At 56.9% G+C, this 273,291-nt stretch overlaps 1 protein-coding gene, 4 long non-coding RNA genes and 1 pseudogene across 7 annotated transcripts; all 6 read left to right on the forward strand.

Annotated features, from left to right (window-relative positions):
* Positions 1 to 6,942: 6,942 nt before the first annotated feature.
* CACNA1B (calcium voltage-gated channel subunit alpha1 B) lies at positions 6,943 to 133,434 on the forward strand. 3 transcript variants are annotated; one of them, XM_090275075.1, is made up of 47 exons: positions 6,943 to 7,226; positions 8,121 to 8,226; positions 10,985 to 11,124; positions 26,575 to 26,666; positions 27,546 to 27,698; positions 29,162 to 29,352; positions 35,020 to 35,123; positions 37,707 to 37,822; positions 38,320 to 38,376; positions 39,367 to 39,459; positions 40,111 to 40,320; positions 42,881 to 42,993; positions 45,568 to 45,680; positions 47,295 to 47,426; positions 47,565 to 47,637; positions 51,020 to 51,137; positions 52,423 to 52,490; positions 55,277 to 55,383; positions 58,858 to 58,920; positions 62,431 to 63,192; positions 64,041 to 64,258; positions 82,031 to 82,157; positions 83,223 to 83,352; positions 83,614 to 83,673; positions 84,576 to 84,682; positions 87,037 to 87,133; positions 88,453 to 88,613; positions 90,755 to 90,892; positions 91,511 to 91,712; positions 91,841 to 92,005; positions 92,212 to 92,322; positions 92,703 to 92,786; positions 102,809 to 102,925; positions 103,160 to 103,225; positions 104,407 to 104,498; positions 106,401 to 106,545; positions 112,431 to 112,558; positions 116,998 to 117,094; positions 119,689 to 119,797; positions 125,990 to 126,097; positions 126,667 to 126,779; positions 128,028 to 128,155; positions 130,248 to 130,386; positions 130,595 to 130,711; positions 131,712 to 131,919; positions 132,179 to 132,423; positions 132,598 to 133,434. In XM_090275075.1, the coding sequence occupies exons 1-47, from the start codon at positions 6,943 to 6,945 to the stop codon at positions 133,126 to 133,128; spliced, it is 7,038 nt and encodes a 2,345-aa protein (XP_090131201.1). In that variant the 3' UTR covers positions 133,129 to 133,434. The 3 variants fall into 3 exon arrangements, with proteins under 3 accessions (XP_090131201.1, XP_090131202.1, XP_090131203.1); XM_090275076.1 differs by lacking the exon at positions 58,858 to 58,920 and adding an exon at positions 99,114 to 99,119 and having other exon boundaries at positions 39,370 to 39,459; XM_090275077.1 differs by lacking the exon at positions 58,858 to 58,920 and adding an exon at positions 99,114 to 99,119 and having other exon boundaries at positions 39,370 to 39,459; positions 132,785 to 133,079.
* A 20,951-nt stretch (positions 133,435 to 154,385) lies between these two features.
* On the forward strand, positions 154,386 to 156,988 carry LOC150014003 (uncharacterized). The gene is made up of 5 exons (XR_016510838.1): positions 154,386 to 154,638; positions 154,961 to 155,036; positions 155,481 to 155,613; positions 156,102 to 156,225; positions 156,613 to 156,988. It is a non-coding gene; the product is annotated as an uncharacterized LOC150014003 (long non-coding RNA).
* Positions 156,989 to 163,614: 6,626 nt separating this feature from the next.
* On the forward strand, positions 163,615 to 165,095 carry LOC150014004 (uncharacterized). The gene is made up of 3 exons (XR_016510839.1): positions 163,615 to 163,734; positions 164,223 to 164,346; positions 164,720 to 165,095. It is a non-coding gene; the product is annotated as an uncharacterized LOC150014004 (long non-coding RNA).
* Positions 165,096 to 211,014: 45,919 nt separating this feature from the next.
* On the forward strand, positions 211,015 to 214,244 carry LOC150014005 (uncharacterized). Its single transcript, XR_016510840.1, has 3 exons — positions 211,015 to 211,133; positions 211,251 to 211,354; positions 213,380 to 214,244. It is a non-coding gene; the product is annotated as an uncharacterized LOC150014005 (long non-coding RNA).
* An 8,321-nt stretch (positions 214,245 to 222,565) lies between these two features.
* On the forward strand, positions 222,566 to 225,467 carry LOC150014006 (uncharacterized). The gene is made up of 5 exons (XR_016510841.1): positions 222,566 to 222,617; positions 223,849 to 223,926; positions 224,255 to 224,330; positions 224,799 to 224,931; positions 225,086 to 225,467. It is a non-coding gene; the product is annotated as an uncharacterized LOC150014006 (long non-coding RNA).
* Positions 225,468 to 263,804: 38,337 nt separating this feature from the next.
* LOC150014007 (18S ribosomal RNA) lies at positions 263,805 to 265,688 on the forward strand (annotated as a pseudogene).
* The last annotated feature ends 7,603 nt before the right edge of the window (positions 265,689 to 273,291 follow it).

The raw sequence follows: 273,291 nt of genomic DNA on the forward strand, positions 1-273,291 counted from the left end.
GCTTGATTTTCCCCGGCGCTGGGCCCATGAGCTGCACGGTCTGGTGAGGTGCTGGGAGCGCTCCCCAGGTGTCCCTGCCAACTTTTTTTAACGTGTGACTGCGCTTTCTGCCAGCCTGCCGCTGCCACACCACGCCCTCTCCCCTTCGGCTCCGCTCCTCCTACCTGTCTGGATGAGTATTTCTTCTTTATATCTTTGTTTGCTAGACTTCCAAGCAGCTCAATTTTCTGGAACTTATGTTTGTCTCTAGTTTTTAGGTAGTTGTATTTCTTCTTAGTTGTAGAGGGAGATGCAGCGTGTCTGTCTAGGCCTCCATCTTGGCTGGAAGTCTTGTTCATTTTCTTAAGAGCAGAAGAAGATTTATGTTTTGACCACTTGCAGTTTATCTTTGTTCTTCTTCAGTTAGTCTTTTCTCTATCCTGGTGTATCTTCACTTGTCCCAGTGTTGAGAAGATATGCTCCTATTTTCTTCAAAAGCACTATAGTTTTAGATTTTGTAATCCGGTATGTGGCCCATCTTAGTTTTTGTGACCAGAGTGAGGTCGAGATGAAGACCGAGTTTTTTTCACTGTGGTTGCCCAGCTTTTCCAGCTTCTCTTGTTCACCTTCTGGGTCTTTACCTCCCGCCGATTGCACTGACCTGTCTGGATGCTCGTGTCCCTGCCTTTACTTCTGTGGCTTCACGCTCAGCTCGGTCATGGGCAGCCCACGACCTCCAAACTTGGTTGCAAAGGGAACACTCAGCTTTACCCGGCCCTTTCAATGAATTTCAGAACTAGCATTTCAACTCTTACAAAAAAAGGACTGATGGGATTTAAAAAAAACTTTTAAAATCAACTTTATCGAGATATGATTTACATACCATCAAATGTACCCACTTGAAGTGTTTCATGGGTTTTGACATGAAGAACATCTGTGTTTCCCCAGGAGCCCGCTCGTGGGCCCCTGCACGGCCCCAAAGACCCTGGCTTGCCTTTGTCATTATAGGTAAACATCGCCTGTTGTAGAATTTTCTGTAATTGGAGCCACACAGCATGTACCTCATCACATCTGGTTTCATTGGCTTAACATATTTTTAAATTTTGAAACAATCTCAAACTTACAGAAAAACTACAAGCACAGTACAGAGAACCTTTTCTCTGAGAATAAAGTGCCGGCCTCATGCTCCCTCATCCCCACACAACCAGGATTCGGCCACCAGCTGGGGGGGGAGGGGCAGCCACACCTGGGCGCTGCTCCAGGCCCCGCCCCAGGCCCCCCGGCTTCAGGTCTCTAGAGACGTCTTCAGTCTGCACTGTCACGGCCCCCATGCTGCGGACAGTGACGGGCCGGTGTCCTTGCAGCACGTTCATCTTGTCCTCAGGAGCTGCTCTGGTTTGCCGCGAGTGCCTCTGGGGCCCACCGCAGGGTGTCCTGGCGGCCTCGCACGCTCACGTCCCCGTGAGCGTTGTGCTCCCAGTCCTATGCTCTCAAGACTAGTTGTTATTCTTTTTCCTTTAATTAGCCAAATATCATTATTTTCAATTTGTAGCTTGTCATTTTCTCACTGGTTTGTTCTTAACACCGCTTCACTGAGATTTACTTACACACCACACAGTTCCACACCTTTGTACAACGTACCATTTAATGATGGCTTTCCGTGTATTCACAATTATGCGCAAACATCAACAGTCAATTCTAAAACATTGTCATTACCCCAAAGGGACCCTGGATCCACTCACTTCTCCTCAAGAGCCCGTCCCCCACCGCCCTCAACAACGATTGATCTCCGTCCTGTTGGCACAGATTTGCCTGTTCTGAGCATTTGACGTAACGCGGTGACCTTTGGCAGCTCTGCACTGGCACAGTGTTTTCCAGGTTTGTCGCGTGGCACATGTTCATGCTTCCTTTTCGTGGCCGCCCAGTATCCCGCCGGGTGGATAGGCCACGGTTTTCCCCGTCACCCGTCGATGGACGTCTGTGTGGCTTCCTTTCTGCCCGTTGTGGATAATGCTCCTGTAAATACTCATGTGCAGCTTTTGTGAGGACGTATGTTTCCGTGTCTTTTGGACGTATACCTAGACTGGAAATTGCGGGATCGTACAGTAACTCCGTGGAACCTTTTCAAGAACTGCCAGACTGTCCTCCACAGTGCTGCTCCACTTTCTGTTCCCGCCAGCAGTTCTGAGCGGCTCCTTCCCCACACCCTCATCAGCACTTAACCCGCACTTCCCATTCGTGCCACATCCTAGCGGGTGGGATGCGTCCCTCGCTGTGCTTTTGGTTTTCGTTTTCCTCATGACTCGTCATTTCAAGCATTTAAAAAATTGTGCTTGTTAGCCATTTCTGTGTCTTATTCGGAGAAATAAATTCACGTCCTTTGCCTATTTTTAAATTGAGTTACAGCTGCCCCATGAATGACGTAGGGGTTGGGGGTGCCACACTCCCTGTGCAGTACAAAACCTACGTTTCACTTTTGAATTGGCCCAACTTAACTACTAGTAGCTACAGTTGATCTCTGCCTCACTGATAACATAAACGGCTGATTAATACATACTTTGTACTTTTTATGTCTTACACACTGTATTCTTACAATAAAGTAAAATAGGTAAAAGAAAACGTTATCGAGACAATCATAAGGAAGATGAAATACACGTACAGCATTTACTGAAAAAGAAGACGCACATTTGCGCGGCCTCAGTGCAAACCATGCTGTTCAAGATCCGCTGTGCTTCTCTTCTGATTGTTGAGTTGAAAGAGTTTTCAAATTTTATTTATTTACCTTTACTCCTCATCCGAGGACATTTTATTATTGATTTTAGAAAGAGGAAGAGAGAGAAACATCGATGTGAGAGGTAAACATTGGTTGCCCCCAATTTGTGCCTGGACTGGGGATCAAACCCACAACCTTCTGGTGTGCGGACGATGCTCCGAACAGCTGCGTCACCTGGCCAGGGCAAGGTTACTTCTTATTGAGATGAAGTTCACATAATACAAAATTTACCATTTTAACGATTTTAAAATACACAAAACAGTGGCTTTCAATATATCCACAATGTTGGGCAACCATCACTATCATCTAATTATAGAAAACTTTCATCACTCAGCAGTAGAAGTAGAAACCACAGTCAGACAGCACCTCATACCTGTTAGGACAGCCATAATCAAAAGACAGAAAAACATGCTGGTGGGAATGCAGACTGGGGCAGCCACTGTGGAAATCCGTATGGAGGGGCCTCAAAAAATTAAAAATATAACTGCCGTATGACCCAGCAATCCGACTTCTGGTTATCTATCCAAAGAAAATCAAATCAGAATCTCGAAGAGTCTTCTGCACTCCATGCTCACAGCAGCGTTATTCACAGGAGTCAAGACATGGAGACAACCCGGTGTCCATCACGAGGAGTGGGCACAGAGGACGTGGTCCGTGTGCATAGTGGAGGGTGCGGGCCAGCCATAGAAAAGGAGGGCGTCTCCTGTCGCTGCGTGGGTGGGCCTTGAGGGCATCACACCAGTGGCAAAAGCCGTGTGTTCTTGCTCAAATGTGGAACTAAGGAAGTCAGACTCAGAGATGCAGCCAGGAGTGGGGGACGTGGGGTTGCCGGCCAAAGGGCGCACACTTGCTGTTACACTTGTGAACCTGAGAGTCGCTAAGAACAGATCTGAAGTCTGCTCACCGCAGAACCTAAGATGACCATGTGAAGGATGAAGATGGTCATGTTGCCATAGAGACGTAACTTACACAATGGTGTGTGTCAATCACATGCGAGCACCACTGGAGCGAAGGGGAGGGACATCCGCAGAGGAGCCGAGTGCTCAGACCCTGCCCTGGAGACCAGGTAGGGGCTGAGCTGCCAGAACCGTGGACGGTCACCACGCCTCCTCCAAGCACAGGCAGGACCCACTCTGGGACCCCAGAGCAGCCCTTGAAAGACCATGGGTGACACCATGCTACTATTGTGTGGCCTTCCTCAGTTGCGGGAAACTTGAAGGCTGGAGGTGGGTTTGCTGGGTGAGTGGCACGGAGGGCAAATGACTGGAGAACCCTGCCAGGGAAGGAGGTTGAGGAGCAAGGAAGGCGGGATCACTTTCTTCCTAGCAGGCCATGTGCCTCGGCCGCATGCATGTCCTCTCCCAGCAGGCCGTGCGCCTGAGCTGCATGCATGTCCTGTGAGCCATTCTCCTTAACCCACTCTGTAGAAGCCACGTAGTGAAGCTTCTCAGTGGAAACTGCTTTTGTCAAGGCACCTCCGTCCCTGAGGCTGGAGGCTGGATGTTGGCCCATCTCTGGATCTCAGCAGTTTGGCAGATGACGAGGACCCCTGTTGACACATGCTCCGCCCATGGCCCTGGGCACTGTACTCTGCTGCCACCCCCCCAGCCGCGCTCAGAATGCTGGCTGCTCCTTCTCAATCCACGGAGTGCCCAGTGTCCTTTTCTCTCCCTCTGAGGCAGGTAGACATCTGGCAATTGGGAGGCGTAGCAAAGCCTTGAGGGAGAGAGAAGGCCGACTCTCCCACCCCTTCCCCGCGAACTCCTGGGCTTGAAGAAACAGAAGGGAGCAGTAACCGGAGCCTAGAGAGAGAAAAAGGAGGGTAGAGAGGGTGCCTGACAGGTGCGGGGACTTTCCACCTTCCGTTGAGCCTTAAGCCAAGCCGCTGACCCAGCAGGAAAGAGGCAGGGGATGAACTTACGGACCTTACTCATTCTGCTCCAGCGTCTGCACTCAGGTTAGGGCCGGGAAGGTGGGCGCGGCAGGCAGGAGCATTCCGAGCACCCAGAGCCATCCCTCTGCCAGAACTCACCTCTGAGCACCCACCGCTCGCTAGAGCCAGCTGCCTACCAAATACTGCAGTTGGGTGTCAAATATGACATTCTTAATCCCCATGGGCCCCATCCCAGTCAACAGCACCAGCCCACCGTCACTTGGGTCAAACTGAAAGCATCCAGTTTTTCTCTGTCGCACGTCACAGCCACCGTGTGAGCAGTGTGGTCAGCTCCGCGGCAGAGCGGTGGGCCCGCCGTCCCTTGTCCACACCCTTGTAGGGATTCGTTTTCTCTCTGTGACACGCCTGTCGATGGCCTCCCCACAGGCTTCACCCCCACTTCCCACCCAAGGGAGCCCCTGATTCTGTTTGGGGCCATGATGTGGCAGCCTAGTCCTCTGCCGTACACTCGCTCCCACCCTCTTGAAGCCAGGTCTCCCCCAAGGAGTTAAGGGAGCAGTTGGCTGGAAAAACTCTTTGTTATGAAAGGATATCGCACACGGGTTTTAAACAGTGGGTGTCCTTCTTATGCCTGTGTCTTCCTTCCCGTTTGAGGCGGCAGTGAACCGAGGGTGCTCGAGCCATGACGTGTCCGCGGTGACTGTGGCAGGCAGGAGGGATGAAGAGTCTGCGCTCTGGGGCCGGAGTCCTTCATCACTTCCTATTGAGGGATTAACACTGTCGGATAAGCCACCGAGAGCAGGGAAGTGGGGCGCTTGCCTCCGGATGCATCCCGGGTGATGGGCCCCAGCAGCCCCCCACCCCCCCACGCGGTCGCCAGGAGCGCCCTTTGGAGTAGGAGTCAGCTGACCTCTCTGCTCAGCTGTGGCTCCGTCACACTCGGAGCAGAAGGCAGAGGCCCAGCATGGCACGCGCGGCCCGGATCACGTCCCAGGGCCTGGTGTGACGTGTCCACAGCAGTCGCGGGTCACTTCCTGAGTCTGATGTGGCTCAGCCGTGGAAAAGCGCCCTGGACCGTGGCTCCCTTGCCACCTCGTGTCCCTGCGCTGTCCTCACAGCGCTCGCCCACCCGGGGCTGCCAGCGGCGTGGGTTTGCTCCCCGCGTTCTGGCGAAGGGGGCGGTGTCTGACACGGGCCTGACCTCCTCTGTCGCTCGCCAGGAGCAACCTTATTCAGGGAAAGCTTCACTCAGACGTGCAGGCTGCATGGAGTGAAACAGGGGCTGGGGGCCAAGCCAGCGCCTGGGAGCCGTGGACTGCCAGCCCCACCGAGGTCAGCGTGGGCCTCGTGCCTGGCGCCTCATCGGCACTCAGCCCGGCCCGGAGCAGAGGGACGGATGGCCGAGCAGCACGCAACGGCCTCCCTTTCAATGTTTATTGAGTGAAGGATGGAAGGACGGAATCTGCAAATGCAGATCTGGAAGCTGGTTTCCTGTGTGTGGTTGGGAAGGTCTGAGATACCATAGAGCGTGATGGGCGCCCGGCCAGGGTTGTGCCTCCTGCCAGCCGAGACCCGGGCGTTGAAAACACTGTCCATAAGGATGTCCAAGGCACCTAAAGGGGGGGCAAGACGGCCCTGGAACCAATCTTCTTGGAAGAGGCTGGTGGTCCAAAGTGAGGGGGAGGGGCGCTGACGGTGTCGCCGCTGGGAGGAGCGACGTCTGGAAAGAAACCTCGGGAACCTGGGGCCCACCCTCCCACATCCAGGCTGGAGCAATACGCGGCTGCTGATACCTCCTGGGGGGGGGGGTGCGAGGAGAGGGGTCTGCTTACTCCGATCAGCACAGCCGTCGAGGACTCCCAGCCCCGCCCCGCTCCTGGCCGCAGCCTCCCAGCCCAGCATCGGGCCAGCGCCCAGCCCCGGCGAAGGCCAGACGCAGCGAGGGCGCCCGCTCCCCGAGTCCTCCCAGCTTTAGGGCGCAGCCGGGGAGGACCCCAGGGTCCAGGCGCAGCCCCGAAGGCTAGCGACAGGGACAGGGCGGGGGCGGCCGGCTGGGGGCGGGGCGGGCGGGGAGCCAGGAGGGCGGGGCGGCTCGGATTGGCCGGGCAGCGCCATGTGACCGGCCCCTTATAGGGCGTGGTGCGGGCGGCCGAGTCGGGTGCAGCGGCTGCCGGGCCGGGCGAGGTCCAGTGTGGGTCCCGCGGCTCCGTGGCTGCTCCGCTCTTAGAGCCTGGCGCGCCCCGCGGTCTCCCTGTCGGGGCCGCCGGGCGGGGGATGCGCGCGGCGCCCGGGAGCCATGGTCCGCTTCGGGGACGAGCTGGGAGGTCGCTATGGGGGAACCGGCAGCGGGGAGCGGGCCCGGGGCGGCGGGGCCGGTGCCGCTGGCGGCCCTGGCCCCGGGGGGCTGCAGCCGGGCCAGCGGGTCCTCTACAAGCAGTCGATCGCGCAGCGCGCGCGCACCATGGCGCTGTACAACCCCATCCCGGTCAAGCAGAACTGCTTCACCGTCAACCGTTCGCTCTTCGTCTTCAGTGAGGACAACGTCGTCCGCAAATACGCCAAGCGCATCACCGAGTGGCCATATCCTGCCGGGGGCTGGGCCGGGTGGGGTGCCTCGCGCGGGAGCAGGCACAGGGGCCCGGCGCGATGTCCGGCGTCCGCTCCCCGCCGGGTGTAGGAGGGGCAGCTGGGCTGGGGTCTAGGGGCCGGGGCAGGCCGTGACCTGGGGAGAGGTGCCCCAGAGACGGCTTGGCGAGGAGGGGGCGGGGCGGGGCTCCGGGGCCCCTCTCCGCGCGCCGCGGGTGCGTGTGTGCGCACGCGCGCGTGTGTATGGCCGTGGCGGTGGCGGCTGCGGGAGCGGGGTGGACGCTGGGTGGAGCCCCCGGCCCCCCGACTCGTCCCTTCGCTTCCTCGGTCTGGGTGCAGAGCGCGCGGCCATCCTGGAGGGCAGCCGAGGGCGAACCCCAGTCTGTGTCGGTGTGAGTCCCGGTGTGGCCGCGGGCTCGTGCGCGTACCTGGCTGCAGGAGCGGGCTTGTGTGTGTGCGGGCGCGACGTGAACCCGGCGCTGCGCGTGCGTGCGTTCGGGGCTCTCGGGACATGTATGTTCACGTGCCTGTGTAGGTACATGTGGCTCTGTCTTTAAGTAGGAGTGCGCCTGCGCAGGGTCTCTCCTCCAGCCTCGCGCGGGGGGCGCATCGCCCCCTTGGGACGCGGGGTCCTGGCCAAGCTGAGGTGGCGCTGTCCGCGGTGCTGACGGCCGACGAGACGTGCGGCCGGGCCGGTGGCCGGGACTGCAGGGGCCCCTCCTCCGGTGGCCCCCAGAGGAGAGGGTGGGAGGGAGGGACGGGCTCCTGACGGGTCTTTCTCAGGCCCTGCGGAGGCCGCCTGGCCGTCTGCGGCACTGCGCGCTGCCCGCCTCGGCCTCTTCGCCTCCCCGCCCTTGGCGCCTCCTGGGCAGTCCTTAACCCGCGCACTCCTTTCGAGTACATGATCCTGGCCACCATCATCGCCAACTGTATCGTGCTGGCGCTGGAGCAGCACCTCCCTGACGGCGACAAGACGCCCATGTCCGAGCGGCTGGTGAGTGCGTGGCGGCAGCTTGTCTGATTCCAGGCCCTTTAGGATCCGTGGCAGCTCGCCTCTCCTTTGGTGGAGGAAGAGGCTAGAACAGGCAGATCATGCCTCTCTCAAGGGTCAGGAGGCCTGGAGTAGCCAGTTCAGCCCCTGATGGGGAGGGGTGGCCACTTTGTCATTAGCCACTCCTGCACCCCAAGTGGGCCACTGCTGCACCTGGCCGTAGGTCTTCTTGGGCTAAGAACTATGAACTAAACCTGGTGTGTGTGTGTGTGTTGAGTGGGGGTGTATTCGTAAAGGCCTGGGGTCAGGAGTGTCAGGCTCTGAGGGCCCCAGTGTCTTGTGCCTGTGGTGCCACCCTGGGTCTGTCAGCCCCCCCTTCAGGACTGTCTCCCTGGCTTGGGGTCGCCTCCCGGGTGGCCTCTCCTTCCCAGGCTTTCTTCCTAAACACCCTGAGATGTTTTCACTTGCTCCTGCCAGGAGCTCACGGATCCCCGCTGGAGCACAGCCCGGGACAGGCAGGGCGTGGTCTCTGCAGGGGCCGGGTCTGGGGTGGTGAGCCCCAGTCCCAGGTGAGGCCAGGTGCCCGGCCCCTTTGCTGGGCCTGATGTGGGCGGGGAGGGATCTGGAGAGGGAGCTTCTAGGCCTCCGCCCCCACATTCGGCAGGTGACTGTCCTCTCCAAACCTCTTTCCTAAATGTCTGTGATGAGCAGTGTCTCTGCAGCCTGTTTGCTGCTGGCCTGGGTTCTGACCGTCCCTGCTGCCCGCCGCCACAGGCCCCGTGGTGGGAGATGGGGCAGTGGGGCCGTTGGGGTGCTCAGTCAGCAGGGTACCAGGAGAAGGCAAGGAAGTGGAGGGCCAGGGTAGACAGCTGGGGAACAGAGGTTCCGGAGGCACGGGGAGGCCGGGATCACACTGCTGGAGGGGGAGGGACACCATGGCCCTGTCCCCCGCAGAGTGGGATGTGTCTGTGAGTCTTGCCCAGCTGTGGGGCTGGGTTGGGCCTCTTGCCTTCTCTGGGCCCCGGCTCCTGCTACTCCTGGGGGCCCCTTGCCAGCTCTGTGCTGGTACTGAGCATCCAGCCAGAGGACAGAGACAGGGGTGGGGGACAGTCAGAGGGAGCTGGGGACTTGGGCACAGAGTCTCGAAGGCCAGGCCACAGGGCCCTGGTTACACCCCCACGGAAGCATGGCTGGGCAGGGACAGAGAGCAGCAGCCTCGGAGGCAGGGCGGCCAGCGTGCGGCGGTCTGGCTCAGGCCTGTCCCTCCGGCTGGGCATGCTGCCAAGGCTGAGCTTTTGCCTGCAGCTGAGGAGGGCTGGCCATGGTGACCAGGGTGGGCCCACTTCTAGGGGTGGGGGCTGAGCTGCTGGGAACATGAGCAGAACGTTCTCAGCCTGGGCCTGCCCCCAGGCCTGCGTACCGGCCGCTCGGCTGGACTGGAGCTGGGTCTGGCTTGGAGGCTGGTGTCTGCGGCCTGGGGATCAGCACGGGCTGGGGGCACAGGGCAGCCTGGCCCAGGGTGGGGCCTCTGTGGCTCCCTGTCTTGGGGGCTCCGCTTCCCATTCGCCCACCCACCCCTCCCCCACCCAGTGCGCGGCCATGTGGTCGGGGTGGAGCTGGGGGAAGAGCTGTGAGGCCAGGGGTTGGGCTGGAGCCCCGTCCCCCCCCCCCATCCCTTCTCCCCACACCGCACCTGCCCCTCCGTCTACCCAGAAGCTTTCCATGTGCAGGGCCGGGCGGTTCCCCTGGGGTAGAAGGGGAGAGGGGCCATCTGGCCACATGAGGCCAGAAGCCTGGGGGTGGTGGCGGCGCTGGTCCCATCATGAGTCAGCACCATGGTGGCAGGAGGGGAAGCTGGGCTGTGACGGACACTGCACATGGAGCTGCCCATCCGCCGTGGGCGGGAGGCTGGGCTCAGGGCTCCATGGGTGGGGCCCCCAGGGCCAGGGTTCCCGGGAGAGCAAGGCGCAGGCTGCTGTGCTGTGTGGGGACCAGCAGACCCCCGGCGCCCGCCCACCCCTCCGCTCCCCAGCAGCCCCAGCCCCACAGCCCCTGCTGCCAGGGCCACCCCCTGCTCTGGAGCAGCAGCCCTTGCGTGTGGGCGCCTCTGGGCCACCTCCCTGGTCCCCAACCACACCCCCTGTGCACGTGCCCACCTGACGTCCTCCCCAGAGGAGCTTGTCCCCAGCTTGCCCAGCACCAGGGTGACCTGCGGTGGAGGGCGGAGGGCGGGGGTGCTGGGGTCTCCCATCCGTTCCTGTGTCCACTCTGCTCCCTCCGGCAGCAACGCCTTTCCCTGTGGCCGGCCCTGCATGGGCTCCCTGAGGCCCAGCTGTCTGTGCTCCTGGGAGCTGCCTGTTGTGACTGTCCTGCAAGTGTGTGTCAGTGGACAAGGGGTCCTGGGCTGTGCTCGCCATTCGTGGGGCGTGGACCTCGGGTGGCAGTTAGAGCCCAGATTCAGACCCAGGTGGCCTCTGACAAGCTGCGGTGTCCGGCCCGTCTCTGTGCTTCAGTGTCCTTTAGAATGGGGTCTACCGAGCACTTAATGACAGGCGTTGGAAGGGCCGCCCTGGCCACAGCAGGAAAAGCCCAGGAGTGTCATAGCTGGCGCCTCCTCTGCTGCAGGCTCTGGGTGGGAGGCCCCAGCCTTCCTGCAGGGACAGGGGAATGGCGAGGCCGTGGGGGGCTGGGAGCAGGGCGGGCGGGCATGGGGCCCGGCAGCCACTGCCAGGCAGTGGTGACCCGGCGCTGTGCCCCCCAGGACGACACGGAGCCCTACTTCATCGGGATCTTCTGCCTCGAGGCCGGGATCAAGGTGGTCGCTCTGGGCCTCGTGCTGCACAGAGGCTCCTACCTGCGCAACGGCTGGAACGTCATGGACTTCGTGGTGGTCCTCACGGGGTAGGTGGCTGCTGCGTGCCCGGTGGGGGCTGGGGTGGCCTTCCTGGCTGCGCCGCAGGCGGCTGTGTGGGGGGAAACCTCTGCTTGCCATCCGTGTGGGACCGAGAGGTGCCCGCGCTGTGACCTTGGCCGAGGGGCCAGTTCTCAGTGACCTGTCCTCTGGTGAAGCTCGCTGACCGAGTCGCAGGGCGGGGCCCCTGCTTCTGTGGCTGGGTCACCCTGGGGAGGGGACTTCCAGGGCAGGGGCATGGTCTGGGCCTCGGGAGCAGCAGGTCCGTGGGTGGGAGCCGCCTCCTGCCCTGAGCGCTGGGGCTTGGCCAGGCTGTGCACGCGGCTCCTGGGAGGTGCTGGCCCTGCCACCCGCCCACCACTCCCCTCTTCACGCGGACCCCAGCGACGACCCACAGCAGCCCAGGGGTCTCGGAGGCTGACTAGGCAGTGGGCTGGGGCAGAACACCCTGCTCTTCCTCGCTGAGCCCCCACCCTTCGGGGCCGCAGTTTCCCCACCTGCCTGATGGGCCCTTGGGGGTGCTGCGCTGTGCCCCTGCCCAGCAGGCCGCAGGATGGGGCTGGGCTCTCACTTCAGCTCCGGGGGCGGGTTGGGCGCTGGGGGCCCCGCCCTGCACCAGGGACTGCGGTGGTCCCGGGAGACCCAGGGCCCGTGGCGGCCCAGCGCGCAGCCAGTGTGAGGAGAGACGCAGAACTGCCTCTGGGTCCTCCTGCCTTGTGCCCTCCTTGGTCCTCGGGCCGGTCGCACCAGCCTGCCACCAGCACTGATGGGACCTTTGCTTGCTGTGCAGACCTGTCCCACTGGTGATAGGGGGGGGCACCCTGGAGGCAGGCACTGTGCGGGCCAGGGAGTGTCCCTGTTTACTTCTCTCTCTCTCCCTCTGGGTGTGAGTCCCCGAGGAACGGCATCTTAGCTCGGAGCAGGCTCCCAGGGGAGGTCAGGCATGTCTGCAAATGCTCGAGTGGTGAGGTGCCGGGGGCTCCGCAGGGCAGCTGAGCACCTGTGGCGCTGTCCACGGAGCTGTGTGGTTAGCTGCTGGGGGCGAGGCGGGGGATCTGCCGCACCCGCCCCTTCAGAGGGCCCCTGGGTCTTCCCACAGGCACATCGTGACTCCTGGGCCCCTCAGTGGGGCCGGAAAAGACCCTCAAGGGTGGGGTACACTGGGCTGTTCTCCCTTGCCTGGTGACCCCACACCTGGACCGGCTCACCATCCTGGGATCCCCAGGGGGAGGGTCCCCAGGGTTCCCCCCTACAGCCTTGCAGATCCCTCCCTCGATCCCCGCTTTTCTCTCTCTGTCCCCCCCCCCCCTGCGTCTGCTTCTTCCCGTGTGCTTCCCTCCCTTCTCCGGTCCTCTGCCTTCCTCCCTGCCCCTCCGCCTCCCTGTCTTACTCTCCTGGCCTGTGTCTGTCCATCTCTCTCTCAGTGTGTTCATCCCTCTGTCCTTTTGCTTTTTCTCTCGTCCTCACTGTTTCTCTCTCCTTTCTGCCTCATTCTGTGTCTCTCGTCTGGGCCTCGGCGTCCCTGCATCCTCTGTCTTCAGGAGGCGGGCTGGGAGCTGGCACCGACGGTCTCTAGGCTCTGTCTCCTGCGCCTCATCCCCAGAGCTGGCGCTGGGCTGGGAGGGGACCTCCCAGGGAGGGTGAGCTGTGTCCTGGGGGGGTCACATGCTGGCCCAGAGTCACAGGGGAGCTGCTCCCTCACTCCTGTGTACAGCACACAGGACTCACAAACCTGTGTGTGTGCATGTGCATGCATGTGTGTGTGGGATATGCATGTGCGTGTGGGCAGGGCGTGCATGCAGACATGTATGTGCATGCACCTGTGGGTGTGTGCGTGTGTGGGTGGGAGTGCCTGTGAGTGCGTGTATATGCACATGTGGGTGTGCATGTGTGTGCATGGCAGGGAGAGGCCCTGAGTCCTTTTCTGGGTGCGTGCTGGCTGGTGAGGAATCAGGGAAGAACTAACTCTGGCCCCTCCTCAGCTGACATCCCTGTGGGCAGCCATGGGGGGCTGTTATTGCTCGTTACTTTGTGTGTTAGTTAGGGTTCACTGAATGGGTGCTCAGAGGGCTGGAGGCCCTGGGGGGTGGGGAGGCCTGCTGCCTGGTGAAGCCCAGCTCCCCCCGGAGTCCAGCTCGGGTCGCTGCTGCTTCCGGGGCTGGTGTGCAGGCTGTGGGAGTGCCCGCCCCAGCTCTGGGAGCCCCAGCCCGACCTGCTGGCCTGGGAACTGAGCCTGGGTAGTATGGACACAGCCCCCTGGGCATGTTCTGGCCCCCTGGGCGTGAGCTGCGGTGCTGTCCTGCCGGCTGTCCTTCTGTCCGCACTCCGTCCATGCGTCTGTCTAGCCGCCTGAGCCACCCCCACACATCAGTCATTTGGTCGGGGTTTGTTGCGTGTCTGCCAGTGCTGAGCATGAGGTACGACCAGAACTGTGGGCTGGGCTCGGGGGGACACGTCCCCACTGGTTTGTCTCAATGCCTGTGGGTTTCTGACTCTGCTGACGTGTGTGACGTTTATCGCTTCACGTCTGTCTCCCTCCTGCCGCCCTGCCCCACCCGTGCTCTTCCCGACTCTATCCGGGGCCTCGCATGTCCCAAAGGCCACTCCATACGCGAGAGCACCAGGCTTCCTTTGTCCCGGAGAAAAGGGGACACAGAGGGCAAGGTGCACTGGAAGTGTCCCTGCCAGGACGCGGGGGTGTCGATGGTGCTGGGGGTGGGGTGAGGAGGGGCTGCCAGGTTAGCCAGGGACCCAGAGCTCACAGGTGGGTGGCGACCGGAGGGTGAAGGTGGCCAGAGTTTCAGGAAGAGCAGGCGCATCTTGGAAGGACGGGAGGGGATGGCTGGGGAGCCTGCCGGTCAGCACTGGTGTGTGGGCCCCGGGCCCTGGGGCGGGGGCGGGGTGGGCATGTGCGTCCGCTCCTCTGTGGTGCGGGAGCCTTGCAGCCAGCTGCACGGGGCGGGGACGTGGAGGGGCCGTGCTGGTCCAGGACGCAGGCCCAGACCCCAGGAACCCTGGCCTGTCTGTCCGGGAGGGACGCAGGGACGGGGCGGGGGTGAGTGCAAGTGTGCCCTGGGGCTGGTGGTGCACCCCTGTCCCCAGCCCGTCTGGAACTGACCACCCACTGTGTGTCGTCAACGGCACCAACTTCGCCCCCAATTCCCTCAGAAACCCCCACCTCACCCTTTGGCCCTGAGGGGCTAATTCCAGCTGGGAGTTGGGACAGAGCCAGGGTCCCCTAGACCCTGGGGACATGTTCCTGCTGGTAGAGAGCCCCAGAACCCCAAAGTCCCAAGTGGCCCCACCCCCATCCTGGCCCCAGCCTGGGGCTTTCCTTCCTGGTCCTTGGGGACAGCAGAGAAATGTGTCCCAGCTCAGGCAGGTGGCGCCCCAAGGGGACATTTCCAGCCACAGCTTCTTGTTTTACTCCAAATTAAACTGGGATTTCTTTCCAGGACATGTAATTAGAGCTGAGAGGCCTCCCCACACCCTGCCCCCCCCCCCCCCCCCGCCCGGGGCCTCCTGAGGGAAGTCTTGGAGCAGAGAGGCCGTGGCGCAGCGCCGGCCAGGATGGGGCAGGGGGGACCAGGGACTTCACTCCTGAGTGGGGCGACCCTGTGTCCGAGTGGAGGTGACAGGACACACCCTGTCTCAATGACCGGCGGCACAGTTTGGACGTGGGATGACCGTGGGGCGTGTCTGAGCTGGGCCCTCCAGCAGCGTCAGGTTCAGCCAGCAGACCCGTTTCATGTAGCTGCTCTTCCCCTGACCATGGCCCTGCAGGGGGTCTCTGTGCCCCGTCAGGTGGGGGTTTGCCGGGTGGGGGTCTTTCCTGTTCCCACCTAAGGCTGGAAACAGCATCCCCACCATGTGGCTGAGACCAGGGGAGGGGCCTGAGTTCAAACAAGGGCCCTGGAGCAGAAGAGGGAGGCTGTCGGGGCCTCGTTATTAGGGGTCTGAATGAGGTTGGGGTCCCTACAGGCAGCACCCACGGGGCCTCACTGACTCTCCAGGCCCCCAGGGCTGTGGGTCCTTGAGCACTCCACCCCAGGGTGGTCTGGGGACTGGCCGGGTGAACCCACCCTGTGCCCAACCCCCAGGCACCTCCCTCCTGACCAGGCCTGGGGTCCCCTGGGGACAGGCCCGGCCCCAGACTGGATTATGTAACACCTGGGGGCGGTGGGCAGAGTGGAAACAGCCTGGCTGAGTATTTATAGATGACCCACTCCCGCCCCCTCGTGTCTCTGCTTTAGGGTCTTTTATGCTCCCCTGGGCAGGGTGGGGGAGCCAGAGCCAAGCCTCCCCTGGGCACCGGCTGCAGCCCCCACCCCATGTGGTAGGACATAGCTGGGGACAGCCGCCAGCCCCAGAGGCCTTGGGATCCTGCGTAGGAGGGACCCAAACTGCTGGCCCCAGGCCTGAGGCTCCGTCCCGGCGTGTGCCCGAGGCTGGCTGTGGTCTGCTCTCGGGTGGCATGGCCCCACGTGTGTGAGGAAGGCTGTGGAGGGGTCCCTGGGCAGGAGCCGCGTGCCAGCATGCAGATGCTCAGGGCCCTCTCACAACTCGGGGCGCCCCTTACATGCCACCCACCACAGCAGCCCCTCGCCCCGCTCACTGCACCTGCTGCCGCCGCAGAGCCCAGAGCAAGCGCAGCCTCTCAGGCCTCCTGGGGCTCCTGAGCGGGGACATGTGGCGGGGAGGGGGGGAGGGAGGTTTCAGCTAGACCCTGAGGACATGGTCCCCGAGGCGGGTGAGGGGCTGGGCTGGGGGATCTGCTCTTCCCTCGTCTGTGTGCCTGGGGCTTGCTGGGGGCTCTGTGTCTGCTGACAGCTAGGTCTCGCGGCCCCAGGGTCCCCAGAAGGAAGTTTCACATGAAAATGTGCATTTCCATCTCGCTTTGATGAAGCCCCCAGAGCAGGCAGCAGGCCCCTCGGCTCTGGGCCGGCTGGGCTCCTGTGGAGGTGCTGGGCGCTGAGCTGGGGGCTCCCCTCTGGGCTCAGCCTAGGTGCTCCTCCCAGGGCCCGCAGGGTCCCTGGCTGGCATGCCTCCCCGTGTGTCCTGTGGCTGGTGCACTTCCAGAGGTCACAGGAAGTCAGAGCCATGCCGGTGAGGGTTGAGCCTTCACCCCGGGGTGCTGGACCCCTGGGCAGGGCCCTGGGCTCGGAGCCGGTCTTCCTGTTGAGCTCCAGGCTGCTGGTTTCACGGGAGGTGAGCGTGGCTGTCTACTGGTTGCCAGGCCTGGCGGTGGGGAGGGGAGCAGGTGCAGGTGTGGAGCCTCCCCTCCAGCTCTGCCCCTGGGTGTGCTGTTCCTCAGCCCTGCCAGCCCCCTAGGGCTCCCCATACCTCCCTGGGGAGCTGTCCAGAGCCCCCGCGGCAAATGGCCAGCAGAGCCCTCTCCCTGGAGAGTCTGGGCCTGCCCTGCCCCATCTTTGAGGCCGGGCTTCCTGTGCGTGTGGGTTAGTGGCTGCACTTCACTCCCCCCACCCCCCACCCGGCTGGCCTCCCCTCCTCCTCTCTCACCCCCAGAGCTCTCCCTGCTCCAGCTGGCTCCCTAGCACCCCCGTTGCTGTGCAGTGAACTTGTTCCCTGCAAGGCTGTGGGGCAGTCACCTCCGGCCGCCGTGGCTGGAGTCCGAGGTCAAGGTGGCCACAGGGCTGGCTTTGCTAGGGCTGCCTTCCCACTGTGTCGTCACAGCTCTGGGCTCTTCCTGTCCTTGGGGGGCACCAGCCCTGTTGGATTGGGGTCCACCCTTAGGACCTCATTTGGGCCCTGTCTCCAAATGGAGTCCCTCTGGAGGCTGGGGCTCAGGCTGCGGCCGCAGGGTGAGCCTCTCGGGCCCTGTCACCACTACACCCCGTCCCCAGGCTGCAGCCAGTGCCTACCACGCCTGTGCGGCCCCGACCATGCCTGTGCAGACCCCACATCGACCCGCGGGGCACAGGGTGGTGATGGGACTAATGCCGGGTACGGCCAGTGTGTGTGGCTAGCGTGTTGTGGGGCCCCGTGAACTGCGTGGTCCAGCATCTTCCTTCCCCTCCTGCCCTTCTTCTGACCCTGGGTCCTTTGACCTTCCTCCCAGTCACCAGCCTCTGTGCCTCAGGACACCTAGCAGCTCTCAGAGCGGGCTGAGCCAGGGCTCCCCCGCCCACCCTGGGACCTGCCTGCCTGGATCAGGGCATGTGTGGGGTCCCCTGGGCATGGTGCAGCCCCCTGTCTGGGTGGGAATCCCCAAGGGACCTGCAGCATTTCCTCCCACTCTGCCTGAGGGACCCCCCAGCCCCTGCCAGCACCTGCTGTCCGGGCATCTAGCTCTAGGAATGCAGTCGGGGGAGGGGGGGTGCTGGGCAGCCTCTGAAATGGGCAGGAAGTCAGAGCTTCTCTCTTCCCATCAGCTGATCAGCTTCGGGTCCCCTGGGTTGGGGCTGAGACCCAGAGGTCCCTGCAAGGCCAGGCCTGCAGGGGCTCACAGCAGGGGGCCCGGCTGCCCCCTGCTGCCCTCCAGCCCGGCCCCTCACTGCCCTTGGGGGCTGGATCCCGCATCATCTGCGGGAGGGCTTCCCTCCCTGGGTGAGGCATTCCCTACTGTGCTCTGCGGGGTGTGGGGGCCGGCAGAGCCTCCAGGTCACCACCAGAGCTGGTAGGTACAGGAGAGCAGGCGGGACCACCCCAGCTCACGGGGAGGTCAGATGCCCCTTTTTTCCCGGACGTCTGCCATCTGTGTGCCCTTGGTACCGGAGCGTTTCTTCACGTGTTCTCCTCGTGTTCTCATTGGCTCGTTTATTCCATTTTCAGGTTCCCAGCGGTCACAGCCAAGCTTTTTCCTTAGTTTTTAGTTTTCAGACAATGCTGTATCTTGTGGATTCTTGGAGTTTCTCATGTTTAGGATTCATTCAACTTCTTGAATCTGTGGGATTGAGTCTCTTGCTGAATTTGGGGGGTTTTCAGCAGTTGCATATTTGAGTACTTTCTGCGCTACCTTTGCTCTTTCCTTTCGGGCTCTACAAGCTCATGGTATGCGATCCCTCCCCTTCATTCTGGCCTAATTTTCCTCTGCGGTTCATGGGGTCACTTCACCTCGTGGACTCCCCCGTCTCTGCCTCCTGTCCTCTTAGCGTTTCATCTCAGCTATCCTAGTTTTCGGTTATCAGATTGTCATCAGGCACATCTTGGTATCTTTTCTACCCTTGGCGCTGCTTCTGTCTGCTTCGAGTGTGTCTGTGATTGTTTGTGGAAGAGTTTCCATCGAGGCCACCTCTGGCGGCTCGGGGGGGCGGGGGCGTCTGTCCTCTTGTCATTCATGGCTTTCGGAGAAGGAGTTTGGGTTGAAACCTGGGTGTTTTCACATTATTTTCTGGGACTCTGTGTGATATTTACATTTCTTTTAACTGAGTGTCTGGTCCTGACCCTTGAGGGGACCGGGGCTCTGCCTGGCCCTGTGTGGGGTGAGGAGGACCCGCGGAGCAGGGGCTGTGACCCTCCTGTGTGCCTGTGTGTCACTGAGGGCACCTGAGTTGGGACTGAGTGTGCTCCCAGACCTCGTGCCAGCTGCTGTGAGATGGGGTGCTGGTGGACCTCGGAGAGGCCCTGGAGGCAGCAGGGCCTCCAGGGATTCTGTTCGGTGGCCTGTGTGTGCCACCCAGGAGTGTTTTCAGGCCCAGGGAGCAGCACAGGCCAGGCCGGCCTGTGTCTAGCTCAGCCCAGTGGGGGTGGGGAGGCTGAGACCCACAGGCTGTCTCCATGGCAACGCCAGCAGCCTCCTGGACTAGAAGCGGCACCTGGAAAGTCGGTGACAAAGCAATTCCTGGCTGTGGAGCCTCTGCTCAGCTCCCATCTCCTGGGAGGGGCCAGCACCTGGCCGCAGCCCTGGGCTGGAGACCCCTCCCCTCCCCATGTGGCTGGGGCAGACGTGCAGATGCAGGCACAGAGTCTCTTCAGGCAGAGGGAAGCGTGCAGATCAGGGCTGTCCTGGGCAGCCAGAGGCATGTGGTCACCCTGTCACCCTCTTCTCCTTTGCTGGACACATGGAGCCAGAGCATCGAGAGAGCCACTGGCCGGGCCCTGGGAGGGCAGAGGATGCCCCCACCCATCATAAAACAGGAGGACCAGTGTGAGGACTCAGGGAGCTGTGCAGGCAGCCAGAGGGGCGGGGCCCTCTCAGGCGTCAGCCGGCCTCTGCTGTGGTTCTTGTTGTCCCCAGGTAGTTCCAGAACATGTGCAAATGAGCTTGGGGACCGTGGGCCCCCAGCATGGACCCCTTGAGGGGTGGCTCAGAGGGAAAGGGACCTGCGCCCCAGAGGGGCAGCGAGGAGCAGGAGGGGGAGGGAGCAGGCAGTTGACCACCAGACGCGTGGGGTCAGGGTCAGGGTTGGCAGCAGCAGCCAGGGGTCCCTCTGGTCTTGTCACCTCCTTATAGACAAATAACAGCCGTGGGTTCCTGGTCACCTCTGACATTTTCAGAAATGGATGGCCTGGGGGAGTGGCCTGGCTGGGAAGGCTGGGGCTGACCTGGAGGCTCCTGCATAGACCCAGAGCTGGGGGGCTGTGGGTAAGATCGGGGGTCAGAGTTAGGGCGGCCAGGTCAGGCTGCTGCTGTGGGGAGTGCGCCCGCCACCGTGGTGGCCAGTGCGGAATGGGACTGGCCGGCCTGTCTGCCGGGTGTCGGCGTCTGTGTGTGCGGCTTCTGTCACACATGCAAGCTCACATGCCCGTGGTGCTGTGTGTCTCAGCGTGTGCCACGTGCCTGGGTGTGTCAGTGCTGTGCGTCCCCATGCCCCGTGCGGGTTGGGGGTGCTGGGCGCAGGGCGGACAGTGGTCGCCGGCGGCGTGTGTGCTCTGGGCTGCACGTTCTCAGCATTTACATAGAAACTTGTGTTTTACCTTTTCCTTTTTGTGCAGCAGCATGTGGAGGTGAAGATCACAGACCGTAATATTCATTTTTTTCACTGCGTACAGTTCGGGGCTTTCTAGTGTGTTCCCAGAGCTGCACAGCCATCTCCACAGCCTAACTTCAGCCCATGCCATCGGCCCCCAGCAGAAGCCCATGGCCACACGCTGTCCCGGCCCGCCCCCTGCTCTGAGGCCCCGCCCCTGCTCTGAGGCCCCGCCCCCAGCACCCACCCACCCCACCCCGCCGGCCTCCGCCCCCAGGCCCTGGCCACCGCTGCCCCACTTCCAGTGTCCGGGAGCTCTCCGCCTGGACGCTCCACATCAACGCATCGCGCAGTTGAGAGGCCCTTTGTGTCTGGCTTTTCACTTAATATAATGTTTTTAAGGCTCATCCATGCCGTACACGCGTCAGTTCACATCTGTCTCTAACATTGTATCGCAAACACATTAGGGTCTGCATTTTGTTACTGTGTGTAACGACCATACAGGGTCCCATGGCTGTTGCGGGTTAGTCATCGTTTGGACTGCAGCTTCTTAATTTTTCGTGACTTTGACGGGACAGGTTCGCAGAGCGGGCCGGTGAGATGCGCTGCCAGAGCTTGCGCTGCCCGTGGAGGCCCAGGCGAGGCTGGAGCTGTCCTGGGCGGTGCTGTCTGGGCCGCGCCCGCGGAGGTTGGCCCCTGTCTTCAGGCGTCACCCTTAGTCGGCTCCTTTCCTATTCCTTGTCCACATTGTTATGTGAACCAGAACTCTTAAAATAAGATTAAATGAGAATCGTGGTAGCAATTCTTATTTTAGCATCTGATTTTTCAAGGAAATCCTTCATGATCAATGTTGGTTTCTTGGCCCCTTGAGAGTGGATTTTGTGCATCAAAAAGATTATGCACAGCCCTGGCTGGTGTGGTCAGTGCATTGAGCGCCGGCCTGCAAACCAAAGGGTTGCTGGTTCGATTCCCAGTCAGGGCGCAGGCCTGGGATACGGGCCAGGTTCCCAGTTGGGGGCGCATGAGAGGCAACCACACATGGATGTTTCTCTCCCTCTCTTTCTCCCTCCCTTCTCCTCTCTCTAAAAATAGATAAATAAAATCCTAAAAAAATAAGAAAAGATTATGCAGAAAAGATCTTATTTTTAAAACGTCAACATTCAACTTATTAAAATCACAAATCCATCAATATAGCTCTTTAAAAAATAGTTAATTTAGTTTGTGACAATGGGGATGAACCTTGAAGGCATCATGCGAAGGAAGCGGAACAAGTCAGAGAAAGACAAGTACTGTGCTTCCGCGTGGAACCCAACAGCAAACCAACACTCCGAACTCGGAGGAAGAGATCGGATGTGTGGTCACGAGGGGCGGGTGGGGCCGGAACAGGAGAAGGTGTCACAGGCACGTCCTCCAGGTGTAAGACCTGCCGGTGCCGGGGATGTGATGATGCGTCGCTAAAGACAGCGCTGCCTCCAACAGAGAGGAGAACTGAGTCTCGACCCTTCGAGTTCTCGCCACGAGGGGACATGCTCTCCTCTCGTCACGGTGTCTGCAGGATCCGCGGCTGCTGACCGGACTCCCTGCAGCACCCATTCCACACGTGTGTACAGTCGTGCCGCATGCCTTCAACGTCTACAGGGACGTCTGTCAATTGCTTCTCAATAAAACTGGAAACAAATTTTAGATTCAGATTACAGAAAATTATCTTTATCCATTTAGAGGTTTTTAACAATGATTTTGAAGGAGACTCTGATAGTACTGTATCCCATTTCATAACTTATTTTTCAAATGCTTAAAATTTCATTTATAAATTTATTATAACTGGACCTTCCTAAGTACCAAGTATTCTATGTCCAGTACATTGAAGTATGAATACAGTGAATCATACACGTGCTTAAGTGTTCTAGTATTTTTTACAGACTTTTTGTTGCTCCACTTATTGATGCATTATTGATTGATTCTTGTATGTGCCCTGAGTGGGGTTCAAACCCGAAACCTTGGCAGAGCAGGACGATGTTCTAACCAATGAGCTGCTGAGCCAGGGCCTTTTTTTTTTTTTTTTTTAAATTAATGTTTAAAAGAGAGGGAGAGAAACATCGATCAGTTTTTTCCTGTGTGTGCCACTCCTGAGGACCAAGCCTGCAGCAACCCAGGCATGTGCCCTGACTGAGGATTGAACCCACAGCCTTTTGGTTTGCAGGACAGTGCTCCAACCCACTGAGCCACACTGGCCAGGGTGATTAGTTGACTCTTGTACGTGCCCTGACCAGGGATTGAACCCACAACCTTGGTGTGTTGGGACGATGCTCTATCTGGCCAGGGCTTTTTTTTTTTTAATGACCTTCTTAAGTTTTCAACTTAAAATCCTAAGTCTAAATCAATTTTTCCATTACATTTAAAAAAATCAGAATCTCTGAGGCCTGATGTTGGTCTGTTCTGACAAATTTTCTTCGTCATAACCCCAGCATTAGCACAGAAAGTTCAATGTTCATAAACATTTCTGTATTTAATTCTAAGGTTTCCTGGGGGTCAAGTATGTGAACATGCCAGGGGTCTGTGCTCTCCGAGCCCACGGGGGTGGTGGTAGGGGGTGTCTCCCTGCGGGTGTCCAGATGGTCCCTCAGACAGCGTCCCTGGGCTGGGAACACCCCAGGCTTTGTAGCCAGTATCCAGATGCCTGGTGGACAGGAAGCAGCGACCTGCTCCGTGAATTCGTTTCTTCTTGGGAAGGACGTTAGAGCTCTCCGGCGCGGCCCCCCACGGCTGTTCGCACCTTTACACTCATGCCCGCTGGCAGCGTCCCCACGTGCTGCTCCAGCACGCATGCTTCTCTCCCTTGCAGGTCCCTGTAAATCGTAAGTTTGGAAATTTCCCTTCGAGAAAGCCGTGCACAGCATTACAAGTGTAACTGAAATCTCCTGAATGCAGTCCCTCCATCAGATACTTTCTCTCTCCTCCCCCTTTACCTGCTGGTGGTGACAACTAGCCTAGCTCATGTCCGTCATTCTGGGGTGGGGGTGTGGTGGGGGGCAGAGTCCACTTCGATGATGTGCGTCTGTGTCCATAAGGAACACACGGTGCTGTCATCACGCTGTGCCTGTCTTTGCACAGATACGTCCCCGTTTCATAGCAGCGTCAGTCACGCTTGTGGTGTGACAGTCCCTCTCTCCTTGTGACCAGCAGATGCTGCTGTGAACATGCTGTGTGTGTCCTTCAGGCGTTTGTGGGACGGGTCTAGTAGAATCAGAGGGAAGCTTCTGGCTTATAGGGCTGCTTCTTGTAACATGTTCTAGAAGGAGCCAGAGGCTCTCCGGAACGCTCTGCCGGGTTCCCTCCCCCAGCAAGCGGCCTCGCGCTTCGCGGCTCTCACGCTGTGTGCTCCGCGGAGGATGTGAACTGGCGTCTCCTTGTTAGTTTAATTTGAATTTCCCTGATTGCTAGAAATTTTGAGCATCTTCTTCTCTTTTTTAATTTGCTGATTTTTCCGATGGGTTGTGTTTTTCATATGAATTTATAGGAATTCTCTATATATTCTAGAAACCAATTACGTCAGTCATAAATATTCCAAATGTGTTTTTCTTTTATTTTTCTCTATAGTATCTTTTGTGGTACAGTTTAAATTTTGTTTTAGTTACATCTGTCAATGTATTACTTTATGGTTAGTGATTTTTCTCTTTAGAATCATAGAATTGTTCTCTTGGGTTTTTTTCCTGAAAAGTTTTAAATTTTGCTTTCCATACTAAGATCTCTTTTTGATTTTCTGATTTTAAAAATTATGCCGAAGTCTATGTAACGTGGTTGAGTCACTGAGTGTCCAGTGCAGGGGTTTCAGGCGCGGTCACGGTGCTGCGTGGACATCACCTCTGTCCGGCCCCCTCACTCCTCATCTCGCAGAAGCGAAGCTCCGTCCCACCAACCAGCACCGTCCCCTCAGACCCTGGCGACAGCCATTCCACTTCTGTCTCTGTGGCTTTGAGGGCCCCAAGTACCTCATGTAAGTGGGGTCCTACAGTGTCTGTCTTCTTGTGATGGCTTATTTCACTTCGTGTCCCCAAGATTCACCAGCATGGCACCCTGCATGAGACCCTCATTCCTTCTGAGGCTGACATTCCACCGTAAGTACGGGCCCCAGTTTGCTCCTTCACTTGTCCGTCCATGGACCCTGGGGTTTCTGCCATGTTTTAGCTGTCGTGAATAATGCTGCTATGAATCTGGGCTTACAAGTATCTCAAGATAACAATGAAATATTAGAAAAATATGAAAAAACAGTTCCACTTGCAATCGCAACAAAAAGAATAAAATACCGAGAATAAACTTAACAAAGGAAGTGAAGGGGTTTTTCACTGAAAACAGTAAGTTTCAAAATAACGAAATGTGAGCCCTCCGATTTTGTTTTATTTCAGGATTTTTGTCGTTGTTGCTATTTAGGGACTCTTGAGATTCCATATGCGTTTTAGGGTGAGTTTTTCTATTTCTGAAAACAATGTGTTTGGAAAATTGATAGGGATTGCATTGAATCTATAGATTGCTTTGGGCGGTATTGGCATTTTAACAATATTAAGTTTTCTGATTCATGACTATGACACATCTTTCTGTTATTTAATTTCCTTCAGCAATGTTTCATGGTTTCCAGTGCACACGTCTTTTGCTTCCTTGGTTAATTTTACTCCCAAATAGTTTACTCTTTTTGATGCTGTTGTAAGTGGGGTTTTTAAAAATTTCCTTTTTTGATTGTTCATTGCGAGTGCAGTTGCAGTTTGTTTTTTGGTGTTGACTTTACTTCCTGAAACTTTGTTGAGTTCATTGGCTCTGGTAATTTTTGGTGGATTTTCTACAAATTAAGGGTTTTCTACATACAAGAAATGTTGAGACTTTTCCAGGAATTGCATCGAATATGTAGATTAGTTTGGGGAAAAGAGACATCTAGTGGTGTTATATCTGATTGGTACTTGTAGTGAACTTTGAACTTAAGAACTCAAGTCTTTAATTCTAAAAATGTCTTACTTGTTGTCTCTTCAAGTGTTGCTTCTTCATTCTTCTTTCCTGGAACTCACATTCGGTGTCAGATACGCGGTCTGACCTCCGTATCGTTCACCTGCAGTCTCACTGTTCTCTATTTCTGACGCCTGGGGTGAGTTCTTAGCTCTGTTTTCTAAACCACTAATGCTCCCAAACCACGTCTCCAGCCTCGAGTAGGACTCATTATTATTAATACTTTCAATAACTATTTGTCTATCTCCAAGACTTCCAGCTGTTTCATTTCCTGATTTCCTGATTTCCACTGCACACAGTTCATCTTCCAACAGCTGGCTCCGGTAGTTGACTGTCTCTCATCCCGGATTCCCTCGTGTCCAGTGGAATTTTGTTTTGAATGGATTTTCCTGTTGCCATTCTTTTTTTTTTTTTTTTTCCTGAGGGTTTTGGTCTTGTTTTGAGCCCAGTTCCTCCTCAAATTTTATTCCTCACTTCAGTGCATATAGGGACCACAAAGCCGTCTTCATCAAGATTCCAGGGTGCATTTTGAAGGTACAGCCCTCAGGACTGTTGGTGACTCGGGTGTGGAGTGTAAGAGAGAAAGGAATCAGAGACGAAGCTCGGCGTTGGCTGGTCACTGAGAGGGGGCATCCTGGGAAGGAGCAGGACTGGGAGGGAGAATCAAAAGCTCTTGAGCCACCGTGATGTTACTACAACTCTTAACTTTACAAAAAGGGACATTTTTAATACTTGCATTAAAGTTGGAAACAGAGCTCTTCAGGTGTGTAATGTTTACATGCTTTTGTCTGCTGTCCACGTGGAAATGTTTAAAAGGCAGTTGGATATCTGAGCTGAGAATTCCAGATTTGAGCTGAAGGTGTCTGTTTGGAGTAAGAAGCACACAGTGGTATTCAGAGCCACGGGGGGAGGGTCCCATATGGAGTGAGCCCTGGGGTGTCCACTCTGAGTCCGGGAGAGGAGGTGAAGCTGGCTCCTGGGGAGCTGAGAGAGGCCGAGAGAGGTGACCAAAGGGCAGGGGAAGAGACCGCGCGAGGAAAGGCCTCGGGTGCTGGACTTGGGACGAGGAAGGCTCGTGGCAGCACCTTCAGGGGGGGCCTGTGCCGGCGAGCTGCCGCGGCAGAGGGACAGAGGAGCAGGGAGCGCCCGGCCACCCGAGTGGGTCTGGGGGTCTGGGCCGAGGTGGGCGTGGGACCTTCCGCGTTGTCTTTAAGCTGGCGCGTGTGTTTCTGTGAACGGAACTGGTTGGGGTGCTTTCACTGAGCCCCCTGGACCTCTCTCCCACCTCCGGCCCCTGGTGCCCACCTGCCCCTGAGACAAAGCGAAGAGGGGCCGTCTGCCCAGGGCCCCGCAAGCTCCACCTCCCGCCTGCTCCCCTGGCCACCAGCTCTCGCGGGGCAGCTGGGCTGCCGCTGGGGCTGGTCTGGGGGCGGGCGCAGCCTTGGACGAGCTGGAGGGCAGATCCAGGGCCAGGCGCCGGGGAGGAGCCGCGCCCCGGGCGCGCCCTGTGCTGGGACAGCGGGACACAGGCGCAGACCCCGCGCGCTGTGCTCTCACCTCCCGGTCTGTCTCTGCCAGGATCCTGGCCACGGCCGGCACCGACTTCGACCTGCGGACGCTGCGCGCGGTGCGGGTGCTGCGGCCCCTCAAGCTGGTGTCTGGGATTCCGAGTGAGTCTGCGGGAAGCGCGAGGCTCCGGCCGGCCTGGGCGACGGGCCTGGAGCTGGCCTCTCCGGGGTCCCCGCCTCCACGACAGCCCCGAGGGTGGCTCGGCCGCCCTAGATGGGCGCTGGGCTGTTGGCCTCTTTTCCTGGGGTTCAAGGACAGAGCGGAGTCGGCCCGCGGCGGCGGGGGCGGGTGGATTGCGGGGCCGCTGGCTCCACCGGGGCGCGGAGGGTTGGTGCTCGGGCTCCCCCAGGGCTGTGTCCCCCGAGACCGCCGCAGGCAGGGCCGCTTCTTGGCTCCCCCATTCGGCCCTGAGACCCGGCCAGGCGGAGGCTCAGGCTCGGATCCAGCCCCCGGCCGAGCTGCACGCAGGGGCGGTGGGAGCCGGCGCCCTCTGCCCAGGCCCACTCGTGCTCTGTCCCCGGAGCGGGGTCGTCTGCATCCCCGGCCCCTAGTCCCCCAGATTCCCTGCTCTTCCCTCCCAGCATCTTCCACCGTTCCCTCTCAGCATTCCCGCACCTCTGCGCTCCAGAGACCCCGCCCCACGCCCCTGCACCCTGCTCCTTCGCCGCTTTGGGACACCGCTCAGCCCACCTCCCCCGGGACCCCTTAGGCTTTCTCCCCGCAGCTCTGCCCCTTGCAAGCGCTCACGTTCTGCCCTCCTGCCCCCTGGACTTCATGGCCCTGCTCTGTCTGAGCTCTGAGGGCGCCCGGCTCTGTCCTTTCCCCCCCCAAGTCCAGGACTCCCGCCCCGCCCCCAGGACAGCAGGCCCCGCCCCCAGGGCTCCAGGCCCCGCCCCCAGGGCTCCAGGCCCCGCCCCCAGGGCTCCAGGCCCCGCCCCGGCCCTGCTCTCTGACCTGCCCCTCTTGCCGCCCTGGCCCAGGTCTGCAGGTTGTGCTCAAGTCCATCATGAAGGCCATGGTGCCGCTGCTGCAGATCGGGCTGCTGCTCTTCTTCGCCATCCTCATGTTCGCCATCATTGGCCTCGAGTTCTACATGGGCAAATTCCACAAGGCCTGCTTCCCCAACAGCACAGGTGAGGCCCACACCTGTCTGTCCGGGAGACGGCCCCTTTCTAGCTGCTGGGGGCCTGCAGGGGACGCAGAACTACCGTGATAAACACGGCATGTCGAGAGGGTCAGCGCAGGCACTGACTTTCAGGAAGGACAGAGGGTATCAGAAATGGATGGTTTTCGGGGCCCACCTCACAGATGGTGGCCGGAGGCCTGAGTGGCCAGTGAACAGCTGTGGTCACAGTAAGGGAGAGCTGGGGGGCCACCTGGTCAGAGCTTCTGCTACAGGAATAGGAGGTGGACGTGGGGAGCGGGGCCGGGGACGGCAGGGAAGCCAAGGCAGGAGGTCTGAGCTGCACCCTGAGGGCTCTGGGGATGGCTGCAGAGGCGAGGCCTGTGGGGCCCCTGGGGTTTTGCGGGGGGCGAGAGGAGGACAGGCAGCTGGAGCTGCAGAAACGTTCAGGGAGGACCCACGTGACGATCTCAGGAGCTGGGGGAAAGCTTTTCCTGAAACTTCAGTCACTCCGGATTTTTAAAAGTCTCTGATCAAACTGGAAATGTCATACTTTGTTGTAAGTTTTGGGGCCTTTCCCTTCAAAGGCACCCACAGTCGGTCGCTTCTGGTCACGCAGCTCTGATCTTCAGGGTCAGGAGACAAGAAAGGGAGCAGAAAGTCCTTCTAGAATTTGAGAGCAGGAAATAAAACTTATCATTCAAGAGAAACAGTTGGCTGCAAATAGGGACTTTCCCATCTTCTTCCTGAGTGGTTTATTAAGATATTTGAAGGAAGAAGAATAAACCCATGTGGTCAGCTTGGCCTCCTAAACCTGGGAGTGCTGGTTTCATCCTAGAATTACTCAAAAGTTCTCCCGTGTCGAGAGGCGGGACTTCTCTGTGTTGAAAAGTCATTTTTTTGTACCTTCCCCTGGGGTTCTGGGGCGGAGGACTAGCACCTGCTGCCGGCATCTTGTCCCGAGCTCAGTGCTGGTGGTCCGGGCTGCCAGCCACGTTTCCAGGTGTTTCCCGGGCATCCTCTAGGTACCGAATGGGCGGGCCCTGGGCCCCCTGCCTGATGAGCAGGGGGACTGCATTGGCCGAGTCCAGCCTGGTGTCGGCTCCGGAGTGACGAGCAGGTGTGCACCTGTCGGGAGGATCGTGTGGCATTTGGGCCGAGGGAGGGGGAAGACCTGGGACTGAGGAGTTTGCTGCTTCTGATTTTAAGATGACTGAGTCTGGAGCATGTTTGGCAGTGGCGGTTGGTGCCGGCAGAGAGGGAGGGTGGATCTGAGCTCAGGGCCAGGCTGCAGACCAGAGGGGACTACAAGATAGGAGCGCAAAGGGGCCCGAAGGGGTGGCAGAAAGTTGAAGGGCATGTCCATGGGTGCTGGATCTCTGCCGTTCTGGGCTGTGGTCTCCAGCTCGGGAGAGGAGGGGCTGGAGACTTTGGTGCTGCCCGGCTCGGCCTGAGCCCCATTTTCCTTCACAGACGCAGAGCCGGTGGGTGACTTCCCCTGTGGCAGGGAGGCCCCTGCCCGGCTGTGCGAAGGTGGCACCGAGTGCCGGGAGTACTGGCCGGGACCCAACTTCGGCATCACCAACTTCGACAACATCCTGTTTGCCATCCTGACGGTGTTCCAGTGCATCACCATGGAGGGCTGGACAGACATCCTCTACAATGTGAGTCTCGTCCTGGAGCTCCCACGCCCGTGGGTGGTGCTGTGGACGCGGAGCCCCACCCAGGGGCCATGGGGACCGGTGTCAGCTCAGGCTCTGGACCGGGGCCTACAGCTTCTGTTAGGAAAGTGAGCGGAGGGCTGGGGGGCAGGGGTCCGAAAGGGCGGTTCCTGGGAAGGGTCTCCTGCTGCAGACGAAGGCGGACGAGCTCGCTCCCAGTCTGGCTGGTGGGGGCTGTTTCACCCACGACCTATGTGCGTTTCACCCACTGCGAGAGACGAGGCTGAGGCAGGGGGAGCTGTGGGTAGGGATGACTCGCCGTGTGTCCCTGCAGTGGCAGGGTATAGGACTCAGGGACAGGGCTGTCACTGCGTGGGATGCCGGACTGAGCCTGTGCCTCTCCTGTCCCCTCCCTCTCGTCAGGATGGTGCTGGGCTGTCTGGGTTTGGTGCCTGTGACCACGTTGCTCTCAGCTTCCCTCTTCCTGAAGCCCTTCTGCTCCTGAGCAGACCTTGGTCTTTTAAAAATGTGACAGCCCCCCCAACTCCCCCGCCCCCAGCCACCTTCTGCCCCCTAGAGCCCTAGGAGCCACGGGCCTGAGAGCCACTAAATTAGTACCTCAGGGCCTCTGGGAGGTGGGGAGGGAAGGAGCCAGGGAGCCAGGAAGCTGGTCTCTGGCCGGGAAGCTCAGGCTGGTGGCTTGCTAGGTCTGACGTAGCTACAGGGCGTGTTCTGTGCAGATGTTGCGGTGGGAGGGCCCTGGAGCACACGGTGCTCACGTCCCTTTGAATCCTTGCTTGTGTGCTAGTGTGGGGCTTGGCTGCAGGCCCCTGGAGCCCTGCAGTGGTGTGGCAGTGGACTGGCGGACAGGGACAGACAGGGACCCTCTGCTCTGTGCCTCCTCCATGGGCTCAGGGGGCCTGGTGAGTCTCGGGGCTGGGCATTCAGCAGGTGCTTCGTAAATGCCCGTGAGCAGGCGGGCGGCCGGCAGAAGGGGAGTCGGGGGAGCTGGCCCAGGGTCTGGTGGACGAGGTTCCGTTGTGGAGTTGCGTCTGATGCAGCTCTGTTGGCCTGAGGGACAAAGGCGGCAGCGAGGGAGAGCTTGGCTGTTCTCTCCCTACAGCAGATCAAGGAACAATTTCCACAAAGACGGACCCTAAAAATAGCTGTGTGCTGGTCACATCCCTGCCAGCCTCACCCGAATGAGGGACGCAGGGCAGGCCCGCACCACCCCAGTGCTCCCTGGGGCTTGGCAGGAGGCCGCATGACTCCGTGACTCTGATGTGGGTCTGGGCTTCTGGGGAGGGGGCGGCAAGAACTAGACCAAGGGCAGGAGGTGTGGTCAGGAAAGGGCCTCAGAGGCTTCGTCCAGCGCGTGCCGCCACGGCCCCAAGGGGTGCCGGCCACGCCCTGTGATGCTACCTGTCTGTCCTAGGGAGGGCAGGAGGCCTTCCGTAAACCGGGGCTTGGTAGGGCACTGCTTTGAAAAGACCTGTGAGGGTGTGTGCAGGGCTGATACACAGTGGCTGCGGGCTGGGGGCCCCCGGACATGGCCATGTGACGCTGGTGGCCACTGTCCACACCAAGGGCTCAGGGGCCAGTTGTTGGTGGTCAGACAGGGTGTTTGAAGAGGGCTCTCTGCAGGGAGAGCCGGGCCCTCACCCCCAGCCCGGTACATGAGTGTCCCGGCCCCCACAGACGCATGCTCCTTGTGCTGCAGGGCACACGCTGTGTCAGAAGCCAGGAGACAGGGCGTCTGTGGACCAGCTGTAGCCAGGGGACAGGGGGTAGCCAGCAGCCCCTGTGAATTCTGACAAGGGGGCGATGGGGTCTCAATGGAGATGCCTGCTCAGAGCGGACTCCTGAAAACCTGGTGGCCGCAGTGGAGGGGACTGCTCCAGCGAGAGGCGAGAGGGCTCCCTGCATTTGGAAAGGAAGTGAAGTCAGCAGTGAACGCCCCTTGGGCTGAGAGTCCAGTTCTCAAGTTCTCGAAGGGCAGGGCAGGGGCAAGAAGGAAGAGCTTGCCTGCCCCCTCCTCCCTCCCAGGCTTTGGTGGCATTGGGGTCGAGCCCCCACGGTGGCTGCGGCAGGAGAGCCAAGGCCGGGCCCCGGGGCACAGAGGAGGTGTGTGTCCCTCCCTGCTGACAGTCCCTAGCTGTGGCCGGCCCCTCCGTGCAGAGCACGGGGACCCACTCCTTAGCTGCTGGGACCAGACAGAGTGACTGAATCGAGACTTTCCTACTAGAAGAGGCTGCCGCACGTGTTCTGTTGCTCAGCACGTGCCCAGGCTCTCTTCCGGGCCACGGCCACCCGCAGGGCCACGGGAGGGAGGCAGTGTGGCTTTGCGATTACATACGCGTGCTTCTGACATGTTCATTGTCCCGACTAGTAACCACGTAACGCCCTGAGCCAGGCACAGGCTGTGTGTGCTGAAGTGGGCGCAGGATGGGCTCGCCTGATGCCAGCTCGTGGGACCGAGACCGGATTGAGAACCAAGTGGGGTGGCCTCAGCCACTGGGGAGGGGGTGCCTTTCAGTGCGGAGGGGAGAGGTGGGAGCCAGGTGTCTGCTCGGTTTCGTTCCTGCAAAGAGTGGGGGGCCCCGGTGTTCTGCGTTGGCCTGTGACGTTTTCAGTGACCATCTTGTCCCAGTGGGGTGCTGAGTATGCAGGTGGGTATGTGAGAGGGTGGGCCTGCTGGGATCGTTCTTTCCTGAGGAGCTTTTATACATTCCAGATGCTCCTTCTCCATCACTGAAGGGCCTCCTGCAGCCCCGTCGTGCCTGCTGTGGGTCTTCTGCGGGTGAAAGTGTGTTCAGATCCGCTGCTCGTTTAAAAGTAGGGTCACTCGTCATTTTATTATTGGCCTGTAAGGGTCCCTGGAACATCGTGGGTCTAGACCTGTATCAGACTCATGACTCGCAGGAACGTTTCATATTCTACGGGTTGCCTTTTCCTGCCTGATGTTCTCACTGGAAGCACGAAAGATTTTTATTTTGATGAAGGGCGATTTTTCCTTGTTTCTTTTTACCACTTGTCTTTTGGTGTTACACCTGAGAGTTGTTATCTCATCCAAAGTCACGATGATTTATTTTTAGAGTTTTCTAGGTTTTGTCCTTGTATCGAGGCCTGTGGTCCACTTTGCGTTAGTTTCTGTGGATGCGGGGAGGGAGCGTCCAGCTTCCTCTGACGTGTGGAGACCCCGTTGTCCCTGCTGCACTGGTTAGAGAGACCACTCCTTCCCCGCTGAATTGTCTTGACACCCTTGTGAAAGTATCAATTGATCGTAAATGTAAGGCTTTATCTCTGGATCGGCAGTTCTATTCCATTGATCAATATATCCTTGGTGGGGGGCAAGTTTTAAAATTACAACTTTCCTTTCCTTAATAATTATGGGACTGTTCAGTGTATCTGCTTTATGTTGGGCAAGCTGAGGTGGTTCGTGCTGTGAGGGACTGGTCGGCCGCACGCACAGCACCCGTGGGTGGTGCCTCCGCCTCCCCTGGGCAGCGCTTGCCGGGCCTGCGGCGGCCGCCCGTTTCAGCCCTGAGAGGAGGAGTTGTGTTTTCTCTTTCTTTCCTTCTGGGTCAGAGAGGTATCAGCTTCACTGACTGTTTTCAAAGAACCAACTTTTAAAAAATCAACCTTCTGTATTATTTTGGTTTTCAGTTTTGTTAATTTCTGGTCTCGCCTTTATTGCTCACTTTCTGCTGCTTGGCTTGGGTTTATGTGGCGCTTCTTTTCCTAGCTCCCCGAGGTGCAAGCTTACATGGTTGGTTTGAGACTTCTCCCCTTTTGTAATGCCTGTGTTTAATGCTATGACTTTACCTCTTGGTGCTGCTGTGGCTGTGTCCTTCTGACTTGATGTATTGTATTTTCATTTTCATTCAGTTCAGTCTGTTTTAAAATTTCCCTCCAGATGTCCTCTTTCTGCTGCGTGGGGGGTGGAAGTCCTGACCCCCACTAGGCCCTTCAGACCACACCTCAGGGGCGGTGTGTGTCTCGTTACCGCCACGTGAGAGCAGAAGCCCCCCACGGCGGGGCGGTAGGAGAGGGCTCATCACCCCCTTCTCAGGGCGGAAAGCCCCGCCTCCCTGCTTGCTGTTCTCTGACATCACCCTGGTCTGGGGGTGTGGGCAGGCTGGCACCGTGGCGGCCGAGTGGCAGGCCAGGCTCCCTGCGGGGTCGCGGCGGGCCTAGTGCAGGTGTCGTCGGAGCCGCCTGCCTCGCTGGCCGCCCCTTGCCCTCTGGTGAGAGAGCTTCTGTTGCCGGATTCTTTCCTGGGCCTGTCGGCCCTTCCAGGCTGCAGATGCTTCAGCTGCGAGTCGGATACAAGCAGACAAGTGGCAGCCTGGGAACCTCCCCGCGGCTGGCGGGGCCCCGGCTGGTCTTCCTTTCCTTCTCACCACCTTCTCAGGTCCGTCTTGTCTGAGCTCTTCAGGTGCCGTCCGGGTGTTTGTTGTCCTTGGCGGAGGAATAGGGAAGAGTGTCTCCTCCACCTTCCCAGCAGTAGAGTCCTGCTTGTTTTGTTTCTGAGATGAGAGGGCGTGGCGTGGCCGCTGGTTAGAGAGGGGAGGTCTCGGGAGCCCCGTCTCTGAGTGGGCAACACGGGGAGAAGCAGCAGTGTTCCCGTTTCCTGGGATGGAGACAGCTTTGGGGAGTGGCCTCCAGGGAGCTTGGTGGCTTTGGTGGTCGTCACAGCCCCCAGGTCTGGCAGAAGTGTGGTCCGGGGCACAGACGGCACTTCCTGTTGGGAGTCGGGTGTCTGTTCAGGGTCAGGGCCCAGGAATCAGGGGCCACAAGCTGCCATCGTTCCAGGGGCCCGGGACCTTCGGGCATAGAGCCTGTAAGTCCTGCCGGGCCAGCAGACACCGCAGGGTGGGCATCCCCCAGGGCTGTCCCCCGCCTCTGTCCCGCCCAGGCCTTGGCCCTGGACTTGCGCTCCCTCCGGAGACAGGCGCACAGGGCGGTGGCCGCCTGCTGCAGCAGCCCGCACGGTCGGCTCCCGTTGGCACTGGATGCTGTGGAGTGAAAGGTTCTCGCCCGTCATCCAGGCTGCCTGGGGCCTGTGCACCCACAGAGCCGCCGGAGATGAGCTGCGGTCCGCAGAGCCTGCCCTTCTGAGGGCTGCCGCCCTCCTTGCCCCCCTTGCACTCAGTGGCTTAGGCCACGCCTGAGTGCAGACTGTCTGGGGCCAGGCACGTGGCCAGAATGTTCCCCGGCAATCTGGGGGCTTGCTGTTGATCTGGGGACATGTGGCCGGGGCTCCCTGCCTCGGAGCTGTGGAAGGTGCTGCAGACAGAAGGTCAGACTCGGGCCTCGGGGCCCGTGGGCTCCACACAGCAGCAGCCAGGGGAGGGGAGGGGGTGTCTGGGCCGAGGCCAGCGTGCGGCCCTTGGGGTCCCTGGCAGAGCCAGCATGCGGCCCTCGGGGTCCCCAGCAGCCTTTGCTCCCTCAGGCTGCTCCGTGGCTGCTCAGCACACTGGGCAGTGGCCAGCGCTGAGGGTCCCTAGTCCTCTGGGAACCCCAGCTGCAGGGAGAGCTGGGTGGGAAAAGCAGGCAGGTCTGAGTGTGGGTCTGGCCCGGCCCCTCCCTGCCTGGATGCTGCAGGGGCGCCTCCATGGCCAGAGCTGTGTCTTGTCCCCGTCCTTCCTCATCTCCTCTTGCTTCCAGACCAACGATGCTGCTGGCAACACCTGGAACTGGCTGTACTTCATCCCCCTCATCATCATCGGCTCCTTCTTCATGCTCAACCTGGTGCTGGGGGTGCTGTCGGGGTAAGAGACTGCGAGGGCTGTGCTCCCAGGCGTGGCGTCAGGCATCGGCGTGTGTGACGGTGGTGGTGGTGGGGGTGGGGGTTGCCTGGCCTGCGACCTGGCCTGACCTGGGGTGGCACTCCTGCGTCCTGAGTGCTAGCCAGCTTCTCTCTGTGCTGCCCGCCCCCTGACCCTGACCGTCGCTGTCCCTGGCCTGCACCCTGGCCTCTGACGTGGGGGAGGGGCCGCCACCACCTCTAACTGGGTCTGTGGTGGGTTTTGGGCAGCAGTGGTGACCGGAGAATGGCTGGAGCGGTCCTGAGTCTCAGCTGTGCTGGCTGTGGGCTCTCCAGCCCAGCCCTGCCCCCCGTCATCTCTCTGCTGAGCCCCAGAAGAGGACAGGGGAGGGAGTGAAGCTGGGGGCCCTCCTTGGGAAAGGTGCTTCCTGGTCCCCACACTGGGAGGGGGTGGGCACACAGGGCCCTCCTGCCTGCGTGGGCGGGTACTGGGGGGCCCCTACGGTGGGCTGGAGGAGAGCCTGGGGGCCCAAGGGGCAGCTGTCACGCTGGCCTGGAAAGGAACAGCCACAGAAAGGACAGTGGTGAGGGCCGGGGCCTCTGTGCTCTGGCTCTGGAACGTGTCCCTAGCTTTGGTTCTCTCCAGAAAGGGGTGTGATGGTCACTAGTGTGTCTCTGAAAGCTCCTGCGTGGGGACCAGCGCTGGGGACAGGTGTGGAAGCCCGTGGGGAAGTGCATGGTCTGAGCTGGGAGGCAGGGGCTCCGAGGAGGCACCTTGCGGGAAGACATCTCTGCTGAGACCCAAAGGGCACCAGGGATGAGCTTGGCAGAGGAGGGAGGGGCCTCCCAGGTGGACAAGAGCTGGTGTGGTACCTGTGCTCAGAGCTGGGGCTGCTCAGAGCTGGGGATGCTCAGGTCCTGGGGCGCTCCAAGCCTGGCCTGCGTGTGGTGGTGAGAGGGCTGGGCCGGCCAGCAGCCAGGCTGTGGGGAACATGGGCTTCGGTCCAGGGACAGTGCTTGGTGGGGGGTGGGGGTGGCTTTGAGCAGTGCCCCCTGGAGAAGGTGCAGGAGGGACGAGGGTGGGTGGAGCCTGGGGGGCCTGGTCACAGGCCCCTGTGAGCGTCCTTGGGGGTGATTTTCCTGATCATCTCAGCAGAGCCCCCTAGCGGGTATCCGGGTCCAGCCGAGGGACCCCAAGGTTGTCTTCCAGCCCAGTGTGGGGCCTCTAAAGCTAGGGATCCATGCACAGCGTGTGGGTCCCTCACCGGGCGCCTCCCTGGCATCCTGGCTCAGGGAAGCTGGTCCGGCAGCTGCAGCTCGGCCCTGTCTGGGTGGGTGGGCGGGAGACTCGGCGGTTCTCCTTCTGAAGGGCTCTCACCCTTCCCTGCACCCCCGAGGAGCAGGGCGCTGTGACCTGAGGTGGGTGGGGCCTTCTGGTGGCTCTCAGGCCACCCTGCCCCTGCCCCCAAACCCTCCGACCCTTGGGTACCCTGTGGTCTGTAGATTCAGGGCTTGTGGGGAGAGGTCAGCCAGGCGCAGCCCTTTCCTTCCACGGCCAGGGGGGCTGCAACTCAGGCCCTGGGGGCCTCCAGCCCAGCTGGGGCTCAGCCCTGCTCAGAGCTACACTCTCCCTCTCCCAGGCTGAGTGCCAGGAGGCAGGCCCACCGGGCCCCCTGCCCCCAGCCTGGAGCTGCTTTTCCTGGACAGGAAACAGCCTCTCGGCTGAGAACAGGCTGCCGGGCTGTGGTGTCTGCGCGCTGACCCGGGGGTCCAGATCCTGCGCCCGGGCTGCACGGAGAAAGCTGGGCGAGCCTGGATGCACGTGTGCATGTGTGCACGGGTGCGTGTGTGCACAGGTGTGTGCATGTGGGTGTACATGTGTGTGGGTGTGCACGAGTGCTGTGTGCATGGGCGTATGCTGCGCAGGTGTGTGGGTGTACATGTGCACGGGCGTACATGCGTGTACAGGTGTGTGCACGCACGCAGGTGTACATGTGTGTGTACATGCATGTGCGTGTGCACGAGTTGCTGTGTGCATGGGTGTATGCGTGCGCAGGTGTGTGTGTGCAAGGTGTGTGTGGGTGTACATGTGCATGGGTGTGCGTGTGTGTGTGTGTGGACAGCCTCCTCTGGCACCGGGAGCCTGGACACCGGGCTGAGTGGCATTTGCTGGAGGTCAAGCAGGCCAGAGGCCCATTGCAAGCCTCCGGGCTCGGGGGAGGCTCACGGGCTGGAGAGTGTTTCCCCCTCCTCTCCAGCCTGCCCTGACCCAGCCCCTCTTCTGCTCTCCTCTTCCCTCCCCGCCCATCCCTAGCCAACCGGGGCTTCTTGTCCGGGAGTGTCTGCAGGGCAGCAGTGGGCCAGGCCTGCTCTAGGCAGGGCATATGGCCTGGTCCCTGCCCCCGGGGGCCCCTCAAGGGCACCGAGGTGCTGTCCCTGTGGGCCGGTGTGGCAGGAGGGGCAGCTGGGCCCTCTGCAGCTCAGGTCAGAGGCCAGGGTGTGGTTACAGGAAGGGCGGCCTGTGGCCACACCTCCTGTCTCAGCCCCTGCACCCCTGACCTGTGCGCTTTCGGCTGCTGCATCACAGAGAGTTCGCGAAGGAGCGTGAGCGGGTCGAGAACCGCCGGGCCTTCCTGAAGCTGCGGCGGCAGCAGCAGATCGAGCGGGAGCTTAATGGGTACCTGGAGTGGATCTTCAAGGCCGGTGAGAGCTGGGCTGCTGCCGTGCCCTGGCTGCCAGCTGGGGTGCCCGGACCCGGGGGGACAAGACTAGTCTAGTGAGGAGAGCTGAGTTTCCTGGAAGAGTTTTGCAGGGAAAAGGTGTTTCTTTCCAGCTCACCAAGGTCTGACCCCAGCCCAGCCTTCACCTTGTTGCTGCCCTTGACCCGAGCCCCTCCTGTGCCCTGGCTCTGTGCCCGCCAGACCTGGAGTTCCTAACCCCCTCGCCTGGCCCAGGCCGGTGCCCCTTCCTCTGGGTGGGGCCCCCGTGGTACAGCGGGAGGTTTCTCAGGGGCCTCCTTGGGGTTAGCTCCCCTCGTGGGACAGCTGTGCTCAGGGAGGTGACTTGTGAGTGGCCCTTTGGGACACAGAGGGGGTGTCTTTCCTGATAGAAGAAGCTCTGAGGCTTCTGAGAAGGCAGGATCTTGTAGGCTTCGGGGTCGGGACAGGGGGGCTCTGACCTGAGGCCATGTCTCCCTGCAGAGGAGGTCATGCTGGCCGAGGAGGACAGGAATGCGGAGGAGAAGTCCCCTCTGGATGGTAGGTTCCGTCGTGGGCACTTGTTACCCGGCAAGAGAGCTTGGCGGCCCGTGGGTGGCGCCCAGTGTGTGCGCTTGCATGTTGGTGCATGATGCTGTCTGCTAGGCCAGGCACCTGCCCGTCCGGGACACGCGCACATGGGCCTGGCAGAGCCCTTCCTGGAGGGTGGTCCTGTGGCAGTCGGCCGCGTGCCATGGGCCAGCGTGGCCGTGGCTGGCGGTGGGCTCACACAGCGCAGCCACGTGTGCTGCAGTCTTAGCCCGGGCGGCACAGCGTGGCCGCTTATGTGTGACTGTGAGTTTACATGGAAAGACCCCACAACGACGTGGAGGGGAAGACACAGTTTCTCCGCCTCCCTCAGCACAGTTCAAGTGCCCGATAGTCAGACGGGGCTGGTACTGCCCCCTGTCGGTCAGCAGGAACTAAAACGTGTCCCTCATCATGGACTGTCTGTCTATGGGAGAGCTTTGCTTCCAGAAGCTTTAACCAGCTAGTCACACCCAGCTAGCTCCGTCTCCAGGGCTCAGGGTGACGCTGCCCCAGTGGCCACGGGGGCACACGCAGCACAACCTGGGGCCACTGGGCCAGGGCGGTGGCTGTCTCCACACTTCTGCTTGGGCCGGGTCAGACAGCCTGGTGCCCACCGTGGTGTCAGCTGGGCCACACCCAGCGCCGTGAGCATGTCTGCTGCCTGGCCTGGCTCCCGCCGGCGTTTCCTGGCACGCTGGCAGCAAGGCCTTCCCCACGGACGCCGTTGTGGAGAGAAGGGAACGTGGGGCCACCCTCAGAGCTCCTGTGCCTTTGCTCTGAGGACCAGGAAGGGCCCAGAGGGGCCAGGAGCCACCCCGTGTCCCTCACCTGCAGCTCCACGCAGGAGACGAGGACAGGCCCAGGTCCCCAGAGGACGAGGCGTCCTCTGCTGAGCGCCGCCCGCCTGAGGCTGGCCAGCCTGGCTCTGGCTCAGGTGTCCCCTCTGCCCTTTGTTTAAAGCAGTGCTGAAGAGAGCGGCCGCCAAGAAGAGCCGGAACGACCTGATCCACGCCGAGGAGGGCCAGGACCGGCTGGCAGAGCTCTGCGCTGCGGGTGAGCCCTGCGGCCACCGGCTCTGTGAGCCCGTACCTGCCCAGAGATGGTGGTCCCGGCTGCCCAGCTCTCTGGGGCCCCCGTCCCCTCCTTCCCCACTGCCCACCCCCCAAAGTCAGCCAGTCCCGAGCCCACTGTGCCGCAGGAAGCCCAGCGTTCTTGGGCCTGCACTCAGATTTCCAGCCGGCCTGAGCTGCGTGGTGCGGGCTGCAGCCTGCGCTGGGCTCTGCCGTCCCCGTGGACACGGAGCCTCCGTCACATCCCACGGCTGGGCCGTGTGTGTCACTCCCTCTGCAGGGACTGAAAGTTGCTGGCTGGCTCCCTCTAAGCCCCTGTCTGGCCTCCGTGTCCCAGGAGGCCCCGCGGCTGCTGGCCTGTTAGAGGGTCCACGTGTCCGATGCAGCCGGGTTCCCAGGCCATGGGGAGGAGCAGGGAGTGTGGGGCGAGCCCTCTTGGCGGCACCCAAGGGTGCAGCCACGGAGACCCCGGCTCTCCTTTGTGCTCCGGGGCAGGGCCAGGGCCCACAGCAGGCTGCGGGGGCGAGTGTCCCTGCAGGGGATCTTGCTGGGAGGGGCGAGGGCACATTCGGCAGAGGGGCACGTGCCCTGGGGCTGCTGGCCCCACATGTGCTCAGCGAGACCCTCTCCCCAGGGTCCCCCTTCGCCCGAGCCAGCCTCAAGAGTGGGAAGATGGAGGGCTCGTCCTACTTCCGCAGAAAGGAGAAGATGTTCCGGTTCTTTGTGCGGCGCATGGTGAAGGCGCAGAGCTTCTACTGGGCGGTGCTGTGTGTGGTGGCCTTGAACACGCTCTGTGTGGCCATGGTGCACTACAACCAGCCGCAGGGGCTCACCACGGCGCTGTGTACGTAGCTGGGCCGGCCCCGCCCCACCCCCCACACCGCCTCCCGCTCCAGCCCGGAGCCCTGGGCGGGACCTCGGCCCTGACTGAAGTGCCCCCGGCTGCCCGGGCCCTGCAGAGCTGGCCGTGTGCTGGGAACCCAGCTGATCTGGCTAGAGCCCCACCCGCTGGGCAGTGTGAAGCGAGGAGGGGCCAGGCACCCTGGGGAGGAAGCTCGTGGGGTGACCAAGCAGCCCTGTGTCCTCCCTTGTAAGGACTTCAGGTCTACGGTGCAGGGCGCACAGCTGCTCATTCCACTCTGCCCTGAGGCGGCTACTCCCACTGCGCCCTGGCTGTTTTCGTGCTCCTCTGGATTGGCTGGACCCTGGTGTGTCCGTGACCAGGGCTGACTGGCAGCGCAGTGTCCGTGAGCTGCGGGGTCTGCGTCGTGGCTTGTCCTAGAGGAAGCTGGGAGGGGCAGGGCTCATACCCCAGGGCTCTGCAGGCCACACGGCGCTGGAAGAGCTCACGAGGTTGCGAGACGGGGACCCCCCCGACGATTCTTGTCTGTGCTGTGGTCACCACCTGCACCCCCCTCCCCGCCCCCTGCCTTCCCGGGCTCAGAGGTGCGCACCCGCCCTGCTGTCTGTGGCTGCTCTAGAGACGGGGCTGGTTTGGGGGTCCCCAAGGGCCTTTCTCTCTCTGGGGAGCCCTGTGTGCCTGAAGCCTCCTGAGGTGCCCCTGACTCCCAGTCCCGGGTGGGCCAGCCTCACACCCCTCTGTGGGGCCACGGAGCCCGGAGGCTCCTGAAGGGCTCATGGGAGCTGTGGACCCGGATCGCTCCCCAGGCCACTTGGTCATGTGGGCGGGGGCGGCTATGCTGGGGGGCTCCAGGCCCGTTTCCCACATCTGTGTTGACATGGGTTGCGGGGAAGGACAGAGGCAATGGGCGCAGAGAGCACAGGCAGCCCCCCATGGACACTCGGCACAGCTCCCGGAGGGCGCAGGCTGGGCTGCACCGAGCCTGCCACCATCTCGCCTGGGGCACGTCCTCCGTGTCCCTCGCGGGCTGCTCTCGCCAGTCTGCCGGGCAGCAGGGGGAGCATCCGGGCAGCTCCAGCTTGCAGGCGTGTATTGGTGGCTGAAGTTCCGTCTCTGTCGCCGCTTCCCAGGACCTGAGCTCCTTGGGGGCAGCCGCAAGCGGCAAGGGCAGGTGCCCTGTGGCCTCATGCCGGGCGGCTCTGGGACCCGGTCGCCAGGAGCCTGGGGTCCTTCCAGGCTGCTGGGCCGTGTGAGCTGCACTGCAGGCCCAGCCCTGCCCCCCTCCCCCCCCCCGCCTGCTGTCCGGCCTGCCTGGGGGTCAGCAGGAGTCCATGCCTCTGGCTTGGGCCTCTCAGCCTCTGCGGGGCCTGGCTTGGGTGCTCTGGGGGTGTTTTGGCTTCAGGAGCCGGGCTTGCTCCCAGGGGCGGATGGATGGCCCATGTCCTCAGGCCACGTGTCCGTCCGTGGGCAGTGCTGCTGCTCCTTCCGCTGGCGCCGGCCCCTGCTGCTGCAGGCCGACCCGTGGTGCTGCGGAGTCCTCTGCAGCGCGGTGCAGAGCTGGGGAGCAAGCTGGTTGCGGGGTGCGCGGGGACGGCAGGAGCCACGAGGCCCCTCGTCCGTGGTCTGTCTCACCAGGACCTGCTGGAGGTGCAGAGGCCCCGGGAAGCCTGGGCTCGTGGCTGCCCTGAGCTGACCCTCCACAGCTCCCCACAGCCTTGGCGCTCTGCGCCGGGCCCTGCCCTGGGTTCTGAGCCGGCTGGAGGCCACGGCGGCCTTGGCCTGCTGCGTGCGGTAACGAGCTGCTCCTGTCGGCACTTGGGCAGGAGGGTCAAAGACAAGGACTTGAGCTGATGCCTGGAGCTCCCGGTGTGGCCCGTGGCTGAGCTGGTGGCGTCTCCTGCTGGCCACGGCCCAGTTCTTCTCACTCTGCCTCTGTGGCCTCTGCTCAGGCTGGGTCAGCGGCTGTGTCCGCGCCTCGGCTCCCGGCATGCTCTCAGCTCCAGCGTGTCCTTCCTTTGGTCCCAAGGCAGCAGCCACGGGAGCCTCTGTGGGACTCAGAGCCAGTGCTGGGCTGCCCAGGGCTGGGGATGCTGAGGCTGCGGAGATGCGTGCCAGTTAGTGGGGCGAGCCGGGCACGAAGCTAAAACCTAGCTGGTGCTGTGGGGAGGGGACTCCGCCGGCCACCTCTGCGTGGAGCAGCGGAGGGACTGAGCGGCCCGGTGGGTCCAGGGATGCCCAGCCCGGGTGCCCTGGGCTCCAGTCCACACTCCTGAGCCCAAGCCCGGAGCTCACTTCCGAGCCCACCCCCGGGTCCCGTGGCACCAGCCACTCACCGCCGTGCAAACTGGAATGAGCACCTGTCTGCGTCCCTCCCAGTCCCCTGCTTATTTATTCCCGTTCTGGCTGAGGTTTTGGAGTTCGGGGCCGCAGACCGGGCCTGGACAGCTCGACCCTGCGAGGCCCGGGGCCTGGTGCCCTGGTCTGGGCTGGCGCAGCTGGGAGGAAGCCCCGAGCTAACCCCCTCTTCTCCGGCTTCTCCTAGACTTTGCAGAGTTTGTTTTCCTGGGTCTCTTCCTCACAGAGATGTCCCTGAAGATGTACGGCCTGGGGCCCAGAAGCTACTTCCGGTCCTCCTTCAACTGCTTCGACTTTGGGGTGAGTGGGCGGCCTGAGCAGGGCTCAGTCAGTGCTGGTGGCCTGCTCCGTTTGTGGGGTCGGGCAGAGGCGGCCCGGACCCTTCATCACCCTCTGTGGTCGGGGCAGCTTTGAAGCGAGGCGGGCGTCCGAGCCCCGAGCCGGGACCAGCTGTCCTGAGCACTGAAGGCGCTGCCTGCAAAGCGAGGACAGGGGTCCCTGCAGAGTCCCCAGCAGCCAGGGTGGGACCTGGAGCCGCGGTGCGGGCAGAGGGGACTTAACCAGCTCCTGCGGCCAGCGCTGCGGCGGGCCAGCCCTCCCAGGATGCTCCTCGTGTGGCCGAGTCGCCGGGGCCCAGGGCTGCGTGGCTGAACTCAGGGGCGTCCGTGAGGGAGCCCAGGCTCCCTGGCCTCAGGTGCCCGGTCTCGTGGGGAAGGAGACCCGCGGCTGCCAGGCATGGGTGCTCCCTGCCCCCACGTCCTCGTCCGGCCGGCACGAGCAGTTGATGGGTTCGCCGAGGGTGGCCATCCTGACAGGCGTGCGGTGGCGCCTCGTGATTTCGATCTGCGTGTCTGACGGTCAGTGACGGTCAGCAGCTCTTCACGTGTCTGGCCAGCAGGGTGTCCTCTTCAGAGAGGTGTCTGTTCAGGTCAGCCCTCTGCCCATTTTTTAAATCAGGGTGTGTGTTTTTTTGGTGTTGAGCTGTATGAGTTCTTTATGGATTTTGGATATTAACCCCTTGTCGGGTGCATCAGTGGCAAGTGTCTCCCTCCACTCAGTGGGCCGTCCTTCTGCTTTGTTGATGGTTCCCTTTGTTGTGCACAAACTTTGGAGTTTGATGGAGTCCCATTTCCTTATGTTTTTCCTTTGTTTCCCAGGCCCCCAGAGGTCTATCAGAAAAAAATATTTCGGAGATCAAAGTCAGAGCTTACTGTCCGTTTTCTTTTAGGAGTTTTGTGGTTCCCAGTCTTCCACCACGGTCTCTAATCCACGCGGCGTTTATGCTGGTTGGGGTGTGGTCTGTTGCCTGGACCAGCCCCGTGTCCCCCACGCCATTGACTGGAGCGACTCCTTCCCCCGTCTCATCCTCTCGCCTGCTTTGCCAAGTGTTCGCTGAGCACGAAGGCGCGGGGTTAACGGTGGGCAAACCAGCCCTTCCTCCTGCTCGGCCTTCCGTGTGCTGCCTGAGCAGCTGCGCGTTCCCAGGCCGGCCGGTCCCAGCTTCTTCTCACGGAGCAGCACCCCTGTCCCTGTCCCCTCAGCTGTGCCCCGGGCAGCAAGGAGGCCCGCCGGGCGGTCTGCTCGCTTCCTGAGCTCGAGCTCCGTGGCGCACGGAACCGCAGGCTCCCGCGGCTGACAGCGCGGCCCCCAGTGTCCTCCTGCCACGCTCCCTGCTCAGCGCGCTGCCCGGTCCCCTGGCGGCAGCTCCGCTCGGTGTCCGTCTCCGCTTCCAAACCCGCCCGGGTTCTAGGTTTTTCTCACAGCAGCACCTTTTCTGTTGCCAAGGTCTGTACTGGTTTCTCTTGCTGTGGGACCAATTGTCCCAAAGCTTCATGGCCTAAAGCAACAAACATGCCCTCTCATTTTGATGGGCCAGGCCTCAGGGCTGCGGCTTCCCTGGGGGTCCTGGCTCAGCGTCTCTCCTGAGGTGGCATCGTGGCCGGCTCCTGGGCTCCCCTCCTGGCACGTGCCTCAGGGGACCCGCTCCCAGGCTCTCTCCCTCCATCACCAGCAGCCTCGGTTCCTGGTCACGTGGGCATCCCCCTAGGCCGCGGCTGGTGACCTGGGGGGAAATCTAACCTCAGAGGTGACATTCCATCACTTTTGTCACATCCTGTTTGCTGGAAGTGAGTCCTCCAGGGGACAGGATTATACCAGGGGGTGAGCCCGGGCGCCGGGCACCAGCGGGTTATCTTAGAGGCTGCCATGCTCCGCAGGGGGCATGGTCTGAGAATTCGTGAACTGTAGGAGCAGGGCTGCAAGACTGACAACGAGAAGGAAGCCTGTTTGGAGAACTGTCTGCAGCCCTGGCCCCGCCGGCAGCTGAGTGAGCCCTGAGAGAGGCCACTGGTGCGGCCAGGCTGTGTGTGGCAGCTCGTGCTGCCCGGCCACGGCTGGTGCTGGGCTGTCAGGGCGCCCGGGTGTTGGCACACACCTGACACCCCCTGGCAGGTGCGGCTGTGTTCACGGTGGACGTCTGTGCAGCGGTGGCTGTGCATTTGGGGAGACTTGGTGCTAGTGTGATCCCCAGACCCGCCAAACAGGTTCATGGCCACTGGTGACCGTAGGCACATCTCCGTGGTGTGCCGGGGCCTCTGCCCGGAGGCCAGCATTTCTCAGGGGCGTGGTGAGGACGCTGATGGTAGCCGATCTATCGGAGGAGGGTGTGAGCAGGTGACACCCTGGATAACACACGAGCCTCGTGCAGGCCGTGGAACTGAAGAGACTGATGCTTGACGTTTGCGTCCTGCGCTTCAGCTGCAGGCGCGGCAGGCAGGGCGGGGGCTGCTGAGGTGGCCACGCACACGCAGGGACGTTGCGCGGACACGCTCACTGGGCGCGTGTGCCCCGGGGCTGACCCCAGCTCCATTGCAGGTCATTGTGGGCAGCATCTTTGAAGTGGTCTGGGCCGCCATCAAGCCCGGGACCTCCTTTGGGATCAGCGTGCTGCGTGCTCTGCGGTTGCTGAGGATCTTCAAGGTCACCAAGTAGGTCCCCGTGGGCTCCTGGGCGGGGGTGGGGCCGCGTGGGAGGCCAGCCCACAGTGCACTTGCTGTTGGGAAGTCGCGCTACCGCTGTGATCCCTGCTGCCGGGACCTCTTTCTGTGGCCGGTAGTCGTGTCAACACAGAAAGGGGTGAAACCGCGCGGCACGGCTTCCTGCCGGCCTCGTCTGGGGCGCCTCTCGGGGCCACGCCGATAGCCTTCGGTGTCGCCAGCGGGGCTTCTGCCCTCGTCAGCTTGTTCCTGTCAGGCAGCCACTCCTGGGCGAGGGGCGTTGGGAGGCACAGAAGAGGGTAAAGGGGGACAGTGGTGACAGAAGGAGACTTGACCTGGGGAGGTGGCCACACGCTCACAACGTACACGTGACACGTACTCCTGAAACCTGTGTGACTTTATTAACCAGTGTCCCCTGACACACCCAATAGAAAGGAAACGGTCACTCCTTGTCATGAGCCCTCTCCTGAAGGCCGCAGTCCCACCTTCCAGCTGTCACAGTGAGCAGTGACCGGAAGGCTGCTTGTCCTTCTCCTGGCAGCGCACTGGCCCGGCCCTGAGGGGACTTTGGCCTGCTGCCCTGAGCCAGCCTGGCCCTGTCCCCAGGCCACTCCGTGTTCCCAGTGTGACCCCAGGTGGTTGTCAGCATCGCTCTGGAAGCCTTTGCCCACAAGGAGGCTGAGGCTGGGCAGAGGGGGTTAGTGAGTGAGGACCGCTGGGCGGGATCTGGCCTCACTGCGGAGCCGTGGGGACAGGACCAGGGAGAGACGCCCCAGCCACGGTCTGACAGCCGCTGGGCTCCAGCCCTGAGCTGCTTCTGCCGTGGCCAGACAGCAGGGCCCCCGGTGGCTGGGTGTCTGAAGCTCCTCCCCTGCGAGCCGCTGGGGTGTGGGGCACACGGTGTGGCAGCCTGGGTCTCCGAGGCTGCGGGGCCCCGGTCCCCCTCCCCCCGTGGGGTGCGCGGCCTGTCTCCCGGAGCTCGGGCTGAGGGTGGTGCCTGGAGGGGGCCAGTCACTCTGAGGGGCCAGCAGCACGGCTGTCGGTGGCCTCAGGGGGCCCATGTGCTGGGGACAATGAGAGGGACTCGGGGTCTGGCCTCCAGGAACACCTGACAGGGTGTGGGGGGTGCTGGGGACGCCAGGAAAAGAGTCCGAGAGGGGACTCAGGCCAGGTTTGCAGCCCACGCGCGGCCCTCCCTCTGCTGGGGGTCTGCGCAGGGGCAGCGGTGTGACTGTGTCCTCGTGCGGGTTCTCTGTGGGCTGAGGACCGTTGTCCCCAGTTCACAGGGGCCCTGGAGGCTGTTTGGGGGGCCGGGGTGAAGCTGGCCGTGTGGCTGCCCGAGGGGAGGTGTGTCTGCTGAGCAGAGTGACAGCCGCCGGTTGGGGAGGCGAGTTTGCACGGGACATGCTGGCCGCGCTGCCCCCATGGGCCTCTGGGGGCGAGGACGGTGGGTCCGGAACTGGAGAAAAGCTCCGCCTCACTCCCGGGTGCGGCTCTCAGGGTTTAGAAGGTCCCGACGCTGCTGGTGTGAGCGCAGAGGGGTCCGGAGCTGGCCGCCCCAGCGCGGCGCGGCCCCCCGCTCACGCCGGCCCCGTCCGCCCGCAGGTACTGGAACTCCTTGCGGAACCTGGTGGTGTCACTGCTGAACTCCATGAAGTCCATCGTCAGCCTGCTGTTCCTGCTCTTCCTGTTCATTGTGGTCTTCGCCCTGCTGGGCATGCAGCTCTTCGGCGGCCAGTGCGTGGCCCCGCGGGGGCGGGCGGCCGGGGTGGGCGCCGCCGGGACTGCTCTCCCTGCGGGGCAGCCTGTGGCCGGCACTGGTGCTGAGGGCCACGTCCTCCTGGCTTCTGACGACAGGGCTTGTGTTTTTCTCAGGTTCAACTTTCAAGATGAGACGCCGACGACCAACTTTGACACCTTCCCCGCCGCCATCCTCACCGTCTTCCAGGTAAGGCCCCGGCTCGGGCACCCTCCCGTCCTGCTCCTCGTTAGCGCCTCCGCAGAGCCCAGACGCCTGGGACCCGACTTCCCAGAAACATAGGGGAGCAAGTGGGGGATGAGCTCCCACGTCCCCCCTGTCCCGTGATGCTGTCCCTGGGGGCTCCGCTCTCTGGCAGCCCCCAGCTTCCATCCACAGCTCCTCTCTGAGCCCAGGGACCTGGGGCCAGAGCTGTCTGTCCTGCTTTGAGAAGAAGCAGCGAAACGCCCCAGACTGACCGCTCCGTCCTCTCTGGCATCCGCATGCGCCCCCGCGTCTCCGTGAGCCTCTGGCAGGGCTCCCGCTGGGACATGCTGCCCTCACAGGGCTCTAGCTCCACTCGGGCTGCACAGCGACCACTTCTGTCCCACGAGGCGCTGGGGCACCATGCCCAGCACTGAGCCGGTGGGGTGGTGGTTTTGCCTGTGCTGGCTCTCAGGGCAGGCCAGCAGGCTGCGTGTGCCAGGCCAGGGCCCGGCTAGCAGGTGTGGCTTTCTTTTCTTGAAGGAATTCAAGTATTCTAAGATCGAAGTGTGGGTACACTAAAAACCTTTGAACTCTGCCCTGAAATGCCCGAATGATGTGGTATGTGACTTATAGCTCAACGAAACGGTTATTTTAAAAAGGCCATACCCACGTCACACAGGAGATTGTGTAATGGTCAGCTGCATCTGCCAGCGGAGCCGGCGGGTGCCCAGCCCCCACGTTCCTGGTGGGCGCATGTGTGGATGGATTAACCTGTGAGTCAGGAGACGGAAGAGAGAAGGCGGTCCTCCCAGGGGGTGCGCAGTGTCCCCGACTGCCCCCAGGTGGGGCCTCGGCCTCCTGGCTTCAGGCTCAGACTGGGACCGACGCCATCAGCCTGCGTGGGGGGCTGTGTGCCCTGGGACCTCGGCCAGTCCCTTGTGTCTGTCCCTTCCGGTTCTGGGTCTCGGGAGAACCCAGGCTAAGGCGGCCTGAAAGCGTTACAGTGAAAGCAAAAGGAAGGGCACCTGGTGTGCAGGCGGTGAGGGCGTGTCACGAGAAGAAGAAAGGAAGTTTGGAAAGGGACAGACACAAGTGTTATCTGCAAATGACATGATTCTTTATGTAGAAGAGAGGGAAAAGTCAGTTGGAAATGAGAGAATTCACTGCCGTTGCTGAATGCAAGATCAACATACAGAGATATGGCTTCTGTGTGTAACAACATCAGTTAGAAACTCCAACTAAAATGAAAGATTTTATTCACAGTAGTAACAAAAGCTATAAGGTGCCAAAAAAAATAAAGCTACAAAAAAATAGGCAAGACTTTTATGGGTGAAAGTAGAAGTTGCTGGTAAAGGACCTCAGAAAATGACCTCGTGGAGGGATCTGTTGATAAAAGGGAACCCTCCCATGGTGACGGCCTCAGTTGTCCCGACTTGAATCCATGACGTCACTGTGCTCCTGGCCCCGGTCCCCACAGGACGGCGCTGGGAATCCAGCGTCGTCTTTACGTGGGAGTCGGTTCGCCCTACCCCACTCTAACGCAAGACTTTATACGAAGCTGTAGCCACGAAGGTGGAGAGGTGGAAAGAGAAAATATCAAAGGAACACACCGCAGAGCCAAGGAAAACGTCCACGTCTGTGCAGGAGGCCGTGCCCAAGAACAAAGGCCTCCTTCAAGGGGCACGGCCACATTGTCAGGAAAGTGGGTACACAGGGCAGTACCCACAACCCCAGTTATTTTAGAAACCTCCATGTGGAAAACCAAACTTAAAATGACTTGAACAAGACAAAAATCTCTCTGTGAACCTGGGATGGAGAAGAATTTCTTAAACAGGATACAAAAAGCAGAAACTGTAAGATGAATACATTTCACTATATCAAACATTTTTTCTAATATAAAAATAGATTAAAAGCAAAGAAAAAAACCAGAAGATATTTCCAAAAACTGTTACCGACAGAGGATTGGCCTCTGCCAGAACATGGGAGCTACCCTCCCACATCAGTCAGAAAGAGACGGGTCGTTGGCCAGGCACCGGAGAGACCAAGCGGCCTGGGATGCAGGAGGTGGCATGTCCCCTCACCTCCACGCGACGGAACCGCCACAGGGTGTGACGGTGCCTGAGTTTAAGTTGCGACCGCCGCTCTGCATGCCTCTGGGACCCTCAAAGGCACGCGACCTGCCAGGCATCACAGCACAGCCGTGGGACCCCGTGGCGCCCGTCGCAGGGAGCTGGGGGCGGGGCTGGGCAGCGTTCGTGCTGTGAGCACGTTGGCATGTGCCGATGTGGGTGGACTTGGAAGATGTGGCATTGGATGGAAATGGCAGGGGCTGTGGAAGCAGCGCCCTGGCATGGCGTGTTTACTGTCGGGTGGAGCTGAACTCCGGACTTGGGTCCTTACCAGGCTCACGGGCTGCAGTGCGGGACCCAATGCAGATGCGACAGAACGTGAGCCAGTTTCCTCCTTGGCGCCGGGCACGCAATGGCGTCATTTTGTCCCCTGTACTTTCCAGAAATACATGCGGGAAGGACGTGAGTTTCTGACGGGGCGAGGACTGCATCAGCCCCCTCGGAGCCTCAGCCCACCGGCCAGGGCGGCAGGAAGCGGAGGGTCAGGGGCCCTGGGGGGCCTGCCCCGCCTGAGCAGCGGGCCCCCAGCGGCCTCAGTGTCCTTAACTGGGAGGCCATGACCTCATTTCTCAGCCCACGCCATGGACCCCTCCTCGCCTCTGCTCACGTTTTCTCCTGCGTGGAGCTCCCTTCCCATTTTTGGCTGAAAACCTACAGCGTACTTATTTTTAAGACCCGACCCAGCTAGCAGCCGCGTCCTGGAACTTTTCCTGGAGGGACCCAGGTCACCTTTCCCTCGAGGCACCATTTAAACTCCTGTGTGTGTGTGTGTGAGAGAGGTTGGTGTGTGTGCACGCGCGCGCGTGTGTGTGAGGTTGGTGTGTGTGCACGCGCGTGTGAGTGTGTGAGGGGTTGGTGTGTGTGCATGAGTATGTGCATCTGTGTGGGAGTGGTGTGTGCGCATGTGTACATGTGCATGCAAGGTGTGCACACGTGTGTGGGCGGTACGCGCACATGCATGAACATGTCCACACGGGAGGCCGTGGCTATGCATATGAAGTGTGGTGTGTATGCATGTGTGCCACAGGCCCTTGGGAGCAACCGTGTGTGTGTTGGCGGTCACTGTGTATGCATGAGTGTGTGCGTGCATTGCGTTATGGTGTGTGCGTGTGTGATGTGTGTGCATCCAACGTGGTGCTGTGTACGTGTGCAAATGTGTATACATGCGAGGGTGGTGTGTGCATGCATGTGGGGGGTGTTGTGTGTGCATGTGTGTTGCGGGGGCCCTGCAGGCGTGCCCTGTGGTGCCCCCCCAGATCCTAACGGGAGAGGACTGGAACGCAGTGATGTACCACGGGATCGAGTCGCAAGGTGGAGTCAGCAAAGGCATGTTCTCATCCTTTTACTTCATCGTCCTGACGCTCTTTGGAAATTGTATCCTTCTCTGGGGCTGGGCTGCACACGGGGCAGTGGCCAGTGTTTGCCACGGGCTTCTGACCTGCCCACAAGGACTCCTGGCCTGTCCCGCTGGAGTCGCTCCTGCACCTCCGTGTCCCTGGGTCCTGTCCCCGGGTGTGGGAAGGCCTTTGGGGGTGCCCATGGCTGCGGTCAGTTCAGGGAGGTGGCGGCTGGCCTCCATGTCCTGTCCGGGGCAGGCTTGCTCGTGAGGTGGGTCCCTTAGATGCTGACGGGGCCTGACCAGCAAGGGTCCCCACCTCTGGCCTCCTCCAGAGCTCCCTGTCACTCAAGGTCCCACGGGCCCAGAGCCCCTGTCAGCATGTCTGCAGCCCTGGTGACACCGTGCAGTTGTGGCTGTGGGGGAGGGTGCTGCCGGCAACACATGCGCGGAGGCCGGGGTGCCGCTGCCCGTCCCTGACAGGGTTGCCTGACGCTGTGCCCGCAGCGCCCCAGGTCGAGGCGACAGGTGACCCTGGAGGGCTGGAGGCCTGGCTCTGCAGAAAGTGTGCTCGGCACAGCATGGGGAATGGGGGTGCCGCCCGCGGGGCACAGGCCAGCACAGAGCCGCTTGGCGCTGAGGTGCGCTGTGGGGGGGAGCGGCACGCGGGGCCGGGTCCTGGGGCGCCTTGAGCAGGGCGGGCTGCCCCTCGTGCCTCCGGGACCCAAGCTCCCTCCCTCCCCTGCGTGACCTCTGCTCCCTCATCTCCGACGGGACGCTGCGGTGGCACGTGGTTGTGGGCCCCTGGGGCACGCAGGGCCCGGGGTTCGGGGGGGGACCTGGTGCCGGGTGCTCACTGTCCTGCGCCCCCAGGGGGCAGGGGCCCGTGATCCTGGCCTGGGGCCGGAGGCGCTGGTCACGCGTGGTTTGCACGTCTGTGGTCTGTCTGGGTCTGTCTGACGTGGTCTCTGCCCACGGGACCCAGGGTGAGGGTGTCCCTGTGTGGCCACTGAGGCAGCACGTGCTTGTCGGGGGGCATACGCCGGCGTCTGTGGGCTGCGTGGGAGGCGAGGGCATGTTCACCCTGCACGTGGGGCTTGGGAAGGCAGCCCGAGGGGGCGTTCGGGGAGGGGGGCGAGGGGGGCGAGGGGCAGCGGAGGCTGGGGGCTCTGAGGGGGACGTGGACCCCAAGGGGAGCAGGCTGGCGCTTGGTGGGATCTGGGGAGGGGAGGGGGGGCCCTGTTTTCCACGGGGAGGCCATGGTTTGACCAGGTGGGCATGTGTGGGGACAGAGGGCTCTCTTCCTTATCTGGAGCCCACCAGACACCTTGCTGAACGTCTTCCTGGCCATCGCTGTGGACAATCTCGCCAATGCTCAGGAGCTGACCAAGGTAGGGGTGCCACCTGCAGGCCAGGTGCTGCGGTGGGGGTGGGGTGGTCCGTGCCACTCTGTGTGAGGGGGGTCAGGCCTCGGGTGAGGGGCCCATGTGGCCGCTGTCCAAGGGTGGAAGTCAGACTGTGTCACTTGGGGGTGGGGGATTGGCGCCCAGAAAGCCCGAGGAGCCACTGTGCGGGGAAGAGGGGACCACGAGGGCACCTCTCAGAGAAGCCACGACCTGGGAACAAACCCAGAAGGGCAGGACAGAGTGGCTGAAGGGGGTGCAGCCCAGACGGGTGGGGGCAGCTGCACTGGCCTCAGGAGAGAAGCCACATGAGGTGTCATGAAGTCCATGTAGCCGTGTGAGGGGACAGGGGTCATGAGGTGGCTATAGGGGATGTCCAGCTCTGGAGACTCTAAAGAGTCACCAGGGGACCCCTGGGAGGTGAGGGGACCCTCTGCTCATCCCTGGGAGATGAGGGGACCCCGTGCTCATCCCTGGGCGGTGAGGGGACCCCGTGCTCATCTCTGGGAGGTGAGGGGACCCTGTGCTCATCCCTGGGAGGTGAGGGGACTCTGTGCTCATCCCTGGGCAGTAAGGGGACCCTGTGCTCGTCCCTGGGTGGTGAGCGGACCCCTGAGGCCGGTCTTGGGGTGGGTCATTGAGTGTGGCAGTCAGGTGCTGTCCCAGACGCCGGGCCTGGAGGAGCGCCCGCGCTGCAGCGGGAGGGCTCTGCTCATTAATGAGGACGCCCCAGCAGGCCGCATCCACTCACTGCACCCCGAGCCTGCGGGGGATGTAGTTCTACACGCCTCCCCTGTGGTGTTCCTCCAGAGGACACGGTGCCCTGCTCAGTCACCTTCACCCGCACAGCCCTGGCAGTGTCTCGGCCTTGTCTTGTGCTCAGCAAGCCCCGGCGCCCTGTGTGGGGGATGCTGCCTCCTCTGCTACAGATGCCGGGCACCTTTCTGCGTCTTCTGTGTGCCTTGTGCCCGTCCCCGACGTAATGCCCACCTGTGTGTGTCCCCGAGCTTGCCTGGCACAGTGCAGCCACTCCTGAGGCTGTCCACACTGTCCCCGTGCCGGGGCTGAGCGTGACCGGCCTTGCCTGAGGAGGGCAGGCTCGGGACGTCTCTGCAGGTGTGTGAGGCGCAGGGGTCCCTGGGAGGAGCTCTGGGTGGAGGGCCAGTGCAGCTCACATTCCTTCGCTGTTGCTTCACCTTCTCCTGCCCGGGCCCTGGTGGTGCCTGTGGGCCTAGACCCCTCCCCCACTCTGGCTGCTGGCCTGTGAGGACTGGGGAGCCCACGGCTGCCCAGTCCTGTTGTCAGGAGGGGCCCAGGCTGACCTCGCCTTCCAGGGGCAGGTGGAGAACGGCCCGAGCCCCTGCCTGGGCATCCACAGAGCCCGTCTCGGCGTCAGCCCTTTGGGGACCGTGTGGACTGGGGTTTCCGGCAGCTTCTGTGGTCTGGCACCAGCTGCCCCAGGCAGGGGTGAGCCTGAGTTGCTCTGGAGCTGCCGCAGCTCCGTGCAGGGCCTTGGCTGCCTGCGTCGGGCAGGGGCCTGTCTGCCACGCTGGCAGGACTGACTCTCCTTCCTTCACTTTCCCAGAGATACTGTCGTTTATTTCTCGAGGTGGAAATAAACACAGGTCGAGGGTGTGAAACACTGTTTGGAGTGACGTCCTCGTCCCCAAGGGCCCTAAACCATGATGGTGTCCAGAGCTGGGGCGGCCTGGACGGGCTTCCGTGGGAACCTAGCTTTGTGACCTGCCTGCAGCCGGAGCGTGAAGGTGTCGTCTCTGGTGGGACGTCTGCAGGCAGCTGACAGGGACTGGGATTTTGCCACTGTTCCGACCTAGGAGCAGGGTGAAGAACACTTTGGGTTGCGTTGAGAATGCCAGCTCCCAGGGGAGCGACATGGGTCTGGGGCTGGGATTGGGGGGCGTAAGCAGCCAATGGAGCCCCGGGACCTGTGAACCCAGCCTGGGGCGGTTTGTCTAGACCCCAAGAGCAGAGCGTGTGGGCTTTGCCCAGTGACATGTGTCCACGCCCTTCCCACGGAGGGCAGAGGCAGGGCAGCACGTCTGCCGTGCGTGTGTGCACACGTGAGCCGCGCTGGCCCCCGGTGGCACAGAGCCAGCAGGTCCTCCCCAGGAACTCACACTGAAGGGGTCACAGGGCCAGGCGCTGCAAGTGGCCGTCCACGTGCGGGGGCAGCAAAGAGGGGCTTCTCACAGACCAGCTGGGCACGGGAGCACAGGTAGAAAAGCCCAGAGCCTGCGAGGGCCCCCTTGCAGACTTAACTCCTGGTGACATCCCTGTTCGGGTGCTGGCTCGGGGCGGGCCCTGCCCCTGCCCTCAGGCTCCGGGGTGGGGCCGACTTCCCTCAGGTGTGGCGGGTGCTCCTACGGGCGCGCAGCTGGGACTTAGGAGGCCTTTGGGTTTGCATTCTGCCCGGGTGAGTCCCAGGTGCTGCACCACAAAGACACACCTGCCCAGGTCGCAGCCGGGCCACTGGGGCTGGCACTCGAGGGGGGCCGTCAGCTGTGAGCACTCTGGGAGACGAGGGGGCCACGGCCAGGCGCTGCTGAGGCAGGAAGTCTGGGACCATTGCCTTGAGCAGCAGGCATAAACGGGGGATCCCTGGCGGCCACCAGAGGCCTTGGATGGGGCAGGGCTCCATGCTGGGCTCTGGGCGGGCCATGCCTGGCCCCAGGTTCCTACAACAGAAGGACTTGGGTCCCGGGAGGTGGACACAGTGCTCTGAAGAGCGGCCATGTGTTTCTGTCTGCTCATAGGATGAAGAGGAGATGGAAGAAGCAGCCAATCAGAAGCTTGCTCTGCAAAAGGCCAAGGAAGTGGCCGAAGTCAGCCCCATGTCGGCCACCAACGTCTCTGTTGCCGCGTAAGGCTCTCGAGTGGGTAGTGAGGTGGCGGCGGGGCTGCCACAGGGTCCCGGCTGTGCCCTCAGCAGGGGCACCCCTTCTGGAGGTCCTCCAAGGCCCCTTGCCATGGCTGGAGCTTGTGGGGACACCCCCTGCCCCCGGGGCTGTCAAGGCTGGGAGTGGCACCCTCTCCCACAGGAGCCTGGGAGCAAAGGGTTCACACGGCAGTGCCTCCCGGCTCCCCCAGCTTGGGCAGGAGCAGGACGCGGCAGCGTGCAGCCCCACATTGCGGGCGGGCGGGCTCGGCCCGAGGCCTTCGCTCCAGGACGGTCTGGGAGGCTCCGGGCCCCTCCTGGGCGGAGGCCATGCGTCAGGGGCGAGGAGTTCACTTGTCTCTGTGATGCACAACTTCTCAGAAAATGCATTATGTGCACCAAAAGGTTCTTGGTGGTATGTCAGCAGCCCAGGAGACTAAGTGCATTTCCCGAAATGCCTTTTAGCGCTGGGCGTCGGGCCGGCAGGCAGGGAGGAGCGTCTGTGGCGAGTAAAGCTGAGGGCGGGACCGTGGCTCCCGGGGAGACCCAGTCACTGCATGGGTTCTGCTGCGGGTTCTGCTGGGCCTCCGGGTGCACTGCAGCAGCACGCTGGGAGGCGTTAGGGACTCCCGCGGAGGGACAGACGAGGGCTGCGGGGGTCTGGGCGAGGTCAGCCCAGGGCAGGGAGGCACAGAGGAGCAGGGGAAGTCTGGCCCCGGCCTGGTCCCAGCGTGACCACGAGAGACCACGAGAGGCGCTGCTGGGCCCTCTGTGGCCGGCTGAGTCAGCTCCGTGCCGCCCACCACATGCCTCCCTCCTCCTGCTGAGCCCTGAGCCCAGCTCTGTCGCCGGCCCCTGCTGCTGTGAGCACCGCGGCCCCGGTGCCAGGCTGGCCGCAGGCTCCTCTGGTTGCCGAGTCCGTGCTGGCGCATGGTGACTGCGGCGCGGCTGAGGCCGTGTTTGTGCGTGTCCCGTGTGCCGAGCGCACGTGGCAGCGGGTGTGTGTGCACAGGTGTGAATGGGCGGCCCAGCAGCCCCGTTCATGCCTGACGGTCACCGAGATGGTGCCTGTTTTCCAGGAGGGTGTTTGCAGAGGACCTGCCTCCAAGCCAAGCACAGCGCGCTGGCCATTGGTGGGGGGCAGCTAGAGGAGGTCACAGGCCCCCCGGAGCCAGGGCTGGGGCGGGACGCAGCGGTGCTCACTGGGCTGCTGCGGAGCCTGCGCGTTCGGTTGCCCCGGTGGCTTGTCCCGGGCCTGTGGGGACCCAGAGGCCTCCGCCCTTCTCCCAGCTCTGTGAGCAGCTGCGGCTCTGCCTGCCGGTCCGCCTGCCACAGAGGGGCCCTGTGCGCCTTCCGCTTATTCCCACGGGCCTGCGGGGGGTTTAGCAGGTGCCTTCGCTGCCGTTCCTGGAGGTGAGGGCATGGTCCCACGGCCTCTGCCACCTGCCGGGCCGCCTCCTCCTGGGGGTGTGGCAGGGGCACTGCCATCTGGGACGAGGCCTCAGAGAGGAGGGTGCTAGGGCCTCAGCACAGCCGTGGGGAGCATGTCAGGCCCCCGAAAAGGGAGGTGCATGTGCGCTTCCTCCTCCCCCGCTCCCTTCCCGGGGCACCGCCGCGTAGGAACAAGGCCGCACGCGGGCATCCGGGCCTGGTGTACCCAGGGCGCCAGCATCGGCCTGACCCCCACCCCGGTGCCTCCTTTGTGCCTCCCCAGGGCCCAGGCCGTGGCCTCTGTGGTGTGTCCCCAGCCCCCCCGGGCCGGACATGCTGGGGGTCTGCCGTGGTCATCGGCCCCAGCGACGCCGTGTGCCCATGGAGGCCTGCCCCCGCCCTGGGCATGTGAGGGCGGTGGGTGTGGGGTCCTGGGGGGGGGGGCTCAGAGCTCCTGGTGTCTGTCTGTCGTCTGCCCCTCCCCCACGTTCCCTGTGCTCCAGGTTAGTCATGTTGGGTGGATGCGCGGTGCCTGCTCCCCCCGGGTTGGGGAGAGCCCGCCCCTGGGCGGCCTTCACCCTGACCCTGCTCCCACCGCTGTGCCGTGTGGTCTGTGAAGCGGGAGGCTGAGATGCTTTCTGTGGCGTCTGGGTGCTGAGGGGACCGTTAGTGTCCTGGGTGTGGGGGAGGCTCCCGTCAGTGCTCTGCAGCTCCACGCAGACGGGGCCCCAGGCCTGCGCTGGGATCCCACCTCAAGGGGCCCCGTCCCTGGGAGGGAGGCTTCGGCCTCAGGTGTGGTCACTTCAGGCTCCCGGGAGGGCAGGCACTGAGGTCGCTGTGGTCGTCTGGCTGCCTGGGCTTTCAGCCTCATCCTCTCCAGGCTTTGGGCTGCTGCTGCACACACCCTCACACACGTGCACACCTACCCACACACTCACATGTTCACACTTGCATGTGTTCACACCTACCCAGCATACACATGTCCACACTCACACGTTCACACCTACTCTCACAAACGCACGCACGTTCATACTCGCACACTCACACCTACCCTCCATGTTCACACAGTTCACACTCACACCTACCTTCACAGACACGCTCACACTCACAGTTCACACCTACCCTCCATGCTCTCACACCCTCGCACACACTCATACACATTCACATCGACTATACACTCACACTTACTCATGTTCACACTCACAGGTGGTCACACACGTTCACTTTTACCCTCACGACCACATAGCGCTCATTCACACCCTCACTCTCACTGACATACTCACAACTGAACACGAGTCACATACTGATTTGCACACTCTCTTGCACACACACATCTGCTTGTCCTCAGGGCCCAGACAGGTGAGTTGCTGTGAGTGTCTCACGAATGTCCAGAGACTCGGCCTGAGAAGGAAGGGCTGGGAGCTGCCTGACCCTCCCTCGGGGAAGCTGCCTGAAAGGGAGAGGCTGTAAGACGCTTGCTCTCTCTCTGTGGGTTTTGGGAAAGCTTCCAGAAGGTCACTCTTGCAAAGGGCTGGAGTCACCCCAGGGCAGGTGTGTTGGGGATGTGACCTTTCTGCCCCTGGAAGGGTCGTGCAGCTCAGAGCTGGGGCTGAGGGCAGAGCGGCGCCCCCCCCCCCCCCCCCAATCTGCGGGCCAGGCCTCCGCTCCACGTCAGCCAGCCTGGGCCTGCCCAGCGGCCCCACATCTGGAGGGGGCGGTGTGGAGCCAGCCCCGTCCTCCCAGGGCAGGCGGGCCGAGCAGGGGCAGCACTTCTCATCGTCCAGCCACTGGGGTTCGCTGTGCTTACTGGGGTCTCACTTTTGTGCCAGACACGCTGTCTCTCTCAGCTTCTCTTTTACCCCAAGGTCGCAGCTGGCGACGCTCCTGATGGGAGTGTCCCGGCGCCCCGCCCGATGCGCACCGCAGCCTGCACGCTGACCCGACGCAGCTCCCGCGTGCGCTCACGTGCCTTAGAGCCCGTGCTGGTTCTCACCTCTGTCCTGTTCTGTTTTGTCTCTGCATGTGCAGTTTTGTAAAGCAAACTCGAGGTGCTGTCTCTCGCAGCTCGTCTGTCTCCAGCGTAAACTCACCGTGAGTCGCTCCGCCACAGCAGCCACCGGGCTTCATGATACCCACACGCAGACACCTCCCCCCTCCTGCTCCCCCCTCTTCATTTGCTTCAGGGGCAGCTCCAGGCGACCCCCTCGCAGCCTGGCAGGGACGGTGGGCGCACTTCCCAACGTCCCCAAACCCTGCTCCAGCATCCGACTCAGCTCAGCCCCTCCTCCGCTTCCTCCTGGCTCTGTCCTCTTGTCTGCTGTCTGTCCATGTGCCGTCACTCTGGGGTCTCGGGTCTCCTTGTGGCCCCTGAGGTGGAGTGTTCGTCAGTGCTCCCTGGGGACATTCACGGGCGTCCTTCTGCCCCTTCCTTCCTTCCTTGGGATCCTTACCAAGTCTTTGTTCCAGCAAGAGCACAGTAGTTTCAGGTTCACATGAGACCAGCCAGAGCCCAAGACAGAGCCACAGAAACCCCAGGGTGGCCCTCCTGGGGGTGACACCAGTCTAGCTGGGGAAGTGGGCCTGGGAGGCTTGACCCAGGGCATCCTCCTTAGGGCGAAGTCTGGCCCTGCAGGTGAGGATTCTCTGCAGGGGCCGGGTACAGCCAAGCCACCTGGATGGAGGTGGCCAGGAGCCTGCTGTGCGCCCCGGTGGTGGTGGCGGCCCCTGCTGTCCCCATGGCCAGCACCAAGCTGGGCTCTGTCCCCCCACAAGCCCTCGGGGCTGCTGGCTGGTGGGGCCTGGGTGTCTCCCGGGGGAAGAAGGCTGGGTCTGGTGGAGCGAGGTGTGGACCCAGGGTGTGGTGTCACACCTGGGCTGCTGCGTGAGGTCAGCAGCTGCGGCGACTGGCATTTTCAGCCCAGAGACCTCAAAGCAGGGTCATGACACAGAGGCACGCACAGCACCCGGGTCAGCCGTGCCTGCGAGCGGGGATAGGACGTCGTGGGAGCCGCTCTTCCAGGCAACTCCTTGCAGGGCCCTTTTCTCTTTTAAAGGGTTTTATTTATTTATCTTTAGAGAGAGGGAGAGGGAGGGAGATTGAAAGGGAGAGAAACTGACGTGAGAGAGATCCATGATCGTTTGCCTCTTGTATGTGCCCCAAGCTGGGGATCAAACCTGCAACCCAGGCGTGTGCCCTGACCGGGAATCGAACAGGCAACCCTTAGCTTCATGAAACGAAGCTCCACCCACTGAGCAACCCCACCCAGGGCAAGAGTCCTTTTCAGTGAGGACTTTGCCGGGATTCAAGTGAGCAGCCACGCTGCCCCTTAGATCAGAGGGTAGCTGGCCCTTGCGCTCAGGTTCCCACCTGCATGCACACTTGGTGCAGAGAGAGGCCAGCATCGGGGCCGGCTGCTGACTTAGGCTCCAGAAGGGGAGCGAGGCCGCGCCCAGACTCACGCGCACGCAGAGACCAGCCGGAGCCCGAGGCGGAGCCACGGAAACCCCAGGGCGTCTTGGCTGCGGGCGGCCCTGCAGACAGCGTGGGTGGCACAGGCCTTAGAGAGGCGGCGAGGCCAGCGGGCCAGGCCGGCAGAACACAGTGGGCCTTGCTCTCCAGGGAACTGTGAGGGGAGCCTGCCAGCCCCACGGCGCCCTCCCGTCCAGCCCACAGTCAGTCCCCCTCTCGTGACCCCAAGCTGGCTCCTGGGAGGGAACAAACCACAGAGGCGGGGGACACAGCCAGTCCATCAGGAGCCATGGCCCCTGGTCTTTATGGCCTGTGTTCCAACAGAGAGCCGGGCCTCGGGACTGCGGCTGAGTCTGAGTGGGCCACCACCCCGCCGACCAAATGGCCCAGGCTCCAGGCCCATCTTGGGGTGACTGGGGGGCTAGAGGCAGTGACCAGCACCCTATGGCTCCTATGCCCGGGGCACGCCCCCTGTCACTGCCATCATTTTACACGGGTTGGCCATGTTCAGAATCTGGCCAGGTGTTCTGGTGCCAGTGGGGGATGGGCAGGTCCCTTGTGGCTTGAGGCAGAAGCCAAAGAAAGAAAAGGTGGTTTGCTGCAGGTGACCCCAGGAGCAGGGCAGCATGGCTGCCACACGCTGGGGGGTGGGCAGGTCAGGGCCGGGGTGCCACGCAAAGGGGAGAGTCAGCAGGTGGCCAGAGAGGTGAACACCTGTGCCCTACACATCACCATGCCTCCCCCGCCAAGCCCCAGGTGGGGGACAGACACGGTGCTCTCTGCCCTGGAAACGTTTCCCACACCGGGGCCCAGACATCACCTTCAGGGGGCCAGGACCCACCCCCCACCTCCTCCAGGCCAGCTGGCACCTCTCCTGGCAGGTCAGCGTGGAGCCAGTGTCCCCGGGCCCGTGGCTGGGCTGGGCTGGGCCCCTCAGGCCGTGGCCCCAGGGTGCTTGTCAGTGAGGTAGGGGTCGGCTGAAGCCTCTCATTATCTTTGGACCCTTTTTCCTTCTGGCCCTGACATTTGCCAGATCCTGGCTCCGTCAGTGACTTGTGGTGGGACCCTTGTGAGTCCTGCCCTCCAGGCTGGGTCCTCACCTGTGAAGTGGGAGCAGCACCTGACCCCCAAGGCAGCTGTGAGGGTCAGACGAGGTGGGCACTGGACAACACACATGATAGTCGTCATGGTCCTCACACTGCCAGCATCACCGCCACAGCGGTCTGGCGACCTCGGGGTGCGGGGAGGGGTGAGCCTCCTGTGGATTTTTTTCAGCAAAGAACCCAGAACGCAAATGCCTTCCTGTGTACCCGGAGCCATGCAGCCCCTGTGCGCTGCGGGAGTGAGGCTGGAAGGGCTCCCAGCCTGGGGCCGCCTGCAGTGAGGGCCGTCCCCAGGCCACTGTGGCGCTGAGGGCCTGGGGGCCCGGCCCTGGTTCTCCTGGGAGGGCGTGCTCTGTGGAGCCAGGAGAGAGAGCAGGGTGTCTGTCACCACGGGAGGTCATGTCTCTTGGGAGCAAACAGCCACTGAGCTGAGCACCCCGGGCCACTCCTGCCTTCCTGTCCTTGGTTGGAGGGCCAGCGGCCGCCAGGCCCCCACTCCCGGGGCTGTGCTGTCTGCCGTCCCCGTCCCCTCACCAACACCGTCTGCTGCTGCCAGTGGCCGCCTCCTGGAGGTGCAGGGGGAGAGTTCCCCCCGTTGGCAGCTCTGCTCTCCGTGTGGCAGGGGACCCGGCCTGCGGCCTGTCCCCCTGCACAGACCCCCACCCCCATCCTGGCCTTCCTGGGCGGAAGCCTGGCTGCCACCTCATGCTGGTGCCTGTCATTCCCACTGCCCTGCACCTCTTGGCCTCAGACCAATGTCCACCTGCTCAGGAGAGACATTGCAACTTCCGCCTCCCCCACGGGTGCTCCTGCAGTGTGCGGGGCCTGCCGGGCCCCCACAGGTGCATTGTTACCCTGGGTAACCCCACCTGTCCTCGTGCATCGATTGCCAGGGGTCTTGAGGGCTCCCTGCGCCCTCCCCGCTCCCTGCCCCCACTCTGCCACTCCATCGCTGTGTCTGTGCGGCTTCCCCAGCGGGGCAGAGAGGTGGGGGGGCTTGCAGGGCGCTCACCTCCTGTCTCCCCACAGCCGGCAGCAGAACTCCAAGGCGCGCTCGGTGTGGGAGCAGCGGGCCAGCCAGCTGCGGCTGCAGAACCTGCGCGCCAGCTGCGAGGCGCTGTACAGCGAGCTGGACCCCGAGGAGCGGCTGCGCTTCGCCACCACGCGCCACCTGCGGCCCGACGTGAAGACGCACCTGGACCGGCCGCTCGTGGTGGAGCCCGGCGCTCGGGGATCGGCCGGGGGGGGCAAGGCCCGACCCGAGGGCGCAGAGGCCGTGGAAGGTGCGGACCCGCCGCGCAGGCACCACCGGCACCGTGACAAGGACAAGGCCCCCGCCCCGGCGGGGGAGCAGGACCGAGCCGACGCCCCGAAGGCGGAGGGCGGGGAGCCCCCGGCCCGGGAAGAGCGGGCCCGAGCGCACCGGAGCCGCAGCAAGGAGACCGCGGGGGCCCGGGAGGCCCGGAGCGAGCGCGGCCGCGGCCAGGGGCCCGAGGGCGGCCGGCGCCACCACCGGCGCGGCTCCCCGGAGGAGGGGGCGGAGCGGGAGCCCCGGCGCCACCGCACGCACCGGCACGCGCCGGACACGGGCAGGGAGCGGCGCGCTCGGCACCGCGGCGGCCCCCGGGCCGGGCCCCGGGAGGCGGAGAGCGGGGAGGAGCCGGCGCGGCGGCACCGGGCCCGGCACAGGCCGCCGCCCGCGCACGAGGACGCGGAGAAAGAGGCGGCGGAGAAGGAGGGGGAGGCCGAGGACCCGGACAAGGAGAAGGAGCCGCGGACCCAGCAGCCCCAGTGAGTGAGCGCGAGTGGGGGCAGGGTCTGCAGGCCACCCGGGTCACACCGCTGCGCTCTGTCCCTGCCGCTCTGGGTGGAGGTGACTGTTAAGTGCCTGAACCTGCGGGACAGCGAGCCAGCCTTGCCTTTGAGGCTCCAGGAGGAAGAGACGGCTCGGCTCGGGGAAGTTGCTGGGACGCGCTGGCTTGGGAAAGACCGAGTGCCCGGGGCGGAGAGGAGGCAGGAGTGGGAGCCTCTGCAGCCCCCTGGGCGGGAGGGGCGGGGCGCCGTGGGGTCAGGGCAGGGAGCTCAGCCCGGCCTGGGTCAGGATCTGGCTCTGACGCTGAGAGCTGCGGGGCTCACGCCGGCGGGCCCCACGCTCACTTGCCGGCCACCAGCGACACAGCCAGAGGCCACGCTCAGGGTCAGTGCAGCCGGGCCACCAGCTTTGCGTGCAGAGCTCTGTGCTGGGCCTTTGGCTTGAGAGAGACGCAGGTGGCGTGACTTAGGGAAGCATCCTCCTCCAGGGTTTTCATTCTGCAAACGGTTCCGTGTGCGCATCTCTCTTGCTCTCTCGCTCTCTCTCTCTCTCTCACACATACACACACACACACACACACACACTGACTCCTGCTATGCCTGGCCTCCTGCCGGGAACAGAAGGCCGAGTCAGCCCCATCCCGATGTTTTAGACCCAAAAGCATCCCGATGTGCAGAGGAATAGAAAGCCATATGGAATGCCATTGGAGCAGAGATGGTGGCTAGGGGTTTGTTTGATCTGGGTAGGGGTTTAGGGAGCTGGGCTTTGCAGACTGAATAGGAGTGTGGGGCCGGGCTGCATCACTCACGTGCGTTCCCGGTTGCAGGGAGCCGCACGGTGACCCAGAGGCCGCTGGGGGAGCAGGTGCAGGCCCGGTGCCCGCGCTGCCCAGCCCCTGCGCGCAGGAGGTGGAGGGACAGCCGGAGGCCGCCGACAACCAGCGCAACGTCACTCGGATGGGCAGCCAGCCCTCAGACCCAAGCGCCGCCGTGCGCGGCCCAGTGGCACTGCCCAGCCCTCCCGGGGAGGCCACAGCTGTTCCCAGTGAGTATCTCCCCGAACCAGCAGTTTGCCTCTCCCCTTCCCGCCTGCTCCTCGGTAGCTGCCTGGGGACAGAGCCTGCCTCTGTGACCCGTTCCCCCGCAGGAGGGAACATAGTTTGCTGCCGGTACCTGAGCCTCACTGCCCCATTGCTGTTGTCCCTGTGACTTGCGTGTCACTTGAGCTCTATTCTCCCCCTTTCCAAAAACGTCTGCCAGTTCCTAGCTAAGCGCCAAGCACAGTGTCAGGGTGCCGGGGACACCGCAGGAGGGAGGGGACCAGGGCTGTCCTTGGGGCATGTGCGCTGCAGAGGACCCGGCCCCAGATAGGACTGAGCCGAGAGCCCGTGGGTGTGGAGGAGGACATCCTCAGGATGGCCCTCCGTCCCCCCACACCCCGCCATCCCCACCTGAGCTTCGGCCCCCTCGCTCACTCCTGTGCACGCATGAGGTCCTCGTGGCGCAGCCGGGACCGGCCAAGTGCAGGCACCGAGGTTCCCAGTGAGGCAGCCACTCAATCCACTAGCGGGAGGCCTGCAGGCGACAAACACAGGCCCCTCATGCTGTGCAGACGCCGTGCGGCTGTGCGGTGGGCACCGAGGCCAGAGGACATGCTCCAAGGGGTGGGGAGAGGCTGCAGCAGCCCAGCGGACGTGGTGCCAGAGGAGGGTCTCGGGCTGGAGCAGACCAGCCGCTGCCACACGCTTGCCTGTGCCTGCAGACGGGCCCATGCACAGACACATGCCTGTGGCCACTGTCTCCTACTCAGGTGCTGTCGCCTGGGCCTGTGGACCCGCGTGCCATCCCAGGTGTGACAAGGGAAGGCGGCTGGCTCTGGCTGTCTTGCCTCCCCTTCCTCTTCCCTCCTGGTGGCTTCACTTCCACGGGTGCTCCTGGGAGCCAGGCGGTGCTCTGATTCTCTCTGGATTAGCTCGAGGACGAACCCAGTGTCCCCACCTGGCTTTTGTTCACAGGTGTGGCCCCTCCCCCCAACCCCTGGCAACCACTGATCTTCTTAGTGTCACCATAGTTTGGGCCTTTCCTACACGTCACAGCGTTGGAGTCACACAGGTGCGGCCTAGGCAGATTGGCTTCTCTCAGTCACGTGCCTGCCAGGTCCCGCCACACCTTGATAGGGCTGAATAATACTCCATTGTCTGGATGGGCCACATTTTTTTCCCATGTACCTACTGGAGAACATGTTGTTGCTTCCAAATTGTGGGAATTATGGATAAAGCTGCTGTAACACGTGTGCGGGTGTTGGTGTGCACGGGAGTTTCCCACTCCTCTGGGCAGATGCCAAGGCGGGCGACGGCTGAGTGGCTGGAGTGTGTTTTGTTTTGTAAGAAACCGCTAAGCGGCTGCACCATTCTGTGTTCCCAGCAGCGATGTGTGAGCCCCTGGCACTTGGTGTTGGGTGTCCCTCGCCCTGGTCCTTCTAGGAGGCGTGTCCTGGTGTCACATCGTGTCACGTGCTCACTTGCTATCTGAATGGGTGTCTGTTGAGGTTTTTGGCCCACTTTTTAATCAGGTGTTTGCTCCCATGTTGTGGAGGGTTAAGAGTCTTCGTACATCTTGGATAACAGTCTTTCGTCAACTTGCCTTTTGGAAATCTTTCCTCCCAGCCTGTGGCTTGTCTTCGCGTCGTCTTGTCTTTTGCTGTCACACAGCCCAGCCTCCTCAGTGTCTCCTCCGTGGGCCGCAGGCGTAGGGCTGCGTTGGTGGGGGCACCACACCGGTGCCCTCTTTGTCTCCGCCGCATTCGCCCTTTGGACTCCGTAGGTGTGCGTTTCACACTCGGGCCTGTGAGCCGTGCTGACTTACTGTTTGTGAGGAGTGTCAAGTCTGGGTCTAGATTCGTGGGTTTGCTTGTGACGTCCAGCTGTGCCGGTGCCGCCTGGTGAAGAGACTGTCTCCGTGCCGCTGGACGGCCCTTGCTCCGGGGTCAGAGGTCAGCCACGGGGCTGTGTCGGGGGCTGTCTCCTGGCTGTGGCTTTATTTGGGGGCCTTTCCACAGCGCCACGCCGTCCCGATGGCTCTAGTTTTGTAGTAAGTCTCAGAGTTGGGTGGCCTCGGTCCTCCGACCTTTTGCTTCTTCAGTGTGGACTTGTGGGCTCTTGTGAGTCTTTTGCCTCCGTATAAACCTCAGAGGCAGTTTGTCAATATCCACCAGATAACTTGCTGGGGTTTTGATTGTGGTTGCACTGACCGTAGATCAGGTGGGGAGGAACTGAGGACCCGACAGTGTTGCATCTTCCTGTTCATGGACATGGACTATCTCCTCATTGATTTAGATCTTCGATTTCATCCATCGGGGTCTCGTAGTTTGCCTCATGGAGACCTTTTCCATATTTTGTTAGACTTGTGCCTAAATGTTTCACATTTGGGGTGCTAATACAAATGGCACTGTTTTGAATTTCAAATTCCCCTTGTTCATTGTTGGTAGGTAGGGAAGCAGCTGATTTTTGTATGTTGACCGTCCTGCAGCCTCGCTGCTGGGGCTCCTTATTACAAGGTCCAGGGAGGCGTCTTGTTGTAGTTACTGGTTCTCTTCTGTTATCAGGGATCTGTGTTCTCCCCCTTTTTTCTCAGTTGGCCTAACTAGAGGCTTGTCGATGTGACTGGTCTTTTCAAAGAACCAGCTTTTGGTTTTTCAATGTTTTTATTAATTCCCCTGTCTTTCATTTTATTGATTTCTGCTCTGATTTAATTTGCTTTTCTTTTTCTGGTTTCCTAAGGTGGAAACTTAGATTATTGATTTTAGATCTTTCTTCTCATCTGATAAGTGCATTCAAAGCGCACATTTCCCTAGAAGTATTGCTTTTGCTTCATTCACAAAATTTGATAAGTTGTGTTTTCATTTTTATTTAGTTAAAAATATTTAAGAATTTCTCTTGATATTTCTTCTTTGATTCGTGTGTTATTGAGAAGTATGTTATTTAATCTCTGCATAGTTTGGGATTTTTCAGTTATCTTTCTATTACAGATTTCTAGTTTAATTTTATTATGCTCTGGGAATCAGCATTTTGTCCATTTTTTAATTGGTTTGTTTTCTAATTGTTGAGTTTTAAGGTTTATTTGTATATTTTGGATACAAGTCCATTATTGTAGCTATGGGGTTGCAAATATTTTCTCCCAATTTGTGGCTTGTCTCTTTATTCTCTTGACGTCTGGTGTTTTTCTTGTTGTTAATGGGTGTGTTCATCTGGCCCCTGTTATTACTTCTGCTAGAAGCAGAAATCAAGGTGTTGGTTTTCATATGTTAATTTTGTAGCCTGTTACTTCTTTGAACCCTCCAATTGTTCATTAGTTTTAGCATTGATTCTCTTGTTTTTTTTTTTTCTAATAAGTATATTATTAAAACTTCTGCAAATATAGTTCTGACCATTCTGTTCCAAGCCTCACGCCTCCCATTGTTGCTGTTATTATTTTACATGATGTAAGTAGTGAGCGCAATACCAGCTGACGGGGCAGCTCGTGGGCACCCCACCTTGCTCGTGCCCACACTAGGGGAGGTGCTGGTTTGGGGCGTGAGGGGTGTGCGTGTGGGAAGTCGTGTGACAGAATTCTGTCCGTTAGTTCCTTTCCCAGTAAGTGTATTTACCTGGAATAAATGTTGAATTTTCTGGAGGTCACCCAGAAGTGTGGGGGTTTATCGTCATGAATTTTCTGATGTTGAACTGCCCTGGCAATCCTAAAGTAGAAGTTTTATGTTGGATTTTTGGGTTGATACTTTAAGTGAGGTGAGTTCTGTAACTTTCTTGTTTGATGTTCAAGTATGACAGGTTAAGATATTAATATTGTATAGTTGTCTCCTTCACAAATCCATTTCTGAAAATCAGATATTATAATACGAGTCTCATTCCCCATTATTTTAAATGGGAAACATAATAACGCACCATAAAATTATCATACATTACAGTGGGTTGTGTTCCAAGTCCCCAACCAGTTTAAACTGCAACTAAAGCGTAAACACTGAGAACCGCAACGGTCACGCGAGAACACAAATGCTCAGCGTGTCGTTTCCGGGGCGCTGCGGTGAAAGCCGCTGTTAACAAGCAGCGTGTCCCGCATCGAGGCTTCCTGCGCTTCTCAAAGGCGTCCGCGCACGTTCTGACAGTCAACCAACCGCATTTGGAATCCTGCCTGCGAGTTTCCCCCCAACATTTTTTTTGTTTAAAATGTTATGTGGAGTTTGGGGGACGTGTCCATTTTTCCTATGTAAGTAGCAGCCAAGGAACCCGCCAGCAACATTGTGGCGACAGAGGCTGGGTTCTCCTTCCCGGTGTGGGAGGCGCTGCCTGGGGACACGTCAGGCAAGGCTGCCCACAGATTCTCGCAAAAGGGTTAGAAGGTGTTTCTTTGCTTCCTCTTCTCGGACAGTTTAAGTAGCGTCACGGTTCCCTGGTCCTTAAAGATTCGGTAGAATTCCCACGTGAAATCATATGGGTCAGTTTTCTTTTTTTTGAAGAGTAGTTCTTTGGTGATGTCTCTATTTCTGTATGGATAATGGTCTGTTTCAACTTTCTTTTTTATTATTTTTTACTTACTTTATTTTTAAAACTATATTTTATTGATTATGCTGTTATAGTGGTCCCAATTTTCTTTTCCCTTTGCTCCTCTCTGCCCAGTACCCCACTTCCCCCAGTAATCCCACCCCACTTAGTTCATGTCCATGGGTCGTGCATATAAGTTCTTTGGCTTCACCCTTTCCTGTGTTATTCTTAACTTCCCCCTGTCTATTTTGTACCAACCAATTATGCCTTAGTCCCTGCACCATTTCCCCATTTCTCCCCCTCCCCCTCCCAGCTGATCACCCTCCCAATGATCCCCATACCTATGACTCTGTTACTGTTCTGGTTTGCTTAGTTGGACTTTGTTTTTATTTTTTAGATTCAGTTGTTGATAGTTGTGAGTTTGTTGTCACTTTAATGTTCATAGTTTTGATCTTCTTTTTCTTAAATAAGTCCTTTAATATTTCATGTAATAATGGCTCAGTGATGATGAACTCCTTTAGCTTTACCTTGTCTGGGAAGCACTTTATCTGCCCTTCCATTTTAAGTGATAGCTTTGCTGGATAGAGTAATCCTGGTTGTAGGTCCTTGCTTTTCATCACATTGAATACTGCTTGCCGGTCCCTTCTTGCCTGCAAAGTTTCTTTTGAAAAATCAGCTGATAGGTAACTTTCTTCTTTTGCTGTTTTAAAGATTTTCTCTTTATCTTGAACCTCTGGCATTTTAATGATGATGTGTCTTAGAGTGGTCCTCCTTGGGTCCAGCTCACCCGGGACTCTCCGTGCTTCATGGACTTGTATGTTTATTTCTTCACCAAATTTGGGAAGTTTTCCTTCATTATTTTTTCACATAAGCTTTCAATTTCTTGCTCTTCCTTTTCTCCTTCTGGCACCCCTATGATTCAAATGTTGGCACATTTAAAGTTGTCCCAGAGGTTCCTAAGCCTCTCATTTTTTTCAATTCTTGTTTCCTCATTCTGCACTGGGTGACTGTTTTTTCCTTCCTTATGTTCCAAATCATTGATTTGAACCCTGGTTTTCTTCCCTTCACCACTGGTTTTGTGTGGATTTTCCTTCGTTTCACTTAGCATAGCCTTCACTTCTTCCCTTATGCGTTTGCCGTACTCGAGCATATCTGTCAAGCCTGTGAGCATCTTTATCACCAGTGTTTTGAACTCTGCATCTGTTAGGTTGGCTATCTCCTCATCTGTGAGGTTGGCTATCTCCTTGTCGCTTAGTTCTCCCACTGGAACCTTGATCTGTTCCCCCTTTTGGCCCATACTTCTCTGTCTCCTCATCTTGACAGGCTCCTGTGTTTGTTTGCCTTTGTGTCTTAGGCAGAGCTGTCACTCCTGTTACGTTGTAAGGGGCACAGCCTTAGGGATTCATCAGTACAGGGTGACCCATTTCACTATGTTGTGGTGCTGTATGTGGGGGAGGTGTCTGAGAGTGAACAATTCCGCCTGCCCAGCACTTGCCCCTTTTCAGGCACTTCTCCCATTTCCTCCATGGGACTGGCGCCCCTCTAGCTGCTGCCCTGGCTGTCGTTCCCAGAGTGGGTGAGTGAAGTCATTCTAGGACCGTGGGGGCCCTTTAGACAAGTGGACTCTGCTGAGAGACCAGCAGTTACTGCCTCCACCCCAGCCCCCACTGTCTGCGCTGTCAGAAGCAATGAGGCTTGATTTTCCCCAGTGCTGGGTCGGTTGAGGAGCTGGGAGTGCTCCCCAGGTTTCCCTCCTGACTTTAAAATGTGAGTGTTGAATTTTGTCAAATTATTTTCTGCAACCGTTGGTATGCTACTGTGTCTTTCTCCTCTGTAAGATAGGGTGGGGCAAAAGTAGGTTTACAGTTGTGAGTATGTGAAATACAGATTTTATTCTTGTATTACTATTTATTACTTATTGTATTCTTTTCTTTTTGAAAAAATATGCTTTATTGATTATGCTGTTACAGTTGTCCCAATTTCTTTTCCCTTTGTTCCCCTCCACCCAGTGACCCCCCTCCCTCCAGTTGTCCCCCCCTTAGTTCATGCCCATTGGTTGTGCATATAGTTCTTTTCAACATCTTCCTGTCTACTCCACTCCCTCCTACTGTGCTTCTTAATTCCTGCATCATCTCCCTCCCTTTCCCCCTTCCTCCTTCCCGCTGACCTCCCCTCATAATGTTCCCCATACCTGTAATTCTTTTCCCACTCTCGTTGCCTACTTAGTTTGCCTTAGTTTCGGTTCCCTAGCTTCTGTTGTTGGTTGTTGTGATAGTTTTCATTTTAATGTTCATAGTTTTGATCCTCTTTCTCCTAAACAAGTCCCTTTAACATTTCATATGACAGTGGTTTGGATCTGATGAGCTCCTTCCGTTTTACTTTGTCCTGGAAGCACTTTCTCTGTCCTTCTATTCTGAATGACAGCTTCACTGGACAGAGTATTCGTGCTTGTAGGTTTTTGCTTTTCATTACTTTGACTATTTCTTGCCAGTCCCTTCTTGCCTGCAGAGTTTCTTTTGAGAAATCAGCTGATAGTCTTATTGGGACCCTCTTGTACATGATTCTTTTCTTCTCTCCTGCTGCTTTTAAGATTCTCTCTTTATCCTTAATTTTTGACATTTTGATTATAATGTGTCTTGGTGTGGTTCTCCCTGGGTCCAGTTTACCAGGAACTCTCTGTGCTTCCTGGGCCTGTAAGTCTATTTTCTTCCCGAAGTTAGGGAAGTTCTGCTTCATTATATTTTCACATAATTTTTCCATTTCTAGTTCCTCTTCACCTTCTGGCAGCCCTATGATTCAGATGTTGGCCCACTTATAGCTGTCCCATAGGTTTCTGAGCCTCTCCTCATTTTCCTCACTTTTCATTTTCTTTCTGCACTGGCTGACTGTTTGTTCCTTCCCTATGTTCCAATTTTTTATTTGATCCCTGGTTTTCCTTCCCTCACCACTAGCTTCATATGTGTTTTCATTCATTTTAGCAGGACTAGCCTTCATTCTTTCCCCATCTTGTTTAAGATCTGCTGTCAGGTCTGTAAGCATTTTTATAACCAAAGCTCTGAACTGAGCCTCAGAAAGATTTCCTATCTGCTGATATGTTAGATTAGATATTTGCTGACTAGTCCGTTGCATCACCAGGATCTCTATCATGATCTGTGCCATCCTGACCATTTTGTGTTTACCTTTGCTTCCTGGGCAGGGCTATCACACCTGCTACGCTATAGAGGGCGGAGCTCCATGCACTTATCACAACTTGGTGACCCTTCTTACCACGCTGTGGCGTTTTCTGTGAGGGTGGGGATCCAAGATGGATTCCTGCCGTCCTCTCTCTGCTGAGAGACCAGGAACCTCCTCCTCCGTCCCCACCCCTTCTGGGCCTCACAGGTCAAAGCAATGGGGGGGGGGGGGTCTGCTTTCCCCAGCATTGGAATCGCAAGCTGATGGGTCTGGTCTGCAGCCGGGGGTGCTCCGCAGGTGCTTCTCACCTCCCCTTAAATACGGGTGTCTGTGCTCACCACAGTCCCGCTGTCGCTGCCGCTGCTGCCGCCACCAGCACAACCTGACCTCTCCTCCCCGGCCTCACCCCTCCTGCCTGTCTGGACGAGCACCACTTCTTTATAACTCCATATGTTGGACTTTCATTCGTTTTCTGGAACTTCTGGTTATTTCTGGATTTGCGGTATTTGTAGTCTTTCTTAGTTGTGGAGGGAGACGGAGCGTGTCAGTCTGGGCCTCCGTCTTGGCCGGAAGTCACTGTTGTGTTATTTTCCATATGAACAACTGCAGACCTGCTTTTTCCCGCCCCGTGTGTAGTGTGCATGGATGGGTCTTCAAACACTCTGCTGGCCTTGAGTGCTTGGGATAAGTTCTTGTTGTGTCTAGTTATTGTTGTGCGTCCCTGACTTCTCTTTGCTGGTGTTTTGTGGAGGAATTTGCTGTGGAGTCACGAGGGATGCTGGCCTGTAGTTTTCTTGTGTTCACTGTTCCCTGTTTTTGGTATCAGAATACTGAATTCATGAAGTGAATTAGACAGTGTTTCTTCTGTTGTTTTTGGAGGAGATTGTGTAGACTTGGTGTTAATTCTCCTCTAAATGTTAGGTAGAAGTTGCCAATGAAAGATTTCTTTTTGGGTCTTAAAGTTATGATTCACAGTCACAGGGCTGGGTTCTCGATTTTGTGCTGGGTGAGCTGCAGTGGCCTGTGCTGCGAAGGAACCGCGGGTCCCTCTCACTGTAGCTGCCCAGTGTGTGCAGCTGCCCGGTGTGTGCGGCTGCCCGGTGCGTGCGGCTGCCCGGTGCGTGCGGCTGCCCGGTGCGTGTGGCCTCCTGGTGCGTGCGGCTGCCCGGTGCGTGCGGCTGCCCGGTGTGTGTGGCTGCCCGGTGCGTGTGGCCTCCTGGTGCGTGTGGCCTTCTGGTGCGTGCGGCTGCCCGGTGCGTGCGGCTGCGGTTTTTCTTTGCTGTCTTCCTGGTCTGTGGCAACAGCTTCCGTCTCAGTCCTGAGTTTGGTAATTTGCGTCTTCTCTCTATTTTCCTTGTCAGTCTTGCTAGAAGTTTGTTAATCTCAATGATATTTTCACTGATTTTCTCTTGTTTTTATGTTTCCAGTTCCATTTGATTTCTGCTCTTTATTTTTTTTCTTCTTTGTTTCCTTTGGGTTTATTTTGCTTCTTTTTAGTTTCTTGGGATGGGAGCTTAGATTCTTGATACAGCTTTTCCTCTCGTTGTGGAAACACTCCGTGCTCCGCATTTTCTTCTTAGCGCTGCTTTGTCTGTGTCCCACAGATTTTGACATGTTACATTTTCATCTTCATTAATTCCCGTTGCAAAGTGCCCATTAAGACTTTCTCTGTGGCTCATTGACTATTTAGAAATATGTTGTTTAATTGTCAAGTGTTTGGAGCTGCATTTTCTTGTTGTTTCTCTGTCACTGACTTCTAGTCTGAGTCCTGTGTGGTCAGTGAACGCACTCCCTAGGATTTCAAAGCTTTGCACATGGTTAAAGTTTGTTTTATAGCCGACAACACAGCGTGTCTCGGTTCTGTGGGTACCTGAACAGAACACGCGTCCCTCTGTCCTTGAGTGGACTGTTCCGGAAGGGCCAGCTGGATCCTGTTGGTTGGTGGCCATGCTGCGTCCTGCGGGAATGCTGCTTTTCCGTGTAAACACACCCACTGTGGAGGAGGGGGTGCCCCAGCCTCCCACTGCCGGCGTGGACCTACCTGCTTCTCCTTGCGAGCTGCCGGCTTGTGCTTCACCCCGATTTTGAGAACATGCACATCTGGAATCATGTCCTCCTGAGCGATGGCCCTTCTGCATCGTGCAGTCTCCGCACCTGGTCATTTTCTTTGCTCTGATGTCTACTTTATCCGACATAAATGTATCCCTGTCTCATTTTATTTTAATTAATATTCTTATGGCATATCTTTTTCACCTTTTTACTTTCAAACTATTTACTTAGCTATATTTTAAGTTAGTCTCCTACAGATAGCATGTAGTTGGGTCATGTTTTTAATACATTCTGTCAATTCTGTCTTTCATCTGGCATATTTAGTCCATTTACATTTAATGTAATTATACATATTATGGCTTAAGTCAGCTGTTGTATTTTTTTTGTTATTTCTGCTTGTTTTTTCTTTCTTTTTTTTTTTTTTTCCTTTCTTTCTTTGGCTTCTTTTGCCTGCCTTCCTCAGGTTACTTGAATACATTTTAGATTTCATTTTGATTTAACTGTAGTATTTCTGAGTGTATCTCCTTGTATTGTTTTTAATGTTTGCTTTAGATATTACATTACACAATAGCTTACTCCAGTATTCCAGAGTTATCATTTTACCCATTTGAACGAAGTATGAAAACTTTACCTCTCTTTTTCCTCCTCATGTATAATTGTCCTAAATATTTCCTTTGCAAGTATTTTGAACCACATCATATGTGTTATAACGTTTGCTTTAAACTAGAAATTTAGAAAACTCAGGAGGAGAGGAAAGTGTATTGTATTTACTCATAGTTTTGCTACTTCTATTGTTCTTCCTTCCTTCCTGATATTCCAGTATTTCTTCTCTCATAATCTGTGTTCCGTGTAGAGGACCCTCCTCAGTCATTCTTCGAGGGCAGGCCCGCAGGTTACAGGTGCTCTGAGTTTTCCTTCATCTGAGAATGTCTTGATCTCCCCTTCATTCCTGAGGGATATTTTTACTGGGTATAGAATTCTGGGTTGACAGTTCTTTTTTTTTCAGCACTTGAAAAAACGTGTGCCTCTTCCTTCTGACCTCCATGGTTTATGATGAGAAATCTACTGTCATTCGAATTGTTTCCTTCCTGTAGGTAAGATGTTTCTCTCTTGCTGCTTTCAAGATTTGTTTCTTTGTCTTTATATTTCAGAAGTTTGATTATGATGTATGTTGGCATGAGTTTCTCTAGGCCTCTCCTGTTTGGGGTTTGCTCAGATTCTTGAATTTGTAAGTTGATGTCTTTTTGCCAAATTTGGAATAGTTCATCCATTATGTCTTTGAATACGTCTTCAGCTCTGGTCTCTTTCTCTTTTCTTTTCAGGACTGTTGACACGAATGGTAGAGCTTTTGTGGTAATCACAAAGGTCTCGGAGGCTTTGTTCAGGTTTTTCTCTGTTGTTCAAAGTGGGTGATTTCTGCTGTTCTGTCTCCCAGTTCACTGACTCCCTCCTCTGTCTGCTCTATTCTGTTGTTCAGCCCATCTTTTGCGCTTTAATTTCAGTTATAATATTTCTGTTTAGTTCTTTATATCTTCTATTTCTTTGCTAAGGTTTTCTGTTTCTTTACTGAGATTACTTTTTTATTTGTTTCAAATGTGTTTTTAATCATCTGAAGTATTTTTATGACAGGTGCATTAAATTACTCTCAGATCATTCTAACATCTGTCTGTATTACTTGGTGTCTATTGATTGTCTTTTCTTATTGAAATGGATGTTTTCCTGGTCCTTGGTGTGACGAGTGATTTTTTATTGAGACCTAGGCATGTTGATATTGTGTTACGAGCCCGTGAGTCTTACATGCACCTTCTGTCTCAGCTGGTCACTGTGATGCTCCTCCAGCAGGGGTGGGCAGGGAGCTGCCTCCCCGACAGGTGGGATGGGAGTCCAGGTTTCTCATGTGACCTCCACTGACACCCAGTGGGAGTGAACTCCTTGTTCTGGCTGGACTGGGGTGGGAGTTCCAGCCTCTCCCTGGACCTCTTCTGTCCGAGAGGTGGGAGTCCCTCCCTGCTCCCCACGGGGCCTCCAGGGACAGCACGGATTGACCTCATCATTGCTGGGTGTTGGTAAATACCCTGGCTTTGCACTAGGATTTGCTCTAGCAAGGAAAGGGAAGCTGTACCTCGTTATTTCTGGTGGGAACTGACGTCCAGGTTCCCCCTGTGATCTCGAGTGACATTGCATGGGTTGGGGGTCTTATTACCACAGCGTGGGGTAAGAGAGCCCCGCCTGGCTCTCTCTGATGCCACCCCAGCAGGGGACCCCATTACAGGCTGTTGTGGGTGGCAGTCTCAGCTGCCCACTTGGTCTTCGGTCACTAGTGTCAGGGGGTGGGGGCTGCAGTGTCTTCTGCCCTGTTTGGCTGTAGCGGAGTAGTTACTGTCTATTATAAGTTTCTTCTGTTGCTTAACTGCACCTCTCCTTGTCCTATGACTAGGGAGAGCTGCTTTTGTTGGGAATTTTTTAAAAATCTGTACCTTTTGACATTTCTGAGTTGGTAGCTTCTCCATCACCGAGAATACGTGAGGCATCAAAGAAAACGCAGGAAAGAAAAAGTCACTCAGGTCCCAAGGTCACGGGCCCGCCTACCTCCTTCCATCCACCTTTCTGATGTTTGTCTTGTAGAGCGTGCCCAGGGTTTTAGTTACGCTTTGTGGGACGGAGCGGGGAAGTGCTTCCCTCTCCTCTTTCCAGGAGCTTAAGTCTGGAGTTAATTTTTATACGCGGCGTGAGGTAAGGGCTGAGATTCTCCCCGTCCCCCCACGGAGGGCCATTTGTTCGATTTCCATGTGTGGGGAAGGCTGTCCTTTTCCCACTGAGCTGCGGTGGCACTTTTGGCAAAACTGCATTGGTGGGTGTTACGTCATTTCAGGGATAATTTCTGGGATTGTATTTTTAAATGTTAGTTCTATGATGTTGTTTTCCAGACATTAGAGTTTTACAAATGTTGGATCTCCTTTGCCTGTCTTTTATTTGACTTCCTCTCTGATCCTTCTGAAGACTCATTCCTTCCTCTTCTCTCTTGGCTGCTCATGTCTGTCTCCGTCTCCCTAGCTCTGCTTCAGTTACATCCATTTTCTCTTGGCCCCTTGTGACTTCTCGGATGATTTTGTCTTTCTCTTTTCCTTCCTTTCTCAGATGATTTGTCCTTTTTTTTTTTTTTCCAGTTTGTTCCCTGAGTTTGGTCACCTCCCATCTCACACCTCCTCGTTGTCCCTACATTTTAATTTTGAGCTTTGGAATCTGATGGTGGTGTTTTTTCTTATTAGGGATAGCTTGTTTAATTATATTTACTTCAGGTGGAGAAGTTGTTACAGTTTCCCTCTGCACTGCAGTTGTTCGTGGAGTATTTTGAGCACCTGAAACGGTTTTTCATCCTCAGTTTGTAGTTTCTTGTGGCGGAGGCCGTGTGTGCATGCTGGGCCCCCTTTCCTGATCTGAGGACGGACGGGCCTTGCGCTTTCCTGGGCCAGCAAGGACCGTGGTCCGGTGGAGCGCGGGCGGGGCTGGGCCGCCTGCCTGCTCTCTGGTTCAGCAGCCCCTCTCCTGTGAGGGCAGTGAAGCCCAGTGTGTTCAGGCCGTCAGCCCCGGGGGGCCGTCTGTCCGGCTCCAGGTCTTCGGGAATGTCCTGTCTCTGGAGGAGCCCGGCCCTTGGCAGCTTGTTCCCTCCCTTCCCTCTGCCACGAAGCCACCCAAGTGCCCGCTCTGTTTCAGGTGTCCCTCCTCCTTCAGCGCAGCGGTTCCCCGGGGCCCGCCCCCAGCCCCATGTGCTGACCGGCCAGGCCTCAGCCCGCTCCTCAGGGTTTCTCTGCTTCGCGGGGGACCCTCTGCCCACGAGTGGCCTTGCTCACGTCCCACCCTCACGGGGCCCTGCTGCAGCCCCCCTTCTCCACACAGGCCCTGCCTGGGTCTGCAGACCTCGCAGCTGCGTGTCCGCACGCACATGTGCATCCAAGCCTGTAGGTTCCTTGTTACCAAACGCTGTACACGTGGCCCGCAGTGATTTCCTCCCCTTCCTTCCTTACTGCTCGGTTTATGGAGGAGGAGGAGGAGGAGGAGGAGGGAGAAGGTGAGCGCGGAGGCCTCCTCACCGTCCAGGCTCTGCTGGGTGGGTGGTGCCGGCCGCCCCTGTGCCCCTAGATGCCTGCTCCCTCCCTCCCTCCCTGCGTGCCTGCCTTCCATCCGCCCGCTTCCCTGGAAGGCCCGTCGCTGGAGATCGCTGCCCTCACTTCTGGTCCACGTGTCGCTTTCGTCTCCTGCCTCTGTCTTTGCTGTGCCGTGCTTTCCCCATTTCCCAGGGGCCGTTTGGCTCGTGACACTGAAGCCTTTCTGCTTTGCTAATGTGTTCAAGCCTTGAGTTTCGCGCTAAGAAACCTTTTGGTTGTGTATTACATGTGTTGAAACATCATAGTTTTAAAATCTTTTTTTAAGTTTTATGATGGTTTCCTATGTGATCTATGACTTACTTGTAAGTATGGTTTTGAATTTCCAAATGTTAGAGACTTCTTTATGGGGGCTTTTTATTTTTTTTATTTTTTTTCTGGTTGATTTCATTGTTGTAGGTCACCCCTCCTTGCGTTTTCATAGAATCCTTTTTTTTTAAGTTTCTGCTTAAAGGACACTTTTTCTAATTTAGTTGAGTGAGGTTTGATGGTGGTGAATTCTGTCCTTTTACCTGAAAAATACTTTGCCATTTTTGTGAAAAGCGGTTTCCCTGTGTTTGCAATGCTAGTTCGCTCCAGCTCCCTGGGCTCCCCCGGCGCCCGCGGCCTCCGGCTGCTCATGGGCCTGAGCGTGTGTTTCTGTGCTCTGTCCTCTCCGGTGGCTGCTTGTAACCCGTCTAGCCGTGGGCGACAGAAGCAGCAATGTGGCAGCACGCGTGTGAGGAACTACCGGGTTTCTGTCACCACCGTCGGGGACTCGCCCTCACGTGGCTGTCTCGTGCGCCTGGGCCGCGTGTCTGTTCAGGACCCCAGTCATTTGGCCCGCGGAGCCCCCCCCCCCCCCGCCCCCTGCACTCGGTGTCCCCCGGGAGCCAGTCCTCAGGTCTTGGAGCCGCTGCTTGGCCAGCGCTCGGCTGTCGGTGGCTCTCTCTGCGGCCCCTTGTCCCGCCTGACGCTGTGGATGCCAACGGCACCCTGGGGGGTGACAACCGGAGGGTGTTTCCAGACAGTGCCACGTGTCCCCAGGAGGCCAGACCACCCTTGCCTGCCAAGCACAGAGCCGGTGACCCCGTTGTGGGCGCTTCGTGGGCGGTGGGCCCCTGCCTGCTGCTGCCCTTGGGGCCGCTGAGATGGGCCGGGGCTGGGCCGGGCCGCCCTCTGGGAACCTCCCACCGGCCGCTCCCTCGTGGTTGGGAAGGCACTGACGGGCGTCACCCAGGTGTCAGGAGGCATTGCAGTTTAATTTTTTAATTATCTTGCCTCTTTCTGTAAGCAAAAACCTGCTTCTACAATACAGTTTGTGCTTGTAATCAGCAAGAAACAGGCTCAATTCTGTCCTTTTATTTGTGTGTCAGTTTCCAGAATTGTGCGTCGTGAGACTGAGGGGTCGGAGACAATTATTACGACTTTTGGATTTTCATGTCTTTGTTTCATTCCTTTGAACTCACTATGACTCTTGGTGCTTAAAGCGTCCCGTTTCTGGCCGAGGGAGCCCCTGCCAGTCAGCCTTCTGGCCCGCACTCGCCTCTAGGAGCGTTGCCCGCTCCCTGGCTTCCGTCCGTGACTCCGTGCTCAGGACCCTCTCGAACCTTCCCTGCCCAGACCTGGGATCGGCCTCTTCTCCAAGGAGACCTCTGTCCTGGCTGCTCCTGCAGGCCCCCCACCCCGTGTGCTCCTGCCTCACGGCCTCCTTGCCTCCGGCTCAACTCTGGAGGTGGCTGTCCCGGAAGCTGGGGCCCACATCTGGGCTCACTTCAGCCCTGAAGAGGGAGCAGGCTCCGCTCCCCACCTCGCCAGGAGCCTGGGCACGGCTCCCTCCCAGCACGGGGGATCGTGTCCCCCAAGGTATCTCCCCCGTTCAGCCCATCGGAGAGAGCCGTGCCCAGGGATGCAGTGCCCAGAGGGGTCAGCCAGTGGGCGCCTCTCAGAGGGCATCTCTCCCTCTTCAGTCCCGTCGGCCGCCTCGCCGAGTGTGTCCTTGCCAGTGACTTCCTGGTTACCGTCGGGTCCCTTTCCCTTTTCAGTAGCCCAGGTCCAGAAGGGAGTCCCATCTGTCCTTGTCTGGGTCTTCTCCCCCCGCTTGGTCTGCTTGGATTTGCTTGATTCATGTTCTTGTAAATCTGGTCCTGAGGTGTTTCCGTCCAGGCTGGTCCCTATGTGCCGCAGCTTCTGAGCATCAGAGCTCTTCAGTGGGTCCACGTCGGCTCTTTTCCCCCAGCCTACTTGTCCAGGGGTTTGCTTTATTGTTGTTGGGGGAGAATCTAAGAAGCTGTGGTTTTAAGGTAATAAAATTCCTGCCCCAGCCAGTGGCTCCATCGGGTGGAGCGTAGTCCCATCCACCAAAGAGTCGTCGGTGCGAGTCCCGGTCAGGGCGTGGGCCCAGGTTGCAGGCCTGAGCCCGGTTGGATTGAGTACAGAAGTAAACTGACCAGTGTTTCTCTGCATCACTAAAAATTAATAAACATATTCTCAGGTGAGGATTAAAATAATAGTAAAATAATAAAATTCTTAGTTTAAAGGTAAAGCATGATCACCATGGACACTTTTTTTGGTTGTTAAAGCGACGGAGAAGAGAATGAAACCACTGTCGGGAAGCCGGTCAGGGCTTGCCACGGCTGCCGTTCTGCTGCTCTCTTCCCCACGGTGTGATCTGTGGAGCTGAGCTTCCCTGAGATACAGGCGTGTTTACAGCGTGCCCATCCTTTCTAACTGTGTCACAAGCTGCTGCTTTTGTCCCGTGAACGATTCACAGGCAGTTTCACGCCCCACAGTGTGACACTGCCCAGCAGTCTCGCACGCGCAGTCTGTCTCCTGTGGTTTCATGTTTGTTACGTGACAGGGCTCACAGCGGCCGCCTCGGTGGCTCTGTGCGAGTGCCCGCCCTCCCGGGAGGTGTGTCTTCCAGGTGAAGGCGTCGCAAGCGCGTCGTGCGGTGGCAGATTTGCACCCTCAGCGGGAGCTCGGTGGCGCTGGTGGGAGGCGCGGCCCGGAGGTGCGGTCTGCCCGGGCTTCGTCCTCGGGCCTCGTCCTCGGGCCGGCCCTGCGGGGCCTCGGGGGAGCCGGGGTCTGTCTCCACGCGAGCTCTGGGGATATGCGCCTCACGTCTTCTGTTGCCCTTTAACATGCCTGGGCCTCCATGTGTCTTGTACGAAGTAACAGCAGGCACGGGAGCGGCATCGGCCTCGGCCGGCCCCCTGCCTGTCCCTGGCACCTCTGAGCCCTCGGGAACAGCATCGCCCGCGAGAATCAAAATGTTCGTTAGGGTCGCTGCGGTGAAAGGCACTTCGTGGAGAACATGGTCATGGCCATTGGAACCCTGGGAGGTGGACCGTGGGAGCCTTGCTGGCGGGGGCGGGGCGCCGAGTGGAGGATGGCCTTGGGGGAGGGGCGTGCCTGCCGGCCAGTGTCCCCCGAAGTCCTGGGCGCGGCAGGGCCTTCCCTGGGGTCCTGGCCGGTGAGGTGGACCGCCAGGTTGAGGAGGATGTCTGCGGTCCAGGGCCACCATGCGATGTCTCTTCTTGAGGGGTGAACCCTAACCAGAACCATGGGAGGGGACCCTGCTTGCCCTGGTCTCTGGGGCTGAGGGCCTTTGGTGGCCTCAGAGCATCTAGAGTAATGGGTCCTAGTGGAGGCAGAGGTGTCCACAGCCAAGGGCACCCCGACCCGGTGACATGTGACGCAGGAGGGGTCTCCTGGCTCCCAGCGTTGGTCCAGCCCTGTCACGCACACCCTCGTGCCCTGACCGACCGTGATCGGAGGGAGTCTCTCTTGATGCTGCGTTCATAGCCTGCGGGGGTGGGAGCTGGGACGGGCCTGTTGCCCGGTGAGACCTGTGTGACGTGGGCTGTGTGCGCCGCACCACGCCCCTAACTCGGCAGCCCTGTGTCCTCGTAGGCGGCAGCGTGGACCTGGAGAGCCAAGCAGAGGGGAAGAAGGAGGCGGAGGCTGATGATGTGATGAGGAGCGGCCCCCGGCCCATCGTCCAGTACAGCTCCATGTTCTGTCTGAGCCCCACCAACCTGTGAGTCCCCTTCCCGGCCCACACTGCGCCCCTGCCGCTCCTCCCCGGCCCGTGACCCACACACACATGACTGCCGTGTGGGCCAGTTGTTGACCCGCAGGGGACATGACAGCCCCGTGGGTCACACTCGTCACCCATGTGTCCTCTCTGTTTACCTGTCACGGCCACCGTGCACCCCTCTTCCATCGTCACGCACCTGCCCTTGTTAATCCAGCTGGGGTTTATGTGCCAAAGGGCCAGCTTAGCGGGAGGCATGCAGCCGGGGGCGGAGCGGGCAGTGCAGACGCCACAGGAGGACCTGCGGCCACGATGAGGAGAGAGGCTGGCAGGGGCCTGAGACGCAGTGTCCTGGGGCGGAGGGCCAGCCGGGGGCCAGGGGGCCTGGGGAGGGCAGGGCCGGGGGCCGTGGTCTGGGCTGGTAACCCTGATGGCGTCCCTCTAAGGGAGAGGGAAGCAGCTGGGCACGGGAGGCCCTTCCACATGGAAGGTGCTCGGGAACCAGAATTGTTGGCGCCAGGAAGGGCCGAGGGCTGGACGAGAGTGGCAGTGATGGCCTGTGGGGGGCGGGTGCAGGGGGAGCGCCGAGCACGTCCCAGCAGCGGCAGGACAGGCGCCCGCCTCGTGCTCCTCACGTGGCTTCTCCTCCTCCTCTGCGGGGCAGAGGGGCCTTCCCTGAGCCCAGCCACTGTCCTCAGCTGTGCTGTGGCCTTTGTCAGCACCTGAGAGTCTGCTCGTGTCCTGCTGAGCCCTGTGCCCGGTGTCCAGAAGGTGCCTGATCCGAGCAGAATGTGGTCCGTGCGGCTGCGCTCCCGCGGAGCCCGGCGTGCGCTCGGCCCACCTGGTGGGCCCGTGCGCGGCAGTTTGCCGCCCGTGCCCTGGGCTTCTGCTGCCTTCCTGTCGTTCTTTCTGGGACGCGCTCCCAGGAATCTCAGTCACCATCTGTCAGCGGCCGGCTGTCTCCTGACACTTAGAGCTCAGCTTCCTGCAGGAGAGGCCCAGCGGGGGACAAAGGAGGGGACCAGGTGACCCCCATGGGCTCCTGGTGAGCCACGCTCTGCCCCCCAGGCTCCGCCGCTTCTGCCATTACATCGTGACCATGCGGCACTTCGAGATGGTCATCCTCGTGGTCATCGCCCTGAGCAGCATTGCCCTGGCCGCTGAGGACCCTGTGCGGACGGACTCGCCCAGGAACAACGTGCGTGCCGCCGTCTGGCTGTGGAGGGCTGGGCAGTGCCAGGGTCTGGCCCCGCGTCACAGACAGGAAGGGACAGACGTGCCCAGATGGGAGCCAGGGCCGCAGCCACCAGGGCTGTGGAGGGGCCCTCCCCACGCCTCTGCCCACAGGCCCCCTGGCTGCTGGGTTGTCCACCCCGAGGTCTGGAGGGGACCTGGAGCCTCCGAAGCGGCCCGGCTCCAGCATCGGCCCCCTTTGAGAATCGCCCTCCCGTGGTTGTAGGTCCTGAAGTACATGGACTACATTTTCACAGGCGTCTTCACCTTCGAGATGGTGATAAAGGTGAGTGACGTGGGTGCCCCGCTGGCCTGTCACCCTCTTGTGGAACCTCTCCGAAGGCACGTGGTGCGTGTGCGCCACATAAACGCACACACGGGGTCTCAGCAGGCTGCTGTTCACTAAGGGCTCACCGCAGCATTAGTCACCCCTGGGAGAGCTCCCAAGCAGGGTCCCTGCTTGGCACGAGGTGCTGACGACGCATGTGCGGGGGCCCCGGTGCTTGGCAGGAGACTGACGACAACCATCTCGTTGCGAGGTCCATTTTCTGCGCGTGTCCACGGCCACTGCTCCCTGTCAGCCAGTGTCTGACGAGTGGCCAGTGTGTGTGCAGGTGTGTATGCACAGGCGTGTGTGCAGGTGTGTGTACAGGCATGTGTGCAGGTGTGCGTGTAGAGGTGTGTGCGCAGGTGGGCATGTGTGCACGGGTGTGCATTCACTGTAAAGGAGTGCACACCTGTCAGTCCCTGGCACAAGGCAGCTTAGCATGTGCTGTGTGTGCGGCTCATGGCGGCTGTGCCTCTGTGTGCACCCACATGTCAGCTCTGCTGCCCCATTTACCTGGGGGAGGTGTCATCACCCCAGTTCACAGACATGGACGCTGAGGCCTAGAGACATTGAGGTGCTGGCCAGAAGCCAGTCCCTGCTGTGGGACCCCGGCCGGGCCATGACCACGTTGGGATATTTGGGGTTAATGGCGTTGAGTTCCAAAGGCCTGTCAGGCCCTCACAGGGCATGTCTGGGCTGTGTCCCTTCCCGTGACAGGACGTGGCCTGAGCTGTGTCCCCTCCCCCTGTGACAGTGTCGCCTAGAGCGGCACCCTTCCCTTCAAACCCATGACTCTGGGGTCTGGCTCTGCCCTTTTTCCTGAAATATCCTGCCCCCTGAACTGTGTTTCTGCCCCGAAGATGATTGACTTGGGACTGCTGCTGCACCCGGGGGCCTACTTCCGGGACCTGTGGAACATTCTGGACTTCATCGTGGTCAGTGGGGCCCTGGTGGCCTTCGCCTTCTCGTAAGTACCCGCGTTTGCTCTGGGCCTGGTCAGCTGCAGCCCCGCCGCGTGGTGGGCTTGGGGTGCACCCCGGCCTCCAGGGCCGTCCGCAGCTCTGTCCCTGTATGTCGGGCCCGGCCGTGTGTGGCAGGGAGGACCTCAGCCTGCTTTGTCCTTGACGTGGCCCCTGGCTCTGAAGTGGGGCGGGCAGGCCTCATCTGCTCTCTGCATGTTGACACCCCTCGGACAGCCCTCTGCGCCCGCCTTCAGCGGCACCGACGCTTGGCTGGAGCTGGGGGGCTGGTGGGGGCCACTTTCTCTGGTTCCTGAGCAGGCGACGCTCAGCCCTGTGGGGTCTGGGCCTGCGTGGTGGTGGGCAGAGGCGGGTGTGGCGGCTTGGGTGGGGCCGGAGGTCGCAGCGAGGGGGAGCGGCACCCGATGCAGAGGTCGAGAGGACCCCAAGTGCTCCCTCTCTGCCCGTGGCCAGGCTCCTCACTGACTCTCTTCTCTTTGTCTCCCTGTTGCTGGACTCTCGGTAGGAGCTTCATGGGGTAATGCCTCCCCTCTGTCCCCCCACCCTGCCCACATCATAGCTGCCCCCCGGGGCCGTGCGTCATTGCCTCACTGCTCATCCGTCTCCACCTTCCTCCCCATCTTCCGGGCTGCATGCTGCCGGGCCGTGTCCCCAGGCCCTGCATTCCCACCTCGCCGGGTGGGGGGGGGGCAGCCCTGGAGGGCGGGGCTGGGCATGGACAGTCCCTGGGGAGCGGCAGGACCAGGTGTCCCAGTGGGTCTGGAGCTGGAATGAGGGCCCAGAGGGCAGCTCTGTGTGGGAGCAGCCATGGCAGCTGGGGTGGCAGACACCCTGCTGGGACACATGTGCCTGCATCTGCCCCCTAGACAGCGGCGTTCTTTCCTCTTTTCTCTGGACCACGGCCGCCAGACAGCGCCCAACATTTCCCCTGGGGGCTTGCCTACCCTCTGTCCCTGCAAAGCAGATGACACCTTTGCCAGTGTCAGTGAGGGACTTGGAGTGAAGGGAGGGGACGGGTGAGAGTGAGCCAGGTGGCCTCTGAGCAGAAGGACCTGAGCTGGAGGAGGCCTGGAGGGAGCAGGGCGGAGCCTGCTGCCCTGCGGCCCTGTGGTCGGTGGGTCCTGCCCTCCTGGGCCGGCCTCTGCTACCCCTCTTCCCATGCTGGCTGCAGCAGGAGGCTGGTGGCACGGGGTTGGGGGGTCAGGACACTGGGGTGATGGAGATAGCTGACCCGCGTTCGGAGGCTGGATGTTCCCCCCTGAAGATGGGTGTTTCTGGGGGAGTTTGATCTGACTGTGGAGGCCCCACTGGGTCCTGGGGGAGCGGGACGGGGCTGGGTCACTGAGGACCCCTCCCCCGTGGAGCCTGCCTGGGCCTGACAGCTCGCTCTCCCCAGAGCTTGGCTGGTGCCCAAGGAGACAAGGGGACCCTGCCTCCCCCCAAGTACAGGTCCCCTGAACTGAGGGAGAAGTGGTCTCTGAGCAGGATGGGTTCGGGCTTCAGGCCTTGAGCCTTCAGCCACTGCCGCTGCCCCCACCCCGCGGGGCATAGTCGCTTCAGGGGTGGCCTCCGGCACCTTCCCTGAGCCCCCGAGCCGGCTTCAGGCTGGCAGGAGCGCCAGCTCCAGAGTGTGACAGGTCCTGGGTCCCTGCCAGCCTCAGGGAGCCACCCGGGTCCCCTCTGGCCTCCTCTGTGAAGGGTCTGGTCTGGCCACAAAGGTGCTGGCCTCTGAGCCTGCATCTGGAGCTGCAATGCTCTCTGCCGACTTCCCTGCCTGCCCCTGCTGTCTCCCTGCTTCGTGGCCTTGGTGTCTCCATCTCAGTCCTTCTGTGGCTCTTTCCCTCCCTCCTTCCCTTTAAACGCCCCACCCTCTCCTCCTCTCGCTGTGCGTCAGTTTGACACCTTTTGGACGTCTGTCAGGCACCTGAGAGAGGCCAGGCAGGGAGAGCAGACATGACCCTAGACCCCCGTCTCTGGGAGGAAGCAGCCCTTGCAGAGTTGTGGGGGCACGTGGCCCGTAGTCTCTGCGCCGGTCCTTCTCCCCTCGCCCTCCCAGGGCTGGCCTCGGGGTGCAGGCAGAAGCTGGGGGCGGGGGCAGGAGTGCTGGACGAGGCTGTGTCTGGGCGAACAGGTTCTTCCGTCAGGAGGCTCCATGCCCCCTGTGTCCTGCTGCTGCTGGCCTGGCCCTTGTCCTTTCTGACGAGGCCTCCATGGTGCCTGCGTGGCAGGGCCTCCGTGCCGCTCGCCCTCTGTCCCCGGGGGTGCGGCCCAGGCCCCAGTGGCTTCGCGGACACGGGCACAGGGTTCAGCCTGCCGTCTGCATGTGTGGCTCTCCTTCTAGAGGATCCAAAGGGAAGGACATCAACACCATCAAGTCCTTGCGCGTCCTGCGAGTCCTGCGACCCCTCAAGACTATCAAGCGGCTGCCCAAGCTCAAGGTGGGAGCCTGGAGTTGGGGTTCAGAAGTGCAGGGGCCATGCACATGTGTTGCGCCTGCACGCACACAAACATGCATGTGCTGTGCACATGGGTGCACACATGTGAGCGAGCACGGGGGGCTGTGCGTGTGGGGGGCACACACCTGTTCCGTGTGTGCTGTGTGGGTGTGCATGAGTGTGTGCACATGTGTTCATGTGACTCCCTGTCCTGCTGCAGCCTCTGTGTGGGGCGGGGGTCAGCAGAGCTGAGGAGACCCCCACATTAGGTTTTCTCAGACCACGCCCTGCGTGGGCGGGATGGGCATGCTCAGCTCTCTGGCCCTCCCCCCAGGAGAGCAGCTGCCCAGCGGCGTCCTGTGGGCTCTGCTTCCGTAACCCGTGGCATGGGCGGGGCGGAGCAGCGTTTCACCCACGTGGCAGTGCTGGGGGGGGCAGGGGGTTGTGGGACCCCGAGGAGCATGGGTGTGGCTGAGGTTCTGGATGAAGGCGAGAGTGAACCCCAGCACTGAGACTCGTGCTGAAATCGAGTCGTGACTGAGCTGGTGCCGGGCGCTGTGTGAAGTGCTCTACGCGCTTAGAGCCGCCTCGTCCTCCAGGACTGTCTGCAGTGCGGGCTCCGAGCACCTGGAGCCGCCAGCCTTGGGGACACCAGGCCCCGTGGTCCGAGGGCAGTTTCCTCAGAGCCTGCGTGGGGGCGGCGGGGACCGTGGGCCCCGTGCGGGTGGGCCGCGGCTGTGTGTGCCGAGCCCGTGCTGCCGGGCGGTGTCTCGGAGGTGGCTGTGGACCTGCCGCTCTGCACACGAGGGCGGGCGGGGGGCATCTGCTCGGCTTTGAGGAGGGGGGACCAGGGCCAGTCGGCAGGACAGGGAAAGCGGGGCTTCCACGTGGGGAAGACGCTGAGTGACAGCCTGGTGGCCACAGACGGCAGGGCCGCCACGGGCCACGAAGCGCGGCCTGTGCCGGGGCCGCTGCGGCGTCGCTCGCTGCGGCTCTGCCTGCGCAGTTCCGGGGGCAGGAGCCGGGGCCGGGCTCATCCCGTCCCCTCCGCTGACCCCTGACCCCTCGGGCCAGCCCTCCGGGCACAGGTCGGCCGGGGTCCCAGGGCCCTTGCTCTGTGGCCCACCTGCCCGGCGACACCTCTGCTTGCACTGCCTCCCCGAGCTGTCAGGTCCCAGGTGACCCATCCCTCCCGAGGGAAGGACGGCAGCGGCCGCTGGTCGCAGGGCCTGCTGGTGGTCACAGGCCTCTGGGCTGTGCAAGGGCCTGTGGCGCCGGGACCCCGAGGCTCTGAGCTGCGGGCCCCTGCCCCCGCCCCGCAGGCCGTGTTCGACTGCGTGGTGAACTCCCTGAAGAACGTGCTCAACATCCTGATCGTCTACATGCTCTTCATGTTCATATTCGCTGTCATCGCTGTGCAGCTGTTCAAAGGGAAGTTCTTCTACTGCACGGACGAGTCCAAGGAGCTGGAGAGGGACTGCAGGTACCGCGGGCCGCGGGGTCGGTCTCCCTGCCACAGGCCCACAGGGCGCTCGCGGGGGGCGCTGGGGCGTAGCCGAAGGGCTCTGTAGACCTTGCAGGGCTGGGATGGCCCTGAGGTCAGCAGGTGCCTGATGGCCGCAGCCACAGTTGCCGCCGTGGGCGTGGCCGCCGTCCAGGGCGCGCAGGAGCGGCACCGTCAGGAGGCCCTGCAGCAGAGAGTGTGCCTGAGTGGACGCGCGCGGGGGGCTGCGCCCAGCTCCTTCTTCTCCCACAGCGGTGGTCCCGCTTGTCAGTATGCGTCCGCCGCTGCTTCCTCACCGGCTGCGCCCGGTGGGCACGTGGGCAGAGCTGTGGAGCACCGTGGGCCACAGCCCCAGGGGCACATGCCTGACCGCGGGCTCTGGTCACCGCCTTCCGCAGGTGCTGCCATGTCCCTGAGTAAAATCTCACTTTCACCAGCGCGGACTGGGTGCCGGGGGCCCCGCCCCGCTGGTGCTGGGTTTCTGTCCGACTTTCAGCCTTCTGCTGAGGGCGTCGTGCCTGGCGATGGCCTTTTCCCCGGCGGACCGACCGCTGGCGCATCCCTCCTGGGCGCGTCTGTGCGAGCCTTTGCCCCTCGTCCTCTCTGTGCCGCTGTCCCCTCCTTTAGAGCCCTGGGTGGACTCCTTGGCCAGGTCTGTGGCTGCGGCCCCTGGGGGCTCTCTGCTCCTCCCGTGGCGTCTCCTAAAGAACAGGGGCTCGCTGTGGTCCAGTCTGGTTTCTGTCTGATGTTTAGGACTCTGTCCTGGGTAAGAAGTCTACCCCGCGGTCAGGGAGCTGTTCTTTTATGTTTCCTCAGAGTTGTGTTTTTGACTTTTGTATCTCGATTGGCAATCGCCTGAAGGGAAGTGAGCTTTCTGCACTGCGAGGCCCCGGCGGCCTAGCACCATTTATTGGGAAAGACCGGGATTCTTTGTTTCTGCATAAAAGTAGCAACTGAGATGTAACTAATATGCCATAGAAGTCGCCCACTGAAAGGCACAATTGACTGATTTTAGAATAGTCACAGACGTGTGCACCCGCCACCACAGCCCACTCAGGACCATTCTTATGAGTTAACCCGCAGAGAACCTGCTCCGCCCAGGTGTCTGCCCAGCTGCCCCACTCGGGCCCTCAGCAGCCGCTGAGCTGTGTTCCGTCTCCATTTCCTGTAAACGATGTCACAGAGCGTGTGGTCTGTGTGTTCCCAGGCTCGTCCCGCTGTGGCGTGTCCAGTGTCGTCCCATGCTGGGGACGGGCACGTCTGATCTGTCCGTGCACCTGCGGGTGGACTGTGGGGTCACAGAGTGGTGCTGCTGTGGACATGTGCACACGTCGGTGTGGACAGAGGCCTTCATGTCTCTGGAGCCGACACCTGCGTGGGGAGGGGCCGGGCCAGGCCTTGTGGCAGCTGTCGGACGGCTCCAGGCGCTGCCAGGCTGGTTGCCACGTTGCCACCCGCAGGCACGCGGGTCCTGCTGCCTCCACGTCTTCCCCAGAACCTGCCATTTTCCTTGTCAGAAATTGCGCCATAACCGTCCTGGTGGGCGCACACCTGGCGGTGTCCCTCCATGGCTGTGGTGTGCGTCCCTATCGTGAGGTGTCCCGTGGAGCATCTGGCCCGAGCCCGCTGGCCGTCCTTGGGGAAATGTCTGCTCAGACCCCTCACCGGTTTCCGATGAGAGGATTGTAGCACTTCCTTCCGCACTCCCGATGCAGCTCCCGTACCAGACCGGCGGCTCCCCAGTGTTTTGCCCCATTCCGTGTGCTGGTGCTGTGCTTTGAAGCACAACAGCCTTTCAGTTCAATGAAGACCCGGCGTTGTTGCCGTTGCTCGTGGTCAGGGTGCCGTCTCCCAGGCCCGTTTGCGCATCTGAGCCCGTGTTTCCTTCCGAGTGTCCCGGTTTCAGCGCTTGCACTCAGGCCGCTCCGGCACTTCGGGTCAGTTTCGGGGCGTGGCGTGCGCTGCGCGTCCTGGTCACACCTCTGCACATGGACACCCAGCGGTCCCGGCGCCCCCCGCTGCCGAGGCTTTTCCTCCTCCACCAAACACCATTTCACCGTCAATGCGCGGGTTTGTCGGGACCGCCTTTAGCCGCTGCCCTCTCTGCACTCCCTCCACAGGGGTCAGTACTTGGATTACGAGCGGGAGGAGGTGGAGGCGCAACCGCGGCAGTGGAAGAAGTACGACTTCCACTACGACAACGTGCTCTGGGCCCTGCTCACCCTGTTCACGGTGTCCACGGGCGAAGGGTGGCCCATGTGAGTTCTTGCCGGGCCTGTCCGGCTGCTCGGGCGGAGCCAGGGTGGCGGGCGGGCTGGCTCTGCGTGCCTCACGCTTTGGTCCCTCACAGGTGCCCGAGGCTCTGGCTCCTGCCAGGCGGGAGGCAGCCCCGTTGTCAGGCTGTTGAACCTCAGAGTCGGGCGTGACCATCTCCTGAAAATCTTTCGAGTGTCTGAAGGCCTGAGGGAGGATGGGGTGTCCCACCATGTTGGCCCATGGCCACCATTCAGGCAGCTAGAGGGGTGTTCAAGTTCAGAGATGGGTGGAGTGGCAGGGGCTTCCGCAGGGGCCGGGAGGTTGGGTGGATGCTCAGGCAGGAGGCCCTCAGCAGGGCACGTGGGTGGGCTGAGAGAGAGCAGGTGAGCAGTGGGCTTGGTGTACCTGCCTGGCCTCGCTCACCTCTCCTGGTGACAGGACCTCAGGCTGCAGAGTGCACCCCTGGGAGGCCCTCCTACAGCCCCGCCTATGAGCCCTGTGGGAAGGTGGCCCAGCACCGTTGGGGGAGGCGCTCAGGCCCACTGGGTGGCAGTGCCGGTCCCGACCGCCCCAGGGCTGTGCCCCGTGGGTGCCTGAGGCTGGCGCTCGCCCGTGGCCAGGGTGCTGAAACACTCAGTGGATGCCACCTTCGAGGAGCAAGGCCCGAGCCCGGGGCACCGCATGGAGCTGGCCCTCTTCTACGTGGTCTACTTCGTGGTCTTCCCCTTCTTCTTCGTCAACATCTTCGTGGCCTTGATCATCATCACCTTCCAGGAGCAGGGGGACAAGGTGATGTCCGAGTGCAGCCTGGAGAAGAACGAGGTGGGTGCTTCCTCTCGGCCCCTCTGCGTGCGTCGCTCCCCGCCCCGCCCCGCAGAGGCCAGGCAGGCGGGGGTGTCCGGGGCTCCTGCTGGAGGCTGAGCTGCAGGTGCCCCCTTCTCCCCGAGCAGAGAGCCTGCATCGACTTCGCCATCAGCGCCAAGCCCCTGACGCGGCACATGCCCCAGAACAAGCAGTCCTTCCAGTACAAGACGTGGACGTTCGTGGTCTCACCGCCCTTTGAGTACTTCATCATGGCCATGATCGCCCTCAACACCGTGGTGCTGATGATGAAGGTGCGTCCGGGGGGCGGCAGCTCCCGTGCCTCCTGACCTGGTCAGCACCGTGCCCGTCAGTTCTGCACCGGGTGCTGGGAGGACAGGAGGGGTGGGGATGAGTCTCCTCAGCCCGGCCAGTGCTTGGGTGGGAGCCACAGCGGGCCCCGCCCATAGCGGGAACCTCCGGCCGCTGAGCCCGGCACCCACGGCTCTCGCTCCGGCAGTTCTACGACGCGCCGTATGAGTACGAGCTGATGCTGAAGTGTCTGAACATGGTGTTCACGTCCATGTTCTCCTTGGAGTGTGTGCTGAAGATCGTGGCCTTCGGGGTGCTGGTACGTACGTGCCTTGCCTCCCTCTTGGCCATTTGGTCTGCATTCTGGTTCCTCCCTCTGTAGAGGGACCTCGAGGGCTCCTGGTTTGGTGCTGGGATTCCCTGAGCCCCAGAGCGCACCTGATAGGGGAGGGGCCCCACGCCCGACTCAGCCGCCCGCCCAGCTCCTGGAGGCCGGGCGCCCGGCTCCCCCTGCCTGGGCACTGAGCTGTCGGCCCCGCCCCTGCCTAGCCCAGGTGTCTGAGTGCCTGGCCTGGCGCTGTCCTCCCGGCATGGCCCACCCGTCCCCTCGCTGCTTCCTGACCAGGGCCCCCTCCTGGTGCTCCTTCCAGGCAGAGCCCTCACCGGCCTCTGGCACTCACTGCCCTTCCTTCTCTCTAGAACTATTTCAGAGACGCCTGGAACGTCTTTGACTTTGTGACCGTGTTGGGAAGTATTACTGATATTTTAGTAACCGAGATTGCGGTAAGTAGCATTTCTCAACGCCCCTCCAGGGCCCCAGAGTGGTTTCCTTTCGGAGGGGGAGGGCGGCCCCTCCTCCCAGCAGGCGCTCCCCTGCACAGGTGCTGTTTGGGGATTTGGTGTCTCTCCGCAAACGCCTGTTCTTGGGTGAGAAAATGTTCCCGAAACATCTGCTGGGCTGGCAGCTCACAGTAACAAGAAACTGGGAAGACAAGGACCCTTTGGTTTGTGTGCATCTAACAACTTGGCACCAGAAATATATAAACTAAGACCAGTAAGAGCTTAGAATATTTTAAACTACCAGCTTTGTTTTATATGTGAAACTGGAGACAATGATCCTTTTCAGACACACGTGGGCTACGTTCAGAAAGTGACACACGCCGGGGGGAATGTTGCTTCCAAGTGTCCGGAACATGAAGTCTGTTTTCTGAGTGTGACACACACGACATCAGAAGAAACGGCAAAGCATCTTCATTTTGTCTCGGGCGGCCTCCCCAGGAGCAGACACGGGGGAGTGGGGGGCGGGACGGGTTTCGTAAGGTCATGTCGCAGGAAGTGTTCCGGCAAAACCGGGAGAGGAGGGTTGGAGGGGCGAGGACGCGAGGCGGCGGTGCGGGGCCTTTGGCCAGAGTCGGGCGCTGGGCCCGGGTGGGTCGCAGCTCAGAGGTGAGAGCTCTGACCTCTGTCCCCTGCATCCTCGGCGGAGGACTGCGCCTGGGGTGTCCGTTCTCAGACACCAGGAGAAGCTGCTTCCACAGACCAAGTGCTGGGGGGGGGAGGGACAGCAGGTGTCGCTCTCATGAGGCCAGGCGGGGGCGGGGACATCCGTGCACGCACCTGGCCCACTCTGCTCCGCCCACGCCTCAGGTGTCCATGCAGTCGCCTTCCCAGGTGGGGCTGGTCACCCCTCGGGAGGAGGGGGCTGGTGCCAGCCGATGTCTGTCACCTCCGTCCATCCTCCTGCGCCCCTTTGGGAGTCCCCTGACCCGTGTCCGGGCTTCTCCCCACCCCCACCACGTGCCCTGCACTCGGACAGCTCCAGCTGCTGCACTAGTTGCATCGTGGTTACAAGTGGTCACAGGAGCCCGACCCTGCCCAGGGCAGCCGTGTGTGGCCAGTGTGGTGCTCTGCTCTGCTGCCGGTCTCCGGCCTGAAGAGCTGTAGTGACAGGCACGGTGCCCGCTGCGCACAGTGTGCTTCCTGCCGCTGAGCTGGGACCTGTGAGTCCTGACACCTACAACACCTGGGGGACGGTGGGCACAGAGCCCCAGGGGTCCCTCGGTGGCGTGGGCGGGGTGGCCCTGCTCCCTGACCCACACGTTTCACCTTCGAGCATCCAGTCCCGTCTGTGGCTGTCCGTTCCTGCTGAAGGACATGAGGACGTTACCAAGCCAGCATTTTATCTGTGGCTCCTGAGTGACAGGGAGCGTGGCACGCGGAGGGTCCTGTGGCTGCTACCCCTGTGCCCGTCCTCTGCTGCTCAGAGTCACCGTTCTGTGGCATCCGGGCTGGGTAGGCCAGGACGAGAGCAGGACCGGCCCCAGCTGAGACAGGTCACGGCCCTGCAGCGTGAAGGGGACCCGTGTAGGTGACTCATGCCCAAGGTGCTGGTAGGCGGCCTCAGCCGCACACGCAGAGGCCTCATGGACCTCTGCCCACAGCAGGCGCGTGCCCCACTGTGCAGCCTTGCGGGGCCAGGCACGGCCTACGCCTCGGCCCTGGCGCTCGGCCCTCTGTGGTCCTGTGAGCACTGGGCTGCAGTCCCGCGTTGTGCCCTCCTCCCAGGGCTCCGCTCGGCGTTGGCAGCCCTGCAGCCTGACACCCTTTGCTGGGCATCCGTGCGTGTGCAGACCTGCAGGGTTTGTCTGAAGGTCTCCTCCCCAGACCTCCCGCCCTTGCCTGGGGTCCTGTCTCCCCTCCCTGGGGCAGCTCCCTTCTCCACACGCCACGGCTGCTCAGGTCCAGCACCGGGAGCCCTGCCATCGGTGCCTGCGTTCTCGTGGGGCCAGAGCCCACGTATCCAGCCAGCCCCTCCCTGAGCCAGGTTTGCGGAATCATCCCTTGACGTGTGGGGCCGGGGTGAGTGTGTAAGAGGTGACAGGCAGGGGTGCGGCCGTCTCTGGGGGACCCAGCCCTGGAGCCGTGCCGGCTCTAGCCCTGGACGTAGCACTTCCTTCCCCGGCTGCACTCGGGAGGACAGGCTCCCGTGTCACAGACGTGTGGTCTTGTGGGCAGACAGTCCGTGCCAGAGCCAGGCAGCCAGGGGCGGCCCCTCTCCTGGGGACCTGGCCTTGCTCTAGAATCAGGGGTGTCTGCAGGGACTCCCCCGGTGTCTCTGTTGACCCTGGACAGCCGTGCAGGGGGACACTGTGGCTCTGGCTGTGCTCCGCAGCCTCACACCTGGGGACAGGCCGTGCTGCCTCCAAACCCCCAGGCCCTGCGTGGCCGCTGCAGACCGTGTCCCGGCACTGCTCACGGCACAGGGCTGTGTCATGTCATACGTGATGTTTCCACCCAGAAACGAGGAACGATTCCTCCAGGGAGCAGGACGCGGTGAGTGCTCCCCGTTTGCCTGAGGCTAGTACCGTCTCGACACCAGCTTTAAAAAGGCAGAGGGAGGCAGGAAGGCCGCAGCCCACGCCCACGCATTATGCAGACGTGGGATTCCAACCACACTCAGTGCACTGGCCCCACCGTCAGGGCGAGAGGCCGGGCTCCTCGCGACACGGGGCTGCCTGTTACTGTGGCCCCATCGTGGCTACAGAGGAGACGCCCAGTAAAATGAAGATTTGCTCGTGATAAAAAGGACTAGCAACCTAGGAATTACTGACGGATGAAGAGCAGTGACCAAACAATTCCAATCAGAGGCCGCACGCAATGGCGGACTCTGGAGAGAGCATCCTTCCCGCAGAGGAGGGCAGCAAGGCTGTGAGCAGCGCCGACTGAGCGCAGGCCCTGGGGGCCTGGAGAGGGCCCGGCCGCGTCTGTCTGGCTCCCTGCTTGGAACTGCACCGGCCACTCGGCGGGCGTCCATAAACCCTTGTCGGGTGCATAGACAGGAAAGACAAACATCTAAACCCAGACAAAGGGCAGGCGGCGCGGTCACTGTTCACACGTGACGTCATCCTCCAGGGCTGGGACCCAGAGTCGCGTGAGGCTGAGGAGAGGGTCAGCTCGGCCATGACTACGTGTGGGCGCGAGCCAGTGGCAGCGTTCACAGCAGCTCGGCGGTCCTGGCGACACACCCAGCGTGGAGAACGACCAAACTTCATCAAAGATGTTGGGAGACTCGAGTAGATGGAGCTATTTATGTTCATCAGTAAGTCCTGTTCGTTTCCTAGAGGCGACAGATTCCCCCACAGGGACCTGCAGGTTCAAGGCAATTTCCATAAAAATACCAGTGATTTTGTCTGTTTGCCTGTTGGTTTTGGAACCTGACAAGCTGCTTCTAAAAATTATAAAATTATAAGAAGGTGCAAAAACTCCCAGAAGTCAAGATACAGAAGGAGAAGGTGCTGCTGGGGGTGGGAGGGCGGCCGCCCCCGCTGTGGTGTGACCCACTGGGAAGCCGCGGCCACCGGCGTGGGACGGAGCCAAGCCTGGGGTCAGAGCCTGGAGTGTGCGGAGCTTGGGGGGTTTGTGATCAGCGAGGGGAAGCCGGCGTTGGGTCTGCGCTCACACTGTTCACAGATAACCTGCTTCAAACGGATGAAGACACTTAACTATAAGAAGCAAGACTTCAAAACTATGGAAGGAAATGCAGAGAATATTTTTAAGACCCTGGGATGCGAACTGATTTGTGAACCAAATATATAAAGCACCAGCCGTAACTGGAAAAAAGCGTGTGGTGAAGTTTCTGTGGATCCGAGGAAGGAAGCGCCGTCTGTGAGCGGGGTGGATGCTTGCCTCCCACCCCTCCATTTCCGCCTTTCAAACACGCGTCGAGGTGCCGGCATGTGTCAGAGCCTCATCCTCGGGGGAGGCACCCGAGAGGCACCGGGCGCTTTGGCTGTGTGTTGGGACAAGACGTCACTGGGGCGGTGGCTTCCTAGTGGAGGAGACCTGAGCCGTGCCGTGCGGAGCCCGAGGCTGCGCTGTGTGAGGGACAGCGGGCGGGGACGGCCTCGCAGTTCCTCCGCTCAGCTTTTATTCTGAGCGAGTCAGGAGCCGGGTTTGGAGGGCTTTGTGAAGGCAGGTGACGTAATCTGACTTTTCAGATCATGCTCTGTTGGAAGACAGGGCCGGGCACAGGCAGGGGCCACGTTCTCCCCAGACACAAGTCTGAGACCAGCGTTCAGTGCAAGGTATTCATGTGGGAGGCGGTCCCAGGAACCCGGGGGGAATGGCGGACTGAGCCAGGGCAGGGGGCAGCCAGGAGGTGGGGCTGTCGGGTCAGCTGGCAATGGGGGTCCCGGTCGGGAGCTCCGAGCCTCAGGCACCCCAGCAAGTGGCTGGGGTGTTTCCCCCGACTGCCGTGTGCCTCTGGCTGATGCTGCTGGGGCGAGGGGCCTGGCTGGGGAACTGTCTTGGGAGAAAGATGTGGGTGCTGGCAGTGGGTGTTGGGCCCGCGTGGATGTGGGTGCAGTCCAGCGCCACTGTCGTGAGCCAGGCAGAGAAGCAGGGTGGACAGGAGGCCAGGTTCCGAGCCTCAGAACCACACCCAGACAGGGCTGGGCGTGAAGCTGAGGCAAGAAGGACCAACTTCGGTCTGGGCACTTGGAAGGACAGATTATATCATGAGCTGAAACGGGAAGGAGTGAGGGGGGGACAGTGTGATTTGGCTTCCGGGAGGCGTCATGAGCTGAAACGGGAAGGAGTGAGGGGGGGACAGTGTGATTTGGCTTCCGGGAGGCGTCATGAGCTGAAACGGGAAGGAGTGAGGGGGGGACTGTGTGATTTGGCTTCCGGGAGGCGTCAGCCACAGGCAGGTGGACGGAGGGCCTGGAGCTTGGAGGGGACCTGGGCTGGTGACAGGGTCAGGAACTGAGCATGCAAGGTGGTGCGGGAGCCGTGAGCTCGGTCGGGGGGAAAGGGTGACGGCTGAGCTCCAGATGCACCAACGCGTGGGGACAGAGGCGTGGCCAGAGGGCGCAGGCTTTCCAAACCACAGGAAAGGTCAGCGTCCAGAGCGTGCAGTGCTCTTCTGTGGGCCAATAGGGGATGCCACCAGGTGGGAGCGGGCCGAGCGGTCCGAGTGGTATGTGCAGGAAACACAAATGGCGCTTCACGTCGGAAGAGATGCTCCGCTTTATCTGTATCTAAAGAAATACGAAGTGAAACCACCGAGATGCCCCTTCTCACACGCACGCACACACGCACGCACCCGGGTTTGTCAAAGCGAAATTCTAACCGCGCCACCTGCCGGCAGGGACGCCACGGGCACATGCCCACTTGCAGCCCCGCAGCTTCACGCAGGTCCGCGTGCCGGACCGTGTCTGCAGGGGCCTGGAGATGCTCACAGTCATGCCTGTTCACATGGTGATGTGCACACGTGCGAGCTCACAGCAGTGGCGGGGCTTCTGTTCACTGTACACGCACAGGCTGCCCACGTCCGAGAGGAACACGGCCTGATCCCAGCACCAAGGTCAAGGACTGGCAAGGAGACCCATTTTAAGAGTTGGTGAGAAAAGCAACTGTTCCCAAGGGTTAAGGGCAGTGACCCCATCGGGGCTGGAGCAATGGTGATGTCACCCCCTAAGCCAGGTGGTGAATGTATGGGTATTTTATTACCTTTCTTCGAAATGTGTATCATACCTGTATTTATGTGCAGTCTTTTTTATGTGGTATGTTGCAGGGTTTTTAAAATCTAGTAATATGAATAATCCAGGCAAAAAGCTGAAAGCTGCCATTTTACTCTCCCCTCCCAAAAAGAAATCAAGGTTGTTTCCCCAGCTCACTCAAGGGCTGGCGTCCCGCCCCTGTGCTCCTCACAGGATGGCTGGCACCAGCAGTTCCCACATGTCCCTGCACCCCAAGGACACCGCTCTGGGGGCTTCTGCGTGTGTGTGTTCCCTCTGGTGGAGGGGGATGCCGGGAGGGCCTCAGAGGGGAGGCAGGCAGGGCGCCCGGCACACGGCACAGACAGGAAGCCTCCCGAGAGGCTGCCCGTGCGGCAGAGACCTGTAGCCAGGCGGGTGGCCAGCGCCTGGCCCTCGGGGGCGGGACCCTGAGGCCACAGCCGCTTGAGGTTGTCTCAGACCACGTCACCCTGGTGCCCGGCAGGGCCAGAGCAGGTGCTGGCAGGCTGGGTCATGGGAAAGCTCACTGCACCCAACTGCACGGGGGCTCAGTCCCCCCCGCCCCATTCTGCACGGAGGAGAAAGACGAAAGGAAACCGTCCTGCGGATTCACGGAGCCTTTTCCATTTGTAGTCACTTCATATGTCACTTGGCGAATGCACTTTTTTTCCTTTGGCAAAAATATGAGTGTCAGTTTGCCCGTAAAAAACACAGAGCAATAGTTGCACCGAGGGTAAAGCTGACAGTGATTTCTCTGCCTGAGGGATAACAAGTGTCTGAGTCATTCTGAATTTGCATTTCAAACAGGAATGCAAATGAACGTGCCACTCTGTCTGCATAACTTACAAATTTCAAAACTCTCTTTTGATGCATTTTAAGGAAAATACCCAGTTTATCAAAATGCTGAAATTTTCCAGTGAAGTGTTCGGAGTTTGAGTTTGGCTTGTGTTGGTGACTCATTTTCTTGTTTTCTGTTTCTGTTCTTGATTCACCTTAACCTGCCTGCTGACTCACGCCATGCAACCAACATACAACGCGCACACCATGTCTCCGTCTGTATGTTGTGCACCTGCTGCTCAAACACCCTGATTTGTAAATAACACGCAAATATTCATCCATGACAACATCGCACGTAGGAAACGGTTGGTTTCATGACTTTAATGGTTCTTCAACCCTTGCTTTGCTTGCTCTGCCCGTCTGTGTCCCGAGAGCCCTCTGACTCCCTCCCGAGGCGCCTGGTCAGAGCCCGGCACACCCACCCCGGCCTCGTGCACGGTCCTGGTCTGGGGCCCAGCAGGGGCTTCCGAGCTGGAGCCGTTTTTCCTGTTGGGACCGGCTCAGAATTGGGGAGGTTTTGCAGGCCGTGAGCTTGGACCCCACCCCGGCAGAGTCCGTGGTTTCTGCTGCGCATTTTGCCCTCAGACGCAGAAGGTTCTGTCTGCCTAGAGGCCTCTGATCCAGTCTCCCTGGGGCTCCTTCCTGCAGACCCTGCCCTGAGGGGTCAGCCTGAGGCACACGGCTGGGGGCGGAGGTTCCGTCTCCGTGACTGGGCAGTGCTGTGTAAGGCCTGGCCGGGGAGAGGAAGGGTCTGCTCCAGGAGACAGCCAGGCTCAGGGCTCACTGCCCCGGTGCCTCTGGGTAGCGTGTGCGCACCCTTGGCCACTGAGCCGGGGGCGACCCCTGGGTGGCTGACCCCGGGCCTCCGTCCAGGTCTCCAGGAACATGTGAGAGGAGAGCAGGGACTTGAGCAGACCGCACTGAGGCCGCGACTGGAAAGTCATGTCAAGTAGCAGATTTACGATGCTCGTTACAGAAAGTGGATGTTCATGGGACATGGGGTCCCAACTGGATGGAAAGTCAGAGTTTTAGGAAATGGCCGTTGATGCTGCCCAGGCTCCAATGCGCGTCGCTCGGCTCTGGGCTCTGAGCTTACACAGGGCCCCTGCGTGCGGTGTGCGGGCTCGTGGGTCTTTGCCCAGGGCCGCTGTCGTCCACAGGCCCCGCAGGAATGACTGGGCAGGACGAGCGGGTTCCGCGCGTGGTCAGACCTCACCCCGGCAGCTGCAGGCCGGCCTCGGGACGGCCCTCGCTCTGCTGTGACCAGAGGCAGTGACGTGCTTGGATCCAGGTGACACTGGCCTTGGCCTGGGGCCAGCCCCTCACCGTTGGGCAGTGTTTCACAGCCCAGTGGGCTGTTACGTCCCCTTTTCAATGACCCCTCCCCACCTGGGCAGGGGACCCCAGTGTGCCACAGGCGACTCCTCCAGCATCCCGAGGCCTCTCCCAGCTCAGGCGGGCGCAGGAAGGCAGGGCCTGGCTCTGGGGCAGCTGTAGCAGCAGCTCCCGGCGCCGCTGAAGCCATGGACTCTGGGCGGCTGGGCAGGTGTGTCCCACTCCAAGGGGCTGGCTGAGGCCCGGGAAGACCGTGCACGGCCGCAGGGGGCTGCCGTGGGGATCTGCCACGTGCTGCCCCGCCCGCATGCAGTCTCCGCGGCGCTGCCTGGGGCTCCTGCCCAGGGACAGCCGCCCTCCCTTCCGCGGCACTTGGAGCCTCTGTGGCTGCTGTCACCATCCATCCTCATGGCTCCAGGGCTGGCTGTCTGTTTCCACCCCGCACCCCTCTCATAAGTGCCCCCTGAACCCTAAGAAAGTAGCCTGGGGGGGAGCCGGAGTCTCCACCAGAGGTGAGCTTGGCGTTTCCACAGGTAACTGGATGGACAGGCCCTGGCGTCCTCAGCGCACAGCCTGCCTGCCAACCCCAAAGCTGGTACCCCCAGTACCCGCAGGAAGTGTGTCTGCCAGCTGCCTGGGCAGACAGCTCAGAGCCGGGCAGGGGTTGGCTGAGCCCCTCCTGGCTGCTCGCACCTGAGCAGGCGCTTTCCCAGTGGCAGGCACTGGGCTGCCCACCCCCGTGAGCTGTGCCATCCTGGCCCCTACACCATGGCCCGTCTGTCTCTGTGCTGTCTTCCTGAGGACACTGGCATGTTGGAGGGCCTCGGCCCTGGGGTGCAGACGGGGTGGGGCGTCTCCTGGCCATCGTGCTCTCCTGGGGTTCCCTCTCCAGCACGAGCAAGTGAGGGAGCTGCGGGCAGCCCACACCACTCAGGGTTCCACCCGGAGGTCCGTGTCCGCTCCTTGCTGGCCTGGGCGACAGTGGGCTCCTCCTCCACCCGTTGACAGTCCCTGCGTCCCCGTCACTCTCCGAATCCCGTTCTGCCCGTGACCATGTCCTGTACAGCTGCAGGTCCCTCCGCAGCAGAAGCTGGGTCCCCAGCCACCCTGGGTGGGAACTGAGAGGTCAACCCCGAGGGCAGCAGCCCCGGGGAAGCCGCAGACGAGGCGCAGGCTGAGGCCAGAGGTCCGCCCGTCTGCACAGCGGTGCCGGGACCAGACAGGCAGCCCTGGAGCAGGCCCGGCCGCACGCTGCGGCCGTGGGCTCCGTGTTCTGCCCTCTGCTTCACGTCTGAGTCCGGCAGCCCAGCCTGCGTCGTTGCCTGTGCTGGGACACAGAGTGGCCTCCGAGCAGGTGGCGGCGGAAGCTGCCTGGTCCACACACACCCCAGCTTCTCAGAGACCCTGTGCAGGCCGGGCCCCAAGAGGGCGGTGCGGTTATTCGTGGTGGCCCAGGCCAGGTGGCAGCCTCATGCCTGGGTCCTCTGCGGAGGCTGCAGAGCACTGGCTTTTTCCTGCTGGATTTCCATCCCCTCGGAGGCGGGAGCAGTGCTAGGTGTCCCAGGTCCTCTCGGACAGAGACCTGTTTGGATTGCAAGGTGGCTTCCATGGTGTGAGCCGCAGGACCCCGGCACTCGCCTCCTAGGTGACTCCTAGGTGACTTGTCTGCAAGGGACAGGCGTGGCCCCAGAGGATGTGTTTGCCCCTCTGCGGGGTCCCACAGGCAGGGCCTTCCTGACTGTGTGCGGAAGGGCAGGTCCCTTCAGAGGCCTTTGCTCAGGGAGAAGCAGCCCGGCCCAGCGCCTGGACTGCGGTGGTGTCCTGCGCAGGTGGCTGCAGCCCCGCCTGGCAGCAGGGAGCTGCTTGGGAGACCTCTCTGTCCCTCCCGCCGGGTGGTCTCTGATCTGCATGAGGCTTTCCTCTCGTGCTCTCCGAAGGCCTGACGGCCACCACTGCCTAGGCTGCAGCGGCGACTTCGTTTTAATCTCTCTCCACCCACCTTTCTTTGGGACCACTGGGTGCGGGGACCCCAGGGGTGCGGGGAGGGGCTGGGGCAGCCTGCCTGCCGTGCAGGAGGCTCATGACAGGGGGTCAGAGACCATCTTGTTCCTGCAGAACAACTTCATCAACCTCAGCTTCCTGCGCCTCTTCCGTGCCGCCCGGCTCATCAAGCTGCTGCGCCAGGGCTACACCATCCGCATCCTGCTCTGGACCTTCGTGCAGTCGTTCAAGGTGAGGCCCGCCCGCCAGGCGCCCGCTGCTGACGGCCGGGGCACCCCCATCGGCGCCTGCTGTCCTGGGCTGTGGGCTCACGCGCCACCCAGAGAGCACCCTGCTGGTGCTCACAGCGCCCCAGGGGGTCCCCGCTGCCCCGCTGGGGAGACGGAGGGGCTTGCTGGGCAGGGGCGGGCCCGCGGTGAGCCGCCCTCCGCGGCCCCGGGGCTGACGCCCTCCCCACGCCCACAGGCCCTGCCCTACGTGTGCCTGCTGATCGCCATGCTCTTCTTCATCTACGCCATCATCGGCATGCAGGTGCGCACGCCCGCCCGGGCGGGGGGCGCCGACTGTGTCCCCCGGTGGTAATAGTGGCAGGCTGACAGCAGACGCTTCTGTGAGCCAGGTGCCACGTAAGCACTTTGTGAGTCTGATCCCGAGGAGGACCACTCTGTGGGTGAGGAGCGCCTGCTCTCGGGGACGTCCCGGGCGGCACGCCAGGGTGTCTGCTGGGCCCCGCGGTGCCGAGCAGCTGAGCAGCAACTGGTCACTGTGCTAGTCCAGCAGCGATGCTGAGGGACAGCCCTCCCTCCTCTGTGGGAGATGACAGACAGCTCAAGTCAGTGGGATCAGGTCCCGTCCCGGCTCACACAGTTTAGTTTGTCTTCATTTTGCAGAGAACACTGTGTCCATTATTTGGGGAAACGTAAAATGTACGAACAGTGTCCCCGTGACAAACCTTTGTCCATCTGGCCACTTTTCACGTTGCGGGGGACAGGGGGTGGCAGCGGGCCCAGAGGGGAACACAGTGGGGGGGGGCCAGTGTGTTAAAGGTGAGCTGAAAACGCACGTTTTAAACTGTCACGGATGGAAAAGTTCTTTTGCTTTAAAACCGCTGAGTCTGATGCTTGTTAAGACAAACGCACTTCTTCCTGCTGTCGTCTGTGGCTCTGCAGAAACATACACGTCCTGGGTCTTTGCTTTCGGTGGATTGTGACAGGTCATAAATTTTTCAGCTAGATTTCAGATCTGAAGCTTAGTTACTGATGCATCTGCATTTCTAACCTTGAAAAGTAAATAAAAATGTATAAAAAGCCCATTGTGATATTTGCACAGAAATTTAAAAAGGAACTTTGAAATGACCCACCGGAGCTGTTGCCACGTAACTGCTGCTCTGGAATCACTGGGGAGCGCGGGCGTGGGCACGCTCTCTGTCTCGTCCGCAGCAGAGTCCCTGTGCTCGGCCTTGGGTCCCACTCCCGCGGTCACCCGGGCTCGTGCGCAGCGGGCAGCGCACTGGGCTCTCACGAGGCACCTCTGCCTGGACGTGCGCTGCCCTGCCTCCGCGGCCGCAGGGCCGGGACGCCCCCCACCCAGGGGAGGTTTGCCCAGGCGGCCCCTGCCCCAGGGCCCCCCACCCGCGCCCGCCCTCCCCCGCCTGGCCCCGCCCCAGGCGCCCGCCCTCCCCCGCCCGGCCTGCAGCCTGCGTCCCCCACCAGGTGTTCGGGAACATCGCTCTGAACGACGACTCCAGTATCAACCGGCACAACAACTTCCAGACGTTCCTACAGGCCCTGATGCTGCTGTTCAGGTGCGCGGTGTGGGGGGCCCCTCTTCCTGCTGTCCACCCCTCAGGGCTCCCGGGGAGGGCCAGCCCCACGGGGAGGGCCCCTGGGGCCGGGGCCGGGCCAGCCCCCCGCCTGCACACCCTCCTGGCTGCAGGTGCCCGTGGGGTCAGGGAGCGGCCAGAGGGCAGAGCTTCTCAGTGACCAAAGGCCCCCGTGGGCCAGAGCTGCCGGTCTGAGGGCACCTTCACCTGCCCCCGTTGCTCACGGAAGCTGCCAGGCCCTGGGCTCCGAGGTGCAGCCCAGCCCTGCCCCCTGCGCCCCCCACCCCCCAGTGGAGCACTGAGACACGCAGGGCTTCTTTGGGCCCAGGGAAGGTGCACTCAGCACCCCGCTGTTTTCAGGCAGGACTCCCCTGAGGTGGGGTGCTGTTGACCCTCCAGGTTTGAAAACAGACGGCAGGGGACAGGGTCAGGGGGTGGGGCTGTGTTTTGCAGCCTCCAGAGCGTCCCTCACCGCGTGAGGAGCAGGAGGTAGAGCTTTGTGCAGGGCCCATGGTGGGGGCTGCGGTGCCCACATTCCTGTTTCCCTGCGGGGCTGCCCTGGGGACGGCTCAGGGTTCTCGTCCAGGCGGGGGAGACCTCAGGCCGCGGCTGGTTTGCTGGGCTGTGTGGGGAGAGCTCTCTCCCCACTCGTTCTCTGTGTCAGAGGAGCGAGCCCCCTTAGGCTTGTGTCCCTGCATCGTGCCGTTTCTCTGGACTTCAGCGGGGACCTTGATTTTATTTCTTCTCTTGCTAATATCCCTCCTTGTGCCATGAGAGAGTCGAGGCAGCCCCACGATGTCAGCCGGGGCTTCGAGCCTTCCGTCTCCAAGCCCTTCCCCCTCCCCGGTCCCTCTGTCCCACGGGGCGTCCTCACCCGCCGGGCGTGGCCCAGGCTGAGCCGCCACCTGCAGGAAGCCCCCGGTCTCTGGTCGCCCAGGGCGGGACACCCAGGTGCGCAGAGGGGCCCCGGGCCTCGGGCCTGCCTGCAGGTGTCGTGCACCCCTGGCCTCGGTGGCGGGCTGCCTGGGAGGACCCTTCAGGGGCTGCACAGGGTTGGGTGCTCGTGGTCAGTTCAGGAAGCAGTAGGGGCTGGTGTGGCTGGAGTGGACTGAACAGGATGGTCTTCGGGGTCAGGAGGGGCAGGCAGCGGGCCCCCTGGGCTGTGGGCACTCATGTGAATTGTGGCTTTTGCTCTGAGTCACAAGCTCTGACCTGTATTTAGTGGACCTGCCGGGCTGCTGAGCAGGGCTAAGGGGTCAGGAGGCGGCCGTGACTGCTGCTTACCCTGGGGTGGCAAGAGGCACTGAGAGTCTTTTTTTGTTGTTGTTTTTTTAAGATTTTATTTATTTACTTTTAGGGAGAGGGGAAGGCAGGGAGAAAGAGAGGGAGAAACAACATTGTGCGAGAGAAATGCCGATCGGTTGTTTCTCACGCGCCTCCAGCCTGGCTCACAACCCAACACGTGCCCTGACCGGGAATTGAACCGGCGACCCTTTGGTTTGCAGGCTGGCGCTCAGTCCACTGAGCCACCCCAGCCAGGGCAAGAGTCTGTTCCTTGAAGGTAGATGAGCTGATGGACAGGATGTGGTGAGGCAGAGACAGGAAGCAGGGTGATGGCTGAGCAGGTGGAAGGCTGGAGGGGGCCTGGGCCAGCCATGAAGGCAGGTGAGACATCATGAGGCCGCGGTGCTCTGCGGTGCCCACCGGGCGCCCAGCCTGGGCCCCCTTCTGGGGCAGTGGTTACCTTTCAGTATTGAAACGAGTCATTTGAAGGTCTGATGCCCGAGGGCCCTTTTCTAGAAGGAGCCGCCTGCCACACAGGCCGCACGGCTGTGTGGGTTCCCCGTGGGCGGGGACCCAGGCCTCACGGCTCCCCCTCCGCAGGAGCGCCACCGGCGAGGCCTGGCACGAGATCATGCTGGCTTGTCTCAGCAACCAGGCCTGTGACGAGCGCGCCAACACCACCGAGTGCGGCAGCGACTTCGCCTACTTTTACTTCGTCTCCTTCATCTTCCTGTGCTCCTTCCTGGTAAGTCCCGCACGGTGCCCGCCCCACCTGCGACCCGTCTCGGTCCCTCTGGGGTCCCCATTTCGTGACCAGTGTCACGCTACAAGCTGGTTCTTCAGACATGATGACCTCATTCACCCTGAAGGGCCTGCTAGCAGGGAGCTCAAGGGGCTTCAGGTCCTGCCAGTGCGCAGGGCTGAGCCGCAGGAGCCATGGGATGTGGTTGGAGCGGTCGGTGGGCTGGTCCCAGACTGATTTCCTTCCAAGTCAGGAGGAGCCTCCCTGGGACGTGAGCAGGAGTGGGACTGCCTGCCCTGTCAGGGCCCTGCTCTGCTGCTGCTCCTGGCCACGGAGCCCTGGAGGGAGCAGGGCAGTGGGTGCCAGCGGCCTGGAGCAGGGCGGCAGGGAGCGCATCAGTGCCGCTGGGCCGCATTCTAGAGGTGGAGCCAGTGTGAGAGTGACGGAGGGACAGCTGTGTCCCGGGTTTGCTGGGCGAGGGGAGGAGTGGAGTGCGGGCACAGGGTCAGGGCGGGAGGCACCAGGGAGGCCACGCAGTGGCGTTCGGTGTGTCTGTGGGGAGAGATGACATCCTCCAGGCCCCTGGTCCCCAGAGTGTGGTCCAGAGGCCCCTGGCTGAAGCCGCACCTGAGCACTCAGCAGAATGCAGACTCTGGGGCCCCCCCAGACTCACGGGGTCAGGATTTCCGGGGGAGGGGCCCCGCAGTCTGGGCTTTAAATGCTCTGCGTGTGGTTCTGTGTGCGCTCAACTCCAAGAAGCACTGCCTGGGCAGAGTGTGGTTTGAGGAGGCGGTGAGGACTCAGGCAGCCCTGCGGGCACTTAGGGGACGGGAGCCCCAGACCAGAGGTGGGGCAGCTGTCAGGGAGGCTGGCGGAGAGCCAGGGGGCAGTGCTCCGAAGCCGAGGGAGGAAATAGGCCCCCCGTGAAACGCAGACGGTGCTGGCTGGGAGTTGCTGGTCAGATGTGGAAAGGCAGGGACCACTGTGACCTTCCCAAGGACGGGTGGTCTGCACAGCGGGACCAAGCCTTCCTGCAGGAGGCTCACGCACGGTGAGTGGCGAGCAGACCCGGCAGGTCTGTGGCCGTGACTGTGGGCAGGACCAGCCAGCGCAGTCGGAGCCGTTTTCTAGCCGCACGCACCGCTCGGCACCGTGGGTAGGGAAGTGCGTTGCCCAGACCTGGGGTTTCCCAGGCAAGTCTAAGAAGGAGAGGATGGGGGCTGTATAAGAGTGATTTCAGTACCAGATACAGGATCAAAGCTGGGACAGAGGAGGGGGCAGCAGTGGCAGGTGGTGGAGGCAGGGCCAGTGGACCAAGGACCTGGTGTGGACGCAAGTGTTGGAGGGAGTGAGCCAGAAGGACGGGCGGCGTGGGCAGGGAGAGGAGCAGGAAGGGACTCCGCAGGCAGTAGCGGTGATCAGTGCCCATTGGTATTGCTGGGAAGGACCGGGTTCAGAGTCCAGGCAAAGGACTGAGGGGCTGCGACGGCAGTGAGGGTGGGGGTGGCGTAGGTCAAGGGCGGGAGGCCAAGCCGTAGCTGGCCCGCACCCGTGGGCACTGACGCCAAGGATGAGATGGGCATGCGCGTTTCATCCCCTGAAGGAGGGGAGCAGCTGGCAGGTTGTGAGACTGCGGAGCAGGGCGGTGTTGTCTTGAGGACGGTAGGGAGGGGACACGTCCATGCCGCAGCTAAAGCAAGAAGAAAGGGGGAGCATCCAGGACGAGGATGTGAGGGTTCCGGCTGAGGGGGCTGGGTTTGGAGGGTGCAGAGAAGGTCGGGGTGGGTGGGAAAGGCGTGCGTTTGGGACGGTGGCGCTTGCGTGTGGACCAAGGATACAGGAAAGTCTACGGAACTGTTTCCCTAGTTGCCAGAAGCCAGGCAGACGATGTACATGTTGGCGTCACCCTCTGAAACCTCAGAGGACCCCTTTCTAAAAATCCTCACCTAAGAACATGCTTATTGATTTTAGAGTGGGGAGGAGGGAGAGAGACCTCGGTACCAGAGGGAAACACCCCCCAGCGGCCTCTTGGACGCGCCCCACACCCCCCCCCGCCCCCCCAGGACTAACCCTACAGCCCAGGCCTGTGCCCTGATTGGGAATCAAACCCACGGCCTTTCACTATGCAGGACGACACTCCAGCCAACTGGGCCACACAGGCCAGGTCTCAGAGGACCCTTGGTGGGCAGCGGGGAGGGCAGGCCTTCTGGAGAGTCACTGCCTGTGGGCGGTGGGGGCACCGGTCTCTGTGCAGCTCGAGGACACTACCTGCTGCAGGAGCCGGCCATCCCGGGCTGCGGGGCTGAGCGCACGGGCCTGGCCGCACCGTGGTTCTGGCTGTGGACGAGGGCCCCACAGAAGGCCAGCTGCGTGATACGTCGCCACCCGCAAGACCATGCTCCCTGTGCGTGCTCAGGCTGAGTTGGGGAACCTCCTGGATTCTGTTGTCACTCTTCTCCATGGAAGCAGGCGTCTGGTGGCCGCTGTCATTTGTGTCTTGTCCCCATGGACCTTTCCGTCAACCAAAGCAGAGAAGGGAGCGGCTGGAAGCAGTCCTCCTGGTCCCCACCACCAGCTGTGGGGTCGCTTGTGCTTGGAGTCACTCGGGTCTGGTCTGGTCTGACAGAGAAGTGACAGCGGGAAAAGCAGAGCTGTGATTTGGGGACAAGTGGCAGGACCAGGTTAGGTCAGGATCCACCGCCTGGACTGCAGAGGAGGCAGGCAGGTACCGAACGAGACACTGGAGGCTTTGGTCTTCGTGACAACCCTGACGCTGGCATTGTCGTCATCACAGTGGGGAAACGGGCGCTCCGGGACACTGAAGGTGCTGGTTAGCCTGTGTCTGGACCCAAGCTGTTGAAATGGACAGATTCCTTGAATGACATCATTTACTGTGACTGACTCAGGAAGGAATGGAAAACCCAAACAGACCTGTTACAAGTGAGAAGTTTGAATCACTAATTGAAAACATCCCCTCAAAACAAAGTCCAGGACCCGATGGCTTCATGTGAATTCTACCAAACAGTAAAAGAGGAATTAATACCAATCTTCTTCGAAGTCTTCCAAAAGAATTGAAGAGGAGGGAACACTTCCAGACTCATTCTATGAAGTCAGTGTCCCTGTGACACCAAAACCAGATAAAGCTCCAACTAGAAAAGAAAACTGCAGATGTCCCTTATGAATATAGATGTAAATATCCTGAACAAAATACCAACAAACTAATGCCATCAACACATTAAAAGGGTTGTACACCATGACCCAGTGGATTTATCTCAGGAATGCAAGGTTGGATCAACATATGAAAATCAATTAACGTAGTAAACCCCATTAATGAGGGAAAACCCACACGATCATCTCAATAGATGTAGAAGAAGCATTTGACAAAATGAGACACACTTTTGTGATAAAAACACTTAACAGACTAGGAGAAGAAAGGGACTTCTTGAATGTGATAACGCGCTCTTATGAAAATTCACAGCTGACATATTTAATGGTAAAAGGCTAAGAGCTTAACCCTAAAGAAGAAATAAAAGGCATCCAAATAGAAAGGAAGAAAAGAAAATATATTTGCAGATGACATTGTTCCACATGTAGAAAATTCCAAAGAATACACACACACACTCACCAAAAAGCTACTATAGCTAAGAAATGAGTTCCCCGAAGTTTCAGAGCACAGAGTCAGTACAGAAGGATCAAGTGTGTTTCTTCCACCAGCAGTGAACAATCTGAAAAGTAAGTTAAGAAGTAACTCCAGCGGGGCAGGGAGAGCAATGGGGGAAAGATGGGACAGCTGCAACAGAACAACAATAAAAAATGGAAGAAAAAGAAAAGAAAAACACCTCTATTACCGATAGTATCCCAAAGAATAAGATAAGTGAACACCCACCGAGGGCAAAGGCCTGGACGCTGGGAACTACAAACTGTTACCGAAAGCCATCAGGAAAGACGCAGCCGAGTGGAGAGCCATCCCTGTCCGTGAGCCAGAAGGCAGCGTGGTTCAAACGGTGGCCACCCCCACCGAGGTGCGCGGCTTCCATGCCATTTCTATCAAATTACAGCGGCTTTTTCCTGCAGAACTGGAAATGCTTATCCTCAAATTCATATGAAATTTCGAGAAAAAGTTAGAAGACTCAAATTTCCCAGTTCTAAGACTTACTATAAAGCTCCTGCAATCACAATGTGGCTGAACAGACACTTTTGACCAGGACACCAAGATCAGTCAGTGTAGAAAGAACTGTTTCTCCAGCAAAAGCAGTAAAGAGAGAACAGGCTTCCCACGTGCAAAAAATGAAGCTGGACCCTTACCTCACTCCATTTACAAAATTAACTCAAAATCAATTAAAGACCGAAATACAAGAGCTTAAACTGTAAAACTCTTATAATAAAACAGAGAAGGAAAACCTTCTAGGCCTCAGACTTAACCAAAATCACGAGCAACAAAAGACTTAAGTTAAACTAGTCAAAATTAAATACTTTTGTACATTAAAATACATTATCAATAATGTGAAAAAGCAGTCTAAGGACTGAGAGAATATTTACCAGTCACATATCTTATTAGGGAGTTAACAACCAAAATTTATAAAGAACCCTTTTAGGCTACGAACAAAAGGCAAACAACCATCTAAACATAGGCCAAGAATCAGGATAGACCTTTTCCCGAAGAAGACACACAGATAGCCACATGTGCGTGAAGGTATTCAACATCCCGGTCATCAGGGAAATGCGGCTCAGCTACAGGGAAACACCACTTCACACCCGCTAGGATGGCAACGATAATACTTTTGTAATGGAAGATAACGAGCGATGGCAAGAATGTGGAGAAATAGGAACTCTTGCACATTTCCAGGTATGAATGTAAGGCAGCAGCCTCTCTGAAAAAAACAGTTCAGAATTTCCTCCAAAAATTAAGTGTTGATTCGCCATGTGACCCAGCAATTCCACTCAAGAGAAACGAAGTGTCCACACAGAACCCTGTACAGGAATGTTCATAGCAGCACTAACCATAAGAGCAAGGGGTGGGAACCACCCAAATGCCACCACAGGGTGAATGCAGAAACAACACAGTCTCTCCTTATGATGGAATATTACTCAGCCACGAAAAGGAGCGGAGCTCTGACATGCACTGCATACCGTAGGAGTGGATCTCAAAAGCATCGTGCTACTTGAAGGAGCCAGACCCAGAAAGTCATATATTCTGTGATTCCTTTTCTATGAAATACAATGAAGAGACAAATCTGTAGATACAGGAAGGAGGCCGGTGGTTTCCAGGGATGGGAGGAAGGGGAACAGGGCTGTGGCTTCTTCATGGCACAAGGTGTTCTTCTGGGGTCATGAAAAAATGTGAGACTAGAGATGTGGCAGTTGCATGACATTGTGAATTCACTAAATGCCACTGAACTGGACACTTCAAAATGGTTCATCTATGCTGTGTGAATTTCAAGTCCATTAAAAAGAACTGGAGCCGTTGGCCTCCTGTGAGCAAACTGTTCATCCCCTGTTGTCACTGCCATCCTTGAAGGCCAGCTCAGAGGGGAAGGTGGGGATCACAGGGTGGGGAGAGATTAACCTGACGGCAGGTGGACCACGGTCAGGAGGTGACAGGGCTGATTAGTTTGGGCCATAGAATCAGAGATGAGAAGCCTTCGGAGGGTTCCCTGTGGTTAGTTCTAGGCCTCCGAGGCTGAGGCTGTGGCTGCCGCTGTGGGGCCGGGTGGCAGCCATGCAGAGGTCCAGGCTGCGGGGACAGCAGGTCCGGGCAGGCTCTGGCTCAGTCGAGTGACCTCGGCCTCCTTGAGGCTTTCACCCGGACTGTGGCTGGAGGGCGCAGGGGCTGGGAGCAGGCAGGCTGAGGTCTCTGTGTGCCACCTCTTCTCCTTCCTGTCCTGCAGATGTTGAACCTCTTTGTGGCTGTGATCATGGACAATTTTGAGTACCTTACGCGGGACTCTTCCATCCTAGGGCCTCACCACCTGGACGAGTTCATCAGGGTCTGGGCTGAGTACGACCCGGCTGCGTGGTGAGTGAGGCACCCTGCTCTGTGGTCCTCGGGGCCCAGGGTTCCTGCTCCGTGGGGGATGGCGCTGGGTCTCCCTTGTGGGTGGTATTCTCCTTCTCACCCTCCCTGTGCTTCCAGAAGCTCCCCAGGCCCAGAAATCCTCCTTGAACCCTCAGGCCAGCCCTTAGGATGCTACGTGGGGGTCATGGAACATTTTGGGGGCATTTGTGAAGCTTGGGGTTCTTCCTAAATGGCCAGTTGCACAAGGGGTCACGGAGATCACTGGGGAACTCGCCTTTAGGCCTCCTCGTCCTCCTGGAGGCAGAGGCCTCCATGGGCCCAGGACCTTCTCCTGGTGGGCGCAGGGTACTCTGCCCTCTCTCTCTCGGGGACAGGAGCCAATGTGCCCCTCTGTGTCCCCAGCTCAGGCTGCAAACAGTGGGCCCTTGGTGAACTTTTACTGAAATCTGATGAGCAGCCGGGAAGGGTCTAGTGCGTGTAAGAGCCTTCATTGCGGTGGAAAGGCTCCCTGTGTCTGTTGCGTGAGTGTGTGTGGTGGGGTCATTTCCAGAAGAGCAAGGGTCTCCTCATGAAGGTGGTTTGAGGTGAGACGCTGCTTTGAGGCCATGTTTCCAGGGAGTGCCCTGTGTGCCCACGGAGTCCTCTCACCCGCGGGGGCTGGCCGAGCAGCGTGGGCTCCCCGCCCACCTGTGCACCCCTCAGCACTCACTCACCTGCTCCTTGCTCACGCCCCTCCCAGGCAGTGACCTGAGTAGTCTGAGGGCCTGGAGGGGCCGAGAGGCCTGGCTTCCAGGTGTGGACAGGCCTGCAGCCCTGCCCGTGGTGACCCCTGCCCCAGTGAGGGGCCGGTGCCTGGGATTTCCTGCACTCTGGGGGCTGGGAATGAGCTGGGGGCACCTGTCCTGCCATGTCCTTCTCACATGGTTCTTGTGGGGCTCACGCCCTCCTAGCAAGTGAGCTCCGCAGGTAAGCAATCCTGGAGCTTTCTGCCCCCAGCCCCCAAAGGGCCCCTCACCGCCTTAGTTGCCAGCCTCCCCGCGGGCCCCGCCGCAGCACATCTGCAGCACAGCAAGGGCCCAGAAGGTGCCGGGTGAGCCCTTTCCCGTCGGTCACATCCTGGAGGCCCTGGTGGCGCCTCAGGGTATTTTCCATGGTGGCGAGAGACCTGCAGTTGTCACACAGTGCGAGACAGGCACAGCCTGGAGTGATGTTCATGGTGCGCATGGCCTCTTCTGCGGCCTGGAGAGGCCTGTTCTCCTGACGGGGGCGCATCACGGGTTCTCTGGTCAGGAAGACCCACTGGGTTGGAGGGCAGGGTGGCCGCACCCAGGCCCAGCGGGATGGAGACTCGTCCTGATGTGGTTGCACGGACGCTGCCGTTGCTGGCACGTCTCCTCTGGAGGAGATTGTGTTGCAGGAAAACCGATGGTTTGGGATAGGACTTGGACCGACGGGCAACGGCAGTTGAGTGCAGGCCTGGGACGGGGAGGACACTTCCCAGCCAGTGGGAACCGCAGACTCGGGGCTCCCCAGTCAGCACAGGGGCACAGAGGCAGGGCACACAGGACGTGGACTCGGGCCAGACTGGCTTGCGACCGCACACAGAGCGCTCCGTGGGGCCCCAGGAGGGCCGGGCTGTCGGGCACTTGGAGAAGAAAGTGCTTGTGGGAGCGTGGCGTGCAGCACAGTGGAAGTCCCAGCACAGAGTGGCCCGCCAGCACCCACAGCCTCACGTAGCAGGGACACGAGCACAGCTCGTACCCACCTCGCGCTCCCACGAGGCCGGGGCTGGACACAGCTGCTCCCAGGCGCCCGGAGGGGAAGGCCCAGCAGGGGCCTCTGAGCAGGACAGACGGTGCTCAGAGGTCCACTGGCCTCCGTGACAGAGGCCAGGGCGTGGTCCTCTTCAGTCCCCTACTTGCAGGACTTGGTGGAGTTTCCTAGGCTTTCGTGTGTGTGCGCGCTTCCACCGGTGTGGCTGCGTGAACTGCGGGTGCATTCGTGTGACTGCACGCTTGAGTGTGCACTGTGTGTAAACATCTGTGTGTGGATGTGCACGTGCACACACGTCTGTATGTGCTGGGGGAGAGGAGGAGGCTCAGAGCGGCTTTCAGACCTGTCCCCCCCCCCCCCCCCGGTTGTCGCCTCAGCACTTTGTGGTGAGTGTGGACTCGAAGGGAGCGTCCCAGTCGCACCCGCTGTGAGCGAGATCAGCCCGTCTTGTGGTGCATGCCCCTGTCCGGGGACCATGCTGAGCGTCTTGGGTGTGGGGTCCCCGTGGAAAGAGGAGCCAGAGCGTGAGGCCGGGGTGTGGCAGAGCAGGTGGGGTCTGAGCCCACGTGCCGGGGGCAGGATGGCCGGAGGGACCGAGCTCCAGGGCAGCAGGTGCTGGAGGCGGAGTGTGTCCGGCTGAAAGGGAGAGACGGTAGCAAAGAGCGGCGGGGGCAGGCTGAGAGGCCTGGCGAGCTGGGTCAGACGAGTAGCTTTGACTTTGTTCCACTGACCGTGGGGATCGTTTTTGAATCCAACTGGTAGTGTCAGGCCCACGGTTTTAACCTGGCGGCACCCGAGGGCTTTGCTGGCAGAAGGGAGCTGCGCGAGGTTGGCACGCCCTGCGGCAGAGGCCGGAGTGGAACTTCCTCGTTCTACCCCAATTTCCAGACACAGGGCCTCACGTGGGCAGCCGATGGGACTGAGAGGACACGGTGCAGGGAAGGGAAGGGACGCCCACCCCGGGGCGAGGGGGTCCTCCGCGGCACCCCAATGGCAGCAGAGGGCCGGGCGCAGGCTCATGGGCGGGGCCGCCAGGGGCGAGTGCAGAACGGGGCGCCCAGGCTGCGTCCTTCCCTGGCCCGGGGGCTCCCGCCTGGCGCCCCACCAGGGAGCTGCCTGCACGTCTGCCGCGCAGGGCGGGAGGGCAGCGGGATGGGCGCCCGAGCCTCGGTTGCTGTAACCTGTGACGTTTCCTTTCCAGTTGCCGGATTCATTATAAGGATTTGTACAGTTTGTTGCGTTGTATTGCGCCGCCCGTTGGCTTAGGGAAGAACTGCCCTCGTAGGTTGGCCTACAAGGTTTGCAACTTCAGAGCCCCCATCTGACATTCTCCTCCCTGCCCGAAACCACACACAGCGTGCACTCCCTGCCTGGGTGGGACCGAGGACGCTGCCTCCCTCCCGCCCTGCCCCGCCCCGCACCCCACCTCCCGGACGCTTTGGTCCCCAGCTGATCCCCTCACTCTCCAGCTGGCAGGGACAGACAGCCTAGGAGGCAGCGCGCACAGCGCTTTCTGGCCGGCAGTGAGCTCCGCAGCTGGCTGCTGGGTGGGGGCCGGGGGTCAGCTTCCCCTGCACCCCCGGGCTCTCAAGGGTGGGCTTATGGTCAGAGAAACTGGAGGCCCAGGGCCTGGAAGAGGGGGCGTGGGCACAGCAGACCAGGAGCAGCTGCCCCTCTGGGTCGGAAGAGCCCAACGGCCCAGGGGTCTGTCATCCTTGGGGGCACAGAGGACAGAGGAGAGGGCCCTCCTGCTTCCCCTCTGGACTGATCTGCCTGGCCAAGGCTGGGGACCCTGGGCAGAGGGCCAGGCCCGGGTGGTCGGAACATGACTATCGCTTGGACCTCAACAGGTCCTATAGGCAGGTCCCATGGGTGGTGGCGAGGCTTCAGGCCTGTCTACCTGGGGAGGAGACAGTCATTGGCCCCCAGACACTGTCCTGAATCGGGAGCCGTAGCCCATGTGCTCGCCCCCATCCTGCCTCTTGTGCAGTGTGAGGAGGCAAGGGTGGTGCCAGTCCCAGCGGCCCCTGCCCCAGCTGTCCCCACCCTGTGTCCCCACCGGCCCGCAGCCCCCATTTCCTGCCCAGCCCTGCCCTGGGCTGGCCTCGGGCGTCTCTGGGCTTGGAGTGGGACTGGCCTGGTCCACTTTGCCCAGAGCCTCGGGGGCTCCCTGCAGAACAGCGAAGCTCTCCTCTAGTTTCCTGCTGGTCTTAGATTTTTCTCCACTTCATAGCCTGTCAGCTGACTTGGAAGCAAACGGAGCGCTAAGGGGAAGCGGGTGTCTCTGCCCGCGGTGCTGAGCTGACCTCAGGGTCCCGCAGCCCTGTCCACCTGCCCTCCGGCTCTTTTCTGATTGGTGTTACCTGTGGTTTCTAAAAGTGTAGACCAGAAATGACAACCCAAAGCCGCCCCGATGCAGCCCTTCCTTACCCCTCCATGTTCATCAGCTCGATGCCGCAGCCCGCTGCCCTGCGCGGGGCCGGAGTGCAGAGGGGGGCGGGGGCACGAGGGGCCGAGTGGAGCGGAGACCCTCCTCTCATTCCCTTTCGGCAGTTTCTCCAACGCTGGTTAACTGGATCTGTTTTCTTGTCTGCTTCCTCCCCTCCCCCCTCCCGCACCCTCCTGCGGACCCTCTCTGCCTCTGCCTCCCTGGGCCGGGTCTCCAGTGGGCGCATCACTTACAATGACATGTTTGAGATGCTGAAACACATGTCCCCGCCCCTGGGGCTGGGGAAGAAATGCCCAGCTCGCGTGGCGTACAAGGTAGACCCCTGCTCCCCGGGGGCTGTCTGTGCTGGGGCTGGCCTCCCGCCTCCTGTTGGGGCTTGTCCGTCTGTCTGTCTGTCTGCCACTCTGCTGTCTCACTGTTTCTTTCTTTCCTCTGCCCCAGCCATCTCCGCTTCCTTCCCAGACAGAGGGACGCGCACACCACGCTGGCGTCTCTGCACCGGCTCCTTGTCCCCAGGGCTGCCCCCGGTGGCCCTGAGAGGCTCAGGGAGACAGAGAAAGAGTGTCCCCTGCCTTTGCTCCCTCCTGCCTCCTTCCCAGAAGGACAGGGCAGGCCAGCTTTTTTGCCAGAGGCTTTTGTTCTGGGCTCAGTCCCACACTTGGCTCCCTTGTCCCCACCCTCGGGCCTCCCTGGGGAGAGGGGTCTGCAGTGAGAAACCCACCCAGCTATACACCTGCAGACGTCCCAGGGCTGGCGGCCATTGCCCGAGGAAGGCGTGAGCCTGCAGGACCTCGTGGGCCCAGGGGGCCTTGAGGAGGAGGAAGGTCTGGCAGAGGCGTCCTGCAAGGTTTATGCAGTGGAAGCAGCCTCAGGCCCAGGTGGCCCTGTGATGGCCACACCCCCTCGCTGAGGCTGTAGCCAGCTGAGCTGCCAGGAAGGGTGTAAACTGAGGGACACCTCCAGGCTTCCCTCCTCACACGGCCCCAGCCCCGAGCCTGCTGCCCTCGCCCATGCGTCCGGTCACCCCCTTGTATCCTGCAGTCCCCCCCGAGAGCCCCCTTTGCAGCCCCGTGCCCCCAGCAAATGGCCGGCATGTGTCTGGAGCTTTCCTGCTGTCTCCCTCTCTCTGAGCGAGCCTCCTGCCGGGGCTCCCGTGTGTCTGCTGCTGTCCGTGCTCTCTCTGTGCTCTGCTTCTCGGCCTGGCTGTCACCCGGCTCAGCACGGCCTTTGGGGGCGGGGCGGATGCCTCTGGCATCTTCCTCAGCCTGCCCTGCCTGGCATGAGTGTCGTGGCTGCCTGGAGGCCCTGCATGCAACACCACAGCCTCGTCCCCAAGAAGGAGAGCTCTGTCCGCACCGACACAGGGCCAGGGGGCTGCAGGGCCTATGGGTGGCCTTGGAGCCCCTCCCCTGCTGTGCTGGCCAGCTCCCAGGTTCTGGGCACGGAGAGGCCAGGGTGGGTGGGGGTGGGCGGGCTTGGCGAGCTGGGGAGGGGGCAGAAGATGCACAGGGTGCTGTGGCCAGCAGGGTCAGGCCCAGCGCACGGACGCCTGTCTGCCTGTCTGTCTGTCCGGGCCTTGGTTCTCTGCTGCTTTCTGAGATGCAGGCCCTGTGGGGGAAGGTGCCCTGGACGGAGCCCTCCTCTCTTGGGAATCACCTGCTTTGCTCCTCCTTCACGGCTCCCTGACTCCCCGAGTGCCCTGGAGAGGAGGCCCCTGCCGCTCCCGCTGCCTTCGGTGCTGGGCTGCAGGGACACTGCTCTGGGAAGCCGTGCTCCCTGGGGTGCATCACACAGGTGCCAAGTGAGGCCCTGGGACCACGATCGGCTGTAACCAAGTGGGGCTTTGCCAGCATTCAGGGGACAGGGTCTGGGTTCGTGTCTGCAGGCACTTGCCCTCCATCAGGCTGAGGATTAAGTTCAGGGCCAGGATGCTGGCTGGGCAGAGGGTTGGCAGAGCCAGGGAGGCCCTGCACCTCCCTCTCTGGCTCCCGTTCTGTGGAAGGAGTGGGAGGCTGCTGGGAAAGACAGGTGGGACACGATGCCCCTCCGTGGCCAGGACATTGCAGACTCATCTGTGACCCTTTTCCTCCTGGAGAGCATGTAAGTCCTCTGAGCCTTGGGCCCTGGGCTCTGTCCTTGGAAACCAGAGAGAGGAAAGGGGACTTGCACCTGAAGGGGAACCGCCCCTGACCCTCTGCTCGGAGGACTTACGTTCCTGTAGGATGGCCCGAGCCTCTGCCTGCCAGCCCCCAACAGGGGCTGAGCCTGAGACCCAGGCAGCCCCAGCTCCTCTGGGTCTTCCCAACTGGAGCTAATCTCTAAGACCCTGGGCTTCTTTCAGTGAGGGGCGTCGGGTGTCCCCTTCAGGCCCCTGGCTGGTTGGTGAGGGCAGAGCCGCCCGGGGCTGAGGGAAGCCGCCCGGGCTGCGCTGTCGGCTGTCCACCCTTGTCCAGGGCCCCAGGTCATGGCTGGAAGGAATGGGTTTGGACAGAGGAGTAAGGACAGGGGTCCTCCCTCCTGTCTGTGGGTTGTCCTGGGGCACCCCAGCCTTGGTCGGGCAGCCCAGATCCCTCCCCTCAGGCAGGGCCATCCTCCCGGCCATGGGCAGCGGGTGGGGAGGTCCTCCGGCTGAGGAAGCCGGCTCTTCCAGAGCAATTCAGGCTCTTGGCTGGCCCTGGGGGGCAAGTCTGTGCCTGGACTTGTGCTTTGCTGCAGCCAGCGGAGCCCTCAGCTCAGCTCATGTGAGGGTGGGGACCGGGCTAAGCGGGAATGCTGGCAAAACTCCCATTGGCCCGACCTCTGTCCTGGGCACCTGCAGGGGTTGTCTCCAGGGGCCTCCAGCACTGAGCGGCCCTGTGGGGGTGGGGGCCCCGGGCGGCCGGGCCCTGACCTGCCCCCTTGTCCTCAGCGCCTGGTTCGCATGAACATGCCCATCTCCAACGAGGACATGACTGTCCACTTCACATCCACGCTGATGGCCCTCATCCGGACCGCACTGGACATCAAGCTGGCTCCAGGTGAGCACGGCTGCCTCGGGGGGCCCCCAGGGGTCGCGGGGAGGGGTGGGGGACCCTGTCTGGAGGGGGCAGCGGCTGTGTCCCCTGATAAGCGCCCTGCACATCAGCAAGGACACTGAGGGACAGTGAGTGGAGATGGCCTGTCCAGGTCACACGGGGCTGCAGCCAGTTGCAGCGGGGGCACAGCCCGGCCCTGCTCACGCTCACGGGCCAGCACCTCTTCCGCTGCCCCCACCCGAGCCCCGTCCGGGGTCAGGCGCTCTCCTGCCGGAGTTCACCGAGGAGACGCGTAGCTTGCGCCAGATCAAAGAGGAATGAAGCTCTAGCACGACCTCCCCCCTCCCCCTTGTGTGATGACAGCTTCCCCTTCACACAGAAAACTGGGGTCACCAGAGGGAGGCCTGCACCAAACCCTGTCCCCACCCCCAGCCCCTGCTCTTGTTCCCTTGAGCTCCGCGGACTCCTGTGCTGGGCGAGTCCAGGCCAGTCTCCGCCTTGCACACGAGGGCCCGTTCTCATGATCTGCACTGCTTCTTGCCTCGCCTGTGTTCTGCCTGTGCTGGGTTATCTGTGTCGATACATGAACACGCCATGATGCCTCCCATCTTCAAAAGATCCCCTCTTCCCCTCCGTCAATGTCCCTATTTGTCTTCTTTCCTTCATAGCCAGCAGCTCCTTGAGAGACGTGTGTGTGTCATCTCTGATTTCTCTGTCCCCGTCTGTAGTCGCTGTCACCGCGGCACGATGGCTCTTGTGAAGCTCTCCCTGGCCTCCGCCTTCTCGGCCCTCCTGGTGCAGACCTGTCTGCAGCCTTTCCTCGGCTCTCACTCCCCCCTCTCTGAACCCCTTTTATGCCTCTTCTTCTGGTTCCGCCTCCCTCCTAGCTGCTGGCTGCTGTCTCTGTCTTCTGCACCTGTTCCCGTGACTTTCAATACTGTGACTCCCAGTTCTCTCCCCCAGGGTGGCGCAGTCTGTCCGGGCCTCCCCCGGAACTCCCAGTCTGTGTGTCACAGGGCATCTCCCTCTGCACTTGGAGGCCCGATAAGCTTTCCAACATTCCATCGTTCCTACCCGAGCTTCAGAGAGCCCTCAGCGTCTGCACTCCCCATGGTGCAGGCTGTCCTTCCAGTTGCTCAAGGCAAGAATTTTGGTCGTACCGTCTCCTGTTTTATATCCCAGTTCTGATCAATATCTTACCTCTTATCATATCTTCTGACTCTACCTTCAAAATACATCCAGAATTTGATGGCTTCTCTACCCCGTCTCCCAGCCGCCCGGTCCGAGCTGCTGCCGGTCCGCCACTGACTTGTCTGCAGTGCTCTGGCTCCTCCGTCTTCCACCAACTCAACAGCCAGATGCTCGAGGTGGAAATCAAACCAATACAACTGATAAACCTCTAGCGGGACTGATCAAGACAAAAAGGAGATTAAAATAACATTAGGAACGGAAGATGAAACATTGCTACAGATCCTGCCAGCACCGAATGGATGGCAAGGAAATGTGATGAACAACTTTATGTCAAAAACTTGAACTTAAAGGAAATGGAAAAATTCCTTGACATGAGCTGTCAAGCTTATTCAAGAATAGATGACCTGAAATATAATGACCTGAGTAAAACTATATTTATTAAAGAAAACAAATCACAGTTAAAAAACTTCTAACAAAGACAATCCCAGGCCTAGTTGGTTCTATTGGTGAAGTCTGCCAAACATTTAAGGTGGAAATAATGCCAATTCCATAAACACTCTCCCAGAAAGTAGAAAAACAGAGGGTGTTTCTCAGCTGATTTTTACGAGGCCAGCATTACCCTGATATCAAAACTGAACAAAGACATAAGGTCTGTCCAGAAAGTACCCAGCCATGCACTATGAAAAATAGAGACATTTATTGAAGAAGATACAAGAAACATTGCAGACAGGACAAGGACGCCTCAGTCCCCTTCAAAGTGGGCACCCTGGGACCTTGCACAGTTCTAATCGCTGTCAGTTACTCCGTCGTATTTTCCTGAATCTCATCAACGGTCTGAAATCTCTTCCCTTACAAAGGTGATTTTAGTTTTGGGAGAAGCCAGAAGTCACAGGGCACCAACTCTGGGCTGTAGCGGGGCTGAGTCACCTGGGTGATTTGATGTTTCACTAAAAAACTGCACAAGACGTGAAGCATGGGCAGGCATGTTGTTATGATGAAGCTGCCCGTCACCAGCTGCCCACAGCTGCAGACTCTGGGTCATCTTAACAGTTTCCATGGAGGAATGTTCAAGCTTAACGCAAAAGCTGAAACAGATATACTGCTGTGCTTAGTCACTTTGAATACGATGACCACACAGTACATGTGCTCACTCAGCAGCGTCTGCCGTCCCCACCGACCAGTACAGTGAAGTTGCCATTGTTCACACACGCGCATTCCAGTCCTCGCTCCTTGGCTGCCGGGTTACAGCGACGTCGCACAAACCCTTCTCGTTACATTAACAATGGCTGGACTTTTTCCAGACCTCATAGGAAAAAAATTACAGACCAACATTTCTCATGAATATAGACACAGAAATCCTTAATGCCATTTTAGCAAACTGAATCTAGCCACACACGTGCGCACGCACACACATACGCGTTATAAAATAACACATGATGACAAGAATAGGGTTTATCCCAGGAATGCAAGCTTGGTTTCCTGGGATTGGTTTTGGATAAAATCAATCATTACAGTTTAATATATGAAAAAATAAAAATGATGTGGTCATCTCAATTGGTGCATGAAAAGCATTTGACAAAATTCAATGTACGTGATTTTTAAAATTCTATATAAACTATAAATTCAAGGAAACTTTATATATTTTTTGTTTTTAAAGATTTTATTTGTTTTTAGAGAGAGGGGTATGGAGGGAGACAGAGAGGGAGAGAAACATCAATGTGTGATTGCTCCTCATGTGCCCACAACCCAAGCGTGTGCCCTGACTAGGAATTGAACTGGTGACCCTCTGGTTCACAGACCAAGCTCAATTCATTGGGCCACACCAGCCAGGGCTCAAGGAAACCTCCCCAATCTGGTAAAGGGTATCTATGAAGAACCTACAGCTAATGACATACTTAACTAAGAAAGACTGACTCCTTTTCTCCTGAGGTCAAAGAACAAAACAAGGATGTCTGCAGTCACCATTAGAAATTATTTATTTTTTTGTTTATTTATTTTTAGGGAGAGGGGAAGGGAGGGCGAAAGAGGGAGAGAAACATCCATGTGTGGATGCCTCTCACATGCCCCCACCTGGAGACTCGACCTGCAACCCAGGCCTGTGCCCTGAATGGGAAGAGAACCAGTGACCCTTTGGTTTGCAGGCCGGCGCTCAATCCACTTGAGCCACACCATCCAGGGAGCTGTGACCACTTTTGTTCAATATTATACTTGAGGTCCTAGCCATTATAATAAGTTAAGAAAAAGAAACGAGGTGTAGCAATTGGAAGAGAAAAAATAAAACTCCCTCTATTCACAATTGACATGATTATCTATGAGGAAAATCCCAAAAAGTCTAATAAAATGTTAATAAAACTGAGGCAACTACAAGGCTAGGAATTCCAAGGATTTATGTGACCCACCGGAAGCTAAGGAGAGATCAAGAAGGGCTTTTCTCCCTCACTGGAGGGAGCACAGCTTTGCCGATACCTTCATTTGGAGCTTCTGGTCTCCAGAACTGAGACAACGTATTTCTATTGTTTTAAGCCACAGAAATGTAACTAAAACTAGTATTTGATGTAGCAAAGTCACAGGATACAAGGTCAGTATTTATATCAGTTAACAATTGAAATATGAACGAAGTTCCATTAAAGTTGCACCAAAAGCATGAAATGCTTTCTTATAGCTGGAAACTCTAAAAAATACATGTGTAATATTTTTCTGCTGCAAATTTTAAAACATAGACCGAAGGAATCGAAGATCTAAGTAAATCAAGCTGTATAACATGTTCGTGTATTAGGAGATGCAATATTATGATGTCAATCCTTCTGCTGTTGATCAACAGAAAGTCAAAACGGACTTTTGGGGTAGAAATTTACGAGCCAGCTGTGAAGTGCATGTACAAAAGCCAAAGAACTTGAACAACACAAACAATTTTGAAAAAACAAATTTGGAAAACTCACCCTACGTGCAGCAGAGACTTCGTGGAGCTGCACCGATCAGGGCGTGCGGCGCTGGTGACAAGACGGAGGCTCCAGGAAGGGACTTACTCTTGGGGTCCATTGCTTTTCCATGTCACAGAGGCAATTAATGGAGAAAAGGTAATTTTTAAACAAACGGTGCGAGAGAAATGTAGACAACACGTGCCATTTTCTTTTTAACCTTGACACTTACCGTCTTACTCAGCTTGGGCGGCCGGAATAAAACACCATCGCTGGGCGGCTTAAGGACAGACATTTGTTCCCCACAGACTGGAGGCTGGACACCCAAGATCAAGGTTCCAGGAAGGCAGGTTTCATTCTGGGGCCCGCTCCCCTGGCCTGGACACGGCCGCCTTCTCCCAGTGTCCTCCCCTGTGGCCTTTCCTCCCAGAGCATGTGGAGAGGGAGTGCAGTCTCTTCCTGTAAGGACACTAGTCCTGGGGGTCAGGGCCCCACCCTTAGGACCTCGTTTCACCTGAATTACCTCTTTCTTGGCCTGTCTGCAAACAGTCACCCTGGGGGTTAAGGCTTCAGCATGTGCAGGGGACACAATTCAGTCCACAGCATGTCCCTTCACTTCTCTAAAAATGAACTCAGATCATAGAAATGGATCATAGACATAAATGTGAAATTATAAAACCTCTAGAAGAGAACAGGAAGAAAGCCTCGGCAATTTTGAGTTTGGTAAAGATTATTTTAAGATGCAAAAAACATGAGCCATAAAAGAGAAAAGTTGATAAATTGAACTTTATTAAAATTAAAAACTTGCTTCTCAAAAGGTATCTAAGAAAATGAAATGGCAGGCCAAAAATTCAGAAAATACTTGTGGAAAACCCATCGACACAAGGATTGGTTGCCAGATTATATAAAGCTCTCTTGTAACTCAGCAGTAAGAAAATAAACAGCCCATTGAAAGCAAGGAAACGACCTGAACAGATACGTCACCAGAGAAGGTACGGGGAAGGCCGGCAAAGGCCGGCAAAGGTGCTCAGCGTCAGCCCTCGCTAATTAAAGGGTGGGTGATGCGGAAACACCCGCACAGAAGCCCGTACGAAGGGCTGTGGCTGGATTCACAACTGGCCCAAACTGTAAGCGACTCAAATGCCCGTCGGGGAGGTGGACACACTGTGTGTGGTCGGTCTGTGCCAGAGACAGTGCGCAGCAGCAGCAGGGACAGATGCGGGTGTAGCCGTGACGTGGGGGTCACGCGTGTGTCGTGCCGAGTGAAGGCAGTCGGAGCCGGGAGCCCACACGCTGTGCCGTCTGTGTGACGCTCTGCAGAAGGCGACGTGATGGCCGTGGGGAGCTTGGCCGTGGGGGCCGAGGGACTCGCCCCGCGCCCCACAGCTGGTCTGCGGTGGCAAATGCGGCACTGAGTGCATTTACCAAAATTCAGAGTGGGACCGTTACAAAGGGGGAATTGTATTGCATGTAACGTGCGCCTGAATAAACCTGGTGTCCAGCAAAGGTAGCCGAGCACGTCCCATCCCTTCCCGCTGTCCCAGCGCTGCCTCCCTGGCCCCCGCGTACAGCGGGGCCCCTTCTGCGCTCAGGGTCTCACGAACACCTGCCGCCTGCTCGTGAGGCCTCTCCTGGCCTCCCTGTCCAAAAGGGCAGCCCTCCTGACACTCCCCGTCCCTCCCCACTTGGCTCTGCCTCTCTCCGCCGCACTGGACTTTAACTGACCTCTCCTGCCTTGTGGATTCACGTCAGGCTCCTCCCGGGGCCACTTCCTTCGGTTTTGTTCCGTCGTCGGGAACAGCACCTGATGTGCTCCATACACTTTAGCGAGCGGTGGGTGAGTGTGTGGACGTCACTGTACCCCTCCCCTTCCACGTGCACATGCGGTCACGCGCGCACAATGGACACGAGTCCCGGCAAGGGGCAGGGAGCTCTGACCGGCCTCCGTGGCACCTTCCTCCCAGCACTGTCTCTGCCGCGTCCTGCCCCTCGTCGTGCCCTCCCGCCTGCGCAGCTCCGCCTGTTTCCCAGGGGGCTGTGGGGTGGCACTGACACCCCCTCCCCTTCCCACCCCTGCCTGCCCCAGCTGGCACGAAGCAGCACCAGTGTGACGCAGAATTGAGGAAGGAGATTGCCTCCGTGTGGGCCAATCTGCCCCAGAAGACCCTGGACTTATTGGTGCCACCCCATAAACGTAAGTGAGGGTGTGACGGCCCCCCTTTTGTGTCCCACCCAGAGGCAGAGGAGGGAGGCCTGGGTGAGGTGACTGTCCAGTGACCTTGAAGAGGTGGACTCACCTTCTGAACAGTCCAGACTCAGTTTCCACCTGCAGGGAAAACTGGTCTTAAAAGTCAGTGCCCAGGAGTCGGGGGAGAAGGTGATGTGGCGTTATTCTTTGAGCAAAGCCACCCACACCCTCAGTGTGGGGACTGCACTTCCAAAACCCCAGAGAGAAGGCAGGGAGACTCCAGCAGCTGTAGAAGCCGAGACAATGAGGTGCTTAAAGGCGAACGCTGACTCCGCTTTGCTGGGAGGCGGCGAGGCCTCGGGGAGGGCCCCTGCGGCGCTGGGCGGGACGCAGCCACGTCTGGAGGCACTGCCGGGGGTCAGGGGAGAAGCCCTCTTTGGCCAAGCCACACGCTTCGAGTCCTGGGTGGGGCCTGTTTCTCACCCCACTGCGCCCCACGTTTTCCATGGCTTTTCTGTTCCCTGTCTCCTTCAAGCTCTGGCCTCTGTTTCCTTCCTGCCCCCTCTCCCCTCCAGCCGGAGAGGTGACCGTTGGGAAGGTCTATGCAGCTCTGATGATATTCGACTTCTACAAGCAGAACAAGACCAGCAGAGACCAAACTCACCAGGCTCCCGGGGCCCTGTCCCAGGTACCTGCCCTGGGTCTCCAAGAAGTAATGGGACGCTGGCAGCCTCCCGGTGCCCGAGCACAGCGGGAAGCCACACCCTGCCCAGAGGAAGTGCAGCGGGGAGAGGAGAGGGTCTTCCAGCCACCTCTCGGGCCCCAAAGTCAAAAATCCTGTATAGCCTTTATGTGTCCCTCTAGCTCAGTGGCTCTCAACCTGTGGGTCGCGACCCCTTTGGGGGTCGAACGACCCTTTCACAGGGGTCGCCTAAGACCATCGAAAAACACATATGTAAGTATATATTGTTTCTGTGATTAATCACTAGGCTTTAATTATGTTCAATCTGTAACAATGAAAATACATCCTGCATATCAGATATTTACATGACAATTCATAACAGTAGCAAAATCACAGTTATGAAGTAGCAATGGAAATAATCTTATGGTTGGGGGTCCCCACAACATGAGGAGCTGCATTAAAGGGTCGCGGCATTAGGAAGGTTGAGAACCACTGGTCTAGCTGGTTGCCTGGTGGTTTGGAGGAGCCCCTGACTTGGGGTGCTCATGTTCAGGGTCAAGAGATGCGAGGGCTGAGGACAGAGGCCCGGTGGTACCACGTTTTAAGTGGTAGAAGAAACGTTACGGAGCACGCATGAGGGGATTGTTCTGGGAGGTGCAACCAGCCAGGGGCTGAGGACATTCTAACTGATGGGCCCAGGGTCACCATGTGTTCCACATGTGAGTGGTTAGGATGACTTGGGGGCCCATCTTTCAGATGTCATCCTTTGGAGGTGACAACTTCCCCACACAGCAGAGCCTTCATGGCCACCGTAGGCGCTCTGTCTAGAAAGCTGCCTGGTGTCCAGAGCTCCCGTGGTGTTGGCCCGCAGCAGGAAGGGAGGTGTCTGGTGCCCGCGCCCGGCCCTCCGTTCTCTGTCAGCCACGGATGTCCCCCCAGCCCCGGAATCTCCAGAATTCTGCTCGCCCGGGGCTCCCGCAGCCTCTGCCTATCAGTTAGAGTTGGTGAGAGGCATTCCGTTTGCCCCCTGTAACCACATCCAGCCCCCACATCTTGTGGGCAGGGAAACCGAAGCACCAGGAAGTAAAATTGCTTTCCCGATGTCACGTGCAGACCAGACTGGGAGCAGGTCCCTGCTGGCCCCGCACGTAGGGGTGGGGATGGGAGCAGGTCCCTGCGGCCCTGTGGTGCAGAGGAGTCGGCAGGGCCGCCCCCAGCCCTCTGAGCGCTGCTTTGCCCGCCTCCGTTCTGCAGATGGGTGCCGTGTCCCTGTTCCACCCTCTGAAGGCCACACTGGAGCAGACACAGCCAGCTGTGCTCCGAGGAGCCCGCGTTTTCCTTCAGCAGAAGAGCTCGGCCTCCCTCAGCAATGGCGGGGCCGTGTGAGTGCCGGGTAGTGGGTGTGAGCACTGGGCGGGGCCGTGTGAGTGCCGGGTGGGATGGGGTGAACACCGGACAGGGGTGCTGCTGAGCTCTGGGCCACGCAGGCGTGTCGGTGCAGGGGAAAGCTGAACTGGTCTCTCCACCTCCCTACTCGGAGGGGCGCCCCTGGGTAGCACTCAGGACAGGGCCCTCAGGTCCCGTCCCAGCTCCCGGGTCGGCTGTGTGCTCACCTCCCCCAGATGTTCACATGAGCCACCGAAAGCTAGTCCAGATGAAGCAGCCTCTGTGGTGAACTCTGAAATGTGTCCCGTAACGGCAGACACGCGCCTTTGACAGCGCCGAGAGCCGTGATGGGGACGCCTCCTGCTTCCAGCTGCCGCTCTCTCCGTGTGTGCCGGCTTCTCTGTTTGGCGAGGGGTCCGGGCCTCTCCTTCCTCGCTGAACTTGAACTTCCTGGTTCCCGCCTCGGGTCCTCACCCCGTTCTGTCGCCGGCCTCTCAGTGCTCTGACCTTCCTCCTCCTCTCAGATGCATTTCCTCTCACATCTCCATTCTGGCATCTATTTCTGAAGCAACTATATTCAGAAGACAAATTGGCAAGATCCTCCTATGTCACACAACTCTTGCCACAATGATTCTTGATAAAGAACCCCCCCAAACCAAGTGACACAGAGTGACGGTCACTGTGCCCCAAGAATAGCTGAGAGGGTTGCTGCTGGCCAGCTGGGGTCCCCGGGAGGGCACGGTCCTTCCAGCCAGCCTCCCACCCCCAGGCCAGCAAGGTCCCACATCTGCAGACACCCCAGGGGCCTGGGCAGGGATGGGAGCTGTATCTCAGCCAGCAAGGGCTGAGCGGGGCCCGGTCCCAGCCTGCTGTTCTCGAGGGGGACAAGGCTGGGAGTGGCGTGCACAGGGAGGGCTCTGGGTTCTTCCTCTCTTCGCATTTCACGCGTGCTTCTTCGGAGCTGGGTTTCGGTTTGTGGACTGTGAATCCAGTAGTTTTGGCTGAGTAACAAGCTGCACCTGCTCAGGGCTGCGTCACTTCTCCCAGTTCCAGGGCCATCCTGGTGGCGTTCTGGGCCTGGGCTTGGGCCAGCTCCTTAGGGGCCGGCGGGCCCAGGGCAGCTGATTCCCACATCTGGATTCTGGGCTTGTCCTTACAGGGAGGGCCCAAGAGGAAGGCCAGGGGGCAGGTGATCAGGCCTCTCCTTGTGCCCCATCCTCCGGGTCTGAGGTCACAGGGTGGGGACAGCACTGCAGGGGCGCCCTCCACAGAACCCCGCCAGAGCCTGACCGAAACTGAGCGCTGCCCTGCCAAAGCCACGCTTCTCAGGGTGCCTGTGGGGGAGGCTGGCAACTCCGGCAGAGCGAGGGCTCTCCTCAGAGACCCCCGCGACCACTGGTCTGCCATTGCTGTGGCCACCATGACAGTGCCCCTCAGCCGGGTGATGGGGGATGTGCGCAGTGCTTCCCTGGACACTGGACACAGCAGAGTCCAGGCAGTTTTTATGCCACTTGGGAGACATCATCAGAAAGACAGACACTGCAGGGCAGGATCCGGCAGGTGCGGTGTGTGCTGCGGAAGGCCGTCCCCTAGGGGGACACAGGAGCCCGATCTGAAGGGCAGCCAGGGGCCGGGTCAGGGAGTCAGGAGGAGCCAGCACGGCTGGAGGTGAGCGCGAGGAGCCCCTCGGAGGGAGTGTGGCTGGCGTAGGCAGGATGTGCGTTCTGCACGCTGCACAGGCGTGGTCTCAGCCTTACCTCCGACGATTCCTGCCCCTGCTGCACACGGGAGCCCCTGTCGGGTCTGAGGAATCTGCCAGATGTGCCCCGACTAGGAAGTGCTGGGCCGGGGCTCCCTTGGGTGGGTGGCCAGGGTCCCCTCTGCCCGTCCACTCTGAGCCCCAGCCTCGGGTTCACATCCCTTGCGGTGTCCCCGCTTGGAAGAGCCTGCACATGAGGGGCCACACCCCACAGGCTCCCAGCTCACTCTCGGGGGTGGAGATGCCCAGCAAGGAGGGCCAGGTCCCGGGTGGACCTTCTGTTGCATACAGACCTCAGCGCTGACAGAGCAAACCTCTCTTCCCCACAGGCAAACCCAAGAGAGTGGCATGAAAGAGTCTGTCTCCTGGGGCACCACCCAGAGGACTCAGGAGGTGCCCTACCAGGCTACAACGCCCCTGGAGCGTGGCCACTCCACAGAGATCCCAGTGGCGCAGCTGGGAAAACCAGTGAGGAGGCCCCCGGGGCTGGGGGTGGGTGTGAGATGGGGGGACAGGGGTGGAGGTGGGACGGGAGGGGGGTGCAGGGTGCGGGGTGGAGGGGGCTGAGATGGGGGCGGGAGTGAGAAAGGACGGGTGAGACTAGATGGGGGGGTGAGGAAGAAGGTGAGAGCGGGATATGAGGTGGGTGTGACTGGGGGGGCTGCTGTACCCCCAGGCTGTGGATGTCCAGATGCAGAGCATGGCCCTGAGGGGCCCTGACGGGGAGCCCCAACCCGGGCTGGAGAGCCAGGGTCGAGCGGCCTCCATGCCCCGCCTGGCAGCAGGGACACAGGTGGGTGGTCCCGGAGTTCGGGTGGTGGGGTGTTCAGCAGAGCCCTGGCCCGGGAGCGCTGTGTCCTATGTAAAGCTTTGTTGGGGTGGAGCCTCCCCAGCTGTGCTGCTGCCTAATCACTGCCAACATTGTTGGGCACCCCCAGAATACGGTGCTGGTCTTTAGAGCCCCCCAACCCAGCTGTGGGTTGTACAGCCTGCATCCTTGACCCAGCCCTTTGTCCCTCCCACCCCAGAAAATGCCTGGGTGCCTCTCACCTCAGACCACCCTTTCCCCTTAGTGTTCTTGAGCCCTTGGAGGCTTGAGGTGGCCTGGCCCGTCTTTCTTTGGACACGAGCTGACGACCCTCCCAGCCCTGCTACTTGTGGGACCCACAGGGTGACTGAGCAGGAGGCCCCAGGCGGGGGCTGGACTCCCCGTTGCCAGAGCTGAGCCCCTTTCACAGGGACCCAGGGAGGGGTCTGCAGGCCTGAGGCCATGTCAAGGGACATTGCTGTCCCTGGCCAGGCTGGTGAGGGGCCGGCCTGTGGGCTGGGACTCTGAGAGCCGGCTGGCTGCATGCAGCTCACGCAGAGCGCGGCCTGAGCTCTCCCTGCCTTTCTCCTCCGGGCCCCCCCTCTTCCCGGCTTCTGGTTCCGTACGGTTCATCTGTACTTGATTCTGGTAACTGGTCACTGTCGCTCCCATGGCTCTGTCCTCACTGTTCCTACAATGTCCTGTCTCTGCCCACCACCCCCGAGAGGCCCTGCCGGGCACCACTTGGCCTGGGAGACGGGCACCCACAAGAGCAGCGCCTGTGCAGATGCTCTTGAAGATGGGTGGTCTTGGGCAGGGAGGGAGAGGGAGGTGCCCGGTGGAACACCAGCGAGCGCCCCTGCCCCCTGGGAGGCACCCCGACAGTGGGGCACGGTCTCTCCTGAGGGGCCTGTTCTGCTGTGTGTCCACTGGGGAGCCCCCTAGGCCCTTCTCAGGCGGCGCACCTCCCATGTCCCCCACGCAGCCGGCCTCGGACGCCAGCCCCATGAAGCGCTCCATCTCCACGCTGGCGCCGCAGCGCCCACACATGGCTCATCTCTGCAATGCTGCCCCCGGCCGCGCTCCGGCCAGCCAGGCGGCCCCCCACCACCACCACCGCTGCCACCGCCGCAGGGACCGGAAGCAGAAGTGCCTGGACAAGGGGCCCAGCCTGTCAGCAGACACAGACGGTGGTGCGTGTGAGGGTCCTCGAGTGGCGGTGGCCTGAGCCTGGGGTCTGAGAGCCTGAGGGGGACCCTTAGATTTCTGTAACTTACGACCCCACTACCAGCCCTGAGTACAGGGCGTGGGTTCCACAGCTGGGCAGCAGGCTGGACCACCCACCCTGGCCCCTCACTCGGGACCCTCTGCTGGCCTGAGTGCCAGGTCTGGGGTGAGGGCACCTTCTCCCTGCCTGGCCCAGCGCGGTGACATCTCCTCTTCCCGGACCAGCGCCCAGCAGCACTGCAGGGCCAGGGCCGCCCCCGGGAGAGGCGCCTGCAGGCGGCCGGCGGGAGCGCAGGCAGGAGCGGGGCCGGTCCCAGGAACGCAGGCAGCCCTCCTCCTCCTCCTCCGAGAAGCAGCGCTTCTATTCATGTGACCGCTTCGGGGGCCGGGAGCCCCTGCAGCCCAGGCCCTCCCTCAGCAGCCACCCCACATCACCCACAGCCGGGCAGGAGCCAGGACCCCCGAGACAGGTACGCCCAGGAGGCCGAGGCTGCTTCTCCTGGCGACACTCGGCCTGGGTGGCCCCTGCAGTCCCTGTTCCCAGATCCAAGGCCGAGCCCTGCCCCTCCCTGCCTGGTCCCCACCCTGCACCCGGCCCACGTGTGCTGGGCCCCGGAGCCTCACGCCATCCGGTTTCCCTGCAGGGCAGCGGCTCAGGGAACGGGAGCCCCCTGCCGTCCACCTCTGGTGCTAGCACTCCCGGCCGCGGCGCGCGGAGGCAGCTCCCCCAGACCCCGCTGACTCCGCGCCCCAGCATCACCTACAAGACGGCCAACTCCTCGCCTGTGCACTTTGCTGGGGCTCAGGGCAGCCTCCCGGCCTTCTCCCCAGGCCGGCTCAGCCGTGGCCTCTCCGAGCACAACACACTGCTTCAGAGAGACCCCCTCAGCCCGCCCCTGGCCCCCAGCTCTCGGACCGGCTCCGACCCTTACCTGGGGCAGCGTCTGGACAGCGAGGCCACTGCCCACACCCAGCCTGAGGACGTGCTCACCTTCGAGGAGGCTGCAGCCACCAACTCCGGCCGCTCCTCCCGGACTTCCTATGTGTCCTCCCTGACCTCCCAGTCCCACCCTCTGCGCCGCGTGCCCAACGGCTACCACTGCACCCTGGGGCTCAGCTCGGGCGGTCGCGTGCGGCACAGCTACCACCACCCCGACCAAGACCACTGGTGCTAGGCGCACCGCGACCCCCACCGCCGCGCACCCGCCCGCGGGCCTGTTCCCATGGATGAGTTTTATCATCTGCTCGGAGCCCCTGGGACGCTCGGGAAAACGGGCAGCAGCGGACGCTCTTCCCCTGCTTCCCGCCGGATGGACTGAAAGCTCTTCCGTCGAGGGAGGTCCACGGCTTTCTCTGTCCCTCACGTGCTCCCTGCCTGGGCCACGTACCACAGACCCCACGTGGGAAGTGGCTGTGTGTGCCGAGCAGGATCTTGGGAGTCCAAGTCCTTTGGGATGGACCCTAGTGTCTAGGGAGCTGTGTGGGCCCTGGAGGAGGATGGGGCCTGAGGAGCACTTGTTACCCCAGAGTGGGGTGCAGAGCAGCAGCGCCGAGGCCACAGGACCAAGGCGACTGAGAGCAGAGTGGCCGCTGCAGGAGCCCTGCCTGCGGCGTGTGCAGGTCTCAGCTGCGTCCGCAGGACACACGTCCCACGTGGCTCTTTGAATCTTAAACAAGTGGACTTGATACAGCCCAACTCTCTGACCCCAGAAACCATCCACCCTGAAAGGGTCCAAACCGGGGAAACCTTCCTGCTGTTGACTTCGGTTTCTAGTTGCCGCTCCTGTCCCTCTTTTGTCAATTCCGTGTGCTCAGCCTAGAAAAGTGGAAACCAGATGAGCAGGGAAGGACATGTCAGCCTGACTTCAAAAGCAGGACGATCTTGGCTTCTCAAGATGCTCTGTGACTTGTCTGGGGAGACCTTCTGCTGTCCCGTCCAGGTGGCCCCCCCATGACCCCTAGCTGCTCGCGACCAAGTGCCTGACCTCCAAGCCCTCTGGCACCAGGCTCCTGGGGGCAGTGACGCGAGGCGATGTGAGCTGCACTGGGATCGTGGAGACTGTTCTACACGGCAACCGAGTGGAAAGCTGCCATCAGCTGGCAGCATGCAGCCCACGCCCATCGGGACAGGGTGACTGGCAGTGAGGGGGCTTTTCCCTTTCCCGACTCCTCCCACAAGTGGAAGGTTCCCGGAAAGCTCCCCGGCACAGGTGCCGTGTGGGGCGTTCCCAGTGTGGTCCGCACCGATCCTCAGGGATGGACGCCTGCCCAGCAGAGCCTGTGGTTGTGGGCGTGTGTTCTCACGCCAGATGGGGGAGATGGGGGGGACTGGGGCAGGAGCCGAACAGGGGTCGTCAGGCGGGAGGGAGAGCCCAACTGCACTGAGGTCAGAATTGGCAGACGTGACCCGTGAAGGAGAAGCCTGGGTCCCGCTGCTGAGCAGGGGCGACCCCGACAAAGGCAGAACAAGCGAAGTCCAGCCTGCTGGCCAGAGGGAAGAACGTAATGGGATGTGGTGCCGAAAACACTGAGAGACTTGTGTGAAGAAAAGCGTTTACACAGCAGATTCCCATGTGGCCTCCGTGTTTTGAAATGTCGGCGATCTTTGCTGTGTCGTGTGTGTTCCCACTGCCTTTTACCCCGTGATTCTCCGTGAAGAAACTTGGCACGTGATGTGTGTGCGTGTCTGTGTGTGGAGCCGTCCCAGGGAGTGGATGCCGTTCCCCCACAGGGCTATGCAACAAAAGACACGTTTACTAGAAACAAACACAAGACCGCCACCTGTTCTAGGGTTTCAGCACGATTGGGACCAAACCATTTTATAGTTTCCTTACTGGAAGGCACAACCCGAAACTTTCAGATAACAAGAGTATTTTACCCAGTCTGATGCAGTTGATCTGGAGCCTGGACCGTGCATGTGATCGCTGTGGTGTGTGCTGGATTCGGACCTTTCGTGATGGTCCCCCAACCCGCTGGCACGAACTCACTCTGTGCAGAAGCACAGCTGCTTCCCCAGGCCACATGGAGCGGGGACTCCGCCTCCTAGAGCCACACCGCCTCGCTGGTCTGTCTGGATTCCTCTAGACGTGGGAATGGTGACAATTACAGGCCGTGGGGACTGACACAACGTGTCCCGTCCTCCTGACTTTGGATTTTGTCTCTGCACTGTCTCTTTTTAGCCATCACGTCCCCCTGAAATCTCAGTGAGTTGCCAAATCTGGAATGCATCAACCACTTGTCTGCACTGGAACCATTCAAGCAGTGGCCATAGTTTGAACAAGTTGCGTGTGCATGTAAAATTTATACATATATACAATATGCAAGTATATGCATGACGATGTATATCTTCGTACTTTTGATACAATGTAATCCTTTGTTAATTTTTAATTATATTTGATATAAATCAAAAATTTGTTGCAAAACTTTATATTTAAGAACAGTGTTTAAAAAAAAAAGAGATGTCCCAACCATGCACCACAACTGGGACTCAATTTTAAAAAAAACTCTGTGATCGACTAGTTTGCTGCTTGAGTGATATTTATCAACCCAACTTTGGATTCTGCTATTGTTTCTACACTGACATTTTGTATGAATCAAAGTCCTTGAATTAAAATAAAACTTAGCAAAAAAATAAAATAAAAACCCTACCAAGCTGCTGGGTGGTGTCTGTGAGGGGTGTGGGGGTCGGAGGGCGGCGAGCCTCGGGACCAAGGCGTCCCGGCAGCACAGAGGCCGCCGCGCACAGTGGGGCCGGCGCAGCAGAAACGAGGACTCTACCACAGTGGGATCAGCCTGATAGTTGGGTGAGTATTGGGCAGATGGAGGCAGGAGGAGCCTCAAGAAAGCCTCATGGAGGATCTGGGCGGTGGAAGGCCAGGGTGAGGTCGGGCTTAGCAGGCTGTGAAGTTTGGGGTGACCAGGTAAGTTCACTTTTAGAAGTAAGAGGTGAGTGAGATAGGGTTAGCTCAGAGTTAGGTTTGGATTTAAAATCGGGTTTAGCGTTAGGGGTTTAGGGTCGGGGGTAAGAAGGTCAGTGTAGTCAGAGTCAGTGGATTTTAGGGTCAGACTTAAGGTCAAATGGTCAAGGTCAAGGTTAGAAGGGTTAGGATTTGAGATTAAAGTTAGGGGTTAGGGTGAGGGATTGAGATTGGAGGTCAGAGATTAGAATTAAGGTGAGGGTGAGGTTTAGGGCTTAGGTCAGAGTCAGGGTCAGGGTCAGGGGGTCAGGATTAGTGTTAGGACCGTGTGAGGAAAGGTGAGTGAAAGTGAGGATAGAGGCAGAAAGGTGTGGGAAAACTCGTGGGTGCCCAGTGGTGGGGGCAGCATGTGGACAGGGGGTCCCAAACATCTCACCTAGGCCTGGTCACTATGTAGGGAGACTTGGGGGTCTTCACGGGGTTCCTGGTAAGGTGAGGGCCTTGTGCCGGGGCCACCACATGTGGCATCTGTGGATGTGGTTGCTCCCAGGACTCTAGTTCCAGTGACGTCTAATGTAACACAACCCAGAGCACTAGCACAAGGTGCCCTTTCTCCGTCACTTGGTCCCAGCTGTTTCGAGTTGCCTCACGTGCCCCTCACACGAGTGCTCCGGACGGTGCACCCCGGATGGGCACTTGCACAGAGGGCCATGCAGGCCCCAGTGAGGACAGAGGGTGGCCTCTGCATCACAACCCAGCCCTCAGGCCCACCTCACCCTCCACACCTGCCCCGTGGTGTGAATACAGCTTTGTAGTCTGACCCAACTTTCAACCCAAACCTGCAACGGTGTGGGATCCCTCTGTTTGTCCAGGAGACTGTGTGTGCATGCTCTTCTGGCCCATTTAGACCTACTTCTGGATTTTGAACTATGTTAGAATCAGTCTTCAGTTAAAATACGTGTAAAATGCAGTTAACAAATGCCCTTGCCTCGTCATGTAGCAAATGGGAGCAACAGGCAAGATGAAGCATGTGAAGGCCTTAAAATAGGAATTGTATCGGGACGGTGGGGTGACAGATGCCACACAACGAAACCCCGCGGGGGGCAGGCGCAGCAGTCCCTAGTTTCCCCGTCTCGCGGCGAGCGTCTCCTGCCTTCCGCCCCCAGGCTCACTACCGACCCCGCGCGGAGGGGGCGGGGGGCGGAACACGGAGGCGCGCAGGCGCAGCGTCGCGTCGGCGCACGTGCGTCCACCCGGCCCCCGGCCCCGCCCCTTCCGGCGCGGGCACAGGAAGCCGAGCGCGGCCCACGATGCCCTGCGGCAAGCGCCGCTGCGCTGACACGACGCGGAAGGGAGCCCGTGGGCACCACAGTCACCGGAGGCCGGCGCCGCGGACCCCGCCCTGCTCCCCTCGCTGCTCCGAGGGCCCGGCGCCCGGGTCACGCATCGAGGTCACGGAGCGGACCGCAGGCACAGGAGGCCGCGGGGTCCGCCCGCGCCGCCGGCGCGCGTGCGCCGAGCACCTGTCGCCCTGCAGGGCCGTTGACACCCGCCAGCCCGGCCTGGGACTCACAGACCCGCACGAGCCTCACACGACAGGTAAGGGGGGTCCACACTCGGCGGGCGGTTTCCAGCGTGGAGCCCACAAAACTGAGTCCGTTTGGACCCGTGGGCGGGAGAAGACTTAGAGATGGGCGGCCGGTAACGTGGGTGCGGGAGTCCGCCGGAGCCCCAGACGGGGCGTGGCAGGTCCCCGGGGTGCTGTCTCCACGGCCCGCCGCCGCGCTGCAGAGGAGCCCGATTCCAGGGCCGCGGACGAGCCGCCCCCTTCGGAAGGGGTCGCTGAGACGCCCCCGTGTGAGGGGTCTTCTGCCCCCAGAGGGCGTCCCGTGTTCCTCAGCCCCCGCGCCGCGGGGCACGCCCGCTGGTGCGACAGCCCCTGGGACCGAGCCGGCCTGGGCCCGCCGGCTCCCTGGTCTCGGGGGCGGAGCAGGCGCTCCAGGCTGACCCTGCTCGGCCTTTCCTGCGGGGCTGCTGGGAGCCGGCCCCTGAGCCCCTCGGGGCCTCACCCCTTCGTCTGCGGGATGGGGGTGTCAGTAATCGCGCATCTCCTACGAATGTGGTGCGAACACAGGCGTGGAGTGCGTTTGCCGCGCTTAGCGCGTCCCGGCGCGTGGTGTTCGCTGACCCGGAGCTGCTGGGGCGAGGCAGGTGCTCAGCCTGTGACCCAAAGCAGAGGGACAGGGTGCGTGGGACGGAGCTCCAGGGAGAGGCTCCAGCTGCGTTACAGAGCTGGCCACGGAGGGAAGCAGAGCGAGTTCCTCCTCGGAGGGGTGTCCCGGCCCACGGGAGGCAGCACGAGTGACAGGGAGACCACCGGTCAGCTGAGGACGGGCCGCCAGGATCTCTAAGCGCCTCCCTGCCAGAGGCCTAGGAGACACCGTGCCGTGGTCTCCCAGGAGCTTTGAAACAGATGCATTGGACTCAGTCCTCCCCCCACCCCCATCCCACGGGGAAACCCACTGTTAGGGCTTGAGTTGTTTCTGTCCCCCCACATTCAGGTGAAACCCTGACCCCTAGGACCTCAGGATGTGCCCACCTTTAGAAACAGGGCCGTTGCAGGTGTGGTCAGTTAGGATGCGGTCACACTGGGGAAGGGCCCCTAATTCACTGAGACAGGTGTCCTTACAAAAGAAGCAGATGAGGACACAGACATGTGCACAGGGAGGGCTCCGGGTCCACATGAAGGCAGGGATCGGGGTGCTGTGTCTATAAGCCAAGGAACTCCAAGGGAGCCGGGAGCCGCCAGGAGCCGGGAGGGGCTGGAGCGGAGCATCCCTTGACCTCAGAGGGCGCAGCCCTGCGGGTGCCTGAGCCTCAAAGCGCCAGCCTCCAGGGCTGAGACCGCCTCTGCGTGTGAGTCCCCAGCGTGAGGTGCTTTGTCCCAGCAGCCTGAGCAGAACAAAGTGTCACCTCAGAGCTGCTTTCCTTGCCAGCAGCAGGACAACCACGTTATCTTCTCTGTGGGCGATGGCCGACTCTGCCACCTTGTGCCTGATGCGCGCAGGTGCCCGGCAGCCCGGGGCTGCTGCTGCGGGCAGCACCGTTCTCAGAGTGTTCGGACGCGGGGCAGCTGCCTCTCCAGGCCCCGGTGCTCTGGGCGCAGGGAGCTCCGATTCGGGGGCAGCTTCAGTCACTGCCGCGCAGGAGGAGCGTGGCCTGTCCCGGCCAGCGGCCTCTGCCCCTCTGCTCAGACAGACGCACCCGCGGGCCACAGGACACGCGGAGGAAGTGGAGACCAGGTTCCCCGGCTGGCCAGGAGGCCCGGAAAGGCCCCGGCTCCGCCAGCCTCCCGATGAGCAGCTTTGAGAACGGCACTGCCCTGCAGCCAATGGTTGAATTCAGGCCCCTGGGGCTCGTTCCGGTGCCCCCAGTGTGGAGGCTGAACGCACCCTTGAAAAGCAGAGCCTGTGTCTAGCGTCCTGCTTCTGAGCTGCAGGGAGCACTCTGAGGACGAGGGGCCGGAAACTAGGGCTCCCACATCAGTTTCCTAACCACCCTTCAGGCCAGCACCATCTTCCCACCACTGACGGTGCATCAGGTGCCGGGACAGGCACTTCATGGCGCTGAGCCTTCCACCCTTCTGCTCTAGGAGGAGGTCCCTTTCATCGTCCCATCTCATGCACGAGGGAGCTGAGCACAGAGGGGTTAAGGAACTCGCCCAGGGCCAAAGGGCTGGAAACCACGTGCTGAAGCTTCCACCTTGGGGTGCGCCCCTGGGGAAGGCCTCAGGCAGACAGCTGGCAGAGCAGGACTGGTGGAGGCCCCTGCGGAGCGAGGGACAAGGTCGAGGGTCTGCTCCAGGCCTTGTGTCCCTGACTCTGCTGCCCAGCAGATCGCAAAGTCGTACCGGGGGGAGCTGAATGGGGCCTTGACATTCGTATGGTCCCCATTTCTCTCACAAAGAGGCCGAGGGCCAGGGAGGTGAAGGGACTGTCCCCAAATCCCAGCGCAAATCAGTGGCAGAACCAGGTCAGGAGCAGATGTCTTGGTTTACAACCCCGTGGCCTTTGTTGTGACCACGTTCTGGCTCAACAAGAGGAGTCGTTTTCTTCCACAGCCTGAGAGCATCTTTCACGGTGAGAAGCCCTTTCCTGTCCCCCAGGTCGTGGCGCGCGGGCTGTCCTGTCCCCCAGGTCGTGGCGCGCGGGCTGTCCTGTCCCCCAGGTCGTGGCGCGTGGGCTGTCCTGTCCCCCAGGTCGTGGCGCGCGGGCTGTCCTGTCCCCCAGGTCGTGGCGCGTGGGCTGTCCTGTCCCCCAGGTCGTGGCGCGTGGGCTGTCCTGTCCCCCAGGTCGTGGCGCGTGGGCTGTCCTGTCCCCCAGGTCGTGGCGCGTGGGCTGTCCTGTCCCCCAGGTCGTGGCGCGTGGGCTGTCCTGTCCCCCAGGTCGTGGCGCGTGGGCTGCCTGTGCCTCCGCAGACCTCCCACGGGAGTTTGAAAAGTGGGGACGTGGGCTAGGTACGGTGACTCCCGGCGGGGACAGGCGCCCCTCCCCGCCCCCGCTGCCGCCCTGGTGTAGGAGGAGGTCCTGCACGTGAACTGTGGGCGAGAATTAGCCTATACAGCCCACTCAGATGGTTAGCTTTGGGGAGGGAGCAGACTGCAGTGAGATCCTGCTCTTCAGCCAAGACTCAGGTTAGTCCCAGACGCTCAGAGAATTCGATGGAAGGCACAGGGCCGTCAACAAGGAAACTTCCAAGGGGCTGCGGCTGGGGGGCGGCCCGGCAGGTGCAGGTGCCCAGCCAGCGAGGGAGGTCGCGAAGGAAAGGTGGGCTGGGGGCGCGTACACAACGCTGCTCCACACGCAAAGACACCCCGAGCGCAGAGGACAAGTCACAGAATGTTTGCAGCACACACAGTAGGGCTACCAGTGCCCACGGCTGAAGAGCTCTCACAAAGCAGTGCAAAGTGAAAAAGAGCAAAAACGTCAAGGAATGTGAAGACGTTTTCACAGAAAAACAGAAATGGATAATGTACACAGGGGAGCAGCAAAGGTAGCTAGAAACCGAATAGTATTTAAACCAACAAAATATCATTTCAGCTGTCATGCCTAGCAAATATCCTGAAAATTAGTTTCTTTCAGGGATGTGATTTTGATCACACACGCACAGTGCTATAAACCAGTGCGACTTTGCTGGCAAAGGAAATGACAACGTGTATAAAAAATGTTAAATACACGCCTGCTCTGTGAAAGGGTCAGGCTTAGGGTTAGGGGGCAGGGGTCGGGGTTGGAGTTAGGGGGTCGGGGTTAGGGTTTTAGGGTGAGAGTGAGGGTTTTAGGGTCAGAGCAAGGGTTTTATGTGTACCCTTCAGATAAAAAATTGAGTCTTTCACGCAGGAAACATAGGAAACCACTAAAAAGACAAAAGAAAAATAGTTTTATTTGTAAAAATGAACCCGTTCTCGGTAATAGAATCGAGGGCGCGGCGGGTCTGCAGGCTGGTGCCCGGAGCTCCAGCCCCTCCCACGGAACCCTGTGCCCGTTCCAGTCCCAGGACTTCCTCCCTCAAGACTTGGGATGATGCTACCGATGGATGTGCCGCCCCGACTCCCTTACTCAACGGGGTTCCCCGGTCTGTCTTCCCACGACCGGGCGGCAGAGGTCGGGAGACCACGGTTAAGTCTGTGATGACAGTGGCGCAGGTCTGTCTCGGTGTCTGTGGGGGTGACCTCGGCGCCAGCGTGGCGGAGAGCTCATGGTGGCCCGCGCGGTGAACTCCGTGCGGGCCCAGCTCCCCCTCTGGGCGTCTTCTCCTGGACTCCCCACCAGTTCTCTGGTCCTTCGGATGGTGCTCTGGTTTCCCTCAGGACCTCAGTGAGACTCCTCTCCCTCCGTGCGCCGCGTGGAAGCTTCACGTAACTGGGTGGTTTTCAGGGCAAACTGGCGGGAGGAAAAAGAGAAAGAATAAGCAGGATTTCCACAGCTGGTGGAACACAGGGGTCAATTTTCCAGCTTTGCTTGGGCATTTCAGGAGCTGACCCTGGCTCTGGGTGTAGCTTCAGGGCGGGAGCAGGGCCAGGAGAGGAGCCGAGGGAAGGGTCCCTGGCAGCCCCGACGCTGGCTCCGACTGGCACCTGTCCAGTCCTCTCTGCTTCCATCCCATCCTGCCCGTGGAGCTGTGCCGAGGCTCACCGCGTTCAGCACAGAGCTGACATCCAGGCAGGAAACCCGTCGGGTCACTGCCGTGCCGGTCAGTCATCCAGTCATGAATTCTGTCCGCAGTTGGCTGGCTACTGCTTCTTTCCAAAATCCACAGGCACTGGCTTCTCTGTTCTGTCTCAAGATCGTGGTCGTCATCAGTGCGGGGACGGCTGACCGCTGGACGTTGGCTCCAGAATGACGCGTTCTCTGTCGTCAGGAAGAAATAAAGGGGCGGGGGTGGGGTGGGGGTGGAGAAAGTGAGTCTGGACAGCGAGCCGACTGTCTCTGGAAACGAGTGGACAGTGTCGTCTTTACTCACGGGCCTCGGAGGGGCTGCGTTGCTTGGCGTGAAGTCTCGTTCTTTCAGTCCTCTCCCCGGTCACTCCTCTTGGAGAAGGTGGGCAGAGTCGGCTGCACGTGCTGGGGACAGGGAGGCGGGCGGCCGTCCCGGGTGCGCAATGCACGGGGGTCGCGCTGTCCTGCGTCTCCCAGCCCTCCCGCCCTGCGGTCCAGGTCCGGCCAGAGGCGGGACCGGGGGGAGCGGCCCTCCCGGGCCCTCCTCCCACTGCCGGTCCGTGGGTCCTGCGTGCCACTGGTCCGTGGGCCTCGCCAGCTGAGCGTGGAGGGGCAGCCGGCCTCCGGGGCCCTCGGTGCAGCCGCAGAGCCGAGAAGCCCCGGGTCCCCGAGTCACTGTGTGGAGAGAGAGGGGATGAGCTGCGGGGGCTCCCTGGCCCGCATCGTGGGACACGAGGAGCAGGGAGATTTCACTGGGTTCGGACACTGAAAGCCCGCCGTCACGGCCTGGCGTTGTCACCTTCACCCATGAAGCCTCGGATGGGAAGCGAGACTCCCTGTGGCTTGACGGCTGAGTAAGTGTTGGACTTTGGACGAGTCACGTTCTGTCTCTCAGGTTCGTCTCGCCCCCGCCTGACGCGGCTTGTTGGTTTCACTCTCTGGCCTTCGTCATCCTTCTCGCCGCCCAGTGGAGAGAGGAACCGGAGCGTCTCTGGAAGGAGGGCGCGTATGGAGACGAGGCGTTATGACCACAGTTTTGAGCACCGTTCCGCCCAGTACACAGAGAGAAGTCATGAACCGTCTCTCACCTTAGACCGAGCGTAAGTACCGTCCGTGTGGCTGTGACGTGCAGGTGGTGCCGCTCCCGTCGGAGGACCGCGAGCCCCGGAGCAGCGCCGCTCACGGGCTCGGTGCCCGGAGCCGCCGGGACCCGGCCTTGGCGCCGACAAGGCCTTCTGCGTCCTTGGTGAGGTTTCTTCCTGGGTTTGCTGTTGTCTTTTGACGCAGTTGTCAGTGGGGTCGTTCTCTCGGTTTCCCTTTCTGGTAGTTCGTCGTTGGTGCCTAGAGATGCGACCGATTTCCGTCCGGCCCTTTGGTTCGTGTCCGGCTCCTGTACTGGATGCGTCCGTCAGCCCCGGCAGTGTTGGGAGACGTGTCGCGGCTCTCTGTGCACAGAATCTGCGAATAGCGACCGCGTCACCTCCTCCCGCCCAATGCGGGTGCCTTTGGTCTCTTCTCCTCGCCCGGTCGCTGCGGCCAGGACGGCCGGTGCCGTGTCGGATGGGAGCAGTGACAGCAGACACCCCCCGTCCTGTTCCCGCTCTGCAGGGAGACGCTTCGGGTTGTCGCCACCGAGTGTGTTACTGGTTGTGAGCTGGTCACGTGTGGCCTTCATGCTGAGGTGTGTTCCCTTTCGTAGCCCTTTGCTGAGACGTGTTCTCCTCACCGGGCGCTGTGTTTTATTAAACGCTTTTCCTTCACCTGTTGATGGGATCATGTGATTTCACACTTGATGCTGTTTCTGTGGCGCATCGCGTTTGTTGGTTTGCAGCTCCTGTACCGACCTTGCATCCCTGGGATAGTGAGATAATAACGCCCCGCTGTCTCATTATGGTGCATGATATTTTTTTTTTTTTTTTTTTTTTTTTTTCCGTTGTTGATAATCTCTTCAAGGTATTGCTGGGTCTGGTTTGCTAAAATTTTGCTGAGGATTGTAGCATCTACGTTCCTCAGGGCTATTGCCTCTAATCGTCTTCCTTTCTAGTGTCTTTATGTGGTTTGGGAAGGAGGATGATTCCAGACTTGTGAGAGGAGCTTGGGAGACTTCTTGTCTCTTGATTTTTTGGACGAGTTCGAGAAAGATGAGTGTTAGTTCTTCTTTGAATGTTTGGTAAAATTCACCTGTGAGCCATCCGGTTCGGGACTTTTGTTTCTTGGGAGTTTTTGATGACCGCTTCAATTTCATTCGTCGTGATCGGTCTCTTCAGGTTTTCTGCTTCTTCCTGGTGGAGTCTGGAAGGCGGCGCGTGTCTAGGAACGTGTCCGTGGCGTCCAGACCGTCCAGCGTGTCGGCGTGTGGTCGTTGGCGATGTGTTCTTACCGTCCCTAGCGCTTCCGTGGGGTTCGTTGTTACTGCTCCTCTCGTTTCTGATTTTAATGATGGGGGGATCCTGTCTCTTTATTTATTATTTCATTGCCTTTTAGATAGAGAAGGAGGGGTGGGGGGGAGAGGGGGAAACATCAATTTACTGTTGCACTCTCTCACACACTCACAGGCCGCCTCTCGTCTGTGCCCTGACCCGAGGTGGAACCCGCGCCCTTGGAGGACTGGGACGCCGCTCTCACCGATGGGCTCTCTGGCCAGGGCTCCCTTCTTCTCTGGATGAGCCTGGAGAAAGGTTTGTCGCTTTTGTTTGTTTTTTCAAAGGGCCACCTTTCGGTTGCAGGTGCTTTGTATTGTACTTTTCTTTCTTTCTTTTTTTTTTTTTTTAAAGACCATCTACCTGTTTCTGGCCTGATCCTGATGATTTCCTTTCCTCTACTCCTCTGGGCTTGTTTGTTGTTCTTTTTTTGAGATCCTTTACGTAGAGAGTTAGAGTGTTTCTTGGAGATTTCTCTTGTTCTCTGAGGTCGGCCTGCTGTGCGCATGTCTCTCCAAGACCCTCCCTGAGCTCTCTGAGCAAACCCCCGTCGGTGGGGCCGCCGGAGCACGTGGCGGTTCTTGTTTCTGTCTGTTCGATGGTTCGTTTTCCTGAGGAATGGCGCACTCTTTGTCTCCCCCCCCCATGGGCCAGGGTCTGCCCGGCTCTCTGGCTCAGAGCAAGCACTGGGGGTGGCCCCTGGATCCTCCAGATGTGGGGCCAGAGCCGGACTGGGACCAGGCACCCCTACCGGGTGGCCCCAGCGTGCGAAGAGCTCAGAGGGACCCGTGCAGAGGTGCGACTGGTGGGTGGAAACAAAAACCTGGACCCTGGCTGCAGGGCCAGCTCAGGGGCTGGGGGTGGGTGAGGGAAGCGCCCTCTGCTTCCTGCAATGCTCACCTGCTGTGCAGCCGGGCGGAGCAGCTGTGAGCAGAGCCTGGGGCTGCAGGGCTCTGAGGGCACCTCAGCAGGTGACAGGGTGGGCATTCCCCACACCTGACAGCAGGGGGCAGCAGAGAGACGGGCTTCGGAGCCCCACCAGCTGCGCCCTGGGCTTGGGGTGGGCTTCCCTGGGGAGGCTCAGGGAGGATTTGGGGGAGCAGCCTGGTGTGGGAACAAGGCTACCGGAGCCCCTTCCTCGAAGCCCTGGGTACCCTGACGCGGCAGGCACTGGATCTCCCTGAGTCAGGCCACACTCTTGTCCCCACAGTGCTCCTGTCCCCATGGCCTCCGTCGGTGTTTGTTGATTGACCACGTGACCCAATAACTGGGTCAGGGCCCCCACCCCACAGAGGAACCTCAAGTCCTGGACGCTGCTGCCCCCTGGTGGCTGTGGCCAGGAGGACCCTCCTGGGCTTGGAGGTCTGGATCCCCGAAGGTGTCCTGAAGCTGCTTTATGGGCACCTGGGGCCTGACTTACACAGGAGCTGCCTGTCCTGTGCCGAGGCCGGCAGGGGCACCTACCTTTCCGAGGGCCCCCCAGGCTACAGACTCTGAGGCTGGGTTAATGGTACCCTGGACTCAGAGGCCCTGCCAATAGGGTGCACGACTACATTTGAATTTCAGAAAAACAACAAGTACTCTCTCGGTTTTTCACATGTCTCAGGCAATGTTTTGTGTTTCACTTGCTGTCTCTGGCAACCCTACTTGTCCAGCCTGGGAGCGGCCCCTCCAGCCCCTGGCCTGCCCTGGGTGAGGGCCCAGGGCCCCCCGGGCGGAGCTGCCCCGCGTGCCCACGGACTCTGCACCTCAGCCCAGCCACAGCGCCCTGAGTTCAGCCAGCTCGGAGGCCCTCACACCCCAGCTCAGGCTTCTCCACCGGGACGACAGCTGAGGAAGGCAACCTCAACTCAGCAACCCCTGTGGCTGGAGGGCACAGGCTGTCCCACGGTGAACTGATGACCCTGTGTCCCTGGAACTGTTTCTGGGGACCCCGAACAGAACCAGAGGGCAGCTGCTATCGAGGGGGTGGCTGGCAGAGGGACAGGAAGTGGGGTATTCAGGAGGAGCACCCCACACTACCTGAGCCCTGCCCGCTGGCAGCACATAGCATCTGAGCTGCCTCCACTTCCAAAGACCACAATTCCTGGTCCCCAAGAAAGAAATGAGCAAAAACTCAAACGCGAGGAGCTGAGACCACCAGGGCCATCACGGCCTGGAGGTGGAGGTCCCCGGGCCCCGCCAGAAGCGACATCAAGCAAGCAGGGTCAACTGGCCACCAGAGGCCACAGGGCTGGCACAAGGGCACGGGGCACAGGAAGCCCGTCCCGGTGGGAACCGATCTGCGGTCAGGACCCTCCCCCTCCATGAGGCCGCTCACAGAGCGGCCCCTGCGCGACTCCACCGGATACTGACACGTGGGTGGGACGAAAGAGTCAAAGGGTGGTTTTCCTTGGGGCGTTCATTGATTGGAGATACTGTAAAGCGGTTTGGGGAAGCCTGTGCGGATGAGTCAGTTTTAACAACCAAATGAAATGTCATGATATCAGAAGCGTGTGCTCTCCTCCGCTCCTCTGTGGCCCTGGCTGGGCCTGGGGGTCTCGGGGGCGGGGTCCGCACAGCCCACCTTTCAGGGGCTGAGAGCGGCTGGCGGACAGAGGGGCAAACGACAGCACCATTGTGTTTCGGGAGATGCCGAGAGCCATGAAAACAACAGGCTCAGGCGACGTGACTAGGCAGTGAGGGGGACCACACTGGTTTTCTACTGCGGCCCCAACACAGGGCCTCAGACACAGCAGCCACACCACAGAGCGTGCGCCGGATCGCAGGTGCCGTGACGGGTCAGAGAGCCGAGGCGGGCTCATCGGGTGCGCTCCGCCCCGGAGGCACACTGACGGGAGAGTTCCCTCCCAGGTCCCTGCCAAAGCCACTCCTGGCTTCCAGGGGCCACCCAAAATCTCAGCTCCCGGTCCCTCCATTCAGCCTCAACGGCTGACCTTTGCCCCCCCCCGCCCCACGCCCACCCCCGGCTCACCTGCAATGGTTGCCATGATACCTCTATGACCCGTCTTAAGAGTCTTAGATCTGTGACCCGTGCTCACAGCGCCGGGTTGGGACCTCCGCAGGCACTCCCCAGCAGGGGCAGGGAAGGGCTCCCCAAGATCTTGTCCTAATGAAACACAGACTTGGCTGTTGGGACACAACTGGCCCCACGGAGGACGGGGGGGAAGCCACCTCCAAAGGACAGCAAGTTCCCCCAGGGCACAGACCGCCGGGCTGGCTGGGGGGCAGGGCAGGGCCAGTGGGCAGACACAGGGCCCTCGGGTGGGCACGAGAATGGCATGATGTGATGTATAGTTTTTAAAGATCCCGCTGTGATTTGACATTGGAAATCACATCTGACACGGGGCCCGAGAGCACAGGTAGGATTCAGACCTATGAAGAGGGAGAGACATGTGCTTCAGGTACAGAGACGCGGGCACGCGGCCCGGAGGCGGGAGACGTGAAGGCGGGGCCGGGACGCACGCCCCGAAGAGGCCAGTGAGTGACGGGACGGGGCAAGGGGGGCAGGAGACCCTCTGCGGAAGAACAGACGGGACAGCGGGGAGGGGGACCCTCCGCAGAGGAACCTTGGCATGGGGCACAGAAGACCCAGATGGAGCAGTTCAGAGCAGAGGGGACAGGGGACAAGCAGGCGGAGTCATGGGAAGAGGGGGGACAGGAGACACTGGGAAGCAGGAAAGGGGAAACCTAGGGCCCCTCCATGAAGGGAATAGGGCAGAACGGGGAGGGGACCCTCCATGGAGGGTCAGGGCAGAGCGGGGAGGGGACCCTCCATGGAGGGTCAGGGCAGAGCGGGGAGGGGACCCTCCATGGAGGGTCAGGGCAGAGGGGGGAGGGGACCCTCCATGGAGGGGGAAGGGCAGAAGGGGGAGGGGACCCTCCATGGAAGGTCAGGGCAGAAGGGGGAGGGGACCCTCCATGGAGGGTCAGGGCAGAAGGGGGAGGGGTTCCTCCATGGAGGGTCAGGGCAGAAGGGGGAGGGGACCCTCCATGGAAGGTCAGGGCAGAAGGGGGAGGGGACCCTCCATGGAGGGTCAGGGCAGAGCGGGGAGGGGACCCTCCATGGAGGGTCAGGGCAGAAGGGGGAGGGGACCCTCCATGGAGGGTCAGGGCAGAGCGGGGAGGGGACCCTCCATGGAGGGGGTAGGGCAGAAGGGGGCGGGGACCCTCCATGGAAGGTCAGGGCAGAGCGGGGAGGGGACCCTCCATAGAGGGAACAGGGCAGAGCGGGGAGGGGACCCTCCATAGAGGGAACAGGGCAGAGCGGGGAGGGGACCCTCCATAGAGGGAGTAGGGCAGAGCGGGGAGGGGACCCTCCATGGAGGGTCAGGGCAGAAGGGGGAGGGGACCCTCCATGGAGGGTCAGGGCAGAAGGGGGAGGGGACCCTCCATAGAGGGTCAGGACAGAGCAGGGAGGGGACCCTCCATAGAGGGTCAAGGCTGAGCGGGGACGGGACCCTCCATGGAAGGTCAGGGCAGAGCGGGGAGGGGACCCTCCATGGAGGGTCAGGGCAGAAGGGGGAGGGGACCCTCCATAGAGGGTGAGGGCAGAGCGGGGAGGGGACCCTCCATAGAGGGTCAGGGCAGAAGGGGGAGGGGACCCTCCATGGAGGGTCAGGGCAGAAGGGGGAGGGGACCCTCCATGGAAGGTCAGGGCAGAAGGGGGAGGGGACCCTCCATGGAGGGTCAGGGCAGAGCGGGGAGGGGACCCTCCATGGGTTAGGGTTAGGGTTAGGGTTAGGGTTAGGGTTAGAGTGTTAGGGTTAGAGTGTTAGGGTTAGGGTTAGGGTTAGGGTTGGGTTAGGGTTAGGGTTAGGGTTAGGGTTGGGGTTGGGGTTGGGGTTTCAGGCAGAATCAGTAGCTCTGCAGGCAGTGACTGCTTTTGTTGCAATATTTCTGTGTATTTGTGTCTTTGGAGGTCTATCAGTTACCATTACTCTAGTAGTCATTTGTGGAATAATCAGAATGACCCCGTGCTGGCACTTCCATGCACAGTTTTATTTCATCCTCACCGTGGTCAGTTTTACAGAAGGCAAAACTGATATGCAGAGAAGGAGGTAACTTGCTTTCAGGTCAGACAGCAGGTGTTAGAGGCTGGAAGGAACCCAAGCCGTCCACCTGAAAATCCTGTGTTCTTAACCAGCGTGCTGTTATCCCCTCTCTTCATACTCAAATCTGAGTAAGACTAGGTCTCCAATTTTAAGAAGCGCAGGCTAATGCCTCATCATCCTTAATAGCAAATTTCTGCAACTAGGTGAAAGTTGTTTCGCGACCGACGATGAAACTCCGAATATTGGAAAGAAAAGGGAATTGTCAGATGGTATGGACTCGTGTATTCATTCGTGTATGCATTCAACAAAGTGAGCACCTACTATGTACTTCGTATATCTTTGTATATTAAAATCATGTATGTCTGGCTGGTGTGGCTCCATGGATTGAGTGAACTAAAGGGTTGCTGGTTCGATTCCCAGTCAGGGCACAGGCCTGGGTTGCAGGCCAGGTCCCCAGTCAGTGTGGGTGCATGAGAAGTAACCACACACTGATGTTTCTCCCCCTCTATTTCTCCCCACTTCCCCTCTAAAAATACATCAATAAAATCTTTTCTAAAAACATGTAAATTAAAGCACGTTTATTTTACATCTACCGTTGATACGTTTATTTTACTTCCATACATGTTTTCTAGGTTTGAAATTTTGTGTCAAGCAACCCCCTAACTGGTCATTTAAAGGCTTCTGTTACTCGGAAGTTAAATAAGTCTGTACTAAGTACCGAGTGCTTCTTAGGGAACTCTGCCTATTTCCATGAGAGTCCTCTGATTTAACTTAAAAACATATCTGAACTGGAGTGCTCCTTATTGATCACAAAGAATTGTATTAATATTTCATCTTAAAAGTACTATTAATAATAGTCTAACTAATAGTTTGGTTCACTAATGATGACGAACTTTTAAAAGTTATTTGTAGGAGAGAAGCCAGTACGCTAACTTTTAAAAATTTGTTAGACAGGATTAGCCGAACCGTTCTTTATTGCAAAACATGAAGATAGCTTGTTCAAGGATTTATTTCGAGGCGACGAAAGATGGGTTCGTCCTGTGCAACACCCACGAATGACAAGATAAAAATCCAGTTTGGCCTCGCCATATCTCAGTTAGTGGGTGTGGTAGGTGTGCATGTCATTCTGTATTCAATGCCATCCTCCTCTGTAGGTCAAATCGCTCGGGGGCCGTCCGCTAAGCTATTTATTCTTCTGTCCTCTCTGCGACTATAGGGACGCCCGGCGGCGGCGGCACTCTAGGGACGCAGAGTGTACGTACAAGCTTTACGAAGCTGCCGTTCTAGCTGTGGCCTCGGTATTTTTTTCTACGTAGCAGCTTCACAGAGATTCAAGTCTGTGCCTCAGCTCCTTGGGTGTCGGTAAGCTTGGAGAAGAATACACTGGGAAGGAGGACAGGGCGTGTCGGGGTCTGAATAGCATGGTCTGGAAAGGTGTCCCTGAGAAGCGGCCGGCCGTGGGACTACCCCGGGGAGGGTGTGTCAGGCCGGGGAACTGTCGTGAGTGCAAAGGCCCTGAGGCTGGCGTGTGCCTGTGTGTTTGCGGAGCAGCGAGGAGGCCCGTGTGACTAGCGGTGAGTGGCCCCTGGGGAGGAGTGCAGGAGATGAGGTCAGAGAGGCAGTGGCAGGCTGGCCACTCGGAGATTTTGGCTTTGACAAAGAGGGGCATCAGAACATGGCGGCGGCTGGAACGCCCACCCGGACTTTTGACGTATGCAAATGAACTGCATGCAAATGAACCTAGTCCCAGCATCTCCCAGAGGAAATAAAAATGGACTTGGCTCCTTCTCAGAAGAAATGTTGATGGACTTAGCATGATATATGACCGGCCTGGCGGGGAGAAAAGCAGAGCGATATAAATAGCCTGCTGAATGTGTCGCTGCGTAGACTCACTGTAAGTGCAATGTATGTTTGGAAAGATGTGGAGGAAGGTCTTACACATCCTCTGCCTCGCTTCCGATAGGCCGCCGGCACCTGGTCCCCGCCCCTGGAGGGCTTAGAAGCCGCTTCGGGGAGGCTGACCTTCCGCCGCACTTCTGACACACTTTTGCCATCTTGGTCCCACCCCAAAGGACTTCCCGGTGTTCGGCCTTGCCCTGCTTCTGCTTCCGGTAGTCTTCCGCCACCTTCTCTCCGCCCCCGAAGGGCTTCCGTATGTTGATCGTTCTGCGCACGCGCGTGGGCCACACGGGCAGCGGACACTCGGCGGGGTGATGGTGGATTTTTCCTGTGGCGTGAAGCCCTTCGTGTAGCCCTCAACTCAATTCCGGTTTTTCTGCTCCGGTTAGTACCTGCCTTCGGGCGCCGCGGGGATGCCGGCTGCGCCGGCGTGGAGCATGGGGATGAGAACTGTCCGGCCGCCTCGTCGCAGGTCACTGCCTCCCAAAGTGCCAGGCCGGTCCTGCGGCCTTAGTCTGGTGTTCCGCTATTTGGGAAATGTGCTCTGGGGGCCGAGATTGCCCGCCGCCCCCCCGCCCGCCGCCGCCCCCCCCCCCCCCCGCCTCCTTCCGCATGCAGGACCCCAGCCCTCCCGGGAGAAGCCTCTGCCCCTCTTAACGTGTCCGCCCTCCTGGACTCCGTGGTCGGGATACTGGCTTGGCTTTCGAGCGGCTGCGATTCTTTTTTTTTTGAGCTTCGGCCGTTTGTCTCTTGCCCGTGAGGCGCCTGACTCAGTGCTTTCTGCTGAAGCTTCCTGCTCCGCCTGGACGCCCCGTTCTTTCTCCTTCCCCAGTTCTTCCTCTTGGACCTGCAGGGTCTCATCCCTCTTTCTGCCTCTCCCATGTCCCATTTGGGGTCCTTTTCTGTGTTGTTTTCTTTTTTCAAAAAAGGGCTTTTTCGATTTTCCCCTCCAGCCCCGGTGCCTCGGTTTCCACCTGTGTCAAATCGCGTGTGCGTCCCTCACCTGACCACCAGGCGGCGCTGTCGCAGCGTCTACAGAGCCTGCTGCGCTCAGTAGCTGCACCGCGGAGTCAGCCAAAGAAGGGGGAGGACGGAACGGTTTTAAGTCGTGGAAATGCTTTCTCAATTGTAACTTTCATTTTGGTAAGGATCTCACTTTCTTTTGACAGGAGCTGTAAAGTTCAGAAAACACGGTAAGTCACGCACACGTCCGTAAGCTATCGCCTGACAGAGGGTCTGGTACTCAGCTCACGGACCTGCGTGAGAAAACCGGAGTGGGAAGAAATGATCGGTTCCCTGCCACGCACTGGACTCTGGGTGCCAGGATGTGTTTCATGCAGGAGTTACCTTCAGTGGACGGGAGTCATGGGTATATTTTTCCTTTGCGGTCTCAAAGATATGACTCCAGGACCACTCTATTTTCTCCAGGAGGTAAAACAGGAATTGTGTAATCTTGTCTCCAATGTATTTTTAAGTGCTTGACTTTTTTTGGGTGCTGGGGGTGGGGGGGCGGAAATCAAGACACTTTTTTTTATAGTCCGTGCTCTCTTGTGTTTTGATGTAATTATGGTCCCCAGGTCGATCGCGCGCAGCACGAGAGAACGAGAGAGGGACGCGAGGGTAGAGCCTGTCAGGGTTCCCGCTGACTCTCTTGGCCCAGTGGTGCAAGCACCCGGAAGGGAGTCTCGGTTTCTCACCGCTTGTGTTTTGCAGGTCGCTTGTACCAGGTTGAGTACGCCATGGAGGCCATCGGACGTGCGGGCACCTGTCCGGGAACGTTAGCGAGCGGCGGTGTCTGGCTTGCAGCAGAGCGACGCCACACCCACAAGCTGCCTGATGAAGTTGTTGTCCCTGAAAACATTTATAAGCTCAGTGAGTAAGTGAGCTCACAGGGGGGAGAGGGTTTCAATATCTCACGTGCTCACATACGTAGGACCTCACGTATTTCGGGAGGGCTGGCCCGTGTGCCGTAGTAAACTTGACGCGGACGCTTGTTATTGTGCCTTTACTGGTGGACATTTTTGATTTTTACTTGAAACTTCCTCGAGGCTTAGGACGATGCGTTATTCTTTTGACGTGCAGGGCCAAGCCCTAGGTGGAGAAACTACTCTATACCGTTCGGAGTACAGGCGTGGTAGGTGTGCAGATCTGGGTTAAGTCTGTGTGACCTCGCACCCGTTGCTTTCCTTCTCTGGGCTTCGGTGCCGCCTCGAGTGGTGGTGGCCGTTTAATGAACTAGAGTGAAACGAGTGAAATACACTGGCGCAGGGTCTGACACGTGGCAGGCTCCCCGAGTGTTCAGAACGGCTACTCGGGAATTCTGTGGAAGTGTCCCGAATCCTACCCCTGGAGGTCTGGGAACAGTTTAGATGAGCCCCGTCGGTTTCGCGTCGTTGGGCGTGCGGGACTCCTAGCCGGCGGGGCACTGGGTTTGCCTGTCAGAGACTTCCCCCCTGAGTGGGGGGACGAGGCGGATGCCGGTTCTAGGGCCTTTGGATGCGTGTCCAAGGAAGCGTCATCCCTCCAGAGTCACCGCCGGGCCACGGGCCGCTCGGCAGCCGGCAGGCTTGCGGAGGTGTAGTGACAGCAGGTGACAGAGGGTGTCAGCTCTAGGGGAGCCAGCGCAGCCCTCGGGGAATGGCAGCAAAGAAAGGAAAGGCGCCTTTCCTGGGAGCCTAGCCCCTGAGCCCCCTCCCTCCGCCCCGGCCAGCCAGGCCTTTGGAGGTGAGAATACCGATGACCCAGGAGTGGGGGTAGTTTTTCTTCCTCTCTGGCAAAACCTCTGTCTTGCTTCTGGACCTTCTCGGGACTTGCTTTAGCTTCCTAGTGCTCCTTCTCTCGCCCTGTTCGGCGTCGTGGTGCTAAATAACACCTATCGAAGAACTGGAGGGGGCGCCATGTATCTTTCGTGTTAAATGATGTCAGGTTTGTCCTGCAAAGATAAACCTTCTGTAGTTTCTGTCTGTTCAGAAGAAAACCAGAGCATTGACGCGAGCATGGTAAACTTATCATGGAACTTGGGACTTTGCAAACACTTCTTAAAGGCCCTCTCAGACACCTGCTCTGCTTACAGACACATGAATACATTTTTTTTTCCTCCAGGGACATGGCTTGCAGTGTGGCCGGCATAACTTCTGACGCTAACGTTCTGACCAATGAACTGAGGCTCATGGCCCAAAGGTATGGTCAGAGAGGGTGTGACTGATGATCTCTAAGTTAGTTTGTTTGATATCTCTAAGGAGAACTCGTTTTTGCAAAGATGAGAGTCATTACAGATCTATTAATTGAAAATTGTTTTTTTTTTAACCCGAACTTCTAAAATGTTGTGGTAGTAAGATTGTTAGGATGTTGACATTCCCCTGCTCCCCTCTCAAATGACAGGTGACTGTTAATGTCCCCATGGAGCAGGTTTATGTCCAGAATATGTTTTGCTTAGATTTTTGTGTTTTAGGAAAAAATGATGACTATGCCAATGTTTTCATCCTAGGTATTTGTTTACTAGTGTCGGGAGCCAATTCCTTGTGAGCAGTTGGTGACAGCGCTCTGTGATATCAAACAAGCGTACGCACAGTTTGGAGGTAGGAAATCTGGGGCATGTTTATTCCAGAAAGGGGAGACATTTTCTAAGTAATAATTTTTTTATGAGATGATAAAAAGAAATTGAAAAGTAAGTAAAAACTTTGTACATTTCCGCTTTGTGGTTTCCGCGATATGTATGATCATATGTTTTATTAATAGACTATCGAGAGGCAAAAATAGCATTTTTAAATCTGGAAACCGATTGTTTTTTACCTAATAATTAAACTCAGCACTGAGAAGCAGTCCTCCATGTCTTAATTCCATCTCCCGGAAGCAAGTGGACGTTTTGGTGGGCCTTAGTCTGTGGTGGCCAGAACAAAGCCACTTACGAATGCTCAGCTTCACAGAAAGGTGCTTCGGCTACGTTCAGGGAGCTCAAGTGACTATAGCGATACTGCATTTGGGCGGTTGATGTACTTGACAGTCCTCTTTCTTGGTTAAAGGGAAAAACGTCCCTTTGGCGTCTCGCTGCTGTCCATTGGCTGGGATAAGCGTTACGGCTTTCAGCTCTATCAGAGCGACCCAAGCGGAAATTACGGGGTATGGAAGGCCACATGCATTGGAAATAACAGCGCCGTGAGTATTTCTGTGTTGCTGTAAAACCTAGCAATAGGTACCTAACATGATTTTGAAACGGCGATGAATGTAAATGGTATTTTAAGGTAGCTGCAACAACTTTAGCATCTGTGATTGCTATTGGTGATGCAGTCGCAGGTTCTGCTAATACCACTGGGGTTTATTGCCTACGTTTGTAACAAAAGGAAATAGTGATTTTCAAAGGCAAGTTGTTGAAATAAGATACAGTTTTTTTCATATCCTGGTGGATAATCCCCTTGAATTCTATCACAAAGTCTTGGAGGTCTGAGGCCCCGGGTTAAAGATTCCATTCACAGAGCATCGACACTCCCCCTCCACCCCATCCCATGTGTCCCCGCCCATCATAATTGCTTACAGTGGTTACATGCTAATAATAATTCAGGCATCAGTCTTCTGCCCAGTCCACGTTCCTGAAAAATGCAGACATTTAAAGGACGTTCTTTTTGATGATTATTTCTGCTTCGTAGGCAGCTGTGTCTATGTTAAAACAAGACTACAAAGAAGGGGAAATGACCCCGAAGTCAGCACTTGCTTTAGCTATCAAAGTCCTCGACAAGACCATGGACGTGAGCAAGCTCTCTGCTGAAAAGGGTAGGTTATGTCCCCTCCTCCGGTTCGGTCAGTTTCCTGGACCGCGTCGGAGAGGTTCCTACGAGGAAATTGCGGTTCCTTCTGCTCAGCACAGCTTACAGCGGGTTGGCTCGTGGGACTTTTTCAAAGGAAGGGACAAAACAGCAGCTTAGAAGGTTGGAATGGGTCAGGAGAAGAAAGATCGTTGACGCAGAAACGTGAATAAAAGTATCCGTGAATCATATGAAGCACAAAACACGAAGGGGTGGTGAGCGAAGGCCGACAAGGGGGGGGGGGGGGGTTTTGAACCGGGTCGCCTGTGCGGGCTGAGTGCGCCCCGTAACGCAGCCGTGTGTGTGTGTGTGTGTGTGTGTGTGTGTGTGTGTGTGTGTGTGTGTTTGCCCCCAGTGGAAATTGCCACGCCGACCAGAGAGAATGGAAAGACGGTCATCGGAGTCCTCGGACAGAAGGAAGTGGAACAGCTGATCAGAAGACACGAGGAAGAAGAAGCTAAGGCTGAGCGTGAGAAGAAAGAAAAAGAACAAAAAGAAAAGGATACGTGGGAGACAGAATTGGGGGTCTTATAAATCTTTTGAGCCCCATTTCAGCCGCCCTCTTCCACAGTGAGCACGTGATGGCTTTTGAACCCGGACGGTGGGAAAGAGGGATGGTAGCCTCTGATCGGGCCCTCGTCTTTCTGTAAGTTGGGCGGTGACTGCTCTTCATGGACCTTTCTACCCCCCTCCCCCCCTTTTCTGGGAATAAAACTCGGTAAGAATGGAAACGGTGAAGGAGAATTGTCTGTAGCAGTCACTGTTGTTCACCGGGATCAGTGGGTCTGTGATCCTTCATGCTTCAGTGTCCTGGGGCAGCCCTGGAGGTGCCGGGACACAAGAGGCTAAAGTTGGTGGGTGTGAGTGTCATCAGCAGGGAAAGATGGGACCTGTGCCCTGAAGGTCTCCCTTGCTGTGTCCCTACCGTCTTGGAGTACCCGTGGCCCTCGGCCTCTGTGGGAATCACGTTCTTGTACCTGTTGCCAGCCATCGACATCGATGGCTCTTCCTAGGACCGGAAGTGTGTGCGTGCACATGTATACACACACGCGTTCACGCAAACCTCTCCGAAAACACGTGAAAGGCCCGTTTACAGTGCAAGCCCTGCACCCGCTACAGTAATCAGTCATCAGTGCTTCTGAGCACCTCCGGATCCCTCAGATCCCATTTCTCTCTCCCCCTCTACTCCCGAGAGAGAACTCGAGTTTACCTTTCCCCTTACCTACGGCTCTTACAATGCGTTTGTCTGTTCCTCTGCCCCAGGTGGCACATCCCTCGGGGTAGCCGGGTGTGCCCTCTCTCCGTCTCCAGCGGTTGGTTTAAGAACGACCGTGGGCTGAGCCGACCCAGACCAGACGGGCGGGGGGATGACAGCTGCTGCGGACGCCGCGGCAGGCCCACGGCGGGCGCGTGGCAGGTCCTGTGCAGGAGAGATTATGGCCACAGAGGAAAAGGGGCCACAGACGAGAGCAGTCGGTCTTGGCTGAGGCGGGGGGCGGGGGGTGGGGGGTGGGGTGGGGGGGGGGGCCCTGGTCTCAGCCCAGGAAGGCTCCAGGGCCACCGCCGCAGTGCCGGCCTCCCACACTTGTCCCCTCCAGCTCTCCTCAGAGCACATTGAACCCTTCCGTCGGTTCCCCATGCGAGACTTTCAAAGATCTGCTGCGAAGTGAGTGAAGCTTAAGCTTCAGGACCCCTCGCTTCCGAGGCCTGGGAAGGGACCCTCACAATGTGTTCCGTGCTCGTGCTTTTTGTAAAGTCTGCAAAAGTAAGGTCTTCTACCTGCCGTTAATAAGCGCTACCGTCTGTTTCTGCAGCGGAACATACTTGTTCGCAGATACTTCCATGCGTAGTGAGGTTATTGTTACTCACCTCAGGGTCGAAATGGCTCCCGGGACGTGTTCCTCACCCACCCGCTGAGCCTGCATACCCAGTATAGTGACAGGAAGGCACAGGAACAGAAGTTGTCACCATCGTTGGAAGTTCCCGGGACAGTGGGAGAGGAACAGGGCCTGACATGGGCCAAGTCAGAAGCTCGTCTGTGGCAAACTTCATCCCTAAGGTGTGTGCAGTTACCACCTGGGGATTCAGGTCTCGTGATGCCGGAAACGCCGGGGGATGCCTTACGGGTATGTCAGCTCGTCGAACCACTGCGGTGATTTGGTGAGGTTTCTCATTCTGATTTTCAGTTTGATACCCAATTTTGTATTTGTACTGTCGTATTCTTTTGGTTTAAGAGGACACCCCCACCCCCACCCCCGCTACACACACACACACACACGCACACACGCACACACGCACGCACACACAGATAGTATCTTCTATATAAACCCGAATCAGCCCCTGCTTTCCCTCGTCCTGAGAATGAAGTCCACTTTCTTCATTCTGACCTGCAACTCGCCACTGCCTTGTTGCTGATGCTCTGTCCTGGACCCCCCCCACCCCCACCCCCACCCCCTGGACCGCCCTCTGTCTGTCCCTCACCCTCTCTGGAATGCTCTCCTCTCTGCACTCTGTGTCCCGCCCCCGAAGAACTACCCCGTCCTCTTCCCTGTCCCCGTGGGACTTCGGGGGTCCTCTATCCTGCTCGCGAAGGTCTTACACATCCTCCGCCCCGCTTCCGATAGGCTGCCGGCACCTCGGCCCCGCCCCCGGAGGACTTAGAAGCCGCTTCCGTGAAGTCTGACCTTCCGCCACACTTCCGGGACACGTCCGCCCTCCCGGTCCCACCCCGAAGGACTTCCGGCTGACTTCCGCTTCCGGCAAGCCCGCCCCCCCCCCCTTGTTCCCGCCCCTGAAGGTCCATACACCCTGTTCCGCTTCCGGCGGTCTTCCGCCACCCTGTCCCCCGCCCCCGAAGAACTGCCGCTTCGTCCTCCCTGCCCCCGTGGGACTTCGGGGTCCTCTGTCCGGCTCCCGAAGGTCTTACACATCCTCCGATAGGGTTCCGGCACCTCGTCCCCGCCCCCGGAGGACTTAGAAGCCGCTTCCGTGAAGTCTGACCTTCCGCCACACTTCCGGAACACGTCCGCCCTCCCGGTCCCACCCCGAAGGACTTCCGGGTGACTTCCGCTTCCGGTAAGCCCCCCCCCTTGTTCCCGCCCCTGAAGGTCCACGCACCCTGTTCCGCTTCCGGTAGCCTTCCGCCACCCTGTCCCCGCCCCCGAAGAACTGCCGCGTCGTCCTCCCTGCCCCCGTGGGACTTCGGGGTCCTCTGTCCGGCTCCCGAAGGTCTTACACATCCTCCGATAAGGTTCCGGCACCTCGTCCCCGCCCCCGGAGGACTTAGAAGCCGCTTCCGTGAAGTCTGACCTTCCGCCACACTTCCGGGACACATCCGCCCTCCCGGTCCCACCCCGAAGGACTTCCGGGTGACTTCCGCTTCCGGCACGCCCTCCACCTTGCTCCCGCCCTAGAAGGTCTCGCGCCGCCGGGGCCCCGCCCCTGGAGGTCCACGCTCCCTGTCCCGCTTCCGGTGGGCCCGCCATCTTGGTCCCACCCCCGAAGGTCTTCCGGGTGTTGGACCTCGCCCTGCTTCCGGTAGTCTTCCGCCACCTTCTCTCCGCCCCCGAAGGGCTTCCGTATGTTGATCGTTCTGCGCACGCGCGTGGGCCACACGGGCAGCGGACACTCGGCGGGGTGATGGTGGATTTTTCCTGTGGCGTGAAGCCCTTCGTGTAGCCCTCAACTCAATTCCGGTTTTTCTGCTCCGGTTAGTACCTGCCTTCGGGCGCCGCGGGGATGCCGGCTGCGCCGGCGTGGAGCATGGGGATGAGAACTGTCCGGCCGCCTCGTCGCAGGTCACTGCCTCCCAAAGTGCCAGGCCGGTCCTGCGGCCTTAGTCTGGTGTTCCGCTATTTGGGAAATGTGCTCTGGGGGCCGAGATTGCCCGCCGCCCCCCCGCCCGCCGCCCCCCCCCCCCCCCCCGCCTCCTTCCGCATGCAGGACCCCAGCCCTCCCGGGAGAAGCCTCTGCCCCTCTTAACGTGTCCGCCCTCCTGGACTCCGTGGTCGGGATACTGGCTTGGCTTTCGAGCGGCTGCGATTCTTTTTTTTTTGAGCTTCGGCCGTTTGTCTCTTGCCCGTGAGGCGCCTGACTCAGTGCTTTCTGCTGAAGCTTCCTGCTCCGCCTGGACGCCCCGTTCTTTCTCCTTCCCCAGTTCTTCCTCTTGGACCTGCAGGGTCTCATCCCTCTTTCTGCCTCTCCCATGTCCCATTTGGGGTCCTTTTCTGTGTTGTTTTCTTTTTTCAAAAAAGGGCTTTTTCGATTTTCCCCTCCAGCCCCGGTGCCTCGGTTTCCACCTGTGTCAAATCGCGTGTGCGTCCCTCACCTGACCACCAGGCGGCGCTGTCGCAGCGTCTACAGAGCCTGCTGCGCTCAGTAGCTGCACTGCGGAGTCAGCCAAAGAAGGGGGTGGACGGAACGGGTTTAAGTCGTGGAAATGCTTTCTCAATTGTAACTTTCGTTTTAGTAAGGATCTTACTTTCTTTTGACAGGAGCTGTAACGTTCAGAAAACACGGTAAGTCACGCACACGTCCGTAAGCTATCGCCTGACAGAGGGTCTGGTACTCAGCTTACGGACCTGCGTGAGCAAACCGGAGTGGGAAGAAATGATCGGTTCCCTGCTACACACTGGACTCTGGGTGCCAGGATGTGTTTTATGCAGGAGTTACCTTCAGCGGACGGGAGTCATGGGTATATTTTTCCTTTGAGGTCTCGAAGATATGACTCCAGGACCACTCTATTTTCTCCAGGAGGTAAAATAGGAATTGCGTAATCTTGTCTCCAAAGTATTTTTAAGTGCTTGACGTTTTGGGGGGGTGGGGGGTGGGGGGGGCGGAAATCAAGACACTTTTTTTATAGTTCATGCTCTCTTGTGTTCTGATGTAATTATGGTCACCAGGTTGATCGCGCGCAGCACGAGAGAACGAGAGAGGGACGCGAGGGTAGAGCCTGTCAGGGTTCCTGCTGACTCTCTTGGCCCAGTGGTGCAAGCACCCGGAAGGGAGTCTCGGTTTCTCACCGCTTGTGTTTTGCAGGTCGCTTGTACCAGGTTGAATACGCCATGGAGGCCATCGGACGTGCGGGCACCTGTCCGGGAACGTTAGCGAACGGCGGTGTCTGGCTTGCAGCAGAGCGACGCAACAACCACAAGCTGCTTGATGACGTTTTTTTTTCTCTGAAAAAATGTATAAGGTCAGTGAGTAAGTGAGCTCACAGGGGAGAGGGTTTCAATACCTCACGTGCTCACATACGTAGGATCTCACGTATTTCGGGAGGGCTGGCCCGTGTGCCGTAGTAAACTTGAAGTGAACGCTTGTTATTGTGCCTTTACTGGTGGACATTTTTGATTTGTACTTGAAACTTCCTTGAGGCTTAGGACGATGCGTTATTCTTTTGACGTGCAGGGCCAAGCCCTAGGTGGAGAAACTATTTTATACCGTTCGGAGTACAGGCATGGTAGGTGTGCAGGCCTGGGTTAAGTCTGTGTGACCTCGCGCCCGTTGCTTTCCTTCTCTGGGCTTCGGTGCCGCCTCGAGTGCTGGTGGCCGTTTAATGAACTAGAGTAAAACGAGTGAAATACACTAGCGCAGGGTCTGACACGTGGCAGGCTCCCCAAGTGTTCAGAATGGCTACTCGGGAATTCTGTGGAAGTGTCCCGAATCTTACCCCTGGAGGTCTGGGAACAGTTTAGATGAGCCCCGTCAGTTTCGCGTCGTTGGGCGTGCAGGACTCCTAGCTGGCGGGGCACTGGGTTTGCCTGTCAGAGACTTCCCCCCTGAGTGGGGGGACGAGGCGGGTGCCGGTTCTAGGGCCTTTGGATGCGTGTCCAAGGAAGCGTCATCCCTCCAGAGTCACCGCCGGGCCACGGGCCGCTTGGCAGCTGGCAGGCTTGCAGAGGTGTAGTGACAGCAGGTGACAGAGGGTGTCAGCTCTAGGGGAGCCAGCGCAGCCCTCGGGGAATGGCAGCAAAGAAAGGAAAGGCGCCTTTCCTGGGAGCCTAGCCCCTGAGCCCCCTCCCTCGGCCCCGGCCAGCCAGGCCTTTGGAGGTGAGAATACCGATGACCCAGGAGTGGGGGTAGTTTTTCTTCCTCTCTGGCAAAACCTCTGTCTTGCTTCTGGACCCTCTCGGGACTTGCTTTAGCTTCCTAGTGCTCCTTCTCTCGCCCTGTTCGGCGTCGTGGTGCTAAATACACCTATCGAAGAACTGGAGGGGGCGCCATGTATCTTTCGTGTTAAATGATGTCAGGTTTGTCCTGCAAAGATAAACCTTCTGTAGTTTCTGTCTGTTCAGAAGTAAACCAGAGCATTGAAGCGAGCATGGTAAACTTATCATGGAACTCGGGACTTTGCAAACACTTCTTAAAGGCCCTCTCAGACACCTGCTCTGCTTACAGACACATGAATACATTTTTTTCCTCCAGGGACATGGCTTGCAGTGTGGCCGGCATAACTTCTGACGCTAACGTTCTGACCAGTGAACTGAGGCTCATGGCCCAAAGGTATGGTCAGAGAGGGTGTGACTGATGATCTCTAAGTTAGTTTGTTTGATATCTCTAAGGAGAACTCGTTTTTGCAAAGATGAGAGTCATTACAGATCTATTAATTGAAAATTGTTTTTTTTTTAACCCGAACTTCTAAAATGTTGTGGTAGTAAGATTGTTAGGATGTTGACATTCCCCTGCTCCCCTCTCAAATGACAGGTGACTGTTAATGTCCCCATGGAGCAGGTTTATGTCCAGAATATGTTTTGCTTAGATTTTTGTGTTTTAGAAAAAAATGATGACTATGCCAATGTTTTCATCCTAGGTATTTATTTACTAGTGTCGGGAGCCAATTCCTTCTGAGCAGTTGGTGACAGCGCTCTGTGATATCAAACAAGCGTACGCACAGTTTGGAGGTAGGAAATCTGGGGCATATTTATTCCAGAAATGGAAAACATTTTCTAAGTAATAATTTTTTTATGAGATGATAAAAAGAAATTGAAAAGTAAGTAAAAACATTGCACATTTCCGCTTTGTGGTTTCCGCGATATGTATTATCATATGTTTTATTAATAGACTATCGAGAGGCAAAAATAGCATTTTTAAATCTGGAAACCGATTGTTTTTTACCTAATAATTAAACTCAGCACTGAGAAGCAGTCCTCCATGTCTTAATTCCATCTCCCGGAAGCAAGTGGACGTTTTGGTGGGCCTTAGTCTGTGGTGGCCAGAACAAAGCCACTTACGAATGCTCAGCTTCACAGAAAGGTGCTTCGGCTACGTTCAGGGAGCTCAAGTGACTATAGCGATACTGCATTTGGGCGGTTGATGTACTTGACAGTCCTCTTTCTTGGTTAAAGGGAAAAAACGTCCCTTTGGCGTCTCGCTGCTGTCCATTGGCTGGGATAAGCGTTACGGCTTTCAGCTCTATCAGAGCGACCCAAGCGGAAATTACGGGGTATGGAAGGCCACATGCATTGGAAATAACAGCGCCGTGAGTATTTCTGTGTTGCTGTAAAACCTAGCAATAGGTACCTAACATGATTTTGAAACGGCGATGAATGTAAATGGTATTTTAAGGTAGCTGCAACAACTTTAGCATCTGTGATTGCTATTGGTGATGCAGTCGCAGGTTCTGCTAATACCACTGGGGTTTATTGCCTACGTTTGTAACAAAAGGAAATAGTGATTTTCAAAGGCAAGTTGTTGAAATAAGATACAGTTTTTTTCATATCCTGGTGGATAATCCCCTTGAATTCTATCACAAAGTCTTGGAGGTCTGAGGCCCCGGGTTAAAGATTCCATTCACAGAGCATCGACACTCCCCCTCCGCCCCATCCCATGTGTCCCCGCCCATCATAATTGCTTACAGTGGTTACATGCTAATAATAATTCAGGCATCAGTCTTCTGCCCAGTCCACGTTCCTGAAAAATGCAGACATTTAAAGGACGTTCTTTTTGATGATTATTTCTGCTTCGTAGGCAGCTGTGTCTATGTTAAAACAAGACTACAAAGAAGGGGAAATGACCCTGAAGTCAGCACTTGCTTTAGCTATCAAAGTCCTCGACAAGACCATGGACGTGAGCAAGCTCTCTGCTGAAAAGGGTAGGTTATGTCCCCTCCTCCGATTCGGTCAGTTTCCTGGACCGCGTCGGAGAGGTTCCTACGAGGAAATTGCGGTTCCTTCTGCTCAGCACAGCTTACAGCGGGTTGGCTCGTGGGACTTTTTCAAAGGAAGGGACAAAACAGCAGCTTAGAAGGTTGGAATGGGTCAGGAGAAGAAAGATCGTTGACGCAGAAACGTGAATAAAAGTATCCGTGAATCATATGAAGCACAAAACACGAAGGGGTGGTGAGCGAAGGCCGACAAAGGGGGGGGGGGGTTGAACCGGGTCGCCTGTGCGGGCTGAGTGCGCCCCGTAACGCAGCCGTGTGTGTGTGTGTGTGTGTGTGTGTGTGTGTGTGTGTTTGCCCCCAGTGGAAATTGCCACGCCGACCAGAGAGAATGGAAAGACGGTCATCGGAGTCCTCGGACAGAAGGAAGTGGAACAGCTGATCAGAAGACACGAGGAAGAAGAAGCTAAGGCTGAGCGTGAGAAGAAAGAAAAAGAACAAAAAGAAAAGGATACGTGGGAGACAGAATTGGGGGTCTTATAAATCTTTTGAGCCCCATTTCAGCCGCCCTCTTCCACAGTGAGCACGTGATGGCTTTTGAACCCGGACGGTGGGAAAGAGGGATGGTAGCATCTGATCGGGCCCTCGTCTTTCTGTAAGTTGGGCGGTGACTGCTCTTCATGGACCTTTCTACCCCCCTCCCCCCCTTTTCTGGGAATAAAACTCGGTAAGAATGGAAACGGTGAAGGAGAATTGTCTGTAGCAGTCACTGTTGTTCACCGGGATCAGTGGGTCTGTGATCCTTCATGCTTCAGTGTCCTGGGGCAGCCCTGGAGGTGCCGGGACACAAGAGGCTAAAGTTGGTGGGTGTGAGTGTCATCAGCAGGGAAAGATGGGACCTGTGCCCTGAAGGCCTCCCTTGCTGTGTCCCTACCGTCTTGGAGAACCCGTGGCCCTCGGCCTCTGTGGGAATCACGTTCTTGTACCTGTTGCCAGCCATCGACATCGATGGCTCTTCCTAGGACCAGAAGTGTGTGCGTGCACATGTATACACACAGGCGTTCACACAAACCGCTCCGAAAACACGTGAAAGGCCCGTTTACAGTGCAAGCCCTGCACCCGCTACGGTAATCGGTCATCAGTGCTTCTGAGCACCTCTGGATCCCTCAGATCCCATTTCCCTCTCCCCCTCTACTCCCGAGAGAGAACTCGAGTTTACCTTTCCCCTTACCTACGGTTCTTACAATGCGTTTGTCTGTTCCTCTGCCCCAGGTGGCACATCCCTCGGGGTAGCCGGGTGTGCCCTCTCTCCGTCTCCAGCGGTTGGTTTAAGAACGACCGTGGGCTGAGCCGACCCAGACCAGACGGGCGGGGGGATGACAGCTGCGGACGCTGCGGCAGGCCCACGGCGGGCATGTGGCAGGTCCTGTGCAGGAGAGATTATGGCCACAGAGGAAAAGGGGCCGCAGACGAGAGCAGTCGGTCTTGGCTGAGGCGGTGGGGTGGGGGGCCCTGGTCTCAGCCCAGGAAGGCTCCAGGGCCACCGCCGCAGTGCCGGCCTCCCACACTTGTCCCCTCCAGCTCTCCTCAGAGCACATTGAACCCTTCCGTCGGTTCCCCATGCGAGAATTTCACAGATCTGCTGCGAAGTGAGTGAAGCTTAAGCTTCAGGACCCCTCGCTTCGGAGGCCTGGGAAGGGACCCTCACGATGTGTTCCATGCTCGTGCTTTTTGTAAAGTCTGCAAAAGTAAGGTCTTCTACCTGCAGTTAATAAGCGCTACCGTCTGTTTCTGCAGCGGAACATACTTGTTCGCAGATACTTCCATGCGTAGTGAGGTTATTGTTACTCACCTCAGGGTCCAAATGGCTCTTGGGACGTGTTCCTCACCCACCCGCTGAGCCTGCATACCCAGTATAGTGACAGGAAGGCATAGGAACAGAAGTTGTCACCATCGTTGGAAGTTCCCGGGACAGTGGGAGAGGAACAGGGCTTGACATGTGCCAAGTCAGAAGCTCTACTGTGGCAAACTTCATCCTTAAGGTGTGTGCAGTTACCATCTGGTGATTCAGGTCCCGTGATGCCGGAAACGCCGGGGGTGGGGGGGTGCCTTACGGGTATGTCGGCTCATCGAACTGCGGTAATTTGGTGAGGTTTCTCATTCTGATTTTCAATTTGATGCCCAATTTTGTATTTGCACTGTCGTATTCTTTGGCTTTAAGAGAACACCGCCCCCCCCCCAGCCCGCTACACACACACACAAATAGTATGTTCTATATAAACCCGAATCAGCTCCTGCTTTCCCTCGTCCTGAGAATAAAGTCCACTTTCTTCATTCTGACCTGCAACTCGCCACTGCCTTGTTGCTGATGCTCTGTCCTGGACCCCCCCACCCCCACCCCCACCCCCTGGACCGCCCTCTGTCTGTCCCTCACCCTCTCTGGAATGCTCTCCTCTCTGCACTCTGTGTCTCCCGCCCCCGAAGAACTACCCCGTCCTCTTCCCTGTCCCCGTGGGACTTCGGGGCCCTCTATCCTGCTCCCGAAGGTCTTACACACCCTCCGTCCCGCTTCCGACAGGCTGCCGGCACCTCGGCCCCGCCCCTGAAGGACTTAGGAGACGCTTCCGGGAAGTCTGACCTTCTGCCACACTTCCGGGACACTTCCGCCCTCCCGGTCCGACCCCAGAGGACTTCCGGGCGACTTCCGCTTGCGGCGGACCCGCCATCTTGTTTCCGCCCTAGGAGGCCTCACGCAGCCGAGGCCCAACCCCCGAAGGTCTACGCAGCCTGCGCTGCCATCTTGGTCTCACCACGAAGGTCTTCCGGGTGTTTGGCCTCGCCCCGCTTCCGGGAGTCTTCCGCCAACCTGTCCCCGCCCCCGAAGAACTAGAACTACCGCGTCCCCTTCCCTGCCCCGCACTGGGACTTCGGGGTCCTCTATCCTGCGCCCGAAGGCCTTACACATCCTCCGATAGGGTTCCGGCACCTGGCCCCCGCCCCTGGAGGGCTTAGAAGCCGCTTCCCGGAAGTCTGACCTTCGGCCGCACTTCAGAGACACTTCCGCCCTCCCGGTCTGACCCCAAAGGACTTCCGGGCGACTTCCGCTTGTGGCGGACCCGCCATCTTGTTCCCGCCCTAGAAGGTCTCACGCAGCCGAGGCCCAACCCCCGAAGGTCTACGTAGCCTGCCCCGCCATCTTGGTCCCACCCCGAAGGTCTTCCGGGTGTTCGGCCTCGCCCCGCTTCCGGTAGTCTTCCGCCACCCTGTCCCCGCCTCTGGAGAACTGCCGCGTCCCCTTCCCTGCCCCACCCCCGCCCAGGGACTTCGGGGTCCTCTATCCTGCTCCCGAAGGTCTTACACATCCTCCGATAGCGTTCCGGCACCTCGCCCCCGCCCCTGGAGGACTCAGGAGCCGCTTCCGAGAACTCTGACCTTCCGCCGCACTTCCGGGACACTTCCGCCCTCCCGGTGCCACCCCAGAGGACTTCCGGGCGACTTCCGCTTGCGGCGGACCCGCCATCTTGTTCCCGCCCTAGAAGGTCTGACGCAGCCGAGGCCCAACCCCCGAAGGTCCACGTAGCCTGCTCCGCCATCTTGGTCCCACCCCGAAGGTCTTCCGGGTGTTCGGCCTCGCCTCGCTTCCGGGAGTCTTCCGCCACCCTGTCCCCGACCCCTAAGAACCGCCGTGTCCCCTTCCCGGCCCCCGCCCCCGAGACTTCGGAGTCCTCTGTCCTGCTCCCGAAGGTCTTACACGTCCTCCGCAATTCTATGGAGAGGTTTACGGTATCAAATTACAATAGTAAACTCAACATTTACTTAATCTGATGGTGCTCAGACTTTTTTAGAAAGTGCAAATCATCACCTCTCGATTCGGACGCCAGGCTCTGGGATTGCCAAGAAGCCACTTAAGTCCACTGAACTCAACGCGCTTCACCTGCTCCTGTGCGCTCCAGAGGAACTCTTCCATCAACCTGTCAGTGTGCTTGCCGGCTGTGGCTCCCCGCCTGTCTCAGTGCTGCCCTCCTGTGGGGAACTCTGGGAATTACAGCTAAGGGAAGCTCACCGAGTCCATTGTACGGATAGGGCTAGATGGCTAGGCTCAGGGTTGATAGGTTTAGCGTTAATGAGCCTAGGGTTAACAGGCTTCTATCTTTAATAGACTCAGCCTTCCTGGATGGAGCTTCAGAAGAGCTAACAGATTTCCAGAAACGCTTCGTATGTACCCCATCATCAGGCCCAGTGCTCTTTCGGGGTGGCTGTAGGAACCCCGAAAGCGAGGAGTAAGGCCAGCGGGAGACTGTGCAGAGCGCACGTCTGCCCCAGCACACTAAGTGTGAGTAGTCGTAGCGGGGGTAAAAAAAAAAAAGAGTGGCAAACTACCTAGATACTACCTGACTTAGTAAGATAATATAGCTTATTTAATTTTTTCTGCACAACAGTGAGGCAGCAAAGCAGAAGTTATCCTTTCTTATTAATTTTCTAGAATTAAAAAATTCAAACATACATAAAATATTCAAATATAATGACTTGAAGAGTTCTTGCCATACACTTTTAACAATTATTGACATTGTGCCAATAGATATCCATATTGATGTAGGTTAGGATATTGTGGCATGTGCAGGTTCACAGCTAAACAAGTGGTGGTGCCAAGTATTCAAAATAAGGTTTTCAGCTTTGCAGTCTTTCGTCCTTCCTTAATCACCAAATTTTTTAGGTAAATCATTCTTCTAACTCCCCAAATTTGAGACAGTACTAGAGAAATGATATTCAAAGTTAAAATTGAATTTGTACAGCCAAAACTTAAGTCTCTCAGAGTGTTAATGTCATGTTTCTTATTTATACCTTTTATGTATCCAGTTTACTTTGTCTCCTGTTATTGGCAATTTTTTGGTCTTGTTTTAAATTGTTGTTCTTTTACGGTTGTCCCAGTTTTTCTCCCGTGTTGTTTGTATTTTTAACTATCGGCCCAATACCTTCTTATTTTTGTTCTTATACTGTTTTTAGTGTGCGTCACTGCTTGAACCCCTTCACTATTTTTTTTTTGAAATATGTCATCTGTGTGCTATTAGTAGGTTGCTCTTCTAATTATCATTATTAGCTTTAAAGGGTGTAGACTCTGGGAAAGCTTCTTATTGAACTGTCATTGTACTGTGCAGACAGTGCCCAGTTCCACAGACAAGCTCTTCCCTCGTATTTTGCAAGGTTCCGTTCCTCGGATGATCTGTAGGGAAATGACCTTTAGTGGCCCTCCGGGAGGTTTCAGGCAGAATCAGTAGCTCTGCAGGCAGTGACTGCTTTTGTTGCAATATTTCTGTGTATTTTTGTCTTTGGAGGTCTATCGGTTACCATTACTCTAGTAGTCATTTGTGGAATAATCAGAATGACCCCGTGCTGGCACTTCCATGCACAGTTTTATTTCATCCTCACCGTGGTCAGTTTTACAGAAGGCAAAACTGATATGCAGAGAAGGAGGTAACTTGCTTTCAGGTCAGACAGCAGGTGTTAGAGGCTGGAAGGAACCCAAGCCGTCCACCTGAAAATCCTGTGTTCTTAACCAGCGTGCTGTTATCCCCTCTCTTCATACTCAAATCTGAGTAAGACTAGGTCTCCAATTTTAAGAAGCGCAGGCTAATGCCTCATCATCCTTAATAGCAAATTTCTGCAACTAGGTGAAAGTTGTTTCGCGACCGGCGATGAAACTCCGAATATTGGAAAGAAAAGGGAATTGTCAGATGGTATGGACTCGTGTATTCATTCGTGTATGCATTCAACAAAGTGAGCACCTACTATGTACCTCATATATCTTTGTATATTAAAATCATGTATGTCTGGCTGGTGTGGCTCCGTGGGTTGAGTGAACTAAAGGGTTGCTGGTTCGATTCCCAGTCAGGGCACAGACCTGGGTTGCAGGCCAGGTCCCCAGTCAGTGTGGGTGCATGAGAAGTGACCACACACTGATGTTTCTCCCCCTCTATTTCTCCCCACTTCCCGTCTAAAAATACATCAATAAAATCTTTTCTAAAAACATGTAAATTAAAGCACGTTTATTTTACATCTACCGTTGATACGTTTATTTTACTCCCATACATGTTTTCTAGGTTTGAAATTTTGTGTCAAGCAACCCCCTAACTGGTCATTTAAAGGCTTCTGTTACTCGGAAGTTAAATAAGTCTGTACTAAGTACCGAGTGCTTCTTAGGGAACTCTGCCTATTTCCATGAGAGTCCTCTGATTTAACTTAAAAACATATCTGAACCGGAGTGTTCCTTATTGATCACAAAGAATTGTATTAATATTTCACCTTAAAAGTACTATTAATAATAGCCTAACTAATAGTTTGGTTCACTAATGATGACGGACTTTTAAAAGTTATTTGTAGGAGAGAAGCCAGTACGCTAACTTTTAAAAATTTGTTAGACAGGATTAGCTGAACCGTTCTTTATTGCAAAACATGAAGATAGCTTGTTTAAGGATTTATTTCGAGGCGACGAAAGATGGGTTCGTCCTGTGGAACACCCACGAATGACAAGATAAAAATCCAGTTTGGCCTCGCAATATCTCAGTTAGTGGGTGTGGTAGGTGTGCATGTCATTCTGTATTCAATGCCATCCTCCTCTGTAGGTCAAATCGCTCGGGGGCCGTCCGCTAAGCTATTTATTCTTCTGTCCTCTCCGCGACTATAGGGACGCCCGGCGGCGGCACTCTAGGGATGCAGAGTGTACGTACAAGCTTTACGAAGCTGCCGTTCTAGCTGTGGCCTCGGTATTTTTTTCTACGTAGCAGCTTCACAGAGATTCAAGCCTGTGCCTCGGCTCCTTGGGTGTTGCTGAGCTTGGAGAAGAATACACTGGGAAGGAGGACAGGGCGTGTCGGGGTCTGAATAGGATGGTCTGGAAAGGTGTCCCTGAGAAGCGGCCGGCCGTGGGACTACCCCGGGGAGGGTGTGTCAGGCCGGGGGAACTGTCGCGAGTGCAAAGGCCCCGAGGCTGGCGTGTGCCGGTGTGTTTGCGGAGCAGCGAGGAGGCCCGTGTGGCTAGAGGCGAGGGACCCCTGGGGAGGAGTGCAGGAGATGAGGTCAGAGAGGCAGTGGCAGGCTGGCTACTCGGAGATTTTGGCTTTGACAAAGATTTTGGCATCAGAACCTGGCGGCGACTGGAACGCCCACCCGGACTTTTGACGTATGCAAATGAACTGCATGCAAATAAACCTAGTCCCAGCATCTCCCAGAGGAAATAAAAATGGACTTGGCTCCTTCTCAGAAGAAATGTTGATGGACTTAGCATGATACATGACCGGCCTGGCGGGGAGAAAAGCAGGGCGATATAAATAGCCTGCTGAATGTGTCGCCGCGTAAACTCGCTGTAAGTGAAATGTACTGTTTGGAAAGATGTGTAGGGAGGTCTTGCACCGCCCCCGCTCCGCTTCCGATAGGCCGCCGGTACCTGGTCCCCGCCCCCGGAGGGCTTAGAAGCCGCCTCCGGGGAGGTCTGACCTTCCGCCGCACTTCCGCCACGCTTCCCCACCTTGGTCCCACCCCAAAGGACTTCCCGGTGTTAGGCCTCGCCCCGCTTCCGGGAGTCTTCCACCACCTTGTCTCCGCCCCCGAAGGGCTTCCTTGTCCTCGGCCCCGCCCCCCCAGAGGACTTCCGTATCTTCGGCCCGTTCTCCCCGCCCCATTCCCTCCCACCCCGCGAGATCGTTCTGCGCACGCGCGTGGGCCACATGGGCAGCGGACACTCGGCGGGGCGATAGTGGGTTCTTCCTGTGGCGTGAGGCCCTTCGTGTAGCCCTCGATTCCAGTTTTTCTGCTCCGGTTAGTACCTGCCTTCGGGCGCCGCGGGGGTGCCGGCTGCGCCGGCGTGGAGCATGGGGATGAGGACTCTCCGGGGCCTGGTCGCAGGTCACCGCCTCCCAAAGTGCCAGGCAGGCCCCGAGGCCCTGGCCCACCTTTAAGAAATCTCGTCTGGGCGCGCCGGTCCTGCAGCCTTAGTCTGGTGTTCCGCTATTTGGGAAATGTGCTCTGGGGGCCGAGGTCGCCCCACGCCCCCACCCCCAACCCCCCGCCTCCTTCCGCGTGCAGGACCCCAGCCCTCCCGGGAGAAGCCGCTGCCCCTCTTCACGTGTCCGTCCTCCTGGACTCCGTGGTCAGGATACTGGCTTAGCTTTCTAGCGGCTGCGATTCTTTTTTTTTTTTTTTTTTTTTTGAGCTTCGGCCGTTTGTCTCTTGCCCGTGAGGCGTCTGACTCAGTGTTTTCTGCTGAAGCTTCCTGCTCCGCCTGGACGCCCCGTTCTTTCTCCTTCCCCAGTTCTTCCTCTTGGACCTGCAGGGTCTCATCCCTCTTTCTGCCTCTACTGTGTCTCATTTGGGCTCCTTTTCTGCGTTGGTTTTTTTCCAAAAAAGGGCTTTTTCGATTTTCCCCTCCAGCCCCAGTGCCTCGGTCTCCACCTGTGTCAAATCGTGTTTGCGTCCCTCACCTCGGCCAAAGAAGGGGGTGGACGGAACGGTTTTAAGCCGTGGAAATGCTTTTTCAGTTGTAACTTTCGTTTTAGTAAGGATCTTACTTTCTTTTGACAGGAGCCGTAAAGTTCAGAACACACGGTAAGTTCCGCACACGTCCGTAAGCTATCGCCTGACAAAGGGTCTGGTACTCAGCTTACAGACCTGCGTGAGAAAATGGGAGTGGGAAGAAATGATCGGTTCCCTGCTACACACTGGACTCTGGGTGCCAGGATGTGTTTTATGCAGGAGTTACTTTCAGTGGACAGGAGTCATGGGTATATATTTTCCTTTGCGGTCTCGAAGCTATGACTCCAGGACCACTATATTTTCTCCAGGAGGCAAAATAGGAATTGTAGGATTTGTCTCAAAAGTATTTTTAAGTGCTTGACTTTTGGGGGGGTGGGGGTGGGGGGGCGGACGTCAAGACACTTTTTGTATAGTTCATGCTCTCTTGTGTTTTGATGTCATTATGGTCACCAGGTCGATCACATGCAGCACGAGAGAACGAGAGAGGGACTCGAGGGTAGAGCCTGTCAGGGTTCCCGCTGACTCTCTTGGCCCAGTGGTGCAAGCACCCAGAAGGGAGTCTCGGTTTCTCACCGCTTGTGTTTTGCAGGTCGCTTGTACCAGCTTGAATACGCCATGGAGGCCATCGGACGTGCGGGCACCTGTCCGGGAACTTTAGCGAACGACGGTGTTTGGCTTGCAGCAGAGCGACGCAACATCCACAAGCTGCTTGATGAAGTTGTTGTCCCTGAAAAAATTTATAAGCTCGATGATGAGTAAGTGAGCTCACAGGGGGGAGAGTGTTTCAATATCTCACGTGCTCACATACGTAGGATCTCACGTATTTCGGGAGGGCTGGCCCGTGTGCCGTAGTAAACTTGAAGCGAACGCTTGTTATTGTGCCTTTACTGGTGGACACTTTTGATTCTTATTTGAAACTTCCTTGAGGCTTAGGACGATGCGTTATTCTTTTGACGTGCAGGGCCAAGCCCTAGGTGGAGAAACTATTCTATACCATTCGGAGTACAGGCGTGGTAGGTGTGCAGATCTGGGTTAAGTCTGTGTGACCTTGCACCCGTTGCTTTCCTTCTCTGGGCTTCGGTGCCGCCTCGAGTGGTGGTGGCCGTTTAATGAACTAGAGTAAAACGAGTGAAATACACTAGCGCAGGGTCTGACACGTGGCAGGCTCCCCGAGTGTTCAGAACGGCTACTCGGGAATTGTGTGGAAGTGTCCTGAATCTTACCCCTGGAGGTCTGGGAACAGTTTAGATGAGCCCCGTCAGTTTCGCGTCGTTGGGCGTGCGGGACTCCTAGCCGGCGGGGCACTGGGTTTGCCCGTCAGAGACTTCCCCCCTGAGTGGGGGGACGAGGCGGGTGCCGGTTCTAGGGCCTTTGGATGCGTGTCCAAGGAAGCGTCATCCCTCCAGAGTCACCGCCGGGCCACGGGCCGCTCGGCAGCCGGCAGGCTTGCGGAGGTGTAGTGACAGCAGGTGACAGAGGGTGCCAGCTCTAGGGGAGCCAGCGCAGCCCTCGTGGAGCTGCAGCAAAGAAAGGAAAGGCGCCTTTCCTGGGAGCCTAGCCCCTGAGCCCCCTCCCTCCGCCCCGGCCAGCCAGGCTTTTGGAGGTGAGAATACCGATGACCCAGGAGTGGGGGTAGTTTTTCTTCCTCTCTGGCAAAACCTCTGTCTTGCTTCTGGACCCTCTCGGGACTTGCTTTAGTTTCCTAGTGCTCCTTCTCTCGCCCTGTTCGGCGTCGTGGCGCTGAATACGCCTATCGAAGAACTGGAGGGGGCGCTGTGTATCTTTCATGTTATAAACGACATCATGTTTGTCCTGCAAAGATAAACCTTCTGTAGTTTCTGTCTGTTCAGAAGAAAACCAGAGCATTGACGCGAGCATGGTAAACTTATCATGGAACTTGGGGCTTTGCAAATACTTCTTAAAGGCCCTCTCAGACACCTGCTCTGCTTACAGACACATGAATACATTTTTTTTTTTTCTTCCTCCAGGGGCATGGCTTGCACCGTGGCCGGCGTAACTTCTGACGCTAACGTTCTGACCAACGAACTGAGGCTCATGGCCCAAAGGTATGGTCAGAGAGAGTGTGACTGACGATCTATAAGTCAGTTTGCTTCATATCTCTAAGGAGAACTCGTTTTTGCCAAGATGAGAGTCATCGCAGATTTATTAATTGAAAATTGCTTCTTTTTTCTAACCCGAACTTATAAAATGCTATGGTCATAAGATTGTTAGGATGTTGACATTCCCCTGCTCCCCTTTCAAATGACAGGTGACTGTCAATGTCCCCCCATGGCGCAGGTTTATGTCCAGAATATGTTTTGCTTAGATTTTTGTGTCTTAGGAAAAAATGATGACTATGCCAGTGTTTTCATCCTAGGTATTTATTTATTACAGTATCGGGAGCCAATTCCTCGTGAGCAGTTGGTGACAGCGCTCTGTGATATCAAACAAGCGTACGCGCAGTTTGGAGGTAGGAAATCTGGGGCATATTTATTCCAGAAAAGGGAAACATTTTCTAGGTAATAATTTTTTTATGAGATGGTAAAAAGAAATTGAAAAGTAAGTGAAAAACTTTTTGTACATTTGCGCTTCGTGGTTTCCGCGATATGTATTATCATATGTTTTATTAATAGACCATCGAGAGGCAGAAATAGCCTTTTTAAATCTGGAAACCGATTGCTTTTCTTACCTAATAATTAAACTCAGCACGGAGTAGCGGTCCTCCGGGTCTTGACTCCGTCTCCTGGCTGTGCCCATCTCCCGGAAGCAAGTGGACGTTTTGGTGGGCCTTAGTCTGTGGTGGCCAGAACAGAGCCACTTACGAATGCTCAGCTTCACAAGAAAGGTGCTTCAGCTACGTTCGGGGAGCTCGAGTGACTGTAGCGATTCTGCCTTTGGGCGGCTGATGTGCTTGACGGTCCTCTTTTTTTGGTTAAAGGGAAAAACGTGCCTTTGGTGTCTCGCTGCTGTCCATTGGCTGAGATAAGCGTTACGGCTTTCAGCTCTATCGGAGCGACCCAAGCGGAAATTACGGGGGATGGAAGGCCGCACGCATTGGTAATAACGGCGCCGTGAGTATTTCTGTGTTGCTGTAAAACCTAGCGATAGGTACCTAACGTGATTTTGCAACGGCGATGAATGTAAACGGTATTTTAAGGTAGCTGCAACAACTTTAGCACCTGTGATTGCTATAACGCAGCCGTGCGTGTGTGTGTTTGCCCCCAGTGGAAATTGCCACGCCGACCAGAGAGAATGGAAAGACGGTCATCGGAGTCCTCGGACAGAAGGAAGTGGAACAGCTGATCAGAAGACACGAGGAAGAAGAAGCTAAGGCTGAGCGTGATAAGAAAGAAAAAGAACAAAAAGAAAAGGATACGTGGAAGACAGAATTGGGGGTCTTATAAATCTTTTGAGCCCCATTTCAGCCGCCCTCTTCCACAATGAGCACGTGTTGGCTTTTGAACCCGGACGGTGGGAAAGAGGGATGGTAGCCTCTGATCGGGGCCTCGCCTTTCTGTAAGTTGAGCGGTGACTGTTCTTCATGGGCCTTTCTACCCCCTCCCCCCTTTTCTGGGAATAAAACTCGGTAAGAATGGAAACGGTGAAGGAGAATTGTCTGTAGCAGTCACTGTTGTTCACCGGGGTTAGTGGGTCTGTGATCCTTCATGCTTCAGTGTCCTGGGGCAGCCCTGGAGGTGCCGGGACACAAGAGGCTAAAGTTGGTGGGTGCGAGTGTCATCAGCAGGGAAAGATGGGACTTGTGCCCTGAAGGTCTCCGTTGCTGTGTCCCTACCGTCTTGGAGAACCCGTGGCCCTCGGCCTCTGTGGGAATCACATTCTTGTACCTGTTGCCAGCCATCGACATCGATGGCTCTTCCTAGGACCGGAAGTGTGTGCGTGCACATGTATACAAACACGCGTTCACGCAAACCGCTCCGAAAACACGTGAAAGGCCCGTTTACAGTGCAAGCCCTGCACCCGCTACAGTAATCGGTCATCAGTGCTTCTGAGCACCTCTGGATCCCTCAGATCCCATTTCCCTCTCCCCCTCTACTCCCGAGAGAGAACTCGAGTTTACCTTTCCCCTTACCTACGGTTCTTACAATGCGTTTGTCTGTTCCTCTGCCCCAGGTGGCACATCCCTCAGGGTGGCCGGGTGTGCCCTCTCTCCGTCTCCAGCGCTTGGTTTAAGAACGACCGTGGGCTGAGCCGACCCAGACCAGACGGGCGGGGGGATGACAGCTGCGGACGCCGTGGCAGGCCCACGGCGGGCGCGTGGCAGGTCCTGTGCAGGAGAGATTATGGCCACAGAGGAAAAGGGGCCGCAGATGAGAGCAGTCGGTCTTGGCTGAGGCGGGGCGGTGGGTGGGGGGGTGGGGGGCCCTGGTCTCAGCCCAGGAAGGCTCCAGGGCCACCACCGCAGTGCCGGCCTCCCACACTTGTCCCCTCCAGCTCTCCTCAGAGCACATTGAACCCTTCCGTCGGTTCCCCATGCGAGACTTTCAAAGATCTGCTGTGAAGCGAGCGAAGCTTAAGCTTCAGGACCCCTCGCTTCCAAGGCCTGGGAAGGGACCCTCACAATGTGTTCCGTGCTCGTGCTTTTTGTAAAGTCTGCAAAAGTAAGGTCTTCTACCTGCGGTTAATAAGCGCTACCGTCTGTTTCTGCAGCGGAACATACTTGTCCACAGATACTTCCATGCGTAGTGAGGTTATTGTTACTCACCTCAGGGTCGAAATGGCTCTTGGGACGTGTTCCTCACCCACCCGATGAGCCTGCATACCCAGTATAGTGACAGGAAGGCACAGGAACAGAAGTTGTCACCATCGTTGGAAGTTCCTGGACAGTGGGAGAGGAACAGGGCTTGACATGGGCCAAGTCAGAAGCAAACTTCATCCTTAAGGTGTGTGCAGTTACCATCTGGGGATTCAGGTCCCGTGATGCCGGAAACGCCGGGGGGGCGGGGGGGGCGCCTTACGGGTATGTCGGCTCATCGAACCACTGCGGTAATTTGGTGAGGTTTCTCATTCTGATTTTCAGTTTGATACCCAATTTTGTATTTGTACTGCCGTATTCTTTTGCTTTAAGAGGACACCCCCCCACTCCGCTACACACACACACACACACAGATAGTATCTTCTATATAAACCCGAATCAGCCCCTGCTTTCCCTCGTCCTGAGAATAAAGTCCACTTTCTTCATTCTGACCTGCAACTCGCCACTGCCTTGTTGCTGATGCTCTGTCCTGGACCCCCGCCCCCCTCTGGACCGCCCTCTGTCTGTCCCTCACCCTCTCTGGAATGCTCTTCTCTCTGCACTCTGTGTCTCCCGCCCCCGAAGAACTACCCCATCCTCTTCCCTGTCCCCGTGGGACTTCGGGGCCCTCTATCCTGCTACCGAAGGTCTTACACACCCTCCGCCCCGCTTCTGGTAGGCTGCCGGCACCTCGGCCCCGCCCCTGGAGAACTTAGGAGCCACCTCCGGGAAGTCTGACCTTCCGCCGCGCTTCCGGGACACTTCCGTCCTCCCGGTCCCACCCCAGAGGACTTCCGGGCGACTTCCGCTTGCGGCGGACCCGCCATCTTGTTCCCGCCCTAGGAGGTCTCACGCAGCCGAGGCCCAACCCCCGAAGGTCTATGCAGCCTGCGCCGCCATCTTGGTCTCACCACGAAGGTCTTCCGGGTGTTCGGCCTCGCCCCGCTTCCGGGAGTCTTCCGCCACCCTGTCCCCGCCCCCGAAGAACTAGAACTACCGCGTCCCCTTCCCTGCCCCGCACTGGCACTTCGGGGTCCTCTATCCTGCTCCCGAAGGCCTTACACATCCTCCGATAGCGTTCCGGCACCTCGCCCCCGCCCCTGGAGGACTTTGGAGCCGCTTCCGGGAAGTCTGACCTTCCGCCGCACTTCCGGGACACTTCCGCCCTCCCGGTGCCACCCCAGAGGACTTCCGGGCGACTTCCGCTTGCGGCGGACCCGCCATCTTGTTCCCGCCCTAGAAGGTCTGACGCAGCTGAGGCCCAACCCCCGAAGGTCCACGTAGCCTGCTCCGCCATCTTGGTCCCACCCCGAAGGTCTTCCGGGTGTTCGGCCTCGCCTCGCTTCCGGGAGTCTTCCGCCACCCTGTCCCCGCCCCCTAAGAAAACTGCCGCGTCCCCTTCCCTGCCCCACCCCCGCCCCGAGACATCGGGGTCCTCTATCCTGCTCCCGAAGGTCTTACACATCCTCCGATAGAGTTCCGGCACCTCGCCCCCGCCCCTGGAGGACTTAGGAGCCGCTTCCGGGAAGTCTGACCTTCCGCCGCACTTCCGGGACACTTCCGCCCTCCCGGTGCCACCCCAGAGGACTTCCGGGCGACTTCCGCTTGCGGCGGACCCGCCATCTTGTTCCCGCCCTAGAAGGTCTGACGCAGCCGAGGCCCAACCCCCGAAGGTCCACGTAGCCTGCTCCGCCATCTTGGTCCCACCCCGAAGGTCTTCCGGGTGTTCGGCCTCGCCTCGCTTCCGGGAGTCTTCCGCCACCCTGTCCCCGACCCCTAAGAACCGCCGTGTCCCCTTCCCGGCCCCCCCCCCCCGGGACTTCGGGGTCCTCTGTCCTGCTCCCGAAGGTCTTACACGTCCTCCGCAATTCTATGGAGAGGTTTACGGTATCAAATTACAATAGTAAACTCAACATTTACTTAATCTGATGGTGCTCAGACTTTTTTAGAAAGTGCAAATCATCACCTCTCGATTCGGACGCCAGGCTCTGGGATTGCCAAGAAGCCACTTAAGTCCACTGAACTCAACGCGCTTCACCTGCTCCTGTGCGCTCCAGAGGAACTCTTCCATCAACCTGTCAGTGTGCTTGCCGGCTGTGGCTCCCCGCCTGTCTCAGTGCTGCCCTCCTGTGGGGAACTCTGGGAATTACAGCTAAGGGAAGCTCACCGAGTCCATTGTACGGATAGGGCTAGATGGCTAGGCTCAGGGTTGATAGGTTTAGCGTTAATGAGCCTAGGGTTAACAGGCTTCTATCTTTAATAGACTCAGCCTTCCTGGATGGAGCTTCAGAAGAGCTAACAGATTTCGTATGTACCCCATCATCAGGCCCAGTGCTCTTTCGGGGTGGCTGTAGGAACCCCGAAAGCGAGGAGTAAGGCCAGCGGGAGACTGTGCAGAGCGCACGTCTGTCCCAGCACACTAAGTGTGAGTAGTCGTAGCGGGGGTAAAAAAAAAAAAAGAGTGGCAAACTACCTAGATACTACCTGACTTAGTGAGATAATATAGCTTATTTAATTTTTTCTGCACAACAGTGAGGCAGCAAAGCAGAAGTTATCCTTTTTTATTAATTTTCTAGAATTAAAAAATTCAAACATACATAAAATATTCAAATATAATGACTTGAATAGTTCTTGCCATACACTTTTAACAATTATTGACATTGTGCCAATAGATATCCATATTGATGTAGGTTAGGATATTGTGGCATGTGCAGGTTCACAGCTAAACGAGTGGTGGTGCCAAGTATTCAAAATAAGGTTTTCAGCTTTGCAGTCTTTCGTCCTTCCTTAATCACCAAATTTTTTAGGTAAATCATTCTTCTAACTCCCCAAATTTGAGACAGTACTAGAGAAATGATATTCAAAGTTAAAATTGAATTTGTACAGCCAAAACTTAAGTCTCTCAGAGTGTTAATGTCATGTTTCTTATTTATACCTTTTATGTATCCAGTTTACTTTGTCTCCTGTTATTGGCAATTTTTTGGTCTTGTTTAAAATTGTTGTTCTTTTACAGTTGTCCCAGTTTTTCTCCCATGTTGTTTGTATTTTTAACTATCGACCCAATACCTTCTTATTTTTGTTCTTATACTGTTTTTAGTGTGCGTCACTGCTTGAACCCCTTCACTATTTTTTTTTTGAAATATGTCATCTGTGTGCTATTAGTAGGTTGCTCTTCTAATTATCATTATTAGCTTTAAAGGGTGTAGACTCTGGGAAAGCTTCTTATTGAGCTGTCATTGTACTGTGCAGACAGTGCCCAGTTCCACAGACAAGCTCTTCCCTCGTATTTTGCAAGGTTCCGTTCCTCGGATGATCTGTAGGGAAACGACCTTTAGTGGCCCTCCGGGAGGTTTCAGGCAGAATCAGTAGCTCTGCAGGCAGTGACTGCTTTTGTTGCAATATTTCTGTGTATTTGTGTCTTTGGAGGTCTATCGGTTACCATTACTCTAGTAGTCATTTGTGGAATAATCAGAATGACCCCGTGCTGGCACTTCCATGCACAGTTTTATTTCATCCTCACCGTGGTCAGTTTTACAGAAGGCAAAACTGATATGCAGAGAAGGAGGTAACTTGCTTTCAGGTCAGACAGCAGGTGTTAGAGGCTGGAAGGAACCCAAGCCGTCCACCTGAAAATCCTGTGTTCTTAACCAGCGTGCTGTTATCCCCTCTCTTCATACTCAAATCTGAGTAAGACTAGGTCTCCAATTTTAAGAAGCCCAGGCTAATGCCTCATCGTCCTTAATAGCAAATTTCTGCAACTAGGTGAAAGTTGTTTCGCGACCGACGATGAAACTCCGAATATTGGAAAGAAAAGGGAATTGTCAGATGGCATGGACTCATGTATTCATTTGTGTATGCATTCAACAAAGTGAGCACCTACTATGTACTTCGTATATCTTTGTATATTAAAATCATGTATGTCTGGCTGGTGTGGCTCCGTGGGTTGAGTGAACTAAAGGGTTGCTGGTTCGATTCCCAGTCAGGGCACAGACCTGGGTTGCAGGCCAGGTCCCCAGTCAGTGTGGGTGCATGAGAAGTGACCACACACTGATGTTTCTCCCCCTCTATTTCTCCCCACTTCCCGTCTAAAAATACATCAATAAAATCTTTTCTAAAAACATGGAAATTAAAGCACGTTTATTTTACATCTACCGTTGATACGTTTATTTTACTTCCATACATGTTTTCTAGGTTTGAAATGTTGTGTCAAGCAACCCCCTAACAGGTCATTTAAAGGCTTCTGTTACTCGGAAGTTAAATAAGTCTGTATTAAGTACCGAGTGCTTCTTAGGGAACTCTGCCTATTTCCATGAGAGTCCTCTGATTTAACTTAAAAACATACCTGAACTGGAGTGTTCCTTATTGATCACAAAGAATTGTATTAATATTTCATCTTTAAAGTACTATTAATAATAGCCTAACTAATAGTTTGGTTCACTAATGATGACGGACTTTTAAAAGTTATTTGTAGGAGAGAAGCCAGTACGCTAACTTTTAAAAATTTGTTAGACAGGATTAGCTGAACCGTTCTTTATTGCAAAACATGAAGATAGCTTGTTTAAGGATTTATTTCGAGGCGACGAAAGATGGGTTCGTCCTGTGGAACACCCACGAATGACAAGATAAAAATCCAGTTTGGCCTCGCCATATCTCAGTTAGTGGGTGTGGTAGGTGTGCATGTCATTCTGTATTCTGTACCCCGTCCTCTTCCCTGTCCCCGTGGGACTTCGGGGCCCTCTATCCTGCTCCCAAAGGTCTTACACACCCTCCGCCCCGCTTCCGACAGGCTGCCGGCACCTCGGCCCCGCCCCTGGAGAACTTAGGAGCCGCCTCTGGGAAGTCTGACCTTCCGCCGCACTTCCGGGACACTTCCGTCCTCCTGGTCCCACCCCAGAGGACTTCCGGGCGACTTCCGCTTGCGGCGGACCCGCCATCTTGTTTCCGCCCTAGGAGGTCTCACGCAGCCGAGGCCCAACCCCCGAAGGTCTACGCAGCCTGCGCTGCCATCTTGGTCTCACCCCGAAGGTCTTCCGGGTGTTCGGCCTCGCCCCGCTTCCGGGAATCTTCCGCCACCCTGTCCCCGCCCCTGAAGAACTGCCGCGTCCTCCTCCCTGCCCCCGTGGGACTTCGGGGTCCTCTGTCCGGCTCCCGAAGGTCTTACACATCCTCCGATAGGGTTCCGGCACCTCGTCCCCGCCCCCGGAGGACTTAGAAGCCGCTTCCGGGAAGTCTGACCTTCCGCTGCACTTCCGGGGCCCTTCTGCCATCTTGTTCCTGCACACTGACTGCTGCTTCCAGCAGGCCCGCCATCTTGTTCAACCCCTCTTTCCCCCCACACTTCTCTTCCCTCTGCTCTCCACCACGCTGCAAAGTAGGCAGGGAACCAGCAGTGTCCCCATCAGAAATGAGAAACCGGGACCCACTCAGCCCTGATGCCAAAATCTGCGTTTCCACAGAATCCCCAGTGATTTGCAAGCATGTCTGAGACCCGCTGTCAAGGAGCAAGAAGGGTGGGGGTGCTCAGATCCTGAGACTCATCTGAGCAGGATGAGCCTCTCAGTGACCGTGGAGGCAATGTGACAGAACCCCTGGGCTGCTCCAATTGAAAACAAACCCACGGGCTCTTTAGTCAGGGGCCCGATTGCCCGCCACCAAAATGATAACTCTGAATACCAGAATTTAGTGAAAAGAAAAAGAATTGTTTATTTAACAGTTATCTAGATTTAGATTATATGCGGATTTCTGCTGTTAAGTATTATGTTCTTTAAAACACCCATAAACACATATCCTTGCCTCCCCCCTACCAAACCAGGCTAGTTTTAGAAAAGTTAGAGAAACCGTTTCCCCACTTTCCAAACACAGTTCAGCTTTGGCAGCAGCGGCCAATCACTCAATTCTGATTGGGGAGGTCCTTTCTGTGCTGTGGTGCCCTCCAGGTCTTAATGCAGAACCGCCTGGTTTCTCAGCCTCCTTGGAAACTGCCTTCTTCCTGCAAAGCGCATGGATCTCCTCAAAACCACATGGCGAGAGCCTCTTAAAGCAGCCTGGAGACCCCTTCTCTAAGCCACATCGAGAACTTAGCTTCTTTATTCCGCATGGAGAAGGCCCCTTCACCAAGCCGCGTGCCTTTTATAGGCACCCGTCCCACTTGCACACTGGATTGGTGCTCCTCTAGCTGCTTTCCTGGCCGTTGTTCCCAGAGTGGGTGGGTGGGTCTGTGGACATTCAAGGACCTTGGGGTCCTTTTAAACAAGCAGACTGTGCTGAGACTATCAGTTTCTGCCTCTGCTTCAACCTCCACTGGTTTGTATAGTCAGAAGCAATGAGGCTTGATTTTCCCAGGTGCTGGGACTGGGTGCTGAGAGGGCTGGTTTGGTGCTGGGACTGGGTGCTGAGAGGCCTGGTGTGGTGCTGGGAGCACTGCCCAGGTGTCTCTGCTGAGTTTTCAAAAACGTGTGGGTGTGCTTTCTCCTGGCGTGCTGCTGTTGCCAGTGCCACCACACCGTGCCGTATCTGGCCATGCTGTGCTGCTCCTACTTGGTGAGTGTTTCTTCTCTCCACGTTAGTTTGCTGGACTTCCGTGCAGCTCGATGTTGTGGAGCTTTTGGTTGTGTCTACTTTTGAGGTCGTTGTATTCTTTCTCGGTTGTGGAGGGAGATGCAGCGTATCCGTCTAGGCCTCCATCTTTGCTGGAAGTCCCTGTGGTGTTTTTTCATGGGTCTATGGAGCGGTTCAGGAATTTGCTTGTCATTGGTTTGTAGGGGCCATGCTCACGTTCTCATCAGTGTCTGAAGTATGAAGTTGGTCTGCTTGTTTTAGGTCCCTGTGTTTTAGAAATGATTGCCTTTTCCTTTTTAAAGCAGCATGTGATCAAAAAAACAGGTGCCTGTAGGCCATATCCCAGGGAAGGGTGAAGATATGCAAGTCATGTAGGAAGCAGGGAGGGATCCTCAGGGAGGCTTGGCCAAGTCTTCCAGTGTCATAGCAGGTGAGCTACTGAGAAGGATGTGTGTCCCCGAGGGGGGCCTTTCATGCGTGCCATCTGTCTCATGGGTAGGAGGGCAGATAGGGATGGGAGGTAGTCCTGTCTCTTGTCAGTATTCCCTGATGGAGTGGGTTGTTGAGTTGGCCACTTTGGGTATGTGGTGGAGCAGGGTAGAGGATAAGTCATCATTGTCTACTGAGGGGTTGGGTGCTTGGTGTGCTGGGGTCCAGTAGATTTTCCTGTGAATATAGGGGAGGCAGCCTCCCTTGCCTACTTTTGGGAGATGGGTGCGGAAATTAGAATGGGTGTCCATTGGAATGTCACCGCCAGTTACCCAAGTGGATCTATTCTTTGGCAGAGAAGAGATGTGTCTTTTCAGAATCTCTGGCTATTGTTCTGGCCTCCAAGTAGAGTTGATGGCATCGGAGTAGGGTGCCATCATCCCTATTCTGACAGTCAGGGTATGTCCCGTTGTCCCCTACGTTGTGTGGAGGTCCATCTGTATTGTACTGCAGAAGAAAATGAGCCTCTTTGTTGTGAGACTTTTGAGTGTCCAAGTTGTCCTAGTTGAGAGTTGTGAATTCCAGCTGTGATAGAGCGGGGTTGGGGTGGGAATGGAGGGCATCTCTGTTTCTTGGCTGGTGTCCTACTTAGAAAAGAAAAGAAGAGAAAAGGCAAGGCAGAGGGAGGGGAGGAGGAGGGGGAGGGAAGAGAAGGTGAGAGAAGGAATGGTCCAGGAGAAAGAGAAACATAAAGATAAGAGAGTTCTGGGCTCTGAGAGGATCCCCGTGTCCTTATTCCAGGAGTCAGCTAGTGGGATGTAGGGTGTCCCTTGGGTTTTTCAGCATAAAGCTATTGGATATCTGTGGTGAGAGGAGATAGAATGAAGGCGAGTTGCTTGTTGTATTTGGAAGTGTCCCCCTGGATCTCCTGAGGGGGTGGACAGCGGTTCACGGGGTGTCCCGTCGCTCCCCTGTGAAAAGCAGTGTATGCGTCTGGTGACACGATGCCGTGGTCAGGCTGCAGAGATTCGCCGTATCCATGTTTTTTCCAGAGAGCAGGGATAGTTTTAGATGAAGGTGTACCGTTTCTATTCATGTCAGTGCTTTTCTCTGTGTGGCTACTTTCCTGGAAGGAGCAGGAGAAGGAGGGAGAGGAGGAATGGTAGAAGTTTGATTGGAGATGTTATGCAAGGAATGTCGGTTGGTAGGATGCTCTTGCACTGAACCGGAGAGGTTTGTAGTGTTTTAAAACATCTGCCCCCTAGATGTCTTTGGCTTACTCCACTTTAGCTTTGGTGGGTATATTTTAGGAAAATGGAGGATGCTCTTAAACAGGAGTCATCAAGGCATCTGTGTAAAAGCATTCTTGGTGAGAGGTGGGCTGGGATAGTAGGCTAACCTGTTTTAGAAGGATCTCCTCTATGATGGTCCTTGTTTGTCTGAGGGCAGGGCCTGGAGAGAAACAGTGAGAGGAGAGGAAGGTTCTGGCAGTAGTTGAGAAATGGGCCGAGTTTTACCGTGACCCTGCTTTCTATGCTGTGTCTTAGAGGCAGGTATTTGTCATTTTAAGTGTAGAATTGACAGCCTTTTGTAAGAAAAAAGGAAAAGCGGTGAGTCCCAAAGCAGTGAAAAATAATTAGGAGTCAAGGGCAAATGTCATTAGAGGGTCTGTAAGTCAGAATGGACTGTATTAGCCTGTTGACCAATGAGGAAAGGGCCTTTCCACAGCTTAACTCTGATATCTTCTGAGGACCCAGGATATCGGAGATGAAAGGAGGGGAGGTCGTTGTCACCAAGGTCCTGGAGATGGGAAAATGTAATTGGACAGCCCAGCCAACCAGAAGGAGAAAAGCGAAAGAAGAATCGGTGGCAGACCTATCACCGGAGCACTGTGAGTTAATTTTCACTTTGAGGGAAGTTAGGTCATCCTGTGTGATTGCCACTGTGGAGTATCCAGCATGAAACACGGAGAAGGAGGGGGAGAGGGGAGGTGGGGCGGCTTTAGATGCTATTAGGGACAGAAGCAGCCAGCTGCATCTCTTCATTATGTACGTAGGTTTGGCTTTTTGGCTGTGGGAAGGGCTGCAAATCTGTGAATACACAACTGCCTCACTGACCGGTGAAGTCATTCCTGAAGGTGGAAGAGAACTTTCAGTAGGCTGTTATAGACTCTTGTAGAATTTCCTTCCTTGAGAAGTATGTGCAGGGGATTTAAAGTCATCATGAATCCTGAGCGGCTGAGAATGTATTTTCTGTGGTAAGAAAAAGGTGAATCGCAGAGATATCGGAAGGGCTCTTTGCAAAGTACGGGAGCCCATTGGAAGACGTTAGAGATTTAGAACCTTGTGAGCCTTGTCAGCCAAGGAACAGATGTTGTGAAATCATGTCAGACTATGGAAGGTGACGATGGAAGGTCTGTGACACCCGCACAGCCTACCCAAGCCTGGTTTTAGACTGTTGGGAAGGAGTAGAGTTTGAAGCTTAGCGCAGTAGTTCAGGAAGCAGAGGACATGTCATCGTTCTGCCAGGCATGACTGTAGCCATTTGGCAGTGGCAGTGTCACAGAATGGGGGGAGTTCAAAAAATTCCTAGAGCCTGTGGGTTGTGAGATGGGGAAAGGAGACTCTTAGGAAGGTGTCTTCCCACGTGTTTGGGTATGGGCTAGTGTCCTTGTTGTGCAAATCACTTTGGTTTTTTCACGGGCAAGGCAATGGGAGGGGGTCGGGAACCAGGAACGGTGTAGAAGAGCACTCACAGTGTGTTGAAGGTTCTGTGAGTGGTGAGAACAGGTTATCATGTCCACTGCGTCCAAGGTGCAGTCAGGGATTTAGTAAGTGGCAGACGTTTTAGGGACAGAACATCATGTGGCTTGGAGGTGAGAACACCATGCGGATTTAAAGGAAAAGGAGAATTCTGTGCAGTTGACAAGAAGGCTGGGAACTGCACGTGTTTCTGGACGAAAAGCTGGAGGGCAGCACAACATAGGGAATGAGTCCCCAATCAGGGTCGAAGGATTTGGAGATGCCGGTCAAGTTAAACTGTGTCTAGAAAGTAGAGTAAACTGTATGTGTGACTTTTTAAAGAGGAGTCTGATTTCGTAGGGGAGACCAGACTGTGTTTGAGGGTGTTTTAACGGAAAATAAGACATAAATGCAGAAATTTTGCAAATCATGGAACTGTCTATAACTATGAAAGAAGGAAATTTTTTAATTGTCACTAAAGTGTGGTATGGAGAGTTATGCTTCTGGTGGTGGGCCATCGGGCACGTAAGAACTGCACAGCTTATGGGATATCTTTCCATCGTAGCATCCCGTGGGTTTTGTTACAACAGAGAAAACCATGGCCTTCTTCATGTTTCTGTTAGTCTATGCATTTCCTCTTTGTTGCTGGTTATTCCACTCTTAAAAAAAAGTGTCTGGTGTATGAAGGGAGGCGTGGGATAGTTCTCTGTGCCCTTGTCTGGTGAGTGTGGGTATAGGGGGTCTGGGTTCCATTCGTAGCTGAGAAGAAAGCCTAGGGTCAGTGAGGTTGTGGATGGTGTTCCCTAGTGTCAGAGGATCCTTTGGGCCCTTTGGGGGAACATGAAGCTGTTAGGGTAGCCCTGCTGTGAGAAATCACCTAGAGACTGCTGTGGGAACAGATCACGGGTTTATTGAGGGAGCCAAGGAAGGGGTAAGGGTGTTCAGGGTAAAGGAAATTCTCCGTACTGAATGAACGTCTCTTAGGAGCCAGGGAGATGGGTGGCGGAGGCGGTGGGGGTAGCTTCCGGTACTCCCGGTGGGCCTGTAAGAATCGCCATGGTCGGTCCTGTCTTCAGGTAGCTATTTTTTAGCCCTTTCGGTAAGGGGGAGTTTGCTTATTGATATGTTTAGTGTTAGTCGGATATTGACATCTCATGGGTTTCCCCCTCCCACAGCAGCTTAGTTAACATTTTGGGCTAAGTCTATGAGCATTTCCTTTTGGAAAGTTTCAGTCTCTTCACTTATGTTTTGGGAAATGCTAGATGCAGGGTCTGTTTGATCACCAAAATTCAGGTGTCCATGACCTGACAGAACATCATTTCCAGTTGCCTCCTCTCAAGGACCCAGAAACAGAATGAAGTGATTTGTGTATATCGATCGAGTTGTCAGGTTCAACTGTCCTAGGAAGAGTAAATTTTGTTTAGGACCAGGGAAGAAACGTTCCCAGGGAAGCCTGCCACAGAGCACCCACCCTGGACCCGGTGGCCATCCAGTGACGGGGTCCTCTGGTGAATCTTGCAGGCCGGTATTGTGTACCTCGCCAGTTTTGTCACACCAGGTTTTTTGTTTCCGAAAAAATGAAGGGTGTTATGGGCTTTAGGCATGTTTCCCAATTTAGAGAATAAAGTTAGGTATGAAGTATCAGGAAGTCTGTTAGTATGCATGGAATGTTTGATTCGTGAATGGGAGCAGCAAGGGTAGGGTGGGCAAAGCTCAGGGTGGGAAGCTTGCAGTAGGTCGGCCGGGTTGCCCATGGCATTCCAGAGCCCCGGATTCACGAGTGCCAGTCCTTTGTTTTGAGGAGGGACGTATTTGTGTGTGGTGGGGGGTAGGGGTGAGGGAGTTGAATTTGTACGGAGAGGGAAATGTGTCTGCCTCGTAAGACCTTGGTCATGGATCCTTAGAAGTGTGAGTGGGTTTTCTCCAAGGCCCTATCTGAGGTTTTCCATGTATTTTGCCCTGGAATGTGAATATGTTCTGAAATGGTCTCCTCAGGTATTATGGAAGGATTCTTAAGAGTTTCAAGAATTTTTGTTTCTGCGGTCATTTTTGTTGTTGAAGTTGGAAGAGCAGGCAGTAGGACGGGAGAGGGCCCGGGAGGGTGGAACTAGGGTCGTAGGCACGAGTTTTCTATTCTATTCGTTCCCTATGAGGTGAGTGGTGGTCTCCAAAAGTCCTTGGAGTCTGCCGGTTGGGGGATGGGGAAAAGGGAACAGTTTTGAGGAACCGTTTTAAGGTACCTTTGAATGACAATGGCTATGCTAGTTTCTGAGTTCTGCCAATCGCTTAGGTCCTCCTAAGGCCTCCAGGTGATGAGCGGGGCTAAGAGCCTAGAGCCTGCGCAAAGTTCTGTGAGTGGCCAGAACTCGTTACCACGCCCATCGCGTTACAGGACTGCAGTCAGGGATTCAAGAAAAGGGGGCAACATTTTAGAGGGGGTGGATGAGATCCACGGAGTGTATCAGGAGTGCAGAGAACTTGATGGTGCTCTGATAGGGCCAAGCACACGTTTTCCTGGATTGTTATAAGGAGAGAGAGGACATCGTCCAGGAGATCCCAAAGGAGAGAGGTGACAGATCTGGGATGGGGAACTTCTGGGCCTGTTTTTGGCTTGGGGAGCAAGGGATGTGCTGGCTCCTGTGGGAGAAGAGGGCTAGTGAGCTGAAGTGCCTAATGCCTCCCCCAGGTTGGGATACTGAAAGTAAAGACCCATTTTCCTCAACACTAGTTGTGTTTTACACCAAGGGCCCACGTGAAAGAATCTGGTTTTACTCTGTCACCATTGTGACGATGACGTATGTGGCTCGTGGAGCCTGTAGTCAGGTTTGCTCTGTGTCAGTTTCAGTGCAGCGGATGTCCATGCGACGTGTGCCATTCCTACTTTCTTTAGGACAGCCGTATTTGTTAGTACTGTTGTTAGAAACAAGGTCATAGTGACTCTCAAACCAGTAGCAAAGTCATTGGTAACAAAAGGCAAATGTAATTAAAGGGTCTTAAGTGCAAATGTAATTAAAGGATCTCTGAGAAGGGAGTGGATAACATTAGCATATTCACAAATCACAATAGGGGCATTTAGGTGAACGCGGAGTATCCAGTCATGGAGAAATGGGGAAGGAGGAGAGGGGAGGGGAAACTAGTTGCGTTAGGGTGGGGAAGCTAAGACTATAAAACCAGGTTCCTTTGTCTACTTGGGGCGCACATTCTCCTGGCTATGAGGGTGCGCCTGGCTCTGCAGACTCGTGAATAAAGGCCTCGCTTTACTGCTCAAGTCCTGTGTCCCAGTTTTTATTGTGAGCGTTTCTCACAATTTGGGGGCTCGTCCGGGATCCTCCGCCTGTATGTGGGAAGGGCTCTAAGCCAAGGCGGGGAGACGCGTCCTACCCGCTTTTGGGTGGCCCGCTTGACCCAGGGCCCACCCGCCTCAGTGTCCGGAAACGACCCGAGACTTCTTGTTGGGACAGCAGTGGATCGACGCAGGGGGAAACAAAAGCAAACACCGCGACAACCAGGCAACCTCGTGCACGGGCCAAGGTAGGAAAATTGGACTTAAGTACTGCCTTGGTGGTTGGGCATCCTCGGGAAGCTGATTGTGCGTGTGGCTGGTACGAGTTGTGCGTGTGGCTGGTACGAGTTGTGTGTGTGGCTGGTACGAGTGTGGAGTGCCTCTCTTCCGGGTCCGCTGTCCCGTGAGGGAGACGGCCGGAGTGCACCTCCGCTGGGTCCGTTGTCCCGTGAGGGAAATGGCCGGAGTGCATCTCCGCTGGGTCCGTCCTCCCGTGAGGGAGACGGCCGGAGTGCACCTCCGCTGGGTCCGTTGTCCCGTGAGGGAAACGGCCGGAGTGCATCTCCGCTGGGTCCGTCCTCCCGTGAGGGAAACGGCCGGAATGCACCTCCGCTGGGTCCGTTGTCCCGTGAAGGAAACGGCCGGAGTGCACCTCCGCTGGGTCCGTTCTCCTGTGAGGGAACGGCCGGAGTGCACCTCCGCTGGGTCCATTGTCCTGTGAGGGAAGCGGCCGGAGACGAACGAAGCATCTCGGTCTGTGTGCACGTAAGCGAGTGTGGAGTGCCCCTCCGCTGGGTCTGTTAGATTGAGAACACAACCGGATTCAGCCACGGGAATCAGCTGAGGATGGGAAATGCAAATTTTAGGCCTAGGGGTGGGGACCAAAAGTAAGGAAGAACAGACAATGGTAAATTATTGTTGTTTCCTTTGGCCAAAGGAATCTATTTAGGGGAAATCTGTCTTCTAGCCCCGATTTGGGTCTGATGAATGTTGGGTTTGTTAAGCCCTGATCTTATATGTGTGTTCAGCTTTTTTGGATTGTTTGTTTGTTTGTTTGTTTGTTTGTTTTTGGAGAGAAAAGAGGGGGCATCGCTGTGTGGTTGCCTCTCGCTCGTGCCCCAGTTGGGGACCTGGCGTGTGGCCTGGTCGTGTGCCCTGACTGGGAGTAGAACCGGCGACACTTGGTTCGCGGGCTGGTGCTTGGTCCACTGGGTCATAACAGCCAGGGCCAGGCATCAGCCTTTAAGGAAGAGAGGGAATATGCTCTCTGCTGATCACCACCTACCAGCAGATCCGCAGGTCTCTTCCCTGTAAAAAAGAAAAAGATAAGGCCTGGGACCCTCTGTCCTGTCTCCCATTGCCTTATAGCCCTGGCCAGCCGGCAGCCAACTGGGCAGAGGGACCGTGGACGGACAGTACAGACGGAAGAGGCCAGGAACACCTAGCAGATACCCCACCAGTATCCGCCCCCATGACACCTACGGCGCTGGTGGCAACTTATCTAAATTAAGAAAGGAATTGAAACAATGTAAGCAAGACCTAAAGAACTTCCCCGTTCCCTCAGAGCAGCCGGTTTCCCCTTAGGGAAGTCTCCAGGGGTCCAGGACATATTAGATATGTCAAATGCTCCTTCAACAAGCACTGAAGTTAGAAACTTCAAGCGCAATATGAAGCGCTTGGTAAAGGACCCCCTTGGACTGGTAGAATAATTAGATCAGTTCCCCAGACCCAGCATATACATGTGGATGGAATTAATGCCTATACTAGACATCTTCATTGGGGAAGAGAAGGGAGTGATCAGACGGACTGCTATGAGGATATGGGAAAGGGAACATCCCCCCGGTCAGGAAATTGTCCCGGCCTAACAGAAGTTTCCCAGTATAGACCCTGATTGGGATATAACAGGCCGGAGGCTAGGGCTCAAATGAAAGACCTTAGGAGCTTCGTCATCAGGGAAATCAAGGAGTCCGTTCCCCATGCACAGAATGTCTCCAAGGCATTCGAAATACAGCTCCATCAGATCCCTGCAGAAGCTCAGGGAAAAAATGAGGAAGTATTCTGGTCTAAATCCAGAGAATGCTGTGGGACAGGGACTCTTAAAAGTCACCATTGTAACAGAAACTGGCCAAATATTTGTAAGAAATTGCAAAAAGTAAGTGAACGGGCCAATTAAAGCAACTGAAAAACTCTTCAGGGAAGCTCAGAAAGTGTATGTTAGAAGAGAGGAGGATAATGAGGAAGTAGCCCTCTTTAACTCTCTAAATCCGGGAGACAAAGGAACTGTTTTGGCGCCAAACTGCGCCCAGGTAAAGGCGCCTCCCATGGCACCACCCCTTCCGCAGGTAGGGGCGGCTCCCGCGGCACAGCCCTCTCCCCAGGTGGGGGCGGTTCCCTTGGCAGCATCGGAGGCTCCTGGGGCGCAGCCCCCTCTGCAGGTGAGCGTGGCTTCTGCAGTGCCCACCCGTCTGCAGATTCAAGGGACTTCCCTCTCAGCACGGCCTCTGAAGTGACTGCAAAGCCAATGACTCCACCTCTGCAGGAGGAGAAATGGGTCTCTCCCTCCAGAGCCTGCATGAAGGCTGTGATTTGGACACTAAGCCTCATAGGTATACTGCCATTTAGGGTAAGCCACGTGAGTGCTCCACCATGGTGGATAAGTCAGGTGGGTTTGCCACCTTCTTGTGGGTGGCACTTATGGGTGCCACCGTCTTCAAAGATGCTGCATGTAATGCTGCCGCCATCTTTGAAGTGGGCAAAATGGTGGGTTAGATATGCTCTTAAGGTGATGTGCTTTGTTTGCAAAGTGGTATATGTCTAAACATTCAAGTCATTGCTGCATGACAGGTGTTTGCAAGGTCTAACCTTCAGAAAACTGCAGAATATCTACAAATCTAGGAACTTTTAGCTGCCAGATACTGAGTTTGAGTACTGTCCTTCAACGTGTGGAAAAGAACAAGGATCGGAAGCACGTTATGGTTAAATCTAAAGCAGTAAAGGGTATTTAGAAAGTTTGTGAATGTTGCAGAAGGTCTGAGGAAAGTTGTAATTATAAAAAAAATTAAAAAAAAAAAAAGAGTTATGGAAGCTTTAAACCTGGGAAAAGAAAACCTCAGCTGCTTGTGTTCTGTTTATGCTCTGAAAGGAAGAATTGAGGTTTCCCAGGGAAATTTTAAAACTTCACATGAAAGAAGGGGAACCAGGAAAGGTGTAAGGCATGTAAATAAAAAGGTTGGTTAGAAATTTATAAAGGTTTTGAGAAGAAATTGTATGGTTTTAGTAATAGAAGGTATAATGCATGGAAATGCAGTTTTGAAGGACAAGGATTTTCCTTCACGCCTCTATATTTTTCTCCCTACGGGAACCCTCCAGTATTTGGCATTGTAAAGAAGTAAGAAGTGACATAAGGTTCCTTTGCATAAAACTAATAAGACCAGTTGCTAATGGTGGTAATGTCAGCCGAGGCTTTGACTGGAATGTCATGCCTGAAGGAGGCATGCCTAGGCTAATGCAAGCCCATGAGGGAAAGGCCTAACACCTTGGGTGGTTGTGCGGTCCATGGCAATCTTTCTAGGGAAGAAACAAAGGTTGCTTCCCTGATAAATGGCTAGGAGGAAACTTTAGGCACAATGGAAAGCTTGAAGAACTTGTAAAAAGCATGGGTTTTACAGGCAAGCCCAGATGGCAGGTGTGTGGCTCAGTTTCTGTGCCCTGATGGGCAGACTAAAAGTCAACATGAATGTTCCTTGTATAAGTTCCAGCAAAGCAGACTTAAAAAAATCTTATGTGGTCAATCACTGCACTTGTTGTGTTTATGCAAATGAACAGGCTAAATTAAAACTGGACTTAATGCAGTCCCTTTAATAACAAGGAGGGTAATCTTAAGGAGAAAAATCATGATTTGAGGAAAATCACAATGCTCGGTGGTAGACTATAAACTAGTGCAGCTAACTGTGTCTATAAAGTTCATTTTAATTCAAAGTTTGTTTTCATTCAAAAGTTAAAACAGGTCTGTGATATCAACAATGCTTAATTTACAGGCAAGAAGAATATCAAATGCCTTGCAACTGGATGTCTTCCCAATAAGACAGTCTTGCAAATTTAGAAATTGGTTTGTGAATTGTGTTGTGCGAATTAACATGTGTGTGTTCTTTCTGTTTTCATAGGGTATAAGCCTATAATCTCATTACCTGAGTGATTGTCTGTACATAGAAGCCTCACTTAAGAAGCCCATCTGCATTGCTGCCTCCTGAGACTCAACAGTTTGGCTGAACTAACTGGTTGGGTTGGCGAAGTATGGGTTGGTCAGTGGGCTTCACTTTAAACTGGTCTCTCTTTTGCTTAAAATAACTTTCACCAAGGAGCTCCTTCCCGAAACTGCCAGCCTCTCCAGTGCAACCCTCTTCTTCTGACACTGAACCAGCCACAGACCTTAAGTCAGGAACCCCATGTGGCTGCCAGAGTTTATGGCCTAAAAGCTAATGTATCTGACATAAATCCAGCAGGGTGGCTAGGTCTTCACTTAGTGACAACTACTCCTTCCCTAGAAAATCTAACTTCTCTCAGCTACACCTCAGAAAAGACTCCAGAATAATCCAGCCAAGGTAAAAGTTTTTAAGGTATTAGATCTCAGACAAACCTTAGAGATAGAGACTGGGTACGGAGACGCAAATGCTTGGGTAGAATGGGTCAAATTTGCTGTTAATTCCCTGAATAAAAGCAACTGTTATGCTTGTACCACAGGGAGACCCCAGGCACAGGTAGTACCATTTCCACTAGGCTGGGACTCTGACCCCTTGGGAATGGCCTGTATGCTCGCTCTCTACCAGGATGAGAATGCATGGGGAAATGGGACTTGCAGAAGCTTGTCTCTCCTCTTCCCTCTATAAGGAGTAATGGGACTCAATCCCTCCCTTCATACTCAGTGGGGCCCATGAATTACTCTTCTTGCCTCTCTAGGTGGGAAGCGAATTCGGGTACCCCTGCAGAAGAACTCCGAACATGCATTCATACCAGAAATGCGAGCCACCTTCACAGTGGGGCCGGCGACTATATTCCCCTCCAAGTCCCCAGAGCAGATGTCTGGTGGTATTGTGGGCAAAGGAGTCTCTGGAAAATCCTACCTGACAGGTGGAGTGGAACCTGTGCCCTGGTTCAATTGGCTATCCCATTTACCCTAGCATTTCCAAAACCGGTCCAGACTAGACTGCCCCTGTTAGGGAAAAGAGGTCAGTGGGGCCTGGTGGATCCTTTGATTCTCATATCTATATTGATGCAATTGGGGTCCCCAGAGGAGTTCCAAATGAGTTTAAAGCTAGAAATCAAATAGCAGCAGGGTTTGAGTCAGTGCTCTTCTGTTGATTTATTTATTAAATGCCACCAGTTGAGTGGCTTTGGAGAACAGGATGGCACTGGATATGATGCTGGCAGAAAAGGGAGGTGTATGTGTAATGCTTGGGGGGCAGTGTTGCACCTTTATCCCTAATAATACAGCCCCTGATGAATCTATCACTAAGGCTCTGCAGGGACTAACTACCTTAGCAAATAAGCTAGCAGAAAACTCAGGTATTGACAATCCCATAACAGAATGCTTAGAAAATTGGTTTGGCAACTGGAAAGGAATAATCTCATCAGCTCTGGTATCCCTCATAGTGGTAGCAGGCATCCTCACAGCTTTAGGCTGCTGTATTCCATGCGTCAGAGGTTTAGTTCGAAGACTAATTGAGACTGCACTAACTAAACAGATGCAGCAACTTTTCATAATCTCCTCCTCCCAGAGACCAAAGGGAATCCTAACCATGAGGAAAAAAGTCAAGAAATCCTCCTTAAATTTGGAAGAATAAATAGAATGGTTTGAGTAGTCAATTTTCCAAAAGAGACAGGGGGAAATTGTTAGAAACAAGGTCATAGTGACTCCCAAACCAGTAGCAAAGTCATTGGTAACAAAAGGCAAATGTAATTAAAGGGTCTTAAGGGCAAATGTAATTAAAGGATCTCTGAGAAGGGAGTGGATAACATTAGCATATTCACAAGTCACAATAGGGGCATTTAGATGAACGCGTTAGATTGTACCTCCGGAGTATCCAGTCATGGAGAAACGGGGAAGGAGGAGAGGGGAGGGGAAACTAGTTGCATTAGGGTGGGGAAGCTAAGACTATAAAACCAGGTTCCTTAGTCTACTTGGGGCGCACATTCTGCTGGCTATGAGGGTGCGCCCGGCTCTGCAGACTCGTGAATAAAGGCCTCGCTTTACTGCTTAAGTCCTGTGTCCCGGTTTTTATTGTGAGCGTTTCTCACACAAAGGAGAGAGGTGACAGATCTGGGATGGGGAACTTCTGGGCCTGTTTTTGGCTTGGGGAGCAAGGGATGTGCTGGCTCCTGTGGGAGAAGAGGGCTAGTGAGCTGAAGTGCCTAATGCCTCCCCCAGGTTGGGATACTGAAAGTAAAGACCCGTTTTCCTCAACACTAGTTGGGTTTTACACCAAGGGCCCACGTGAAAGAATCTGGTTTTACTCTGTCACCATTGTGACGATGACGTATGTGGCTCGTGGAGCCTGTAGTCAGGTTTGCTCTGTGTCAGTTTCAGTGCAGTGGATGTCCATGCGACGTGTGCCATTCCTACTTTCTTTAGGACAGCCGTATTTGTTAGTACTGTGTCACCGTGGTAAAGCTGGTCTGCTTTTGAGTGGAGAAGTGAGAAGTGCCGTTTCCCCCTAGGATAGAGGGGAGGCGGTGGCTTTGTCTTTCCCAGACAGTGGACAGAGTCATGCTGTGTTGGTTGTTTGTAGTCATTCTTGTGCTGCCTTGTCTGTGTCGTGGTGCTGTTGAGGTGTTCGTTCACAACTGTGGGGTTTGTTACCCGTGTCTCTTTGTCTGTGTCCTTTCCTCCCTCCCTCTGTCCCTGTGTGCTTCTTTCTCTCTGTATTTGCAGTGTATGTGGAGTTCCTGTGTTTAATGGTTGTTGCCTCTTCCTGAAACGTATGTCCCTGGTGTGCGCTGCAGTGTGTGGTGGCTGATGCCGGGCACTTGTGTACTTTTAGGAAGCAGTTTGTTGGCTGTGGAGTGGCCGTAGGTATGTGCCCATTGGGAAACTAAGTGCTGTATTTTCTGGGGCTGGCTGTGTGCCGGGGAGCACCCCCCCCATTGTGACTGGGTGGGGTCTTGGGGGGCCAGCTGTGTAATTAGATCTCTGTCTTTTACTAGGGCGTGGCTCCAGCTCTAAGATCTGAGGACTGGAAAAGCACCCTCTGAAGGGTTGTGGGAACCGGTCCAGCGGCACAGCTGTTCATCGTCTGGGGAGTGGACATCTGGATACCTTCTGAGTGCCTTAGGACTCCCGGTCCCTGCATGGATCTTCTGGCTGCTGCTTGTGAGTTGCAGTCAGTCGTGTGGAGTAGGGCAGCTGCAACAGAGGCCCTGTGTGTCCTTTCAAGCTCATCCTGAAAGGAGGACTATGGTTGGGGCAGCGGTGTGAGGGTGGCACTTGTAGACAGATGGATGGTCACCCTCCCCCATTTGTTGCCATCCTTGGGTTCCTTGGAAGTGCATCTGCTCTGCAGTGCTGCTGGCTTCAGGCAGGCAGGTGTCCCAGTCTCAGTTCTGTGCGATGGGACCCCCGGTGCCTTGGGGAAAGAGAGCCCTTAGCTGAAGGGCTTTTGGGGAGTTGGAATGAGCGGCCTGGGCCGCTTGCCTTCCTATCGGAGCCCTTTGAGTCTAGTGTTTGGTTACATTGATTCTCTGCCCTCCTGTGATGGGTCTGTGGGGTCCAACCTCTGTCACCCCTGCACCATGAGCTTCTCATCTGCCAAGTGTGCCCCTTAGTTGTTTGGGGCTGAGTCCAGCAGTCTTGGGTTATTCCCTGGAGGCAGCTTGAGTTTTGGCCTTGATCAGAGAAGCCTGGTTGGCAGAGGAAGAGGAGAGTGAGCTCAAAGAGACACTGCGGAGACATTGATACGAACAGGGGCCTGAAGGGAGGTCACGTGATTCTTGACCGGGTGTCCAGCATCTCAGAGCTGAGGAGGCTGGAATGGCTGGCTGTATGTGGAACTGCCATTGTGGTTTGTCTCTGAGGGTTCTGGAGGATGGCCTATTTTGGGAGCTGAGGGCCACTTGCGGTTGGATCACCCTTTGCACACTCTTCAAGATGCCTTTCTCTACCTTGCATGTGGTCCCTTTATTGCCCTGTGGTCCTGAGAGGGTGAGGGGGTCGTGGGTGTGTGGATGGTGCCAGGAACGTGCCTTTGACTCATCCTGGCATGGCAGGGGTTTGACCGCATCTGTGTTGTATGTGTGGAGGGTGCTCGGGAGAGGCAAGGACACCCCGGAGGGGGCCCGGCCCTGGTTCCTTGGGCCGCTGATGTGGGTGGTGGCCGCAGAGTGGGGGTTGAGGGGATCGCCTGTGCCTTTTTCTGTACCTTCCCCAACTAAGAAAGTTTGTTGCCACTGAAGAGGAATGTCGTGGGGGGCCTATGGAGAGTGACGTGCTGAGTGGAGAAGTTGGCATCTCTGAGCCAGAGGTGGTGGAAGGAGGGACAAGTGCTGGCCCGTGGTCCTGTCCATGACTGCGTGGGGAGAAAGTGGGTGCCCTGATGGAGGGACATGAGCTGGGGTGGCTCCTGGGGATCGTGCCTTGGGGACCTCGGAGCCTTCCGCCATTCCCCATAAGGTGCCTCCACCCACCCTCAGGAGTTGCTCCCGTCTGATGGCCTTGGCTACCCTGCAACCCAGGGCCCACTCCGTCTGCCCTGGCTCCTCCTGGCACTGCACCGTCATCTACAGCGGGGCTCTTCCCTTGTCTGGTGGGGTGTGTGTAGGAGAACCGGGGTGAGCCATCCCCATTTACCTTAGATCTGAGGGCGGACTGTCTTGTGTGAGGTAGCTTCCTATTTCAGTCCCTATCTAAGGTGTTCCTGTCCTTGATGCTACAACGGTGGCGGTGCCGCCTGTGGGATTGGCAGCTGTTAAGAGGGGGATGTGGATGCCGCCAAGGAGGCCGGGCTCCACCGTTGCCTGATTCCCCGAGGGGTTTGGAGGGCGAGTTTCCTTGGTCTCCCAGTGCCACCCTACAGCCCTGGCCGCGTGATAGTGGCACGGGTGTGCGGCCTATATAATGTACGGCCTCCCTGAGCGTGGTTGCGAGATGTCTGCCAACACCTGCACCTTTACCCAAGTGCGGTCCTTGGCTTCTGTGATGCTTCTCCAAAGATGAGTTTTTTCCCTTTCACTCATCTTCCTGATTGAATGAGGTGCTTTCTTCTCATGGCTTTTCCTGTGGTGCAAAGGAAGTTTTCCCTTTCCATGGGAACAGTGAGCTTCATAGGGTCCTGTGTGCTTTTTGGGTAATGTGTATCCTGTCCTGTGAACGGTGGGTGTATGTGTGTCTCTGCGTGTCTGTGTGTCCCCACCCCTGCCTGGCTGTAGGTGTGTCCTATCCTATGGGTGAGGGAGTGCCCCCCCCTTGCTGTGGGCACAGGAGCACCCTTCTGGAAGCCATCATGGCCCTCAGCACCTTTCCACCATCCCTGGGGCAGAGCCCCCCCATGGCAGCAGCGGTACTGCCACTACCCCCGGGGTCTCCTGTCCCTCGCGGTGCTCGTCAAGGCGGAGTCCCTGCAATCCCGATGGCAGAAACCACCCCACTCCGTGTTCCCTAGGTCTTCTGACATTCCAGTCACCTTTCCCACCCATAGCCGCCCCTTTTGTGTTATTTCCACGGCCCAGCGGGAGCAGGGCTGTGACTCGCCCCCCGCCCCCGGCCCCAACTCCTCTGTGTGTGTGTGGGCGGTGGGGGTGTGGCCGGTGTAGGGCTCCTCGGGTGTCAGCCAGACAGTTGGTGGCGCAAAGGTGTGAAGAGACGGGGGGTGGAGGGGTTCCGGTGGTCGTCACAGAACTTTCAGAACTTGGCGGCGGGCGGATGTTATCTGTCCAGTGGGGGTCAGGAGGTACCGAGAGGGGGCGAAGGAGCGCGGCAGCGGTGAGCGACGTTGCCCTTGTCGGAAAGCACTTGTGACTTCCCGAGGTGAGTGTGTAGAGAGGGCGCATCCTTTCCTCCCGTGACTAAGGTCAGAGCGCGGGGAAGCGGGCCTGCCATTGGGTGCCTAGGCAGCAGCGGGGAGAGGGACACGAGCTGAGGTGGGTGGTGATTGTGCCTGGGCACCCGGGAGGCCCCCCGCCGTCCCGAGAAAGTGTCCGCCACAAGCCTCCCGGGCTGCTCCCTTCTGAGTCTCGTCGGTCCTTTCCCGTTCGGATACTGGGCTCCCGCTCGGCCCGCACCCCCTCAGCGGCGCCCTACTGAGCACCTGCGGGGCCCCAGTGTGGGGCTGAGAGCTGTTTCCTCTGCCGCTGGGTTTCTGCTGATGGGTTTCCTCTTTCGCAACCCAGAAAATGACGTCTGTGTAAAAACGTTGCGATCAGCCACGCTGTGATTCAAACCCCTGCCTTTCTGTATGCAAGGCAGGCACTCAATCCATTTGCCCATTCTCAGCTACGCCGCTTTGCTTGCTTCCACAGGTACTTGACCGTGCTGCATGGAGCGTGCTTTCACCTGGACTGAATCGCTGGGCTTTCTCGGTGCTGCCGTCTTGTGGACACGTCCATGAACTGCAGGTCTTTGCAGGTGAATAGGCAGAACTGCTTGCTGTGCCCTGTTTTCCTTTCGGTGACTCTGTGATGAGACGCGCTGTCTGTTGCTTTTGTTCCCGGCAACTGCGTTGGAGAGGTCCTGGGGAAGAGGACCGCCTGCTCTGCCCTTCCCCGCACCGTCTCCGGTGCTTGTGGTGAACGTGCTGGGTCTGATTTCCTTGTCTTTCATTGCTGGCATTGTTCACGGAGGGTTGGTGGTGTGTGCAGCTTTCTTATCTGGGCAATCGAGGTCCCGGTACTCCCGGTTTCAGGGTCCCTGTGTTCTGCTTTCTGTCTGCTGTCGCTGAGCATGACTGCCCCGTGTGTGTTCCATCTCCCCTTGGCACTGCTGTACTTCCTGACCGTTTGTGTCTGTCCTTGTTGCGGGAACAAACACTGTGGCACCCTTCCACGTGTGTTCCTCTGTCCTATGATGATGAAAGGAGGCCTATTCGGTGATCCGTGCACATGTGCTCTCCAGGCTAACGCGTTCCTGCCGTGGACTTTGCCTTCCCTTCCTTGACAGCGCTCTGTTAGTGCAAGAACAGACTGTGCCTTGTGTTGTCTTCCTGTGCATGTCATGAATCTTCTGGGGGAAGATTCTAGAGCCGCCACTGTTGTTAGATCCACTTCGTGACTGCAAGGATGTCGGCCCATGAAGGTGGAATACGACGGTGGTCCAGAATGTTGGCCCACCACAGGGACTTTACCGCTGACCCTCTGGCCTGTGTCATGGCAGTTACTCCACTGAGCTGCAGTGGGCTGTGTTTCTCCTGGAGCTTCCTGTTGGGGATTGCTTGCCTTCTTCTGCCGGCCCTGGGAATGAGGGCCAGCCCCTGTCTGTTTCTGCTGCTGGCACTTTAGTGTGGTTGGTGTGTGGTTCTCCAAAGAGATACCCCTTACAGCAGCTTCCATGTCCGGATCTGCCTTCAGAGCACTGTGGTCTCTGCTACTTCAATTCATGGAGGTGATGTGGTAGGTGTCCCCTGTGGTTGCAGCCAGGAGCACTTTCAGCTCTCCCACTGTCCTTGGCTATGGGTGCTCGATATAGTTCTGGTTCAAGGGCACTCTATTGCCTGCGCCTTGCCTCTCTATGGGAAGGAGACACTGTTCCTTCTTGTCATTGTGTCCCGGCATTCTGGCAACCTGTGGCTCTCTCTCGCATTATTACCACCCGATTGGCTCCACTTTGAATGGGACTGCTGTGTGTATCTGTCAGCTCTGGGTCCCGATGGCTTCTCTTCCTTGACTCATGGAGATGTGGGGAGCCTGGGAAAAGTGACAGGTGACGGCCATCCAATGGCCGTCTCTCCTGTGCTCCAAAAAAGGCCACCCCGGCCAAGTGCAGATGTCCCTGCTCTCGCCAAGACCCAAACTCAGGTCATCAGCATTCCTAGGGAAGCACTTACTCCACTCATCCACCACAGCATCAACTGAGCGCACAGCTGAAATACATGCTCTTGAGTATCTGTAGCACGACCCTGTTCAGGGCGAGCACCTCTGACAGCGCCTCTGTGCTGCCGTCTTGTGGACATTTTTGGGTTGCAAGGAACGCCGCTCTGCGTCCTGTGCCTTTCCTTCCCTGGGGAGAGCCCCGTGATGTCGGCTGACGCCCGTGTCCCCTCCCCTTCGCTAGCGTTTGTCTTCCGTTTCTGCGCACAGGACTTCCGCTCCGTTCTTGTCCTGTGCCTGTCCTTTCCTCACCTGTGACTACTCTGGACAGAAAGGATTCTATGTTGCTGGATGTTGTTTTCCACTTGGTTCAGCTGAGCTAGAGTTGTCCGCGTTCCACGTCGACGTGCTTGGCAACGTTGCACTTCTTTGTCAGGCGATTGAATTTGCCTTTGTTCAATGCCTGTGAGGGCAGGGTTCTGCCCCATGGGTTTCCTGCTCTAAGACCGTTGCCCACCTTTCCTTTCTGAACCCCTGAGGATGGGATCCTCTCCGTAGGTTGGCTGTTACCTCAAGTGGTTGCCGTCTGTTCTGCCATACACTGTGCTTGGGAGCGGTCCGCTTTGAATGTCCACTTCCTGGGAATCCTACCGGGAACCCTTGACGTTTCCGAATGCTGACAAAACCATACACCTGTAGGTGCGTGGCCCCATGCCATCTGCTCTTCTCTGAATGTCGCCTCATTACAATGCAAGTTGCCTTGGTAAAGGAGCTCGGGCCAGCAGGGTCCACGGCACTGTTGGTAGTGTGAAGAAATGCTGAGGGACTGTAAGAACGTTTTGGAGAGTAGTGCAGGAGGCTGGTCAGTTTCCAGAGGGGACAGTGCTCTGTGATCTAGCCTGAACACGGTTTTCATGGTTCCGTACATGTACTGCCGCCAAGACAGTTATGATTCACTTTGCCGAACCTTTCATTCTATGATTTCTACTTGCATGTCACGGGACAGACTGTCACATGTGCACGACTGAAGAGGGAAACTCCCGTTGCCACCTTCCGTTCCCCGTGAGCGCATCAGAATGGACCGCAAGACAGTGTTTTACGGTTGTGCGATCCATGCCTGCTGTTCTCACTCCAGGGTGAGGCAGTCCTTAGGAAGAACGCGAGCTGTTGTGCAACTGTGGAAACACACGCCCGGTTTTGCGAGGGAAACCGGTCCGTTCCCGGTGGTTCCTGTAGGCTGGGATGAGCTGCAAGTGCCTCTGCTACATGCCCAAGCTCAGCCTATGATAAGGTTCGGGCTGCATTTCTGACGGACCGCTTTCCTGCTGTGGGCATCCTGTAGAATGACAGCTTCGCTAAGGCTGTCTGGAGACTGACATCATTTAGGCTCCTCGTATAACTGGAGTGTTACGGGTTGGGGTTCCGTCGCTCCTGGTTGCTGCCTCCGGGTGCTTCTGCACTTCAAGTGCGATGCCGATCGTTTCCTCTCACGGTCCCGCTTGCCTGCTTATCACTACACGGTCATCCTGTCGTGGGTACTGTTGTTCTGAGGTGGTCATTCCCAGTTTCCATGACTTTGGTCACTCTACAGGTACCCAGTGCGCTGTCTCCTTGCCAGGTTGTCTCAGATCACAGTTTACCAGAACATGGAACCTAGGTATGTGTAACACATCAGCAGGTTGCCATTTCTTTGTCGTTACGTCTGCAGGTACTGGGTCAAAGACTGCTTGTTTTCAGTTATAATCTCATGTGTTACTTGTTAGCTGCTGATCTGCTGCTGTTTCTGACATACCGCTCATGGATACCAGCTTATCCCTTGTTACATACCAGGTCCTAGGGTTTCGGCTCACAGGTTACCATGAGGTGGTCAGCGTGCCGGTATATTAGGAGGCCCTGCACCCCTTGCAGCGGTTGCAACTGACGCTGTAATTACTTACCGGGTATTCTGTTCCCAGTGATGATGTCTGCAGGTTAGGGTTGTCAGCTTAGTGAATGTGCATCATGAGGCCGCTGCGTCACATCAACCTGACTGTCCGCTAATGGGTGCTGGTGTCCGTTTCGGGTTCGTGCCGCTGTTCACCCTGTTCCCTCCGGACCGCTTCAGGGATACCTCCTGCTGGTTTCTCGTTCACCTGACAGTGCCAGGGTCTCCCGTTGTCCCGTTTCTGCTTCCTAGGTTACGGTTCTCAGCTTGTCACGTGTCTGTTACCATTTACTGTGGCACCTTAAGACTGCTGATGGTGATCAATTTTCCCCGTCACATCGATGTGGTGTCGCACTCGTTGGGATTGGGGGTCTGAAGTGTCTATTCCCTGGCTCGTGCCACGATGTTACAGAGTGCTTTTGTCCGCTTCTCTGCCTACAAGTTGCCTTGCCTGCAGTTTTCCCCTCGGTGCTGTGTATGTTGCCTGCCACTGTCAGTATGCAGTGAACCGCTGTGCCTGGTTTTGGATGACTTCTGTGGGGATAAAAGGTGGGGACACATGCCAGCCGCAGCAATCCTTTCATTCTTTTCCTTCTGTTTGACCTGAGGCAAAAGGGGCATTTAAGGCAGGCCTGGTACTCGAACCCCGGGCTCCCGTGTTAGCAGGCGGCTACTTATTTCAATGAGCCACTCCTGCACGGCTGCCTGCTGTACGGTTCAGGGGAGCTCTTCAGTGTTCATGAGGGCTGCTGCCAAGTACTGCGCACTGCGTTACTCTGTGTTGCCATCATGTGGACAACTTTGTTCATTGCTGGTAAGTCCATGTCTACGTGGATCCTGGCAGTGGTCGCCTGCAAACTTGGTATTGATGCTCAGGTAACCGCTCCGGAACCCTCTTTCTGGTTACTGGTACGCAGGTCCTCCTTCCCTGGTCAGCAGCTATTGGTGAGGAGGTCTGCAAGTTACTAGTTACTGGCTCATTTACTGCTGGATTCCCCTGCTACCGGTTCAGCACTGTGGTGTTAGGTCGTTGTTTTCCGATTTGGGTTTACCGAGGTAAGTTTACCAGGTCACTGGCCACCAGTTTAATGGAGACCAATAACCGATCACCGTTAACCTGGTCAATGGTCACTGATCACGGATCACGGGTAACCGATCACCGACTACCGGTAAGCTGTCAACGACGACCGGCCATCGATTAGCGGCAATCGGCAACCGATAACCGTTCACGAGTCACTGATGAACGGTGACCGGTTATCGGCGATCGGTTACTAGTTAAACTGGTTACCAGACAACAGATGACCGATTACCAGTTGATGCGCTGGTCCGCTGGTTGCCACTTACTAGTTAGCCCCCGTGGCCGGTTACCAGTTAACCTGTTGCCGAATGCTAGTTAGCTGGTTAATGATTAACTGGTTGCCGTTGCCAGTTGCCAGGTGTGGGTTTCCTGTTTACCTCGTTAGGGTTGCCTCTTACAGTTGCTGTGACGGGTTGTAGCTTCATGTTGTGTGGTTACCTGGCTTGTATCGCTTGATTAGTATTGCCTGTGTGTGTCTCTTCTTTGCTGCCGTCTTGCGGACATTTCTTTGTACTGTATCTGTCCTGCACTTGACAGGACAGCTGGGTACCTACTGTTCCTTCTTCACTATAACATTGTGATCGCTTGTGGACCGGCAACCTGTTAGTCGTCTTGGTTCCGTAAAGGTTTTCTTCAAGGCCGCAATGGGACGGGAGTTCGCAGTCACCCCTGTGATCGGATTCTCGTCCCAAATGTTACGGTGCCGGCTGGTGTGACTCCTTTGGATCGTGGGCCGCCAACGAGGGAAGAGCATGCTTCGTGCAGGCTTGGCATAGCTATCACTTCCTTTTCTGTGCCGCTTCGGTGTCTGGCATCTTTGACATTCATTTCAGTGCGTTCCATCTCGCTCCGCATGCTGCGCTGGATCATGCTCGTGTATGCCACTCTCCTTCTCTCTGGTCCCTGTTTGCTCGCTGGCTATGCTGAGGGCTGGGAGGGGAAGGGGTAGGGACACGATCATCCTTCTGTGCCCGCTTCTTAGGAATTGCTCCCCGGTGTGCACGTGGCCGTGGCTCACTGTCTGGCATCCTCAGGAACTGAGTCTGCGGTCCGACGGTCTGCGGGTGTGCGCTTGATCCTTGGAACTCACTGTATTTGTGGATGGCCTGGTAGCTCTCTGTGGGGGTACTGTTCGCCCTCTTCCTCCGGGAACAGCACAGGATGGCTTCTGAGTGTGACTGTCTCCAGTCCTGTGTTTGCATTCTCCGTTGACTACTTCTGAGGGTAGGTAGCCGGGAACACTGCTCACCTATGGTGTCTATTGTTAGGAGACTGCTTCTGAAAATGCCCTTGACTTCTCTGGATGTGATGTGAGAGTGTTCTGCTTTCCTTTCCTATATTCGTGCTTCTGTCTCACCCCCTCTTCTGTTCTCTTATTCCTCTGCGCCGGCTAAAGCGTGCTTCCCGGTGAAATGGCTGCACGGACCCCGACGTCTCCCAGCTTCACAGCATGTGTTGCTGCATGTTTTCGTGCTCCTGTGTTATGCACACGTTTCTTTGGTGCCTCCCATGCGAGCCCTGTGAGCAGCGAACCTCTCCTCGGACTGTTTCCTTGGCTGATTTTCATGGTGGCAGAGCAGGAATATCCCTCCCAGGGGGATAGCTAATGACATGCAGTTTCTTCTCCTCTGAGGGTCAGAGTGGGGCACGGCACTGTTCTCCGCCTCTGCCATAGACAGGAGACCTTGGTGTCCCGTGGTCCTTTCCCCTTCCCGGGTGACACACTGGTCAGTCCCTCCATAATGCAATACTTACTCAAGCTTTTCCTAGTGTTTGTTCACAGCTGCGGAGGAGGGAGCCCTTTCCTTTGTCTGTCTCCTGGGCCTTAGGAACCTTGCTGCCAACACATCGTGAAAGGCAGCATTTCTGCTTTCCCTGCTACGATGTGCGTGGACCCTTTCTGAACAGTGGGTGTAGAGAATGCTCGTTTCGGTTGGGTACTTAGCGATGGATGTTGTGATTCTAAAAGTTTCTTGTTGTTATCGACCGATTTCTGTTTCCTAAGTGCTATGAGCGCCGGTTCAGTCCGCCTAGCTCTCCAGAGAGGGCATGGTTTCACTTTTGTAGACAGGAGATGCAACAGGTGCCCGGTATGTTCCCACTCTGTGTGTACAGTTGCCTGTCCTGCAACCCAGGAACCGCATTTATGCTGCACAAGCCGTGTGCTCTCCCTCCGAAGGGATGTGAGCTGAAGTGTCTCAGACTACATACCGTAATGCTATCCCATGAGCTGCATTGTATTTATTTTGTCAAGGGAGGTTCAGGGCTTGGTCTTGATAGACTTTCAGCTACGTTTCCTGCCAAGCATGATCTCCCAGGGTGCGTCCTTGCTGCCGCCCCGCGGACATTTCTGGGTACTGCACGTCACTGGCTATGCGTGAGGCAGGAAGCCGGTTGTCTGGGCTGCTTCTTCCCTCCTTCCATTTCCAGTGGTGTGTCCTGCCACCACCTGCAGGTTCTTATCCCGACTTTCCTGTCTGTTTCCAAAGGGCCCACGAGGAACCTCGCAGGACCGTCTTTTCACCCTCCTTTTCCTCGATGTGTGCCGTGAAGGTCCCCATCCTATCGTTCTTGCTCTTCACAGGACCTGTGTGTTCCGGCTCTGATGATACGGGTTGAATCACCATCGCCCGTTGCCGCCGTCACTCCTTTGACTCCGCTTCTGCCTCCTCCCTGTGTGTCTGGAAGGTTTCACTCCTTCTGTACATTGCTGTGGGTGCCCCCCGTGACTGCTGCTCTCGTTTCTGACTTGACAGCATCAGGTAGCCTCTAGTTATGCAGAGATGTGTGTCCGGACACCTCCAGGGAGATGCGCGTTTTCCCGTGGCTGCTTCTCAGGATCCCCTGCACGGCATCTCTTCCGTTGTCCTCGTCTGTTCCCTCGCCGGGAATCCAGGCAGCTACCCTTTTGTTCCACTGCTGCCCGCTGGCTCTGTTGAGACATAACGTCCAGGGTGGTCCCTGCATCTTTCTCTCAGCACCTCAGTCAATTCCTTTCTCAGGCACTTCCCTCTGCGGCTTCTCACTGTGAGTTTCCTCGTTGCTGCAGTGGTTTGCTTCATTCCTTGGTTTTCCAAGCGGCCAATGAGAAAACCTGCATTTCTGTACCATGTTCCCTTGAGAACATTTTGCCACTGCTCTCCATGCCTTTCCTGGAGCTCCGGGATGAGCTGTGTCGCTCTGCTGCATTGGACAGGACTTCCAGGCCTCTCATGGACTGTTTCCTGTCAGGGACGGTGACAGCTCAACTGACAAAAGGAAGAGTGCCATGCTTGGCCGGGATCATGGATCTGCTAGGTCTTGCCGGATTGTGTGCCCTTGCTGCTGGGTCTGGTCCTCTGAAGGTCTGGCCTCAGTGACTATGTGTGCAGCATGTAGCCTATGGGTCACGGAGGATGGAGTCCCGGGGGCTAGCGACTAAGTGGGAGCAAGGAACAGCCTGACTACTACATTTCTGAAAAAGTTACTTGTAGAGTATGTGAGAGAGCGCCGCACAGAGCTTTCTCAGGATTTCCTCATCCCTTTTGTTTCTTATTAGTTTCGCTTCCTATTTTTATCTCATGACTGTTGAGGTTCGTCACTCATATGATGGAGCCTTACAAATTCAGTTACTGCACTCTGTCCTATGTCCCTGTCTCGTTTACTGACTGCTTTGAACCACCTAACCGTCACTTTTCTTGAAACTTGTTTCTCCGTTACCCTGCTAATCTCCATGTCACCCCACTCTCAGACCCCTTAGGTTTCCACATAGACTTGCATGGGTTGCAGAGTTTTTTCCTTCCTAAGCTGTTACGATGTCTGTAAAGGATCTGCTTCTTCTGTGTCTGCCAGTCCTTGGAATAACAATCAGCGCCTCTTAGAGGAGATGCATGATTTGGATACGGGTTGCTGTGTGGTTCCGGTTCCCTGAGTTGTGCGGTTTCTCACTCCCTTTTCACCGGAAAGTCTAGGGTGCTTGCTGTGCTTCCCCTCCCAATTCTTTCTTTTTCCTATGCTGAGAGGAGTTTGCACATGAGGTGACAAAAAGGATGAGGTTGACTGCTGATTGGTCTTCTCTTGGGCAACCCAGAACACAACACCTGTATCTAAAAACTCAGTGCGGCCCGGGTGTGAACGGAGTTTCCTGCTTTCTGTATCCCAGGCCAGCGCTCAATCCACTTGCCCACGCTCACCTGCGCTGCTTCACGCACTCTCACCGGTTCTCTATCGTGACGCGTGGAGTGTGCATCCCCCGCACCGACCCAACGGGCCGTCTCCGCGTTCCCGTCTCATGGATACGTCAAGGAACTTCATGCCTTCGCAGGTAAGCAGGAAAACTGCTTTCCCGTTCCTGCTGTGCCGTCTTTTCCTTTCGGTGACTCCGTCATTACAGGTGCTGTGTGTTGCCTTGGTTCCCGGCAACTGCTTTGCTGAGGTCTTAGGGAACAGGAATGCCTGTTCAGCCCTTCCCCACACTTTCTCTGATACTTGTCATGAATGCGGTGGATGTGGTTTCTTGGTTCTCGTCTGCCGGGGCTGGCATTATTCACACAGGGCCGCTGTCGCGGACACTTTCTTTTGGTCGGCTCCCGAGGGCTTTGTGCTCCACGTTTCCGGGTTCCCGCTGAATGCGTAATGGTGATCCCTTCACTGAGCTGCAGTGTGCTGAGCTTCTCCTGGGGTTCCCTGTTGTGCAACTGTTTCTCCTGTTCCTCAGTCACTTGGAAATGAGGGCTACCCAGTGTCTGTTTCGGCTGCTGATTCTCTCTCAGGTGCCTTTGGTAAATGGCTGTCTACTGAAATGCCCCTTACAGCTGCTCGCCTGTGTGTTTTGGTCTTCTGAACACTGTGGTATTTGCACTTCCACTTCTTCACATGGATGTGCTAGGTCTTGCCCTCACTTGCAGCCAAGAGGACTTTCCCACTGGAGACTCCCTGATTCTGGACTGTCCTTTGCCATGAAACCTTCATACAGTTCTTCAACTTGTTGGAAGAAACTGTGCTGCCTGGGCCTTGCTGCTCCATGGGAAGGACCCCCTGTCCCTTGTGTTCCTTGCGTCATGGCGTTTTGGGAGTGTGTGACTCTCCCTTCCGTTACCATTCACTGGTTGGCTCTGGTTTCAGTAGGACTGATCTGCACGTCGCTTCACTCTTGGTCCTGATGTCTTCTCTTCCTGGACTTATGGAGAGGTGGGAAGGCTGGGAAAAGTGATAGGTGACAGCCACAAAATGGCTGTCTCTCCTGTGCTCCAAAAAGGCAATAAATGGGCCACTGTGAGTGTTTGTGCTCTCACCAAGACCCGAACCCAGGTCTTCAGGGTTCCTGCAAAAGCACTTTCTCCACTCGGCCACCCCTGCCTCAGCTGAGAAGACAGCTGAGACACATACTCTTCAGTGCTTCCCGAGCAGCACCATTAAGCGCCAACACTTCTGACAGCGTCTCGGTGCTGCCGTCTTGTGGACATTCTTGGGAATTGCATCACAACGCAGGTCGCGAGGTACACTCCTTTGCTTGGGTCCTGTCTCTTCCATTCGTCGGGGAGAGGTCTGTGAGGATGGCTGATGCCTCTTTCTCATCCCCTTCAGAAGTGATTCTCTTACCTTTCTGCGCACAGGACTTCAGCCCCGTTCTCATCCCGTGCTTGTCATTTCCTTGGCCGTGACTATTCCGAACGCGAAGGATTCCACTTTGCGGGATGTTGTTCTCCCTGTCGGTCGGGTAAGCTTGAGATGCCCTTGTTTCATATCACTGTGTTTGGATACATACCGTTTTCCCGTCAAGTCTCCGATTTAGCCTTTGGACACTGACTGTTATGAGAGGCTTGTATCCTGTGGATCTTCTCTTACACCGCTGTCCAACTGTCCTTTCTGCACCCTGAGGGTCGGATCCTCTTCCTAGGTAGGCTATTACACGGTTGTGGTTGCCATCTTGCCTGCAAAGAATGTGCTCGGGAGAGATCTCTTTTGCATGTGTGCTGCATGGGAATCCCATCGGGAACCCTTGATGGTGCAGCATGCTCACAAACCCATCCTCATGCACGTGCTATGCCCCTTATCGCGCGCTCCTGATTTTCCATTTCTTGCCTCTTTGCAATGCTCCTGGGAGTGCGCACTCACACTCACACTCCGGGGAGTGCGCACTCACACTCACACTCCGGGGAGTGGGCACTCACACTCACACTCCCGGGAGTGCGCACTCACACTCACACTCCCAGGAGTGCGCACTCACACTCACACTCCGGGGAGTGCATACTCACACTCTGCGGAGTGCACTCTCACCCTCCGGCAAGCTGGCACTCACCCTCCCGTGAGTGCGCAGCACTCACCCTCCTGGGCGCGCACTCACCCTCAGGGGAGCCGGCACTCAGCCTCCCAAGAGCGCACAGCACTCACCCTCCCCCAGCAGTCACCCTCCCACGAGCCAGCACTCACCCTCTCCCAGCACACACACACTGACGCCGTGTGCTCTGTGACCACAGGGCTGGGCAACAGGCCTCCAGCATGAAGACCAGGAGGGGTGTCCTGGGAGTCCTGAGGGGGAGACCTCGGCTGAGGCCACCCACAGACTCCCTCAGAGTCAGGCCCCCGGTGGTGGCGCAGAGGTCAGGTGCCGGCCAACCACCAGGCAGCTTCCCACCCCTGGCGAGCTGGGCACCATCTGGCAGGAGCCCCAGGGTCCACTTCACAACAGCCCTGCAGTAGTTGAGACAGGCTCCCCACGGCCCAGGGGCCCCATCCTGTGCCCACACGCCACATGCCCAAACACGTGTGCACGCACAACCCAGGCCACTCCAGCCTTCATGACTGCTCCTCACAGGGAATACCCTCCAGGGGTAAACCATGCCTCTTGGGAATCTTTAAGGACCCTGGGCCTCCCCAAGGGTCAGGCTTCCTGTGTCTGTGTCACAGACTTTCCCAAGCATCCTAGCAGGCTCTAGTAGACACCCCAAGATCCAGAGGCCCTGCTCAGTGGGATGGCGGTGGGTGGCCTGGCTTCCAGGACAGGTGAAGCAGGAGACCCTAAGGAGCCACCCACCCGCCAGCCTGGGAGGTGAGCTCCCACTGAGACCACCCCCTGCCCTACAATGCCTGGGGTCGGGGTCGGGTCAGGTCAGGGTCAGGGTCAGGGTCGGGTTAGGGGTTAGGGTTTATGGTTAGGTTCGGGTTAGGGTTACGGCTTTCAGCTCTATCAGAGCGACCCAAGCGGAAATTACGGGGTATGGAAGGCCACATGCATTGGAAATAACAGCGCCGTGAGTATTTTTGTGTTGCTGTAAAGCCTAGCAATAGGTACCTAACATGATTTTGAAACGGCGATGAATGTAAACGGTATTTTAAGATAGCTGCAACAACTTTAGTATCTGTGATTGCTATTGGTGATGCAGTCGCAGGTTCTGCTAATACCACTGGGGTTTATTTCCTACATTTGTAATGAAAGGAAATAGTAATTTTCAAAGGCAAGTTGTTGAAATAAGATACAATTTTTTTCATATCCTGGTTGATAATCCCCTTGAATTCTATCACAAAGTCTTGGAGGTCTGAGGCCCCGGGTTAAAGATTCCATTCACAGAGCGTCGACACTCCCCCTCCACCCCATCCCATGTCCCCCCGCCCCCCAGCATAATTGCTTACATTGGTTACATGCTAATAATAATTCAGGCATCAGTCTTCTGCCCAGTCCACGTTCCTGAAAAATGCAGACATTTAAAGCACGTTCTTTTTGATGATTATTTCTGCTTCGTAGGCAGCTGTGTCTATGTTAAAATAAGACTACAAAGAAGGGGAAATGAGCCTGAAGTCAGCACTTGCTTTAGCTATCAAAGTCCTCGGCAAGATCATGGACGTGAGCAAGCTCTCTGCTGAAAAGGGTAGGTTACGTCCCCTCCTCTGATTCAGTCAGTTTCCTGGACCGCGTCGGAGAGGTTCCCACGAGGAAATTGCGGATCCTTCTGGTCAGCACAGCTTACAGCGGGTTGGCTCGGGCACTTGGCTTGTGTGAGTTTTTCAAAGGAAGGGACAAAACAGCAGCTTAGAAGGTTGGAATGGGTCAGGAGAAGAAAGATCGTTGACGCAAAAACGTGAATAAAAGTATCCGTGAATCATATGAAGCACAAAACACGAAGGGGTGGTGAGCGAAGGCCAACGAGGGGGGAGAGGTTGAACGGGTCGCCTGTGCGGGCTGAGTGCGCCCCGTAACGCAGCCGTGCGTGTGTTTGTTTTCCCCCAGTGGAAATTGCCACGCCGACCAGAGAGAATGGAAAGACAGTCATCGGAGTCCTCGGACAGAAGGAAGTGGAACAGCTGATCAGAAAACACGAGGAAAAAGAAGCTAAGGCTGAGCGTGAGAAGAAAGAAAAAGAACAAAAAGAAAAGGATAAATGGAAGACAGAATTGGGGGTTTTATAAATCTTTTGAGCCCTATTTCAGCCGCCCTCTTCCACAGCGAGCACGTGTTGGCTTTTGAACCGGGACAGTGGGAAAGAGGGATGGTAGCATCTGATCGGGCCCTCGTCTTTCTGTAAGTTGAGCGGTGACCGCTCTTCATGGACCTTTTTACCCCCCTCCCCCCTTTTCTGGGAATAAAACTCGGTAAGAATGGAAACGGTGAAGGACAATTGTCTGTAGCAGTCACTGTTGTTCACCGGGATTAGTGGGTCTGTGATCCTTCATGCTTCAGTGTCCTGGGGCAGCCCTGGAGGTGCCGGGACACAAGAGGCTAAAGTTGGTGGGTGCGAGTGTCATAAGCAGGGAAAGATGGGACTTGTGCCCTGAAGGTCTCCCTTGCTGTGTCCCTACCGTCTTGGAGAACCCGTGGCCCTCGGCTTCTGTGGGAATCACATTCTCGTACCTGTTGCCAGCCATTGATATCGATGGCTCTTCCTAGGACTGGAAGTGTGTGCGTCCACATGTATACACATACGTGTTCACACAAACCGCTCCGAAAACATGTGAAAGGCCCGTTTACAGTGCAAGCCCTGCACCCGCTACAGTAATCAGTCATCAGTGCTTCTGAGTACCTCTGGATCACTCAGATCCCATTTCCCTCTCCCCCTCTACTCCCGAGAGAGAACTCGAGTTCACCTTTCCCCTTACCTACGGTTCTTACAATGCGTTTGTCTGTTCCTCTGCCCCAGGTGGCACATCCCTCGGGGTAGCCAGGTGTGCCCTCTCTCCGTCTCCAGCGGTTGGTTTAAGAATGACCGTGGGCTGAGCCAACCCAGACCAGATGGGTGGGGGGAAGACGGCCGCGGACGCCGTGGCAGGCGCGTGGCAGGTCCCGTGCAGGAGAGATTATGGCCACAGAGGAAAAGAGGCCGCAGACGAGAGCAGTCGGTCTTGGCTGAGGGGGAGCTCTGCTTAGGTTTGCTGCCGCTTCCTTCGAGGCCTCTGACCATGGCGCTGTGGGGCGTTCTCACCTGCAGCGGCGCCGAATCCACAGCTGTGCAGATTCTGGTGTCCCGTCCCAGACCCACAGAATGAAGAAAAATCTTTGAGTAGAGCCCAGACGTCTGTTTTAACAAGCTCTGCACAAATGTTTGAGGCACCATTTGCTGCGTATTAGAATCACCTTGAGTGCTTCCCTACCAGTGAAGCAGCCTGGGGGGGCAAGGGGAGGCGCCTGGTCTCAGCCCAGGAAGGCTCCAGGGCCACCGCCGCAGTGCCAGCCTCCCACACTTGTCCCCTCCAGCTCTCCTCAGAGCACATTGAACCCTTCCGTCGGTTTCCCATGCGAGAATTTCACAGATCTGCTGCGAAGTGAGCGAAGCTTAAGCTTCAGGACCCCTCGCTTCCGAGGCCTGGGAAGGGACCCTCACAATGTGTTCCGTGCTCGTGCTTTTTGTAAAGTCTGCAAAAGTAAGGTCTTCTACCTGTAGTTAATAAGCGCTACCGTCTGTTTCTGCAGCGGAACATACTTGTTCGCAGATACCTCCATGCGTAGTGAGGTTATTGTTACTCACCTCAGGGTCGAAATGGCTCTCGGGACGTGTTCCTCACCCACCCGCTGAGCCTGCATACCCAGTATAGTGACAGGAAGGCACAGGAACAGAAGTTGTCACCATCGTTGGAAGTTCCCGGGACAGTGGGAGAGGAACAGGGCCTGACATGGGCCAAGTCAGAAGCTCGTCTGTGGCAAACTTCATCCCTAAGGTGTGTGCCGTTGACATCTGGGGATTCAGGTCTCGTGATGCCGGAAACGCCGGGGGATGCCTTACGGGTATGTCAGCTCGTCGAACCACTGCGGTGATTTGGTGATGTTTCTCATTCTGATTTTCAGTTTGATACCCAATTTTGTATTTGTACTGTCGTATTCTTTTGCTTTAAGAGGACACCTCCCCCCACCCCGCTACACACACACACACACACACACAGATAGTATGTTCTATATAAACCCGAATCAGCCCCTGCTTTCCCTCGTCCTGAAAATGAAGCCCACTTTCTTCATTCTGACCTGCAACTCGCCACTGCCTTGTTGCTGATGCTCTGTCCTGGACCCCCGCCCCCCCCCCGCCCCCCTCTGGACCGCCCTCTGTCCCTCACCCTCTGGAATGCTCTCCTCTCTGCACTCTGTGTCTCCCGCCCCCGAAGTACTACCCCGTCCTCTTCCCTGTCCCCGTGGGACTTCAGGGCCCTCTATCCTGCTCCCGAAGGTCTTACATACCCTCCGCCCCTCTTCCGACAGGATGCCGGCACCTCGGCCCCGCCCCTGGAGGACTTAGGAGATGCCTCCAGGAAGTCTGACCTTCCGCCGCACTTCCGGGACACTTCCGCCCTCCCGATCCCACCCCAGAGGACTTCCGGGCGACTTCCGCTTGCGGCGGACCCGCCATCTTGTTCCCGCCCTAGAAGGTCTCACGCAGCCGAGGCCCAACCCCCGAAGGTCAACGCAGCCTGCCCCGCCATCTTGGTCCCACCCCGAAGGTCTTCCGGGTGTTCGGCCTCGCCCCGCTTCCGGGAGTCTTCCGCCACCCTGTCTCCGCCCCCGGAGAACTGCCGCGTCCCCTTCCCTGCCCCACCCCCGCCCCGGGACTTCGGGGTCCTCTATCCTGCTCCCAAAGGTCTTACACATCCTCCGATAGCGTTCCGGCACCTCGCCCCCGCCCTTGGAGGACTTTGGAGCTGCTTCCGGGAAGTCTGACCTTCCGCCACACTTCCGGGACACTTCCGCCCTCCCGGTCCCACTCCAGAGGACTTCCGGGCGACTTCCGCTTGCGGCGGACCCGCCATCTTGTTCCCGCCCTAAAAGGTCTCACGCAGCTGAGGCCCAACCCCCGAAGGTCCACGCAGCCTGCCCCGCCATCTTGGTCCCACCCCGAAGGTCTTCCGGGTGTTCGGCCTCGCCTCGCTTCCGGGAGTCTTCCGCCACCCTGTCCCCGCCCCCTAAGAACTGCCGCGTCCCCTTCCCTGCCCCCCCCCGGGGGCTTCGGGGTCCTCTGTCCTGCTCCCGAAGGTCTTACACGTCCTCCGCAATTCTATGGAGAGGTTTACGGTATCAAATTACAATAGTAAACTCAACATTTACTTAATCTGATGGTGCTCAGACTTTTTTAGAAAGTGCAAATCATCACCTCTCAATTCAGACGCCAGGCTCTGGGATTGCCAAGAAGCCACTTAAGTCCACTGAACTCAACACGCTTCACCTGCTCCTGTGCGCTCCAGAGGAACTCTTCCATCAACCTGTCAGTGTGCTTGTCGGCTGTGGCTCCCCGTCTGTCTCAGTGCTGCCCTCCTGTGGGGAACTCTGGGAATTACAGCTAAGGGAAGCTCACCGAGTCCACTGTACGGATAGGGCTAGATGGCTAGGCTCAGGGTTGATAGGTTTAGCGTTAATGAGCCTAGGGTTAACAGGCTTCTATCTTTAATAGACTCAGCCTTCCTGAATGGAGCTTCAGAAGAGCTAACAGGTTTCCAGAAACGCTTCGTATGTACCCCATCATCAGGCCCAGTGCTCTTTCGGGGTGGCTGTAGGAACCCCGAAAGCGAGGAGTAAGGCCAGCGGGAGACTGTGCAGAGCGCACGTCTGTCCCAGCACACTAAGTGTGAGTAGTCGTAGCGGGGGTGAAAAAAAAAATGGCAAACTACCTAGATACTATCTGACTTAGTAAGATAATATAGCTTATTTAATTTTTTCTGCACAACAGTGAGGCAGCAAAGCAGAAGTTATTCTTTCTTATTAATTTTCTAGAATTAAAAAATTCAAACATACATAAAATATTCAAATATAATGACTTGAAGAGGTCTTGCCATACACTTTTAACAATTATTGACATTGTGCCAATAGATATCCATATTGATGTAGGTTAGGATATTGTGGCATGTGCAGGTTCACAGCTAAACGAGTGGTGGTGCCAAGTATTCAAAATAAGGTTTTCAGCTTTGCAGTCCTTTGTCCTTCCTTAATCACCAAATTTTTTAGGTAAATCATTCTTCTAACTCCCCAAATTTGAGACAGTACTAGAGAAATGATATTCAAAGTTAAAATTGAATTTGTACAGCCAAAACTTAAGTCTCTCACAGTGTTAATGTCATGTTTCTTATTTATACCTTTTATGTATCCAGTTCACTTTGTCTCTTGTTATTGGCAATTTTTTGGTCTTGTTTTAAATTGTTGTTCTTTTACGGTTGTCCCAGTTTTTCTCCCGTGTTGTTTGTATTTTTAACTATCGGCCCAATACCTTCTTATTTTTGTTCTTATACTGTTTTTAGTGTGCGTCACTGCTTGAACCCCTTCACTTTTTTTTTTTTGAAATATGTCATCTGTGTGCTATTAGTAGGTTGCTCTTCTAATTATCATTATTAGCTTTAAAGGGTGTAAACTCTGGGAAAGCTTCTTATTGAACTGTCATTGTACTGTGCAGAGAGTGCCCAGTTCCACAGACAAGCTCTTCCCTCGTATTTTGCAAGGTTCCGTTCCTCGGGTGATCTGTAGGGAAACGACCTTTAGTGGCCCTCCGGGAGGTTTCAGGCAGAATCAGTAGCTCTGCAGGCAGTGACTGCTTTTGTTGCAATATTTCTGTGTATCTGTGTCTTTGGAGGTCTATCGGTTACCATTACTCTAGTAGTCATTTGTGGAATAATCAGAATGACCCCGTGCTGGCACTTCCATGCACAGTTTTATTTCGTCCTCACCGTGGTCACTTTTACAGAAGGCAAAACTGATATGCAGAGAAGGAGGTAACTTGCTTTCAGGTCAGACAGCAGGTGTTAGAGGCTGGAAGGAACCCAAGCCATCCACCTGAAAATCCTGTGTTCTTAACCAGTGTGCTGTTATCCCCTCTCTTCATACTCAAATCTGAGTAAGACTAGGTCTCCAATTTTAAGAAGCACAGGCTAATGCCTCATCGTCCTTAATAGCAAATTTCTGCAACTAGGTGAAAGTTGTTTCGCGACCGACGATGAAACTCCGAATATTGGAAAGAAAAGGGAATTGTCAGATGATATGGACTCGTGTATTCATTCGTGTATGCATTCAACAAAGTGAGCACCTACTATGTACTTCATATATCTTTGTATATTAAAATCATGTATGTCTGGCTGGTGTGGCTCCGTGGATTGAGTGAACTAAAGGGTTGTTGGTTCGATTCCCAGTCAGGGCACAGGCCTGGGTTGCAGGCCAGGTCCCCAGTCAGTGTGGGTGCATGAGAAGTGACCACACACTGATGTTTCTCCCCCTCTGTTTCTCCCCACTTCCCCTCTAAAAATACATCAATAAAATCTTTTCTAAAAACATGGAAATTAAAGCACGTTTATTTTACATCTACCGTTGATACGTTTATTTTACTTCCATACATGTTTTCTAGGTTTGAAATGTTGTGTCAAGCAACCCCCTAACTGGTCATTTAAAGGCTTCTGTTACTCGGAAGTTAAATAAGTCTGTACTAAGTACCGAGTGCTTCTTAGGGAACTCTGCCTATTTCCATGAGAGTCCTCTGATTTAACTTAAAAACATATCTGAACTGGAGTGTTCCTTATTGATCACAAAGAATTGTATTAATATTTCATCTTAAAGGTACTATTAATAATAGCCTAACTAATAGTTTGGTTCACTAATGATGACGAACTTTTAAAAGTTATTTGTAGGAGAGAAGCCAGTACGCTAACTTTTAAAAATTTGTTAGACAGGATTAGCTGAACCGTTCTTTATTGCAAAACATGAAGATAGCTTGTTTAAGGATTTATTTCGAGGCGACGAAAGATGAGTTCGTCCTGTGGAACACCCACGAATGACAAGATAAAAATCCAGTTTGGCCTCGCCATATCTCAGTTAGTGGGTGTGGTAGGTGTGCATGTCATTCTGTATTCAATGCCATCCTCCTCTGTAGGTCAAATCGCTCGGGGGCCGTCCGCTAAGCTATTTATTCTTCTGTCCTCTCCGCGACTATAGGGACGCCCGGCGGCGGCACTCTAGGGATGCAGAGTGTACGTACAAGCTTTACGAAGCTGCTGTTCTAGCTGTGGCCTCGGTATTTTTTTCTACTTAGCAGCTTCACAGAGATTCAAGCCTGTGCCTCGGCTCCTTGGGTGTTGGTAAGCTTGGAGAAGAATACACTGGGAAGGAGGACAGGGCGTGTCGGGGTCTGAATAGGATGGTCTGGAAAGGTGTCCCTGAGAAGCGGCTGGCCGTGGGACTACCCCAGGGAGGGTGTGTCAGGCCGGGGAACTGTCGCGAGTGCAAAGGCCCCGAGGCTGGCGTGTGCCGGTGTGTTTGCGGAGCAGCGAGGAGGCCCGTGTGGCTAGAGGCGAGTGACCCCTGGGGAGGAGTGCAGGAGATGAGGTCAGAGAGGCAGTGGCAGGCTGGCCACTCGGAGATTTTGGCTTTGACAAAGATTTTGGCATCAGAACCTGGCGGCGGCTGGAACGCCCACCCGGACTTTTGATATACGCAAAGGAACTGCATGCAAATGAACCTAGTCCCAGCATCTCCCAGAGGAAATAAAAATGGACTTGGCTCCTTCTCAGAAGAAATGTTGATGGACTTAGCATGATATATTACCGGCCTGGCGGGGAGAAAAGCAGGGCGATATAAATAGCCTGCTGAATGTGTCGCCGCGTAAACTCGCTGTAAGTGAAATGTACTGTTTGGAAAGATGTGGAGGACGGTCTTGCACCGCCCCCGCCCCGCTTCCGATAGGCTGCCGGCACCTGGTCCCCGCCCCCGGAGGGCTTAGAAGCCGCCTCCGGGGAGGTCTGACCTTCCGCCGCACTTCCGCCACGCTTCCGCCACCTTGGTCCCACCCCAAAGGACTTCCCGGTGTTCGGCCTCGCCCCGCTTCCGGGAGTCTTCCGCCACCTAGTCTCCGCCCCCGAAGGGCTTCCTTGTCCTCGGCCCCGCCCCCGGAGGACTTCCGTATCTTTGGCCCGTTCTCCCCGCCCCCTGCCCCGCCCCCGCGAGATCGTTCTGCGCACGTGCGTGGGCCACATGGGCAGCGGACACTCGGCGGGGCGATAGTGGGTTCTTCCTGTGGCGTGAGGCCCTCCGTGTAGCCCTCGATTCCAGTTCTTCTTCTCCGGTTAGTACCGGCCTTTCGGGCGCCGCGGGGGTGCCGGCTGCGCCGGCGTGGAGCATGGGGATGAGAACTCTCCGGCGGCCTGGTCGCAGGTCACCGCCTCCCAAAGTGCCAGGCAGGCCCCGAGGCCCCGGCCCACCTTTAAGAAATCTCGTCTGGGCGCGCCGGTCCTGCAGCCTTAGTCTGGTGTTCCGCTATTTGGGAAATGTGCTCTGGGGGCCGAGGTCGCCCCACGCCCCCACCCCCACCCCCCGCCTCGTTCCGCGTGCAGGACCCCAGCCCTCCCAGGAGAAGCCTCTGCCCCTCTTCACGTGTCCGTCCTCCTGGACTCCGTGGTCGGGATACTGGCTTAGCTTTCGAGGGGCTGCGATTCTTTTTTTCTTTCTTTTTTTTTTTTGAGCTTCGGCCGTTTGTCTCTTGCCCGTGAGGCGTCTGACTCAGTGTTTTCTGCTGAAGCTTCCTGCTCCACCTGGACGCCCCGTTCTTTCTCCTTCCCCAGTTCTTCCTCTTGGACCTGCAGGGTCTCATCCCTCTTTCTGCCTCTACCGTGTCTCATTTGGGCTCCTTTTCTGCGTTGGTTTTTTTTTCAAAAAAGGGCTTTTTCGATTTTCCCCTCCAGCCCCAGTGCCTCGGTCTCCACCTGTGTCAAATCGTGTTTGCGTCCCTCACCTCGGCCGAAGAAGGGGGTGGACGGAACGGTTTTAAGCCGTGGAAATGCTTTTTCAGTTGTAACTTTCGTTTTAGTAAGGATCTTACTTTCTTTTGACAGGAGCCGTAAAGTTCAGAACACACGGTAAGTTCCGCACACGTCCGTAAGCTATCGCCTGACAAAGGGTCTGGTACTCAGCTTACAGACCTGCGTGAGAAAATGGGAGTGGGAAGAAATGATCGGTTCCCTGCTACACACTGGACTCTGGGTGCCAGGATGTGTTTTATGCAGGAGTTACTTTCAGTGGACGGGAGTCATGGGTATATATTTTCCTTTGCGGTCTCGAAGCTATGACTCCAGGACCACTATATTTTCTCCAGGAGGCAAAATAGGAATTGTAGAATCTGTCTCAAAAGTATTTTTAAGTGCTTGACTTTTAGGGGGGTGGGGGTGGGGGGGCGGAAGTCAAGACACTTTTTGTATAGTTCATGCTCTCTTGTGTTTTGATGTCCTTATGGTCACCATGTCGATCACGCGCAGCATGAGAGAACGAGAGAGGGACTTGAGGGTAGAGCCTGTCAGGGTTCCCGCTGACTCTCTTGGCCCAGTGGTGCAAGCACCCAGAAGGGAGTCTCGGTTTCTCACCGCTTGTGTTTTGTAGGTCGCTTGTACCAGGTTGAATACGCCATGGAGGCCATCGGACGTGCGGGCACCTGTCCGGGAACTTTAGCGAACGACGGTGTTTGGCTTGGAGCAGAGCGACGCAACATCCACAAGCCGCTTGATGAAGTTGTTGTCCCTGAAAAAATTTATAAGCTCGATGATGAGTAAGTGAGCTCACAGGGGGGAGAGGGTTTCAATATCTCACGTGCTCACATACGTAGGATCTCACGTATTTCGGGAGGGCTGGCCCGTGTGCCGTAGTAAACTTGAAGCGAACGCTTGTTATTGTGCCTTTACTGGTGGACACTTTTGATTCTTATTTGAAACTTCCTTGAGGCTTAGGACGATGCGTTATTCTTTTGACGTGCAGGGCCAAGCCCTAGGTGGAGAAACTATTCTATACCGTTCAGAGTACAGGCGTGGTAGGTGTGCAGATATGGGTTAAGTCTGTGTGACCTTGCACCCGTTGCTTTCCTTCTCTGGGCTTCGGTGCCGCCTCGAGTGGTGGTGGCCGTTTAATGAACTAGAGTAAAACGAGTGAAATACACTAGCGCAGGGTCTGACACGTGGCAGGCTCCCCGAGTGTTCAGAACGGCTACTCGGGAATTGTGTGGAAGTGTCCTGAATCTTACCCCTGGAGGTCTGGGAACAGTTTAGGTGAGCCCCGTCAGTTTGGCGTCGTTGGGCGTGCGGGACTCCTAGCCTGCGGGGCACTGGGTTTGCCTGTCAGAGACTTCCCCCCTGAGTGGGGGACGAGGCGGGTGCCGGTTCTAGGGCCTTTGGATGCGTGTCCAAGGAAGCGTCATCCCTCCAGAGTCACCGCCAGGCCACGGGCCGCTCGGCAGCTGGCAGGCTTGCGGAGGTGTAGTGACAGCAGGTGACAGAGGGTGCCAGCTCTAGGGGAGCCAGCGCAGCCCTCGGGGAGCGGCAGCAAAGAAAGGAAAGGCGCCTTTCCTGGGAGCCTAGCCCCTGAGCCCCCTCCCTCCGCCCCGGCCAGCCAGGCCTTTGGAGGTGAGAATACCGATGACCCAGGAGTGGGGGTAGTTTTTCTTCCTCTCTGGCAAAACCTCTGTCTTGCTTCTGGACCCTCTTGGGACTTGCTTTAGCTTCCTAGTGCTCCTTCTCTCGCCCTGTTCGGCGTCGTGGCGCTGAATACGCCTATCGAAGAACTGGAGGGGGCGCTGTGTATCTTTCATGTTATAAACGACGTCAGGTTTGTCCTGCAAAGATAAACCTTCTGTAGTTTCTGTCTGTTCAGAAGAAGACCAGAGCATTGACGCGAGCATGGTAAACTTATCATGGAACTTGGGGCTTTACAAATACTTCTTAAAGGCCCTCTCAGACACCTGCTCTGCTTACAGACACATGAATACATTTTTTTTTTTCTTCCTCCAGGGGCATGGCTTGCACCGTGGCCGGCGTAACTTCTGACGCTAACGTTCTGACCAATGAACTGAGGCTCATTGCCCAAAGGTATGGTCAGAGAGAGTGTGACTGACGATCTATAAGTCAGTTTGCTTGATATCTCTAAGGAGAACTCGTTTTTGCCAAGATGAGAGTCATCGCAGATTTATTAATTGAAAATTGCTTCTTTTTTCTAACCCGAACTTATAAAATGCTATGGTCATAAGATTGTTAGGATGTTGACATTCCCCTGCTCCCCTTTCAAATGACAGGTGACTGTGAATGTCCCCCCATGGCGCAGGTTTATGTCCAGAATATGTTTTGCTTAGATTTTTGTGTCTTAGGAAAAAATGATGACTATGCCAGTGTTTTCATCCTAGGTATTTATTTATTACAGTATCGGGAGCCAATTCCTCGTGAGCAGTTGGTGACAGCGCTCTGTGATATCAAACAAGCGTACGCGCAGTTTGGAGGTAGGAAATCTGGGGCATATTTATTCCAGAAAGGGGAAACATTTTCTAGGTAATAATTTTTTTATGAGATGGTAAAAAGAAATTGAAAAGTAAGTGAAGAACTTTTTGTACATTTGCGCTTCGTGGTTTCCGCGATATGTATTATCATTTGTTTTATTAATAGACCATCGAGAGGCAGAAATAGCCTTTTTAAATCTGGAAACCGATTGCTTTTCTTACCTAATAATTAAACTCAGCACGGAGTAGCGGTCCTCCGGGTCTTAACTCCGTCTCCTGGCTGTGCCCATCTCCCGGAAGCAAGTGGACGTTTTGGTGGGCCTTAGTCTGTGGTGGCCAGAACAGAGCCACTTACGAATGCTCAGCTTCACAAGAAAGGTGCTTCAGCTACGTTCGGGGAGCTCGAGTGACTGTAGCGATACTGCCTTTGGGCGGCTGATGTGCTTGACGGTCCTCTTTTCTTGGTTAAAGGGAAAAACGTGCCTTTGGCGTCTCGCTGCTGTCCATTGGCTGGGATAAGCGTTACGGCTTTCAGCTCTATCGGAGCGACCCAAGCGGAAATTACGGGGGATGGAAGGCCGCACGCATTGGCAATAACGGCGCTGTGAGTATTTCTGTGTTGCTGTAAAACCTAGCGATAGGTACCTAAAGTGATTTTGCAACGGCATTGAATGTAAACGGTATTTTAAGGTAGCTGCAACAACTTTAGCACCTGTGATTGCTATAACGCAGCCGTGCGTGTGTGTGTTTGCCCCCAGTGGAAATTGCCACGCCGACCAGAGAGAATGGAAAGACGGTCATCGGAGTCCTCGGACAGAAGGAAGTGGAACAGCTGATCAGAAGACACGAGGAAGAAGAAGCTAAGGCTGAGCGTGAGAAGAAAGAAAAAGAATAAAAAGAAAAGGATACGTGGAAGACAGAATTGGGGGTCTTATAAATCTTTTGAGCCCCATTTCAGCCGCCCTCTTCGACAGTGAGCACGTGTTGGCTTTTGAACCCGGACGGTGGGAAAGAGGGATGGTAGCCTCTGATCGGGGCCTCGCCTTTCTGTAAGTTGAGCGGTGACTGCTCTTCATGGGCCTTTCTACCCCCCTCCCCCCTTTTCTGGGAATAAAACTCGGTAAGAATGGAAACGGTGAAGGAGAATTGTCTGTAGCAGTCACTGTTGTTCACCGGGGTTAGTGGGTCTGTGATCCTTCATGCTTCAGTGTCCTGGGGCAGCCCTGGAGGTGCCGGGACACAAGAGGCTAAAGTTGGTGGGTGCGAGTGTCATAAGCAGGGAAAGATGGGACTTGTGCCCTGAAGGCCTCCCTTGCTGTGTCCCTACCGTCTTGGAGAACCCGTGGCCCTCGGCCTCTGTGGGAATCACATTCTTGTACCTGTTGCCAGCCATCGACATCGATGGCTCTTCCTAGGACTGGAAGTGTGTGCGTGCACATGTATACACACACGCGTTCACGCAAACCGCTCCAAAAACACGTGAAAGTCCTGTTTACAGTGCAAGCCCTGCACCCGCTACAGTAATCGGTCATCAGTGCTTCTGAGCACCTCTGGATCCCTCAGATCCCATTTCCCTCTCCCCCTCTACTCCAGAGAGAGAACTCGAGTTCACCTTTCCCCTTACCTATGGTTCTTACAATGCGTTTGTCTGTTCCTCTGACCCAGGTGGCACATCCCTCGGGGTAGCCGGGTGTGCCCTCTCTCCGTCTCCAGCGCTTGGTTTAAGAACGACCGTGGGCTGAGCCGACCCAGACCAGACGGGCGGGGGGATGACAGCTGCGGACGCTGCGGCAGGCCACGGCGGGTGCGTGGCAGGTCCTGTGCAGGAGAGATTATGGCCACAGAGGAAAAGGGGCCGCAGACGAGAGCAGTCGGTCTTGGCTGAGGCGGGGCGGTGCGTGGGGGGGTGGGGGGCCCTGGTCTCAGCCCAGGAAGGCTCCAGGGCCACCGCCGCAGTGCCGGCCTCCCACACTTGTCCCCTCCAGCTCTCCTCAGAGCACATTGAACCCTTCCGTCGGTTCCCCATGCGAGAATTTCAAAGATCTGCTGCGAAGTGAGCGAAGCTTAAGCTTCAGGACCCCTCGCTTCCGAGGCCTGGGAAGGGACCCTCACAATGTGTTCCGTGCTCGTGCTTTTTGTAAAATCTGCAAAAGTAAGGTCTTCTACCTGCGGTTAATAAGCGCTACCGTCTGTTTCTGCAGCGGAACATACTTGTCCGCAAATACTTCCATGCGTAGTGAGGTTATTGCTACTCACCTCAGGGTCGAAATGGCTCTCGGGACGTGTTCCTCACCCACCCGATGAGCCTGCATACCCAGTATAGTGACAGGAAGGCACAGGAACAGAAGTTGTCACCATCGTTGGAAGTTCCTGGACAGTGGGAGAGGAACAGGGCTTGACATGGGCCAAGTCAGAAGCAAACTTCATCCTTAAGGTGTGTGCAGTTACCATCTGGGGATTCAGGTCCCGTGATGCCGGAAACGCCGGGGGGGGGGGGGGCGGGGGGGTGCCTTACGGGTATGTCGGCTCATCGAACCACTGCGGTAATTTGGTGAGGTTTCTCATTCTGATTTTCAGTTTGATACCCAATTTTGTATTTGTACTGCCGTATTCTTTTGCTTTAAGAGGACACCACCCCACTCCGCTACACACACACACACACACACACACACACAGATAGTATCTTCTATATAAACCCGAATCAGCCCCTGCTTTCCCTCGTCCTGAGAATAAAGTCCACTTTCTTCATTCTGACCTGCAACTCGCCACTGCCTTGTTGCTGATGCTCTGTCCTGGACCCCCGCCCCCCTCTGGACCGCCCTCTGTCTGTCCCTCACCCTCTCTGGAATGCTCTTCTCTCTGCACTCTGTGTCTCCCGCCCCCGAAGAACTACCCCGTCCTCTTCCCTGTCCCCGTGGGACTTCGGGGCCCTCTATCCTGCTACCGAAGGTCTTACACACCCTCCGCCCCGCTTCCGACAGGCTGCCGGCACCTCGGCCCCGCCCCTGGAGGACTTAGGAGCCGCCTCCGAGATGTCTGACCTTCCGCCGCACTTCCGGGACACTTCCGCCCTCCCGGTCCCACCCCAGAGGACTTCCGGGCGACTTCCGCTTGCGGCGGACCCGCCATCTTGTTCCCGCCCTAGGAGGTCTCACGCAGCCGAGGCCCAACCCCCGAAGGTCTACGCAGCCTGCGCCGCCATCTTGGTCTCACCCAGAAGGTCTTCCGGGTGTTCGGCCTCGCCCCGCTTCCGGGAGTCTTCCGCCACCCTGTCCCCGTCCCCGAAGAACTAGAACTACCGCATCCCCTTCCCTGCCCCGCACTGGCACTTCGGGGTCCTCTATCCTGCTCCTGAAGGCCTTACACATCCTCCGATAGCGTTCCGGCACCTCGCACACGCCCCTGGAGGACTTAGGAGCTGCTTCCGGGAAGTCTGACCTTCCGCCACACTTCCGGGACACTTCCGCCCTCCCGGTGCCACCCCAGAGGACTTCCGGGCGACTTCCGCTTGCGGCGGACCCGCCATCTTGTTCCCGCCCTAGAAGGTCTCACGCAGCTGAGGCCCAACCCCCAAAGGTCCACGTAGCCGGCTCCGCCACCTTGGTCCCACCCCGAAGGTCTTCCGGGTGTTCGGCCTCGCCTCGCTTCCGGGAGTCTTCCGCCACCCTGTCCCCGCCCCCTAAGAACTGCCGCGTCCCCTTCCCTGCCCCCCCCCCCGGGGCTTCGGGGTCCTCTGTCCTGCTCCCGAAGGTCTTACACGTCCTCCGCAATTCTATGGAGAGGTTTACGGTATCAAATTACAATAGTAAACTCAACATTTACTTAATCTGATGGTGCTCAGACTTTTTTAGAAAGTGCAAATCATCACCTCTCGATTCAGACGCCAGGCTCTGGGATTGCCAAGAAGCCACTTAAGTTCACTGAACTCAACGCGCTTCACCTGCTCCTGTGCGCTCCAGAGGAACTCTTCCATCAACCTGTCAGTGTGCTTGTCGGCTGTGGCTCCCCGTCTGTCTCAGTGCTGCCCTCCTGTGGGGAACTCTGGGAATTACAGCTAAGGGAAGCTCACCGAGTCCACTGTACGGATAGGGCTAGATGGCTAGGCTCAGGGTTGATAGGTTTAGCGTTAATGAGCCTAGGGTTAACAGGCTTCTATCTTTAATAGACTCAGCCTTCCTGGATGGAGCTTCAGAAGAGCTAACAGATTTCGTATGTACCCCATCATCAGGCCCAGTGCTCTTTCGGGGTGGCTGTAGGAACCCCGAAAGCGAGGAGTAAGGCCAGCGGGAGACTGTGCAGAGCGCACGTCTGTCCCAGCACACTAAGTGTGAGTAGTCGTAGCGGGGGTGAAAAAAAAAAGAATGGCAAACTACCTAGATACTACCTGACTTAGTGAGATAATATAGCTTATTTAATTTTTTCTGCACAACAGTGAGGCAGCAAAGCAGAAGTTATTCTTTCTTATTAATTTTCTAGAATTAAAAAATTCAAACATACATAAAATATTCAAATATAATGACTTGAAGAGTTCTTGCCATACACTTTTAACAATTATTGACATTGTGCCAATAGATATCCATATTGATGTAGGTTAGGATATTGTGGCATGTGCAGGTTCACAGATAAACGAGTGGTGGTGCCAAGTATTCAAAATAAGGTTTTCAGCTTTGCAGTCCTTCGTCCTTCCTTAATCACCAAATTTTTTAGGTAAATCATTCTTCTAACTCCCCAAATTTGAGACAGTACTAGAGAAATGATACTCAAAGTTAAAATTGAATTTGTACAGCCAAAACTTAAGTCTCTCACAGTGTTAATGTCATGTTTCTTATTTATACCTTTTATGTATCCAGTTTACTTTGTCTCCTGTTATTGGCAATTTTTTGGTCTTGTTTTAAATTGTTGTTCTTTTACAGTTGTCCCAGTTTTTCTCCCGTGTTGTTTGTATTTTTAACTATCGGCCCAATACCTTCTTATTTTTGTTCTTATACTGTTTTTAGTGTGCGTCACTGCTTGAACCCCTTCACTTTTTTTTTTTTTGAAATATGTCATCTGTGTGCTATTAGTAGGTTGCTCTTCTAATTATCATTATTAGCTTTAAAGGGTGTAGACTCTGGGAAAGCTTCTTATTGAACTGTCATTGTACTGTGCAGAGAGTGCCCAGTTCCACAGACAAGCTCTTCCCTCGTATTTTGCAAGGTTCCGTTCCTCGGGTGATCTGTAGGGAAACGACCTTTAGTGGCCCTCCGGGAGGTTTCAGGCAGAATCAGTAGCTCTGCAGGCAGTGACTGCTTTTGTTGCAATATTTCTGTGTATCTGTGTCTTTGGAGGTCTATCGGTTACCATTACTCTAGTAGTCATTTGTGGAATAATCAGAATGACCCCGTGCTGGCACTTCCATGCACAGTTTTATTTCGTCCTCACCGTGGTCACTTTTACAGAAGGCAAAACTGATATGCAGAGAAGGAGGTAACTTGCTTTCAGGTCAGACAGCAGGTGTTAGAGGCTGGAAGGAACCCAAGCCGTCCACCTGAAAATCCTGTGTTCTTAACCAGCGTGCTGTTATCCCCTCTCTTCATACTCAAATCTGAGTAAGACTAGGTCTCCGATTTTAAGAAGCACAGGCTAATGCCTCATCGTCCTTAATAGCAAATTTCTGCAACTAGGTGAAAGTTGTTTCACGACCGACGATGAAACTCCGAATATTGGAAAGAAAAGGGAATTGTCAGATGGCATGAACTCATGTATTCATTCGTGTATGCATTCAACAAAGTGAGCACCTACTATGTACTTCGTATATCTTTGTATATTAAAATCATGTATGTCTGGCTGGTGTGGCTCCGTGGATTGAGTGAACTAAAGGGTTGCTGGTTCGATTCCCAGTCAGGGCACAGGCCTGGGTTGCAGGCCAGGTCCCCAGTCAGTGTGGGTGCATGAGAAGTGACCACACACTGATGTTTCTCCCCCTCTGTTTCTCCCCACTTCCCCTCTAAAAATACATCAATAAAATCTTTTCTAAAAACATGGAAATTAAAGCACGTTTATTTTACATCTACCGTTGATACGTTTATTTTACTTCCATACATGTTTTCTAGGTTTGAAATGTTGTGTCAAGCAACCCCCTAACTGGTCATTTAAAGGCTTCTGTTACTCGGAAGTTAAATAAGTCTGTACTAAGTACCGAGTGCTTCTTAGGGAACTCTGCCTATTTCCATGAGAGTCCTCTGATTTAACTTAAAAACATACCTGAACTGGAGTGTTCCTTATTGATCACAAAGAATTGTATTAATATTTCATCTTTAAAGTACTATTAATAATAGCCTAACTAATAGTTTGGTTCACTAATGATGACGAACTTTTAAAAGTTATTTGTAGGAGAGAAGCCAGTACGCTAACTTTTAAAAATTTGTTAGACAGGATTAGCTGAACCGTTCTTTATTGCAAAACATGAAGATAGCTTGTTTAAGGATTTATTTCGAGGCGACGAAAGATGAGTTCGTCCTGTGGAACACCCACGAATGACAAGATAAAAATCCAGTTTGGCCTCGCCATATCTCAGTTAGTGGGTGTGGTAGGTGTGCATGTCATTCTGTATTCTGTACCCCGTCCTCTTCCCTGTCCCCGTGGGACTTCGGGGCCCTCTATCCTGCTCCCGAAGGTCTTACACACCCTCCGCCCCGCTTCCGACAGGCTGCCGGCACCTCGGCCCCGCCCCTGGAGAACTTAGGAGCCGCCTCCGGGAAGTCTGACCTTCCGCCGCACTTCCGGGACACTTCTGTCCTCCTGGTCCCACCCCAGAGGACTTCCGGGCGACTTCCGCTTGCGGCGGACCCGCCATCTTGTTCCCGCCCTAGAAGGTCTCACGCAGCCGAGGCCCAACGCCCGAAGGTCTACGCAGCCTGCGCCGCCATCTTGGTCTCACCCCGAAGGTCTTCCGGGTGTTCGGCCTCGCCCTGCTTCCAGGAGTCTTCCGCCACCCTGTCCCCGCCCCCGAAGAACTGCCGCGTCCTCCTCCCTGCCCCCGTGGGACTTCGGGGTCCTCTGTCCGGCTCCCGAACTTCTTACACATCCTCCGATAGGGTTCCGGCACCTCGTCCCCGCCCCCGGAGGACTTAGAAGCCGCTTCCGGGAAGTCTGACCTTCCGCTGCACTTCCGGGGCCCTTCCGCCATCTTGTTCCTGCACACTGACTGCCGCTTCCAGCAGGCCCGCCATCTTGTTCAACCCCTCTTTCCACCCACACATCTCTTTTCTCTGCTCTCCACCACGCTGCAAAGTAGGCAGGGAACCAGCAGTGTCCCCATCAGAAATGAGAAACCGGGACCCACTCAGCCCTGATTCCAAAATCAGCGTTTCTATGGAATCCCCAGTGATTTGCAACCATGTCTGAGACCCGCTGACAAGGAGCAAGAAGGGTGGGGGTGCTCAGATCCTGAGACTCATCTGAGCAGGATGAGCCTCTCAGTGACCGTGGAGGCAATGTGACAGAACCCCTGGGCTGCTCCAATTGAAAACAAACCCACGGGCTCTTTAGTCAGGGGCCCGATTGCCCGCCACCAAAATGATAACTCTGAATACCAGAATTTAGTGAAAAGAAAAAGAATTGTTTATTTAACAGTTATCTAGATTTAGATTAGCCCTGGCTGGTTTGGCTCAGTGGATTGAGCGTCGGCCTGCGAGCTAAGTGTCGCTGGTTCGATCTTCCAGTCAGGGCACATCAGAGAAGGAAAACTCTGACTCCAAAAATCCTCCGCTGCCTTGCGGCATACCTCTTCAGGGGAAAGGCTAAGGGAGTAAACCCTGACAGAAAATCCGGAGCCGGAGTCCCTAAGGCGGTTTGACGTTGTAGTCAACACCGGCAACTCCTGCGGCGCACCTGAAGCCAAGCTGTATCGACTCCGTCTTTCCCTTGGACCCTTCAGCTGCGAAGAGAGGGGGGGTCTGCTGCATGGGCAACAGCAGACCCTCCATATCACCCTGCCCAGGCTCTGTAGCTTCAGCTTCACTGGAGAGGACACTCCAGCGTCATCGCAAGATGTCGATTCAACACGGGAGGAGACAGATACCGTGTCATTCCCGAGTCAGACTACACAGCCATTCTCGGCGGTGCAGATAGACTCTTAAGAAGCTACACCATCGTCTCTCGAGACTGACGGCTGCCGACAAAAAAGATTTAGATTATATGCGGATTTCTGCTGTTAAGTATTATGTTCTTTAAAACACCCATAAACACATATCCTTGCCTCCCCCCTACCAAACCAGGCTAGTTTTAGAAAAGTTAGAGAAACCGTTTCCCCACTTTCCAAACACAGTTCAGTTTTGGCAGCAGCTGCCAATCACTCAATTCTGATTGGGGAGGTCCTTTCTGTGCTGTGGTGCCCTCCAGGTCTTAATGCAGAACCGCCTGGATTCTCAGCCTCCTTGGAAACTGCCTTCTTCCTGCAAAGCGCATGGATCTCCTCTCCTCAAAACCACATGGCGAGAGCCTCTTAAAGCAGCCTGGAGACCCCTTCTCTAAGCCACATCGAGAACTTAGCTTCTTTATTCCGCATGGAGAAGGCCCCTTCACCAAGCCGCGTGCCTTTTATAGGCACCCGTCCCACTTGCACACTGGATTGGTGCTCCTCTAGCTGCTTTCCTGGCCGTTGTTCCCAGAGTGGGTGGGTGGGTGGGTGGGTCTGTGGACATTCAAGGACCTTGGGGTCCTTTTAAACAAGCAGACTGTGCTGAGACTATCAGTTTCTGCCTCTGCTTCAACCTCCACTGGTTTGTATAGTCAGAAGCAATGAGGCTTGATTTTCCCAGGTGCTGGGACTGGGTGCTGAGAGGGCTGGTTTGGTGCTGGGACTGGGTGCTGAGAGGCCTGGTGTGGTGCTGGGAGCACTGCCCAGGTGTCTCTGCTGAGTTTTCAAAAACGTGTGGGTGTGCTTTCTCCTGGCGTGCTGCTGTTGCCAGTGCCACCACACCGTGCCGTATCTGGCCATGCTGTGCTGCTCCTACTTGGTGAGTGTTTCTTCTCTCCACGTTAGTTTGCTGGACTTCCGTGCAGCTCGATGTTGTGGAGCTTTTGGTTGTGTCTACTTTTGAGGTCGTTGTATTCTTTCTCGGTTGTGGAGGGAGATGCAGCGTGTCCGTCTAGGCCTCCATCTTTGCTGGAAGTCCCTGTGGTGTTTTTTCATGGGTCTATGGAGCGGTTCAGGAATTTGCTTGTCATTGGTTTGTAGGGGCCATGCTCACGTTCTCATCAGTGTCTGAAGTATGAAGTTGGTCTGCTTGTTTTAGGTCCCTGTGTTTTAGAAATGATTGCCTTTTCCTTTTTAGAGCAGCATGTGATCAAAAAAACAGGTGTCTGTAGGCCATATCCCAGGGAAGGGTGAAGATATGCAAGTCATGTAGGAAGCAGGGAGGGATCCTCAGGGAGGCTTGGCCAAGTCTTCCAGTGTCATAGCAGGTGAGCTACTGAGAAGGATGTGTGTCCCCGAGTGGGGCCTTTCATGCGTGCCATCTGTCTCATGGGTAGGAGGGCAGATAGGGATGGGAGGTAGTCCTGTCTCTTGTCAGTATTCCCTGATGGAGTGGGTTGTTGAGTTGGCCACTTTGGGTATGTGGTGGAGCAGGGTAGAGGATAAGTCATCGTTGTCTACTGAGGGGTTGGGTGCTTGGTGTGCTGGGGTCCATTAGATTTTCCTGTGAATATAGGGGAGGCAGCCTCCCTTGCCTACTTTTGGGAGATGGGTGCGGAAATTAGAATGGGTGTCCATTGGAATGTCACCGCCAGTTACCCAAGTGGATCTATTCTTTGGCAGAGAAGAGATGTGTCTTTTCAGAATCTCTGGCTATTGTTCTGGCCTCCAAGTAGAGTTGATGGCATCGGAGTAGGGTGCCATCATCCCTATTCTGACAGTCAGGGTATGTCCTGTTGTCCCCTACGTTGTGTGGAGGTCCATCTGTATTGTACTGCAGAAGAAAATGAGCCTCTTTGTTGTGATACTTTTGAGTGTCCAAGTTGTCCTAGTTGAGAGTAGTGAATTCCAGCTGTGATAGAGCGGGGTTGGGGTGGGAATGGAGGGCATCTCTGTTTCTTGGCTGGTGTCCTATTGAGAAAAGAAAAGAAGAGAAAAGGCAAGGCAGGGGGAGGGGAGGAGGAGGGGGAGGGAAGAGAAGGTGAGAGAAGGAATGGTCCAGGTGAAAGAGAAACATAAAGATAAGAGAGTTCTGGGCTCTGAGAGGATCCCTGTGTCCTTATTCCAGGAGTCAGCTAGTGGGATGTAGGGTGTCCCTTGGGTTTTTCAGCATAAAGCTATTGGATATCTGTGGTGAGAGGAGATAGAATGAAGGCGAGTTGCTTGTTGTATTTGGAAGTGTCCCCCTGGATCACCTGAGGGGGTGGACAGCGGTTCACGGGGTGTCCCGTCGCTCCCCACCGAAAAGCAGTGTATGTGTCTGGTGACATGATGCTGTGGTCAGGCTGCAGAGATTTGTTGTATCCATGTTGTTTTCCAGAGAGCAGGGATAGTTTTAGATGAAGGTGGATCATTTCTATCCATGTCAGTGTTTTTCTCTGTGTGGCTACTTTCCTGGAAGGAGCAGGAGAAGGAGGGAGAGGGGGAATGGTAGAAGTTTGATTGGAGATGTTATGCAAGGAATGTCGGTTGGTAGGATGCTCTTGCACTGAACCAGAGAGGTTTGTAGTGTTTTAAAACATCTACCCCCTAGATGTCTTTGACTTACTCCACTTTAGCTTTGGTGGGTATATTTTAGGAAAATGGAGGATGCTCTTAAAGAGGAGTCATCAAGGCATCTGTGTAAAAGCATTCCTGGTGAGAGGTGGGCTGGGATAGTAGGCTAACCTGTTTTAGAAGGATCTCCTCTACGATGGTACTTGTTGTCTGAGGGCATGGCCTGGAGAGAAACAGTGAGAGGAGAGGAAGGTTCTGGCAGTAGTTGAGAAATGGGCCGAGTTTTACCGTGACCCTGTTTTCTATGCTGTGTCGTAGAGGCAGGTATTTGTCATTTTAAGTGTAGAATTGACAGCCTTTTGTAAGAAAAAAGGAAAAGCGGTGAGTTCCAAAGCAGTGAAAAATAATTAGGAGTCAAGGGCAAATGTCATTAGAGGGTCTGTAAGTCAGAATGGACTGTATTAGCCTGTTGACCAATGAGGAAAGGGCCTTTCCACAGCTTAACTCTGATATCTTCTGAGGACCCAGGATATCGGAGATGAAAGGAGGGGAGGTCGTTGTCACCAAGGTCCTGGAGATGGGAAAATGTAATTGGACAGCCCAGCCAACCAGAAGGAGAAAAGTGAAAGAAGAATCGGTGGCAGACCTATCACCGGAGCACTGTGAGTTAATTTTCACTTTGAGGGAAGTTAGGTCATCCTGTGTGATTGCCACTGTGGAGTATCCAGCATGAAACACGGAGAAGGAGGGGGAGAGGAGAGGTGGGGCGGCTTTAGATGCTATTAGGGACAGAAGCAGCTAGCTGCATCTCTTCATTATGTACGTGGGTTTGGCTTTTTGGCTGTGTGAAGGGCTGCAAATCTGTGAATACACAACTGCCTCACTGACCGGTGAAGTCATTCCTGAAGGTGGAAGAGAACTTTCAGTAGGCTGTTATAGACTCTTGTAGAATTTCCTTCCTTGAGAAGTATGTGCAGGGGATTTAAAGTCATCATGAATCCTGAGCGGCTGAGAATGTATTTTCTGTGGTAAGAAAAAGGTGAATCGCAGAGATATCGGAAGGGCTCTTTGCAAAGTATGGGAGCCCATTGGAAGACGTTAGAGATTTAGAACCTTGTGAGCCTTGTCAGCCAAGGAACAGATGTTGTGAAATCATGTCAGACTATGGAAGGTGACCATGGAAGGTCTGTGACACCCGCACAGCCTACCCAAGCCTGGTTTTAGACTGTTGGGAAGGAGTAGAGTTTGAAGCTTAGCGCAGTAGTTCAGGAAGCAGAGGACATGTCATCGTTCTGCCAGGCATGACTGTAGCCATTTGGCAGTGGCAGTGTCACAGAATGGGGGGAGTTCAAAAAATTCCTAGAGCCTGTGGGTTGTGAGATGGGGAAAGGAGACAGCTAGGAAGGTGTCTTCCCACGTGTTTGGGTATGGGCTAGTGTCCTTGTTGTGCAAATCACTTTGGTTTTTTCACGGGCAAGGCAATGGGAGGGGGTCGGGAACCAGGAACGGTGTAGAAGAGCACTCACAGTGTGTTGAAGGTTCTGTGAGTGGTGAGAACAGGTTATCATGTCGACTGCGTCCAAGGTGCAGTCAGGGATTTAGTAAGTGGCAGACGTTTTAGGGACAGAACATCATGTGGCTTGGAGGTGAGAACACCATGCGGATTTAAAGGAAAAGGAGAATTCTGTGCAGTTGACAAGAAGGCTGGGAACTGCACGTGTTTCTGGACGAAAAGCTGGAGGGCAGCACAACATAGGGAATGAGTCCCCAATCAGGGTCGAAGGATTTGGAGATGCCGGTCAAGTTAAACTGTGTCTAGAAAGTAGAGTAAACTGTATGTGTGACTTTTTAAAGAGGAGTCTGATTTCGTAGGGGAGACCAGACTGTGTTTGAGGGTGTTTTAACGGAAAATAAGACATAAATGCAGAAATTTTGCAAATCATGGAACTGTCTATAACTATGAAAGAAGGAAATTTTTTAATTGTCACTAAAGTGTGGTATGGAGAGTTATGCTTCTGGTGGTGGGCCATCGGGCACGTAAGAACTGCACAGCTTATGGGATATCTTTCCATCGTAGCATCCCGTGGGTTTTGTTACAACAGAGAAAACCATGGCCTTCTTCATGTTTCTGTTAGTCTATGCATTTCCTCTTTGTTGCTGGTTATTCCACTCTTAAAAAAAAGTGTCTGGTGTATGAAGGGAGGCGTGGGATAGTTCTCTGTGCCCTTGTCTGGTGAGTGTGGGTATAGGGGGTCTGGGTTGCATTCGTAGCTGAGAAGAAAGCCTAGGGTCAGTGAGGTTGTGGATGGTGTTCCCTAGTGTCAGAGGATCCTTTGGGCCCTTTGGGGGAACATGAAGCTGTTAGGGTAGCCCTGCTGTGAGAAATCACCTAGAGACTGCTGTGGGAACAGATCACGGGTTTATTGAGGGAGCCAAGGAAGGGGTAAGGGTGTTCAGGGTAAAGGAAATTCTCCGTACTGAATGAACGTCTCTTAGGAGCCAGGGAGATGGGTGGCGGAGGCGGTGGGGGTAGCTTCCGGTACTCCCGGTGGGCCTGTAAGAATCGCCATGGTCGGTCCTGTCTTCAGGTAGCTATTTTTTAGCCCTTTCGGTAAGGGGGAGTTTGCTTATTGATATGTTTAGTGTTAGTCGGATATTGACATCTCATGGGTTTCCCCCTCCCACAGCAGCTTAGTTAACATTTTGGGCTAAGTCTATGAGCATTTCCTTTTGGAAAGTTTCAGTCTCTTCACTTATGTTTTGGGAAATGCTAGATGCAGGGTCTGTTTGATCACCAAAATTCAGGTGTCCATGACCTGACAGAACATCATTTCCAGTTGCCTCCTCTCAAGGACCCAGAAACAGAATGAAGTGATTTGTGTATATCGATCGAGTTGTCAGGTTCAACTGTCCTAGGAAGAGTAAATTTTGTTTAGGACCAGGGAAGAAACGTTCCCAGGGAAGCCTGCCACAGAGCACCCACCCTGGACCCGGTGGCCATCCAGTGACGGGGTCCTCTGGTGAATCTTGCAGGCCGGTATTGTGTACCTCGCCAGTTTTGTCACACCAGGTTTTTTGTTTCCGAAAAAATGAAGGGTGTTATGGGCTTTAGGCATGTTTCCCAATTTAGAGAATAAAGTTAGGTATGAAGTATCAGGAAGTCTGTTAGTATGCATGGAATGTTTGATTCGTGAATGGGAGCAGCAAGGGTAGGGTGGGCAAAACTCAGGGTGGGAAGCTTGCAGTAGGTCGGCCGGGTTGCCCATGGCATTCCAGAGCCCCGGATTCACGAGTGCCAGTCCTTTGTTTTGAGGAGGGACGTATTTGTGTGTGGTGGGGGGTAGGGGTGAGGGAGTTGAATTTGTACGGAGAGGGAAATGTGTCTGCCTCGTAAGACCTTGGTCATGGATCCTTAGAAGTGTGAGTGGGTTTTCTCCAAGGCCCTATCTGAGGTTTTCCATGTATTTTGCCCTGGAATGTGAATATGTTCTGAAATGGTCTCCTCAGGTATTATGGAAGGATTCTTAAGAGTTTCAAGAATTTTTGTTTCTGCGGTCATTTTTGTTGTTGAAGTTGGAAGAGCAGGCAGTAGGACGGGAGAGGGCCCGGGAGGGTGGAACTAGGGTCGTAGGCACGAGTTTTCTATTCTATTCGTTCCCTATGAGGTGAGTGGTGGTCTCCAAAAGTCCTTGGAGTCTGCCGGTTGGGGGATGGGGAAAAGGGAACAGTTTTGAGGAACCGTTTTAAGGTACCTTTGAATGACAATGGCTATGCTAGTTTCTGAGTTCTGCCAATCGCTTAGGTCCTCCTAAGGCCTCCAGGTGATGAGCGGGGCTAAGAGCCTAGAGCCTGCGCAAAGTTCTGTGAGTGGCCAGAACTCGTTACCACGCCCATCGCGTTACAGGACTGCAGTCAGGGATTCAAGAAAAGGGGGCAACATTTTAGAGGGGGTGGATGAGATCCACGGAGTGTATCAGGAGTGCAGAGAACTTGATGGTGCTCTGATAGGGCCAAGCACACGTTTTCCTGGATTGTTATAAGGAGAGAGAGGACATCGTCCAGGAGATCCCAAAGGAGAGAGGTGACAGATCTGGGATGGGGAACTTCTGGGCCTGTTTTTGGCTTGGGGAGCAAGGGATGTGCTGGCTCCTGTGGGAGAAGAGGGCTAGTGAGCTGAAGTGCCTAATGCCTCCCCCAGGTTGGGATACTGAAAGTAAAGACCCGTTTTCCTCAACACTAGTTGGGTTTTACACCAAGGGCCCACGTGAAAGAATCTGGTTTTACTCTGTCACCATTGTGACGATGACGTATGTGGCTCGTGGAGCCTGTAGTCAGGTGTGCTCTGTGTCAGTTTCAGTGCAGCGGATGTCCATGCGACGTGTGCCATTCCTACTTTCTTTAGGACAGCCGTATTTGTTAGTACTGTTGTTAGAAACAAGGTCATAGTGACTCTCAAACCAGTAGCAAAGTCATTGGTAACAAAAGGCAAATGTAATTAAAGGGTCTTAAGTGCAAATGTAATTAAAGGATCTCTGAGAAGGGAGTGGATAACATTAGCATATTCACAAATCACAATAGGGGCATTTAGGTGAACGCGGAGTATCCAGTCATGGAGAAATGGGGAAGGAGGAGAGGGGAGGGGAAACTAGTTGCGTTAGGGTGGGGAAGCTAAGACTATAAAACCAGGTTCCTTTGTCTACTTGGGGCGCACATTCTCCTGGCTATGAGGGTGCGCCTGGCTCTGCAGACTCGTGAATAAAGGCCTCGCTTTACTGCTCAAGTCCTGTGTCCCAGTTTTTATTGTGAGCGTTTCTCACAATTTGGGGGCTCGTCCGGGATCCTCCGCCTGTATGTGGGAAGGGCTCTAAGCCAAGGCGGGGAGACGCGTCCTACCCGCTTTTGGGTGGCCCGCTTGACCCAGGGCCCACCCGCCTCAGTGTCCGGAAACGACCCGAGACTTCTTGTTGGGACAGCAGTGGATCGACGCAGGGGGAAACAAAAGCAAACACCGCGACAACCAGGCAACCTCGTGCACGGGCCAAGGTAGGAAAATTGGACTTAAGTACTGCCTTGGTGGTTGGGCATCCTCGGGAAGCTGATTGTGCGTGTGGCTGGTACGAGTTGTGCGTGTGGCTGGTACGAGTTGTGTGTGTGGCTGGTACGAGTTGTGTGTGTGGCTGGTACGAGTGTGGAGTGCCTCTCTTCCGGGTCCGCTGTCCCGTGAGGGAGACGGCCGGAGTGCACCTCCGCTGGGTCCGTTGTCCCGTGAGGGAAATGGCCGGAGTGCATCTCCGCTGGGTCCGTCCTCCCGTGAGGGAGACGGCCGGAGTGCACCTCCGCTGGGTCCGTTGTCCCGTGAGGGAAACGGCCGGAGTGCATCTCCGCTGGGTCCGTCCTCCCGTGAGGGAAACGGCCGGAATGCACCTCCGCTGGGTCCGTTGTCCCGTGAAGGAAACGGCCGGAGTGCACCTCCGCTGGGTCCGTTCTCCTGTGAGGGAACGGCCGGAGTGCACCTCCGCTGGGTCCGTTGTCCTGTGAGGAAATGGCCGGAGTGCCCCTCTGCTGGGTCCGTTCTCCCGTGAGGGAACGGCCGGAGTGCACCTCCGCTGGGTCCATTGTCCTGTGAGGGAAGCGGCCGGAGACGAACGAAGCATCTCGGTCTGTGTGCACGTAAGCGAGTGTGGAGTGCCCCTCCGCTGGGTCTGTTAGATTGAGAACACAACCGGATTCAGCCACGGGAATCAGCTGAGGATGGGAAATGCAAATTTTAGGCCTAGGGGTGGGGACCAAAAGTAAGGAAGAACAGACAATGGTAAATTATTGTTGTTTCCTTTGGCCAAAGGAATCTATTTAGGGGAAATCTGTCTTCTAGCCCCGATTTGGGTCTGATGAATGTTGGGTTTGTTAAGCCCTGATCTTATATGTGTGTTCAGCTTTTTTGGATTGTTTGTTTGTTTGTTTGTTTGTTTGTTTTTGGAGAGAAAAGAGGGGGCATCGCTGTGTGGTTGCCTCTCGCTCGTGCCCCAGTTGGGGACCTGGCGTGTGGCCTGGTCGTGTGCCCTGACTGGGAAGTAGAACCGGCGACACTTGGTTCGCGGGCTGGTGCTTGGTCCACTGGGTCATAACAGCCAGGGCCAGGCATCAGCCTTTAAGGAAGAGAGGGAATATGCTCTCTGCTGATCACCACCTACCAGCAGATCCGCAGGTCTCTTCCCTGTAAAAAAGAAAAAGATAAGGCCTGGGACCCTCTGTCCTGTCTCCCATTGCCTTATAGCCCTGGCCAGCCGGCAGCCAACTGGGCAGAGGGACCGTGGACGGACAGTACAGACGGAAGAGGCCAGGAACACCTAGCAGATACCCCACCAGTATCCGCCCCCATGACACCTACGGCGCTGGTGGCAACTTATCTAAATTAAGAAAGGAATTGAAACAATGTAAGCAAGACCTAAAGAACTTCCCCGTTCCCTCAGAGCAGCCGGTTTCCCCTTAGGGAAGTCTCCAGGGGTCCAGGACATATTAGATATGTCAAATGCTCCTTCAACAAGCACTGAAGTTAGAAACTTCAAGCGCAATATGAAGCGCTTGGTAAAGGACCCCCTTGGACTGGTAGAATAATTAGATCAGTTCCCCAGACCCAGCATATACATGTGGATGGAATTAATGCCTATACTAGACATCTTCAGTGGGGAAGAGAAGGGAGTGATCAGACGGACTGCTATGAGGATATGGGAAAGGGAACATCCCCCCGGTCAGGAAATTGTCCCGGCCTAACAGAAGTTTCCCAGTATAGACCCTAATTGGGATAACAGGCCGGAGGCTAGGGCTCAAATGAAAGACCTTAGGAGCTTCGTCATCAGGGAAATCAAGGAGTCTGTTCCCCATGCACAGAATGTCTCCAAGGCATTCGAAATACAGCTCCATCAGATCCCTGCAGAAGCTCAGGGACAAAATGAGGAAGTATTCTGGTCTAAATCCAGAGAATGCTGTGGGACAGGGACTCTTAAAAGTCACCATTGTAACAGAAACTGGCCAAATATTTGTAAGAAATTGCAAAAAGTAAGTGAACGGGCCAATTAAAGCAACTGAAAAACTCTTCAGGGAAGCTCAGAAAGTGTATGTCAGAAGAGAGGAGGATAATGAGGAAGTAGCCCTCTTTAACTCTCTAAATCCGGGAGACAAAGGAACTGTTTTGGCGCCAAACTGCGCCCAGGTAAAGGCGCCTCCCATGGCATCACCCCTTCCGCAGGTAGGGGCGGCTCCCGCGGCACAGCCCTCTCCCCAGGTGGGGGCGGTTCCCGCGGCAGCATCGGAGGCTCCTGGGGCGCAGCCCCCTCTGCAGGTGAGCGTGGCTTCTGCAGTGCCCACCCGTCTGCAGATTCAAGGGACTTCCCTCTCAGCACACCTTTTGGTTAGGGCCTCTGAAGTGACTGCAAAGCCAATGACTCCACCTCTGCAGGAAGAGAAATGGGTCTCTCCCTCCAGAGCCTGCATGAAGGCTGTGATTTGGACACTAAGCCTCATAGGTATACTGCCATTTAGGGTAAGCCACGTGAGTGCTCCACCATGGTGGATAAGTCAGGTGGGTTTGCCACCTTCTTGTGGGTGGCACTTATGGGTGCCACCGTCTTCAAAGATGCTGCATGTAATGCTGCCGCCATCTTTGAAGTGGGCAAAATGGTGGGTTAGATATGCTCTTAAGGTGATGTGCTTTGTTTGCAAAGTGGTATATGTCTAAACATTCAAGTCATTGCTGCATGACAGGTGTTTGCAAGGTCTAAGCTTCAGAAAACTGCAGAATATCTACAAATCTAGGAACTTTTAGCTGCCAGATACTGAGTTTGAGTACTGTCCTTCACCGTGTGGAAAAGAACAAGGATCGGAAGTACGTTATGGTTAAATCTAAAGCAGTAAAGGGTATTTAGAAAGTTTGTGAATGTTGCAGAAGGTCTGAGGAAAGTTGTAATTATTAAAAAAATTAAAAAAAAAAGAGTTATGGAAGCTTTAAACCTGGGAAAAGAAAACCTCAGCTGCTTGTGTTCTGTTTATGCTCTGAAAGGAAGAATTGAGGTTTCCCAGGGAAATTTTAAAACTTCACATGAAAGAAGGGGAACCAGGAAAGGTGTAAGGCATGTAAATAAAAAGGTTGGTTAGAAATTTATAAAGGTTTTGAGAAGAAATTGTATGGTTTTAGTAATAGAAGGTATAATGCATGGAAATGCAGTTTTGAAGGACAAGGATTTTCCTTCACGCCTTTATATTTTTCTCCCTACGGGAACCCTCCAGTATTTGGCATTGTAAAGAAGTAAGAAGTGACATAAGGTTCCTTTGCATAAAACTAATAAGACCAGTTGCTAATGGTGGTAATGTCAGCCGAGGCTTTGACTGGAATGTCATGCCTGAAGGAGGCATGCCTAGGCTAATGCAAGCCCATGAGGGAAAGGCCTAACACCTTGGGTGGTTGTGCGGTCCATGGCAATCTTTCTAGGGAAGAAACAAAGGTTGCTTCCCTGATAAATGGCTAGGAGGAAACTTTAGGCACAATGGAAAGCTTGAAGAACTTGTAAAAAGCATGGGTTTTACAGGCAAGCCCAGATGGCAGGTGTGTGACTCAGTTTCTGTGCCCTGATGGGCAGACTAAAAGTCAACATGAAGGTTCCTTGTATAAGTTCCAGCAAAGCAGACTTAAAAAATCTTATGTGGTCAATCACTGCTCTTGTTGTGTGTGTTTATGCAAATGAACAGGCTAAATTAAAACTGGACTTAATGCAGTCCCTTTAATAACAAGGAGGGTAATCTTAAGGAGAAAAATCATGATTTGAGGAAAATCACAATGCTCAGTGGTAGACTATAAACTAGTGCAGCTAACTGTGTCTATAAAGTTCATTTTAATTCAAAGTTTGTTTTCATTCAAAAGTTAAAACAGGTCTGTGATATCAACAATGCTTAATTTACAGGCAAGAAGAATATCAAATGCCTTGCAACTGGATGTCTTCCCAATAAGACAGTCTTGCAAATTTAAAGACTGGTTTGTGAATTGTGTTGTGTGAATTAACATGTGTGTGTCTTTCTGTTTTCATAGGGCATAAGCCTATGATCTCATTTCCTGAGTGGTTGTCTGTACATACAAGCCTCACTTAAGAAGCCCATCTGCATTGCTGCCTCCTGAGACTCAACAGTTTGGCTGAACTAAGTGGTTGGGTTGGCGAAGTATGGGTTGGTCAGTGGGCTTCACTTTAAACTGGTCTCTCTTTTGCTTAAAATAACTTTCACCGAAGAGCTCCTTCCCCAAACTGCCAGCCTCTCCAGTGCAACCCTCTTCTTCTGACACTGAACCAGCCACAGACCTTAAGTCAGGAACCCCATGTGGCTGCCAGAGTTTATGGCCTAAAAGCTAATGTATCTGACATAAATCCAGTAGGGTGGCTAGGTCTTCACTTAGTGACAACTACTCCTTCCCTAGAAAATCTAACTTCTCTCAGCTACACCTCAGAAAAGAATCCAGAATAATCCAGCCAAGGTAAAAGTTTTTAAGGTATTAGATCTCAGACAAACCTTAGAGATAGAGACTGGATACGGGGATGCAAATGCTTGGGTAGAATGGGTCAAATTTGCTGTTAATTCCCTGAATAAAAGCAACTGTTATGCTTGTACCACAGGGAGACCCCAGGCACAGGTCGTACCATTTCCACTAGGCTGGGACTCTGACCCCTCGGGAATGGCCTGTATGCTCGCTCTCTACCAGGATGAGAATGCATGGGGAAATGGGACTTGCAGAAGCTTGTCTCTCCTCTTCCCTCTATAAGGAGTAATGGGACTCAATCCCTCCCTTCATACTCAGTGGGGCCCATGAATTACTCTTCTTGCCTCTCTAGGTGGGAAGCGAATTCGGGTACCCCTGCAGAAGAACTCCGAACATGCACTCATACCAGAAATGCGAGCCACCTTCACAGTGGGGCCGGCGACTATATTCCCCTCCAAGTCCCCAGAGCAGATGTCTGGTGGTATTGTGGGCAAAGGAGTCTCTGGAAAATCCTACCTGACAGGTGGAGTGGAACCTGTGCCCTGGTTCAATTGGCTATCCCATTTACCCTAGCATTTCCAAAACCGGTCCAGACTGCCCCTGTTAGGGAAAAGAGGTCAGTGGTGCCTGGTGGATCCTTTGATCCTCATATCTATATTGACGCAATTGGGGTCCCCAGAGGAGTTCCAAATGAGTTTAAAGCTAGAAATCAAATAGCAGCAGGGTTTGAGTCAGTGCTCTTCTGTTGATTTATTTATTAAATGCCACCAGTTGAGTGGCTTGGGAGAACAGGATGGCACTGGATATGATGCTGGCAGAAAAGGTAGGTGTATGTGTAATGCTTGGGGGGCAGTGTTGCAACTTTATCCCTAATAATACAGCCCCTGATGAATCTATCACTAAGGCTCTGCAGGGACTCACTACCTTAGCAAACAAGCTAGCAGAAAACTCAGGTATTGACAACCCCATAACAGAATGGTTAGAAAATTGTTTTGGCAACTGGAAAGGAATAACCTCATCAGCTCTGGTATCCCTCATAGTGGTAGCAGGCGTCCTCACAGCTTTAGGCTGCTGTATTCCAGATGCAGCAACTTTTCATAATCTCCTCCTCCGAGAGACCAAAGAGAATCCCAACCATGAGGAAGAAAGTCAAGAAATCCTCCTTAAATTTGGGTGTATGTGTGTCTCTGCGTGTCTGTGTGTCCCCACTCCTGCCTGGCTGTAGGTGTGTCCTATCCTATGGCTGAGGGAGTGCCACCCCCTTCCTGTGGGCACAGCAGTACCCTTCTGGAAGCCGTCATGGCCCTCAGCACCTTTCCACCATCCCTGGGGCAGAGCCCCCCATGGCAGGAGCGGTACTGCCACTACCCCCAGGGTGTCCTGTCCCCCTCGGCGCTCGTCAAGGCGGAGTCCCTGCAATCCCGATGGCAGAAACCACCCCACTCCGTGTTCCCTAGGTCTTCTGACATTCCAGTCGCCTTCCCTGCCGATAGCCGCCCCTTTTGTGTTATTTCCGCGGCCCAGCGAGAGCAGGGCTGTGACTCGCCCCGCCCCCGCCCCCAACTCCTCTGTGTGTGTGTGGGCGGTGGGGGTGTGGCCGGTGTAGGGCTCCTCGGGTGTCAGGCAGACAGTTGGTGGCGCGAAGGTGTGAAGAGACGGCGGGGGGAGGGGCCCGGTGGTCGTCACAGAACTTTCAGAACGTGGCGGCGGGCGGATGTTATCTGTCCAGTGGGGGTCAGGAGGCACCGAGAGGGGGCAAAGGAGCGCGGCAGCGGTGAGCGACATTGCCCTTGTCGGAAAGCACTTGTGGCTTCCCGAGGCGAGTGTGTAGAGAGGGCGCCGCCTTTCCTCCCGTGACTAAGGTCAGAGCGTGGGGAAGCGGGCCTGCCATCGGGTGCCTAGGCAGCAGCGGGGAGAGGGACACGAGCTGAGGTGGGTGGTGATTGTGCCTGGGCACCCGGGAGGCCCCCCGCCGTCCCGAGAAAGTGTCCGCCACAAGCCGGCCGGGCTGCTCCCATGTGAGCCTCGTCGGTTCTTCCCCGTTCGGATACTGGGCTCCCGCTCGGCCCGCACCCCCTCGGCGGCGCCCTACTGAGCACCTGCGGGGCCCCGGTGTGGGGCTGAGAGCTGTTTCCTCTGCCGCTGGGTTTCTGCTGATGGGTTTCCTCTTTCGCAACCCAGAAAATGATGCCTGTGTAAAAATGTTGCGATCAGCGACGCTGTGATTCGAACCCCTGCCCTTCTGTATGCAAGGCAGGCGCTCAATCCATTTGCCTATTCTCACCTGAGCTGCTTTGCTTGCTTCCACAGGTACTTGACCGTGCTGCACGGAGCGTGCTTTCACCTGGACTGAATCGCTGGGCTGTCTCGGTGCTGCCGTCTTGTGGACACATCCATGAACTGCAGGCCTTTGCAGGTGAATAGGCAGAACTGCTTGCTGTGCCCTGTTTTCCTTTCGGTGACTCTGTGATGAGACGCGGTGTCTGTTGCTTTCGTTCCCGGCAACTGCGTTGGAGAGGTCCTGGGGAAGAGGACCGCCTGCTCTGCCCTTCCCCGCACCGTCTCCGGTCCTTGTGGTGAACGTGCTGGGTCTGATTTCCTTGTTCTCTTTCACTGCTGGCATTGTTCACGGAGGGTTGGTGGTGTGTGCAGCTTTCTTATCTGGGCAATCGAGGGCTCGGTACTCCCGGTTTCAGGGTCCCTGTGTTCTGCTTTCTGTCTGCTGTCGCTGAGCATGACTGCCCGTGTGTGTTCCATCTGCCCTTGGCACTGCTGTACTTCCTGACCGTTTGTGTCTGTCCTTGTTGCGGGAACAAACACCGTGGCACCCTTCCACGTGTGTTCCTCTGTCCTATGATGATGAAAGGAGGCCTATTCGGTGATGCGTGCACATGTGCTCTCCAGGCTAACGCGTTCCTGCTGTGGACTTTGTCTTCCCTTCCTTGACAGCGCTGTTAGTGCAAGAACAGACTGTGCCTTGTGTTGTCTTCCTGTGCATGTCATGAATCTTCTGGGGGAAGATTCTAGAGCCGCCACTGTTGTTAGATCCACCGTGTGACTGCAAGGATGTCGGCCCATGAAGTTGGAATACGACGGTGGTCTAGAATGTTGGCCCACCACAGGGACTTTACCGCTGACCCTCTGGCCTGTGTCATGGCAGTTACTCCACTGAGCTGCAGTGGGCTGTGTTTCTCCTGGAGCTTCCTGTTGGGGATTGCTTGCCTTCTTCTGCTGGCGCTGGGAATGAGGGCCAGCCCCTGTCTGTTTCTGCAGCTTAAGCTTCAGTGTGGTTGGTGTGTGGTTCTCCAAAGAGATACCCCTTACAGCAGCTTCCATGTCCGGATCTGCCTTCAGAGCACTGTGGTCTCTGCTGCTTCAATTCATGGAGGTGATGTGGTAGGTGTCCCCTGTGGTTGCAGCCAGGAGCACTTTCGGCTCTCCCACTGTCCTTGGCTATGGGTGCTCGATATAGTTCTGGTTCAAGGGCACTCTATTGCCTGCGCCTTGCCTCTCTATGGGAAGGAGACACTGTTCCTTCTTGTCATTGTGTCCCGGCATTCTGGCAACCTGTGGCTCTCTCTCGCATTATTACCACCCGATTGGCTCCACTTTGAATGGGACTGCTGTGTGTATCTGTCAGCTCTGGGTTCCGATGGCTTCTCTTCCTTGACTCATGGAGATGTGGGGAGCCTGGGAAAAGTGACAGGTGACGGCCGTCCAATGGCCGTCTCTCCTGTGCTCCAAAAAAGGCCACCCCGGCCAAGTGCAGATGTCCCTGCTTTCGCCAAGACCCAAACTCAGGTCATCAGCGTTCCTAGGGAAGCACTTACTCCACTCATCCACCGCAGCATCAACTGAGCGCACAGCTGAAATACATGCTCTTGAGTATCTGTAGCACGACCCTGTTCAGGGCGAGCACCTCTGACAGCGCCTCTGTGCTGCCGTCTTGTGGACATTTTTGGGTTGCAAGGAACGCCGCTCTGCTGCCGTCCTGTGCCTTTCCATCCCTGGGGAGAGCCCCGTGATGCCGGCTGACGCCCGTGTCCCCTCCCCTTCGCTAGCGTTTGTCTTCCGTTTCTGCGCACAGGACTTCCGCTCCGTTCTTGTCCCGTGCCTGTCCTTTCCTCACCTGTGACTACTCTGGACAGAAAGGATTCTATGTTGCTGGATGTTGTTTTCCACTTGGTTCAGCTGAGCTAGAGTTGTCCGCGTTCCACGTCGACGTGCTTGGCAACGTTGCACTTCTGTGTCAGGCGATTGAATTTGCCTTTGTTCAATGCCTGTGAGGGCAGGGCTCTGCCCCATGGGTTTCCTGCTCTAAGACTGTTGCCCACCTTTCCTTTCTGAACCCCTGAGGATGGGATCCTCTTCGTAGGTTGGCTGTTACCTCACGTGGTTGCCGTCTGTTCTGCCATACACTGTGCTTGGGAGCGGTCCGCTTTGAATGTCCACTTCCTGGGAATCCCACCGGGAACCCTTGACGTTTCCGAATGCTGACAAAACCATACACCTGTAGGTGCGTGGCCCCATGCCATCTGCTCTTCTCTGAATGTCGCCTCATTACAATGCAAGTTGCCTTGGTAAAGGAGCTCAGGCCAGCAGGGTCCACGGCACTGTTGGTAGTGTGAAGAAATGCTGAGGGACTGTAAGAACGTTTTGGAGAGTAGTGCAGGAGGCTGGTCAGTTTCCAGAGGGGACAGTGCTCTGTGATCTAGGCCTGAACACGGTTTTCATGGTTCTGTACATGTACTGCCGCCAAGACAGTTATGATTCACTGTGCCGAACCTTGCATTCTATGATTTCTACTTGCATGTCACGGGACAGACTGTCACATGTGCACGACTGAAGAGGGAAACTCCCGTTGCCACCTTCCGTTCCCCGTGAGCGCATCAGAATGGACCGCAAGACAGTGTTTTACGGTTGTGCGATCCATGCCTGCTGTTCTCACTCCAGGGTGAGGCGGTCCTTAGGAAGAACGCGAGCTGTTGTGCAACTGTGGAAACACAGGCCCGGTTTTGCGAGGGAAACCGGTCCGTTCCCGGTGGTTCCTGTAGGCTGGGATGAGCTGCAAGTGCCTCTGCTACATGCCCAAGCTCAGCCTATGATAAGGTTCGGGCTGCATTTCTGACGGACCGCTTTCCTGCTGTGGGCATCCTGTAGAATGACAGCTTCGCTAAGGCTGTCTGCAGACTGGCATCATTTAGGCTCCTCGTATAACTGGAGTGTTACGGGTTGGGGTTCCGTCGCTCAGTGCGATGCCGATCGCTTCCTCTCACGGTGCCGCTTGCCTGCTTATCACTACACGGTCATCCTGTTGCGGGTACTGTTGTTCTGAGGTGGTCATTCCCAGTTTCCATGACTTTGGTCACTCTACAGGTATCCAGTGCGCTGTCTCCTTGCCAGGTTGTCTCAGATCACAGTTTACCAGAACATGGAACCTAGGTATGTGTAACACATCAGCAGGTTGCTATTTCTTTGTCATTACGTCTGCAGGTACTGGGTCAAAGACTGCTTGTTTTCAGTTATAATCTCATGTGTTACTTGTTACCTGGTGATCTGCTGCTGTTCCTGACATACCGCTCATGGATACCAGCTTATCCCTTGTTACATACCAGGTCCTAGGGTTTCGGCTCACAGGTTACCATGAGGTGGTCAGCGTGCCGGTATATTAGGAGGCCAAAATCTACAATTTTGGTATAGTGACTGGGTGTGGCGTAATTGGTGGCAGTACCTCCCCCGCAGCTGCAGGGGCTCCTGAATAATGCAAGGTAGGGATCTTTATGTTGCGGCCCCCCAAGGCCACCTTCTATGTCCGGGCAAAAATGCAGTAGTACCCCGAGCAGCATGATTACGTTCTTCCTGAACATGTCCTGAAATAGAAAATAAGGAAATGTTCCTCAGGGTAAATCCTTATCCCTGGGTTTAGTTGTGGTTATTTATTGTGTCAGGCTTGCTATTTATTTGTTTAACCAGACGTTCCGGTAGCCATCTGGCGGATTTCATTTCTTTACAGTAAATGCACACTGATCCCCGGCCCCAGATAAGTACTGTGTCTGGGCCATGCCAGGAATTAGTTAGTGGATCTTTCCACAAAACCGAAGCGAATTGCTTTTCAGTTTCGGTTTGCCAAAAGCGAGTGGCTGCAGACCGGCCACTGGCATCTAAATTTAAAAAATTGAGTATAAAGAGGGCACGGGAGAGGATGTTTCTTGGTGACCCCTCGTGGGATACCATTCCCCCTTTTTTATTTTATTTAAAGTAATTTTAAGAGTCTGATTTGCCCTTTCTACTATTCCTTGCCCTTGTGGATTATAAGGGATACCTGTAATGTGTTGGATGTTGAGACGTTTGCAAAAGTGAGAGAAATTAGAGCTAGCATATCCCGGCCTATTATTTGTTTTTATTTGTTGAGGACATCCTAATACTGTAAATGCGGCTAGCATATGGCTAATGACATGTTTGGTGGCTTTGCCCGTTTGAAGGGAGGCAAAGATGAATCCACTGAAGGTATCTATAGTGACATGTATGTACTTAAGATTGCCAAAGTCAGAAAAATGGGTAACATCTATTTGTCATAGGGCGTTAGGAATTAGTCGTGTAGGATTTACTCGTAGATGAGGGGTTGGTAAATAAATAGCACATGATGGGCAATTCTTTACTATTTGCCTAGTCTGTTCTTTTGTGATGTGATGCATAAGGCGTAATGTTTTTGCATTAAGGTGATGTAGTTGCTGGCTATTTTGTGCAGCAGCGAATTTGTCCCGAATGCTGTTATTGGCCACAAATAATCGAGAGACCTCGGGAGTTCGGGTGGCTAAATCAGCTTTTTGGTTTCCTTCAGCTAGAGGACCCGGTAATCCGGAATGAGCACGTAAGTGTCCAATGTAAAATGAATGTAACCTTTGAATGATTAATCTTTGTAATTGTCTAAACAGTTCTCCAGCATTGGAGGTGCTCTTTATTTGGCCAGCCATCTCTAGTAAGGGTACAGAATGTGCAATGTAAGCACTATCAGTATATATGTTAAGCGGACGGTCGGGGAAAGCAGAAAAAACCGCCAGCACTGCTTGCAGCTGTGTTATTTGAGCAGAGGTGCTTTTGGTCATAAATGATACCTTTTTATCTAGATATGTATAAGCTGCTTTGCCAGTGGACGATCCATCAGTGAATACTAACTAGGCATTTGCTATCGGCTGTGATGCCATGCGTAGGGGAAAAACAAACTCATGCCTGTTAGCGAACTCAATGAGTTTGTCTGGAGGACAATGATTATCTTACGTCCCCTTAAAGGAAGCTAGGGAAATGGGCTAAAAATCAGTAGTTTGTATGAGCCAATTAATTTGATCAAGGGTATAGGGTTGGATGATTATGTCTGGCTCCTTGCCAAAATAGCATTTACCCTGATCACGGCCTTTTATAATGAGCTCAGCTACAGATCGATAATATGGTTCAATGACCTTTTTTGGCGTGGCCGGTAGATGGATCCACATAAGAGGTGGTGTTTGCCAAAATACGGCAGTAGGGGAGAGTGTTGTTCTACATATGATAAATTTTAGAGGTTTGTCATAATTTATAAAAGTAGTAGTCTGGGAATGAATGGCATGCTCAACCTTGTGTATGATGTAGGATTAGCGTCCCCGTGAAGGATATCATATAGTGGCTTAAGTTCCCCTTTGCTAATTTTCAAATAGGGCATTAACCAATTAATGTCTCCTAGAAGTTTTTGGAAGTCATTCAGTGTCTTAAGTTTATCTAATCTTAATTCTAGTTTTTGTGAAGATACTTGGGACCCTCTCAGTTGAAAGCCTAGATAATTATACGGGTCCGTAAGTTGTACCTTGTCAGGAGCCATTGTTCTGTAAAGCAACGCGCATTTCATCATAGTATTTTAAAACTTGTATTCCTGCCTTGCCTGCAATTAATATATCATCCATATAATGTATTATATACATGTCAGGCCAGCGGTCTCTTATAGATTGTAGAGCTGTGGCTACAAAAGATTGACACAAAGTAGGACTATTTGCCATCCCTTGGGGCAGGACACGCCACTGAAATCTTTTCACGGGCGCCCTAAAATTTGTTTCTGGCAGGCTGAACGCAAAGCGCTTTAGATCTTCCGGATGTAAGGGAATGGTGAAAAAACAGTCTTTTAAATCTATGACTATTTTGAAATAGCCTAATGGTATGGCGACGGGTGAAGGGAGCCCTGGCTGTAGGGCTCCCATGAGTACCATAGTCCGATTCACTGCTTTCAGATCTTGTAGTAACCGCCATTTGCCTGACTTCTTTTTGATAACAAAAATAGGGGTGTTCCATGGTGAGTTACTGGGGACATTTACGGCCAGCCTCGAGTTGCTCCTGTACCAACTGTTGTGCGGCTGACAATTTTTCACTAGTAAGAGGCCATTGATCGACCCATACCGGTTCATCAGAGAGCCAAGTAATTTTCTCAGCATGGACCACAGGAGTGTCAATGGCCCCTAAGAAAAATGGCCTAAACCTGCTCTGTCATCTTTTGGAGGAGTGTTTATAGGTGCCGTTATACCTGTGTTATTCTTTCCTAGTCCCCGACCTGGTATGTATCCTGCTTTTAACATTTGGGCAGTGATAGTGTTGTTGGGACTCCCCATTATTAGCCCCATTTGAGATAGGAGGTCCCTTCCCCAAAGATTTATAGGTAGACCGGCTATAACATATGGTTGAATGGTCCCTTGGTTTCCCTCCTGATCTTTACAAGTTAACAATTTAGAGCTTCTCTCAGGGTTCTGACTTTGTCCTATTCCCCTTAAATGCGTTATGGTGGTATCTAAGGGCCAGGCTTCAGGCCAATCTTCTCTTTCTATAATTGTAACATCTGTACCAGTGTCTATTAGGCCAGAGAACTCCTTGGCGTCCAGCCATAGTAGCATAGAGGGTTTTTGTGCTGAAATAATTTTAGCCCAGAAAACGTCAGAGGATCCAAATCCTCGATCGCCTCTGTACTGCGAGACGGCAGTATTAGCAGTAGAGAGTAAAGGCAGGAGCAGTAATCGTGCAAATCTTTGGCCTTAAGCAACGGTGTTAATATGTTTAGGGGAGGAAACCATGACCTTGATTTCTCCGGCAAAATCATTATCTATGACTCCTGGGAGGACCTGCAGACCATTCATGGTGGAACTACTGCGGCCTATTATTAAACCAAAGGTATTTTCGGGAAGAGGGACGAATATTCCCGTGGGAAGAGCCTGAACTCCCATTTCTGGGGTTAATACCGTATGGGTGGAGGAACTGAGGTCCAATCCTGCGCTTCCTGCTGTGGCTCTGAGGAGGCCCGAAACGGATTGCTGGTTGGTGGAACAAAGCTTAGTGCCCCATAGATTTGTTTGGGTTTGCGGGCCTGGGCCTGGCCCCTCTTCCCGTTTCCCTGCATAGGTGGCAGTCTGTTGCCTTGGGCATCCGTTTTAGATTTACATCCCTTTGCCCAATGATTTCCCCTTTTGCATCTAGGACATAACCCCGGAGCTGGAGCTTTACTATTTGATTCTTTTTTCCCTTTGGAATTTCTTGCAAAATGACCAGTTTCTCCACAATTAAAACATTTGTTCTTCCCTTGTTGAGCTAGAAATTGTTTTACAGTAAAACCCTGCATCGCTGCAGCCACGGCGAGGCCTTGTTGGTAGGTCACTCCGATGTCAGAGCACAAGCGTATATATCCGCTTAAATCAGTTTTCTTTTTGTATGGCCTAATAGCTGCCCGGCAGGCAGCATTCGCATTTTCGAAAGCTAATTGTTTAACAATGTCTGTGCCAGCGTCGGTGCTACCAAAAATCCTACCAGCTGCAGTAACGAGTCTATGGACAAAATCTGCAAAAGGCTCATCTGGTCCTTGTTTAATGTTGGTGAGAGAGGAGCTCATATCACCCTTAGCGGGGAGCTTCCTCCATGCTCTTTTACCTGCTGCTTGAATTTGAGCAAAAAGTCCTGGATCATATTGCATTTGATTGTCACTAATTGCATAGTTGCCTTCTCCAATTAACATATCAAAATTCCACCCATTATTTGCCTGTATATTGCGCCTAGCAGTATCCTTACAGATTTCTACATATTCTGATTTCCAGAGGAGATAGTCTCCTCCAGCTAGGGTCGCTCGAGCCAAAGTTTGCCAATCACTTGGAGTGAGCCGCTGATCTGTGATCGAATCTAAGATGGCCATAGTGTAAGGAGCCGTGGCTCCGTATTGAGCTACTGCTGTTTTCAATTCTTTTATGACTTTGAAATCAAATCCAGTGTGGTGTCGCCAGGCCTGTCCCTGGGCGTCTACTGTTTCTGATACCGGAAATGCTTCCATTTCTTCTAAGCCTAGTATTGGGGTATTTTGGGGTATTTTGGGGGCTGCTCCTCTGACTGGGGGCCTCTGGCTCGGAGGGCCCTCCAGAGAAGGCTCAATTTCTTTTTTCTGCTTTCCTATTTTTAGCCCCTCTAATTGTCTTATTAATTCCTGATGTTCCTTCTCTAATTTTATTTGTTCTTTTAAATGTTCAATTTTGTCCCTCAGTTCTTTTCGAGGATCAAGGACAGGGTACGCAGAGGGGGGAGCAGAGGGTGAGGTATAGGGCAGTGGCCTTGTTTTCAGAGGTGGCCGTTCAGGGTTATGGTATTTGGCTGCCTCTTCTGCCAAGCGATCCCAATTAACCTGTCCCTCGTCAGAATGATTTGCAGTATATTCTGATAGGTCTGGATATGACTTCTTTTTTGATTTCACTGACACTTGTTTATGTGCCGCAGCTCCTCCTTCTGTAATCTGAAACTCTGACGGCTTAAAATTCGGACCGTCCTGTTTTTCTTTCGGTTTAAGTACTTCGTCCTCACCGTCATTTTCAAGAGATATTAAATTATCCTCCTCTCTGCTGTCATTTCCCTTATTTTTTCTACTCTCCTCCTTATGATCTGCCTTTAAGATATTTTGACCTTTTTCTACTACATCAGTTACTAAAGGATCACTATGCCTTTGAGATAGGAGTTCATCTATTAGATTCCAATAACAGAAGGCAGTTACAGGAACCTTCTCTGGACGAAACGTATCATAAAAGTCTTTTAAGGCATCTCCTACTCTTTTCCACCATCGCGGATTAATGTTCCCCTCGGCGGGGAACCAGGGACATAAGTCTTTGATGTAATCAAAATATTTCAACAATTGTTTTACTTTAACCTTAACTCCTCATGCCTTGAGAGCCTGTCCTAGCTGTTCAACAAAGAGCTCATGTCGGCTCATTTCTTGACCCATGATCGCCGTTCACTTACCGAGGTGAGGTCACCGCGGCAGGTTCCCACGTAGCCTTTTCCTCTTTTCTACTTGGCCGGCTCCTTGAACGGCGTCCTTCACTGAGTCCCCCGTTCTCGGGCCCCACGTTGGGCGCCAGTTGACCCGTCCCACAGGTCGAGCAACGAGGACCCTAGAGGGGGAGTGAGGATAAAGAAGGGACAAGAGAGACAAGGAGAGGACATAAGACAGTGCTCTGATCAAGTCTCCTTTATTCTTAGTCAAAACAGTATTATGGTTCAGGAGAAGAGGAATTTGTCATTCAGTGGGAACGCGGCTGCAACTTGGGCGTTATCTGGTAGATATGAGTTAAACTGCAGGACAACAATCCCAGGAACAGAAAGAGGGTCGTTGCCCTAGTAAGGAGTAAACAACTATTATGGGATGGTGAGGCCTTGCCAAGCAGAACTTTAGGATGCCAGTTAGTAAGACTTTAGCTGAGGAACTTTTTAGTTCCCCACACTCCGTTACCCTGCTAATCTCCATGTCACCCCACTCTCAGACCCCATAGGTTTCCACATAGACTTGCATGGGTTGCAGGATTTTTTCCTTCCTAAGCTGTTATGATGTCTGTAAAGGATCTGCTTCTTCTGTGTCTGCCAGTCCTTGGAATGACAATCAGCGCCTCTTAGAGGAGATGTACGATTTGGACACCGGTCGCTGTGTGGTTCCGGTTCCCTGAGTGTAGTGTGCTGAGCTTCTCCTGGGGTTCCCTGTCTTGCAAGTGTTTCTCCTGTGCCTCGGTCAGTTGGAAATGAGGGCTACGCAGTGTCTGTTTCGGCTGCAGATTCTCTCTCAGGTGCCTTTGGTACATGGCTGTCTATTGAAATTCCCCTTACAGCCTCTTGTCTGTGTGTCTTGGTCTTTTGAATACTGTGGTATGCACACTTGCACTTCTTCACGTGGATCTACTACGTCTTGCCCTCACTTGCGGCTAAGAGGGCTTTCCCACTGCAGACTCCCTGTTTCTGGACCGTCCTTTGCCATGAAACCTTGTTTGAAGACACTGTGCTGCCTAGGCCTTGCTGCTGCATGGGAAGGACCCCCTGTCCCTTGTGTTTCTCGTGTCATGGCGTTTTGGGAGTGTGTGACTCTGCCTTCCGTTACCATTCACTGGTTGGCTCTGGTTTCAGTAGGACTGATCTGCACGTCGCTTCACTCTCGGTCGTGATGTCTTCTCTTCCTGGACTTATGGAGAGGTGGGAAGGCTGGGAAAAGTGATAGGTGACAGGCACAAAATGGCCGTCTCTGCTGTGTTCCAAAAAGGCAAAAAATGGGCTACCGTGGGTGTTTGTGCTCTCACGAAGACCCGAACCCAGGTCTTTAGGGTTCCTGCAAAAGCAGTTCTTCCACTCGGCTACCGTTGCCTCAGCTGAGAACCCAGCTGAGACACATACTCTTCAGTGCTTCCCGAGCAGCCCCATTAAGCGCTAACACCTCTGACAGCGTCTCGGTGGTGCCTTTCTGTGGACATTCTTGGGAATCGCATCACAACAAAAGTTGCGATTTACACTCGTTTGTTGCGGTCCTGTCTGTTCCATTCCCTGCGGAGAGGTCTGTGAGGATGGCTGATGCCTCTTTCTCATCCCCGTTAAAAGGACATTTTGAAGAAGAAGTAGCGGCGGGAGCAGAAGAAAACTATGAAGGTTAAAATGACCACAAACTCCCAGCTACCAAGAACTGAATCTCAAGGATAGAAAGAAAGTCCAACTGGGCAAACCAAAACGGGGATAGAATCATAGGTATGGGGAATCACTGAAAGGGTTGCCGGCTGTGGGGAGGAAGGGGGAAGAAGGCGGAAAGGGAGCAGGGAGGAAGAGGCTGAACTGGTTGTTACAAAACAGACAGGGGGAAGTGAAGGGTCACCTAGGAAAGAGGGAAGCCAAAGAACTGACAGGCAAGACCCGTGGACATGAGCGGAGTGGGGCGGGGGTGGGATTGTTGAAGGGAAGAGGGGTACCGGGCGGAGGGAAGGGAAGGGAAAAACAATTTTGACTGCTGTAACGACATAACCAGCCACGTTTAAAAGAAAAAAAAAAGAAAGAAAACAGAGGAAAACTAGAAAAGAAGAGGAGGAAAAGGATAAGTGAGATCCGTCTGTCGTCGTCCCGCGAATGGTTGTCCTGTTTGACGGTAGGTCCCTGGGCCGGCCGCCCCGATTGTTCTAGGCCCTCCGGGGAGCCCGCGGCGGCCGCCACCGCCCGGCCGCCACCACCGCCCGGCCGCCGCCGCCGCCTGCCGAGAGGCCGAGATTTCCCTTCCGAGTCTCCCTTCTGCTGCCGCGGTGGCATCGTGTTGGCCAGGAGCTCCGAGGAGGACGTGGGATGCCGGGGTGAGATCGGTCCTGCGGGCGGGCGGCGGGGCACCGTGGCCGGCACGCCATCGGGATCCGTCCCGCTGCCGTGGCGGGAGGTTGTCGGACTCCAGCTGGCGGCCGCTTTGATAACGTTTCTTCCCTCCGGAGCCACGGTGGAGGAAAATGCGGCCGCGGTATCCGCGGTTCACTTCGGGAGGGCCGGCGCCTCCGGCGAAATCATGCCGTTGGCGGCTGGGCGTTGCCGCGCGGCCCACGGGCTGGAGATTGGACCTGCAGGACTATTGAGGGCGTAGCAGGCGGCGCCGTGTGAGGCCGCCGGCACGGGTCGACCAGCACTCGCCGGCGCTGCCCGGCTCCTCGCCCCCCCCTCCCCGCCCTCCGGGGGTGGAGGAGGGGCGCCGAGCGACCGGACCGTTGCCGGCCGGCCGCCGCGGGGGAACGGGAGAGGTTGGTGGCGCGCCGACCGCTCCGGAGGTGGCAACCGACTCGGGTGGCGTGGCGTGGGGCGGCCTGCCGGGGCCCCGTGGGCCCGGCCGCATTCGCTCCTGGGGCCGGCCCGCGGGCCGGCGGCGGCTCAGAGGCGTTTTTCTTCTAAGTCCCGATCCGATCCGGAAACGTGAGGGGGGCCGTGGCCGTGGTCTTCCGTGCCCCCGGGCGCATTCCCGCGTGGGTCCCGGTCAGCGGGCGCGACTTCCCCGCCGAGGTTTCCGAGTTCCCGCTCGGGAGGGCGGTGACCGGCAAGGGCCGTGGGCCGAGGCCCGCGGAGGCCGTGGTTGGCCGGGACGCGTGCACGCGTGGGTCTCGGGCATCGGACTCGGTTTCTGCCCACCCGGAAGTTTTCTCCCGAGTTCCCGCTACCGAGTCGGGGAGCGCGGTGAGCCGTGTCCTGCGTGTGGGCGTGGGTCGGGGGTCCCGGTCCCAGCAGGCATCCCGGTGGTATGATTTTCCAAGTCCCGATTTGGAAGCGCGTTTGTAGCGGCGCGGGCGGCCCTCTCCTCATGCTCACGCGTGTCCGCGGTCCCGTCACACGGGACTCGGTCCCTGCGGGTAGGTGGGGGAGGGGTTGACCAGATGGCCCCGGCATCGTTTTCTGACCCCCCCCCGCCCCCTTCTCTGGGGGTGATGGGGCGATACCCGGTGGCCTGTGGCCGCGCTTCCGTTCCGGGGCGTCCCGCTACCCGTGGCTGGGTCCCCGCTACCGGGAGCCGTTATTGTTCTGCCCCGAGGCGGCAGATTGTGCCACGAGATTAGTGTCGACACGCTGGCCGTCAGCGGGTCTACTGGGGCTCCTCGGCTGCGATTCTGAGCCCGGCTCTCGTTCCCGGTGCGGGGGAAGAGTCCAACGACTGACGCCCGAGCGGCCGTGCTCTCCGCCCGCTGCCCTCCCGGGCGCGGCGGTCCTTTCTCTTTCTTGCCTTGCCAGATCGATGTGGTGACGTCGCGCTCTCCCGGGCCGGCCCTAAGCCGCGCCGGACGAGGGACGGACATTCATGGCGAATGGGATCGCTCTTCTCGCTCCGCGTGCGGGCTCCTCTCCTCTCCTCCCCGTCCCGTGGCGGTGTGTGGAAGGGAAGGGGTGCGGAACCCGGCCTGACCTTCGGGGATCCTGCCTTCTCGCCTCGTGGCGCTGGCGGGCCCCGTGGTCGCCTTGACGCGGTGGACCCTCTCCACCTTGCCCCCGTGGCTGTGTCTCGCGAGCGTTCCCTCCCCGCGGTGGGGGGGGAGCCGCTGCGCTGAAACGCGCACGCGCCTTGCCCGGCCCTGTGTGGTGCCCCTGGAGCGCTCCGGGTTGTCCCTCAGGTGCCCGAGGCCGAGCCGGTGCTGTCGTTTTCCTGGTCCCGTCTGGAATCCCCCCGCCGGGATGCCCCCGCTGTAGCGGTGCGCCCGGGGAGTCGAGTCTGTGGTGGTCCATGGAAGGGGAGAATGCGGGCCCTCCCCCTTCCCACGCTGCTTTTTTACCCTGCCTACCGCGACCCGCGCCTCCCCCCGCCGAGTTGGGGGAGGGTCCCGCCGGGCCGGGCTGGTGTTCTGGCGCGGGGTCGCCCATGTGTGGTTTCTGCGCGTGCGGCTCTCCCGTGGCACTGGTGGGGCAGGGGGGCGGGCGGGCGGCCGCCCGCCCCCGGGCGTGCCCGGTTTCCCCGCCTCCGCTGCGATCCGCTCCTGAGTCGTGGCCGGCGTCGCGCCGCGCGGGGCACGGTTGGGAGCCGGTGTGCGTGCCTGAAGGTTGGGGCGTCCCCCTTGGGCTGCCGAGCCCCCCCGGGTCCGGTCCGGGTGGGGGTTTGACCGTTGTGTGTCCGGAGGAGACGTGGATGAACCACCCTCCCCACCGCGGCGCGTGTCGCGTGTGGTTCCCCGGGGGCAGGGGCCGGGCTTACGCGTTTGGGAGGAGGAGAGCTGCCGTGGTGTGTCTGTGTGCGCGCTCCGTAGGGCAGGCCGGCGTCGCGGGCGCCGTGGGGTCGCCCTGGCGGGCTGGTGTGGCGGTGGGATACCCGTGTCGTTTTCCTGGCGGCCCGTCCATGACTGAGGCCCCTACCGCCCCCACCTTGGAGGCCGCCTCCTCCCCCGCGCCCTTCTTCCCCGCCGGGTGCTGGTTGTCGCTGTCGCTCACTCACCTCCGCCTCCACCTGGTTGATTCTGCCAGTAGCATATGCTTGTCTCAGAGATTAAGCCATGCGTGTGTCAGTACGCACGGCCGTTACAGTGAAACTGCGAATGGCTCATTAAATCAGTGATGGTTCCTGTGGTCGCTCGCTCGTCTCCTACGTGGAGAACTTTGGCCATTCTCGAGTGAATAAATGCCGACGGGCGCTGGCCCCTCCAATGGGCGGGGAGAGGCGTCCTCCGTCCGCCTGGCTTCCCGCCTCGGCGTTGTCGCTCTCGCTCGCTCACCTCCGCCTCCACCTGGTTGATCCTGGCAGTAGCATATGCTTGTCTCAGAGATTAAGCCATGCGTGTGTCAGTACACACGGCCGATACAGTGAAACTGCGAATGGCTCATTAAATCAGTGATGGTTCCTGTGGTCGCTCGCTCGTCTCCTACGTGGAGAACTTTGGCCATTCTCGAGCGAATACATGCCGACGGGCGCTGGCCCCTGCAATGGGCGGGGAGAGGCGTCCTCCGTCTGCCTGGCTTCCCGCCTCGGCGATGTCGCTCTCGCTCGCTCACCTCCGCCGCTACCTGGTTGATCCTGCCAGTAGCACATGCTTGTCTCAGAGATTAAGCCATGCGTGTGTCAGTACACACGGCCGATACAGTGAAACTGCGAATGGCTCATTAAATCAGTGATGGTTCCTGTGGTCGGTCGCTCATCTCCTACGTGGATAACTGTGGCCATTCTCGGGCTAATACATGCCGACGGGCGTTGACACCCCAGGGGGCGGCTGAGGCGTCCGCCGTCCGCCTGGCTTCCCGCCTCGGCGCTGTCGCTCTCGCTCGCTCACCTCCGCCACTATCTGGTTGATCCTGCCAGTAGCATATGCTTGTCCCACAGATTAAGCCATGCGTGTGTCAGTACGCACGGCCGGTACAGTGAAACTGCGAATGGCTCATTAAATCAGTCATGGGTCCTCTGGTCGCTCGCTCGTCTCCTGCGTGGAGAACTTTGGCCATTCTCGAGCGAATACATGCCGACGGGCGCTGGCCCCTGCAATGGGCGGGGAGAGGCGTCCTCCGTCTGCCTGGCTTCCCGCCTCGGCGATGTCGCTCTCGCTCGCTCACCTCCGCCGCTACCTGGTTGATCCTGCCAGTAGCACATGCTTGTCTCAGAGATTAAGCCATGCGTGTGTCGGTACGCACGGCCGTTACAGTGAAACTGCGAATGGCTCATTAAATCAGTGATGGTTCTTGTGGTCGCTCGCTCGTCTCCTACGTGGAGAACTGTGGCCATTCTCGAGCGAATACATGCCGACGGGCTCTTGCCCCTCCAGTGGGCGGGGAGAGGCGTCCTCCGTCCGCCTGGCTTCCCGCCTCGGCGCTGTTGCTCTCACTCGCTCACCTCCGCCACTATCTGGTTGATCCTGCCAGTAGCATATGCTTGTCCCACAGATTAAGGCCTGCGTGTGTCAGTACGCACGGCCGGTACAGTGAAACTGCGAATGGCTCATTAAATCAGTCATGGGTCCTCTGGTCGCTCGCTCGTCTCCTGCGTGGAGAACTTTGGCCATTCTCGAGCGAATACATGCCGACGGGCGCTGGCCCCTGCAATGGGCGGGGAGAGGCGTCCTCCGTCTGCCTGGCTTCCCGCCTCGGCGATGTCGCTCTCGCTCGCTCACCTCCGCCGCTACCTGGTTGATCCTGCCAGTAGCACATGCTTGTCTCAGAGATTAAGCCATGCGTGTGTCGGTACGCACAGCCGTTACAGTGAAACTGCGAATGGCTCATTAAATCAGTGATGGTTCTTGTGGTCGCTCGCTCGTCTCCTACGTGGAGAACTGTGGCCATTCTCGAGCGAATACATGCCAACGGGCTCTTGCCCCTCCAGTGGGCGGGGAGAGGCGTCCTCCGTCCGCCTGGCTTCCCGCCTCGGCGCTGTTGTTCTCGCTCGCTCACCTCCGCCAAGATCTGGTTGATCCTGCCAGTAGCATATGCTTGTCCCACAGATTAAGCCATGCGTGTGTCCGTACACACGGCCGGTACAGTGAAACTGCGAATGGCTCATTAAATCAGTCATGGCTCCTCTGGTCGCTCGCTCATCTCCTGCGTGGAGAACTTTGGCCATTCTCGAGTGAATACATGCCGACAGGCGCTGGCCCCTCCAATGGGCGGGGAGAGGCGTCCTCTGTCTGCCTGGCTTCCCGCCTCAGTGCTGTCGCTCTCGCTCGCTCACCTCCGCCACTATCTGGTTGATCCTGCCAGTAGCATATGCTTGTCTCAGAGATTAAGCCATGCGTGTGTCAGTACGCACGGCCGTTACAGTGAAACTGCGAATGGCTCATTAAATCAGTGATGGTTCCTGTGGTTGCTCGCTCGTCTCCTACGTGGAGAACTTTGGCCATTCTCGAGCGAATACATGCCGACGGGCGCTGGCCCCTGCAATGGGCGGGGAGAGGCGTCCTCCGTCTGCCTGGCTTCCCGCCTCGGCGATGTCGCTCTCGCTCGCTCACCTCCGCCTCTACCTGGTTGATCCTGCCAGTAGCACATGCTTGTCTCAGAGATTAAGCCATGCGTGTGTCGGTACGCACGGCCGGTACAGTGAAACTGCGAATGGCTCATTAAATCAGTCATGGCTCCTCTGGTCGCACGCTCGTCTCCTACGTGGAGAACTTTGGCCATTCTCGAGCGAATACATGCCGACGGGCGCTGGCCCCTGCAATGGGCGGGGAGAGGCGTCCTCCGTCTGCCTGGCTTCCCGCCTCGGCGATGTCGCTCTCGCTCGCTCACCTCCGCCTCTACCTGGTTGATCCTGCCAGTAGCACATGCTTGTCTCAGAGATTAAGCCATGCGTGTGTCGGTACGCACGGCCGTTACAGTGAAACTGCGAATGGCTCATTAAATCAGTGATGGTTCTTGTGGTCGCTCGCTCGTCTCCTACGTGGAGAACTGTGGCCATTCTCGAGCGAATACATGCCGACGGGCGCTTGCCCCTCCAGTGGGCGGGGAGAGGCGTCCTCCGTTCGCCTGGCTTCCCGCCTCGGCGCTGTCGCTCTCGCTCGCTCATGTCCGCCGCTACCTGGTTGATCCTGCCAGTAGCGTGTTCTTGTCCCAGAGATTAAGCCATGCGTGTGTCAGTATGCACGGCCGGTACAGTGAAATTGCGAATGGCTCATTAAATCAGTTATTTTTCCTGTGGTCGCTCGCTCGTCTCCTACGTGGAGAACTGTGGCCATTCTCGAGCTAATACATGCCGACGGGCGCTGATCCCCCTCGCAGGGGGGATGTGTGTATTTATCAGACCAATACCAACCCGGTCAGCCTCCCCTTGGCCGCCACCCCCTCCCCGCGGGGGTGGGGGCCCGGGGAGCTAGGGCGCCGGCAGCTGTGGTGACTCTAGATAACGTCGGGCCGATCGCACGCCCTCCGTGGCGCGGACGACGCATTCAAACGTCTGCCCTATCAACTTTTGGTGGTAGTCGCCGTGTCTACCATGGTGAGCACGGGTGACGCGGAATTACGGTTCGATTACGCAGAGGGAGCCTGAGAAACGGCTACCACATCCAAGGAAGGCAGCAAGCACGCAAATTACCCACTCCCGACCCGGGGAGGTAGTGACGAAAAATAAGAATACAGGACTGTTTCGAGGCCCTGTAATGAAATGAGTTCACTTTAAATCCTTTAACGAGGATTCATTGGAGGGCAAGTCTGGTGCCAGCAGCCCCGGTAATTCCAGGTACAAATTGCGTATATTAAAGTTGCTGGAGTTAAAAAGCTCATAGTTGGATTTTGGGAGCGGGCGGGCGGTCCGCCGCGAGGCGAGCCACCGCCCATCGCCTCTCGGCTCTCCCTCGATGCTCTTAGCTGAGTGGCTCTTGGGGCCCGAAGCGTTTACTTTGAAAAAGTTAGAGTGTTCAAAGCAGGCCCGAGCCGCCTGGATACCGCAGCTAGGAATAATGGAATAGGACCGCGGTTCTATTTTGTTGGTTTTCGGAACTGAGGCCATGATTAAGAGGGACGGCCGGGGGCATTCGTATTGCGCCGCTAGAGGTGAAATTCTTGGACCGGCGCAAGACGGACCAGAGCGAAAGCATTTGCCAAGAATGTTTTCATTAATCCAGAACGAAAGTCGGAGGTTCGAAGACGGTCAGATACCGTCGTATTTACGACCAGAAACGATGCCAACCGCCGATGCGGCGGCGTGATTCCCATGACCTGCCGGGGAGTTTCCGGGAAACCAAAGTCTTTGGGTTCCGGGGGGAGTATGGTTGCAAAGCTGAAACTTAAAGGAGTTGACGGCAGGGCATCACCAGGAGTGGAGCCTGCGGCTTAATTTGAGTCAACACGGGAAACCTCACCCGGCCCGGACACAGACAGGATCGAGAGATCGATAGCTCTTTCTCGATTCCGTGGGTGGTGGTGCATGCCCGTTCTAAGTTCGTGGAGCGATCTGTCCGGTTAATTCCGATAACGAACGAGACTCTGGCGTGCTAATAAGTTATGCGACCCCGAGCGGTCGGCGTCCCCCAACTTCTTGGAGGGACAAGTGGCATTCAGCCACCGGAGATTGAGCAATAACAGGTCTGTGACGCCCTTAGATGTGTGGGGCTGCACGCTCGCTACACTGACTGGCTCAGCATGTGCCTACCCTCCGCCAGCAGGCGCGGGTAACCCGTTGAAGCCCATTCGTGATGGGGATCGGGGATTGCAATTATTCCCCACGGAGGAGGAGTTGTGAGTAAGTGCGTGTCATAAGCTTGAGTTGATTAAGTCCCTGGCCTTTGTGCACAGCGCCCGTCGCTACTACCGATCGGATGGTTTAGTGAGGCTCTCGGACCGGCCCCGCTGAGGTTGACCCACGGCCTTGGCGGAGCGGTGAGAAGAGTGCCGAACTTGACTGTCTAGAGGAAGTAAAAGTCGTTACAAGGTTTCCGTAGGTGGAGCTGCGGAAGGATCATGGACGTGGAAAGCGAGACAGAGAGCGGAGGAGTCAGTTGCTCCCTCTCGTGGGCTTTGTTCCCCGCGTGGACGTGGGTTTTTGGCCATGTGCGTGTGCGGGCCGGCCGCCGTTGGCGGCCCGCGAGAGTCTCGGAGAGAGAGCGAGCAGAAGGGGAGTGTAGGCGCAGGGGAGGAGAACGGGGTGCTCAGGGAGGGCCGTGCGTGCCTCAGGGCGTCCCGGCCGGTTGCACCCCCGTTGCCCGCCCGCCTGTGTGTCCGCCCGTCCCGCCGCGTCTCGTCCAACCTCGACCCGCCGCTCCCGGCGCTACAGTGGGCGTGCGGCTCCCGTTCCGTGTTTCGGGTCTCCCGGCGTCATCGCCCCCCCGCCGGCTGTGCCGGCCCCTCCCCTTCCCCCGACCGTGCCTCCCTGCTCACAATCCCGCTTCCCACCGCAGCCCCTCGCCTGCCAGCGCGGCAATAGGGGCCTGGGCTGCGCGGGTTTGCGGGGAGGCGCGGAGGGGTGTGGGTGCGGCGTTCGGTGGTTGGGGGGTTGTGGGGGATGTCCGGGTAGGCCCGGGATGCGTGAGGCGGGGAAAGGTGGCGACGTCATCGCGGTTGGGCGGCGGTTGTGTCGCCCGCTCCGTGGGTGTGTGGGGCGTGCCGCATCCGTTCTCCCCGGCACGGCAACCCCCGCCGCTCGCTCTCCTCCACCCTTTCCAGGTACCTAGCGCGTTCCGGCGCGGAGGTTTAAAGACCCCTGGGGGTGTCGCGTGCCCGTCTCTGTTCGGGGGCGTTTCGTCCCGTTCGGGGGCGGGGCGAGCCGTCGGGTGAGGGGGCTGGGGGGATACGTTGCTGGCGTACCTCTCCCCTGCCCCGGTTGCCTTTTACTCACCCTTGCGCGGACTCCGCCTACCTGGGCCCACCATGCGCACTCGGTGACGATGGGGGCTCGTTAGGGAAGGCGGGAACCCCCCGGGCGCCTGTGGGGCCGTTATGGGGGACGCCCGGCCGCGTGGTCCCGGGTTTGTCGCTCCGGATGGACCCCTGTGGTGAGACGCACTTGACGTGTCTGAGTGTGTTGTAGTCTTCCGTCGCTGGGCGGCCCAAGGGATGCTCTCCTCCCCGTTGGCAGGAGGGGCAGTGCCGCGTTCGGATCCGTAGGTGAAGCTGCGGAAGGATCATGGACGTGGAAAGCGAGACAGAGAGCGGAGGAGTCAGTTCCTCCCTCTCGTGGGCTTTGTTCCCTGCGCGGACGTGGGTTTTTTGGCCATGTGTGTGTGTGCGGGCCGGCCGCCGTTGGCAGCCCGCGAGAGTCTCGGAGAGAGAGCGAGCAGAAGGGGAGTGTAGGCGCAGGGGAGGAGAACAGGGTGCTCGGGGAGGGCCGTGCGTGCCTCAGGGCGTCCCGGCCGGTTGCACCCCCGTTGCCCGCCCGCCTGTGTCCATTCGTCCCGGCGCGTCTCGTCCAACCGCGACCCGCCGCTCGCGGCGCCACCGTGGGCGTGAGGCGCCCGCTCCGTGTTTCGGGTATCCCGGCGTCATCGCCCCCTTGCCGGCTGCGCCGGCCCCTCCCCTTCCCCCGACCGTGCCTCCCTGCTCGCCATCCCGCTTCCCACCGCAGCCCCTCGCCTGCCAGCGCGGCGATAGGGGCCTGGGCTGCGCGGGTTTGCGGGGAGGCGCGGAGGGGTGTGGGTGCGGCGTTCGGTGGTTGTGGGGTTGTGGGGGATGTCCGGGTAGGCCCGGGATGCGTGAGGCGGGGAAAGGTGGCGACGTCATCGCGGTTGGGCTGCGGTTGTGTCGCCCGCTCCGTGGCTGTGTGGGGCGTGCCGCGTTCGTTCTCCCCGGCACGGCAACCCCCGCCGCTCGCTCTCCTCCACCCTTTCCAGGTACCTAGCGCGTTCCGGCGCGGAGGTTTAAAGACCCCTGGGGGTGTCGCGTGCCCGTCTCTGTTCGGGGGCGTTTCGTCCCGTTCGGGGGCGGGGCGAGCCGTCGGGTGAGGGGGCTGGGGGGATACGTTGCTGGCGTACCTCTCCCCTGCCCCGGTTGCCTTTTACTCACCCTTGCGTGGACTCCGCCTACCTGGGCCCACCATGCGCACTCGGTGGCGATGGGGGCTCGTTGGGGAAGGCGGGAACCCCCCGGGCGCCTGTGGGGCCGTTATGGGGGACGCCCGGCCGCGTGGTCCCGGGTTTGTCGCTCCGGATGGACCCGTGCGGTGAGACGCACGTGACGTGTCTGAGTGTGTTCTAGTCTTCCGTCGCTGGGCGGCCCGAGGGATGCTCTCCTCCCCGTGGGCAGGAGGGGCAGTGCCGCGCTCGGATCCGTAGGTGAAGCTGCGGAAGGATCATGGACGTGGAAAGCGAGACAGAGAGCGGAGGAGTCAGTTGCTCCCTCTCGTGGGCTTTGTTCCCCGCGCGGACGTGGGTTTTTGGCCATGTGTGTGTGCCGGCCGGCCGCCATAGGCGGCCCGCGAGAGTCTCGGAGAGAGAGCGAGCAGAAGGGGAGTGTAGGCGGAGGGGAGGCGAACGGGGTGCTCGGGGAGGGCTGTGCGTGCCTCAGGGCGTCCCGGCCGGTTGCACCGCCGTCGCCCACCCGTCTGTGTGTCCGCCCGTCCCGGCGCGTCTCGTCCAACCCCGACCCGCCGCCACCGTGGGCGTGCGGCGCTCGCTCCGTGTTTCGGGTCTCTCGGCGTCATCGCCCCCCCCCGCCGGCTGCGCCGGACCCTCCCCTTCCCCCGACCGTGCCTCCCTGCTCGCCATCCCGCTTCCCACCGCAGCTCCTCGCCTGCCAGCGCGGCGATAGGGGCCTGGGCTGCGCGGGTTTGCGGGGAGACGCGGAGGGGTGTGGGTGCGGCGTTCGGTGGTTGGGGGGTTGTGGGGTATGTCCGGGTAGGCCCGGGATGCGTGAGGCGGGGAAAGGTGGCGACGTCATCGCGGTTGGGCGGCGGATCCGGTTGTCTTGCCCGCTCCGTGGGTGTGTGGGGCGTGCCGCGTCGCGCCAATACCCACCGCTCGCTCTCCTCCACCCTTTCCAGGTACCTAGCGCGTTCCGGCGCGGAGGTTTAAAGACCCCTGGGGGTGTCGCGTGCCCGTCTCTGTTCGGGGGCGGTTCGTCTCGTTCGGGGGCGTGGCGAGCCGTCGGGTGAGGGGGCTGGGGGGAAACGTTGCTGGCGTACCTCTCCCCTGACCCGGTTGCCTTTCACTCACCCTTGCGCGGACTCCGCCTACCTGGGCCCACTATGCGCACTCGGTGGCAATTGGGTTCGTTGTTGAAGGCGGGAACCCCCCGGGCGCCTGTGGGGCCATTATGGGGGACGCCCGGCCGCGTGGTTCCGGGTTTGTCGCTCCAAATGGACCCGTGTGGTGAGGTGCACGTGACGTGTCTGAGTGTGTTCTAGTCTTCCCTCGCTGGGCGGCCTGAGGGATCCTCTCCTCCTCGTGGGCAGGAGGGGCAGTGCCGCGCTAGGATCCGTAGGTGAAGCTGCGGAAGGATCCTGGATGTGGAAAGCGAGACAGGGAGCGGAGGAGTCCGTTCCTCCCTCTCGCCGGCTTTGTTCCCCGCCGTGTTTGCGGTGGGGACGTGGGGTTTTGGCCACGTGCATGTGCGGGCGGCCGCCATTGCCGGCCTGCGGTAGTCTCGGAGAGAGAGCGAGCAGAAGGGGAGTGTAGGCGGAGGTGCGGAGAACGGGGTTCTCGGGGAGGGCCGTGCGTGCCTCAGGGCGTCCCGGCCGGTTGCACCCCCGTCGCCCTCCCGCCTGTGTGTCTGCCCGTCCTGCCGCGTATCGTCCAACCTCGACCCGCCGCTCCCCGCGTCACCGTGGGTGTGCGGCGCCCGCTCCGTGTTTCGGGTCTCCCGGCGTCATCGCCCCCCGCCGGCTGCGCCGGCCCTTCCCCTTCCCCCGACCGTGCCTCCCTGCTCACCATCCCGCTTCCCACCGCAGCCCCTCGCCTGCCAGCGCGGCGATAGGGGCCTGGGCTGCGCGGGTTTGCGGGGAGGCGCGGAGGGGTGTGGGTGCGGCGTTCGGTGGTTGGGGGGTTGTGGGGTATGTCCGGGTAGGCCCAGGATGCGTGAGGTGGGGAAAGTTGGAGACGTTATCGCGGTTGGGCGGCGGATCCGGTTGTCTCGCCCGCTCTGTGGGTGTTTGTGGCGTGCCGCGTCACGCCAATACCCACCGCTCGCTCTCCTCCACCCTTTCCAGGTACCTAGCGCGTTCCGGCGCGGAGGTTTAAAGACCCCTGGGGGTGTCGCGTGCCCGTATCTGGTCGGGGGCGGTTCGTCCCGTTCGGGGGCGGGGCGAGCCGTCGGGTGAGGAGGCTGGGGGGATACGTTGCTGGCGTACCTCTCCCCTGCCCCGGTTGCCTTTTACTCACCCTTGCGCGGACTCCGCCTACCTGGGCCCACCATACGCACTCGGTGGCGATGGGGGCTCGTTGGGGAAGGCGGGAACCCCCCGGGCGCCTGTGGGGCCGTTGTGGGGTCTCCCGGCCGCGTGGTCCCGGGTTTGTCGGTCAGGATGGTCCCGTGTGGTGAGACGGACGTGACGTGTCTTAGTGTGTTCTAGTCTTCCGTCGTTGGGCGGCCCGAGGGATGCTCTCCTCCCCGTGGGCAGGAGGGGCAGTGTGCCGCGCTCGGGTCTGTAGGTGAAGCTGCGGAAGGATCATGGACGTGGAAAGCGAGACAGAGAGCGGAGGAGTCAGTTGCTCCCTCTCGTGGGCTTTGTTCCCCGCGTGGACGTGGGTTTTTGGCCATATGCGTGTGCGGGCCGGCCGCCGTCGGCGGCTCGCTAGAGTCTCGGAGAGAGAGCGAGCAGAAGGGGAGTGTAGGCGCAGGGGAGGAGAACGGGGTGCTCGGGGAGGGCCGTGCGTGCCTCAGGACGTCCCGGCCCGTTGCACCCCCGTTGCCCGCCCGCCTGTGTGTCCGCTCGTCCCGGCGCGTCTCGTCCAACCTCGACCGGTCACTCCCGGTGCCACCGTGGGCGTGTGGCGTCCGCTCCCTGTTTCCGGTATCCCTCCGTCATCGCCCCCCCCCTGCCGGCTGCGCCGGCCCCTCCCCTTCCCCCGACCGTGCCTCCTTGCTCGCCATCCCGCTTCCCACCGCAGCCCCTCGCCTGCCAGCGCGGCGATAGGGGCCTGGGCTGCGCGGGTTTGTGGGGAGGTACGGAGGGGTGTGGGTGCGGCGTTCGGTGGTTGTGGGGTTGTGGGGGATGTCCGGGTAGGCCCGGGATGCGTGAGGCGGGGAAAGGTGGCGACGTCATCGCGGTTGGGCGGCGGCTGCGGTTGTCTCGCCCGCTCCGTGGGTGTGTGAGGCTTGCCGCGTCCGTTCTCTGCGTCACGCCAACACCCACCGCTCGCTCTCCTCCACCCTTTCCAGGTACCTAGCGCGTTCCGGCGCGGAGGTTTAAAGACCCCTGGGGGTGTCGCGTGCCCATCTCTGGTCGGGGGCGGTTCGTCCCGTTCGGGGGCGGGGCGAGCCGTCGGGTGAGGAGGCTGGGGGGATACGTTGCTGGCGTACCTCTCCCCTGCCCCGGTTGCCTTTTACTCACCCTTGCGCGGACTCCGCCTACCTGGGCCCACCATGCGCTCTCTGTGGCGATGGGGGGCCTTTGGGGAAGGCGGGAACCCCCCGGGCGCCTGTGGGGCCATTATGGGGGACTCCCGGCCGCGTGGTCCCGGGTTTGTCGCTCAGGATGGTCCCGTGTGGTGAGACGGATGTGATGTCTGTGAGTGTGTTCTAATCTTCTGTCGCTGGGCGGCCCGAGGGATGCTCTCCTCCCCGTGGGCAGGAGGGGCAGTGCCGCGCTAGGATCCGTAGCTGAAGCTGCGGAAGGATCATGTAGTTGGAAAGAGAGAGAGCGGAGGAGTCAGTTCCTCCCTCTCGCCGGCTTTGTTCCGCGTCATGTTTGTGGTGCGGACGTGGGTTTTTGGCTATGTGGGTGTGCGGGCCCGGCGCCGTCGTCGGCCTGAGAGAGTGTTGGAGAGAGAGCGAGCAGAAGGAGAGTGTAGGCGCAGGGGAGGTGCACGGAGTGCTTGGGGAGGGCCGTGGGTGCCTCAGGGCGCCCCGGCCAGTTGCACCCCCGTCGCCCGCCCGCCCGTGTGTCTGCCCGTCCTGGCGCGTCTCGTCCAAACCGAAGCCGCCGCCACCGTGGGCGTGCGGCGCCCGCTCCGTGTTTCGGGTCTCCCGGAGTCATCGCCCCTCCCCCCGCTGGCTGTGCCGCCCTCTCCCCTTCCCCCGACCGTGGCTCCCTGCTCGCCATCCCGCTTCCCACCGCAGCCCCTCGCCTGCCAGCGCGGCGATAGGGGCCTGGGCTGCGCGGGTTTGCGGGGAGACGCGGAGGGGGGTGGGTGCGGCGTACGGTTGTGGGGTTGTGGGGGATGTCCGGGTAGGCCCGGGATGCGTGAGGTGGGGAAAGGGGGCGACGTTATCGCGGTTGGGCGGCGGCTGCCTCTCCTGTTCGGTGGGGGTGTGGGGCGTACCGCATCCGTTGTCCGCGGCACGGCAACCCCCACCGCTCGCTCTCCTCCACCCTTTGCAGGTACCTAGCGCGTCCCGGCGCGGAGGTTTAAAGACCCCTGGGGGTGTCGCGTGCCCGGCTGCGGTCGGGGGCGGTTCGTCTCGTTCGGGGGCGGGGCGAGCCGTCGGGTGAGGGGGCTGGGGGGAAACGTTGCTGGCGTACCTCTCCCCCGCCCAGGTTGCCTTTTACTCACCCTTGCGCGGACTCCGCCTACCCGGGCCCACCATGCGCACTCGGTGGCGATGGGGGCTTGTTAGGGAAGGCGGGAACCCCCCGGGCGCCTGTGGGGCCGTTATGGGGGACACCCGGCCGCGTGGTCCCGGGTTTGTCGTTTTGCATCGAGCCCTGGGGTGAGACGAACTGAGTGTGATGTTGTCTTGTGTCGCTGGCCGCACTGAGGGATCCTCTCCTCCCCGTGGGCAGGAGGGGTAGTGCTGTGCCAGGGCCAAAACGGTTAGGGCCAAAACGGTTAGGGCCAAAACGGTTAGGGCCAAAACGGTTAGGGCCAAAACGGTTGGGGTTAGGGTTAGGGTTAGGGTTAGGGTTAGGGTTAGGGTTAGGGTTAGGGTTAGGGTTAGGGTTAGGGTTAGGGTTAGGGTTAGGGTTAGGGTTAGGGTTAGGGTTAGGGTTAGGGTTAGGGTTAGGGTTAGGGTTAGGGTTAGGGTTAGGGTTAGGGTTAGGGTTAGGGTTAGGGTTAGGGTTAGGGTTAGGGTTAGGGTTAGGGTTAGGGTTAGGGTTAGGGTTAGGGTTAGGGTTAGGGTTAGGGTTAGGGTTAGGGTTAGGGTTAGGGTTAGGGTTAGGGTTAGGGTTAGGGTTAGGGTTAGGGTTAGGGTTAGGGTTAGGGTTAGGGTTAGGGTTAGGGTTAGGGTTAGGGTTAGGGTTAGGGTTAGGGTTAGGGTTAGGGTTAGGGTTAGGGTTAGGGTTAGGGTTAGGGTTAGGGTTAGGGTTAGGGTTAGGGTTAGGGTTAGGGTTAGGGTTAGGGTTAGGGTTAGGGTTAGGGTTAGGGTTAGGGTTAGGGTTAGGGTTAGGGTTAGGGTTAGGGTTAGGGTTAGGGTTAGGGTTAGGGTTAGGGTTAGGGTTAGGGTTAGGGTTAGGGTTAGGGTTAGGGTTAGGGTTA

The sequence above is a fragment of the Furipterus horrens genome, unplaced genomic scaffold (assembly GCF_987537825.1).
Source record: "Furipterus horrens unplaced genomic scaffold, mFurHor1.1.pri manual_scaffold_4, whole genome shotgun sequence".
Lineage (NCBI taxonomy): Eukaryota > Metazoa > Chordata > Mammalia > Chiroptera > Furipteridae > Furipterus > Furipterus horrens.

Bases quoted from the DNA above. Each gene is read 5' to 3' on its own strand.
- CACNA1B (XM_090275075.1), top strand. From the start codon at position 6,943: ATGGTCCGCTTCGGGGACGAGCTGGGAGGTCGCTATGGGGGAACCGGC. The intron at 91,713-91,840 runs GTGGGTGCTTCC...CTCCCCGAGCAG, and splicing joins GCAGCCTGGAGAAGAACGAG to AGAGCCTGCATCGACTTCGC. The intron at 106,546-112,430 runs GTAAGTCCCGCA...CCTGTCCTGCAG, and splicing joins TCTTCCTGTGCTCCTTCCTG to ATGTTGAACCTCTTTGTGGC.